Source organism: Anopheles ziemanni, chromosome 3 (genome assembly GCF_943734765.1).
Source record: "Anopheles ziemanni chromosome 3, idAnoZiCoDA_A2_x.2, whole genome shotgun sequence".
In the NCBI taxonomy this organism is placed as follows: domain Eukaryota; kingdom Metazoa; phylum Arthropoda; class Insecta; order Diptera; family Culicidae; genus Anopheles; species Anopheles ziemanni.
Genome location: NC_080706.1, coordinates 74,413,319 through 74,701,676, shown reverse-complemented (window position 1 = coordinate 74,701,676; position 288,358 = coordinate 74,413,319). Strand labels below are relative to the sequence as shown.

Below are 288,358 nucleotides of genomic sequence, written 5' to 3'. Positions count from 1 at the left end.
AACCGGCCATTTTGTATTCTGAAATGACGCCAGACGCACGCACACACCTAGAGCAGGCAAAACGACGGTTAGCAAAAGGGACGTTAGAATTCAAAAAAGCGCGGATCGCGTAGGCTTGTGCGTTCTGAAGCGCGTCATTCCATGAGCCAACGAAACAGAATGTTCGAATGAATGAATATCGCACACTTTCCACGAACTCTTTCGAGTTTGTATAGTTAAAAGCAACTTTTGTCTTTTATGCCAACTAGAAGTAAACCGGTATTTTGTATAAACCGCTTGTTGCTTTGAAAATGAAGCCATGTTGGATCGTCCAGCGAGAATCGTTTCCGTTCAAGATTCCTTTTCTGAGTATAAATCGTTCCATTAGTTGATCGATTCATTGCGTGTGCGCATGGTGATAATTTTAAGTAGAATTTTATTTTTGTTGCTGGAGATGAATCAAATTGTTTTCGTTATGTTGGGTTGGGTAATCTCTGCTTCGTTTAATTAATCCACTTACGAAACCGTTAGTTTTAAAAGATTAAGCTTCGTGTTGCGAGAATGATGCTGTAATGATTTCTTTCATAGCACTTGAATGTTTGTTCCATGCGCGTAGGAATCAAGAATTAAATCGAGTTGGCAGCTGTGTTTCCCTTCTTGATCGCTTTTCTTCATTCTACGCATCCCGTCCGACACGAAGGGGCGCTTCTTGATACGGGAGGAAGAGAGATGGAGATGAAATCCATCGACGTTCTTGGAAGAAACCCCATGTGGTGAAATTCGTTACCGCTCTACAGATGGTCGTTGCATTTTTCATCCAATGAAATCGTACATTTTTTGAAGGCTAATTTTCCGTTGCGAGCTATCAAATATCAATGAAAGATAGTGCTGTAAATTGTTATACGGCATCAATCGCCATTTCTTCTCAAGTAACGATTTATACGATGCCCTTTTCCGTCGTCAACCAATTAGTTTGACTGTCGAATGCCCGTCAACGTCGAATGTTTACTACCGAAGTGGAGAGGTATTTTAAAAATAACCCCTGCCTGTCTGCTTTCCGAATACGAACTTCCAATTAAATGTTTTCTTCGCGAGACATTTTCCATCGGAAAATCGATCGCTTCTGTCCCGAACTAATTTTAGTGTGTGTGCCTCGAGAGGGGGATAATTTTCTTCTTTCTCCCCCCGCCGTTAGCTGATGATGCGTTTTCCCAGTTGCATGTTGGGATGTCGCACTCCAAATGGTGTCAATTTGTCAAGTATCATCGCCTAACGACGTGCGGCGGTCGTACATGGTCTCTGCTCTTCATCCACGTGTGGTGGTTGTCGATGGTAATGATGCACAGAAAAGGAAAATTTAGAATCAAGCTTCTCCTTCTTTTAGGTGCGATCTTACCGTGCATCTGTTTAATGTCTTTTTTCGGGTGCCTCGAGTCGTGCTTGGGTTGGAAAATGCTCTCCGAAAGACATGATTCCTGATGGGGTTCTTTGAGACGGACCTAGGGATCATCCGGGCGCAACACCACCCAACTAGCCTGACGGATGTTGCTAGAAAAGCCGCAAAGTTGAAGGCCTTGTGTGTGTTCGCTCTTTTTCTTCTCCACGATCGTCGAAGGCTCGTTGCGTTTTCCACCGCATCAGCGCCTGGCGTGGCTAATTTTAGAAAGGAAACTAATCCGTAATCCATTTGTTGTGTGTATTTTGAGGTGGAGTGTAGCTTAGGCTTAGCTCTGAATCGCGTTGGCAAGACAGTCATCGTCATCATCATCGGGTGTGTGTCGACTATAAACCCCCCTGGTACATGACGACGACGCCCCCTTTCTCTCCTGCATCGATGCACCAACTTTTCACTTTAGTGCCGCTCCGTTTAGCCTGGCCCTGTTTTCTATCGCCGGATGGATGATTTTCCACGACGGCAACGACGACGCCGACGATGATCACCACCTCCCTAGCGCGCACCGGTAGAAAAGTCCCGGTTTTCCTTACCGTTTACCACATTTTTCGCCGGCAGAGCACAGGGCAAGAAGAAAGAAGAATCGATGGTAAGGCACGCCGAAGCGGTTGGGTACAACGCCCAACGCCGGTGGCCACGTACTAATTCCACGTTTTCACACGATTCAAATCCACGTTTTTCTCCCAAAGGCGTGTCTAAGCTTCGGCCCGGAAAACGTGCGTGTGGAACCGAGTACATGATGCTCGTGATTAAAATGCGCGATTCGATTAGCTAAGAAACGGGCTATAAAATCGGCAGCAGAAGAGGGGGGTCGTAAAACAAAACGTACTTCAATGGTACTGTGTTCGAACGGAATAAGCGATCGATAAATGAAGAGCGATAGCGTAAGAAAAATAGACTTAGTTTAGATCTCACTCTAGATCCCGCGTGTTAAATCGTAACTGTTTTTACGCGAATCGCAAAAATACACTCCAAAGGGGGAGGAAGAAGGAAAACAACGGGGGTTCCAAACGAATTGGCGTTTGGCGGAAGTCACGGAACCGGGAACGCAAAACTAACGGGGATCTATCCTCCATCGCGCACTCCCTGTAGGTAGAGCACAGGGGTGGGCAAACACAGTAGTTTCTCATCCAAAACCTAACTGTGCTGCAAATTTAAATTTACAAATAAAGAGATCGAAATAGAGTCACACTGCGATGGTGGCGGGCAGTGGCTCTGTAACGGCACGGAAAGCAAGAGAAAAAGGAAAGGAACCACAAGGGGTAAGGCAATTTCTCCCCGTTTGGGATGGCGAAAGAAAATGGTTGGTACTTGCAATTCGAGGTGTGGCAAGCTCCTCTAGCATAGGCTGCAAGAACAGGAAGGGATAGAAGATAGTCGCTCTGGCCTCAACAACATCGTCGTCATTGACTTAGGGAATGGAATGTACTACCATCCCCGTCGTGTGTGTCCCACTCAGCAACACCCCGGCTCGCCGGCGGATGCTTTGGGGGTAAGTGGTGGGTACCTTTTTGGCACACCAACAAACTTCTTCACGGTGGGTATATTCTCTTGAGGCAGCAAGGCAGCCAACGGCACACATTCCTGCTCGTGTTTGGAATGCCGTTTTGGAGGCCACCGAACGCTGGCTCTCTGGCGCGCAGTAAATCGTTTTTTTGCTCCTGCGTGTGGGAACATGGATCCCGTTTTTAGCTCGACACACACACACACACTCTCTAGCCCCCTTGGTGGCGGAGATACGGTGGTCAGTTCCCGTAGGTGGCAACAGTGCGAGCATAAACGGGGGGGTCGAAGCTACTTTGCGCCATTCGGGCGTAGCGAATCGTTGACTCGGAAGCAAAAGGCGAATTTTATATACTACATCTCCTCTCTAAAGCCCGGCCACGTTTCATCGGAGAAAGAGGCAAAATGACGACGACGACGATGATGATGATGATGGCGATGGTCTTGTGTGCAGTTTTATGGCGTGGAAAACATCGGCCTCTAGTGAGAAGTTCCGTGGGCAAGAGAAGTATGAAGCTCGCACGAAAGAGGAAACGGGTCGGGGAGAAGTCTAAAGCTGCCTATAACTGTACTTTCTCCCAACCTGCCAGCAATGTTTCTTCACTATCCCTTCTCGCCGGTTCTTTTTTGTCCCTCGGCTCCGTGTATGTTGTGCTCGATGGAGCACAGCATAAAACGGTGGTATCTTTTGTCTGTGCTACGTTTTGCTGCTACTAACACTTCTGTATTTTTAGCATCCAGATCGGTCCCCGCACCGGAGATGGAAAACCTGTCTCTACTGTCATGTCATTACATTTGCTCAGCAGAAGCAGAAAAGGAGGAAGTCCTCCGGCAATCATCATTCGGTTGGAACCTTTTTTTCGAAAATGACAAGAAAATGCATTCTACCATCCCTTGTTTCCATCAACAACATGGTGATGGAACCATCTGGACCCCATCCCCGATGGAAGCATTACTGAGGATTTTGTACACCTTATGGTAGGGAAATGGCATATGGATGGCGGTCTCTCTGTGTGTCCCTATGCTGTCGATAACGGCATGGCTGCAAGACAAAAAGAGAACGAAGGGCTGAAAAAAGGGAACAGATCTATGGAACATCCAGTCTTGACGAGTTTCCGACCAACATCAAACCAAGTTCAATCGAGCCAATCAGCAGTGGGCGGGTAGATTATTAGTTGCCGACGGAACCGGGCTCTATCAGCCGGAGGTTGACCTTTCCCCCAGACGAGAGGGAGAAATCACCTTCACAGTAGAAGACTTTTTGTGCCGGTCACTTCGACGATGGAATGTTGTGAGTGGGCTGTTGGGTGTACATCCATTTACTTGGAAGCTTTTTCTCTCTAGAGATGGATATAGAAAAGCGTGGTCAGATGAATTCAATTTCCTAGCCCTTTCCCAAGCCCAATCCGTGGGATGATGCGGTTTGCCCGACCAGAAGACGGAGGAATTTATTCACAAATGAGATAGACAAAAGATAACCTTAATCTTTACCTTAGAGGGTTTTTACCTCCATAGTTCATGTCATGTCCATTTCTCGTAGAAGACTGCTTAATGTCATCATATCTTCTATTTTCTCCACGGAAAAACAAGCCGCAGCCCAGCACCTCTAGGGGATTAAAGAAGTAAATGGTGTACTCCACCAGCAAATCCAACTTCTTCCATCGTGAAAGGAAAACAATCAAATGGAAATATTTCATTTTCACCCTCCCCTCCCCATGAACGTTTGATCCGATTTTTAATCCATTTTCCTCCGATTTTTCGTGGGAATGGGGGCAAAAGCGAAGCGGTATTTGACACTAGGTGTTGCTGCCAAGCGGAGATGAAAGTTGTGGTACTCTTTTTGTTGTGGTCACTTTTCAATCCAACGCTGCATTCAAAGAAGATCAATGTTACTTTTTATTTTCCTATATTTTCTTTCTTGGTTGGCATTTCAAAACGATAACTATTCATTCATTAATGTAAGCGGACAGAAGAAAGCGGAAGCACGCCGTAACAGAAGAGTCACGGTTTGACTCGATTTTGTTGTCAGAAAATAATTTCCTCATTGACGACAAAATACACTCGCCTACAAACGTCGAAAATATCTCTTCTTCAGATAGGTTCACATTTTTCCTCGCCGCGCAAGGGGAAAGAAGACAAAAAGGTGATGTGTGTCGTGCTTGACCTACTCTGTGTCTGCGTCAAAGGTGGTGAAGCGACGGGGTTCATGCGCTTTTTCTCAAGCAGGAGAAAACCGACGAACGATGCGATATTTATTGCTTTCAGGCGCATGTTCGGCCGACGGAAGGAAAACGTGTTCCTCGAAAACGCATTTTGCTGCCCGGCGTCCGGACGAGAACCGGCTTTTGAACACATCATCATCTCTCGACATTTACATCGGCTTACAAAGTTGGGAGGGTTGTTGTAGCCGATCGTACCCGGTACCGGCTTTTTCGCTGAGAAGCATGCGCATGTGCGTCATGCTGCACATTTTGCCGGCTCATGAGAGGAAGGGGGAGAATGGTAAAGGTGTGTGTGTGTGGTTTGAAAACGGAAAGACGGATCATTCCTCTCCACGTCGGCGTCCGACAGTGATGATTTCTTGGCCGCCCTCCTCCCCAGTACACTCTATACAATGCCCCTCGATTATGTTGAATCTACATATTTCCTTCGGTAAAGAAAGATGAAATATACACTCATTCGTAGTTTCGATCATTTTATCTGTGTGTATGTGTGTTTTGCAGGAGAAGGGCATGAAATGATCGCAAATTTGATGCGAAGAAACAATCGCAGCGCAAACAAAATCACCACCGGTATGCGAAAACACGAGGAGCGATAGCGGCTTGCAGAAAATCGCAACCACCACACCGGGTTGACCGGCATCCCCTTCAGAGGAAGATGGTGGAAGGGAAATGAATATAGCTTTTTAAATAAACCGATTATCTCACCCAGCGAAGCGTGCCGAATTCCGTCCCGTGTTCAATATGGCGCTGGCTGGCTGACTGGCTGGCCCTGGCCCGTGTTTCCTCGACCGCAAAAGAGAAGAAGCGTCTGGCGGACGGAAGCTCGCGGGATCGAAATGATTGGAAAAATGATTAACGAGGATTACTCACTCGGTGGAAGAGAGATGCTATCAGGGTATTTCGTGGCCACTGGGGGCCAATCTTTCTTTACTAAGAACAACGCGCCGCCGACACTGAAGTTTTTATGTCTTTTGTAATTGAAATAGAGCGGAATAAGTGAATTTCTTTAAAAAAAACCATTTCAATCAAATTGATATTTTTCCATGTACAATCATCGTCTCTTTTTTGCGACTCTTTCATTTTGGAGAAAGTGCATTTTTAAAAGAACATCACGGAAGTGGTGCATGCCAATTTTTGTTTCATCTTCCGGAAATGGATGCGGTTATGCTGTAGAAATCGTCCATAGGGACGAGAAGAGCTTTGGGTGTGTTCACTCCATTATGTTTTCTTCTCGTATATGGATTTTATTATTGACTGCGCGCAAAAGGCGAGCCGAAATTGAAGTAAATAAAGTTCGGCATTTATTTGGGGAGCAAAACCATAAATGGAAGATCGAGAATGCCTTTCGGTGTAGTACTGTGGTACAGAGCTATACGTTCGGAATGGTTCCGTCTTCTCCAGATACGTGCTCTGTTCGGCCCATTATCATATTTTTTATTCCAGAGAATCGTTCAAGCGTGCAGCATGGAACACACTATAATACATCGCGATGAAACCAGTAGCAGCAGCATAAACTATGTTGCTCCCAATCGTTTAACCTTCGCCTGATCCGATGCGTTGATGGTAACGGAGCCAGCTGCATTAGAACAGACAATTAATGTTCACGAAGCGCAACGTCGTTACTACTTGTTGGTTGAAGGTGGGCGAAGGTTTTTATGTGATGTGAGGAGAGAAGAAACGTGTCGAATTTAATTGGGACAAAACCTGCACATCATAAGAAAAATCTAATACATTAATTTATTAGTACCTAAAAGCTTGAACAAATGGAGGGAGATATAGGAGCAAGGAAAAGCAAAGAAAGTGGAGTCAATTTGTTTCATTTCACAAAAGCAATTAAAACATAATTTTAGATGCACACACTGAAGTGAAGGGTCCGTTTCGGTTAAAGGAATTTGAAGTATTCAGTGAATTACCGTTGAAAATCAAACGGATTGGTCTCCTCTCCTCCGTAAGTATTGCAGTGAAAAAAGGTTCATCAAGAAAATCAATATGCACACACATTCTCTCCTGTGAGGGGGGGCCCCCGTAGGGAAGGAAGGAAATAAATCCGAAAGTTCGCTGGGCGCAGCGAAAGGAGGAGGAATATTTCGTTAATTGCCCAAGATTGGTGGCTCGTGTGCACCGCACCAACCTCCACGTGTGGGTTGTTCACGTCTTCCTTCCGCCTTCTAACACGATATTTCTATTTGATGAAGTGCAGTTTCTTTTCCGTGGAATTTCATTTCCCGCCCGCCCATCCACACGCGAACAATTTTTCCGTTTTTCGAAAGGGAATAATTCGTCATGTCCGTCCGGGGTGATGAAGAGGGGTGAATGCTGCAATCAAATGGACGAGGAACATATTATTGATATTTTTTAACCCCATAATTGATTCCGATGTTGAGATGGCGTGGCATGATGTTGGCTTCATTCCTCGCCCTTCTCCACTCTGCGTTTCCTTAATGAAGCTTGTTGAAGATCATTTTAAGGGAAAATATGCATCACATGGCGGGACAAAAAGAGGATGGCGGCCGTGGCGTGGCACTTACGATCAATCTTTCACGACGCGCTGTATGACGTCCGGTGAAATGCAGTCTCTTCTTCTCTCCATTCCCGTTGTTGTCGTTTTGTGCGCTTGTCGGAGGCGCAACCCCAAAAATGCAACGAAAACTGCCGGCTGAAACTTTCTCCGCGGAATGATAAAACACGAGCCATAATTTACGGATGAGAAAGAGGAAAACCTTTTCTCGTCGAACCTGTGGGAACAGTTGGTGAAATATTTTTGGGGATGATTGTTTAAATAATTGTAGAGCGGGCGAGGAAACGTTTCTATTTTGTTTTTCTTTTGAACCTAAGCTTGGATGAAGATGTCGAAAAAAGTCACCACAGGCGTGTGACAGGTTGCAAGATGTTTACTGTCATAGCTTAAGGTTTTTTTTCGGGGACACTGATGATGCATAGGTATGGTAAACATTATTTTTCATTAGTCACTACTTCCGTCCGGCAGCTTGTTGCTTTTCCTCCAAATAACCAGGAGGGGGAAAAGACGGATTAAAAAGATTCATCGTCAGGTAGGAACCCCATGACTAAAAATAGTTTGTTGACCGGAGATCCCTAAAAGGAAGCCTCTCCCCCCAAATAGCAAACGGAAGGAGAGGAAGTAAAGACAAATATAGATTTTCAATTCTCAAATACCGATATTGTATGGCGAAAACGTACGAAGGAAATGGTACCCTTCCTTTTACTGAGTGGAATAAAAATGATCATCTAAATATTTACGTCCGCGATTGATTTATCAAATAAGTAAGTCTTAGTGGCGGCCTCCTCTAATCTACCACGATTAAGGTTTGTTTCATCAACTCCCCGATTTTTGTTTTCCTGCTAACTGATCAAAATTTTTACGTGTAAATAAAAATACATTTAATGTAGGGAAAGATTAACAAGCCGAAATGTGGGTATGACGGTTCGCGTGGAATGGTACTTGACCGTACTGAACACTTTTTATCGCTTCAGATGTTTATCATCATTATATTGAAAGTTGATAAGATTTAGACGTTGGCAACAGATTGCCTTAGATAACTAACAGCTTCACCATCAACGTTTGCACGTCGTGTTGCAAGAATGTTTTCCCGGAAAAGAAAAATGGATTCGGGAGCACTTCAGAATAAGAACAGCGCAGAGTAAAACAAGAACCGTATTTGTTCAACTCTAAAGTGGACATCGTAATCTCGAGTGCTGTATAGTCTTCTTTTCCAGCTTTTGGTTTTTGCACTTTCATGCATTTCGTGCACGCTTTTTTTGCACCTGTGTTTATTTTAGCGATTCGTAGCAAATGTTTTGCTCTCCTATCAGAATAACGCAACATTGGTGTAGAAGAAATACGTTTGCTTTAGCTTATCACTAGAAGCTGCTGCAGCTTCTCGTCCGACGGGTGTTGGTTGAGCGTATGTATTTTATTTCTCCTACGCCTTCGACAGCAAACAACCCAACCCTTACCTTAACGACTGGGGACTGGTAATAAAGTTTAATGAAGAAGAATCGCCTGCAACATCTCAATTAACTCTCGTGTAGTGTTAGGTTAGGTAGCCTTTACAATCCATCTTCATTGCATAAGTCGAGGCTCGGTTTACGTGGAAGGCTAAAAAGTCCGCGGGTCGAGATGTCGTGGTGACATCAGCCCCGGACGCGCGTACTGGTTACTCTCAATTGCGTGCGGGGCCGATGACGTGTGTGTCCGTTTGTAACCGATGAATCTAACTGATGACCGGTACACACAAGCCACCAGTACTTCTACTTTCACGTGACAGTCGCGTTCTCTCCTGCGGTTGAATAATGCTGCTGCTTCGTTGCGATCATGTTACTAATATTACTGATGCGATCATTATTATTTATTCGACGAACATGTGCTTTTTGTAGCATTTTCTGGTGACTCGATTTTGTGTCACCCATTTTCACATCCTCGTCATCCTGCATGACTTTGGAAATGCTGTTCCAAATCTCACCCACGATCGTTCTTATTTGTGCTTTGATTTTTTTCACTTCTAGAGATGGTTTCCCAATGTGTTAGGTTGATAACGATCACCATTATATTTCGGGAAAGAGACGGCTGGCTGTGTACGACACATTATCGCACACGCTTCAGCGGTGACATCATCGCGAATCGTAAACTCTCCTCACAAGATTGTTGTGGTTGTAAAGATACGGCAGCAGAAGAGCTGTGTTGTGTGTCTTAACTACGACGGTCATCACCATAAAATATAAATCGGATGTTCCTATCATCACCATCATCATCATGGTGAGAAGCCTCTTCGTGTGGAGGTCGTCGTTCTCATTGCGTGGAGTTTTACTTTTAAAAAAGTGTTTTGGAAAGGACGAACACCAAGCAAAATTTACTTCCCAAAATGAAAGAAAACCTAAATAAATTGTTTTTTTAGGAGGTTTCTACGAAATAACTTTAAAAAAAACCTATATTTGTACCCGGTGAAAAAAGCTTGGATATTTCAAACTCACGCGAGAAATCTGCAGCAAAAACCACATATACATATCGTGTATATTTTTCCACGTTTTTCTTTTTTCTTCCGTTGAACTCAGGCCGCCCCTTTTCTTGTATTTGTTAGCGCATATGCAAATTTGGCCATTGCGCTAGATTGCTGTGTGTCGGTTGAGTCAGTTTGTTGTGGGCCCCCGTTTGTGGCCATCGCGGGTATATTTTTTCTCCATTTATGGCCATCACCGTGCTGCTCGCCCGGGTTTTCTGCTGATGGGAGAGCTCTCGGAAGCACGTTTAGCTGAGTGAGGAGAAGGGGGGAGGGTTTTGAACGACGTCGTGAGGTGTAGCGGAGGGTAGCGAGTGGGAAAAATGAATAAAAATGAATTATGGAAACGACCTTTGATGCTTCTTTGCTTTAGACAGCAATTTTTTTTCTTCAAAAACTGGCTCTCGGAAGATTATGTCTTGTGCTTGCTGGGGTTGGGTGTCAGATGAGGTCTTTTTCCCCCCCAAAAGGATGACGTGGTTCCACGTAAATCAGAGCTTCTCTTTGACATATCGCGCCTTCCCTCGGGTGTGCCAGCACTTGGAGCTGTGGCGTGGAAACTTCTTCATCCCTTGGGGGGAGAAAATAAAAATGCAAAAACTTTCCCACTTCTTTCATCTTCTTCAAGCAAAATAGAGGCAAGGTTTTTCTCTCAGGTGCTCGTTGTCCCCACCATACATGCCATTTAGAATTTGCTTACTTTCCTCGGCGTGGGAGCGCACACACTACCATGGTGAAAAGTAGTGTGTCCGTTACCACAACAAAACGCCAAGCAGCACAAAAGCCCGTTTCTCGTCTAGATATTTATCGGACAGGGCGAGGCCCAACCCCATCATATTCTACTTAGCTTAGCGGCCAAGAAGCAATCATTATTGAATTGAGGCTATCGGCATCAAAGGGCCGTCGTGAGTGTGATAATCGGTGGGACCCATAAATTCCTTATACTTCGGGGTTTCATCGTTGCTGTGTATGTGTTCTTTTCCCTCCCTTAGGGGACGCGTACCACACATTTGCTGCTACGATACCGTTTAATGTTTGTTTGGGAAACTGAGAAGTAGAAACGAGCGCGGCGGCCCTTTTCTTTTGGGGTGTGTTGTGCTGGAGTCGAGCGAATTCAAACACTTTAACCTTAATTACGTCGGAAAATATGTCGAAAGAAAGGGTGATAGTGACCCACGATTTGGACCGCCAAACGGATTTTCCATGCCCCAGCTAACATCAAGGGTGACTCACGCGAATTTTCCCCGTGAGTAAGAAAATTGGTAGTAGGTCTTAACCGTGGGGACGGCGTTTCGGTGCGACGGGGGAAGTTCATCGTCCTGAATTTCCACGTCCCAGGGCCATGGGTCTCCGTTGGGACTCGCTCTCGAAAAGGCATGAGGTGATGTACTTGTGACTGGGCATGCGCACAACCCCACTCTGGTTGGTCCTTGTTGAATTTCAAATGTTACCAGGGGCTGGCTCCCAAGTGAAGGAGAAAGAGAATATCGATCCAAACGAATGGAGAATCGCTCACCGCATCCGATTCCTGCTTGTTTTTTTTTTGGCCATTGTTCCACTTTGGCAAACTCCATTTCATCCTTTGGGCGTTGGTTGTGTGATCGAACGAGAAAAGAGAGGCTCGCGTTGCATTGAGGCCGACCGAGGCCATAGCTTTCCCGGCAGCGCCGCCAGAGGTTGATGAAATATTCACCAGACGGCGGCGAGCAACACCGGCATTTTAATACCACTGGGACGTGTGGCCTACGCGCTATACGGGGGGCACAAACGAAGAAAAGGTGGACATTATATAGATGTCTCCTAATGTAATTTCGCTAGAGTTTGCCTGAAACAATAGGAGGAAGAACAGAGGGGTGGTGGTCTGGTGGGAAGCAATCAATTACGTGCATGGCAAATAAAGTTTTTCCGTCCGATTTCCGTTTGGTGTGTCGACGGCCTCCCTTCGACTATAGAGACCGATGAGTCATTCTATCGGCGGTGTATCCTTTGTCTACCGAAGAGAAGAGTATTCGATGAGTCACACCGACGAATTCTCGGTTCTTGGTGAGGAGAGGATCATTTTACTTATTCCCTGAGGGATACGTCTAAATTATTCGATTATCTGTTGTGTGTAGCATAATATGTTGAAGTTAACGTTATTCCTTTTGTTTCCTCCCTTTTGCGACTAGTTCTGGGAAATTATCTCCGATGAGCACGGTATCGACGCGACCGGCGGATACCATGGCGACTCCGACCTGCAGCTAGAGCGCATCAACGTGTACTACAATGAGGCCTCCGGTGGCAAGTACGTGCCGCGCGCCGTGCTGGTCGATCTGGAGCCGGGCACCATGGACTCGGTCCGCTCGGGCCCATTCGGACAGATCTTCCGCCCGGACAACTTCGTCTTCGGACAGTCCGGTGCCGGTAACAACTGGGCCAAGGGCCATTACACCGAGGGTGCCGAGCTGGTCGACTCCGTGCTGGATGTTGTGCGCAAGGAGGCCGAATCGTGCGACTGCCTGCAGGGATTCCAGCTGACGCACTCGCTCGGAGGTGGTACCGGCTCCGGCATGGGCACGCTGCTGATCTCCAAGATCCGTGAGGAGTACCCGGACAGAATCATGAACACATACTCGGTCGTCCCATCGCCAAAGGTATCAGATACCGTCGTCGAGCCGTACAACGCCACCCTCTCCGTGCACCAGCTGGTCGAGAACACCGACGAGACGTACTGTATCGATAACGAAGCTCTCTACGACATCTGCTTCCGCACGCTGAAGCTGACGACACCGACGTACGGCGATCTGAACCATCTCGTCTCGCTGACGATGTCCGGCGTCACCACCTGCCTGCGGTTCCCGGGTCAGCTGAACGCCGATCTGCGCAAGCTGGCCGTCAACATGGTGCCGTTCCCACGTCTGCACTTCTTCATGCCCGGATTCGCGCCGCTGACGTCCCGTGGCTCGCAACAGTACCGCGCACTGACCGTGCCGGAGCTGACGCAACAGATGTTCGATGCCAAGAACATGATGGCCGCGTGCGATCCGCGCCACGGTCGCTACCTGACGGTCGCCGCCGTCTTCCGCGGCCGCATGTCGATGAAGGAGGTGGATGAGCAGATGCTGAACATCCAGAACAAGAACAGCAGCTACTTCGTCGAGTGGATCCCGAACAACGTCAAGACCGCCGTCTGTGATATTCCGCCGCGAGGACTGAAGATGTCGGCCACCTTCATCGGCAACTCGACCGCCATCCAGGAGCTGTTCAAGCGCATCTCCGAGCAGTTCACCGCTATGTTCCGTCGTAAGGCTTTCTTGCATTGGTACACCGGCGAGGGCATGGACGAGATGGAGTTCACCGAGGCCGAGAGCAACATGAACGATCTGGTGTCCGAGTACCAGCAGTACCAGGAGGCGACCGCCGACGAGGACGCCGAGTTCGACGAGGAGCAGGAGGCCGAGGTTGACGAGAACTAAGATGTGCTTCTCACGTGTCACACCTTCTTCTCTCTCCCCTTCTTCACCAACATTCGCAACAACTTTCTCCTTCCCCCTAGCTGCCTTCTTCTTCTTCTTCGTGGCCGTCATCGTCCCCGTTTCCCGGCGCCACCGCAACAACATCGCCGCCCCACCAGCAGCAGCAACAGCAGCAGTAACAGCAGCATCGGTTCATCACATCCGCAGCAGCTTGTAAACAACAGCAGGAGCATTTCTGAAGTGCGCACTCGACGACTCCCCCCGGGGCGGTACAACCGCCGCGTGAGCGAGCTCCCTCTCTCTGTTTCAAACACACACACGACGACGACGACGAAGACGTCCTGTTTTTTTTGTTGTTCGATATATGCGCGCCTCTGTTGTGTGTTTGTCCTCCAAGCGTGTCCCTCGTTGTTATATATAATACATATATGCTCCTTGCTATTATACTGCTTAGTCTCCTTCCAACATCTTAAAAACGATCAACTCACAACAAAACGACACCACACACACACACACCAACACAGAGAGATCAAGTCCACCATCATCTCTCACCACACACGTACACACTGAACACACATGTTTTACACCCATCCTGGAAGGAGGATCACAAAGATCGGGATCTTTACCGCCACAACATCAACCAACATCACCTAGAAGGATAACAATGTGTCCACGGGAAACGCAAAAGAACAAAGTTTAAAACTAAGTCATAGGAGGAGGAGGAGTTGAAAGACCATTTTCCACCGGCATTGTGGGGCGTGCGGGGGATATCCGCGGAACAGGAGAACACGGAGAACATCCTTGTATTTATTATATTTGAGCTTACTTTTCCAGCCTAGACTTCGATCTCGTCCAAGCTGGCTTTCTGATTTCGTTTCATTCGATTTTGGTGGTGAATATTCTGGCTTCGGCAAGGATATTTCGAACCGAATCGGCATTCATTACTCTTAAAGTCAGTTCAGGGATTAGTGGTTTGTGTTGGTTTAGTGCTTTCTTAGGTAGTTCTCTTCCATTCCCCAACGCTTCACTTGCTTTAAAAAGAGGGAGAGAGAGAGGGCATAAATAGTATTTCCCAGATTGCTGCCAACAGAGTATAATCTCCACGCGTTGTGTGTGTGTGTGTTTGCTTGCTCTAAAGTATTACCTCAAGCGACACTCCCGTTATCATCCCGTGTTTGCGCACACATCGCCGATGTGTTGTGGGGCTGTGTGCGTGTGTGGGTGTGTGCGTGCGTGTGTTATGCACGTTATGCATTATTATTCCCCCCCCTCCTCCGCCAACCGTCTCATACGATCATCATTTACTACATTCATTGTTCGCCAAGAGGAATTAAGGAAAAATCAAAGACCAAACTAGCGCACGTACGTGAAACAACAACAACAACAACACACAACTGCCGCGCGTGACTCGTCCTTGTGGGGGCGGGACACGGTTTATAAATGTTACTGTTCATTCCAGAATCGTATTTTTATCCTTCCGTTTAAAAGCTTTTTTTTACATGTACAAGTAATGTTTTATTGCCTAAATATGTGTGTGTGTGTTCTTTGACCGTCCGTGCGCGGGGAAATAGTGTCACAACGTATTATGGATGCAACAAAAAGAAGAAAATGGAAAAAATAACAATACCTCTCCTCTATTACCATTCACACAAACGACAACAAGAAAACAAGAAAAGAAAAAAAACAAACACCACTTGTGTTCCATTATTTCTCTCCCGTTTGCTCCAATGAATCCGAAGTGAATGTTGGGTTGTGTGGGAGGGATCATCAGGACTTGGTCGATCTGCTCTGTGTGTTGTGTTATGGGGAAAACAATCGGAAGCTGCTGCTATGCTTCAACTGCAGGAGGGAAGATGTGTCCTCTTCTAACCTTGCGTGTGTGCGCGCGCGCCCTTGACTTGACTAAAAGTTCAAAATTGTTCTTCTTAAGCATTGCATCGTAAGGACGGCGAGACGTCTACCGGGTGGTTTCCACGACAATATGGTTCAACCTTCTATTGGGAAGAAAATTTGACCTGTTAGGGTGAGGAAACAGTCGTCTGAATTCACTTACATTCAGTCAGGTATATTGTCATTGTGGTCGTCAGAAACCATCCTGGTGCGTTCGTCGAAAGTATTTCGATAAATGAACGAATGAAAATGAAATTATTTAATAACTATTACTAAAAAACAAAGTGTTGTATTTTTGTTACAAAATCGAAAGAAATTCGCTGGTGGCTTGTTTTCGGAAGTGTTGGCTGGAGTGGGAAGAACGTTTCGTACGTCTTCTGAGGATTCAATGGTGACCAAGAAATCTAATCTCAAATGTCCTGATTTGTATGAAAAAAGATGGGTGGAAGCATATTCGATGTGTTCTCACACATATCTCAGTGGAAAGAAACAAGAAACACAACATGAAAATAAGGAAAGCCACTTCCAACTAAATGAAAAATTAAAGTTCGTTAAAAGTAAAAGTTTCGTACAGCAAAAAATATCCGGGTAAAACAAAGAATGAGTTACATGTTTCATTTAAACATGATAGAACTTGAATTCGGTAGAAACAAGGTAATCAACATGAAAAATATGCAACTGAAGGAAGCTAAACAAATCAACAAGAAATGCTGCCAGGGTTTTTGATTGTTTCTTACTCCTTAGTTTGTTTTGGCCATTTCAATAATTTAGTTCATTACTCTTTTCTTTTATACTTGCAAATGAGTTTTGTATTTTTCCTTCGTTTCGTTTGTAGTTATCTATGTAGGTGAATGGTTTTACTACTTTTTTATCGCTCTTACAATATCCTCTCATGTCTCGCAGCCTTCAGTAGGCTCACGTAACGCAATGGCAATAAAACATCGAGAATGTGGCAAATGAAGCTAAAGATCAATTTAAGTGTATTTCTCTACCTGCTTTCTTCAGTCGTTACGAGGGGCTGGCAAGATGAATGTAAACAATATCACAAACACAACCCAGGTCGGTGCTTTTCAGTTTATCTTATTTAAATTCTTCACTCCCATTGCCGATAAATTCAATTGGCAGAGAAATGCCAAGGTTTACGACTAAATAAATACACTTTACGACCGGTGGCCAGCACAGTCAGTCAGCATCGGCAACACCTTGTTGAGGGCGCCCTCCCTCCCCGGACCACGCATGGACGCGTGACCCGATGCTGAATGCATCGCCGACGGCCAAGGCAAACCTGTTCGTCAACGGGAAATATGGATCGTAGTAGGCTGGTGATCGTGGAGCTCTGGGACAAAACACTGCCGGCTCTTGATGGAGTCATTTGGCAATGCGCAATGAAGAAGACTGAAGTGTTCTCCCTCGAGTTTCAGGGTTTGGTAAGTTTGACAGTCCGTATAGTTGATGGAGTAGTCTGGCCCTTACAATCCCAGTTGTCGCGGCACTTGCAGAGACGGCAATCGAAGGGGTAAAAGCTGGTGTGAAGTTCGTGTGCGCGTAAATCAACCTGACAACCGTAGATGGTGTGAAAACGATATCGCCTCTCCCTGCTGTGTGCTGCATCAAACTTTCGATGAGTTATCGTAATCACGAACGACGCGGGGATTGATGGGTACCACCACCGGCTGGGAGAGCTGAGGCAGCTGAAGATCGTGGTACGTGGTCGTGATCGTCCCATTTCACCTTTGACGCCTGCCGTGATGTACGTTCCGGTGTGAAAAGCAGACGATGTTCAGTGGAAAGGTGAGTGAAGATTCTAATTCAATTAGGATTTTATTAGCGTTTAATTTTACCCATAAGACTAAGACCACACAACCATTGCAGTAATGTAAAATTTTCATCTACAACGGAACTAACTCTGGGAGATCCTCAGGCTTGGAAGAAGTGTTTGCCTATAGCTAACTAACGCTGTCGTTGACCTTCTTTCGGCCGGTTGTGTTGGTGGTCCTCCGCATCATCGTGTGCTCCATTCTTAGGCACACCGCAAGACTTGTGCTTGCCCTACTCCTGACGACAAGCCTCTCAATATGGGCTAGCATGTCCGATGAATGGTGGCTCGCTGCTACATTCTAGCGTCAAATGCTTCTCGTTTGCAGTGCCAACCACGTCGGCAAGGAGCCTTTGCAAGTGCAGGTTGGCTGTGGCTGAATGAGGGTTTTCCAACAAAAACCGGATCGCTGCAACATGGACGCCTCCGCGGTCTCTGGCTGGCGCCATTGCAGCGCCCACATTCGTCATCAAGAAAATGAACACTTTTAACCAGTAGGCTTTGGCCTATGATTTGAAAGGCATTGGCTGCTCTTGCTCTGCCATCCGGCGTTCGCTGATTGAGTCAACATCAACATCTCGCTTCTTGCACCGGCTAGCCCTCTCGCCGAATTGTCCACCTCTGCGGTCCACCTACGGGGAACCGGAGCCGGTTTGGCTTTTTATGGAAAGCTCGTTACATGATTTATACCCGCATACGGGTCCGGGCCAGCTCGGACGGAACGACTAAATGGGTAAATCCTCAAAACCAGCCGGTTTGTTTCCATAGTGGCCCTTTTGGAAGGCGGACCTGGTTCTCATAAATCCACACTTGCCGCCTGTATTTTCACTCTCATCTGCGTTTCAGGAGGATACACTCATAAATCATACCACCCGCTCTCGACGCTCTCCATGGGAAACGCCGTTTAAGGACTCCCCAGTCCGACGTGGGGATGAAAATTCGTTTATAATCTGTTTGCTCGGGGAAAATCCTAGGAGGATTCTCGGAACGCAGACTCCATACCGGGTGGAGCTCAGATGAGCAGACGGCAAAAACAGGGCACGTGTCTGGCGGCCGAGGGTCATAAATCTATTTAAAAATTCATTAGATTATGGCGCGTCCCGGAACGTGAGTGAATTAGATGAAAGGGATCGAAGGAACGGGTTGCAGACATAAACGTATCGTATCTATTGTTCCGATGGATTAAGTGATTGCTTTGTCGGAACATATTCGGAAAACTGTTATCAGCCTATCCCTTTATAAAGTTTGCAGATACAAGGATTTTCTTCAACCATTTGCAAGAGATCCCACGCAGTTCGTTCCATTGTTCCATCAGCACGAAGAAGTTCTTTATCCCTAACGTGACGGCTACACATTACGACCTCTACAAGCTTGAAATTTGGAAACAACTCCGACACGCGAGGCCCCTTTACCTCAATTAAAAGAAAATAAAAATCCAAATCTTATGTCGTTCCCGGTGCGTGCGGCGCGATGAAAACCCTGCAACCTTGGGCGCACCAAAACTTCCTATCCGGTTGTTTAATTCTGTTTCTTCCCCCGAGGAATACTCGGAGGTCCTTAGCCGGCCACGTTGTTCCGTGCCTTCGGTTTCGGTTGGTAAACAAAATAAAACACAACGAAAGGGACCTTTTCTTCGGAGGGCACCTGAAATCGATCGAGGGTTCGGTGCGTGGGAGAGGCCGACGTTCAAGAGCACACGTGGGTCATGGAAGTTTTTCCCATAAACTGTTCGCCGTCGCCCTATCGCAGTTTTTGGGCACGCGACGAACCCCTCGTCGTGGACCTCTTGGCATCGGAGAGGCGGAAACGGACGGAGACATCGTCTTCCTTCCCGTCGTCCATGTTTGTCCGCTTGATTGATGACCGCTTCCCGTGAACCTGAACCGGCGGTGAAGTTGGGGGAGAGCATTTATCGTTGCATATATCAGGCAGTGGGTTTCGCTTTGTCAGTGGGTTCGTTATTTGATCGATCGTCGGTTCGGGAAGACTTACTATGGTAATGAAAACCGCGGAAAGTATCAACAACGGTTCCCATCGGGGTTATGGTGACGTACTGTTGTGGAAAGTTGTGAAGAATATGAGTTGGCACTGCTTATTACCTGCAAAAACGTTTAAAAATAATTTTTTTAGGCGTAGTTCCAAACCCATGGTTAGTGACGCTTGGTTTCCAAACTTTTGGGTTCTCTAATAAATCCGAAAGTGGAGTTTTTGCTCACAAAACATTCAAACTCCCCTCCCAGAATTGAAAAGGAAAGAAAGGTCAACAGAATCAGGGGTGGGTTTTGCGTTTTGTTTGCGTCCACCATCAATTGAACGCCTCCATCGAAAGAACGGGAAGTCACTCTGTCGGCTTCATTTGATCATTTCTGGTCGGGTTGGGAAATTAAAATCGTCGATGAAAAACAATACCGCAAAAGACTTTCAGCTTCACGACCGTGGCCATGGATTTGTCACGGCGTCTGGCCATCGGTGTGTGGCACCTCCGATACGCGGAGGTGTTAAACGCGAATGCCGTCCGTCCTACGCACCGCTGCGTCGACAGCTCCGTAAGCGCCTATAGTTGCCTTTGGTGCGGCCGCTCTAAAACTGGGTGGTTTTCGGAAACTTGACACTAACAAGCGTGCTCTTGGGTTTGGTGACATTCTGGTAGGTTTTTTTTCACGATGTCACGTAATAGAAGTTGATCTTTATTGGGATGCGCCGAAAATGGAGCATCGTCCCCACTGCCGACTCCCGGAAATTATGTTCCCCAAATAAGGAAATACGTTTCGCAGTGAACTTCTAGCCTTTGGAACTGGCTCAGCGGAAGGGTGTAGCTGTTTTCAATTGAAGTTTTTATTGATCATTGTGCGTACTGCTCCCCGGCGTGGAAGCTGCTTCGACCTCCGACTTGGTCGCGTGCTGTACCGTCCCCGTAATGTCTTCAGTCGCGTTGCGTTGGCGTTGGCGCTAGGCGAATGACGGCATCTGGTAAATCGTTCAAGCTGGCCGCAGACGAATGCTCACAATGGTCTCGAATTATCCACAATCGGTTTTGGTGAGGGAGCAGCGCGAAGGGCCATAAATTTGGGAATCTCTCGATGGTCCTAATAAGATCCGCTTACCAACCGACGTTAGGTAGTATCTACGACCATAAATGGGGCCGATGTTTATCATCTCTGAAAATGGCCGAAATTCCACAGCCGTCCACGAAATGACGATTGGTTTGGTTCCGAAAGTTATCGCTGTTGCATGGAGCCAGATGGAAACACGAGGAAAGCCCCAAAGGGCTCCCGTTGGAGAGTGTGCTGGTGAGTTTTACACCTACATCTTTTTGCTACGCCCGAGTGGGATCAGGAGAATGACACTAGTTAGCTAGCTGACTACTAGTTCAAATGAAGTAGAAACGATTAATATCGCAACGAAAAGTTGGCGTCTAGAGTTGGAGGCTCGATCAGCTCGAACCTACGTACCTTGCGTTAACCTCATCCTACTCGCACGGTGCCCACACGGTGGTGCATTCCGGTCCGCGAGCCAACGCGAAAGTGTATCCCTTTTCGTGGGGAGACCTCACTTACGTGGGCTAAACTTGATTCTAGCCGACGCCAAGCTGTCAGGCCCGAAAGTAGTTCCGATTCGAAACGCTACGCGCCCGTACAGCGAGGAGGATTAATGTCTTGATTACGATTAACCTCCGCCGGTTGTGTCCCTTACGGTTGCGGTTAAAAAATGAGCTTTTTGCCCTTTTCTGTTCAACCATCGGGTGAAAAAGGACCGTGCGACAGTGTGGCGGCTGATCCCTGCGGTGTTCCGAAGCCTTTGCTAATGGAGTCCGAAGCCAGAGTGGGGGAGATGTCAGCGGACAGATTACACCGTTTATGGGCGACAATGGCCAACCGGCAACCGAACGAAATGGGCGCCAAATGAGGTCCCTTAATGCAGTGGGGAAAGGGAGGCCTGTTTTCCTTCGATTTGGTTCGAAGTAAAGGACAAAGTTTGCTCAGGAATCTCCGTTAGGGCGTTAGGAGTAGATGGATATTGCTGATAACCAAATGTTTATGGGAAGGATATCATGGACCCTAACTGAATAGCGGCTACGTACCTCCACTACACAGGGATGGAATCAATGTGGTGGTTTAACTGCGAAAATGGACCATTTTAAAATGTCTCCACAGAAATCAGCCCTTATAATCGGTGAACCTTAAGGACCTTGATAATGTTAAAACTTTACCGATTACAATGGAAGGGAGAAAAAACGATTTTGAGCATCTTAAATATTTTAGAATATTTACAAACAAAATAATAAAACCAGCAGAACGTTTGATATTTGAAATGACTTATAATCAATGGATTATATGTTATCCGACTATTAAACGAATGAAAAAACTCACCTTCTGATCTTATTTTTAAAGATGGTTATGGAGTTCGTAACATTAAAAATATTGAGCGAGTACTAAGCTGTTTTAATTAAACAAATATTCTCATATACTATTTCCTTTATTTTTTGCATATATTTTTCATGGCATATTTTGCATATAGAAACTTTATGTTTTTATGGAGTGATCTTTTCTCTTTCTTATTTTAATATAAGATGATTTTGATATAAGATGAATATGGAGTTTGTAACATTAAAGATCATGAACATGTTTTAATTAAACAACAATTCTCATATGTCAATCATAATAATTTGATTTTATTTTCAAAAAGTATATAACCATGGCATCTCTGATCTTAATTCTTTCATTCTTACGCATATTGAGTAATTTTTTCTTAATCTTTTGCATGTATATTTTCTGCAGTATCTTGCATAAAAAACTTCATGTGCTTATTTGGTGTTCTTTTCACTCTACCGAACAGTAAACCAGATTAGAATCAATGCATATTTTACCATTTATTTGCCTTGTTGCGAAGGACTTCTATGACCCTTTTTTTTATTGTGTGAGTCACACGGTTCGACCAAATGCATAAACTATGTATATCCCAAGGCTCTGGATTCAGTTTATTATTCGGTTTGCGTAACAGTTTTATCTCCTTGGTTAGTGCTCTCAAGAGACATTTTGGAACCTTTATCCTATTTAGGGAAGCAAAATAAAAGACTATTCGATTATGTTTACCCCGCAAAAAAGGGTTTGAATTTTTCCTAAACTCTTTTTGACTTATTCCAAATAGCACATGCGTTATAAACTACAAAAAAACAGTAATCTGCTTTCAATGTTATTTAAAATTATGATGAGTATTAAGTCGTTTTTAATTTGTATACACCTTGAGAGCATGTTATGCCATGGAGTGGAATAAAAGCATTCGCCATATTCATACTCGATTGGATTATAATAGATCCAATTTCTAACCTGTTCAAACCCATCACATCCGTTTACAATGGTGACACCATTCATCTTTCTGCTGCCCAAACGGTTTGACGTAACTGAAGGACACGCACTCTGGTGGCATTGAAATTCGCAAATGAAGTTCGGATCTGCATCTTTACCGTGGAGGTTAGGGTTGTGAAATTGTTTTTATAGTTAGTCTTAACCGGTCTTCTCTTCAATTGTAGCCTGTCGCTGTTCCTTATAACCATAACGCCTCTCGACGCGTTCGGCCTCAAATGTGAATACCAGAAGTGTGTGATTACAGAACTGCGATCCCCGAAAGAAACTTTCCTTTACCGATACTTTCCCAACGACGTGTGGAAAGTAGTGTATACTAAGCTAATGGTGCGCCATGTGAATGCAAACATCCTGGAAGGCATCAGGGCGGGTCTAGAAAAAAACGTTAAAATTGAGGCGTCTCCAATGGTGCAAAGTGTCAGCCTGTCCAGCAAGTCCAATATCTTTTACCTTGTTATTGAGCGAACAGGTCTCCGGGAGATTGATTTTGATGAGAACGATATGTTGAGGGATCTTAAAATCATCAGCAGCCGTCTGAAGAGTGTACCTCCCACGTTGCGGCTTTTAAAAAGCCTGCTTAGAGTATCAATCACACGGTCGCTGATTCATCACGTAGATTTGAGCATATTTTGTGGACACGCCAATCTGGGTTTAGTCGATCTCAGTAGCAACCGAATTCGCAGCATTCGCAACAACAATAGAGAATCTTGCATATTAAAATTTTCCATGACTATTGAAGAAAATTTTATAAATTCGTTGGACTTGGGATTATTTGACGTATTTGACACCACTAGCGAATTAAGTTTTGGCAAAAACCAAATCGGAATACTGTCCCGACAATTAACTTCAGAAACATTGATGAAGTTTGTCCTACATTGCAACAGATTACAAGCGTTAAACATCTGCGGGTGGAAAACGCCAAGCCTTGCTTATCTTGACTTGAGCTTTAACCTTCTGACTTCCCTTCCGCAATGTTTGGACAATCTTAAAAACCTAACAGCGTTTTGGTTGACTTCCAATCGGATTACGTCTGTAACACTAGAAAGCTTCGCAACAATGTGGAGTTTAAGGACCCTGTCGCTTATCGAAAACAACATAACGTCTATGGTTTTTAATAGTACCCGATTCCCACCACAACTTCAATCGTTACACCTTAGCAGTAACCTATTGACAAGTTTAAACCTTTCATATATTCCGGTGCAAGGGTTTGGGATTGAAGTGGATAACAATTTGATCGTCAACTTCGATGTGAATGAAACGTCTCCCAATGTAAGAAGTCTTCTAATGGCTTGCAATCCCATCGACTGCTCGTGGAACTCAGCTGAGGAAAAGAAATCAGTGATATGCACTAGAGACCACAAAGTTCCCTTTATCAAACAACAGTGCAACAAAAGGACCAAAACTTTCTGCTAATAAAGTGATACACTTGAATGGACGATCAAAGCTTGTTAAAAACTGTGCAAAACGGATGAGAAGCTTCCCGGTTGACAAAAATTAAATTTTTTTCGTGCAGCTGTCATGTTGTTACAGCAAGTTTTTCTATGGCAGATTGCTTGGACTCTTGCTGGAACGACATGATAGCAGCAAAAATTAAAATTTCTGTCAACCGGGTTGGTTAATAAGGTGTCACTACGAAGTAATTTTTTTAAATGTACTTAATAAATATGCTTTGTTAATCGTATGGATGCTACCAGAAACGGTAAAAAATGGCTAAATACAAGCCATTTTCACCGAGGGATATAAATAAAATTATGTAATACATGATACTATCGCTTCGCGTTTATCCCCAGTTTCGATGGTTGTGGTTTTTACGGGAAAAGCCGACCACATCAAAAACCGATACGAGGAAAAAAAGGGATGTCAACGAAATGGGTTCGGCATAAAACGATTTGCTTTTACAACTGGTGCGCCCGTGAAGGGCTTGGAAAATTGATACCCCCAACATCTAGCGCGACTCGTGGGGTTTGTCGTCGTTCACTATGCATGTGCCTTTATGCCTTCTCGGGGAGGGGTACACCGGGCATGGCCAGCGATAAAGTTTCCAGTTCGATTCGAGTCTGTCGAGACCATTCAGGCTCCCTCGGTGAGTTTGAGTGGACGATGGGGACATTCACTCCCTCGGCGACAACGTGAGACTTACCGGCCGGCTGTTGTGGGTTTTTTTTATAGAACGGACATCAGTTCAGCCTTCCGGAAAGACCGGCTTTTCTTTTCCTTCATCGTGTTGTGCTTATTTCGTACCCAAAAACGGACGTCTCCTGTCCGCATTCTAAAACCCCATCCCGAGTTGGTATTGGTGTCGGATTGGCAGGAAATGGAAGGTGCCAGTTGTAGCGCTTCGCTGTGGCGTTGTGGACGATCGATACATCCGGTTCGGAGCCTGGTTCGTCTCGAAAGGTTTTGCTCTGCTGGGTGTTTGCAGCTGGTCGGCACGCCAGACTGGTCCTTTCACTCTTACTCTCTCTCTCTCTCTCTTTCTTTCTCTTTCTTTCTCTCCGACCTCCCGGAGAAGAGATGACGTGGAATCTCCGGTTCCGATCGAACACTGTTGCGCCTCTTGCTCCGAAAGGGCCATGCGCGTGATCATATTATGACACCGGCGTCGGTACGTGGAGTTGCCAGGGGGTCGAAGGGAGTGAACCAAGGGGTTGGGGACGTCGAGGAGGCCCTTTTATGGACGCTCCGTCTGGCTGGTTCCGCAATGAGGATGGAAGTGAAAAGCCTACTCGAGCAGAAGTTCCTTCATGCACTCTCTTGATATTCCTCTTTCACTCTCCGTCTTCCATTTAGGAGAAGTGTTAGAGAACCTTCCACCACTCCTCCCTTTTTCCTCCCTTCCAGAATAACCCTTGGCACCTTCGACCAAGTGTAATTCCATCGAGCTGTTCCCATTTATGCTCTCGCAGACACCTCGTCCCATGCCTCGACTTCTTAGCCATCCCTTCCGGAAAGGTATTCGCATCGATCCGATCCGGTCACTTGACTCCACTGCAGCGTGATTAGAATTCTGATGCGATATGACGTGGTCCGCCCGCCGGCCCGTGTACGGGCGTTGGCAATTTGAACTCCGATGTGAACTTCCTGAACGAAGACCAGGTTCTTTCTGTTCCGTAGGACGGCCAACGCTATGCAAAACGAAACGACCCCGACCCGGGGGTTGTACGGGGCGAACCGGAGTGGAGTTGGGACACGGGGATGGACATAATGTTTTATTGATGTGCACGGAATGGCGAACGCGAGGCGCTAGTCGCGCTGGCGGACGATTTGTATCTGGGATCGCGATTGGTCAGGGCTCCAATTTGTTCGTCGTCGTTGGAAGGAATCATCAAAAAACGGAGAAAAACAAATACCAAGCACTGCCGAGCGATAAAACGCAGCACTTTGAAGTGTGCAAATGGCAGAGATGGAAGGGCTTCCACGTTGCGATTAAATATTTATGCTTGACAGACGTACCTTCACGTTGGCCGTGGGAGGGCAATTATCTCACTAGAACTTCCCCAACGCCTAGTGTTTTGATTGAATTTTTGATCACTTTTTGTCATATTTTGCGAAGGCTATTAAAAGTGTTGGGAAATGTTATTCGTTATTGCAGAGTGGATTTAATTAACGACCCTAATTGTTCTCTTGACATTTCAAAGGGCTTAGTGCTATTACGAAAATCGATCAGTTTTGTGGGGAACAGTTTTTAGTTGAAGCGTGTGTTATGATCAAATTGAGTGGAAACTGGTTCTTTTCTTTATTTATGCAAATTATCTAGGGTAAGTGCTCCCATAGTGTTGCTAGTACAAATAGTGGTTGTAATGGAATAAAACCATAGATCTACGACAAAATAAATACAATAGAGATTTTTGTTCTTGTATGAAATATTCGTTAATCTTCTGTGGAGTATTCGAAAGATAAACCTTCCCATTCCGTAATAGATAAAGGCTCCAAAATTAATATTTTTCCAAACAGGTTGTACTAATATGGTAAATTTCTTAAGTATTCGTCAGATATACCATGAGTCCCTTAAGGCTGCAAAATGCATTGGTTTATGAGAGGTCTATTAGGCAAATGCATTGGTCTATGACCTAGACGATGCATTATTATATGACTAGTTTTGCGCTCCGTTTGAAATATGCTTCAAAACAAATTTACAGTCAAAATAAATTCAGTATTTTCCAAAGGTTTCTGTACAACCTATAGGTACATGATACCACAACTATTGGAACCACTCCATCATTATAGGAACAACCAACTAGGAAAAAATATACGCTTTTCTCATGTATTTTTTATGATGAAAATAGATGTTTTTCAGGAGAAAAGTCAAATTTCAATCATAATCGGTATAATTATGTAAAATATTGTGTTCTTGACGCTTATAAATTACATCATACTTTTAGTTATATTACTAGCTGCGTCACTATTGGTACTGTTACCCTCTAATATCATAAAAAAAATACAAAGAACCTGGAATATAATATTCTTTTTGTATGAACAGCCAGATTAATACTTCCTCGACATTCTTACTTGCCTTGCTCGGTTTCTCTGTGAGAATATTATTTTTAAAAATTAAACAAATATGTTCTAGAACAATAATAAGTTTATTAAATTGCTTTTCCCATTGCTGACAGTTGTAAACAGTTTTACTTCCTTTTAAGTTTTCCGTTGTGATTTTCCTTTTAATTCTCATTTAAAATAACATTTTGATCCATTAAATAAAATAATGAAGGAAGCTAAACAAATCGGTTTTAAATTTGTACTTCCATGCTGTAGAAATATAATTTTCTGAAGGTGACGTGCTCCCCTTTTGTGTTCGCTTCGTATGCAGATTTTGAACCATTTTCTTGTTCTTGAAATTGTTTGCTGATTGATATCGCAGTTTCCTGTAAAGAGCACTTGTGCAAAACTCTCCCATGCACGCTGGTTTTTGCACATGAACTGGCATAAAATGCACGGTAAAATCAATATTGAAAGTAACCGAGTTCTTCGGCTGCATGCACACAAAAACCGCTGCCGACAGGACGTACCGTGCGCGTATTTTAAGGGTTTTTGTTATATTTTACGATCCCCGCAAGGGGGTTAAAGTTTGCACCATGACAAACCCCCCCGGACAAACAAGGGTAATAGCTAGTGTTTTTATCGTCCCGCAAACGCTCGAAGTCTTCGGGCTCGAGTGACTTCTCCCAGAAGACCCACGGGCACGTCGTGTACTTACGGCAAAGTGCTAAATGTGATAATGGAGCAGGAAAAAGTGTGGGGAAAACATGAAAACAAGCACGTTCCTTAGCCAAGGGTGAATTGTCGGATATTTTTTCATCCTTTCAGGGTGGCAAACCTTTTTTCAAAAATTGTTCAGCTCATGTTTTTTGTCCTGTTTTAACGATAAATTATTCCATTTGAGGGGCAATTAAAATATGACCAAGTTTTTCGGTGCATTTCAGCTGACGCATAGATTAATTTCACCCTTTCAAGATTGGAATCGAGGTTCAAAGTGCTTCCTGCTGCTGCGATGCCAAAATTATGCCATTCGCAATGCAGGAAAGTCCGTTTTAAAAATAAAACAATGCCAACTAAACAGGCGTGGCACGTGCCGTAATGCCATCCGAGCGGGTGCAGTCAGTCCCGACGCCCTCTTCCTGCACTTACTTCCACGAGTGCAGCAAATAATGCACCAAAAATAAGGGAAAGACAGGTGGTTGCATAAGAGAAGGTCCTACGAAGGGCGGAAGTGAACCGTATTTCCTTTTCACTCTCACTTTGCTAAGGCGAGCGACAACTTTCAAACATGGTTCGTTTTGTCCTGATTTTTCCGTTAGTGGTATTGCGTTTTCCCCACCCGGCAGTACATGATTGTGTTTGTGGTTCATTTGCCCCGTAGCCGACGAAGGTTTTCACGACAAGGATTTCCCAGTTTTTCCAGGTCGCTGGACTCCCCATGGCGACATGGAGGGAAGGATTTTTATTTTCATCCATAAGGAAGGGAAATCGATCACGGTAAATGGTAGTAACAAAAGCCACGGAAAAACACACAAAATCCCTCCCCCTGGTGGTGGAAGGAAATAATTTTCCGTCTAGGCGTCGCTCCACTCACCGCGCGCCCTACGAAGCCACGATGAGAGTCGGCTGGTCCTGGCGGCGAGACAGGACGACGTCATCCGGTGCGACTTGGGACGGCCGAGAATGCAATGGGTCCACTTTCCCCACCTTTTCCTCCACGTTCATTACCTCACAACGCGTCCGGCGATCCTGCGACATGCGGATGAGTCATCCAATTACGATTACGGTGTGGCATGCGCGTAGCGACCGTATCCGCAATTCTCAATGGGAGGTTTTTGTCGTTCTCTTCGGAAGGGCTCGTCCTCGGTCGTTTTCCTTTTTTTTGTGGCTCATTTTCCCGGGGGCTTTGGTCACTAAAATCTGGTTCTACTCGCTATCATGGCATATACCTGACAGCATTTAATTACGCCAAATTACTCACGAACATAGAGCATTGAAAAACGGAGCCCTTCAAACAAGGATAACGGAGAGAGCGTGGTGCATATGGACAAAAAAAAACAAACACACACTCACACATACCTGCTGAAGGAAAATTGTCACGGTAGGTTACGTGTTCGTTAGCATAAAGTTTATGGCCCTCGTTTCTTTTCACGTTACATCAGTTACATTGTGCATTATGCTTTAGAGAAGGTGACAGCACATAACTCACGCCAGTCCGTTTTCCTATTCTTGTTTGGAAAATGTTGGCCACAGACTTATTAATGGGAGTATTTATTTTCTTTATGTTGGTTCGGAATTAGGTTTTATCAAGATTGATAGAAGATTTAAAAATAGAGTTTGCAATAGAGTTTTGTAATTGCGATTAAGATTTATGAATCTCAAAGACTTTTTGCTGGTTTTTAAAGATTCGTGAATCTTTTAATAAGAGAATCATGAATCCCGAAGATTCAATAATCTTAAAATAACAGTAAAGGAAAGTCCAAAAAATGGGAAGAGATACCCTTTTTTTGTTTTGATTTTTGGTTACTTAATCCATGCCAATGTAAGAATCATGAAGATTCATTCATGTTTTAAGATTGGAATCCCAAAAGATTCTTGAATCGATTCTGAAAGATTTATATGAACGAATCGCGCCTAACTATTCCTAAGGTAGAACACTAGTTTATAAACGTGAGCGTCGGCTAAGACGCACTACTAAGAGGAATTATGTAATTTTTTTTCCAAACCAAAGTATCTTAAAATGATTTATTTGATTCACTAACACAGACAGATACAGACAACCTTCTCTTTGAGGTCACCTGAAAGACGTCTTCCTAAACGATTTTGGGAGAAAAACATCGAAAGCTGAAGATGTCGTTGGAGTTTTGGTGATTTTTCTCTTCTTCCAAACGTTGGCTACCTTCGTGGGGTTCCATTTCCAAGTGAGGCCACCATTTCGCTCCTTGTACGGATAGGGCCCAAAGGTCGCGGGGTCATGGGAAATGGGTGGGCGAAAAGGTGCTCGCTGGTAATAGATGTCGCACAAAGCTCGACGTTGATGACATCGAATAACAGAAGAAGATGTATTTTGTGGCTGAAGGAAGTCGAACCCCGTATTCAAGTGTCAAAGATGAGAGACGTGCACAATTTCACCCATTCGCAATGGTGCGTTGGACGATGCGAGAAAGTCTTGGCGGCCTTACTTGGTGAAAAGACACACACATACACACACTCCAGAGGTTGTTGCAGCGGGTTTGGGCGCTTGACCCGGTGGGAAGGGGATTTTTGCGATTTCGCGCGACCCATCGAAAGGGAAAGCTCCGTTTTTTTTTTACTGTTTTCGGTTTCGGGGCCAAGCTTCCGTAAAAGGCACTCGCGGCCAAGGTTCGGGCATTCCAGCGCTGGTGCGTTGGTTGGCTCGAGCCGACATCGGGCCGAGATGTTTCGAGATCGATTTTTGGTCCCGTCCGCGGAACCTGACGCGATACAATCTGTGCCAACGGGAGGCTGCAGCCTCAGCCCAGCAGTGACAAGTAAGGTAGGGACATTTCAGGTCGGGCCTGGGAGAAACTACAGGGTGTGTATTGCTGGAATAGTCGCGAGAGGTAGAAGATCAGTAACATATTTTGGAGATTTTTTGTATTGTATTTGAAATGAAGAGTATTATGAGGATTAAGAATATGAAATGGTTTACTATAGATTAGTATATGAGATATTAAACATTGATCGTTTCAAGCAACTCGCCAGAATTCTGTTTTACTTCTTTTATCCTCAGAAAATCAGATCCACTTCTGACTTGGAGTATTAATTGGGGAATCAAAAGCTACTCACTTTGATTGGGAATTATTCAGATTCCGCTCCCTCCGGCGTGATGGAGAACTATCCCTCCCCTCAACAGCGACCGGGCATTTCTTAAATAACAGGCGTCAATTTATTCATGCCATTACTTCGGCTCGTTCCCGGCCGGCCGCGAAACCCGGCGCAAGGTCGTAAAAATCAATTAAGAGTTTTAACCAATTTCGTCCGACACTTGGAGTTGGGGGCAACAACGGGTTCCGCCGAATCAGGCGCCCCAAGACTCTCGACTCGCTCGGCTGGGAGTTATTTAATACGAGCACAACGCAGCGAGCGGAATTTAAGTAACTTAATTCAGTTCCATCCCGGTGTTGTGGCACACACGCTGACACCTAACTGCAGCCAACGTTAGGACCTGAAACCGGTGCATCGGCGAGAGGTTCCCCCAAAAATAAATTGCGATTTACGATCCTACCCCAAACGGCGACTGGCACAATCTCTTTCCACCGTACGACAGTGAGCACGTTTGTGCGGGTTCGACGGCTTTCTCTCCATATGCCGGTTGGAGGTTGAGGAGTTGACTCCGGCTGAGGCATTCCAGGGAAGATGCTGTCACACTGAGTTCGCTGGAAGCAGTGAAGCACCAAACACTGTTGACCCATTCATGGAACTCGCCCGAAGGTTGTTCTGCTTCGATCTCTACTGTGGAGATCCATTCGGTTATGCAGCTAATATGCAAATCATGCGCCCTCATAATCTCTCGTTCCTAGCAGGCCATATTTTTTTACGACTCCTAACCTTCTGTCAACGGTAAAAACCGATCGTAACTGCGTTCCGTAGGTGGTTTGCGAAAAGACCATTTATGGCAGGTCGAGAGTGCGAAAATTCGATCCGCGGACCTCTCGAACACTCGATCCAATGCGACAGCGTCGGCGAAACTGCAGCGATGGAAGGAATTTTCCACGCACCCTCCATCGAAAGAAAATTCCCTGAGCACACTTTTCCGCAAACGATAAACTCAAGTGCCTTGTGAAGAGAAATGCGGCACAATCCGCCCTAGACGCGACGGTGCGCGATCGTTCTGCCTAGGCGCTAGGGAGCACATTTGCAGATGTTCACGACGATCGTGGGGCGGCTTGGAACATGTGTCGACTTGCCGCCATCATCTGCGGCTTTAGGAAGGCGTATAAGGGAAGGACCAAGGGCCTACCGTTGCCTGTTCGCGCACGTCTGCCAGTCTCGCGAATGATTAATGGCGCGAGATATAAAAATCGCGAAATCTGCAAGCCGTCCGGGATGATGAAGGAGTGCACTTGGTTCGGTTTGTCTGCGGTGAACCCACACGCTTGTTAAACGTCACGCAAATGGGGTAGATAGAAAAAGGGTTTCGACTATGTTGCATACGGAACCGCTTACTTAGAGGTACTAATAGGTGATTAATGGATTGTGGCGTCGGCGATGTTACAAATTCTGCAGTTTGCTCTTTCTATCTCACGAAGTGATCGCTGTATTGAATGATTAAATATGTGAAGTTGTTAAGTTACTCAGAATTTTTGTCTATCTTGATACGATTGCTTTTGGAAGTCTTTAATGTCTTGTATGTGCCGTTCTACTTATTTCTGATTGTCGCCCTATTTATCCACAATCGGATGTCATATGTATAGTTAAAGATCAGTAGGAAATCTTCAACCTAATGGTGGCGTCATTTCCATCCACTGTGAAGGTCTCGCCCGGGACGCACCCAACAGCGCGGAATCCAAATGGAACTCTGTCTACTTACTGTCTTCGTTTCTTCGCTGCATTCGTTCGTTGCCTTTCATCCACCTCAAAATCTCCGCTCCGATCTGCCACTAGAGGCAAGCGAGAAACTACATTAGCCAGATACGTAGATGACTGTCGGAACAAATAGGAATCAAAGTGGTGCTAGAGCACGCATCCCTGGAGCTCCCGGAGCGTGTGTTGAGCGTATGGATCCACCGGCTACTGACGGCATCGGATCCCCACTGTCATGAGGCGCACGACGGAAGCACACACCCGGCTTGTTTCGTTTCATTGCTTGAGCCAAAGATCATGCATAAATCAATGTATTGGAACAACATGGGACCAGTGCAGCGAGGTGGGTACACAACCGCTTCCCCACCACCGTCGATGTCCCACGAGCCATCGGAAACGGTATGGAGTCATCGGTTTTATTTGGATTTGCGGCTCACTAATGCCACACGACACGTCACGTCGGCGTGAAAAGACCGAGGCGAGGTATACAATACTCCGCTCCCCTCTGTCCGCGCCCTCCAGAAGTGCTCCGTAGAGGGGAGCGACGACATTCTGTCCAAATAAAGCCGAAAGCGCCAAATTCGGAAAAAATCAGCCTCGCAGTTCGAGCACGAACCGGACGCCATGTTGTTGGGTTGGGGAGAGTGGCGATATTTGTTTATTTGCTGGCAATCTGACACGATCTGTAGGAAGGTAGGTGAAAGGAAGAGCTGAAGGGACGGGGAGCCGTTTTTGTGGAGCTGTGGAGTTATTTTGTGGAGTTGGGCGAATCCAAGACGGCGTCGTCTCTGTGGCCTTCGGTCATCGCCTACTTTGCCGGCTCGCAATCAACTCAACTCCTAGAACGCCAAGGGAGCGCGGGCAGTACTCGGGGAACTTTATTTTTATTTTCCGCTCCTCAACAAACCCTCCCACCACCGTGGCTGCTTTCAGTTCCAGCTGTGTTCAAATTCATTTAAAAATTATGCACCGACGAATGTCACCTCGCATTACGTCAGTCCTGAAGCGTCCGCAGGTCCGCTACTTTTTGGCCATTGCAGGTTCGTCTATCTCCTGGTCAAGGAGTAGACGGATGGTAGATGGGTTAGGAAGGTAAGTGAAGTTTAACTGGTAGCCATGCTGATTCACGGCAAAATGTTTATTTACAAATACAGGTTTGTGTTTGTTTTGAAGCAAACAACAATTTAATGGAATTGTGAGGGATAATCTTAAACATTGCAATCACAAACATGGCGCCCTTATCAACGGAACGAAACAACGAAATTCTGTTGAAGGTTAAACAACATTTGGTGGAAAATATCGATTAAAAAAAGAAATATTTAGATGCACTTTTCAACTTGTTAACACAGCTCAATTATGCTGTAAGTAGAAGTTGCTGTTTATTTATATCTTATCAGAAACACGTTTTGCCTTCTGTGACCAAAATCGGGCGAAACTGTAAACCAAGCCTATGATGTCATCGGTAAAGTGGTATGTCCATACAGGTTATTCTGGTTTGGATTTTCAGGTTGATTCTGAAAAATAAACACATGCTGGGAGAGAGTTAGTGTTGCTGATTTAATTAATGTGACTGGCAGAATATGGAAGAGTGTGGCGTCATGTTAGTTCATCTGCTATGTCTTAAAACAAAATATCTTTAATAAGTGAAGGATCAAATAAAAAGAAAGAAAATTCCATGCCATTTTGCAAATGAAATAAATTCTATGTGATACTGAACGGCATGATAAAGTGCCTACCATTTTGTTTTATTCTTGCTTAATATTTGATATCAAATCTAGGTAAATACCCTTGGGTTATTTTTTGTATCTAGTTTTTCATATTTTTTATAAAATTTAACGTAAAAATGAGCAAAATACAAGGTAGTTTGACTTTAAGGAAAATAAAAAATGTATTGGAAATCCAGCGCCCACATCAAAACATCTAGTTTTTCCAAAACTTTTGGGGTTTTGATAAATAACATGGTTGCTACCAATCTCCTTGGCCAAGGGTTTACTTATGTTGGCTTTCGATCACTTCGAATAAAACTGCAGGAATAGTCTATGAAAATCAAGATGAAAAAATAGAAGTGCAAAAATGAAACTTTTAATCGTTTACTTTAGTCAAAAAGCAACCATTACACTTGAAATGGTTGCCACAAAGCTGTTAAAAAGTTGTGTAAAAGAGATTTGTTTATTTAATTGTCAAACTTCTTCTTCTTGGCGTAACGACCTCTTGGTCATGCCTACCCGTTAAGGGCTTACGAGACTTGTTTCCCTGTTGTACGTGGATAGTCAGTCCTCTCGTACAGGGGAGGGTCCGGTCTCGGTTGGGATTCGAACCCACGCCGTCGAGGTGGTGAGCCCCGGCGCTCATGGGCCGATTTTCTAACCGGCGCTACCGCTCGGCTGTCGCGGACCCCCAACATACTTTTTTTTTAATTGTCAAACATACTTTGTTTAATTCGTTTCGTCTTTGTTTAATTCTTTCGTTTTAATTCTTATACGTACTTTACATATGATGCAGCTAAAAATACATGAATCAAACTTTTGTCACCTGTGGGTTATTGTAGGTCAATTTTGATTAGATACAAGGTAATGAACTCCGTTGTTATTTGCCAAACAATAGGTTCTACCGCTGTTTGGAAATTGATTCCTCAAAATAGTCTCATCACATATTAATGTCGGAAAGTGCGTTCCTTCCGATAAGTGCACATTACTGGCACGTCATCGGAGAGGTTGTTCCCTTTTGACCGAAAAAACTGTATCAATCGTCCGTTGACAGTTCCTTGTCGTCTTCTTCATACCACGCCCTAAGGCCTTTCCCAGTATTGACCTCAATAAACGTCGCCACCGTAACCTCAGAACGACCGACGAACGCATTCTCCACCGCCACCGGATGTCCTGGCGAAATGGTTGTACAATTTCGTGCCCAATTAATGTTATCATCTATGTATTTGATTATGAGCCGAATCCACGCGCCAAGCGGTGCCACTGCTGGAGAAATGTGGTGAAACGACAAAATGGCTTTACCTTCGGCTTGTGGAATAAAAACAAAACACGCATTAATTATTCATCCATCAGCTCTCCGTCGGTGATCTCATTCTGCCGGGGGTGAAACTAGAAAACTATAGCACGAAAAGGAAGTGTCGCAGCGCGGGGACCATTTGGCCATTGTGGAGGCGAATGTTTGTCGCGAATTACTCGTGAGCTCATTTGCACGCCCATGAATGGGTTGGTGTTTAATGCTAATGTGGGCTTCGAGCGGCGAAGGTGCGACGGATGGCTTATTTCATTTTGTTGTGCTTTTTTTTATTCTACCTTGTAGTTTGAATGAACCAGAGGTCAACGTCAGATAAATACATTCCAAGTGACATCAGGGCGTGAGAGAAATTTATATTGGCCCAATTAACCTGTCCATAGTAGAAGTGATAATTTTGTTTTGCATCATGTTTTATCCGATTCGATACGAGTAAGTGCAGGGTCATACAAACAGAAAGACAATTTTGTGGCGTTTGACATACAGGTGGCGGCAAAATTGAGGTGGTCTTATAAAACACCTAATGGATGTAATTTGAGTAAAATTTGCTACTAAACATCGTTTTGAAAACATTAATTTAGGTCTATTTTTGCGTGAATTAAAGAAGAAAAGCCAACGAGGTGATACAACCGATCCCGTTAGCTCAAGGCATCGGCCATCATTTCGAGACGTGCACACAACAACTTCTCCGGATGCTGACCTTAAAACGATGCGAACACTTGAAACAAGCGCTCAGCAAAAGGCCAGTGAAACGCACGTCTCGATAATGTTGATGATATCCTTAATCTGGAGTAGCTCTTTGCTGTCAACTTAAATGTTAAATTTTTATCAAAATTGGGCAAAAGAAATTCAATAATTTAATCCAGCTTATTACACCGGTCCAAACTGTCAGTTCAACCGGTTCGTTTAAAATGAAACGTACTGTGCAATTGCATACATTCAGGCGCTACCAAGATTAGTTGTACAAAGTAACACAACCGATATAGTAACCTGGATTTTCTAAGCACAGCTTTGTACTAGAAACCGTGATGCAAATTTGAATTTTCAGTTCAATTTTTTCAACTGTTTTTGATTTAGTTTCAACGTTCCTTTGCTACGGACTGTTTTAAAATGTAGTTTTGAAAACTTGCACAAAAAGTATTTTGTATATCCCTGACCAAGTGCTTCTATTAATTCAAAAAGTTTGCTAAGGTAAGTTGTGCCACGTCTTTTAGAGGAGATATTAGCATCCTTTAAAGTGCAGACTCATCTGGTGTACTCTATGTGGAGTGCTTGTGGACTTAATATATTGATTTAGGTTTTTGCTTTCGGATAATGTTCCATCGGAACACACAATACTATGAAATTATTTTGCGATGAATTAGAAGTGGATAAGGAGATAGATTAGGATGCTGCTTTCGGAAAACAAATGTATGTGGGGTGGGGAGAAAAAAACATCAATGGAAAGCTTGATTTCAATCCCGGAAGCTTGGTTTCAGTGCTTCGAGAATGGTAATTGCAACCAAAGTCGTAGCGACGAACAGAAGTCAGTGGCTTACACGTAGTGTTGGGTCGTGTGCTACTGTGCTACCAAACACACACAAGTGTGGCACCAGACACGCCCTTTGAAAACGAATTGTGGTTGCCCAATAAAGTGTCATACTGTCATGAGAATAAAGTGTATAATATACTGGGGTAATATGCAGGTAACTGGATACCACTTTTAAAGTAATAATCAGTAAATGAAATTAATCTTACAGATTTACCTGACACAACTACTACCAGTTGCTACAAAAATCAACTTTTAACAACATTTTGATTTTGTTTTATATGAAATCGATAACATACTAAATTAAACAACATAGGGATGGCTCAGAAATTGGACATATTGTATTCCAAAACGCTGTTGTTTTGAGCCAAGTAAGTGCTTGTTTGCAATTGGTTTACTGTAAAACATTTTTCCATTAGTCTTCAACTCTGTTTTTTACTGGACTTTCATTTTATTGTTTCGTTATGGTTCCTAGCATTATTTTTTAAAGAACACAGTAAAATTAAACGTTATTGTAAAAGTGACCCCGTTCTAATTTATTACATGTCGATCAATAAGGAATGGTCTTGAGTTTTTTGAAATACTTTTTAAGTTTAAATCTTGCGAACTTGGCCTTGAAGGTTCGTAGGCCCCTAAGGCTGCTCAATCCGCATAATGTAACGTGAAAACAAGCTCGTTTTTAATACTTAAAAGAAATATCCTCGGGAGGCCATCTTGAGCTTCCGCTTTAAAAGTACTCTGATGTAATACGGTTGATCAACTTGTTGTGCAAGGGGCCTTATGCTCTTCCAAGATGTTCTAGATGCGCGTGTTTAGCTCCACTTTTCTTCCTAGAATCGGGTGTGCCAATTTTCCTTCACTTTTGCCTGTCATCATCCCTGCCCCACCCTTCTCGCAAGAATTTAAAACAAAAATCCATTTTGCTTCCCCGTACCGATGCCGATTTCCGTAAGCACTAGTTCAGCGTGCCGCATCTCGCCGGCCGGCGGCCCTTGAGCCGTTTCGACAGAGATAAACACTTCTTTCTGGTGGAGTGGAAAATGGAAAACAAACCCAAATCAAACAAATGCATGCCGGAAGAAGACGGAAGAAGCACGAAACGAACCCAACACACGAGCCAGTTGCAGTAGAAATGCAACACACTCGGCTTCTGGTCTAGTCTATTTTGCCTAATTGACACTTTTAGCCGCTCGGAAGATCGCTGTCTGTCCGGCCGTCCGCGAAGGAAGTGGCCAAGATCGGGGGGAGGGGATGAGTGTCGAGAGCACGTGGCAGGCGATTTTCCACGCCCAACGGTCGGCGGATCAGGTTGCACGGGTGGCGGGGTGGGCAGGAAACACCGGTGATGCATTAGACTGTTGAAATGGGCCGCGGGTTTATTTCTGCAGCGCCGATGAAAGCCTAATGAGTGCAGCCCGATGAGCTGCAGCGGAGCTGTCGGTGTCTTGTCAGGAGATGGAGACCCGAGACGGCCGAGCTACCTTTACATTTCCTCCAGTTCTAGCCAACGTAGCTCGATGTTAGATGCACATTTAAACTGTTGCATGTTTCTTGAAATAAAAGAATTTAATTGTTTGTTGCTTTTAAAAGTATTTAAAGTAGTAGTAGGAGAACGAAAAATTTGAAAAGTGGTTAGAATGTTGTCATACAAGTTTACATACTTTACACAGATGTGATAAAGATCGTAAATTAGTTATGTGACTCTACTACAGCTTGATGGCCCCGAAAACCTCTCACGGACCCTCGCCAAACTGGTCTGCTTCTGTATCCCGGCTTTTCTGGCGGTTTCGTCTACGCAAGGGATTGGCACACGTTTTCTGAAAAGGGCCGAAAATGAAAAAAAACTGGATGGAACTACCTGCTACCTTAAACGATGTTTTAAATGTTTTAAAAGTGATATTAAACCTTTTTCGAATATAGTATTCATGTTTTACATCCAGAAAGTAATGTAAACATAAGATAGAACATTTCCAAGTTTTCATTGCATTTTAAGTTAATTTCTTGTATTATACCCGAAATCATTTTCTATAAACAAACTTCAAATCCTCTTTGTACATTGGAGTCAAAGAGTATTAGAAAACTGTGCCTCTCAAGTGCAACACGTTTAAAACTTGTTTTATGAAAAAGGAATTTGCTAACTTTTGATTGTGTGAAGCATTTCTGATCCGTGTTTATTTAGTAAGTATTTGTTTTACTTAATTTACTGAGCGTGCTTGAGGTTTATATCTGTGTTTTACTTTTTAAATTCATGTTTGATTTAAATGCTAATATTTGTTCACTATGTCAACTTTGCCATTACTTTTACCATCAAAGACCGAGTGTGTAATGAATTTATGCAGTATATTTAAGAAAATTATTTCTCATATTTGCGTAACAATATTAACATAAATCTGGAAGCAATAGAAAGGTTATTGTGTTAGGTATAAAAAAAAACAAATAACTAGAAAGTATCACACATGACGATGTCGATACAACAAAGCATAATTTTATATATATTTTACCTTTGAGAATCTATTCAATGAACTAAAACTAAAATAAAGAAATCGACACTAGAAACGCGTACGATAATATATAAAAACAGGTTTAGTTAATCTGTATATTATTTATGATAGTTATATAGAGAGAACAGTTCAAATTGCCAAAAAACAGCAAAAAAAAGTGCCCAAAGTTTTCAAATGACTGTACAATGAAAGCTTCTCTTCCAGTGTTCAACAAGGCGTTGAAAACCCAATTTTTGGACTTCATTTATGGTTTCGAAAAGAACCGTGTTTTTTCCCGTACAGCTCGTCTTGCTGGACCTGCCTAACAGTTTGAAGGAATGTAGGACTTTTCCTATAAAAATGTTAATTGTTTGTCGATAGATACATAAAACATTAAACACACGAGGGAAATGTTGCGGTGTTTCGTTATTTTAAGTCGATCTCGTACAGTTTGACCCAAACGATCACCGAGACGATCTTCACTTGTTCTCTCTCTTACCCTCTCTTGCTCCCTTGCTCTCTCTCAATTGCAAGTAGGTACAACATACACACATACGTGGTGTAGTCCCGCGAGTGCAGCGAACCTGGCCTAACATCCGCCACTCCCAGCCAACCCCCGGGGTTCTCCCACGCCAGGCCAGAGGCTAAGGTGAAACCCGCCCAATGGAAAATACACACCCCGACCGCGGAAGTATGATGATGCTTCAGCCGGGTTTCCCGGCGCTCCAGTGCTCAGCGGTTTTTCGGTGTTTTGGGGGCTATAATTAATCTAATTGATAAAAAGGAAAGAAGGAAAGAAATGGGATTCGTTGCAAGAGCGCAAAAAAAAAAAAACACACGGGTGTGGCCAAGTTTGAGGGGGCGTGGGGGAAGGAGGAGACATGACACGTATGTGTGTGGAAGCGGCCAGGGCGGGGATGAAGCAAAGAAAACCTCCCGCTGGAGATGGGGAGAAAGATGAAGATAAATTAAATAGGAAGGCGAAAAATTCGAATTGCGAAAGTGTGATTACTTTTTGCGAATTTCCTCATTTTCCCCAACCCACCCCTCGGTGATCCCCCCTCCTCTTTCTTCATCCGCCATTCCGTTTCCACCCAGCAGCCCATAAAGTTTAACGAATCGGTCTGATTCTGTCTGCGCTCGCCAGCGTGGAAATGGAAGCGATCGTCTCCGGATTGGATCGCACTCGACGTTTTTCTTTTATTTTCCGCACCTTTGCTCGTCAGCGGGATTTATGGGCAAACGGAATGAGGTGACATCGAGCGTTTTCTTTATCTTTAAGTTTGGTGGAAGCAAACGGTCTGAAGAAAAAAAGAAACATCACACACTGTTCAACAATTCACAACGGAAACAACACAACAAAAATGTCCAAATGAAGGCAATGAAAAATCGCTATCAAAATTCAACCGCAAACCGGGTTCAAGTTGCTTCGGTTCCCGGGCAGGTTCACCATTTTTATTCGATGTGTCCCTGATGAAGAGCTTTTTGTGTCTCTACCTTCGCTAGAGTCGTTTGAGTTGTTTGCGGCTTGACACGGATTGGAGGTTTTTTTGTCCAAGCGTTATACTTGTTTCTTTTTCCGCGAATGGTTTTTCCCCTTGTGGCATGTTTGAATGTACTTTTCTAAACTCCGGTTGTATGAACAAGAGTATGTGTGTGTGTCTTCAGCTATCTAATGAAAATAAATCGCACCTGAAAACCGCCATTCCGTCACGAAGCGAATGGAACGAGCGAAAATCCGTATGCCGATGGCGAACGGAGTCGTCGCCCATGAGCCGTATGAATGTGAATGACTCTAGCATTTTCCATTGATTACAGCTGATCATTGTACGGGCGTTTGGCAAACTCACTTGCCCCGAAATTTGCGAAAAGGAAAGGAAAATTAGCCATGGGTGATGGTTTTTCATTTTCCATTCCATAATCAAATCAGTCTATTTATTTTGATGAATACGATGGTACTCACTGAAGCTTTTATTTTTTTGTTTGATTTGATAAGCTCGAATAGTTTAAAGATAGAAAGACATTTTTAAAATATTTTCCAATAAATAAGCGATGCTTTATTCAAATTGGTATACCCTTGGTAAAGTCAGAGAAAAAGGAGGCTAAAATTGTGATGCGAAATCAAACCAAGAATAAGAAACTTGCTTTCAAATAGTTTATAATTTTTTTCTTATAAACAAAATATACGATAACGAACTAAGTATACCACAAACGTTTGATAACAATAGTTCTAGCCAAGAGAAAACAACCCTCACATTCGAAACTTGAGAAACTATTTTGTTGTTAGATGTATAGCGCATTAAAACAAAAAAATCAGGTGTAATTCAAATTGAAGTTATAAAATGACGCAAAGGTTTTGTTTTATTTTTAAAGTGACTAATTTCGTCTTAATGCTGAACCTTGACTAAATACATTCGAAAGCTCATTGCAACTTATGTTTATTATGAGACATTTGAGGACTCAATAAAAGTATCAAATATGAAAGAATGTTTCAAAATAATTACAAAAATGGTTAAACCACATTTCGATCAAATCAATCATCCTCTGTTGCTTTGAACATCGTTAGTATTAATAATAGAATTAATTTAAGATTTGTCAAATTGTTTGCATCGCAACACTGCAAGCCAACCTGCTCAAGAGCGACGATAACAGCCAGTTTCTGATCGCAGCGGGGAAAAGGAAAGAGATATCGACACCAAAACGTGTCGAAAAGCGAGCGAACAATGCAACTGTGCTGCAAAGAGAACGAAGCAATGGAAATGGTGCGAAACCGGCAGCCCACGATGGACTTGCAGCATGCGCATATGCATGGTGTTTTCCACCGCTCGGCTGCAGCATGATCGCTGGCTTCGTTGGCGAAAATGCTTATGCTGCCAGGCGGATGCGCGCGTCCTCCGCGAGGCGAAAGGCAGCCGGAGGGCGATGATCGGTTAAAAATAAAATTATACACTTTTTCTTCCATTTTCCATTTGTTTGCCTCCCGAAACCGATCCGAACCGAACGCCGCCGGTACCCCGATGCCGGGATTCACAACGCTAAAAACATACGCACGCTTTTCCTCCCGTTGGTTTTTTTTGGCACTTTACAAGTATGTATGTATGTGCGCTCCCGTTTGGCGAAACCCCTGAAGAAAACGAACGACCGAAATGGAAGCAACATTCGAACGGGAGTTTTTCTTCCCCTCTTCCCATGATTCAGCTCCCGCGGTCCATGAGTGTGTGTGTATTGGTGCGCTTTTTGGTGAATGATTCAATTTTTTCCCTTTATGTACCGTTTGCCGGCGTTCCTGTATGTATGTTTTTCCGTTTTCCTCTTTCATCTTGACGTGTGCCATACCGACACACCGCTGCACGTTGCGAAGATGCGGTACGGTTGTTCCACGTTTCGGGATCAAGCGATCGTGAGCGAGGCTGCGCGTCGTACGATGGTATTGCCCATGATCGAACGCCATGAGGAAAGTTCGGATGGGGTTTTCAGATGACTTTGTAGAGCTCAACCGTCGCCGGAACCTCATAAACACTGTTTTTCATATGAAAATGGTATGAATGTGATAAAGGTTATACAACAGGAGAAGAAAAAGAAGAAGACGAAGAAGAAGAAGAAGAAGAAGTAAAACAAGAAGAAAAAGAAGTAGAACAATCATTCTGACTAGTAAAAAAACAAAATAAAGTATAAAATAAAGCAAGAAATTTATTAAGTTATTTAAATAGTAGAGGAGGAAGGTTTAACTAAAACAAAATGGATTAAAAAATAAGTCATACTTAATGAGTTTCATACAAAGCAAAATTTGAATAAATTAAAAAATGTTAAAAAAAAACTGGATAGTGATTAAGTATCAAAGCAGGGAAAATGATAACAAAGAAAAAGAAGATAAACAATTTTTAATTAGTAAAATAATGCTAAAAAAAACAAATATGTAATGGTTGATGGGTTTTAAACAAAACAAAGTTTGCATAAATAAAAATGGTTTAAAAATTGGAAAGAAATTTGTCAGACAATAAAAACAAATTGATTCAGGTAACAAAGTAGTAATGAGATAAGAAGAAGAGGAAGGAGAAATGAATAAAATGAAGAGGAAAATAATTAAGATAATAAAAAAGCTATGATAGATAAAAAAAATTAGTAAAGGATTGCTGTATGTAACAAGCGTGTAATGGTTGATGAGTTTCATACAAAGCGTAGTTTGAATAATCCAAAATGATTAAAGGGCTTGAACTCAGGCAAATAAATTATAAAACAATTCTAACGTCACCTCGTAAATATTATATAGAGGTTGATTAAATAAAGCAAAAATAAACCCAAATGTGAGTAAGGACCTTTACGTCCGATTAAAACAATAAATGCTTGGGTTCAACAAATCAACAACTCACATTATGCTGTTTCCATTATCTTATCGGGCTACGTAGTGAATCATAGACTAGGCCCGTTCGAGAGGTTTACTTTGAGAGGCTTATCACCGAGCTTCGAAGCTCCGGGCATCAAACCGACGAGCCTCCACTTTACTAGATCGAGCCTGAACTTAGCTGTCACCTCCGTCAGCTTCGTCTGTCCTATTGCTCCATTCTTGAGGTGGGGAGATTTGATTTGCGGATTGTCTCACCTCAGCAAAAAGCAAGAAGGCGAAGCTCGTCGGGCGAGTTTTCCACGCACGCATACACACTTCCGCACGCGATCGTCGCGGTCGGCCCTCGCCAGCAGATGATAAAATTTCCCATCCAGCCGGCGCTATCGTCCAGTCGGCGCTTGCACGTTGCATCGAACGGTTTGGGTAGTCGAGTAAAGGTTCGCTTTCTGCACGCCGGAAGGAAACACGAGTGTTTTCCACGGAAAATCACGACATCGCAGCCTCCCGCGTGGTCCTTCACTCTCTCTCTCTCCCGCTCTCTCCGTTTCTCTCTCATCGCGTTTGAGTTTGCAACTCACAGCAACGTGTTTCGAGCAGATCTCACGTGTGCGTGCACTTTTCGAGCAGCGTCTCGCGTGTGTGTTCCCGCAGTCCCACAGCCTCGATCGTCGGTTGCAGTTGAACGGTTGGTTCAGTCGGTAGCTGACTTTGCTCGTGGTCGGATCGTTTCGGATCGATAGCTGCGCTTGCCTTTCTACAGCCTACAATCCCGTTCTGTGGCTTTTGTGAGTCGTTCGTGCAAGTTTTGGGATCGCCAGTCGATCTTTCCCGTTGGAGCAGTGATCTTGTGCCTAGTGAGCGCTCGTTGCGTGCGTGAATTCGTTGCTTCCAAAACTCTTTGTGACCGTTTGTCCAGAACCTTTCCGCCGCCACCATGAGAGAAATCGTGCACCTGCAGGCCGGTCAGTGCGGTAACCAGATTGGAGCTAAGGTAAGATGTTCGAGTGTGACTGGGATATGTCTTTAACATTATGCAGGAGTTCAGAAAGTCGAGTTATATCTGGTCTACATTGCAAACTATCTTTGAGTTTACACTTTCTTCTCAAAAGATCCCAATTCTGGGCGTACTTTCCCTATGTTGGCAACTGTTAGATAAGAGTCGGTTCAAACTTTTGCACTGGAACATCGGCATTGCGATAGGACTATCTCGGAAGTTGTCGTACACCCTGCGATAGACCTTGTTTTCTTGTCTTTTCTCCGAACTGAAGGGAAAAACAAACGAAAACAAGATCTTACCATGCGCTCTTTGTTCTGGTGGCATGTGGAGCTGATGCCGGCGTGGTGGTGCTGCTGCATCGCCACGACCATTTGCCACGACGCGGCCACATCCGGCCATGCCGTCGTGGCCTCGCTCCGGGCGCTTTGCTTCACGAAATAATCAGCCCCGTCTGCTTCTTCCGCCCGTACCCATTCGCATTGCTCTTACCGCGGACGAAAGAGGGTTTAAGGCCAGACGACGCGAAATTGCCATCATTCCGCCTGCCTATCGGGATAGAGTAGCTGGAGCAGCATTAGATATCCAGCCCTAGGTCTAGGTTTTGCTCGCTGGAAGCTAGCAACGCCCGATTGGCGTACCCATTCTAATTAACGGCCTCCGTTCGGCATGACTGACCGCCCGGAGGTCTGACGTTTTCGCGAACGGGATCCGCGAGCCGAGCTTCAAGCAGATCGCGCGCCCCGGAGCCGTTCCGGTGCGGATTTGCGAATCAGCGAAGCGGCTCCCAGCTCGGCTCGGAATGGATGGCCACTGGGACGTCAGAAAGAGATAGAGACGGGTGCGGGGGGAGAAATGGAACACTGGAGAACAGAGGCCGCACCACTGGAAGTCGGGAAGAAAACGAAAAGGAAGCGTTTGTGCAGTGTAACGACCTCCCACGGGACCTCAGCTGATATCTGGTGTCGGGTCGGGTTCTGCACTGGTACCCTTGGACGGAGGAACGATATGGTGTATAGTACAGCTTTATCAGCATTTTGGTTTCCTTTTGACGCCTTCCTGTGTTGGAAGTCGGTGCTGGCAGCGGCGTGGTCTTATATTTTTGCAACACGTGCACAGTTGCCTGAAAAGTTGAGCTGATCTTTCCATAGCGGAGGTAAGGCACATGTGTGTACCACATGTTTATCAACCGAGCTACATCTCCGAAGGCTCGCAAGGAGGGAAATACCATGACTCAAAAAAAGAACAACAATAAATATGCATATGCCTGAAAGGCTAGACCGGCAGTAGAATGCCACGCACACTCATCTCAGTTGAGAAGAATCCCATACAACCGGCATATGAATCATTGCAGGCAGACAGACGACGCAGCAGGCTGCGCGTTGCAAGATAAACACTTTCCCAGGCGCATTTTGTTTGTCGTTTGCAAACGAACGATCGTGTGCCGTTTTCGTTGGAATCTTTCGCCACTCACTTCAGGAGATAAGTGTCGATAAGTGTTACGCTGAAGAGCCCCGCTCGGATTTCGTCGGTCTTAAGAGTCCAATCATCTCGCCAGCGTTGTTATCAGCTTATCACTTCCTTGCGAATCACGACAAGTGTTTTTGTTTGACCAATCGTAAACCGGTGAGTCAAGGGTGATTTCTGATTCGGGTGTTCAACCAACAGAGTCTTTTAGCAATTACTCACAAAAATTGCTATATATCTTGAAGTGAAAATCACAATTGCGAAAAAGGGTAGACAGGCGTTGCTAATCAAACGTCATCAAATGATGGAGAGTGTGTGCTGCACGGTTCCATGGCATCATTCTGCGTGTGAACGTCCCGCGTTGGAGTTGCCCTATCGTCTCGTATCGCAAACGACATGGTGAAGGGGGCAAAGCGTAACGTGCCGACCAACACGAAGCAGACGCGATATTACCCTATCAGTCAGTTGGGCGGTTCACGCATGATAATTTATTTAAAAAAACTGAATTCTACAAAAAAAATAAAACAGCTAAACAAACCCACCAAATATAAACATTAGCTAATGATTGAGTGGAGAGAAAAAAGGCCATATCTTGCTCTGGAAACATCACACACACCGAAGTTTTTGTCGGTTGCCTTTGCTTTTAACAACATTTCAAGTATATGAACGCTTAACCACTCGGCCAGTGAGCCTTTAGTCCTTAGTCTGCAGTTTTGCGCTGAGCCATGAGAAATAAAACAAAAACCGTCTTCAACCTTGACCCTTCCCGCGTTGGGTTTTGGGAGTGTCAGCCGTTTTTTTTCTTCGCCATATTCATTTCATTCATAGCATTCCATAGCATGCTGCTCCAAGTGTTTTATTTGGCTCACACACGGCCCTCGGTAGCGCGAAAAGAGAACTATCTCACGCACACACTCCGTGGCAGATATGAAGGAGGAAAAACCAAAAAGATGAAAACCTTTCTCCAAGCGAAATGAAACGAAAAAAAAATATGGAAACCAAAAGACACGATGGCGTGATGGGCGAGCGGAATGAATGGGAACACTAATGGTTTTGGAGCACGGGAAGCTCCAAAGTGAATTAGATTATAAATCACACGCGCCGGGAAAGAAACGCATATACGTGGTCGGATGGTGAATTGTAGTGGCTCAAGCCTTCGTTTTTTGGTTTTTCTCTCGAATGTCTCGAAATGGAAATCCCATTCCATCGTCATCGTGAAGCGACACAGTCAGGTGCACACGCATATCTCATGATTACCCAGTGTCAAAACAACATTAATAATAGAGACAAGAAATGATTTGAACCTGCCCAGGGAGGTTGGAATGGAAAGTAAGAAACCTCCCGCCGACGGTTTGGGTTGGCTGGTTTGGCTTCGAATTAACATGCCACTAACCCTTAATGAAAGCGTGACCCTTAAGTGAACGTACTTTCACCCAGTGCAAAGGTTAAGTGCAGCTGGGAAGATAAGTTTCCACCCGATCCAATGAAGTAATGAAGTAATGAAAATCTTATTCCACCCAATTTGGAACACCACTAGATTAGGCTGCCGCGGTGTGCATATAGCAAAACACTAGCTTTAAGTCCAAAGAAATAACTCCATTGGAAGTACCGCTTAGCAAAAACCAACATCCTCTCAATAAGGGTCTCTGCATGGTATCGTTCTGATTACATAAACAGTGACCCACCGCTCGCGGGCACCTGCTCCATCAGCCATATTGTGCGTAAATGTAGTAGACCACTCTATTTGCGAACTAGCAAAATGGCTTCCAAATATGGCCGTCTAGTCAACGCGAGCAACTGCGAGTCGAGGTCGAGGTTAGGTGCGCACCCGAGCCGCGGCTGGTCTCTGGAGCTTTTCCGTTAGCGTTCCGATGATTGGCTTGAATTCGCAAACGTAAGGTAAAAAGCAAACAAGACGTAACCTTCCCATCTGTCAGCATGTCGGGTTGCGATGTGGTTGAACGTCAGGTGGAAGAGTTTCCACTCCGCTGCGTTCAACACTTGTTCTCTGTGCGGAATCGGCTCGGGAATCTCGCAGTGACTCCTGCAGGTCGAGACCACAAAACCGCAAATCTCTGAAGCGCAATCTCACGCCAACTTCGATTGCCGAGCTTCGTTTGCCACCGAAGATCACCGAACAATCGATTGGTATGCCGTTGGGATGAGGTGTGCGAATGGCGATGGGATAGAATTTCCAATTAGTTTCCACACTTTTCCTGTATGAAAGCATATCCTACCCTAGGCTTGGATAATCGGACGCATTAAGACTCATTAAGGGTAGCATTCCAGGGCGAATACACCTTTGTGGTTGAAAAGTTGAGCTAACTCGCTGTAACATAATCGAAAGATAAGTTCTATTTAAATCACAATCGTAAACTGGAAATCAATCTCGGCAAATTTTACAGCAGCAAATTTTATTGAGCCAAATCAGGGATCTAAATTCGGACTTTTCTGGCATAAGATAACGGTTGTCCACGGACACCGAAACAGACCCGAGCTTTATGGTAACCCGCAAACCGTGTTTACGCCCGGTGACGAGTTTTATTATGCCCTTTTTGCCAAACGCCACCGGTTCAATCTCAAGACAGCGCCGTCACGGTTCGATTGTTTTTGGTTCGTCATCGTCGGCCCCACCCCTCTTTCGGGCTTGGGTTTCTTCCCGGTAGCCGCCCGGTAGTGGTGGTGTCGAAAAGCGGCAGCGAAAACGGGAACGAGAAGGCCCCCGCGGGCCATAAATGCACTGCTTGCCCGTGCTCCTCAGCTTAAACTTCTAACGCCCCGCGCGGGAGTCATTAAACTCCGGCAACGCCACGATTCGCGAAGTACCGAGCGACGTCCGGTTTTCAAAGGCCAAAGCCGATCAACAAGCGGCTCGCGTGTTCTGGACTGCGGACTGCAGAAGGCTCTGGTAGCTGATTTTTCCCCCATTCGCGGGAGAGGGAAAATTAAATCAAACCCATCCGAGGTGCGCACGGTTCAGTGCACGATGATTCTGGGACTACCTGAAGCCCGGTGCCGTAGCGAATCGGTTATGAGTTATGGGCATTATTACTCCGTGCTCCGTTTGTGCTTAAGCCTCCGTCGTAGAGGTGCTGTGTGCTGCCCGGATGGGTTCCGCAATGGTTCGCTGCATCCACGCCAGAACCGGCTGTTTGCTACTAAGAACTTTCCGAAGGATAGATTAATGAAGAAACCCGATCGGTTCGGTGAACGGCGGATCTGAGGCTGCAACTTTGATCTGCCCAGTCAAAATCTCTAAGGGACGGTGGGAATTTGGCGCGTGGGAGCACAGCTCCAACAGGTCCCTGTGTATCTTAGCCTTAGAGATAGCCTAATGAGTATTATTTTACACCGTTGGTTAAACCCTTAAAATGCCAGGAAGCTGCTATTACTAAGTCGAAGAGGGATGATTTATCTGTCTTGAAGTAATAGCAAGTGACGCATTAAGTACGGTATAAAATAGCATAAACCACCACCCGGAATCGAGTTCGGTGAAGTAATAAGCTACTCAGCTTTGTGGTTTCCCCCCACTGAGTATGAAATTTCGGGGAACTCAGGAACCGTAGAAGAGTCCGATCACGATTAGGCGATCAATATGGAAACGCCTTATCGGACAACCGTCAATCTAAACATTGAATGATGGGATTTCGATGCGGTGCATCCGCGCCAGCTGCCGGCTGGCAAACACGAGAGTCGAGCGAGCTGAATGTGGTGCGTTGTTGAACTGTTATCTTGTACGTCGGTTAGCAAATATTTCTTTTCGAGGAGTCGAGTTCATAAAGTTTATTACGAAGATAAATAGTTTCCTCTATTTACATTCCTTAATGTTGGCACAGTTTTTCGATACCTGGAATTCGCCACTTCATTGCGTAACACTTTTTCAAATTTATAATTTAGCTTTTGATAAATCCTTTTCATAATTTTGGACATATTGACGTGTTACCTTAATTGTTTAACGATAATATGATTTGCACACTTTGGAGTTACGACTACATAATCTGATATCTATAAAATATATATATATAATGAAATCGATTTCCAAGATATTAGAACTTGTTGTTAATAAAATCAAAAACAAAAATCATTATATCAAAATTATTGCTTCGTGATGGAGCCATACAACTAAAGATTAATTAACATCATCATCGCAAAAGTCACCGCGCCATCGGGTAGCTTTACCAGTGAAGCATCCTACCTTCCAAGACTTCACCGAAGAGCTTCTCGCAGTTGCCACAAACTGGCCATCAACGTATGCGTTCTGGTGATCCAGAAGAGTACCTCCGGTGGTTCGGCGTGACTTTGCGTGTGTGTTCCTCGGCGGCCGGTTTTTGGTTTGTTTCTCACTTCCTAGAAATTCTGGCCCTAGACAAAACGGCCGCCGGTGCTCTAAACAAGTAATTAACATCGATAATTAACTTGAGTCGCCGACCGGCTTCGGGTCGGCTGGTTGCAGGTTCATGCAGACCCATCGATGCTTCTGTACGGTGTGGTCCAGTAAACTCTGAGTTAGTTGATGCAACCTGGCGGTGATATTTTTGGAAGTCCCCTACGGATCCCTACCCGGAAAACTTCACAGCTCGTGACTCGCGGGGAGGTCTTTGGACTTTCCCGCCTTTCGTAGGGTAGGCGTCTGCTGTCTCCCGGCGTAATTAGTGCAAGCTTGATGTGCAGTGCTGTCCCATGTGTTTAGATTCCCAGAGGTTGAGATGAAGATCTGATGCACCGCGGCGCACCGAGTTCTAGGAGTTTTCGGCGCTTCGGCGACGGTGTTAATGATGCGCTACTTCTGGTTCCGAAAGGCGACGGAGAAAATGGTCTACCGAGGTCAACGATCGGCCGGAGGGAGAAAGAGACCAAGCGTCTGGTCGATCAGAATGTGGAGGTCCATTCTGTTAAATAACTAAACATGACGCGTGAAGTGAAACACGATACACGATCGACAGCGTGCAGCTCGAAATCGGGAGCCACCAAGACACCAATGTCGTGCAGGTCTTTTCCAGGGCTTCCGATACAAGCTCCCGCCTCCTCACCGTTCCAGCCCGGTTTTGTGATGTAAAACACGCAGCTGTCAAAAAGCGGACCCAACCCGACCGGACAGGAAGAAGAAGCTAATGCTGACAAGGGACGGGGGTTGATACGGCCATCCTCCGTCGTTGCCTCGGAGCGCTTCACCGGAATACGGAATGTCTTGCCGGCGGCAGTTCGCGGTTTTTGGGCTGCGATTGCAAAATTGTCGTCGTTTGATGTGCGTGACGCGAATGACAGACAACCGGGACGTCGGGCGGGGCATTAGTGTCCTTGACTGGAATGGGCCGAGCGCAGAAACCTGTCGGACTGGTTCGCGGTGAACGAAAGCCCCAGCGGTTCGTTTCCATCACGGGTCAATGTCATGGGAGCCCAAATAAAGCCATTTTTCCTTTTGGTCAGCCAACCACAAAATCGTTATGTGTCGACAATTTCGGACAATTGTTCTCTTAACCGGGGCAACTTCCTGGCCGCAATAACAATGGAGAACGCTACCGTGCGAGCCTACCGGGCACGAAGATTGGAGTTCCTCCGAACATTCCGCGACATTAGTTGACAATTAGTTATGCTACGGACGTATCTCGAGTTCGTGTAGAACAAGTTCCTTCGATTGCTATCTTAGCATGACGATCTCTTCGATCAGTTTTGAGGTGGGCTCTGTTTGCACAAGTGTTTTATACGAAACAGCGGCCTTTCATTCTATCTCTTTACGAAGAACATAAAGGTAATTATTCTCCGAGGTATTTTTGACAAACTTCTGACGGCCATGTAGGGTTCTTGTGTTGAATCTCCTCTTGTATTAGAGGTTTGGATGGCGTGTTTATTGTCATATATCCAAACATTTATATATTCACATTTCTTTGGTGACTTATCCAATCATGTTTGTCTCTTACAAGACTACTCCACTTCTAAACGTAATAATAAAACAGTAAAATTAGACCAAATTAGTCTGAAGATGGAATCAATATAGACTCGCTAAGTCAAGAGATTCTTCCAGGAACAACCAAATCTGACGCCTTACACTGGCTCGAGTACATGTTCCCGGTGTTAAAAATAAATCTCCTCAAGTCGATGCTGCAGACGACATGCACCCAAAAAGGGGAAACGTGGTAAATTTTCACTTTCATGCCTACAAGTGCGGCTTTCTTGTTGCACTTGTTGTCCACCCTCCCTGCACAAACATGTCGTACAGGCATTTGAAGTGTGCGTCGTCTCTACACTTAGGCTTCGTTCGTCCCTCAGTCACACCCTGAGCTCGCGTTTTGTGCCTTTAATGATGTGCCAAGTTATCAACGAGCTCGGGATGCGTCGTTGTTGCATTTAGGGAAATCTCTTTGCAAACTCCCGCCCAATGGGAACACCCTTTCTGCCATGCTGGGACTTGCGGTTGGTGTTGTATTGAAACTCTAAATTTAAACCATGTTTGTCAGCGGCCCAACCTAAGCCGATCGCATTCGTAGCTAGTCTTCTTGGAACCGTGAAGTACCTCCAAAAATGTTGTACCTTCTGGTGACTGTGGATCTCGGAACCTGCGCGCATCTTTTCGAGTGCCGTCATTTTGGCACCAAACCCCTCCCTCAGAGGCTGCGCGTCTGATTAGGAATGTGTCGCAGCAGAACGAGATCGGACCAGGAGTTCTAGGTATTTCGCCAACTCGGGAACGGTTTTGGCGAGCTAAAAATACATCGCCTCTAAACACGCACCCGGCCTTAAACGCCGGGGCTGGACATTGCGGCGCAGTCACGCGATGTTGAAATAGAAAGCGCATGATTAAAATGGAGCTAATTGCCGGCAATCGTCCTCAGTGGCATCGGACGACGCTCTGACTCACGCCCAAGAACCGACGAAAATCGCGATCGCAGTCCCAGAAGTTCGGACGGTCGACGCGGGCTGTAATTTAATTTGATACAATTAATTAAACTTTCCCCTCGCGGCACAACATGGACATAACAAGAAGTCGCGAGAGAGGTCCGACTTTTTCTGCCAGGGCGGCAACGTTAATTGTTCTTTTGTTGGGCAAACAGAATCCTCTCGATTCCGAGGGCCTTTGCCGTTATCAGAGGGAACTGCACCGCTGTTGGTTCTGGATGAGCGAACGAAAGCGCTAGATCCAATTGAAGGCACGCTTATCGAGGTCACGTAGAGGATCCGCCTGCCGGGGAGGCCGGTCGATGGCTCGCAATCGGGTCTTGAGCGCTGAATCGCTCGCCCAAATGCAATCACAATCGTTGTTGTCCGACCGTTATGCTCCGTTTGTTGGCTGGAGGAGAAATTGTTAAGGTTTGTTTGTGGACGCCTCGGTTTTTGCTGCTGCTTTTAGGAAGCTTCAGTTTTTCTTCGTTTCGCGTAATGATAAGCGAAGTAATGGGAGAGGATCATTGTCCGTGCGTTTTACGAAACGATGCCAAACCTTCCAGAAAGATTGCGCCTCGAGTGGAGGACGACTTGTTTCCGTGTGCGCAACTATTTCTTTCCAATTTCGACAAGCGTTCATTTGCGTACGGACTGTTTGATATGTTTGCTTTCACCCAAAACGGTGTTGCTCCAATTCGATGTGATTTGAGTTGTTCCAGAATTATGTTTCCAGAGAAAAGGCAACCAGCAAATTCATCGTTATTAATGCTAACTTTCCATTTGTTTCTTTAATTCCAGGTAAGCGTGAGACGAACCTGCTGGACACTTGAGATTAGTATTTACCAAAATTCCTTGTTGAACACAGTGTCTAAAAGGTAGGTTTTTTGGAATAGTCTACCTGCTGGTAGCTCTACAAACCTTTTTGTGAAAGAGTTCATGCAAGGGAGCGGAAAATATGTCCAACCTTTGAAGAATTGTTGATCTCACCTTATTCCTCGATGGAGTTATGATTCGCGAGAAGAAAAAGAGATATGACCAAAGGGGGGAAATTAATTAGCTCGAAACAAGACCCTGATTTGTTCGCCATCCCTCATCTACTTTGTCGTCAAACCCCAAAGGAAGGTGCGTCTGGTGCGGTGGGGGAGGGGGGAGGGGATTCGTTTCCTTGCCTACTTCGCCATTCCGTTCTTGATTGCTCACCGCAATATTCGCGCCATTTCCTGCCACTCGCTGAACCGTAACATAATTCACTTGCGCGAGAAGCTAAGACTTCTTTAATCCGGCTTAGAGTGTTAATGCTACGATGAGCTCTTCTGCTCTTCACCGCGGACAATTTTCCTTGCGGTAGGAAAATACTTCGTGTGACGAACGAGCCACCGCGGTGGTGGAATGCAACGTACCGTCTTACCTCGACGCCGAAGAAACCTTGGAGAAGCCTTGGAGAAGCGTGGCGATGAAAATGCGAAAAATTTATCTGCTAGCATCAATCAACCCTACACACGAAGGGGGGAAGGCGAAAATCTGTAACGGTGGCACGCCCGGCCATGCCCCCACTCCGACGGCTCCTTTCTGCTGAATGCCGAACGGAACGGGAACGGGAGGACCTAGAGGCGGCTCGGGCGGCTAAGTTAAGGGTTAAGCATGACTGATTAAGATTGCCACTATATCGAGTGAGTGAGTCGGCTCAGTCCGCTTCGGGTTGATGAGGGGCCAATTTGGCTTTCATCTTTTACCTCCCCGCGGTTGCCGCGCAAATCCACCGTGTCCAGCCCCGGGGACCCCTCTTGAACTCTTGAAGCACGCCCCTGTAAACCCTGGGCTGCCAAATCGAGTTAATATCATTTACAACAGCTTTTGAGCGGCCCGAGTGCATGGCGGGGTTCCGTACCTGCGTGGCGCGATGCTGACAGCACCCATTCCACTTTGTCCGCGATGCAAATTTCCTCTCCTTTCCCACCCGTCCTCCCTTTGGCAGGAGAAAAGATGAAAACATGACGCGAGCTGTCAACGATGGAAGAAATGGCGATCGACGGGAAAGAAAAAAAGGCGCTTCCAGTCGGTTCGGAATTTCGGTGCGAGAAGAAGAAAACAAGCGAAAGTCTAATGCCTTTCGGCTGCCAATGTGCGTGTGTCGTTGGAAAGAGCATTTCCGGTGTCCGGTTTATTTGTTTTCACTTTTCCCACGGACCTTTCTGAAGGTACAACATTTAATTTGCGTCACCGTTTTGTCTTATCAGTTTCGAACGCTTTACGCAGCATAATGTTTTACGTGCTGTTTTGTTTTTCGGTTAGTTTTGTTTCGACTTCCTACTGATGTTTATGGTACGAGAAAATTATTTTTAGTTGTAAACATCTGCAACAACACTTTGAATGTATTTTCCATTTCGTTGGCTCCGACCAAAAATCTCCTAATAAAAGGTAATAATTCTCGAGCCCATAATGTTCCCCTTGCCACCAAAAAAATGGTAATGTTTGCCATTTCAAACAAAAAACATGAGAAGTAATCTCTCCACGGGGGAAGTGGCAAGGAAAATAGAAATCGGCTTCAAGCCGAGCACCGACTGAAAGTAGAGCATTGAAATTGATTCCATCGTTTGTGTTTTCTCGTTTTGTTTGTCCAACGTGTTTCGCGATCGCTCCCATCGTGTTCTCCAGTTTTTTTTCCCTTTTGATGCCCATTTGGCAAATGGCAAATCTGCGAATCGATTTTCCGGATGCCCCCTCCCCTCCCGCCACCCGGCCGTTCGCGCAAAGTTAATTGTCATTTCGTGAGTTCATTTAGAAAAAAAAGAAAAACAAAACGACGGTACGGTACCGGATGGATCGATCTTTGGATTGGCTTTTCTTTTACGGGGGGCCAATGGAAAACTGGCCGGCCACGGAACGACGATTGAACGATTCATGCTGTGACAGACGGATGGTCGGTGCTTCCGGGGGTGGTGGACGCTGGATGAATGGTTGCGAAATTGGAAAGTCGATTTGGCTTCATTGTTTTCTACGGAACGTAAGTGATTGAAGCTTTTTTACCGCTTTCCAGCAGCTTGGCCGTTAACCTGTCCAAAGTAGTTAATGGTGGGCTGGGAAAATGTGAAAATTGTTCGCGACAAACTGGCAGGTGTACTATAAGAAGAAAAGTCAGTACAAAATTCGCAGACGAAAATCAAGGGAAACACTACTTTGCTAACACTACGCCAACACATAATCTAAATTATTCGGGCATGTCTCTATTAACTTGAACACACCTGTTCACTGAACAATCACGCTGGAATGCGTCGAAGAAACGGTTAATGGCTAACGAGGAGCTGTAAAGAAATTGCAAAAATACTAACGGCTCTTAAATAAAGTTAAAAAAACGCTCAACCAACCGTGCCCTATTTTTCATTAATCTTGTGCGCTGATTAATTGATTCGTGTTTCTGTAATTAGCTCCTGTAAAGTAATGCACCGGTGAACATGTTTTAGCCAGTGGCTTGTACTGATAAATTGAATAAATAACTCTTCAAATCGTCACTATCGAAAGGATGAAAATGTTAGGGAAAATTATTTTAAATAAAAATTTGCTAAAACGAGAAAAATGTTGGAAATTATGTAAAAAGAAGTCATCAACAACATTTGGTGATTGTTTGAAAAACAATAATCTTATAATTGAGCACACTTTATTTGGGAGTTATATTTTTATGCTTATTCTAAAGTTATGTTTTGACTCTTTCCAACAAAAATTTATTTGAAATACTTTCAGGAAACACCGGTCTAAATTCAGTTTTGGACATAACTTACTATTTTTTTTACATTTAGTTGTTTTGAGTGATTTCATTTTATTTTTAAAATTATGACATATTTCAAATGATTGATATTTTACCGAGTAGTATAAACCTTACTATATGAAATTTAATGAATACTCCTTGGCATATGTCGCATGCATACGCGGATAGATGGTTTTTTTACATTAGAACCATTTAGGTTAATTTCAATGAAAACCCCAACATTTCTACGTTTAATTAATCTTCTACGTAAAGCTTGCCGAAAGTTGTAGACAATTTTTGGTTTGTGCGACAGAAGTTATAGATTTTATGCATTTTCATAATGTGTTGTTTTCCTGCTAACCAATGTAGAGATCTTTCATGTTTGTTCACTGTAGAGAACTTTATGTTTGTGTTTAGTAAAACTGAGTTTCAAATATAAAAATAAGATAAATTTATTAAAAACCAGGAATCAACGGAGGAAGGAACTTGATGAGTGAACGGTTTCAGCAGTTTTCTAATTTTAAGTGTACATTAAACTTCATACAACAAAAATAAAAACAAAAATATGTACTAGGTATATAACGAAGTAATTTAAACTTAAGCATAAATCATGCTCTTTTTAAACGAGTTGTTATTCTATAGAGCCTTCTTGAGTTCGCAGTATTTTCAATTGCTGAAATACGCCTTTCGTTGAACCGATTGCTCCAAGCTGAACCGGGGAAAAGCCCAAAGGCGGTCGGTGGAAGTTAATCTGCTCCGAGCAGCAAAAATAAGCGCCCCGGATTCCGTTCGTCTGGCTCGCACGCGCACTTCATTTGTCAAATTGGATCGAAAGAGAAGACGTGGAGCGGTAGGAGTGCGTGAAACTGGGTCATGGGCGGTCGATTGGGGTGAGGAGGGCGGAAAATCTGCAATCCACCGCTGACGTCGATCGCCGTCGATCGCTTGATCGATCGAACGGTGGAGGAGGATACGTTTGGCTAGCAGCAACCGGTGTGGAAGCCGCTGAAGACGATAAATTGGGGGGAGAACCTACATTTCGCTCGGGCTCGGGAGCGGTTCGCTGTTTTGGGGGCGCTTTTCTTCGCGGAGAAAATTTTTCAATAAGCTGATTCAACGGAAGGAGAGCAAGCAAAAGAAATAAAAATAAGCCGTGCTAAACAACGCATGCTGGTTGGAATTAGAAATTGCGAGATGGCGTGGCCCGCGGACGGGTGGGGTGTGGCGTCGGCTACGGTTTGCGAATTTTCATGCGACCACAATTTTCGCAGACAGCGAGACCGGAGAAAGGAGGGAGGGAAAGAATTTGGCTCATCGTCTTTTCCTTCGGTTCATTTCCGCCCAACGGGTTTTTTTTTATTTTCGAATAAATCTTTCCCGTCTTTTCGACAGCGAGACACGGCGCGACAACATCTTGGGGGAAAAATAGAGGTGAAAACAAGCATTTTCTTCGCCCGGAAAGCTCGAAGCAACGTTTGACCACCGTATCGAACGCGGAAATAAAACCTACATGATTAACGCAAACATGCGGCTGGAACCGATTTTCACCCACGTGTGGAAAATCCATTAATTACCACGCTAATTGCCACCTGGGTGGACGGCGTTGCATTGCGAGGGGGAGGCACTGGAGTGCATGGACCGTAATCGCTGGGGCGAATTTGGGTTACGCCTGGTGTTACACCGGGTGTGCTGTAATTATGACGGTCACGGTCCTCCCCCACGCTGTTTTTCCCTCCCCAAAACCGATCGTGGTTCGATGGAATTTTGATCGATTTGATGAGTTCGATAGACGGAGGTGTGTGAAGGTGGATCGTTGGGTTCAAAAAAAAAAAACTCCATAAACGTAAAGCGAAGATAGGAGCGAACGTACATCAATCAGGAAGGAATGTGGAGAGCCCAACCCGAGCGACATATGCACGTGCTTCATGATCGAGGTTAATGCACACGCGGTGAAATATGAAGCCCTTCGACGTGAAGATCTTATCGGTTTCGGTTCCGTTGCCGGGAAAAAGTAATATGAACGTTTTGGAGGTATTTTTTTACCGACATAATCAAACCCCACGTTGGTTATCTTTGAGTTAAAAATTAAAAAAGGAAATTGTGAAGGGTTTGAAATGATTTATTCAACGGCCATCAGTTCCACATGATTTTGGGCTTTTTTCGATATCGAAATACATCTCAATTGTATATTAATTAAGTGAATGGCACCTCTTTGTGTCTCTTTACAAGACACTTTCTACCTAAACCAAGCGTGCAGATTAAATTTCGAAAAGCGCGTTGCGGGACAATTTTTGTAACAAGCAGCCATTATGATATCGCTTGTCCGGGAAAGAAAACGAAAAAATAAATGATCGTTCGTTCGTTCACGATTTGCATTTTAAAATCAGATAGCTCGCCCGCTGACGGACGGGGGGGATATTTAAGAGGTGCGATGGTGACGTGAGGTGAAAAGCGTGATTGGTGCACCGTTAGTCTGTCCGCGTGTGGCGTTTGATTTTTCTTTTACTACCGGAGAGGCATTTTTTTTTGTTGTGTGTTTAATTTGGACATTTAATGGATTGTGATTTAACATGGGGTGATTTAAATTTAAAAAACTTACATGACTTCTGGACCCGCACGAATTATTGCTCGCCCGAGAAAGAGGTTTTCGGGTTTGTTGGAGTGCTTTCTCGACCGGAAGAGGAACACATTCATTTTCTCCCGAACACGCGGTAACGGTGGAAAGTTGAACCAATTTCCCGGGGGCCTGCGTTACGGAAGGCATATAAATGTCACTCGATGCTGGAGAAAAAAACTGTCCCAACGTGTCCGACTTGATGCATGTTTCCATCGCGCGCGCGATTTGGAACGAGATTCGTCGGGAGGGAAGAAACAAGCGTCGGTGCTGAAACCGTTAGAGGTGAGGCATGTCGCCATAATCACAGATTGCGTTCGAAAATGGTCTTAAAAATATGAAACAGTCGAATTATGTCGTTTTGTACAAGTGAACTACAAGTTCACACGGACCGACAAAACAATGGACAGATCTATTTCGGATAGGAATTCGGGCACGGAAACGACTTCCGCCGCGTTCTACTACGAAAAAACAAGGCTTTCCCGAAGACTTATGAGGTGTGAATTCTGCCGTCCGTCGAGCGAAGCGATCATCGTGTCGATCGTCAAGAACCGCTACTCCACCGGTCGACGTTAAACTGATTCAAATTGCTCTCATCACGCTAATTGCGGCCTGGTAGGCACACGCCACACCGAGGCGGGGGCATTTTCCACACGCCTTCCCGAAGGCGAACGACATTGATCGCATCGCGTTGTGGCGTGACAACGATTTCTTGCTCCTAATGTGAGCTTCTTCGGTGGAAAAACAACACTCCAGGCCCGCTTCCATCTCTTCTACAACTTCTTCAAGGATCAACAGGAAGGAGGTTCTTCGCACACACCTGCTTCTAGTTCTTCTTCACGCGGGTCTGCAAAATAACGCGTTTACAAAACCCGGTTCCACGCGCCAAGATTGATGTTGTGGTATCGAGTTCATCCGCGGGGTGGAGACCGTTTATTATGGTTTATGATAATGTTCTGTTTGCCTTTCTTTCGTTCCGGGTCTTTTTTATTTAACCCTGTTTCACTCAGTAGCAAGATGATCATCATGTCGAGCTCGAGCGGTACCGTACGGCCAATTTTGGGTCGTCAAGTTGTACGGTTGGAAGCGATTAAGATGAACGGCGATTAAGCAGTGCCAGTTTTCGGTGCAGTTTTCGGGTTGTTGAAGCGTTGTTGTTTTCCTTTCTTTTGGGTACATGGATGGTAGCCTTCGTTTTTAGTCATAACCGGATGAGGTAATTGGATCCTGACGATGGTCGTTCCATGCGATCAGCTGTAGGGGATGTTTTTTTTCGGACGGGGTATTCGTGCTGTTAACTCTATTCCAGTGTGACACATTTGTGGTAGAAATAAACGTTCTGTTAGTTTTGACTTACGTGACGTGAGTTTGAACAAGACGTGAAAGAATTCGTGGTTTCCAATATTGTGGAATAAAAATGACTCCAACGAGAAGCTTGTCTTACTAGATGTCGTCAACTCATCGAAGAGAATGACAAATAGAATTGTTTCTTTAAAAAGAAATCAAATGATATACCATTTCGCTTGGAAATATGCTAAATCACAAAACGGAATACTTTCCATAAAAAATATTTTGGTACTTCACTGCCACCATCGTACCGGCTTGTGCTATCATCTCTCACAATTGTGATATCATCTGCCACGATTGTGGTATACATGCCTCACTTGGCTTGTCATCTGTCACGTTTGTGGATTCATCTACTGCGTTTGTCGTATCATCTGATTAGTTTGTCCTATCAAATGGTAAACCCTGTAAGTCAGTGACTCGATTCAACTAATTCTCAACTAAAGTAAGAGAATTGGGGGTCGTTATAGACTCCAAGCGAACATTCACAACGCATAGATTCACCAGGGATTTTGTGACAACTAAATATTTATGTACCGTCTCGACAATTAAGAAACAGAGACTTATTTGCAATTGACCAATACCGTACGAAATATGCAAGATTTGGACCACTTCATCATATTATGCCAAGTTATGACGAGCATTCCGTTTTTATAGGTCTAACAATATCAAAATCAATGATTAAACATTTTGTTAATTCCAATCATCGGTAATTCTTATCTTTACTTCAACTGTGAACTTAACTTCGAAATAAGTTATGTTTAGTTTGGTACACTTGCTTGACGACAAATAAATAAATGAAACAATATTGTGAAAGCTTATCTTAACAATAACTTCTCTTATATAACACTCGAATTAAAATAGCTGCCATTTGACTTCAACGTAATTTTCGATTTTAATATCTTGAACACGGCTGAAACTTTTTTCTTAAAAAAGACCTTTCTTAAAATTCAAACCTACATTTGAACTAAAAGTTTTAGATATTTTTGTACGACCAGCTCTGAGAACTAAGTTGACCACCCCTATTTTTCAAATCTGTAAATGCCTACTTTTTGCTATATTTTTGGTTATCTTTTCGCGTTTGCACCATTTTGCTAATTTGATGTAAAAAAAGAGTAAATTCGAGTTCTTTCCAACTTTTATATCTACAAAATGCATAATATAAATTAAAAAAAGGAGCTATCAATCAAATACATTATGCAATATTAAGAAAAAGTCATAGTTTTGCGATTACTAAAATTGAAGAAAAAAAACGATTTCATAGTCACGCATCTCACACAATCTATCGAAACGCTCGTGTACGGAATAATACGAAACCAATGGAAAATTTTAAAAAATCCACGAATTCAGGGACGTTGTAGCGTTTTTAAATGAGCGATCAAATGACCGTTAAAAAACAACATCACAAGTTTCCAAAGCAATGTACTCTAGTGTTAATCATCTTTGGTTTACGGGTGATGTTATTACTCAGAACGATATACATTATTTAAACACTTCGACCTATTTTTACAGCTTCATTTTCCGAGTCGGCGTCACGCTCAGCTTCTCAACATGGCCAATTCCGCTCGGCAGCTGTACGCATTTGTTTTACTTTTGCTCTTGCTAGTTTTTTTCCCCGCCAATGACTAATCCGTATCGGTCGAATGCACCCGCTCGTGGGGGACATTTGTATTAATCATACCGACATGCCCATTAATGGCTGCGCTTTAACTAATTGTCGCGAACAATAAGAAATGGTGTGCGCCCTCCAATCGAGCTCGTTGATCGTTCGCGACGCTCCATTTCGCGACGGCGTTAAATTCCATTCCGTGCCCGGGCCCGGACGCGGATCCGATGGCCGGGAATGTCAGCAATCCCACTTACCATTCATGATGTCTTGATGAGGTCTTGCCGGGTCCAATCGGCGGGAGGGGGAAAGGAGATAATTGGAGCCGGAGTTGGTTGACGAAAGTCTGGCCCCGCAAACAGCCAGACAATAACAACACATTCGCATTGTCGGATGGGGGATTCGGATTCGCGACGGATCCTCTGGTTCTGGAGCGTCGAATAACCTTCTCCTTCGAAACCCATCTCTTCCACTCGATCTTCGGTTTGGTTTTTGTCTGAAAGCATCGGCGAGAGAAAACACCACAAGCAGCACAAGCGAACCAACTCGAGCATGAAGTCACCGGGAAAGTGCTAATGTGTGCTCGAAAATGTTCTTTCCGGACGTGCACTGCAAATTTCTGCCCGGAGACGGGCACGTTCGAACGTTCTTTCTCGACGGTTTCTTTCGTCGATGTGTTGCTTCCTTTGTGAGCAAAAAAGTGAGAGTGGTTGCTTCCTGATGTGACCCCGAACATATGTCCGTCGGTGATGAAATAAAATATTCCATTCGCCGGACCATACTGCACCAGACCTTTGGCCAAAACAAAGCCAAAAGTGAGACGCCTTCTTCAGCCTTGGTTGAGCTGGAAGAACTTCAGAACGTTACTTTGTAGCAGTTTTATGGGTTCATGCCGGAACTCCGGACGGATGTCTCGGTCCCGGGGAGCGGATGGGGGACACATGGAGTTCACATTTCAGGGCCGTAGAAGTTCGATATTGCATTCTGATGTTAATGACGTTCAGGTTGCAGCTGCACGGGATGCGACATACGTCTTATAGGAAGTTGTCGATGGCGTCGATGTGGCGAAATGTTTTTTGTGGAAAGGTACAGCGGATTGAATGACAGAACACGCATGTCGACGGCGAAGAACATGTCATAAAACATATCGTAAACATGTTGGATGAATGAGAATGATTCATCATCAGGCATCAAGAGTAGAATTCCGGTGAATATTTTTCCCAGAACTGTGCTTAAAAATTAGTCACGCATTAAGTCGAGTGAGAAGAAATCCAAGCAAATCCAATAGCAGCTGTAAAACGGGAATAAAATGCTTGCAGACGTGCTAAGACGATAGTCATAAAAGATAGAACATGTGCCACCGTCAACTCCACAACTCCATAAAATCATGATCTTCATCGAAATCAAATAATAAAACCGTTGTATCATAACTTCATTTCATATCTTTTTTATTCGTCACGCATCACCACGCCGAATATTTCCGCGTTTTCCTGTCCCCAGCACAACTTTCACGCTTATCGCATCGATCATTGAGCAGATCGCTTCCCCACCGAAAAGGCGTAGCAAACGCATGCTGGTGTCGCGGGGGCCATAAATTATGCTCCGCGGTGTCTAAAAATACTAATAAGCCAGTGCGGCCGGTCGTGCGCCGCCAGGCATATACATGATGCACCGCCAGAGATGCGTTCTTTATGCGATGGTGGAGATGCATTTCGGGAGATGCAGAAACATTTTCCAACTTGGCGACCCGAAGGAGGTCCCGGTGGTGGTGGAAGCTGGGACTTCTTGACAGAAGAGTGTCCCTTGCAGAGTGCGAGTGCTGAAAATAGGCCGAACTGTGAATGTGAAAGATAAATTATGTTGCTCCCACACGGCGGCATGTCTGTTCGACGACCTGGACGATGACCTGGACGAACGCGAAAGGTGAACGTACCCGATGCAGTGGTCGCCCGAAGTCTGGTCTATGTCGGACGACGGGGATGATGAACCTGAGCGCAGTTGGACTCCACGTTGGATCGTCATCATTTAGGGACCGATTTCGCCAAAAGCCTAGCGTGAGACTACAGCGGGGTTCAGGTCCACACGAGAGCTCTCCGATTCGAAACGCCTTCTATAAGCGCAATAGCGCAATGGGAAGCACACGAGACGGGAAGGTCTCCAAGGCCACTCGGACAAACTTCCCATGGTTATTCGAGGTGGTCTGGTGGCAACCGCGGGTGTACAAATCCCAACTAGTCACGTCCCGCAACCACCGTGACCAACAAGCCATCCTCTGTTGCTGCGGGTGCTTCTTCGTCCGGAAGTCGAATTATTGCTCCACGCCAGATCAGTGACGAGGTCTCCTGGGGTTTACTGAATAGAACGCCTTAATTGCGGGGTACAATAAACAAATATTATTCGCTACCAAATCCGTGACGTCTGGTTGGGGTGACGGCGAGGGTAACGCAGATGTGTCCTCCTGATGACTTTGTTCGAAGAATACCATTGGCCACCCGTAGACCTTCCATTGTGTGATCCTCAAACTTGCGTGAACAGAGAAAAACTCCCGAGCATAGCAACACGATCCATGTCGTAATGCTTGTCTAGAACGTCTTCAAACAGGCACGTATAACCATTCGCGAAGGTATTCTAATCGATGCGATGTGATTGGAAACTCGGGGGAATGATTGTGTTCCATACACGACGGTACTTTGTCTATTGTTTGTATGTAAATTGTCAACCCGACCCAGTTGCGTGATACCTCGAGCGAACGGGAAAACCTTAACCTTCCCTGTTGATCGGAAGTGACAGTTATGTAGCGATGAGTAGACCGCAGCCTAGCCGAGCCCTCTCGATGTCGGTTGATTCTTATAATTTAGCTCCTCATCCGTTAGCTTCCAGGACCGCAGAAGTTCCACTGTTAACGACCAATGGAGCGTTCGTGCGTTCGTGCGTGCGGCTTCTCTACTGTTTTTGGGCCACCCTTTTCGGCAAAGGAACCACGACCGGGCGGTGCCTTTGGTTGCGGGGTGCCAAGAGGAGTCGTTAAAAAAGGAAGTCAAGTCTACGGAACGCTGGTTTTGAAACATTTCGTTTATGGTTCGACCGCATACCGATTTCGGGCGAGCGGAACGGTAGTTTTGTTTTTTTGATTTTCGGTGGATAGGATGTCGACCCGTCCGGTAATTCCTGCATGCTTCTAAACAATCGTACATGGAACAGTAAATTATTGTGTCACGCTTTGCTAGCCCGGAAGGGGTGGCCAAGATGATGGGTTTATGAGATGTTCTACAAGTGAATTTCTTTCGAAAATTGTGCCACCGGAATGGGACCCGGGGAGCTTCTGGAGGTCCACAGGGGGTCCCATGGAGCCTCTGCATGCTGACACGCTGTTTGATGTTCGTGGTGGTGATGTGAGCCAACTCCCTTTATGGCCCTTTAGCCCAGATATCCGACCATGTGAGTCATGTGTTTGACGGGAAGCCCTCCAGAAAAATCGTTTTGTAGTTCTGGGGCTATAATTTAGAAGAGACATAACTAACCATCTAACTAACATAATATAAGTTTACATTTCGCTTTCAAATTAGATTTTCATAGACAGTTTAAGAAGTTAGATAGCGGGATCGGGGGTGGTCATGCGTTTTAGGTCCATTATCCTCCTGGCGATCGTGGTCTTGGCGTGATCTCGTATCGAAAAATGATGTCGGTAGCTAGTTCCAATGCTTTCGTTACAAGCATTCAACAGGAAGCGCCTAATGAATGCAGCGCGAGAATGTTACATGAGTTTTTAATTAGACTCTCCGTTCGTTCTCGCCGAACTTCTGTCGGCACTTCGGAAAAAACCCCTTCTCGGTCTATTTTTTTATTTTTCCTCCAAACCATAACAACCAAATCCTAGGAAAGAGTTATCGCCTGACACATCAACAAAGCCTGTCTGACGCCACACAGTGACGCCAGGGTACGAGCGTGGGCCGAGGTGGGAACCTTCTTCTGGTGCGTTTTTTCTTTCTCTCCACGAAATTGGAGGGAAAACGCTAACCCTTTTTGGGGATTTATTTTTGGAAGAAGTTGGCGCTAGTAATTCGGTGGAGCGAGAAAATGCCTCGAAGACAGTTGGATGGACGTGGACCGTTTTCCGGGGGATAGTCGGTCCCGGATGCTGGCCGGGAAAGCTGGCGTTTCACTTGCATGCAGGCCGTGATTTATGTTGCGCTTTCGCGAGTGATATGTTGTCACTTCCGTATCGTCGTCAATGTCAGCGCAGACTCTCCGCTTTCGGGAGCTGAACTCAAAAAAACCCGTCAAATGAATGAATACGTCGCTCTAGTTTACGACCCAGCGCAGTCACCATTTCTTTAATCTCAGCTTAGGTGAAAGACAATCCCTCGCCACCGAAAACCACCGGACGTTGGGATACCACATTGGGAAGATGAATGACCCGGCTCCGCAAGATGACCACGTGGAAAGACCGTTTAACCTCACTCGCGGTAGCGAACGGAAACGCTAAGCCCCGGAAAGGTCTCATCATGCCACTCAAGCCGACAGCATTGAATTTCCCTGCGTGCGCTTTTTCTTTCGTTTCGTTTTCCGTTTTTCCAAACTAATTGACGACCGCTGTCAACCCCGGTAGCCGAAGACAAAACGCACATTGCGTGCGTGCGGACCGCGTTGGTTCCCTTGGGTTGGCACCGCACCGATGCACCGATGCAAGAGGTCTGATTTATTTATAGTCATTAACTCCACTGCACGCCGCCGTCGGGTCTTCCTTGTTTGGGGCAATCTGTCCCCGCGCGGTAGTTTATTTTTAAGGTCCCGCCACTTTTCCTCGGGGTGGAGTGTGTCGCTCTCGGGACGAGTCCCTCCCGACTCGGGGAAAACCACAATCGAACGACCCACAGAAGTACCGCCAGGGGTCGTTAAATTTAATTTTTATTTCTATGAAAATGTTAACAAGCGCCTTCGGACATGCGTTTTCCCTTTTGCATGAGACCTTTTCGAGTGGTTTTTCGGGAACTCTCTGACAAACGCTAGTAGACGAAGTGCTACGCGACACCGATTATGGCTGCCGTGGATTAGATAAACGGTACGCGGGATCAGGAACCTTTTGCGGTCACATAAAGGGTGTTTGGTTGGATGGGTTGTGTTGGCCGTAAACTTCCTCGAACGTTTCCCGGAGAGCGTTGGAGAATTATGACTGTTTTCCCTGCCGGAGATGAATTACGTTCAGCTTCCTAGAGTTCCCAGGAACGAAGCAAAATGTCACCATGGCTCGATGCAAACTAATTCGAGCGTGTTAAAGCTTACCTTCCCTAAAACTTGGGCTTACCCGCGGTAGTTCCCGTTTATCCCGGAGGATCGTAAATTATTTTTTAATGACTCGGTAAGAAATTTGTCGCCTGAATACACTCCGGAGGAGCGCTGCTCGAAACCCACATCGAACGATCGGTTTTCGATCCCTCGCTGGGAGAAAGAAACATAACGGAGAATGCCTAAACCAAACTTCCTAGGGGAGTCCCAACCGGCACATATGGGTTGATTTGATACGCGTTAATGAATCCTGCATTGGAGTGGTTTTACTATCGCACGCTAGCGCTTTTGAGGCGATCGCCCGGGAGCCTCTGTTCGATACAGTTTATTACAGGCCGTAAACGGTGGGAAAGATTTGAGAAAATGACCAACGACGCAAGTTTTCTCGGTGCTTTATGGGTAGGAAGTAATTAAATGGAGATTCGGGGCAAATCTCTAGGGATTGGAGAGGGCTTTGAAAGGGCCCGATTAAGTGTTTTAAATTTGGATCCCCGCTTAACGAGCGACTCCTAAGTGGAAGCTAATTATTTTGGTAAACCGTAGGCAAAGGTATCATATATGGGCATGATTTAGAGAATCTGACAAATAAGTTTTTGAAATTTCAACATACACTAACACTACAAAATTTCCTCATCTCTTTTGTTGCAGTTCTGGGAGATCATCTCCGAGGAGCACGGTATTGATGCCACCGGTGTCTACAATGGGGAGTCCGATCTACAGCTGGAACGCGTAAGCGTTTACTACAACGAAGCCTCAGGTGAGAACGAGCGCTGCTAATCTAGAGCCAGAAGTGACGTAGGAGAAGCAGAAGGCATCTGCATCCAATGATAGTCCCATACAATCAGCACAACTCTGACCGTTCAATTCTTTTGCTAGCAACAACTCCTTGGGCTTCTTTTTGCCCGTGTCTCTACAAAGCTGAACGCCACCAACTCTCTGATCCGTTACTCGTGTTAATTATCGATTCAGGCACTGCGCGTGGTTTGTAGAACCGTTGCGGTACCGTCATTAAGTTGTTCTATCGGGGAGTACAGATGACGTAGTAAGAATTTGCGTTTGATGTTGCAATTCCGCAGCTGGGCGGATACAACGAAAGAGGGAAGACCGCTGTCCCAGCTATTAATAGCTTCCGGTTGTCGTTGTCATTCGAAACGATAATAATTAGAATGCAGGCAGGATGGCCCACGGTGGACCTCTAGGACGTGCCGGGAATTGCATCGATTCCCCCGGATGGTTGCATCGGATGTTGAGTCATTCGCCGGTTCGAAAAATCACGTTGTCGGAAGGAATTGTAGTTGGTTGTTTTGCTGATTCATGGTTCTATCAGAAGTTTGGTGAACATCGGATCGCTCGTCAGCATCATATCTTATAATTCGCCGTGTGGTGCGGGTTTTGGCTTTTTCCAGCAGTTTCCCGCTCGTCCGGTGGGAAGTATGTGCCGCGCGCCATCCTGCTCGATCTGGAGCCGGGAACGATGGAGGCGGTCCGCTCCGGCCCGTACGGCAAGCTGTTCCGCCCGGATAACTTTGTGTTCGGGCAGTCCGGTGCCGGTAACAACTGGGCCAAGGGCCACTACACCGAGGGTGCTGAGTTGGTCGACGCCGTGCTGGATGTGGTGCGCAAGGAGTGCGAGAACTGCGACTGTCTGCAGGTAGGTTGTGGTAGAACTTCTCGCTTTTGGAACGGTTGTCTTATCCGTGTGTGCACGTGATTGCATACTTTTAGGGGTTCCAGTTGACGCACTCGCTCGGCGGAGGTACCGGATCGGGTATGGGCACGCTGCTGATCTCGAAGATCCGTGAGGAGTACCCGGATCGCATCATGAACACGTACTCGGTGGTGCCGTCGCCGAAGGTGTCCGACACGGTGGTGGAGCCGTACAATGCGACGCTCTCGATCCACCAGCTGGTGGAGAACACCGACGAGACGTACTGCATCGACAACGAGGCGCTGTACGACATCTGCTTCCGCACGCTGAAGGTGCCGAATCCGAGCTACGGCGATCTGAACCATCTCGTCTCGCTGACGATGTCCGGCGTCACCACCTGCCTGCGGTTCCCGGGTCAGCTGAACGCCGATCTGCGCAAGCTGGCCGTCAACATGGTGCCGTTCCCGCGTCTGCACTTCTTCATGCCCGGATTCGCGCCGCTGACGTCCCGTGGCTCGCAACAGTACCGCGCACTGACCGTGCCGGAGCTGACGCAACAGATGTTCGATGCGAAGAACATGATGGCCGCGTGCGATCCGCGCCACGGTCGCTACCTGACGGTCGCCGCCGTCTTCCGTGGGCGCATGTCGATGAAGGAGGTCGACGAGCAGATGCTGGCGGTGCAGAACAAGAACAGCAGCTACTTCGTCGAGTGGATCCCGAACAACGTCAAGACCGCCGTCTGTGATATTCCGCCGAAGGGGCTCAAGATGTCGTCGACGTTCATCGGCAACACCACCGCCATCCAGGAGCTGTTCAAGCGCATCTCCGAGCAGTTCTCCGCTATGTTCCGTCGCAAGGCCTTCTTGCATTGGTACACCGGCGAGGGTATGGACGAGATGGAGTTCACCGAGGCCGAGAGCAACATGAACGATTTGGTGTCCGAGTACCAGCAGTACCAAGAGGCGACCGCCGACGACGAGTTCGAGCAGGAGGAATGCCAGGACGAGATGGAGGGCGAATGCGTCTGAGCGGCCGGCCGGAGCGAGGGGACGCTGTTCCATCTCCAGCGTAACCGACAATCTGTGCGGATGGTGCGCTGCCCACTTTCGCATTTTTTTTATTATTTATTACAATTTCTCGTAGCTAGGCAAACGATTTTATATTCCGAATACCGGAGACTGCGTGTGTGTAAAGAGAGAAGGTAGAAGGAAGTAACGACATCGTTTATAGTAACGGTAACATACTGGCGGAAAGAAATCGGATAGAACGCAAACATAACTTAAGGACCTCTACTCGACCCCTCAAACTTAACGATCCTCTCCGCGAGAACCAACGAAACGCCTTCACGAACGCCAGCCACTCAATATTCTCTTGGATCTCAAGACATGACCTATTTCAGAGCGGATTTTGTAAATTCTTAACGGAGCAGCAGGACGACGAATACCGTGGGTGTTAGTTGATGCTTTTCAAAAGGTCGGAAATCCCTGCACACCGCCTTGGATGTACTCCAGCAGAGTTTCTCGGACCGGAGAAATGACCTGCCAAGAGCCACCCAAAACGATAGCGACGAACGACGAAGACGACGGTGGTGCTGCATTGCTTCCTCTGTTTTTTTTTGTGCTTCGAAAGCATACTTGTCATTCACCCCCGGAAGTCAGTCCTGCGGAGCTCAGGGCAACACATATACGATCGGAGCAGAAGCGGAGAGTGGTGTGACAAGCGTTGACTGATGCGAAGGGAAGCTGTTTAGAAATTAGAGAAAAAAGCGACATTGACGTGCGATTCGATGTGACTTACCGAAAAATTTTGTAGACCTCGTAGACATTAGACTAGACCAGCGGGACATATCAGGAGATTGTTTTTCATTTCATATTTCGAATGGGCAAGCTCGGACGACACTCGGAAGCTACTCCAAAGACGATTGTAATGAGCTGCAGTAATTGTAACCATAACCGGCATATCGTTGAACGGTGACAGTCAAGCGAAATATACTCTCATTATTTATACCATCGAACATGTTGTTGGGAAGCTGTTTTATTATTAGCAGATCTAAGAAAAACAAATCTGTGAACTAATGAATGTTACCACTATTGCAAAGCGATCAGAAATGTTTAAAAATCTTTGGAAGTTATTCAAAAATGGTTGAAGGGCCGTTTTCTTACTTCCGCGCTTATTTGAACAGTTTTCCACATTCCAATAATTTCCTTTTTTTATAATAGGTGCGTTTTAGAGCAAGTCCTGACTCGCAATTGCGAATTATAAGTTTTCGATTAATCGAATCGAATTCGAGATCGAATTCTTCCAGTTTCATAGAAATCTTGCAATTAATGTAATTCCAAATCAAAAACTTTTTTTTTCAAACTTCTAACGGTTTACCACCCAACCGAAACGTGCGTTTTGAATTTTCAAATTCAAAATTCAAAATTCAAATAATTCTTGAGCGCCTAAAGGTATGTAATACACACGACACGGTTGTGATAGATAAACTTCACATTTTCGTTGAGTTGTTGGTTGTTGTTGGTTGTTTCAAAATTAACGAAACTATGCACACCTTTACGGACTCCCTTTGACTAAGACAATTTTTCTATTTTCGATTACACGTGAGCTGCACATATTTACGCCATAAAACTGAACCTTATCAATCTCACCTGAACCGACATAATTATAAACCTTTTGGTGGAGATTAATGTGTCGAAAAATCATGGTACTCGTTTTCATTTGTAATATTTCTATTTTCGTATTAAAATTTGAACAATCATCGCTCACCATTTGTATTTTGATTGAAAACCTTGATATTGAAATCTCTGATATGCACTTTAAATTTACAATTCATTTTGTGCAAGAACAACCAGTTTTGTTTTGTTTTAACAGTATATTACAATTTAAGCAAGTTTCTATTCAATTCGCTTGGTGTAATACGTTAGGATGATTATAAACAATGGTGAAAATGTCGAAGAAATTATCTATTCCTCGTCTCCTCATGTCGATTGCTTCCGATTCCGTCGGTAAGCAATCAATCAACGGTTCACGTTGTTCCCTTGTGTGGGGTGTAAATTTTCCACCAAGACACTCCAGGTTTCCCTCCAACAGGAAGATAGTTCCAGGAATTGTCTTGCAGGAGATTTCACCTCTTCTCTCCACCTGCAAACTCTCTCATACGGTCTTCCCCGTTGACACACATGCTGCGAGTCGCTGTTTAAGGAAAACGGTTTCCCACGGTGCTTCCCGCATGTCTGTGCAGGATTTCTACCGCATCGGAAAACGCAGCGGCACGCAGCAACATTCGCGCCGATGATGCACGAGATCGGCACTAGATCGGACCACGCTAGCACCATGGCATCAGTGATTCAATAGATGTACTAGCATAACGACATGCGAGCACCCCTGAGGGCCGGTTTTCGGTTTGCCGCGAAGAGCTAGTTAAAAGATGTACACACACAAGAAAAAAAAACTGATCTAAAAGAAAATCAAAGACCAGCGCGCCAGAAATAAGGGTGGGTATGGAAAGGCAGGGAGAAGGTAAGGAGAGAAAAGCGTTGGTCCAAAACCGCAACCGCAACGATGGCACAAAACGGCGGCTTGCGACGACTCGGTGATAATGAAGGCGATCGCAAGGAAAATGCATTATGCTGCGATCGCAGGAGAAAAGCTGCGTACAAAAAAGCCACACCAGCTTTTGACCGTTACAGACCGAAGAAAGGCAGAAGAACCAGGCACGAGGGGGAGGAAAGTGCTGACAATACGTTTGCCGCATTGCATCACATCGAGCTGCTCGTCGGAAGACGTGGAAAGGTAAAGTGAAATAAAATAAACGAGAAGTTCTGCGCGCGTCGATGGCGATCCTGGAAGGAAGAAAAGTTTTCTCACACATCGAGTAAAATAAGTGCATAAAATTACGCCAGTGACGAACAGGCCGAGGTCCGGGCTGGTCGTTGGAAATGTGATTTACCGCAATCGCGGTATGGTTTCGCTGTTGCACTTGGAAGTTTGCGCGAAATGCATTCTGAAGCGTCTGTTGCTACGCAGGGCGGTTGATACGTTTTTTCCTTCGACTGGTTTCAGAAAACTTAACGCTAACAGGGAGGAACTGATTGACGGCACGGGCGTTGGTAAGCGTGCAAGTAAATTTAAAAATATTTTCGCATCATGTCATGCACCAAATTAAAAATTGTCAAAGGTGTTTAATAAAAATATATTCATTCGAGAGGAGCACAATTCGTGTCTTCTACCTTCTATTTAGTTTTTCTGTAGCTCACTGTTCGATCATTATCAATCGTGTACAGCTTCTTCTGGCTGCTTCAACAAATATGATCCTAGGAAAGTGGTAATTAAAGCTAACCCTGATTGCTCGGGGGTATTCGATTCCTGTTCATTAAATGACTACAAACCCTCGGGGATGGGTGGAATACATTGTAAATCTAGGATTTCTTGTTTTTTGCTCCGTTTAAAAACACATTGTTGACGGATGACAACGCACCAGGGAGATGAAATTAATTATGATTTGTTGATGCAAACTTAATTAGAGAAAAATGTGACGATTTAGTTTCGCAATACACCTTTCTTTATGATTGCAATGATAGTTTTATTTCTGTTTTCTATTTTTTATTGCTCTTATCACTAGTACCTTGTATGTTTATAGTGTTTTTGTTTATTTATGTAACGTTTTCTATATGTGATCATTGCTGTTTTTATTATTTATCAGCAAAGTTACTGATGTACACTGATGACGTTAAACTTTTCTAGTTAATAAGTTGCGTAACCAATTATGATACCTTTCAGCATAGTTTAGAAAAGTTTATCGACTGACTGTGACTGCAATTTTTAAAGTCATTTGCGTTCAAAAACTTTTTTCTTCAACGTTTTGTCTCACTACTTACAATATTAGAGCTGCTTTTAATGACCCTTGAAATCTATTTATTGCATTTTTGTAAACTCGATCATAGAATACAGTTCTGTGGTGTGAAGTCCAAGTGTCGCGTATTGGACAATTCGCTGTGAAACTATCAGAGGCGGATCTACCTATGATGGAACTGAGGGGCTGCGGGGGGTCCAGAGTTTAACAGGGCCCCGGGCTGAAAACCTAAGCAACCATCGATATTATTGATCACTTATATTTTTCACGTTTGGGTTCGGACAGCGAGCGAGATCCAACATAATTTTTTTAGTTAGATTTTTGTTATACTTTGATATTGTAAATTTCCACATTTGTAGCTTTGGTAAAATATGTTTGCTTTTAATTGTTTCGGTCTAATCTTTCCCTTTTTTGGGGGTGCCCATGGCGCAGCGGTAGCGCGAGGAAACACCACACCGCAGGTGTGGGATCGAATCTCGAGTCTGGCACCCTCCGGTATTACGAACGGCTGACCACCGATCTATAATATACCGTCTTTCGGTCACACAAACTCTCTTCGGAGAGAGGCCTTGTCCCACTAGGGGATGTAGTGCCATGTAAAAAAAAAAAAAAATTTCCCTTTGGAGTGCATACAATTTATTTTCCTCGTCCAAATCAATTACAGGACATAGTAATTGGAGTGTGATTTCAAATATGTTGCAAAAGATCAATGGTAATTATTTGCACTTTCCGTAAAATATCCTTCATTAACAAAAGTATAGGTTTAGACGAGGAAAAGAGAATGACATTTTTGGACAAAGATTAAAAGAAATTTAAAACCGCAGTTTTCAATAGAAAATTGTTATGTTGGATCAGTTGACAATAACCAACAAGATTCACCTAATTTATTTTTTCAGGTTGGGGTTTTGTCACTTCTTTAGATTGCATAGGTGAATATGATAATTGTTTACAGCTACATATGAAACAACAATAAAATAGTCGATAAGGTAATCTCATAACATCTTATTGTTGATGAATTTATAAAAATAATTTAACGTTGAATCCGAATCGAAATCCAATCTGAAATTATAATACAAATGAAAGTGGCTTTAAACTATAGTATAATTATTTATCTAAACTTAAATATCATCTGCAACTTTAAAACGAATAACGTGGTATCCTTTCTATCTTCTTCTTCTTGGCGTAACGACCTTGTTGGTCGTATCCGAATAGTAACGACATACCGTTTTCTACTAGGGATTGAAACACTAGAAACAAGAAGAAAAAAGGTCTCAGAGATGTTTATACAGAAACTGTTAAAAGCCTGCTGAATCTGGCATTACTCTTTGCTGATGACAGCGCATACAGAAGTTCTGTATCAGTAGATGGATCCTTACTAGATCAAGTCCCATAATTTGCCATTACGTGTGGTAGTCACTCCCCACACAACACATATGCATGTAAATCGAATATCAATTTGAAATAATCGTACTTCTATGCAATATGATTGAATCGTAAATGATGCTAAAATAATGCCTATACGTACAAAAGTGGAGGCGCTAACCGTACATTGTTCAAAATGTATATGTTTAGTCGTATATTTTCTAAGTCGGCATCATATACGACTTACGATATACATCAGCCGGACATTGCTCGTTTATCTATACGTATGCATAAAGAAAATCGTATTACATTCTTAATCGGCATCATATGGAACAAAGAATATACATTGCTCGTACATTATCTATGCTTACTGCGATTCCGATTCGAAAAATGCTAATATGTGATTCAATTTCTTCAACTTAATACGACTTCGTGTTGTGTGGGTCTGCCTTGTCCAAACCCCATAGAGGCTAACACGTGTTTTCAAATAAATTTAGAAATAAATGAGTAACATAATGCTAGAAAAAGGATTTTTTTTAATAGAAAAAACGATAATGTGAGTGTTTTTAAATTATCTATGAATTAAGCGATATGAAAAAGTATTAAGAAAGCAGCAATTTAGAAAAAATGAAAAATGTTCTAATTTGTTATAGATCTCTTATTGCAATTGAAACTTTCAGCTAAACTGTAGAATCTTGTGAGACATTAGGATGATTTCATTGTTTTTCGAACTCAGTTATTGTTTTCAATGCGTTGCGATGAAATACACAAAATGTTTTAAATTTACTTTATGTTTAAAAATGTTTTAAATTGCTTTGAATGTGCTTAAAATCTACAGTCTATGTGTTTAATCTACTAAGCCAATATGACACACTCTTATTCTACTTATTTCCTCTAAGAGTAAAAAATTAAAATTCAAAATTATTTGGCTTGAAGTTATTGATTTCATTTTCTGTCTCATAAACTATCTAAACTACAGCTTCTACGTTTCATATATTTTCACCGAAGGCTTATCTGGTTCCGTAATGTACCGTTTCCGTCGGTATCGCACCGTCGCATGGTCAACGGCGTAAAAAAGAGAAAATGTCCGTCAGACCTAAGTCATAACGATCGTCACCATCGCCATCGGCATCATTATCGTCATGATCATCGCCATCATCAACACCATCACGTTGCCACGATGTCTCACAAGAAACACACGTTTTTCCTTGTTTTCCCACCGTTGTTCGCAAACCTTCCCAGGAGCGGGCCCTCGGGAAGGGAGGTCCACATATTTCCACATTTCCCCCGGGGGAAAAAAGAAAAAACCGAGTCCCATAAAGCCCCACACCGTAGGACTTTGGGACGGGTGCCGGAGGGACGGCAAATGAGTTCGTGGTAGAATTCAGTTCGGTGAAAGCCCTCGGGCCGACCGTTGGTTTGTTGGTGGTATTTTCGTTCGCCGCTGTCCGGGCAAGGAATCCTCCCGGGCAAACGTGAGCTGCATGTCACCCACGGGCGTAAGTTTGCAGCAAGTGCGGCCAGCCTCCAGAGGCTGGAAAAGAAAAGCCCGAGGCCTGGAGGCTAAAAATTGTAGCCCGCACGCCTTCCTCGCCACGTCACTGCTGGACATCTATCGATCTTCGGCAGGCAGCTTGTCTTAGCCGCCCGTCCCTTTACCCTTGCCGGCTTTCCATCTTCCTCGTGGCGGGGAAAGCTCCGGTGCGCGCTGCAAGACAACCTGGCGACACAAATTCGTGACGCTGCCTTCTATGGCGAAAAATGCACGCTCCCGCGCGGTGCTCGAGCGGGGAAAAGCGGCTGGCCGTTGGGGAAAAACGGGAACTGATCGTTGGCAGGTGACGTGCATTAAATAATTTAATAGCTCGAGTGCTGCCAAAGCGAGGAGGAGGATTTTTCTCGGGAAGCGAATGGTTACCTTTGTTTGCTGAAATTTCTTTTCCACAAATAAAACCACTCGTCCTCGCGGGCATAAATTAATGAAAAACAGCGGTCCACGAGTAAAAACCGAACTGCCGAACGAAGCGAAAACAATTCGACGTAAAATTTGAAAATTCCTCCAACTTTATGACAGGTCAAGTCAAAATACGGGCCGAGAAGAAAACGGTCGTACGCGGGGTCATGCTCCCCGGGGGTGTGGCCGGTTTCGGGGAAAAAGAAAGGACCCATGCTGCATCAAGCAATGCACCGCATCCCATCGTTCCGCTTCTTTCACCGTGGAAAAGATGTGTGGGAGATCGGGTGAAAAACAACGTCCAAAGGACGGCGCGGAATGAAGTGGAATTTATAATTGCGTGTGATAAATGCGAACGGATCTGGTACGATAGCGTACGCCCTGGCAGCGTGCGTTGCCGGTTGGAATAATAATCAGGCCGCCACCGTTCTGGACCGGTTAACCGAAGGCTGGTTAACCATCTCCCGTGCGGGATGGTGCGTTTTGAAATAAATCAAAAACCAAAAATCACCGATCGCGAGGATCGGTTCGGTTTGGGGTCCGGGAGAGGGTTCCCATATTGCATCGAATGCGGTCGAGTGGTCGGGGTAGCGGAACCGGGTCGCTGAACCGTGGGCAAGGATGTCCTGCGCACTCTTAATGATGGGAACAGTCGATTGAACCCTCGGAGGCGGAGATGTCGCTACACGTCAGTACTTTAATGAGCAGCCGCAATTGAATGTAATTAACGGTTGTACCCGGTAGGGAAGGGAGGGTGAAGAGTGGTGCATGGTGCAGAACGCATCGGTGTCGGTGCAATGTTTGATTGCAATCGATCCATCAATCGTATTGACAGGGTTCTCGCTAGAAGTGTGTTGAATTGATCATAACTATAAATTGCCTTATCCCTGATAGCAGCGGTACAACGGTGTACTTCGTGAATTGCTTTCCAATTGCTATCTTTAAAACGGCTTTAGAGCTTGAATTACATAAAATTTGTTAAATTAATTACACATTTTCTATGACAAAGTAAGCTATAAGCTAGATTTTTGTAATTCCGATTCACATTTATGAATCCCCATGTAAAAAAGCAGAAAAGTAAAGCCCATCAAAATGGAACAAATGAGAATAGAGACCTCTCACCTATTTTTGGACTTTAGATCCACGTCAATGAAAGAATGATGAAGATTCTTGAAAGATTATTGAAAGATTAATGAAAATTCATTATGATTTCGAAAGATTTATTAATGTTTTAAAAAATAAAAGATTCATTAATCAATCAGAATTAATCTTAGGTTACAGATTCATATCTCAACTAAAGATTGTTAAAGTATAACACTTTTATAAACTAAACCAATATCCTGATTTGAGTTTGCTTAAAATTTCATCAGTCTATTTTATAAACAACTTAGAATTGAAAACAGGTCAACAATTGAATAATGCGCACAACAGTTGATAATCTGTAGATTTTTTTTACAGAAAAGAATCTCATACAAATCATCAAGTCTTATTTGCAAAGTCGGGGTTAAAAGACATGGCAAATAGTGGCTGGAACACATATTTCAATAAATTAAGCAACATTCCGAGAGCACACATCGCATCTTCTGTACAAGTCGGGTTTTGAAAATGTTGCACTTTCTTTTATTTTGAGCATTCAGAACCGTCTAAGGTACTTTATTTAAAAAAATTGTTGATTGCATCAATCACCAATTCTATTCACTTCTCTGTGAGGTCTTGATAAGATAAGTAAAACGATAGGAACGATGTCAAAAGAGTGTACCCTTTAGAGCTTTTGAAACCAATACAATATATTCTTGGTTGCAGAGTTTTTTGCAATATATTTCCTATTGCTCAATGTCCGAGCAATCTGATCAGCATTTACATGCTTCTCGTGTTTACGGGGAATCATGTTTCTGCCGGCAATATCTGACGATTAGCACTTTTGGCTCGAGGAAAACTCACCAAATGTGTCGTTTAGAAATGCCTTGTTTGGCGACAAACCCACCCAGCACGAAAACAAACACCGTCGGAAAGCTGCCCAATTAGGCAAGACGGTCTTTCGCCATGATATTTCTGGCGCCGTGTTTTTTTTTCCTGCTATGAATTTTGTTTTACTAGAAACGGAGGATAGGTTTAGATGACGAAAAGTTTTTTTCAAGAGGTTACATTACAGCGTTGATTCATCTGGCTCGCGGGCTTTGAGTAATATTTCCTCTGGGTGGCTTTTTTATTAACACTTTTCAATCAATTTAGCAAAACAACTCACCCGTAGAATTGTAATAAGTGATAATTGTTTGTGAAATGAATTTGTTTTTCGGTAAAACGGTTTGGTGACTGGTAAAATTTGGCGCTGTGTGAGGTCCGATAGATTAGCGAGAGAAGGAAACGGCGATGAATCATTAGGTGTTGATTGTTTCACCCTCGGATAGTAATCATTTTGAACCTTCCGTTCAAACATCGAGTTTGAAAATAGTTTGCATGTTATATGTTAAATTTGTTTCTCAAAATAAAACTTTATCGTGTTTGTTGGAAGAATTTAAATCCCATCGCAAAAATGATCTGCTTAATTATTCCACACCATCTACTTCCTGTCGAACGCTCTATGTTTGGAAGGTATCGTTTCCCTTAGGTAGGTTTTTGTTTCCTTATCCACCTGCAGACGGTTTGTATCGAATCAGTGTTGAGTTTTGTTTCTGTCGATTGCATAGAGGGCATTGGAAAGAACGGGAAATTTCTTTCTTCCTACATTTCCTTCCTTGTTTTTCTTCTTTTGGAGTAAAAGTAGGCTCCACGGGTTACGCTTCCGGGTCAGATCCCTCACCGCGGGTGGAGCAAAGCGGAAAGGGCCGAACGGAACCCGACCGCTTGATCCGGTGCGAAAACAATGAAATTGTTTAATCACCCAACGGGAATCGATCATATGGTAATCACCACGTGTTGCGCCGTTGCGTTTCGCAATTGTTCTCGCGAGCGGCGGCCACCTTCCGTGTCCGCGTTTTCTGCTGCCCGACAGGCCGGAAAGCCGACAGTTTGTCGTCGATTGTCAATCACGTCGTCGCCGTTTGATTGCCGGAACTTTGCGACAAGAGCCGGAGGTGGCCGGAGGTGTACCTCAACCACGCATTTTATATGCAAATCCAATTGCGCCACGGGGGAAACCAAACAGAACCGAGAAGAAAACACAATGTTTTCCTCCTTCCACACAATCGCAGGGGATCCGAAGGGGGGACTGGGGGCCAATTGTGCAGTCAGTAATCGACTAACGGCAAGTGGCAAGTTCAGTGGAGGTATATCGAATCGCCGGGAGCCTACGGGGAACGGAAATGGGCTTGGGCTAGTGATTTTTGATTGAAGAGTTTCCGTTCCGGAGCGGATATTTGATTTTTGTGTTTTCTATACACCGGTGCGTTTATTGAGATATACGAGTCCAAGAAAGGCCAAATGTCATTGTCCGATTTTTTTTTCACGTGGTGGAATATCCTCACGACGCGATGAAAGGTGAGCTAATTTTTCCGAACAAGAATAACTGTTTTCTTGTTTTCTGTGTTTATAAATGGAAGTGTGTGAAAGTTTATTTGAATATTTGAAAATAGGTTATGGTACACCCAAATTAGGCTAATTGTTTTTTAAATTAAATTAATGTCTCCATCAATTAATAATTAACTTACATAATGACAGTTATGATTGATTTGTCTTTCCTTAGCATTCTTCGATTTTTGTGAAGTGAGCTTAAAGATTTCTTGTGTATTGAGATTTACTGTTTTCCCATATTACATTTGAACTTTGAAATTCATTTTTCAAAATTCAAAATTTCATAATATGGAATGTATTTATTTGAACATAGAACATTTGTTCAAACATATTTTAATAATTTCGTCTGCTCAAAACATCATATCGATAACAAAAAAGATAGAAATACTCTTGATTTTGAGTACGTATGAAAAAAGTTTAATGAATAAATGATGATACTGGTATTGATAAACTGATAAACTGCAAAATCTCTAAAAATATGCACCTTTAGATGAACACAATATTCAAATAAAAATATTCAAAATCTTTTAATTGAACAGTGGGTGGATTCTTCTTATTCATCTCCAAGCAACTAGAGAGAATCATCCAAGTCAAATTAAAACCTACAAACCGTTGTTAATAAGTATTGACTTTTCATAAGTTTTTCCTAGACTGAGCGGGTAAAAAGAAACTGTTCCAAACGTTTTTTCTCCAACTATGTAATGCACACCATTGGAAACAATTGAGGTAAACGTCTTTGATTGTTGCATATAATGATTTGTATAAATAGAAATGTAAGAATGTTTCACTTTGGTGTGTTTTAAACTGACATTTCTCATGGAATTAAAAAAAGATCAAATTATTTCATTGTTTTATAAACAGCATATGAAGTGATAGATGACTATCCTGCTACATTTCTTACACCAAGGTTAATGTTTAAATTAACGGAAATTGTTCAGAAAATTAAATAATGAAGATAAGGTTTCCTAGCATTTGGTTCAGTAAATATGTTTCTTTTGATAAACGTTTGCTTGTATTGCCTCACGTGCTGTGCCCTCGATCGGGCGTTGATATCGATATGATCGCACCCTTATCGATAGTGCCAAATCAATGAGAGCCAATCAAAGGCCGGCATTGTAAGCTTACCTGCGATTTTGTCCAGTCCGTGTGATCGCTTCGAAGGGGTAAGTTTTCCATCGATCGATTCGTCGATTGCTGGCCCTGGAGCAGTACAAGCACCATTGGAGCTTACGCTGGAGGGAGACAGCATGCGGGTCCGTTTCTAAAAATAGGCGTAACTACCAAACTTGTGGCTGTTGATCGCGTGCAGTGGTTCATATGTTGGGGAAATCGTTTCAAGTGTACATACACGTACGGTTAGGGGAAATGGAAAGCTTTAAACAGCGTGTGTGAGTGTGTAGATTGCTTGGATACCGAAGCTCCCCAGCGCACATGATCGTGTAACAAACCACGATCGCGAAGGTGTAAGAGACTGTGACTGTGCAGAAGGAAGAAAAGAGATGCAAACCGTTGAACGCACCGAGGTTTCGCGTACGCACGATCGCGAGCTCCCGGGGCCGATCCCCAAAACCGAAGATTTCCGAGAAACGCGAGCACGCGGATCGCACCAACACACCCCCACATTGGGGTGGCTAGATCGCGAATCGTACGAGCATGTGCTCCGCACAGCATCTCCGCCGTCGCCGCCGTGGGGTGCCCTTTTGGGGATGATCCGCGGGCGGTGGACACTACACATACGCACCCGAGCGCGCCCGCACACGCACACAGGCGCACCGCGCGGCAAACCCGCGATCGGGGCTCGCGCTCGCTCGGCTTGATATTATTTTATTTTCGTAATTTTATTATATCGACAGTGGTCAGCTGGAATCATATGTCGAATGTTGGCAGGTTCACGCGGTGCGCTTCCCGGTCTGGCTCGGCAGTGAACGTTTGTCGATTGGTCGTTTTGGGCGGTTTTTTGATCGTTTTTGGTTAGGCGCCCCCCAGACCTAGTCTTGTTGTGCTGCTGCTGCTGCAAACGTATCCGGAGTTTAAGTCCTACGCTGCCTGCCTTTTTGTTTTTCTTTTCTGTGTGGACCCGCTTACCCATACCTGCCTGCCCGTGCTGATCGTGCCGATCGGCGAACGTGAAGTGATTCGCCTGTTCGTTTTCCTCGATCCTGTCCTGCGTCCGGCTGGCGCTACTGATGCGACCGCGTGTGCTGTTTTTCGTGAGGTTTTCGTGAGTCGCGTGTCGCCCGTAGTACGCAGACGGTACAGCGGATTCGCGACCACCTGCTGCGCTCTTTGGCTGGCAACAGGAGTAGCCTTCGTCCAGAGCGTCAAACAAGTGTGCCAGTGCAAGGACTTTGACAAAAACTGTCCGATCGGGAGAAAGTGTACGAGTTAAAGGCAATCCTTCAGGCAACCGACGGGATAAAATCAGGAAACACTCCCATTGTGAAATGGTGTTTGGTGTTGCAAGTAAATCTAGTGAACGGTTACGAATGCGAACCTCTGGTAAAACATCCCAGCTGAAAAGATAATTGAAAAGAAAAAACGTACCAAAGATAAGTGAAGAAGGTTTCCTTAAACAAAAATCATTCGCACTCGAAGAAGAGAAAAAATTAAAAAATATCAAACAAACATCATCGGTTCGTGGAATATAAAAATTCAAGTGGAATCATAAAACCTGTAGCAGATCATCGTACATGCCGGAAAAATCATCGCCGTGGAAAATCGCTGTGCTGCATGCTGTGAATCATCGAGGGAAACCGGAGCTCATCGAGTCATCGAAGCTGACGCCGCTGCTGACGAATCGAGATTTTTTTTAGGAGAGAAGCAGCCGTAGACGCTGCGAGTTGCTGCATTTGCTGAGGTTCCCGTAGGTGCTGAAGTTGCTGAAGCTGTTGCTGTTGAAGCTGCGTTGCCGTTTCCAGTTTGCCGTACCGGATCATCATCATCGTCGTCGTAGTCGTCGTCATCGTCGTCATCGTGTACCGTCGCCAACGAATTTCATCCGTGTCAGCATCCGATTTCGTCCTGTGCCGGCGAATCTAACATCCATCTAATCACCCTGTGCCACGAACAAAACACACCACACCGCACACCACCACACACCGTTCCGCTTTCCGTAAGCGCCCGCAAGGTACTCACTTCATTTGCTTGCCGGCCGTTCATCAGCTGTCAAACGTCAAAAACCGGCCGCGCTCGCGACCTTTCAGAACGGCGTTTGTTTTGCCTTCAGTTGTTTCGCGGAACTGGCGGATCCCGACGTGGGATTTCGCTTATCGACGGCCCGTTTGTTCGGGTAGGGCCTCAAATTCGGTTATTTCCCACCGTTATCGGGTACGTGTGCGGGGTTTTGGTGTGTAATAGCGCCAAAGATAAAACCAAGCAAAGCGAAAGAAAGAGAGAAAAACACCCGTCCAAAGGCGTTGTTATCAGCTACCAGTCGTGTATCGATACGGTATCGCAATTGGTTGATTTCGAAAAGTGAAGTGCAGTGCGTATCGCGCAGTTCAAGTGTGCTTGTGTTATTCTATTGCCATTACGCTTCCCTCCTTGATCTACCTTCGTCCCTGCGGAATTGCCCCATTTCTCGGCCCTTCAGCTCCAAAGTATTGTATTGTATCAAACACTCGCCAGGAATTTTTCCGACGTCGTCTCGGTTCCGCACAATCGGTGAACCCTTTCCGTGCAATTTCGTACAGCAAAACTTCCCCCAGTGTTAGCGCGCGTGTGTGTGTGTACAGTGTGCGTGTGTAGCTGCTGTGTTTGCGTACGTGCCCCCTGTGGTCGATTCGCGTTTCGCGAAGGTTCGCAACGAGCGAACGCAACCCTTTCTTTGTGACCCCGGTACCAGAAAAGGCGCAAAAATTTGGGAAATAATGGATCCGTCGGGTGGGCGCGATTCGCGCTACAACTTGAACTACAGCATGAGCATGATGAGCGAATCGCCAGAGATCTACGGCAACCCGAACGTGTCTCTGGCGCGTCCACCGAGCGGCGGGTTGGTCGGGCAGGTGATGTCCCGCGGTGGCACCGGAACGGGTCTGATGAACACCAACGGACCACAGTGCGGTAGTGGTGGTGGCGGAGGCGGCGGCGGTGGTGGTGGTGGTGGCTTATCACGCGGTATCAAGCGCACCAACTCCGATTGCTACGACGATCGGCAGCAGCTGGTCGGATCGCAAAACATGACCGGGCTCGACGGGTGCACCGTCGGGTCGGAGGTGGTGGACGAAAGCTACACCTCGCTGCAGCCGAAAAAGTCGCCTCCCAGCAATGGCAAAAAGACCAAGGGTCGCGTTAAGATCAAGATGGAATACATCGACAATAAACTGCGGCGGTACACGACGTTTTCCAAGCGCAAAACCGGCATCATGAAGAAGGTAAGCAACCAGCAGTGCGAAAGCAAAACAACAGCTCGCCAGAACGGTGTTTTGTGTTGATGTTTTGCTCCGGGGCTCGAAACGTCAACTGGAAGCGATGCGCGTGAGTGCTCACGGTGCACGGTCTGTCAAAATCAGCTTGTTGTGGGTTGGCGGCCTCGACAGATGTCGTTTGATGTGCAAAATTTTTAGATAAAAAACATAAATCAGTTATTGTATGTTGCATTAAATGTATAACCAAGTGTAAAATATACTATCATTGCCTTCAATAATCAGCCTGCAAAGAAGGTTCGGTGATAAATTACAAATTCACAGTCATGCAACTAGTGAATTGAGTGCCGTCCGTCGCGATTGCGCAGAAGTGAGTTACCAATATTCATCCGTTTGAATGTTGTCATTTTGAATTGGAAGTTGAAAGAAGTTGATTTAAAAAAAATGAAAATTGAAACACCACATTTTTGAAACATTGATACATCATGACATTTAATTTGTTTATGGACAAAAATGTTAGAAAAAGCATTGTATTTACTTTTGTACAAAAGCAACGCCTTTTCTCGCACGGTGACGATGAATAATCACGTCTTGGTCATGGCGGGGGGTTTGATTTGGTTGATTCCGGTTTTATCTCAGAAATGTGACGGTTTGGCAGTGCGTTTTATCTTATCAAACTTTTCTGTCTGCAGCCACGTTTCACTTCTTGGGATTGGAGCTAATTCCTGTGTAAAACACTTATCGCGGCAGTGTTGAATGTATAACACAGCAGATAAAATTCGCATTGATTATGAGGTCCACGGGGGTAGATGAAAAATACATGTAAGCTACATTCTTTTTTGAAGACAATCACAATTTATTTTGCTAGCAAGCTTTTTACATTTTTGTATCACTCGGCTTCAGCAAAATCATACTGAGAATTAGTGAAACAAAATCGCAAAAAGTTGTTGACACTTGTCCAAAAAACATTTGCGTCCCCATAAAACCGGTCCCGCTAGCAGATTAAATTTACACCCTGCGTATCTTTTGAATAATTAAATTACAATCTGACGCTGCACAAATTTTTCGCGAGAGGAATGTTTATTTTAATGTCCATAAATTAACATTCTCCACGACATCAATCCACTCATTATCGATCCCGGGCCGACGGATGTAAGGGAGCGGAGCGCAAACAAGATGTGAAGCTCCACCGGATTGAAATTTCGGTTGGTTTTTTTTGCAACATGCTCGAGCATATAAAAATTACCGTTTACCCTTATCCCGCGTGAGCATAAAAAATAAATAAATATCTCCCCACAACAAATCAGCAACTAATTATATTTGAATGTTTCCAGAAATGAGGTACAAGCGAGCGTAATAAACCTGTCAACGACATTCCGTCGTCCGGTAATCGAGTGGTGTTGGTGGTTGTCCGTTCGGCTCGGCGCGAGCTGTGTGCTTACATGATTGAAATACAAAATCTGCCAAAACACGGCTTCTGGCACCTTTTTTGCCCGGAGCTCGGTGCAGCACGAAGGAAAACGCAGAATGCTGAACGAATCGATTCCCGAAAGGCTGTTCGAAAAGCCTACCCTCAATTCGGTCCGAAAGAAGCTACCTTTGAAATTGTTTTGGGGCGGGTTGTCGCGTTTGTCGTAAAAAAATCCCAGACCCCGAAAACGGCCGCTGATCTTGTTAATAATAAAATAATTTCTCTCTTCTCTCCACTTGCGGCACACGCGTGCTGGTGCCCCTAAGAGAAGCGTTGCCAATAATTAACGACACCCCAAAACGCTCCGAGAACGGACCACAACCGCGTTGGCCGTCCGTGGCTACTTTGTGCATGCCCAAAAAACCAGCAAATAAACCATTTTGCAGCTCCATAAGAAAATGATCGTTAAAAGTCGTATCCCCGATGCTGCGGGTGCAGTGACAAACATTAGACAAGCGCGCTGCGTGTGCTCGTAATTGTCGAATGGCCAATTATTCACCCTTTCTCTTTTGGGGTGCTCTCGGTTTTCGGCCTCGTTTCTGGAAGGGGATCACTGAGATGAAGGCAGGCAGGGTCTGGCCGGCGAGATTGCAGGAATAGGCTCAGTGGCGAACATCGTCCGCTCCGTGTTCCAGGTTTCAATCGGAGGAGATTAATAAATAAATAAAACACCAATAAAATGTGTTCATTAAATTTTGAAGCCAGGAGGCGTTGGTCGTTCCTCGAGATGTGTCGTTTTACAGGGACCGGTCGGCTAGCCATGAGCCCCTGCCTACGGTCGTCCCAGTCCAGAAGACCCCGATTTTTTTCCTACAATTTTCTGCAATCGCTGCAAGGATCGTTTTGCGAGCAAAAGTATAAATAAATAATTGCCATCAAACGTGTGCAAGAGAGCAGGAGTCAAAAATCAGAAAAAACGCCAACCGTTCGGCTGCAAAAGGGGTCCCGCTTTTATATTTATTGCGCCACTTGACTGTGGGTTTTCAGTTTTTGAGGTCTTTCGTCGCTTGATGGGCCGAAAGAAATTCACCTTCCACCTCGGGGAAACATTCAATTATTTTTTCGCACTGTTTCAACCCATCAACGCGACAGGTCAGTGCACACTCTTGTCAACAACACCTAGCGAAGGTTCTGAAGTAGCTCGTCGGAGGCTCCTCTGAGATGCAAAACATCGTGTTCTTGTCCACCTCCCGTCCGCGAATCGGAATACTTTGAAGCCTCCCGGCCCATTGCATGCCGGAGTTGCATTTTGATGTGCTTTTTTTTGTGTGCGTGTCTGTGCACTGGCCTGTTTGGGACATTGCCGCCTGTTGCTGCCCATCGGTGTTCCGTCCAATGCTATAATTTAATTAATCTTTAACCATCAACTTTTATCATCGCCATCATTATCAGGCTCGTAAAAAACGTGTTATCAGGTTCGGGCCGCTGTCTCAGGTTACTTCGAAAGGGGGAAGAACGCATGTAAAATGATGGCCATTGGGACTGTTTGAGGGTTTTGTCGTTTTCTTGCAAAGGGCAGGCAAGTATTAGGCATCTTCATGTTGTATTTAAAAGTTTGGAAGAAGATGTAATAACAGTGCGACGCACATCGACTTGGGCTAAAGTTTTCAATAATAAGTTAATCTCGTTATAATTTTCTAAAAGAAGTGATAACCCACTTTTCTTGACCACCGAATGTCACACCACGGCACCATTGTTCCGCCATCGACCCCAGATTAAGCTAAAAGGTCGCTTCTCCGGATGGGTCCAATTGGAGATTGATGAGATTTTAAGCACAGCCTTTCGTAAACGAGCCTCCCGAAGGAACCCGTCCCCGCGCCGTGAGCTAATTGCGCGGCCAGGTAATTTGATGTTTGCGCGTTGCGCGCATTTTGTGCCAGCACTTTTGGCGTGAAATTGAGCGCTAACTTTCGGAACACAAGGATACAAAACCCGAGTGGCGCTGTTCGTGCGTGTTTGCGTGATCGGTGGCCGTTACGCGGAAAGTGTTAAAGTCCTGTGGGATGGCTTAATTTCGCCGCCCTGTGCCCGACCCCGGTAACACCAGTGTCGATGGCCGGCGGGTGTCGTGACTTGCTGGCTTGTACTCCAAAAAGGCCTGAAGGCGTAAAAAAATAAAAAGGAAAATGTGCAACCGGTCAAAATGTCACACCGAAGGCGCAAAAATTCATTCAGTAATAGCCATGCAGTGTTGGCCGAATTCCTGGAGTAACGCCTTGCAAACTCCCAGCCCGCTGGCTCTTGTTACGGTCCAATCAATTAAAGTCCACTTTCCTTTCCAGTGCTTCCGCTCCGGCGAGTTTCCTTTACGGCGAATTTCCTGCCCGAATTGTGAGCACTGTGCGCCATATTTATTTTTTATGCACGGAGTTTAATGTTCGTCCGCTCTCTGAAAGCGAGCCTGAATCAATGAATTAGGAATCTTTATGGCGGTACCATTAAAATATTGCATAATTTAGCTCACGGATAATCCTCAGCAGAAGTAGAAGTGGAAAACGTTGGACTGTTGTGTACGATGCGAATTTCGCTCCAGATGGCCTACATCTTTCAATATCGCTTCGCGAAACGAACCGAGGAAATGTGCCTGACGCGGCTACCACACTGTCTACAATGTCTTCGTCAAAATAGTTGCTGCCTTGCGCGATGTTGTGGACCAGAAGAGACCCGGAGTGAGTGAGTGAGAGAGAATGACCCAGCATTGGTATGGGATGGCATTTTCCAAATGATTTCACTGCGTCCCATGTTTGTGTTATGAATGAAAACGGACCGACGATCTGCTCAGGCGCGATCGACAGCGACGACTTCCCTTGGGTTTTACGATCGATCAAGCGAAACAGAAGCGCGCGCGGAAAGAAAAAGAAGCCGTAGACCGCCGGGTGAAAGGGGTGCCCGGTGGTGCCGAGGGTGTTTGAAATTTGGTGTAACCGTTTGGTACCGGGAGAAGGCACAATGTCGCCGGAGCGGGCGGCTTTCGAAGGCAGCGTACGGAAGGAATCTGCACGGCACATGTTGCATCTTTGGCGCGTTTGCACGCTGTCGGTCGGGAAATGGGACAAAGTAGTTGGAAAATTCATTACAACCCATCGGAAACGGTCGGCAGTGGCGGGTCGAACCGACGGTGGTGGGCCGGAATGCCGGGAAAATGCCACCCAAAAGGGCGCACACGCTTTAAATGGCGGGAATCGGTGTGTGTGTGTTCACGTTCAGCAACTTGAGCAAATGGTGACGTTGGTTGGCGAAAGGCGGTGAAGTTGCTAAGGGTGGGATTGTGGCTCTGGAGTTCCAGAATAGGTGCCCGGCTGGAGAAACGAAACGTTCGGAAACGATTCCGGCTAATCTCCGTCTGTGTAGGGCTGGCTGGGGTATTAGCTAGCCCTGAGACAAAATGCACCTTTTCCAATTTTTTATGAAAAAGGCGTTTTGGTCGCGAAAAAAGTAGTCAAGCAGTATCTGCTAGAGTGGACTACAATATGGTAATTCTGTGAGCTTGATAGTTCTACATCAAAAGAAACGTGAAATAAAAGCGAAACTAGAACATCAGTTCGGACGTGTTCTGATGTAAATTTTCTGACAACTCCGCTAAGGACTCAATAGTGCAAAAACCAGTGTTTTTATATATGGTATACATAGTTCTGTCAATTAGAGTCAAAGCTTCAAATTTTATATGAAAATATCAGTAAGTATGCAGATTTGCTCGTATTTTAATTAAAAATATGTTCAACTATGAACGAGGGAACATAATGAACTCCGTATGTCGAGGCAAACTGCATCAGTTTGTAAACAAACTAAAACGATTTTTTAGCCTTCAACAAAAAAATGTTAATTAATAAAAGGATTGTTTCCTTTAATTGTATTTATTTCCAGTCCAATTATGGGAAATTGTTGAATTTATTAATTGATCTAAATTTAGTTTTTTGAGGAGGAGTACGTTTTGCCTCACAGTTTTAGAGCGTATTGTCCTCTGTCGTGGTGGGTATTGTCTATTTGTTATTAATGTATTTTACACCAACACAGGTGCGTTTTACCTCAACCAGTTACACATCCAGCAAAAATTTAGTTTTGGAGAAATTGAAGAATTCATTATTTAACGAAAAAAAGCGGGAATTCATCAACAGGTTACTTAGGGTTTGAATGAAGGTTCAAACCAAATGACTTGACAAAATCAACACTAAAACCACTAGCAAAGCTAGTAATTAAAAATTCAATAGTTTTTAAGAGGTCTTAAGGAGTACATATTACCCCAGGAACCCCTACATCCGACCGGCGGTCACAATGGCGACCTGTAGAAACATGTTGAACTGTTCGAGGTTAGGTTTGCTGTCAGCGCTGTGGAACTCGGTCGTGCGTGTGCGGCGATCCGGCATGTTGCGCAGCGACAGACTTGACCCCTAGCAACGACACGGTCCGGTGGACCCTTTGGAGCCGCCCCGGAATCGGCTTTCTTCTGAGGATTTCCTCTGCAGTGTGAGTCACTTGCTTGTTGTGTTAGCTAGATCCCCAAGCCTGCTTGCCTATCGTCTGCCAACTTGGAAGTCGCAAAGCGTGGAACCACGGACGGAGATTAGATAAACCGACGCTCTATCGGTCACTGGACTGAACGGAACTGGCCGACGTACCTAGGGACCGAGCTTAGACCGAAGCCATACGTACGCCGTCGGCAACCGAGAGGCACCTCGGCGATAAGTCCCCCGATATCGGAACGCCATCTAACACCGGTTGGCTCTTTGCGGTCGGTTGTGTTTTTCCGCGTTCCGTGCTTAAGGATTCCAGAGGCCGGAACACGCACAGCGGCATCTTAAAAGTGTTACCGCTCGCTGCGGGATTGACCTTCGGCAGATTAGACTTCCGAGATGGGGACTTGATTCGCTGGAGGTACCATACATCCCTTACGTTATCGCGGGTAACGCCAGACGAACACGAGCGCCACCCTTTCGGTGGTTACGGTATATCTTCCAGAGACATTTCCCCCCCAGTTGGTCTATCACATGATTAACACTTTTTCAATTAGAGAACTTCGGATGGAGCCATTCCAGGCCCTCCTCTAGAGCTCCTGTTCCCCACCCACCTTCGGATGTCTATCTCGCTTCGGACACGCTAGCTCATAAATTTTGAACTCTGCGGCATCGACGGAGTTGCATTTCGTTCCGCATCGTTGCCGCAAAGGAAAGAAAAAACCAAGCCCTGAACGAGGTCTTGTTTCTTAAATTACTTTTAAATTGTAAACCCATTGTGCGGTGCTTTTCCCATTTTTCCCTTTTGTCGCGCGCGATCCTGGGTAGATCCGAGCAGTCCGGGACGCCACCTTCTCTTATCGACGATGGGTTAAAAGCTGCTCGCATCGCTCAATAATAATGTGCGTTGATGAATGAGACCCGCCGTCGCCGGTCCCTGGGTTTTGTCGGGGCGGGTTTAATGTTTTGAGCGCCGCCACCGTTCGCCGTCATATCGCATCGGTATCAGGCGATCGACGTGATGCTGCCGGGAAGATCTAGCCCCAAGATCTATGGAGGAGAAAGAGGCGAGTAAAGCGAAGAAAAACAATCGATCGTTGGATCAATCGGTTTTGCTTACCGCCGTTTTGCTGCTGCTGCCGGTTCGAAACGGTTGGTGAAGAAGTCATTAAGTTGGATATATCGCTCACTTGGAGGCGAGGCGACGACCACCGTGGACCGTCGGTGACGGGGTGGGATGGCTCGCACACCTTGCTGCCCGGCAAGGATCGGGGTTTATCAGCTTCTCTTCATCGTAATTAAAGGCGTAGAAAATGAACTTAACGAGGAGTCAACGAGCCTCCCTTTATCGGGCGATCGGAAATCGGTTGTTCGGGGCCCCGGATTTGGCGCGCGCACGCGCTCCTCGCCGTTACGGGGCGATCCTGCGGCGGAATGCGGACAAAAACCGCTGCAGACTAAGCGAAAACAAAACAAAAACCATCAAACCACCAAACGCAAAGTGTGGTGGCGCTCCGAAACGGCACCGAAGGGATAACGCATGCATGATGCGGCGCGTGTTTTGACTTTTTCAGGGTTTTTGTTTTTCATCCCCGTGTTTTACTTCGATTCCCCCCTCCCCGCATCGCTGCTTATCTCCAGAAGGGACTTAATTTTTCATTTCATCAACAGGTTGCCCGTTTTTTTGTTGTCCCTCCTGCCTTCATCTTTGGTGAAAAATATCTTACGGTTCTTTTTGAATTTTTCGAGCTTCAGATGGATTTCGCCCGGGTTTTTGCTTTATTCTTTCATCTTGCTCCTAATGTTCTGGCAGGCGAGGATAACACGATTGGGGTTACGTTTCGAACGGTTAGTGTTTTTTGTTGGTTGGTTTTTTTCCTGCGAGGATTTTCGGAGGCCCCTGGAGACCCGATGGTTATCTTTAGATCGATTCGTGAGGGAGAAAAAAAGAAACTAATTGCACAAGATTGATTAGTGGGAGAAAGGCGACAGGCGGTTTTTTTTTACAGCTTGCAGGAATGTTCTGTGTCGTGGTTTTTTTCTCTCTCTCTTTAGCTTATTTCCTCCCTCCGCCCTTGCCTTTCACACATTAACATGTTGACTCGTCCCTGGTTTACGTGAAAATTGAAGGGAGATTAATGATTATGTGCAGGAGCAAAGGATGGTTTGGCTGAAGATGAGCTAATGTTTTTTAGCATTACCGTATTTTTTTTGTGGTAGTTCCAGCTTATTAACCATTGAATGATTTGTGAGTAACTGTTAGTCATCGCAGAGACCTACACAATACTTTCATCAATGACCTTTACAATTGCGAATATTGTTTTCTCTTGCACGCCATTGAGTTGATATGAAGAATGTTTTGACAACAATCAAAGTATATGGATGTTTTTTGACACTTTTACAGTTGTGTAACGGTTTTATTTAATATTCACTCTTAATGGGACATTCGAATATTTTGAAAAGTTTATTTTAAACCAGTTTTTAGTTTCTTGGTACTGCCAATTGATTTATTTTTGATGTTATTTGCTCATATGCATATGCGTTTGCTTGTGTCTTCTTTTATGTGACTTCTATTTGTATGATCTGAAAATTCCAAATGGTTATTTCTTGTAAATATTTTGAAAAATTTGTTTGAACTTTTCCGATCATTGATGCTTGTGTTTTGAATTGAAACTATAGTAAAGCAAATTGTAAATAATTTAAACAATAGAATGTTCCTGATTCTATTTTATTGCTAAATAGAACAAATGATGCGCAATGCAAATAACGTACAGTGTGACAAGATGCCTTGGTGGGGTAAAGTACACTGGTCCATTTTCAACTGAATTAAACCATTTTATGGAAAATGAAGTAATATGTTAATATGTTCGTTGGCTTGTTTAGAATACCTATGTTAAAATCACGGCTTTACAATAAGATTTTACAGAGAAAATGATAAGTTTAAACTATAACAAGCGTTAAAATAAAAGATATTTATCAATAACCTCAATAATTTACTAAATGAATACTGAAAAGAATTGAATTCATACTCCTTAAATTCTGGTTATGGCATCAAAAATTAAAACTTCTGCAACAGGGGGCAATATGCACCGGTTTATGTGGCACAGAATGCACTGTAGATGTTGGACAAAACACTTCAGTTTTCCAAGCATATTGAGTACTGAACTATTCATACTAAATGATCTCAATTGTGTACGTATTTTGCATCCACAACTAACAAATCATTGATTTTCATATTGAGATATTTTATATTGGAATATATAATGTTAATTTTATCACAACAAAACACATTTGTTTTGGAGTTGGAAGCTATTTGAACTAGAGTTGTGTAATTCTGATTCAACCTTGGGAATGGGAATGACTCTTCGCTTCGTTTTGAGAGATTCATGAATCTTTTTATGTGGAATTAATGAATCCTAAAGATTGATAAAGATTTATCAATGTTTTAAGATTCAAATACCAAAAGATTCATGAATCAACCTGAATAACATAATTTACTTTGCGATGGAATTATAGGTCTCAATAACTATTTGGTCACTATTATAATTAATGCGCACAATTTAAAATAACACCTGGCAAAGAGTACTTTAAAATCGTTTGGTTTGGGTAACAATATTATTATTTGTTAGTAGTAGAGAAGATAATCGATCTTTGTAAAAACTTCGGATATTTTTCTTGAATGGACTGAAAAAAAATAATTTTGTTCGCTTAATGGCTGCATCTTACCTCACATTACCTTACACACTTTATTTGCCTTCGCCAAAACAGCTAAAAACTCTGCTCAATCCCGGTCAACGCGAGTCGGTTTTTGGCAAACAGCATCCAACTCGGCCAACCCGCTTGACGGTCCACCGAACGATATATCGCTTCCGTGTCACCCCGAACGCACACCACGTCATCCTCATCAACGTCATCGTCGCATTCGAGCACCATTCCCAGGTCTTTTGGGGCGGCAACACCGAATCGGACCTATTTTCTAAATAAACACAAGAATTCATCATTCGCCTAAGCCGGGCTAGAATTTGTGTGGCGCGCCTGCACACATACATATCCCCCGCCATCTCCCCCTCCCAGTGCAAAGGCCGGGAGTTCTGAGGTGGGAGCGGGTGTTTCACAAGTTGCTTCGAAAAACGGCAGCAATTCATTTCAGCACCGGTCCACCCTTCCACCCTTTCCTTCTTGCTCCTTAAATCCCGTTTGGTGGAAACGGTTTTGGTACTACTGACACGGCTACCAAACCCCCCACTCCCACCCCCCGCCGTCGATTCGGTGGAAAATAGGTTACGCGACCTGTTCCTGGTGTGGTGCAGTGCAGCTCGCGTTCAACAAGTGGTGTGATTTTCAAACCCCGTCGAGGGGAAAAAGGGGCGAAGAAAAACACCAAGCACCACCGGCTACACCGGGCAGCCGATTTTCCGCAGGACGCGCGGTATGACATGCCGCCGATTGAAAATTCAACCGCCGAATGGGAAAGACAGTGTGGGGTGGGGGTGGGTGGGGGCATATATTGCGTGAGAGAGAGTTGGTGCCGGCGTCGTAATCGGCGACCGGCGTGGTCCCGACCGACGCGATCCGTTCCGATCCGAAAATGGTCTAAATATAGAGAGACGGAGCTGCGAAGAAGGAGCGAAATGTAAATACCGATGAATAGCGGCCACGTTTGGGGCCCGTTTGGTGCGATTTTTCCCCTCGGCACCGACGGGGAAAGGGGGTGGGGATTTTCCAACGCGAGGAGAGGAAAAACCGGCATGTGGAAGGTTTTTTTTCGCTCTATGTTTCGGTTGAGGAAAACATAGATCTGGCTAGACGGACTTTTCGTTTGGGAAAATCACGGAAAGCCGTGTTTACATCGTTGAATTTTTCACTGAAAGAAAGGGGGAAGGTGGATGGGAATCCGGCGGCATCCTTCGTCTCCAAACACCCTCACCCTAAGACCATCCTTTCTTGCTTCCCGTTTCGTAAGTTAACGTTGGGAAACGTTTACATGCCATTTTAGCTTATACGAGTAAAATAAAACCCACCGACCCGGGTGATTGTGTATGTGTATGTCTCACTTTCTCGTGCGTATTGGAATGGGCATACATATTTTAAAACCCAAACAGTCGCCTCGCCGGCTCAAAAACCCACGCAAATTGGCGTACGCAATCGCCAAGTATCGTCTTCCGTGTCATCGTCATCATCACAGCGTAGGCCGGGGATGTGTTTGTTTGTTCTTTTCTTTCGTTGTTGGGGCGCGCGGGAAAGGTGAGCATCGGGGGACGTTTTTCATTCCCATGTTCGAATGACAACCACCTTCTCACACCCCGGCTCGCCCTCGGTGTTGTGGTTTTCTTTCGTGATGTCGAAAAGTCGGAGCCTGAGATTAAAGAGTCGATTTTGAGCGCACGGCGGAAGGACGACACTTTTGGCCCGTTGCCACCATTCCGTTTGGCCGGTTTTTTCCTCCCAGTTTCTCGGAAAAGAAAAGTCCCCTAAATGAGTTTGACCACAATGTTGCGCCGGCCCGATGTCGTCCGTGTCCTCCGTGGCCCCTGGGGAAAGAAAGCGTAAGGCAAACGTAAAAATACGTCCAATCGTGCCGGCATCGATGTCGGCACTTCGCGGTGCAGGAAGTGTTGCTCAGGAGTGTGACAACACCGATGGGATCCGATCCCGATCCCCCTGCTGCTCCGTCTCTCAGTTCGTCCCGCAACGGTCGCGTGGCCCGACCGCTTTCGTTGATGGGTCGTTTTTTCCCATCGCGAGTGAAATATTCCCAACGATAAATTAGTTCGCAAAAATCGGTCCACTGGCTGGCACTGACTAGAAAATATCTAAGCATAGGTTGCGACGACCGAAAAAGTGAGAGAGAGGGAGAGAAAAAGCAATGAGATGGCGTGATCGTGATGAATCGGGAAGAATCTCATCGTTTGCCAATTTTCGTGATTCACTTTTGGGGATATTTGCTTTGGCTTTTTTCTCTGCCGTGTCCTCACGGTGCCGGGAGGCGGGGGCTGGTGGCGGCAGGATGCCTGGTGCGACAAATTAGAATTTTTCACCGTCCCACGGACCAGCTTAAAATTAATGACCGTTAATCTCGCGCTTCACCACGGCGGAACGGGGATTTGTGCAGCTCGCGAGCGGCATATTTATTCCTTTTCGGTGCAGCTCGATTAAATCAATCCGTTTGGGTCAGCTTTTTAGTGTTTTTTTTGTTCGACGTCTCGAGCTGAAAATGTCTCGATCGGGGTTTCTTTTCCTGGTAGAATGAGTATTTGGGACAGCTCCTCGCGGTTATTTTCAGTCCAATGTTTGAACGTTTTTCTATACAGTGCGGAACGATAATTTTTCGGGATGTTGCTTGAATCAATTTGTCTTTTTGTTCGCACGGTTAAATTCATTACTTTCCTAACTATTTTTTAGTTCCAATATCAGTGTTAGTTTTTATATTTAAAACATTTTCCAACTTGTCGATTTTCCTTGTTTATTTCATTTTCTTTTTAGTTTCTGATTCATCCGAAAAATATTATTAATTGCTGTTGCTGTTTTGTTATTAGCATTTTATAAATAACAATTATAAAACATAAGCTTATTTGATTACAGAGTACTGAGTAAAATTGCAATGTGAATGACATAGAAGCTACTGTGTTACAAGATTCGAGGCTCTCAAGGAAAGATGCACACATTCGAATGCTTAACACACAAATCCAAATAGCAGTCAATTTGACCACAAAGTAATTTTTGGATTTTATATCTAAAAAACGGCTGAATATTTTTGCAAAAAAAAATCCTTTCTTAAAATCCAAACCTTCATCTAAAACAAAACTTTTGGATTTTTAATACGTCATAACTTGTCTATAACTTGTCTATTTATGAGGATTTTACAAATCTGTAATCTGCTGCTTTATTTTATATTTGTTATGACTATCTTTCGGTTGTTTTGGTTTATTTATGCAACCCTTCATCGTTACGCCAAGTTGAGTTTTTTTTTCATTTTTCTATTTTCTAAATGCAATGTATAACTTATATGATGTATATATATATAGAATGGTGCACTATAAATTAAATACAATTACATTAAAATTACAAATTACACCATACCTAGAAAATAAATACATCGAACATAAAAAAGTTAAAAACGCCAAAGATAGCAAACAAATATAATAAAAAGTAACCATTTATGGATTATAAAAATCTTCAAAAAAAAAATAGAGAAGTTATAGTGTTTTAGAAACAGCGGTCAAAATTAACGCTAAAAAACATTATTGCAAGATTCTAAACCAATGTATTCTAGTGTTAAAGAATGAGCAAGTAATGTAATTGCCAGTCACCACAGAGATTTAAATGTCCAGAACGCCTTCTAAGGTGCCGTTTCTCTTTTTATCTTTTCTCTTTTACTGTTTCTATTTTTGGGATCCTTGTCTAGAATTCTAATGTCTGTGGCTTCTTTTATCTCTTTTAATTACTGATATTAACTAATACTTTGTTACCCGAATCCCTGCTTGGGAATCAAAGCTATGAGGTAACTTATTAACCATTTTTCTTATGCCAAATCCCAAAAAAGGTACATAAAAAGCTGCATTCTGTGAAAAGAGGAGAACAACATCTAACAAATTTTCATATAACTTGTTTCGTTTGTTGCAGTTAGTTATTTCTTCAACACTTTTTATTGTAGAAAAAGGCAGAATTTTACTTTTTAAATATGTTTTATTGCAATTTTACAACCTTTGGTGATGTGAATTCTTTTTTCCGAAAGTCTCTTTCCGTTCCATCGTTGGAACGAAGGTAAAGGAGCTGATAAATATTAATATCGATGATTAATTTAGTGTGAAAATTTTAAACGGGCTCGATTATTGGAATGTGTTTTAACCGACAGTGACGTTAGCAGATTTCGCCCGCTGGGTCAGGCTCGGCAGGGCGGCTCCAACAACCTACCCTTCCTCCCACACACCTACCTTTACCCCCGTTGAAAAAAAACAGGTGTCATGCAAAAGTGTTTGCCGCCGCTTGATTTGGTTTTATCTTTAGCCTTGCGCCTTGAGGATTTTTCGCCGTTAACCATTAGTCGGTCGGATCGAGATCGCGGGCTTGATGTTTATGCAAACTTTCAGTTTTTCTTCCTACGGTTTTTTTCTTACGGTTTCTAGCTCACTGCAGCTGAAGCTTTAGAAGCAACCTGACCGGAGGGTTTTAAAAATCGGTGCTCATTCAAAAGTGCGGTGGAAGTGAAACACATACAGTGCCCGGAGCCCTCCTATGCTCGCTTGTTACCCTTGCGTTGGGCGGCTCATTTCTTGCGGTATTTAGGCGATTTGCACCATTAATCATTTGACACGCAGGAAAGCATTCTTTCGCCGAAAACGATCGTTTAAAGATGACGATTTTTTCTTCACCCCTTCGCCCTTTCCTTTCGGGTAGGTTTCCTTTCCCTCCCCTTCCCCGCTCTCTTCTGTTCGCAAGATGCAGAACTCGATCCAACGACGGGTTGGCTCCTTCTTCCTCCTCCGCCGACGCAGTGTTGTTCAGGTTGGTTGAGAAATGATGAGTCGCGTGTTTTTCCAGTCGCTATTTTCTGCGGCCCAAAATGAACCCCTAGCCCCCATGATACACCTGACCACCCTTCCCCACATTCCTTGGGGCGAGCAAACATATTTGAATAAGTGGTTTCGGGGGTGGACGTGGAGCTGTTTTTGATGTGTTTGCAGAGGCAACCTGTCTTGGGCTCTCGCTTTTGACGTTTGGCAAAGCGCACCAGATTTAATGAGTTTCAGTTGTTTGACGCGCCCACACCCCATCGCTTCCCATCCCTTCATTCCGACGGGGGTGTCGAGATGGGAATGCCGTTCGGAAGGGGTTCGCCGCCTCGGGAACCATCGACAGCTGCCGGGAGGAATTCGGGTTGATTTTTCTCCGCGGAAAACAATCCCTCCGTCCCGTTTGGCGTTTGGAAGCCTTCGGTTCAAGCCGTGCGCGCTAGGAACGCTTGGCGCAACATTAATCTTTTAATTATAAACTCATTCATGGGCGATCTTATCCGTTGCGCTGTCAGACCCTGAAAAACGCTACGCTTTGCACCCTCCTTGCACGATGCGGCAGCGTTCGGTTTTGTCTCTGGTGCTCCGGTCGGAAATACAAACACGCAAAGGCACGGATTGATTGCATTATGATTATGGATATTGGTTTGGCTATTGTTTCGGTGATTGGTTTGCATCTCGGTGCGTCAGCGATCGCGCGCGCCGAGCATAACTAGATTTAATGAGAAATGACTCGCCATACTGAACGCCATGACACCACAGAGCTTCGCTTCGAGCAAAACGGGCGCGCGGTCATTTGTCATCTTATGTCTCAGGAGGTTATTTTTGGCCCTCGGTTGATCTTTCTGCTAACGGGGCTTTTTTCTTTTTGGGAGGAACTCGCGGTCGGGTTACGTTTGCAATTGTGGAATTCTTTCAAGTCGATGACGACAGGTGGTGTTGTGGTTAGCCACGAGTCGCTTCGGGTGGGTGAGTTTTACACATGTTTGTTTGCCTAGTTTTCGTTTTTAATTCCATATTTGATGTATCTTATATCCTTCCAAGTATGGGATTTACTTTCATTCACTTGTTTTACAATCATCGTTTATGTTTTATCTCATAAATTGCTTGCATTAAAAACAATTCGTATATTTGTCACGAATGTTTACGTGAGACTCAATTGTTTATGGATTTGTTTCATTGTAAAACAGTTTTTAAAGTTTAAGTTTGATGTTTTTACGCTTTCGGAGAAATTGTCAATGTTTAGGGAATTGAAAACCTTGATCAAGATTACCTTTGAAATCGAATAGATATTCTTTGTAACTTTCGCCTAGTTTCTTTTTCACTTAAAGCATTATTGAAGTGGTACATTTTTCCAATAATTTTGACACACTATTATTCTATTCAGCATTTTTTCATTATTTATCATTTTTCTTTACTTGTGGCTTTAACTTCCTACTAGGTTATGGTACCAATAGTGGGGCTTTTAGTCGTGTAACTAATAATATGATGTATTTTATTACAGTCACGGCCAAGAACACAATATTTTATATATTGATACAAATTATGATCGAACAGCATTATACCTTTAAAAACTATTTTCACTGCTCACTCTAACAAATACACGGAAAAAGTGTTTACTTCTTCCTAGTCCGATGTTCCTATAATGGTGGTATGGTTCCTATACGTGGTGTTATCATGTACCTATAGTGCTGGTAGTACATAAAACTTGAAAAATACTGTATATATTTTGACTATAATTTTATTTTTGTTGTATTTCAACCAAAATGGGAAAATTACTCAAAAACTAATGTATTTTGCAGTGATTTAAAGCCTGAAGGAAATTATGACATCTTTTACAAATCGTAATTTTGGAGCCTTATTTAATTTAGGAGTCAAAAGGTTTATCTTTTGAACACTCCGTAAAAGATCAAAGAACATTTCAGACTAGAATAAATAACGCTATAGTATTTATTTCTTCGTGGAGCTACGATGTTATTCCACTAAACCCACTATTGGTAATAGCACCGTTATAGAAACTCTTACGCTATTTAGTTATTTTTGCAGTTTTAATTCAATGTTTTATGTCTTTATTGTGAATTTACACGTCTTTACACCCTTTCATGGTTTTTGTTTCCAGCCATTTTAAAATTTCTTCTACGACACACGATAAAGGTTAATGTTCAATACAGCGCTTCGTTGCGACACTTGAACAATACGCCTTTCTTCAAGCCGCGCATTTCCGACGACAGATTTCGTCAGCCAGCAACAATCGCGATAACCCCGACCGAAACGAGCAACAATTATCACGATCGCTATCTTAACATAAATCGCTTACAAACGATTCCCTGCTCGGTTCGTTCGTTGCTACGTGTTGATTTCGTTTTCCACCGGACACAGGGTGGTGGTAAAGTCCGCCGGTTGATACCTGCAAATGCTTCCGATGCGGCAAAGTCTGGACCTCGTCTTGCTGCAGGATATCGGAAGGAAGCGAGACGGAAAAAAGGCTTATGGCAATCCGGTACCTTCCAGCTGGTTCATTCGCACCTTTGCGGTGATAATTGATCAATTGTACTGCTTGTCGGTGCCGGCATGCTCGGTAGACGGCGGGCCCAAATCCACCCGCCTCGAGGAGATCCCGCCAAGAACGGGGGAGAGAAAAAATGGGAAAATTGTTTCTACAAACAGTATTGAATTCAATTGCACGTCGTCTCGTTTCTCAGACGAACGCAGCATAAAATGCATGCCGGGTAGCATACAGACAGGAAGGCAAAAAGGCAGTGGAACATTATCGGACGTTCGCTGTGTGGCACTTTTCGTTTGTGTACGTCGGAGACTTGATTTTTTGTAACTTGTGTCGCGCGCTATTTAAGCGTCGGAAATCGTTAAAACTGGATGATCGCAAAACAGATGAAGGTGTGAAATAAATGTAAGCCTTGCTCGTACAGGTAGGTGTGTTTTATAAATAAAATATTTATTCAATCGCGAAATGCAATACGACGTACATCCTACGATTGTGTCGGAACGTCTAAGGTGTTTTAACGGTGAAGCGTGACACTTTTCTTCGGGGAAATTTATACGACACTTAGAATTTCAAATATGCTGCTTTAGGATTTTAATTCACATGATTTACATTTGAATCGTGTTGATGTGAAATTATTACTTTAGCAAATATCTAAGGCTCTGTAAATGTTAAAATAGGGTATTTACGAGACTTTTGGCCCGTGGATGTAATTTTGTCCCGCTAGAAAGGAGATCAATTCTTCTTCTTCTTCTTGGCGTAACGACGTCTTGGTCATGCCTGCCCCCGTTAAGGGCTTACGAGACTTGTTTCCCTGTTGTACGTGGATAGTCAGTCCTCTCGTACAGGGGAGGGTCCGGTCTCGGTTGGGATTCGAACCCACGCCGTCGAGGTGGTGAGCCCCGGCGCTTATGGGCCGATTTTCTAACCGGCGCTACCGCTCGGCGCGGACCCCTCAATTAGATCGCGAGATCAATTATCACACTCATTTCGAATCGAATTTCATTCGAGAGAATCGTTAAAATCTATGAAGCTGTCTCTTTTTCAACCGATCATGCTGCAACTAGATAGTTCACCCACATTGTACTATAAAAAAAAACACAGCGTAAAAAAATTGGATGTAATGTTTTTCTTAAGCTTTGAATGTTTTTAAGAATTGAAAAAATATTACTTGAATTTTTTGAGCTCGAAAAATAATTTTAGTTTCAATGTGAAAGAGGGCGAAAATAGATGCAAGGAAATTTGGTTTCGACTGAAACGAAACTTCTATGCATACTGACACTAACAATTCGATCATCCTGCAAAAACGTGGATATTAAAAGATCAAATGAAACATTTAATCTTACTTATTTAACAATGATGAAAGCAGTATCTGAATAGCAGTTTATAAATTATTTTTAAAAACACACATAGAAGAAGCATATTTTTATGTGGGCCAAAAAACAGGTGGGGCAAAATAGAAACAACGTGGGCTTAAATAGCGACACAAAGTGTGTACGAGAATTGATAATTTTTAGTGAAACATCAAATAAACTCCAAAATTCCAAAGTTCATCGTTATATTGTCGATACAATGAGTGCAACGATTTCTTTTTTGGGTACCCTCTTATAAATGGGCTAAAACTGGCACTTTAGCCTTATTTAACCCAAGTAACATTTCCAAGACCTAATAGACTTCAACAAGTTTTATCAATGTTTTAACATGGGTGTACCAAGTCCAATTGGTTTTATAGAGGTTTCTCAGCAGGCAAAATAGTTTTAATAATTTTGACATCCTTAAAACCTTTTGAGGATAGCTATAAAACCGCTCATTAAGTCTAAAATCTTAGTAGACTTGAAGAGTCTGTAAATACGCTGTTAAGTCCTTCTTAAAACCTTCTCTTAAACCCAATCAGTGATTTTTGGTCTAGAAAAGGTTTTAAGGGAAGGTTTTGACAACGTTCTGTAGAGTGGGCCCTCTTACACTTAAAACGGGTTTATGAAGGTTTTATCACAGCCTTTAAGATATTTTACTCTTAAAATGAGACTTAATGATGAGCATGAACAACATCGTTAGAACCATGATAAAACTTAAAATGTTACTTGGGAAGAAAGGTTTGAAAGTTTTTAATGTCGATCCCTTTGGCGAGCACTTAATTTAGCTCAGCAATGTCAAAATCGATTTAAAATGGTCGTTACTCTTTAAATTGTGTTAAATTAATTTGACAAAAATGCATTCGGTGCTTCACACCACTTCCTGATTCCTTCTGAACTCCAGCTCGTTTGCCTCCGTGCCTTCGGCGACCCGACGTTCCGCAGTGCGCACACCACAACCCCACACACCGCCAGTGCACGATGTAAAATGTATATATCAAAGGTGTTGATTTTATGGTTCATATTCATAAATTTATGCCTTTTACGCCTGCAGCAAAACAGCAGCAGAAGGGTGTAAAAAAGGGTGGGGGAAATTAAACGGGTTTGAGCATCGTGGCAGGAAAAACGCGGGCCCCTTCCGAATGGTGTGGGCGAGGTTCATGCGCACCCGGCGTAAAAACATGCCGCAAATAAATAAAAAGAAAAGGCGCGAGCGGTGGGTTTGCGTGCGTCGAGAACTAAATTTGGTTCATTTACATCTCGCAGCTGAGCTGCACGGTGCATTTGTGTGTGTGTGTGTGGTTTGAGCCGGTTGCGGCTACTGCAGTTTTGCATCTTGTGGCGCACGAGCAGTCGACGCTGTTCGCCCGCGGCTTCCGGAGGCAGCGTCATAAATAACGATTGCTTCGTATTCCAACCTGGCGGAATGATGCTCGGGATCTGCACATAAACCGTCTTTGGTCGTTTTGGTGGGCCGCTGAACCGAGCTCCAGCATCATATTGTGGTTGAAGAAAGGAAAGCGAACGGAGGAGGAGGAGGTTACCTTTGACTGGGCGAAGCAAAAGGTAGAACATCGAGAAAATGTTATTATTGCCGGCAAGAGTTCGATATGTTGTTGGCTTCCGTTTTGCTACCGTCGTTGGTTTGTTGCCGGTCGAGTTTTGTTTTGTCTTGCTTTATTATATTTCATTTTGTTAAACAATCCCCACAAACCCGCCGGAGGAGTCCAGGAAGGTTGGGTGAGGGCCTTGCGATTCCGATCCAGATGAAGAATTAAGGCGAACTACTGTTTCCAGCGCTTCGAGTGCTGCCGCCATCTCCGCTTTGTTGTTTGGTTTGGTTTTCTGTGTGCTCCAGCGATCTATTGACGTTATGGTACTGTTTTGCACCTCCCGTGGAGCACTTTCCGAGGCTCTAATAAATAAATATTCACGTCCAAGGGACGAAAGATCTTTGGGGTGGCGAAGGCTTTGTGAAATTGGCAAACGATCCGAAGGTTTATTTTTCCTTTTCGCGAAAGCGAATCGAATACGATTCAACTAAAAGCGGTTTCTTTTCCTTCAGCATTTTTCCCCCCTTAGTTTTATCCCAGGTGCGATTATTATTCAGTGTTAAGTTTTGAAACAATCGCCATGAATACAAATTTTTTCATGTTCTTGCGTTTGTTTCCGGAACAACCCGGCAAAGGATCTCGAACCGATCGCCATTTTAGCGCGCGGTGTCCTTTGTTGGCGTGCTGGCTTAAGGATCTTTAAACCGGGTTTGCCCATCTTTATTCTTTTGTGCCTCCCAGCAGATGTATCTTATCTTTATCTGAAGGTTAAAAATCATGTCGTGCTCCGTGTTCCGTTTGAACAGATTGTTTGCGAATTTTCGCCAATCGTCGTTCGAAAGTTGTGATGGGGAATCGTAAAACGGAATCGTTTGCCGCTTATCGGCCAAAGATGCCTATCGTGTAAAGGTGAAGGTTTCGGATTTTTTGGGTTACCACAAAGGATAGGTTTAACATGAGCCTTTTCCTGTTCATCTCCGTTCGGAGAAGGAATTTCCTTTTTCCCATCCATACTTCCCGATGAAAGGTATCTATTTTCGTGTGGCGTTCGTGATAGAGTAGTGGTCGTTACAAATCTAAGCTCATTCCCAAACGGCCACGCGCAGGATTTTGGAAATGATGAAGTGGTTCAACTTTTTTTTCGGATTTGTTACGTTTTCGAACCGTCTCGTCGTCGCGTTTTTTATCTTCGGTTCGTTCGGAGGGGACAGCTGGTTTTGCGGTTCTCCGAACATCGAAGCCGCGTGATGAAAGGGGACCGCATTGGTGTCGTGACGTTATCGGAATGTGTTAATCATTTTTATTGGTGCTTCCGGTGGCTTGCTGTTGCTTTTTTCTGGTTCTCTGAGCGATAGAGATAGTGGAAAGAGGTTTTTTGGAAGGCTCTCTGCTCTGCTTATCGCTTGCATTCATCGTAATATATTTTCATAGTGCGGAACTATTCGTGGGAATGATTTTTTTTATTGAGGAAAGGATTTGGATAAAATTGGAATTTACTTGTTTTTGAAGAACATATATTTGTCATGAAAATCATTTTAAAATATAGCCGGCTTACTAAACTTTATCTTAGAAGCAGATTGTGTTTTCTTATTCAAAACATGAAAATAAAAAAGATTATTATGGGTTTTCTCTGATAACTACATTGTAACAGCAATGAAAATTAATTTATCTATGCTTTAAATCTAACTTGTGCCTATTATCATGATGTTTTTTACCGAATTTCCGAGTTCATTTTGTTTGCACATTTCTAAATTTGTTCAGAAGCGCTGGATTAGGAGATATAAGCTTTTACATTAATTGCCGTATATTTTTAATGTTATGATCAGCACTTATCTTTTATTTGGTTAATCATGTTTCCTTATTTATTTTCTGTAGTCAGCCAACTATTTTTTACAATTACTACGATTAATTAATATATAATCTTCATACTTACATTCTTTAACAAAAAACAAATTTTTTAATAGACACAACATTTAAATCACGAAACTAAACCAAATGAACACGAGACAAAAACTGATGAGTTAGAGACAAACTAAGATGCGTTAGAGGCAGAAATGTGAATCGCTAATTCAATAATGGATCAGTTAGAGGCAAAGATAGTAGTGTTGAGAATAACAACTCTTTTTGGAGATTTGAATCAGAGTGAACAATCATCACGATGGTTTGTGCTTTAATACATGTAAAATGAGTTATGATTCACCGCAGAAATTAAAAATAAATAAAATAAAGAGAGTAAATGACGAAGCAAGATGACCCAAAAGAGTAAATGACAAAGCAAAATCATGTGGCGACTAGTAACTCTTTTACTCACTCATTCACTCTTTTGGGATTCGAATCCCCGTCAAAGATTTAAAGCAAAACGGAGTAAGAAAAGTTAAATCAATCATTCTATAGAAAGATTCAACTCCCTCACTCATTCTTACTCAATACGCACATCACTAAAAGATCGGTTGCAACGACTGTAAAAGAGTAAATTTCCAAATAAAATGCCAAATCTACGCTGATGTAGTTAAAGCGTAAATATAAATAAGAACGACAAAATATTGACATTCAAGCTCAGGAAGCACTCTTCGAAGCATTAATTTTGTTGGCCAAGTACGCGAATTTTGTTTACCAACAGCGAGGCAAGGCGAACGATTGAAACAACACGTGCGCGCGCGCCACAATAAACGGTCACAGGAAGCGCGCGTTTGAATTTGAAACATCTCATGAATTTTAAAAACTATTTGCGCTGCGGAAAACCCACCAAAGTACGAAAGGCTGTTTTGTGGCCCCCGCGCTCGATCAGTAAATGGATCATCGGCTGCGGGATTACACCTCCGTCTCCCGAGGGGGCTTATGTTTAATCATCTTCCGGTGGTGGTCCCCCCTTACGTACTCCTCCTCCTCACCAAAGAATTCCTCACCTCAAGGACACGAAGGGTGAAAAGAGACACATTGCAAAATAAGCGGCATAAGTGTCGAGGTGCAAATATGTGTATGCTCTCTCCGGACCAGATGCGCAACGCGCGGCCGGATTTTTCCACCTTTCGTTGGCCTCTCCACTGTGCTGCTGTGCATTCTCCTTCATTCGCGCCAGTAAGTGCTGCTTGTTGTCGGCTTTGGCTGTTTCTTTTTTTTCCTTTCTTTGCACGTGCGGTGTACCATTTATCGCGCCTCGAATTTTGTTTGGTGATTTTATTATTTATTTATTTTGCCCCCTTTTGCCGAGCGGTTGCGGGGGCCCTTTTCTTCGTCGAACACACTACTTCTTTCTTCCCAAGTGCCCAACTTCAACTTCATGCCGGTTTGTGCTAAAATCGCGCCCCAAAGTCTCGTGCCAGCCTCCCAGCTGGTTTTTCCTGGTTTCCCTTTGTGGTCCGGAATTGCGGGAGGTTATGCTAATTTCGTGCACCAACCCCACTCCCCCGCTCCCTTTATTGACATTCGGCACATGAAATAATACCACCGTGGTCGGAAGGGACTGTTTGAAGTGTTTGCCGGAGCCGTGAAACGGCCAAGGCGGAGACAACACTGGGCGAAGTGACGATGGGATGCTACCGTCGGGTCTTTGTGTACCATCTCTCTTGACCATTGGGTCGCATTGTCTTCGGTGGCAAATGCGCTCTTTTTTTTCGCCAGCTGCCAAAGCTGCAACGACCGCGGCAGGAAGGGGAATCTTGACACCTTCACCTTCCGGTTTGCGTCGGTTTTGTTTTTTCTTCGTTTTCAGTCGAATGGTGGGAGGCGAGCGGGTGTTTTCTCTTCCCCCCGGATGACTTTACACACTCCACGCGTGCATCTCATCCCGTCCGTTCAAGCGTGCCGCTGCAAAACGCCCCGAAATGCCGAAAAGTTGAAAGCGAAATGTGCGCCCTCCAACCGTTCGCGGGGAAGCTGGGGGATGAAGCGGGCCGAAGAATGACTTACGCCGCCGGATGAAAAACATATGTTCGAACATAAATTCACACTTTGCCGGCGCAGGAAAGCAAGAAAACTGTAGCGCAAAGAGCGACCGGCGGGACACGTATCCGACCGGAATATTCGATTAACTGCAGCGGTCATCCTGCAGGGTGCGGGATCGGGACCGGGAGTGGTTTGGGGGTGTTTTTAAAATGACATTGGAAAACAATCGTCGCATGCTTTTCGAATGGAGTCCGGTACGGGTTTGCGCCGGTGTGGCTGCCTTTTCTTCGGGAGTGGTTTAGTAATGGCAGGATTGTTTTGCATCGCAGCATTCTCTAACCGATTTTCTTAAGATGGCTGATGGTAAAGGTTACAAAAGACAGCCTTATAGAATACTGAATAATACTACTGTAAGAAAGATTTTTCAGTTCATTTTCACACAAATAATAAACGTAGAAAATGGGGAAACTTTGCTGAAACATTCGCATTTTTCTTTTTATTTACCATAGATGTTAATTCTGTCATGCATTTTCTATTTCAAACGAATACAATTGGTAAAATTACGTGTGGAAGAGATTATTTTTTATCACATTCTGAATGTTTCGGTAATGATCAAGTTCGTCCATCTTGAATTATTTCCGTTAATTAAAGCTATCGTTTTTAATATTCCATGTAACATTGTTTGGTTGGTTGTATGCACTACTAGCTTGATGTCTCGGCGATGCTCGGTAAAGGATGGATTAAGAAAAGAATTATGGTTTTTACCCTTTACTCGAGAGCTATGTATTAATTGAATAGTTACAATTACGGCATATGTAAAATGGTTGATATTTCATCGATTTTCCCGTGTTGTATAAACTTTGTTGTATAACTTTGGTGGATACACCTTTACATATGTAAACATGTTTGTTTTGCTTATGTTAGTAAAACTGAGTTTCAATTGTAAAATTTAGATGATGATTTTATAAAAAAATAGCGATCAAGCAAATCTTCAACAACATCTGCAATGCTTAAACTTAAGAAAGTTTCATAATCGACGTTTCAGTGTTGGTCAAGGTTTTAGTATAGACAAAACTTCATGGATAAAAAAACCTAAAACACGTAATTGATTACATACACAGTGTTATGTTTAATTAAGGCATATTTCTTTTAAGGTCAACTATCAAGTCTCGTTGGAAAGATAAACAAGAATTATCCAAGAGCACAGATTACTCGATCTATGGATGATGAAGTGAAAATCCGGAGTGAAATCCAAACGAATTAAGACGCTGAAGTACAAACTCAAGATCTCTTAATTCGCGCTTTTGTTTCATTGCTACCCGAGCCGGGTTACGTAAACGTTTCTAACGAACGAACATCACAGGTAACGGTGATACTTGGACGCTTTTTCGTAACAATTTTCCGTGGGTCATCGTTCGCCAGCTTTGGGCAGGTGTTCGGTCGGTGGTGTATGGTTTACTGGGAAGAATTGGTGCCCTATTATAACGATCAAGGGCACGCAGCGCAAGAACGATGATCATTAGCAGCACGCCGAACTGCGCGTGTCGAGATCGTAATAACCGGGCTCGCCTAATTCCCGTTTGGCGAAATCATGCCGATTTCGAGATGATTTAATCGATTTGACTTTGATTCACATTTTCCATGTACGGTGCGGGGTGGGGGGAGGGACGGGGGGAAGTGAAGGAAGGCATTCATTTGCCGACGGCGTCGGCTCGCACGTGCTCGGCCGCGCAAGCTTAATTAGAAAGCACGCGCGATGGACGAGAAATGTGATTTCGGTCAATCAGTGGCGATCTTCGATACGATTCGTGACATTCACACACACACGCACATCGGTAGAACTGTCCCCCGCGGCTTTCCCGGTGCCCGAATTTGTGTGGTCGCGCATGTGCGTAATATGCAAATGATTTAATCAACGTGGATCGTACAGATGAACGCCCCCTCTCTCTCTCTCTCCGGGAAAGGTGTCATAAATTTGATTGGGTGGATACGCAGTTAAGCGAACAGGTGCTTTTGCCGAAGCGAAACGAGGGCTCTGGGACGAGAAGGACAAAGACGAGGGTTGTGTGCTTTTTTCCTCCCTCCAAGAGATTTGCATCATTGAAAGTGCGCAAAATAACAAGAAAAACTCAAGACCGGGTACGCAAATGAAGCCGGCGATCGACAGAGAGAGCGATTGGAGATTTGCGCGATATACCCACACGACGTTGGCGTCGCGCGTTGGCTGGAGATGAATCACAACCGGTCGAAGGACGCCGCGTTCGCGTCGAACTCGAGCACACTCGAGCCGGGGTTCGTCGCTTGGCAAGTCTTTTGTTTTTTCGGCTGCCACAAAACAAAACAAAACCGCACAAGATGGCTTGTTGCGTGTGCCTGTTGCAAGGAAAGTTGCTCGCGGGTCGAACTGCGTCCCGGAGCGGCGCCACCCTGTGCCCCCCCTCCCCCCCACTCCTTGAGGGGGTGATTGTGCGATGGGTGTTTCTTGTTTAATTTGTTGTTGTTGATGCTTAGCGACGGGTGGAGTTTGGTTGTTGCTGTTTTTTTTTTCGTTGCCATCGGCCAACACGCACCTCTAATCGGTGGAACCTGTTGGGCAGTTTATTGAGTTGTGCGTAAGCTTGGTTCCTTGTTTCCCTTCGATCTTTGATGTTGGCCTTAGGAAAGAATTGGACGGGTGGACGCGGGGCTTAATTAATAGCTTAAAAGCTCATTATAATACGTTGTTTTAAATTGAATCAATTTCCCGCGGGCAGGGTTTAGGGAGGGAAGGCTGTGTGGAGTGGACACTAACTTGCATGGATCGGCAACATCGGCCCACACGCGGGCCCACCAGTTCTCGTACTCCCAGTTAGCGAAATGAATAATCAAAAAACTCATCGCTCCAACGGTGTTAGTGTGTATTTTCGTTTAATAATCTATTCCCAACAAAACAGCAAACTATGGGAAGGAAAATCTTCTACCACCCTCGCTCACGTCGATAATCTCCCGCTGTCGTTGATTGAATAATTTATCTCCTTCATCCGCGGTGGGGTTGAAAGGTGTACCGTGACGAACGGAGCCGGGTTGGATTCGGTTCCGCGGTTTGTGCGTGTGGGAGTTCGCTGCGTTACGACCGTTACGACTACGCGCCCCCGGGGGAACCCGGTACCGGAGCACGATTGCGCCCTTCGGAGCGGCTGGAAGGTCGCCCGTGGGTGGTATCTGTCGCCACCGGCCCTTGCCCATACTTTGTTTGCACGGTTGTCTCATTTCGTAATGATACGGCTCCGATTCCCTATTTCACGCCCGTTCGGTTTGTGGCGAGAACAGGTGCAGTATGATTTATTGGACATGAAAGTGCCTTTGTGTGTGGTGTTTTTCTTTCTTCTGATAGAGATTATATGGATGTTTCTTTTTATCGCCATGATAGATGTGTTTCCAGGCAGTGTTGATGAAGAAAATTTATTTTCCAAAATTCCAAAGGCGAGTAGTATTCAGTTCGTTTCATACAAGAAGTACTGGTCTGGTTTACACCATATACCAGTACGGTGTTTGTTTTACATTTCGTAAAATTCAACGAGCAGTCAATAAAAAGTCCCTGTAATGTCATTAAATTAGAATTTCATATTTCGTTCATAAGCACAAATTTCATAAAAAAAGCATCAAAACATAAACCAGCTCTTCAAAATGAATCATATGAAACACACCAGCCTTTTTGACCGGATGCAGCCGAGCTGTAAGCGTCTGAAACCTGTTAGTTTTAATTTCTTCCTAAAAAGGACCATTGAAACTATTTAACGAAATTGTCAATACCCAGGCAACTTGTTCTTTCATGTTTATTAGTATTTTTCGATCGCCTTGTTGATTGCCCTGTTGATCGTTATAAGTTTTACAACTGTCGTAAATCTCGTCCAGAACAAATCGAAAACATAACATATTAACATTGCTTCCACAATGCGTACGCCAGCAAAAATTTGGAAAATTAATTATGGTACTGATTAATTTAAATTACTTCCAAAGAGATTAATTTAAAGAACAAAAAACGAAAATTTAGTTTGAAGAAGTGTGAAATTCAACGAAAATAAATATTAAATTTAATGGTTAAATATTCAATTTAGAAATATATTTTCTTATCTTTATATTACCTTCCGGATAACATAATTGATACTCTACTCTACTGGATTTAGTATCACTTTCAAAAAATTAATACATCGTTTGGTGTGTCTGGCCCGCTGTTTCTGGCCCTTTTTCATCATCTCGTTCTTTGGATACCTGTGGCGACCCCTGGTCAATCGTAAATTATTAATTTAGGGCCAAGGGTAACAGTTTGACAGTTTGAAAATTAGATGCCTACATTTTTTTAATGTTTCTTAAGCAAAATTTGATAAAACTTGAAGAATCTTTTTGTAACTACGACTTTTAATTTTTGTTCATTGCTGAAAATACAAATGGTGTTTGACAATTTTTAGCCTTTTTTAATGTTTGATACAAAACTAAAAATTTTAAACAAGATGATAAATATGTTTCTTGTTTGAAATTAATTATTGGAGTATCAAGTTGGTTTCTATGCCACTCTGAGTGTTCCCTAATCAGTGGTTTTTGTATCTGAGAGTTCTGAATCAAAGTATCCTTGTAAATGTCGGATGTTACTAAAGCCTCTAACTAAAGGTTAAATCGAACAGCGAACTATGTAATTTTAATAATTACTAAATACACTTTCACTTATGCGATCAATGATTTGTAGAAAATGGAAAACATCACGATAAAAACAACCGTTAATTCCCTTGCATTACAATAAACTAACGTACATTTTCTTTCTGTTTCTGTTCCCCACAGGCGTACGAACTGTCCACCCTCACCGGCACGCAGGTGATGCTCCTGGTCGCCTCCGAAACCGGTCACGTGTACACGTTTGCGACGCGCAAGCTGCAGCCGATGATCACGTCGGACGCGGGCAAGGCGCTCATCCAGACCTGCCTGAACTCGCCCGATCCGCCGACGGGGTCGTCCGGCGACCAGCGCATGTCCGCGACCGGCTTCGAGGAGACGGAGCTCAGCTACAACATCGGCGACGAGGACTCCAAAGTAAGGCAACTAGTGTACGGCCACGGCCACCACGGGCATGCTCATTTAGGTCACCCGCAGACGGGCCACTACGGCCTCGACCAGGGCCTCATGCAGCAGCCGTACCCCGGCGGCCAGGGCTCCCCGCTCTCCCACGCCCAGTCCTACCCGCCGCACTCCGGCCACACGCACCACTCCCACATCCCGCACCACTCCCACACGCACATGACTCATGCGCACGCGCAACGGTAGTGCCATCTTCCAACTACTCTTCCCCCACTCCTTTCCAACCCAGAAGACTCCTCACACCAACCAACATATGTACATTCCCCGCACGACGACGACGGCAAATCCTTTTTCCACCACGCTTAACGATGCGCTCATAGTCCTCCACTCGGCCTATCTTGGGTCACTAGCAGTCAATTTAGGGACACCCCTCGAAGCCCTCATCTTCCCCCTACGTCACCAAACTCATCAAAGATATTGGTTAATTATTGCCCATTTCTCCGGAGACCGGAGACGGGAAAATATGATCCCCGAAGAAATGCAAGCAGGCTCCGCACTCTTGTGCGAAACAAATTGCAAAGAAATCTCCACATTTGCAAAGGGAGGGGAGTTGGGGGAAGCGACAGACATGCGAGACACACGGTGCACCCGGATGGGCAATAAATAAATACAGTGTAATAATTTATAAATAATCTTAAACAATTTCCACAAGATCTCACACAAAGGAAGATGTAAAGTGAAGTGAAATGAGGTAAAAATGAGATACAAATAAACAATGAACGGGAGAGGAGAAAAAAAACCTCAATCACCAGTATCACGCAGCTCACAGTAGGCCACTTCGATTGCAACTTTTCTGGTGAACTGGTGAGTGTGTGTGTGTGCGGGTGGGTAAAAGAAATGCGAGAAGGAAATCGTTTTTCAGAAGCACATGGCCACCACTTGGGGCAATCGAAGGGACACTTGGACCGAAAATCGAAAGCTCCTCCGGTTTCTCGCCTTTCTTCTCGCGTGAGCAATTTTGCTTATGTTGTTGTTTTTTTCGGTTCACAGTTTTACGTCGCATTCCGATCGATGGCACACATCGGTTGAGCATCGCTTTAGTTGCTGTGCCGAGCCGAAAGTTATGCTTCTTTCCGATGCTCAATGCAATGGCAAGTGTCGAGGGCTGCTGCAAAACAAGGTGAAAAGTAGCGAAAAGAAAGATTCATCACCTTTTGATAATAACAATGATATCGCCGAGGAAAGGTGAGGGGAGGGGAGGGAAAAAAAATGAAACATACGTACTAATGACCACCGAGACGTCATTGTCGTCGTCGGATAATTACGCGAACCGGGGTGCGTTCGTTTTTCGCTCGCTTGTTTTGCTGGCGATCGTATCGAATCACGGCGCGCGATGGAGGTCGCTTCGTTATCGGATTGTGTTTCTCTCTCTTCCCGGTCACGTTGACAGGGAAGTGATTTCATTTGGCGCCTTTTGGAGGAATACGCAGTTTTGGTTTAGTAAGGGGTTGGCATATCGAAAGGTTGCATGAAAGTAATATTTTGTTTTATTGCCAAGTGCCGAAAGTATTGGCTTTTGGTTTCTGACATGTTTTGGTGAGATATTGCAGAGATCTCGCGTATGAAAGGGTTTTTTTTGTCCATTATGTGATGCTAAAAACATTTATTTTTAACGTTTTTGTCGCAATAATCGGTTCATCAAATTACAATTTGGGTTTGAATAGTAAATTTATTACTTTCACGTTATGTTTAAAAAGTAACGGGAAAGTTTTAAAAGTTCAACCTCTACATTTTAAAGTGGTCTTAGCGAAAACGGGCAACTTTTTTTCATAAAGTGCGAATGCTGGCGTTGGTCATAGTCCATTGTTTCGTTTTCATGTGTTGGCGATTGTTTTTGCCGACTTCGCGACATCAAACGCGGCTATCGAAAGTCCGGTCGCTAATTGACAGTAATTACTCCTCCTCGCGACCGGCTCGGAAACGGTCTGGGTACGGCCAACACACCGTATCCGCCGACGCCGCCGACCTCGCTAAAAACTTTACCACTACTACTGCCACCCCCGTCAACGGTTGAAATTCCCTCCGTTTCACCAACATCCCGAGCGGGGAGAAAAGAAATGTTTGACACCGAAATGTTGCACTTGCTCGATCGAATTGATGCGTTACGCACCACACCTTCCAGGACTGCCGCGACAACATTCACTCCTTTAAGTCGTCCCTTCCCTGCCGTCTTTTATCCGTCTCCCTCCTACACCAGTCTCATCCCAGCCCTTTTAAAATAAAATAAATTTTCCAATGGCCCACAAATGAGCATGCCCGTACGTAGTGTTTGCTAGAGTTTCGATGTGTGTTTTGATCGTTTTGCGTGTGTGTTTTTCCTTTAGCCATTCATGTGTATTTCATTGTTTGTATTTCAAAATTATTCATCCATTTTATACCCTTCTAACGCGATACGCTTTGCTATAATTGTTGTGTTTTGTTTTTGTATAAATGTTAAACACATGTGTGCGAGTCCTTAAGCTGGGCAAAAAAGATGCATTGCGTTCGATTGTATAATTTCGGCATAGAATGGCACACATTAGGTGTTAAAAATTATGAAAAAAAAAAATATCTCCGACCAGCATACCCGGTTTGCATGATGCGGCTCAACTTGTAGCAATGAAAAGCTGTACTTTTGTAATTCGTTTCGAGTTTGCGAAACCGTTTGTATAAAGTAACGCGAGAGCTCAGAACATCAAAACACCACAGACGTATTGTAAGGTACGCTGCAGGCGCGAGTAGAACGTTAGTCCAAGAGCTAGTGCTGCGAGCAGACGATCGTAGTCCATGTTGCTTCACCCTTAGCGTGTAAGAGAGATGCATAGGAATTGTTGCATAGGCTTAGTGATTTCATTCTTTTTCTAGCCCCATAAGTAGGATAATCAAACGTTTAGTCGTAAGATGTACACTTACATACAATCTATGCTGGGCATTATGCACGGCAAAGTCTCAACACAAAGAGTAGTAAAGTGTGAAGAATGGTTAGAAGTTAAGTTCATGTAGCCGTAGTAGCGCACCTAGGATTATTTATTTGTTTAACAGCGGAACCGCTGTACTTGTGTGTATGTGTGTGTGTGTGTGTGTGTGAATCTGTGTGTAAATAGTATACGTGCTTCCGAGGGCACTTCGCCGTGCAGTGTAATTGCTAAGAGAATCCGTCCTCCCGGCTCGGAAACGCTACTGTACAAAGGTTCTAAAACGCTGCTGACTTAGCTGAATTTAATTTAATTAAACACGCTGAAACACGTATTAACTTATTTAAAGTTATTTCTTTCGAATCTAATGTAATGAAAATCAAACAAAAAAAATCCATTAAACCTTGACCCATTAGCGCTAGGATACTAATCGACCGAAGGGAAGCACAAAATATATGCAATCACATGAAACGAAAGTAAGAAACGAAGCGAAAATAAAAGAACGTAAAACAAGTTGGTGAAACCGTTATTACTGCATTTGACGATGTTCAGAAGAAGCTTTTTCGGACGATCGCTGCTGAGAATGTTGTTAAAAAATGGTTTCCGGTTGAATTCTAAATCGTTGAAGTGCCATTGCGTTTGTTTCTATGACGTTCTAAGAAGTATTGTTGTTGTGTTCAAAAGTTTAAAAAAAGATTGTTGTGTATTTTGCTTTAGTTTAATGTTAATGTTTGCTTATTGCTAGTTTTCTCTACAATCTTGCCTGTTTGTGTTTGGAGGAAAGGGTTTTTTGATCGATTGTTCTCTCCGTGTTTTCCTCTGCATCGCTGTATTGTTTTGTACGCTGTTTTCTCGTTGCTGAATATTCATTTTGTTTTCTATGTTGTGATGTTGGTGAGTTTCAGCCCAATCCTTCAACACCGGTAGGTGACATTTGCATTCCTTGCGATTTCCATATTTCAGGTCAAATGTGTTTTCCATTTTTCATTAAATTCACACTATTTTTCAATGTTGATTTATAAACTGTGTTTATTTCTTCATAACATATATTCACGCCGTTTTTCTTCTGCTATTCTACTTCAAATTTCGTCTTTCAAAAAGTTTTGAAAGTTTTTCAGTAATGTCACATTTAACTCATGGCGACCATTTTGCTGCCAAATCCACATTCCGGAGCGTGCAAACAAATTCTTCCCTCGCGCGCCCAGTCCAATAAGGTCATCCAGCGAATCGTGCTCGCAGAGCCTGTCGTCCAAAACCGGCTTCAACCGTACTTGCACTTGCTATTTGTCCTGTGCGTCCCGTTGCGAGCACCAATTGGGGCAAGTGTCGTTAAATCTAGCGGCAGGTAAATTGGCAATCCGGTGTGTACGCCTGGACTTCGGCCGAGGGGCGAAATGAAGCATTAAAAAATAATCCTACAGCAACGTGTGTAGAATTGATAAATGCACCGCGAACGCGAGAACTGTCAAATTCGAGGCATCGACTTATGATTGGATAATAAATAATTCATTCCGCCCAGCGGCGACTTTAAAGTGTGGTTGGTAAAACCCTCCGATCGCTATTGGTTGTTCCTGGAGGAGGGCTTTTGCTGCGCCAATTGACTCCAGCTGCCAGTCGACGGTTTTTTCCGTCTTCCGGCACCACTTGCCGTGCCTCTAGGGACAGACTGCTTGGCAGGCATCAGCGCCTCCAGCGATCGGATATTCGTTTTGGCATGCATTGCTGCACAAATTGTACCGCGAACGGAACGGCGATAGACAGCACAATGATTTATTCCGGACTGGTACACCGTGGTGGTCAATGGGCGGTTTAGAACACGAGGCAGTCGCCTCAGCGATGTCCAAGTCCACGAAGGAAGAAAGGCCCGGTAATGATTATTGGAAAATTTATTAGCTACCGTTTCCTTCGAGTGTCGTCTTCTTATGTGCGTGGATATCCCTCCGGGAAAAGGGAAGAAAAAAAGAGCGGAAGGAAAGTATTTTGCTCCCAAGGAATGTGCGTGTGTGTGTGCAATCACTTCATCCGGTAGAGGCGAAGGCAATGCGCATCGGAATTCGCACCTCGCGACCGGAACGAAAGCAATGCGTCGTAATGAGTGCGTTAAAACAATTATCGACCAGCGGCAATCAGCAACGGGAAGGTGTCGAAGCGTTTGTTTCCACGCAAACCGATGGAAACGCTGTTCGGAGAAGCTTCGAATGCCATTGCCTGCCACCCTCCTTGGATTAGGAAGGAAGTGATCCGCCCGGTAGCTAATTGCTTATTCCGGTGACACACCGTTTGTGATTGATTCCGATTGATTGGGGTTGATTAGTTGGCACACGCCACTTGTGCACACAAACACACACACACACTGTTGCTGTCGGAAGGGAAGGATCGTCGGGGGCGTGTGCGAAACGCTAGCTTTACGAAGTGTGGTGCATTTGCATAAGTGCCTCAAGCGCACGGAAGCTCTGCGTCCGCTCCGGATCGCTTATGGTCACGATGGGAACCCTCAAACGGGGCGAAATGGCAGCATAAATAACTTGATGGAAACCATTAGATTGGAGGTAGTTTTACCTATGTTTTTGCTGTGCGAAGACTGAAGCAAATTCGCAACGTATAATAAACATATCGTTAACTTATAAAAACCGTTTGTACAATGTGTCAATAAATGAATATTATACATTCAACACGTTGACTACGACGTCACGCATTTCGCGAGTGATAGCAGTAATCCCCATCAGCCCTTTACCCTGATAAATAGTGCACTTATACAGTAAAAGGATATATTAACTACAACAATGTATCTTCTGGGAAGTCTGCCCCTTTTTTGGTGTACGAAAACTGATCATATCCATAACCAAATTTTATCAAAAACGATTGTGTACCAAATGTACTAAAACAACGTGATCAATGTGTTGAACCAGAATTTATAAAACATAGGAAAGATATAAAATTGCAATATAACACTTTATAAAAAGGAAGAACATTTGAAGTCAAACTATTTAAACAAAGCACTGTTTCTTTTCAATAACTTAATTTTAGATTGACATATTTAAGTTACGCTAAATAGCGTAATCAACGTATTGAACCAGAATTTATACAAGTTAAACCAAATGAGGAATTGAAATATGAAGATAAATTCGATGTGGAATAATTGAGAAGATTTCATAAAATAAAAGAACATTTGGAGTCAAACTATTTAAGAAAAGCATTCTAAATTTAACCTGTTTATTTGTTCTCAATACATTAACTTGACCTTATCGTATTTGAATTAGGAATTTACATAGGTTCATTACATATTTTAGTAAAATAAAGTTGAAAGTATTTTAAATATTAACCTTTTGGAACTATGTACAGCCCGTGTGGCGAACATTTGAAAATACATGAAGTGGAATGAAATGAAATGTTTAGAACTATACGTTCCTAAATCTTCCCTTTATGAAAGTCTGATGCTTCCTTTTTTAATACAAAAAAAACAAATCTATAACGCACATTCAAACACAATATGCAATATTTGACTTCTTGCATAAAGGCAAAATTGTACTAGAAGTGACTGTGATTGAAAGGTTGCTTGGCATATTATGAATACGTCCGGTAATTGTAGTTCTCCTACGAGTGGCGAGTCTGGTTTTGCTCCCAAAAAATACATCGACATGTTTCTAACGACAGAAAAAAGCTAAATATTGCGATGCGTGGGTGGTTTCTTTCGTTTTTCGAAACCATTTGACGTTTGGGCGGGTGTATTGTCCACTTTGACTTACCGTCTCAAGATTTCCGTCCTCGCGCGAGTACTTCGAGCGGCGTATTGTGCCGCACAAATGTTATGCGCCTTTTTGATGGGGCATTAGCTGAAGGTTTTAACTGGCGCTGGGGGTGGCTTTGGAGGTTTTTTGGGCGTCGGTCACTTCATACCGTGGAAGTACGACCTGGACCACCGGCGGAATGGAATCGTGGAGGTCCCGGGAAAAGGGGTTGACGCAGTGGTCAATAAAACTTTCGCCATCAGCACACCACGCTGGTCGACGCTATTCGCGTCCGGTTGGGTTTTTTGTGTGTCTGTGTCCAAAATTGCGTCATCATCGTAGGATTTCGCTCTAAATGGGGAAGCATTCAGCAGCGAACTGGCGGCAGTTAACTCCAACGCTGATTTCCCGGGAAATTGAGCAGAGTTCTACGCGAATCAAGATGTCTTCGTTCACGAGTTCGCAGACCGATGGACGAACGACTCAAGTGTACGAACACGACGTTTGGTACAGTGTTTATTTTTGTCAATCGCGACCATTTCCTCGTCTTCTCCGCGTGTGTGTGTTTGTATACGCACTCCTTCTCCATTCATAAACCGGCCGTACGGTTAGACAGTTTTTTTTTCCACCAAACCTCAATGGTAAACATTGCCAGATCCGGATGAAGTGTGGCTGCCCGACCGGAGTTGCCGTGTTTGTGGTCGGAAGATTTCGGACCAAATTTGCGTTACTTATCGGGTGATGTTCTTTGGCAGGTAAGGCAGGAGTTCAGTGGGAACGGGGAAGGGGGGCACGAGCATCACGATACCACAACTGACCCTATTTGGAGACCACCGTGTCGTCGGGTACGGTACGGTAGTACCAATACTTTTTACCCAAACCGAACAGCGAGCAGCTGTTGGATGTGACTAAATATAGAAACTATCCACGACGGGTTGCCACGAGACTCGTCCGGGCCGCCGTTTTCCAAACAGACCTAAGTCCGCATACGGTACGGTCCGCTTGGGAACTGTTTGGAAGCTGGTATTAGAATTTTGGGGGAACCAAACATATGCGTGTTTGAGAGCAGGTTGTACTGAGAACGATCGAGCTACAATTGATCGCAGAGGGTGAAATGGATTCGAACAGCTCCAATTTGATGGGCTTCATCTATTAGGAAGAAGACAAAAGGCTGTGTAGCTTATTATATGTATGTAGCCATTTTTTTTCTAACTTCCCCGTTAGTGTACCGTTCGACCGACAGGTTCTTCAAGTATATTTCAACATTTGACACAAATTTCTTTAGAAAGTGTAAAATTTATTGCTGTACAGAACCAGGAACATAATTATTTTAATGCTTGAAGTCATTTTCTTCCAACTTGGAGATATCTTTTAACAAGACAACGTAAACGCTTCATTTGCTTTTTATTCCTTTGTTTTTAGACCGATAGATTTATTTTGACTACTTTGATTTGTTACTGTTAGAAATTCTCCATTAATGTCCATTTCAAATCAAACCTTGTAATTATTACGAAAGTTCGCGTAAATATGGCGAAACGTGGGTTACGACTTACCCTCAAATTCAAGACACTTTTCGGTCTGTCATTGAAGGAGAGATAGGGAGTTCGCCTCAGTAGAATCTAAGTTGCCTTGCGGTGGAACACGTTCTCGAATGTGTAAATATTTCATTTTCAGTAAACTGTTCGCTCTAATTAGCCAATCTTGCAGGTCCCGCACCATTGCGCCGATGACTAAGCCGGGGGACGCGTTTGCGCTCGATGTGTATTTTTGTTGTTTTCAGGGTGCTTGGGAAGGGCGAGGTGTTACCAGCGATGCACGTACCATCGGCCATGTTGCATTCGGATGCCTATTGGAACTGACATTGGACAGAGCGAGGGCGCAATTCGCGAGACATAACGCTCCGATATGGCTTCCGAGAACCGGTGGCGGTCCATTCTGGGCGGTGACGTAAACTCCCGCACGCATCATTCCCAGCTCCGCACAAACATTGCTCCCGGTGCTGTGCACCGGCTCAAGCGGTAGTAACTAATTTTACGAGTTTTGAGGCGTCAATGATTTACGGTACACGCCCGCCGTCTGGCCCGTGGGCCCGCGAGTTCTAAGTAGGCATCGGTGTAAGACGGTGTCGGAAAATGGAACACCATGCGACCCATGCGGTGGTGAAGGAATCTGTGTTAATGATCTGTCGATCGAGGGAAAGAACCGGGAGGAGACATTGTGTAACGCCACCACTAGCCCCTTGCCGGACGATGTTTTTCCAACGCGCCGAGTCGTTTAGGCAGGAGATAATGGGTGACCACTTTCTAAACGGTGCTCGTAAAATCTGTCGCCAGAGCATCCCGATTTGGACGCAAAGTGTTCCGTCATTAGGCCGGGAGACTCCGGCGGTGAACTACCGGCAAACGAGTGGATCAATGTGTGAAAAATGCTTCCGCCCGTACTTAAATTTTAATGCGTGAATGACATTTACACGGGCTTAATTGAATAACTCCCGCTGATAATTTAATGTAAACTTCTTCTTAAGCTGGGGTTTTATGGATTGCTTAAGTATGTCCGTTCCACCAGGAGTTGCTTTGGTGTTGAGGTATTTAAATATAATTCATGATTCCAAGTATCAAATTTTACAGGAGTGTCATATTATAAAAAAGCGTTGTGACGACTGACGCCTAAGTATTTTCCATACCGGACTAAGTTGTATGATCTGTTAGATTTAGATTAAATAGACTCCGTAGTACACTGTCCCTTCAATGCTTAAAATTTATTACAGAAATGCCTTTTGAGCTTAGAAATTGTACTATTTGTATCCGAAATTTGTCGCTAACAAGCTGATATCAGTCTACAATATCTATATTGCAAGATCTTGGATCATATAGTCATATACTTGCATAAAATGTGTGTCGACATTTTATTTGTTGTAAGAGGTTGTAGCTACTGTGTTGACAATTTTCCGTTCAAAGTAAATGACAATAAATTAAGATGAATATTCAATTATTTCATAGTTAATTACCTTTAATGATGGTTTGTTCTATTGCAATTGTTGAACAATTGCAAAACCCGCGGTTTGGTTAGTATTCAAGTCACCGAATCGGTTCGACAGCAATATTACATCGCTTGCCAATCCGGACGTATGTTCTATTGTTCTCCGGAAGGCCCATCCATTATTTCAATTATACGATCAAGTCCTTAATCTCGCGCACGAATGGAGCGGGGCTGAACGCGGCGATCGGCGAATAAAAAGTTTACAATCCTCATTACCTGCACCCCTGAGTGGGTCATCAGTGTGTCAGGTGCAATAAAATGGCATACTATATTCATCATGCGGCAATGCCTGGGGTAAGCGTGCGTCCTTTCGGTTTTGCGCTTTTGCGCCGAACTCTCTGAAGAGCCTGAAGCGAAGATGCTGGATGCTGGAGGTTAGTTGGGGGAACGCGAGGCGCCCGCTCGAATGCTGGCCATAAATGTCGCGATGAATCAGACCGGACAGCGGAACAACGCCCGTTTTAGGGGCGGGACGGGTTAATCGGATGATAGTCCGGCTTACGGAGGGTAAAGAAAGTCTGCGCGGAGCAGGCCCGCTGTTGTGGCAGGTCGTAAAGCTTTCTAAGTTATAGGATTTTAAACATTTCAATACATTTTTAAACCACGCTCGTTCCGCGATGCTACCTGGATATTCAAAACCTTCTTTCCGCCGTTGTCTCCTCAAGTTCGCGAATTTATCAGCAAGATATGATTTCGTTCCGCGATGAAGACTATCGGCAGGGGATCATAAAGTTATTCGAAAGAAAGCTGGATACTTGAGGCGATGGTTTATCTTTCGAAACGGCGAGGGAGGGTATCCCAAAATTGCCAGATGCCCCAGCAACGCATCCTTTTCTGCGACGCGATATCCCTTCTTCCCTTTCGCCAAACTACGATGTGTTTTTAAACGGTCATTTCAATCTCGCTTTTAATGGGCTCGAGCCCGGTGTTTCTACAGCTTGTTTCCAACGCGAATGAAATAAATGTATAAAAATTGATTCGAATGGAGAATCGAGGGGGTCCCAAACCACCGGTGAGTGTGTTTGCGTGACCCCTTGAGCCAACAGCGCCCTCTGGCGAGGTGCTCGCGCGAGTCGTATAAGTTCGCGACGAACCTTTCGTACGGTCCGAGCCGTGGGTGTAAAGTTTATATCAGTGTCTCATTTGCATACGCAGTGTCTACGTCGACGTTGCAGATGAAACCAGGCGGAAGGCGAGAGCACGGAGTTCGGAATCAATCAATATCCCGAGCCCGGCTTGAATGGCGCATGAAGTGGAAGTCCGTCGGTGTAAATTTTGAGTTCCGAATTTTTGCCATCTCCCCTTTGCTGCGGTCACGCTGATCGCATCGAAGGATCTTTGATTCATTTGCGAGATTTACAGTCGCACGGTGCGGCGCAACGGGTGTTTGGGCGCGCTGTGCGGTTAGATACATTGGCGATACGCAAACTTTGGACTATAAAAATATTTACAGTTTTGATGTATCGAGACACTTCGATCGCGGCCCAAACTTCCTCGGACCTCGGAAGAGACGCGCCGGTGTCACGCTTGTGGAGAAGAGCTTTTATTTTGGATCAGCGTTGTTTGCGTACCGAGACGCAGGAACGTGCCTCAAGTACCACGAGCTGCGTGCGCCTTTGCAGAGCGTAGTAGAGTGTAGAGCTCATTTCAGTGGGACGGCGATTCTGCACCCACGCGACCCAGAAGAGTGCCTGCGAAGACCTCCCATTCAAACCTTCGACCGTACCCTCCTACGGGGAAGCACATTGGTTGGGCAGTCATATTTATTTCCGTACGAATTCATTCACCTCCTCGTGAAGGCTGGCGTGTTGCTTGCTGAAGCGTTGGAGCGTGTCAATGTTTACCTGTTGATTCGCCCGGAGAGTCTATAGGTATTTTTATACTCTACATCGCAAAGCAAACACTCGAGAAATATTGAACGCGTTTTGTGAATGAACCAGCACCGGGACGGACGGACGGAGGTCTTGGAATTGAGCTTTAAAACTGATGACCATCAGAATAGGCTGTATCGAATTGTTAATAAAATGTAAATATTAATATCAACTTAAGTGGTCATGCTAAATTATTTATATTTGAGAAAAGCAGTGTTTTTGACTGAGGATAACTAACCTTTTTAAATTAGTTTTTGACATTTAGAGCATATTATTTTGGATACGAGTAGGATCTTGGGTGGTACCTCATTTAATTCAAAAATGTGAGCATATCCAAGTCGATCTTACGGCTATAACTCCGAGTCTCATCATTGCTGTCGCAAATGTTTCTGCAATCGATCCGTCGTGCAGCTTCGTGTGACTCAACGGAGCGCGATAAAGATCACCTCAAGATTGATCATCTGTCAGAGCTTCTTCCGGTCTCTCGCGTGCGGGATGATGTTTCATCCTTTTGCTGCTTTCGGCGCTTTGGTCATTGATTCATGAAGTTTCTTGACTTTTTTTATTGCGCTTCTCAACGTGCCCGCGGAGAAAAACCCCATCCCGGGCGGATGAACGAAGCCACGGCGGTTTAGTGATAATTTGACAAATTATCATCAAATCACATTAGCGTGTGGCTTTTTCCGTATTTTTATTTCTGTGACGCTACGTAACGCTGGCGGCTCGAGTGGACAGTTCGTTCGATACGGTTTGTTTTTTCTTTAGTTTTTTTTTGGTTTTTTCGCGGACCTCAAAAGGCCTCCGGTGCCGACTGCCGGGCGAAACTGTATTTGGGTGGTCCTAGGTTTTGGTCTAACTTTATGTTTTGATATGCCGGCAAGGAAATACTGGACACAACGTTTTATATTTCTTTCGCTCCATGTATGTACGCGGGGCTCGAATGGAAATGGTATATTTTGCTGGGATGTGTTTCAATTAGCAATTTCTGACATAGATAAAGACACTAATAAAACGTTTACCAAATCGCAATCTTTTCCATTTTATTTATAGCCGTATTTAAGATTTCATTAAGACTAAAATACATTCTAATTTTCTATTTTATTTTTTAAGGGTTGATATCATTTTTTTGACATCTTGCTGTAATTTTACAGTCACCCACTGATGATTGAAATATTTTGCTCATCAACTGTTGTCTTTAAGTCAACTGGTATTAAAATAGCTCATCGAATTCTGTCTCTAACGCACCTGACTTTGTCTCTAACCCATCTGGGTTTGTCTCAAGCCGAAAAATAGGAAATAAAGAAAGTAGTTGTGGTTATGCTACATTGTAAAACTCCAAGAGCCATAAACGTTATTATTTTTGAACGTTTTAAAGCTGTTATTATGTATTTTGGAACTAATTTCAGTATTATTTGTATACGTACATGCATTTGTATATCAACTAAGAAGGCAGAATTGAGGTATTTAACTCGGTGCCATAAACGTACTTGTTTAGCTCAATCAAAGTCACTTGACATCCGATGGGCTTTTTCAACACCAGATGTAGACAACAGTTGATGAGCTATTTCTAAACAAAGTGCTTTAGAGACAAAATCATCTGTTTTCGAGACTTGACTAGAAACGCCTATAATATTTTAAAATAAATTATCCACTAAAACTGCCTGATTTTCATAGGTCAAATATAGAATGGCAACACCTTTATATTTGTTTTAAAGTGTAACCCTACTTTATTACTGTGCCACCTCCCTTTGGTGTCTTGCTTTAGTCTTTCCCAAGTTGTGGGAGTTTGGCATCGCAGCTGAACTTGAAAATGCACTGTAGTGCGGGTTAAAAGCTGCATCGGGTTGACAGCGATCCTAAGCGCACTAGAGCAGCGCACGGGGCGAAGGCAAGAGTTCGCGTTTGTCGCGGCGCTCGACAGCTAATAACATAATTTACACCGATCCGAACGCCATAAATTACACCCTGCTCCATTCCGAGCGGGGATTAAAGCGCCGGCCGAGGTGAGAACAAGGAAACGAAGGGTTTGACGCCGTAACGCAACCTGCCTTGGTTCAGCAGAATGCAAGCATATCTCACACTTTCACATGACATGCGTGCAGCGACAGATCGACATCGTCTAATCCGGGAGCCAATAATTATGGGAAGCGATATCGCCGCCCCCGAACCGTATCGATGGGGAAGAAGGTCCGTTGCAGATTGTTTGGATTACTTTGACTCCCATATGGTTGTCGATGGTGGAAGAAAGATTCCATTTGGGAAATCGAAAACGGTTCACGCTCCGAGGTAAATTCGAAGGAAAGGCTTCCCGGTGTCTGGTACAAACTCGACAACACTAAAAATAAAGAAGAAATACTGTATATCAAACACAAACTCACACACACACAACCCAGCAAGACACATGTCCTCCATGTGCCGGGACCGGGAGAAGAATCGCATTAAGATCGGAAATAAATAAAATAAAGAGCATATAACTCAACATTAATTTACTTTTAAGAAGATTTATGAGCCCTATTACCCCGGGGCGGCGTTACACAGAGTGTGCCTCGGAGAGCTTTGCCGGTTGTTGGCCACGCCGGACATCGTTCACGTTGCACACGATTATCGTTTCCCAGTTTGTGTTTTTTTTTTCTGTTCTGGTCTCCAAACCATTTTTTCTGTTTGTTTTTCTCTTCATTTTCATTGTGGTCCGAAAAAATCCTCGCCCATCCGGTAAGACCCCATTATGCTGCAGTTCTGGTTTGCTTTACAGTTGCTGCCGCATTCACATTTGCGACGGGAGGTGGTATTTAGGATCGAGGGATATTTTTGCTTTAATTTAAATCACGGCCCTTGCGCTGAGGAGGGCAACGCCACGGAGTTGGACGCGTGCGCAACTTTGACCGCACTCGGGAAAATGTAAACAAACAACGACAGCCGCCCCGTTTCGCAAAGCGATGGACCCCTCCTTTTCGTGGCGAACACTGATTCTTGTACCCTGATAAAATTTATAGAGACAATCCCCGGGGCCGCGATTTTCTTCCCGCTCTTTGCTGCTCGTATCTTAAACTTGGGCTAAGACGTCCGACGGGGAAGATTTATGCCCTCGAGGGAGGACGCTTCACAGGACCTAACGGGCGCGTTCTAGGCTATCGGCCTGCAAAATTCGGAATTAGTGGGTCGTTGGACCTTGCAGGGCGATGCTTTTGATGAACATGTTACCCACTTCTGAAGAGGATCTTTGGTGTGGAGTTCATCTGTACTTTTCGTTACATTAGCACTTGCTATAATGTCGGCTTTTACCATCTCTTGGTTTGCAGTACACTTTTTGATAAAACAAAACAACACACACACACACCCGATATTAATCAACGTCCCCCCCCATACCCCACCGTCTATCCTCACACGGGGAGATGCCTGCGTCTTGAGTGGCACAAATGGCACAAATAAAAGTAATCGGCACGCGTTCGCCCCGGGCACTTTCTCGTGCATATTATTTTGACAACTCTCCGTTGTGTCAGAAATGCGGACGGAGGGGGACCAGGGTGTGCCCCGACCGGGAGGCCTTCTGGGTGCTTCGGACGAGTGTGTGTGCGCGCACAAGAAGGCTTCCAGCTGGGGCTTATTTATCTTCCGAGGGCTCTTAATTTTAATATATAGATTTTTGCATCTCCTTTTATTTATTTTTTTGGAGGCTCCAGTCCATGCCGTCAGGTTGTTTGGTTATTTATTTGCAGTTCTCTCCGATTGGCATTCATTCAGGGATTGGGTGGTTGTTTTTGTGGCCCTGCTCCTCCACTTCAGATTCCCGCCCCAAAGAGTCCGCTGGAGGATGGAGTGAAGTAGGCTAGCTTCCTGCACGCAACCGCTCAGCGAGGGGTAGCACCCGGTCCCTTGGGGGGGAGCAAGGGGTCCAACGCGATCAATTACGACGGTTCTTTGCGAGCCTTTACCGGTTTCGGTTGCATTTCTTTCCGGGAAGCTGGGGCCGTGCGTGTGTAGCGATTACAAAAAAAAAATCCACCGATCGGTGGGGCCGATAAAAATAAATGCTTTACAATGTGCTGATGTGTGTCCGGTACGGCACGACGCCGCAAGCGCGGTCGCGGCGCCAGCACACACACCCGGCCGCACCGAACCACGGCGCGAGAGGCCAAAGGTTGCGCCGGAATAACCGGAAGCGATAAATAAAGTGTTATTACACAGGTTTTCGCTACGCGATCCGGACGCCGCTTCGGAGCCATCATAAACCGGAGACGTCGCATATGTGTGTGTGTGTGTGTGTGTGTGTGTGTGTGTGATTGGGTAAGAAGAGTAACAACATTGTCCGACATTTTTGGATATCACTTACCGACAAGTTTCGACGATTCGATTACTTTCCCTGCAATACAGCCTCGGTATATCGGAAAGGCAAAAAGTGGATCACATCCGCTGACGCGCAGTTGCACGGAAATCGATCTCTGAGAACTCGACTCTTACCGGGACTTACGGATGTTAAAGCTAAAAACATCCGTCGCATTATGCAAATTTGTTTTGTTTTACTTTAATTCCTTAAGTCTCGCATGGTATTCAGAAGGTATGATTGAATTTTATCAGTATTCATTTCTCAGTAGAGATTTTAGTCGCCGTGTATAAAATTTTTAAATACCTCTCTTTTATATACAGATTGTCTCTAAATATACTGTTTTTGCTGTTAAGTGTAACGAAAAGGTCTTTGTTTATATCTTATATTTCTATCCTTGAGTATGAGAGCACAATTGAACGCTAAAGCCACACTGGAGAACGTAATCTATTTCTGTTACTTACTCTCGTAAGAAACTTACGAAAATTTGTCTATCTTTCCCTACTTTTCAATAGCGAAAAGGCACCGCAGGTACTTGGTGCGCCGAGCTGTTGAGGGCCTCGTCCTTTTTACGCATGTATTTTAAAATTTAAATATTGGAATAATTTTTATTGTATTCCAAAAAAGTCGCTAGTCTCTGTTATCTACTGCACGATGGAATCGTGAATTTACATTCGAATGAAAATAAATGAAGAATATGAAAATATAAAAATGGTGTAATCGAACTATCCGAATTGCGCGTTAAGGTATCCAAACGTCACATTTTTGTGTTGTTTTTAGTTAAAATATAATATATTGGTGCAATAACAATCATAAAAGAGATCTGCGTGAAAAATGTATTAGAGAAGTGGAAAATTCTTCAAATAGTTTGAGGAACTATTAGTAGGATTAGCCAAAGTAATGTCCTGCACATTTCAAATATGTTTTTTTCGGGATTAAAACGACTGAAAAGTTATTGAATTAATATGTAGTAAATTAAATTACTTTTCAATTTTGATTATCGAAACTGATTTGTGGAAAATTATTCGCATGGAATATTTGCAAAGATGATTTCACATGAAATATGGTTTTGAAAATAATGCTTTTGGCATTGAAAAATTGGGAACGTCAAAAAAACTGTAGTTTAATCTCAATTCAATTCCTCATTATAAATGTGTGGTTTAATCTTTGTTGAAAATGTATAAATTTTGTAAATTTGTAAATTGAGTGTAATGCATATTTTGAGAACTTAAGCATGTAGCTGCTTGAAGTCCGTAGAACGCCGAATCCGCCTTTGCTCCGAAGGTGCGATGTTTTCTATCTGACAGCTCAGATGTAGCCTAACGTTTACGATGGTTCCTACGGTTTTATAGAAAATATTAATTTGACTTGTGTTTAACTGTTTAGACTCTTATTAAGTTTAGTATTTCAATAATTATAAAATGTTGGGATTGAACGAAACATTGTGTCTTCATGTTAGAACATGTTGAGCTTATTGTAACGACGAAGTTCCTATTTCAAACGCAGTTGTTCCCACTTTTCTAACACGCTGTCACTTGCATCTAGAATAAATGCATTCAATTATGGCCAAAACGCAACTGTGCATATGTATAATTTATGGCAAAAGGTGCTTAGCGAAAGGTAACATCGCGCCTGCTTCGTGCCCACCGGAATGGGCGTCATTAATCTTGCGCAAACTGTGGTAGAACATGGAAAAAGATCAAAACGGAGAGAATACGGTATGGACTTCCTTTCGGTAAACCGCGGCGTCGTATGCGCGAATATTATTAGCACGAGTGTCCGAGAGTGGCTTGGCAGATGGATGGATTCATTCATACATCGCTCGAAGCGCTGGTCGTTCGCCGGTGGTCCTGCGTCGTCCGAAGGAGACGCCGCGGATCCACTTAATACCTGCCAGTGCAGGTGACACTCTCGATCAATGTACGATCCGGGCCAGCGGTGCATAGTAGGGACCTTGATAATGAATTTCCTTCCAGCAAACCTTCGAGCGCGTCACACAGTGTTTGAACCCGTTTGGTGCCTTTGGTGCAAACACCGCCCGGTGGGCCGTCGGTTTACCTTTCCGCGTCGAGTGTTTCGGTGTTTATTTACCGCCCGGCGTCGAGTGTGGCTGCGGCGAAGGCTTGTCGAGGGTGTCGCGTGGGCGATCCTTTAACCCGGTCGTATGAATGGCACGCGCACCGCTCCAGCGAGCGTTGTAGCCTCGGGCCAACACCAGCAAACGGCCAACGGAGAGTAGCCACTACACGATAATGTAATTTATAATATCTCCGCACAACAATTCTTTTCCCGCCGTCCGGCTCAACCCCACCTCCACTCCATCTGGGACGTCGGTGTTACGCGATCCGTTAATCGGCGCGAGTCCACTAGATCAACCCACCTCCCAGACCTCTCCTTAAGCACCCCAGACCTTCTCTTGGCCGTGTTGGTGTGGTGGTTGTGCGATCAGCAGCTTTGTCTTCCGTCAAGGTCAACCGGGACGGGCGCGGGAAACCCCTACGCAATGGAAATGAAGAAAAAGCCCCCGCAAATGGATGACATTTGCCGTGGGTCCGTTGAAATCTTTCCTTCCACCCCGTTAAGCCTAAGCTACATCGATGGTCGCGGTACTATCGGTTAGTCATTAAGTGCACACACACGCACACACACTCGCATGTCGGCCCACTAGGTTTACAGCTGGTTCGGGTCACATCATCTGCATGCAACGGCCAATTCCAGTTTTCATGGAAGTCGGGAAGCTTTTGAATCCGATGTCGACGCAGATGATCATGCGGCTTTTCGTGTTGTAATGCGTAATATGTTAGTATTATTCTAGAGCTGAAGCGGTTGGGTTTCCTAACACTTCAAAGCGGTAGGACTTTAGTCAATACCAAGAGGTCAACATGTTACGGAATTCAAGCGCTGGTCAATCATAGGATTTTAGTCTTAAACTAGTTGATTAAAGTATCGACCATGTGATTTCTACTAGGTTTTTTTTTAATCTAGGGCAGGGGTCGGCAAAGTCCAGAACTGATTTTATTCGGCCCGTAAGAAAACTTTAGTGCATCATACAACCCATCACCTTTTTTTTTGAATTTTTTTTTCCAAAACTGAAGATTAAAATACCTCAATGAAAATATAAACGAAAATGTTCAAAAAAGTTTAGCGGTGAACTTTCAAATATTTGATCTTTCACCACTTTTTATCTAATTTTATTATTTAGAAAGTTGATACTCGATTCAAAAGCGTACAACTTTGAAAACATTGAATCATCCTTTCTTTTAATCTTCTGGCCCTTATTACGAAATGTATGCTGACCCCTGATCTAAGGCATTGAAAATATATTTTTGACGTATTTGTGGTGAATTTGAATTTCTAAAACATTGGCATCTCGTTCAGACAGCGTACTTATTATATGAAAAATAAGGTAAAGCGATCATTAAATTAATAAAAGCGAAAATTTCAAAAGAAAATTATTCAGTTTTATTGTCAACTTATATTCTATTTTTAAAAATTTCAGGAAGTATGAATTTACAACAAACCAAGTTTGTAAGGAGACGGATGTATTAAAATCAAGAGAGACGAAAATCCTCGGAATGTAACATTTTATACGATCAATTAACCTGTGAACATGTGCATAAGACATTCGCGAAAGGCCATAAATTATTTCTATCCGAAAACATATGCTCGCAGGCAATTACAGCATCCCCCCGTCACGCATCCCACTTCCCCTCCACCGCTTGCGTGTGCCAATAATTGGAACGTCAACTGCACCGTTACCTCAGTGGATTAAAAAAAAACACAAAAACAAAAATGCCGATTATTCTCCCGTTGACGATCATTCACTAGTTGCTGCAGTCTATTAGTGGGACCTTTCGTCGCATATTCTGCACCGATAAGAGATCGTCACGCCTAACTTTCGCATTTTGCTGCACAAAAAAGCAATGGGTGGGGTGCGTGCGTGTGTGTGTGTGTGTCAGGAGGAGAACGGCGCGCGGCGGATAAAGTTTTCATCTGGACAATAAATTTAAAATCGTGATCTTTACGACTTGCGATTTGCGGTACGATTTGCGATGTGTGGTGTTGTTTCTTGTTGGGATGTGTTGTTTTTTGTTTTGGTTGTGCGGTTTAATTTTCTGTTTGCGTGGCCGTGTTGTTCTTTCCATTTTATTTGTTTTTGTTTTCGTTGTTTACCTTTTTTTTAAACTTCTTCGAGTTTAACCTGTCACTTTGCACACCGTGATTGTTTGCGTGTTCGCGCAAAAGACGCTGTTCGTTACGCATTGCGCCCGTCTCTGTAGTGCGAACCCGAAAATGAGCAAAGAGCAAGAACGCCACTGCTGCAACGGGAAGGAAGAGTCGTAAAAGTAAAATGACGAATACCGGGGGAGACGACGACGGCGACGATCCTCGTCATGCATTCTCATCCTGTCGAATATTTCTCGCGGTGACGCCAATTAGTCAATTTACTGTTAGGTAATTTAAGCTTCATCTTGGGGCTGCAGCCTTTCGATATGGTCGATGGTTTTTACTCCCTTTCCACGTCTCCCCCTGCCCCCTCCAACGGTTGTGCGTTTCAGGTGGCGTGACCGTTTGAATTTCTCCAGCTCCAGCTTGTTCCAGGCTGATCGGTTGATCATTGAAAACCTTTTTCTTGCCGAATTTCGTGCGCCCCCCCGTCCGAGGTCGTTCTGTGCGGAAATAACTGTGCGCAAAACATCGCCGAAAACTGGCGAACGTGAAGGCCGGATGCCAAACGAAAGTACCACCTCGGATGACGTATGATGGATTCGAACTTCGATCTTTCGAACCGCAGCTTGGCGATCCTTCCTCCGCGTGAAATGTGTTTTTCTGTGCCTTACTCGGGGCAAGCAAAAACAAAACAAGTCCCCCGTTCGCATTGCTTTCTATCTGCAAGATTGTAGGGAGGCTGGAGAGAGATCTTTTTCTCCCAACCCTCTTGCGGTTGGAGGTTATGGTTCGTCGCTTGTCTTGTATCAGTGTCGTTTAGGGCACTTTCGGGACGAGCCGCCCTCGGCTCCTCTTTCCTTTGGGGACTTTCTCACCTTCGTGTTCCCTCTCGTTTTATTTCACCTGTTTTTGTCATTAACGAAGAGGAATTATTCACGGAATGGGACAATGGTTATAAAGATAAGATATTGTAACCCTTCTTTTCGTTTCGCTGCTTCTTTTTTGTTTTGTCGTGAACATCCGTCCGATGGTGAGTTCTCCTGCGTGTGTATGTATTTGTTTTGCCTTATCCCTATCGTTGCTAACGACCACCGCTCTTACCAGCCCTCTCCCAATCACCGGCAATGATGAACCTTCGTGTCTCGAGTCTGCACGGTTTCGGATGTTAATCAGCAGAAGATTACTGAGCTGATTTAAACAGGTTTGGGCATTTCTGTTACGTTAACGTTAATTTATCGAACGCCTCGATAAGATGGGCTGTGTGTGTGTGTTTGTGTTCGTTTATTTATGTGTCCCGTTTGGAGATTCGAAAAAACAACCACCAGAAACTACACTGTCAGTCTGGCGAGCGTATCACGCCACAATTGCACGTGCTCACCGCTTTGTGTGCTTAATTCCCGATGGTACGATAACGTTAAACGTCAGGTGATTTTAAAACTGGAGAGGGACAAATGGGAGTGAAAGAATGGTCCGCTGGAACTCGGCGAGATCGGAGATTTGGGAGCAGGTATTCTGCGTTACAAATTTAGAAAGATTTGTTAAAACGTGTCCCATTCGGGATGACTGACAGCCCGCGTCACTACTGCGCTTTGCCTTTGTCGAAATACCGCGTTCCGCTACCGGAAATGACAAACGAGGCGCTCTTAACAGGTGAACCGTTTCACATTCCTTTCTTGATGGAGAAGACTATAAATACTACCAAGAATGTTCCTTTCAAGTGGATATTTGAGCTGGTTTGATAATCGTAAAATATTCACAATTTCGTAAGTTATTGTGCAAGTGAACTATTGCTTGCTTTATCTGACTTTGCAAAGTCTCGCTCGCTTCCACAAGAAACGAAACGAAGTGCAGAAGCATCTTAAGAATCTCCCCGAAAGCACTCTGCTTGAAATATAAACCCATACAATCCCCCACGAAACGGCTCGTGATTGATATTAATGTATTCAAATCAATTAGGCGACCGTTTATGATAATTACACATCACATCGGCGTCCCTCGCGCGCCCTCCGTCAGTACGTCAACATCGTCCCGAAAATAAAAACCTGTTGATGGAGCGCTCTCTACAGTGGCGACCTCCATTATGGAAGAAGCTGCAGCTAAATAGCAGAAGCTGTTCGTCTCCCGGAGAGTGACCTCTCCTAATGGACCCGCCACCGTTAGGCCCGTTGAAAGAAATTCTGGAATCCCCGGTCCAGTTGCTTCATCTCCCTCTCTCTCTCTCTCTCTCTTTCGCCCGCAACTCATGGGCTTTTGTTCTGTCTAAGCGCACCAAACGGTGACAGGCAGAAACAGGAGTTCTTCCAATTGTCAATCGAAAGCTAATCGAACACGTCAAAACACAACGAGGATTTTTGAGGGAAGGTAAACGATTACAGGTAGCATTAGGCGGAGGAGACTCACTTGTTTCTTGTCTACTTTCATCCCGCGAAAAGGGGCATTAAAAGCTCATTCCTTGAGGTGTTTCGTGGCACAATTCTGTTCGGACTTTTTCCTCTTCTTCAGTTCGCGAGGAGTTGCTCCAAGGTTGAGGCCTCTTTAGTGCGCTAATCGATTTATCATGGGTCACCGGTGTATGCCTGCTCCCGGGATGAACACCGTCCGGATGGATGGCTTCCGCAGCGCACTTCTAAGACGCTCCCTTCAAACTTCCTTCAAAGGCTGAGATCCCTCCAACCACCATGCGGAGTAAGAATGTGAAAACGATCGATAATCATTATCACCCTAATTAATAACACCTCATTAACATAAACAAGGGTGAGCTCAGCGGTGAGGTCGCTTCCGTTGCGTTTTTCGACGATCCGTTCCGAGAAACAGCGTCTCGCAGCTTTAATTGTGCCCGAGAGTGTTTTGTTACAAGTGGCTTCGATTTTGTTCGGTTTGGGATGAAGGAGAAAAGAGGGGGAGGGAGGCAAAACATACCCTCCGCTCGGAGGAAGCAAGACGCGTGAAGCAAAACTTCCGCACGGCAATGTCCGCCAATTTGCATACTCGGCCTCAAACACAGCCGGACGCACGATCTCGCTCGATAACGCGTGCGGTGTCTTAGGTGCGTGTGTCACTCTAAATCACACCTTCAGTGACACCGGTTGCACTTTAGTGCACTAATTGGATTGCCTACTGGCACGTGCCGGGTGTGTGTGTGTGCGTGTGTGTCGTCGCGCATAATTGCCGCTGTAAGGTGCTGATGGCGTAGATCGGAGCCGTGAATTAGATAAGCCCTGCGGGAGGTAATCACGCGATTATCGGTTCCTTTCCCCTTTCGGTGATTATCACCGTCTTTAACTATACAGAAGATTTCAGTTTTCAGATGTTGTGTACAACATTAGTTTATTTCTGGAAGGCAATGGTTTTCCCAAAAATTAACACCATTCGATCAAAGCCTTAAAATATGATTAAGCCTACCAAGGTTTCCACAATGTTTCAATTAAGACTTTAAACACCGTTTCTCTATTCTGCCGGTGCGTCGCAAAAGCAAACGAAACAAAACCAATCGGAACGTGCGGCTTTCCACCCCGGCGGCAGTAAAATAGCCACATCCTGCCCGAAGTGTCATAAATCAGATGTAATCGACTTAACGATCTTTCAATCACCTTCCGCCCGCCCGGTGGTCGCCACCGATGGCTAGCAAAACTCGTCAAACTCGTGGCCTCCTCGTTTTGCGCGGCGGTCCAGCGGAAGACAGAACTGAACTGCTCTCTACTGCCTGCATCAGCTGGTTGAAGTGGTTTAAGGTTCGTGCTTTTCAATTACTCTGACACATCGTCGGAGACCCAGGACCGAGTCGTCCGAGTATTCGTATGACGCCTTTGACAAGCCTTCCAGCATCGGTGCAGCGATGGTGAGGTAACCGACGCAGAAGGCACCAGAGCCAGATCCGTGGAAGACAAAATAAAAGGCAAACCCCCCAGTAACACTTGACGTGATTATGCTGTTCTCGTGGAGTTTTGCATTGCCTCACGTAAACCGAGCTGGGAGATGCCGGTAACACGGCCTGGCACGTGCCGCTTGGGCAGGTCAGGTGCGAGCTTCCTGCGAACAAATCTATTAGTGGTGCTGTTTTGCATTCAATCATAATTATTGGCTGCTTATTGCGGAGATAAACGAACGCACGCTACGCCCATCAGAGGCGCAAACATTGCGCCTATCATCGATTCCCAACGATCTTAAAACGTCGTGTCGTGTGTCGGGGAACTCCGAAGGGGACGCGTCGCCGACTCACACGGTGGAGTTCCTGTTCCTGTTTGCTGTTGGGAAGCGTGTTTGTCTCAGGCGCCTCCGCCCGAGGTGGTAGGTACCTCGGCCGGTCACACCATCTAGCGTGGGGAACTAGGGCCGCCTCGGCAAGTGGTAAACATCAGCGCGCTCCAAACACACACACGCTGCTCGTCTAGTACCGTGCTAATCCTGTGGTAATAAAATGAAAATAAAAGTTGATGTCGACGCTCGTTAGGTTCGTCGCGAGCCGCCGAGTTGCGCCGGCGATGGGCTGAGATTGTGGCGTTGTTCGCCTCAGATAGAGGTACCAGCCCCTTCCCTTGTGCCGAAGCCTATGTACCCCCAGGGGGCGACTGCGTTGGTTTTTTTTTGCTTCCTTCACTCATACTGACTTTGTGGAGTTTCAGATATTAGTAGAAACCCTGCAGATCTTCAGCCAAACCTGCGACTTCAGCGTAGACTGCGACTCGTAGGAAAACGGGGCCGATCCCCGGAGGCGGGCAGTGTGCAATAAAATATATTATGACTCTATCTATAATTGGCTAATGATGACATCTGGTAGTTGGTGGAGCGTTTATTGTTGCGCCGGTAACGAGATCTCGGATGCGCGGCAAGCCAAACCCCTCGCCGCTACCGGGACCTCGTCGCGGGCCATGTGCAGAAATGTCTCCGGTGAAAGCTGCCAAGATCAAGACATTAACGGGGTGTTTACACGCCGAATGGCAACGCGGAAGATTAGCTGTACGCGATGATCTCCCACAATAGCCTCCGCTAATGCATCGCTTAGAGGCACACGCTGGAAGTCGTTGCTTTGACAACTGATGATCATCAATTGTCGTGGCATATAATGACTGAGAATGGGTTTTACAATGGCTCTCGGTACTTTTTGCATTTCTTCTCCGTCGTTTGCTGAAAGGCTGCAACATTAACGACGTTTAACCGTCAGTCCACCTCCTGCTCACATTTGATCCAGTTTACCTCTCGATTCCAAGTTCCTGGGAGTTTAAAAAGAAGAAAGAGCGATGGAAAAGAACTAAAATGGTTACTTTCGACGGGTGTGTTCCTTTTCCCGATGCAGTTGGAATAAAGTCATCCACAGGACGCTTGATGCAGAGAGGGGTTAATCAGTGTGGTGATGTACGTCCAAGTCCCCCCCGGTCCCGGATACCGGTAAAACACCTTTCTTCGTTAACTCGAGTCCTCGAGTGTTCCTTCCGAGCTCGTAAAAGCCCTCCCCAGCCGATGATTAATATCATCCGAAGCACTTCAATCCGTGGAATCCCGGGTGTGTATCGTGCGAAGCCGGTGCGTGAGCCTGACGTACCTTCCACCAGTCGCTCAGGACTTTCCGGACCCGCCCTCCCTTTGGGCCAACAAAAAAACCTTCCAAGACTTTCAACGATCTTTTTCGCGTTGCTTGCCTTTGCATTCCGAAATCACACCCCTGACATAGCGGAGCTTTCGGACGGAACAGGTTTGTTTCCTTATCCAGTACAGAACCAGAGGTGGACCGCGGTCGGGACTTGCTCGAAACGTAAATAAATAAAACGGAAAACAAAACTATACTCGATGCTGTAAAAACTCCATCCTTCGCGGAACAATGAAGAATCGAAAGGTTTCCTTGCCCGTCATGTGAGAGGTAAAAGTTGAAGCTATCACTTTTACAAGGCAGGGTTGGCAAAATAAGACAAAAAAAGGAGCCCCGCTACAAATCCTCCAGGTTTCAAATGTGCCGGGGCGTTCACGCTCTCCTCCCGAGGTCCTAATGGAACCCGAAGTGGGGTGATTGTTTTCTTCTTCCTGTTTCAGTTTGGAGCAAAGCCACACACAAGCGAAAAAAAAACAGATTAAGAAAGTGATGAAATATGACAGGCTCCTTTTATCGCAACGCTCCGCGGACAACAACAGGTGATCGCGTGTCCCCGTTAATCAGTGCCGGTGTGGAGGAATTTTTCAATTTACGCCAGTCGGAGTCGGTGGTTCGCTTTCCATGCAGGAAAGTGTCGACGAAGGACGGGCCGAAGATCCCCGGGTCGAAGCTAACGAGTGGTACAGCGCGTAGGCAAATGAGGCAATAATTAGTCAGAAATTGAAGTTCCTCCCAGCTACACCAGAGGGCGATGAGCCGGGACAGGCTCGGACCTCGACATTGGTAATTATCGAATAACAAACATTCATGCCGAGGGTGCTGGCGTGTGGCGGGTAGCGATCATTTGCCTGCACTGGATGGCCAGTGTTTCCCGCCGGCCAGTGGATGAACCGATTGGAAGGCTCCGTTGGTGGTGCGAAAGGGTGTAACTGATGGTTCGAGTCAAAACCACACTTTGTCATAATTATAAACAAATCAACCGCTTTTCTACACCTCCGTCAGGGGTGCCTTTCCGTACCGTTCGGCAGGGATTGGTACAACGTTGCGACATATGATCACAGATCCTGGTTCAGTCGACTATAATTTTGATGTCTTGGGAAATGTGACAACATCTGATATAGGCAGTGTTATGCTGTCTCTAGTTGTATATTCCACAAAATTGAAATACTTTGCCTGATTATGAAATAATTTATCACATAAGCTATGTAATCTGATTTCCCACCAATGTTATCAAATGTTGCCCAAATCGACATCCCAGCTTAACGATGTAAGAAAGACAAAATGATCTACAATAGACAACCAAGTGAACCATTCTCCAGTCTTCAGTTCATGTCTATTACTACCTTCCTCAGATTTTCATTTTGTCCAGAAAGTATTTGTTTACAGATACAGAGTGCGGAACTATCTATCCACTGTTCCTAAGCATAGCGTTTCATAATGGGCCGTCGCTCGCACACCCAATCGCATATCGGGCAGCAAATTTGTGGGCTTTCTGGAATGGAATGGATCCAGTTTACGGCTAATAACATTGTGGCAGCCGGTGAACCGGTCCCCGCAATGTTGTGGAATCGGGAGAAGCGCGTGCCAAGGTCTGAATCCTGCAAAACATTGGACTAAATGTAGAGGAACAACTAGGGAGTGATCCTAGAGGTGGAGCCGGTGTCGCTGAGGCGGAACAATCTTCACCTAACACCCGGCCATTTATAGGGGCCTACGGTCAGAGGTGATAATGACAGTCGCCCGGCGGGTGCGAGCAGTGTTTATGCCCCGGGCGCCTCTCTGCTGGAGGGTCAAGCTTGGACTATGGTGGTTGCTTTGGTAAAAGGGTTTGAGGCCATACGGGAATGGAGTGTTGTAGCTTCCTAACGCTTCAAGAGCCCCCTCTTTAACATTAGCAACAACCTTGCCCAAGGTCCACTACGTTCGAAACCGGGGTGGAATGGGAAAACTCATAAATGTTCTCCAATGCGCTGTAGGCACGCGCGAGAGGAGCGCAGCAAAATTATGCCGGATCGATGATAGATTTATTACGTAATGAAGTCGGACATAATCGTTTAACGTGCGAGTCCTATCACACTACGTGCTCTTCTGGTGGCGCCGGCTACGAAACCCGGGGCAGAATGGAGAAGGAAAATCGAGCACAACCGACCTGCATGATGAAGAGAAATTAGAGCTAATGCGTTCGCGTGGTTCTTAGCTCCATACATCCATCCTCCGATCATTGCTGATGGTCTCGGGCTCGGGGTATTGCTTGGGAAAAGCCTTTTAACCGCAAAACCAATTCTCATCGACGGCGTTTAACCGCACGCGTCACGTGGTTTGCAAGTTAGCCTGATGGATGGTCGTTTGGTGGGGCTTTCTGGGAAGCTTACACCAGAGGAGTGGCAAGGAACCGGAGGAAAGTGATACATCAGACTCCGTGTCCATTGAAATTCCTCCTCTTTGGAAGTGGAGTTGTCATTCCGATTTGAAGGTGTTGCTGCATGCCGAACATGCCCATTTCCCATGCGTGTACGCTATGGCGGCCATAGGACATGGAAGGTCAGCGGAGCAGCAGGATCGTGTTACCGTGGCTACCATCATTAACGCTTCTAATTGCGATGGCATAAGTTACCACTCGACTTAGTGAACACTCCCTCCTAGGAGCAGCGGTGGCATCGACAATTGTTGCACTGAATTCGTCTAGAGGTTCGGTAATGGTCAGTGCCTAACAATGATGACCTTCGGTCAAATAGTTCTGTTAGATTGCGACTACACGATAGGCTTCCAACATTGGTGTTGCGGTTCTAAGCGAGCCTCTGGAAGTTTGCTGCACGTTTACCCGTGATCGTGATTTGAGATTGACGTAAATCAACATGGCAATCCTTCAATTGCCAACCGGATAGCGCGGGTGACTCTGATCGAGCACGCGCCCTTCTCCATTAGGCGCCATTTTGATCCTCCTCGATCTCCTCGCCGGCGGGTCGATCTGCACTCGGCGGGTCAATTAGTGGAGCCCGGTGTTGCAGCCGGGTAATCGCTTCCATCGGGACAGGAGCTGTGCTAGCAGACGACGCGCACGGCTAAACGGACGTGATCGTTTGGAAATCGGGTAGGCGCTGTATAGCGCCATGCCACTCCGACCAGATGGAGCGCTCGGACGCCTGGCGGATTGGAACCTGATTGGAAAAAAGGCTTTTAGCAGAGGACCATTTCATCCCCACGATGACGACGACGACGGGCAGCAGATGGTCTTTTGTCGTCGCATCGTTAAGTACTCGGGCCTGCGAGTGGTTGCAGAAGCGTTTTATTATTTTTCCGACCCTCACGTACCCTGGTGCGGTGGTGGTGACTAGGCGACGATGGAATTGATGACGCCGGTATTAAGCTTCACAGCTCGCGGTCCTGCCGGTCTGATGAAATCTGCCCGCTCCCGCTGCTAGCTTGGCGTGAGCTTCCGGACACGGGGTCGGTAGCGTACCGTGAGCATTTCCCATTTCGTGACCCGGCGCGATGTGACTTCTGGCGAAGTGGCGCAGCATTGTCGCTCGTGTTACGAAACGGCGAGAAGCGTTCGATGAATAATAAGTAGCGAAAACCCCCTCGGTGGTCACACTGCGAAGGGCATTAGGAAATGGTGAAGTACTGGATGAGGAACTCTTGAGATCGCTTTGAAAGGTTGATATTAGCGGCGTTGAGATGAAGAAGAACTTTACCGTATTTTTCCATTGTGGTGAACTGAAGGTGATTCAAAGTAAAATTTTATTCTTTTAAATGGTAATTGTAGTACGTCCGTTGATGTCATCATCACTTTCACTTTTGTCACCATAGTATACTGAATCTCCCTAAGTCTTAGGTATCCTCATGTAGAACCTACTTTAGTTCAATAGTTTGAAATAATGAAGTCCAAGTTTCTAGATCTCATAATGACAAATGAAAGATAATTCTCCGAAATTAACCCTTCAACGAAACTCAATGGTTACAGTGATTAGCGTATTGATCTTCACACATTTTCGACACTTCGATATGCTCGGTGCGGCTGATTGGCGTCCGAGCCTAATGCTACCCCATCGTCAAGGTGCGCTTGTGATGTGTACCGATCATTCGTCGAGCTTCCCTCCCGAAACGTCCGAGCGACGCAATCGATCATTGATTTTGCTATTCAACCCACGGCATGAAAAATGGTGCACCGTTCAATCAAGTTCTGTGTGCAATTGGTTTTACGCTATTCTAATGCCGCACGACAAAACCCGAAGGCGAAGGTGTCGATGATTGGTCCGCCCGCGTTGCTAGAGAGACGTGTACCAACTCCCAAGGGGGTAAGTGTGGCTCGCTTGACCGGAGGGCGCCGTACCAGCCGGGGCCATCAAGGTTACCGATATCGATCGAAGTGCGGAACCATTAATCAGTGGAGCACACATCGGATCGGCGCTGTCCGTAGGTTCATCCTCAGACCGGTCCACGGCGGGGTCACCACTCTCACTGCTCTGGCGAAGAAATCTAAGTGAACCTGCCTGTATAGAGTTCGGCGGGGGGAGCGAGAAAAGGCATATCCATCAACGAAGTTGACGCCGTCTGGTCCTGTTTTGTGGTTTCGTCATAGCTCATCTTCGGAGCCTTGAGTTGAGCTGGTTTCTCACACCTTTCGCGGGTCCGATTTCGAAGTCCGCCCGGACCTCCCGGAAGACCTTCTCGCGTGTCTCGCCGAGAGAATGTGAATGTGTTGCGTACAGACGCCGACGGTGTTTTCGGTAGGTTCCCCAACAATATCGCCGCGATCGGTCATCGGACGCAACGGTATCGGCGTGCTTTGTGTGCGTGTTCGTACATACGTGTACGTGTCGCCAAAAAGATGTGCCCTTCCTCCAACCCCCCCGTTCGCCAAAATCTTCCGGCGACGACCGACCCCGCAACTCCGGCGGCGAGTCATCAGGCGCTCGTTCGGAACAACTCCGTACGCCGGCTACCCTGAGTCAAGCGCGTTGGCTAGGCTTAATTTAACAACCTTCCAAATAAGGATCCACATGTTTGAATACGGGCGCGATATTACGTCACCTGTATCCCGTACGGTCCAGTTCTCCGCGTTCTCGGGTTATTTCGATCGAAAACGGAACGATTTCACCGCCGGTGCAGTGCAGAAATGGTTCGGAATTAGATTAAATTAATGTTCAAATATCAGATGGTTCTGATGGGGTGCAGTGTTTTTTTTTCGCTTCGCTTCTCCGCTTCACTTCTCTCCATACGATCGTCCGCCCTGCTTTGCCGTACGGCTGTCTCGCCGTCTCGTTCAAGCTCGCGCGTTCGTTCGTAGCGGCGGAACGTTGTACGCGGATTCAGCGGTTTGAACTTCGCTGCCGCTGATGCTGCCACCGGCAACAGCAACACGGCCGTTGCGGTGCGAAAGAGAAAGGCACACGCGCGGAAGAGTGAAATGGAGCCACGACCACGAGATGACCGACGTTCACGGGAAAGAAAGCGAGCGAGACTGGAACCACGGACGGAACACGAAATCGACCGTTCGCCCTGTGGTACTTGCTACTTCGCGAACGCTTTGGGCGCTACGTACACCGAGGGGTCGGCCGGGACTCCCGGGTTTCTCGTGATTGCGAAGCTCTGGGTAAGGTGAGGCTACCGTCTAAAGGAGAAAAAGAAAAAAAAAGAAGGAAATGAACGAATAAATTCGTCGCCATCGAGACATTATCACAGCCAGCCAAGTAAGTCGCCTTAGGCTGGTGAAGTTCAGTTTTCGGGAACCCATACCCTCGTAATAAAGGCAGTGTACCAGCTGTTCGATGTCCACAACCCTATCTTGCGGCGCTATGTCAAAGCCGGAGGATGAAACAGCACGAACCGTTGGCTTCCGAACGAAGTGAAAGAGAAAGGCGTCCGAAAGGGGCCAAAGTGTATGCGAAAGCCCTAGTAAGGTAATGTGGGGCTGCATGCCCCCGAAAAGCGAAAAACCTTAATTTCTCATTAAACTCAATTGCAGTCATTAGAAACATTTCAGATATTATTAGTTACAATTCTTAATCATTTTTATTTTGCATGAAAAATATGACAAAAATCACATCAAACTTATTCTTTTTTTTGGTTTTTACTCCGTTGATTTGTGTTGCAAGATGGTCCAAACGATGGGGTAGAATGCACCGCGGCGTAAACTAACAGGAGAAGGCCCAAAGTTGCTTTTCGAAAGGTTAGTTTATGCAACGGCACAAGTAAACAGTCTAATATTGAACCCACATCACAAACAATTAATTTTGTGGTGTAGTATTCGATAGACAGTTTGAGTATAAGTTGCTGATTTCCGAACAGATGCTTAAACCAATTTGTTTATGGCCTGCTATGCAAATCGCCTTGGTATAACCTGTAGATTCATATCAACTTTGCATTTACGACCGAGTCAAAATTTGACGGTTTGTATCCATGTAGAACTATTTTATGAAATCATAATTGAAGATCACAAAAAATGTACCCAAATTTCCTATCAAGATCTAACAAATATTCGTTCGTATGAAACTCACATCACATGTACAATATCAGACATATTTAAATCAACAATGTGTAGATTGTGGAGGCACCGTGTGTCCAACTTGGATTTGGTCTTGTTTTGAAGAATGCATCTTGTCCCATTGTTTACATTTTGAATGCTTGGGCGTCTTGTCCCACCTGGGCCGGTGCATCTTGGCCCAATTTGAGAGCCGTTCGATTTTTGTATTTTACTTAAAATGTTGAGATTAAATAACATATTCTGGCCCTACAATAATGCCTGTTTTTTTAAATGTAATTTTACAAGTTGCAACACCTTAAATAATTGTGACTAAATATTTCAGTCCGTTTGTTTTTTCTCGTTTTTCTTAATGGGTTAAAATTCACATATGATATACTATATACGTTAATAAGCACATTACGTTTCGTAATATATTTTTACATGGTTTAATTTAGCAAAAACCATACCCGTACGTTTTACCCCACTGAGGCATCTTACCCCACTTTACCTTACATACGTCCCAGCTCCTACCGCCTAGCTGTGGCGCACAGGAGGCTCCACGACTCGATGGCACGATGAAAAGCTTCGTGTACAGCGATGAGATCAGGCGCGCGCGCACAGATTAGAGAATTTCCTAAGACAAATTCCTGCAGATTAGCGATCTTCACCTTTGCGTGCCGGACACTTCCAACGGAGCGTGACTCTGGCGGTGTTCGTCCAGCCTTTTGTCCCAGCCCCGTTGGAACAGCGGTGCCCTATTCTTCCACCGTGCGGCCTACTCCTTGTGACCTACAAATTCCCAAAGCGCGTTGCTTTTAACAACATACTGTCGGGACGTCTATTGTGCATGGCGTAAGCGTGAGTTATTTCTGGTATGTCCAGGAAGGATTTGTCGCGCAAATAGCGCAGACCAACTGCGCGGAAGTTCTGAACATGTTCTTTTTTCCAGTAACCGGTATTTTCGGTATGTCTCTACCACATGTTTTCGATTCTGGGTCGCAATGCTTAGTTGGTGGGCTGGGTGCGTATCCTCATTTGTATCGATTGACCTTTAGATGGAATCTATGTCATTTGGGTGTTGCTCCCTAAGTATGCTTTTTTTTAGAAAAGGTTGTACATGTGGTATATCTTAACTGCCGTGTGGCATATCTTGAAAGTCATGCGGTGGATTACTAAAATTATATGAAAATGGTATCTTCAAAGGTTGCGTTCAGTGGATGTTCCGAACTTTGCTCCCTGATCGTCTGTTCAGCGATTGATCCTTTCGCAAATAAATACAAACCCATAATGCATTTATCAGTGGGGTGTCGGTTGCACGGCACTTTGAGATTTCACTCAACCGAGAACCGAGAAGGTTGAGCCGATAATCATCGAATTTCAGAGCTTCGTTGTTCGATGTGGGCACCCCACGGGGGGGGGGACACTTCGCGCCGGGCGAACCCTATCCCGGGGTCGGAGAGCCGAAAGCCACGGCAAGGATATCGATGATGGGCGTATCGATTATTGATCCTGTCAGTCAACCGGCCAGTCAGTCAGTCAGTCAGTCAGGCGACCGGGAGTAGCCGCAACCTTACAACCGTCGGCGATGCACTCTTCAGCGCGCTGTGTCTCTCTTTCTCCGCCGATCCCGATCGTACGCTTTTGCCCGACGGATCGTTTTGATCCGTTCCGCCGATAGTTATCGCCTATCGCGGTTCCAGAAAGGATTATTCAGCTGCTTTGCGTCTGCGAGAATCCAGCGATAAGTCCGGCACATCACGAGTGTCGAAATTCGTACCGGGGGGGTGGAGTGCTCTAGCCCATGTCTGACCTTCCCTCCGCGTGGACTTCGGCACTGCTGAAGTCAATTCGGCACATGATGGACTCCCTGCTGCCGGTGGTATCCTGCCGAGTGTGATCTGGTTTCGGCTGACAGGCCATCTCTCGTGTTTATTCGTTCGTGGTGGTATTGAGATGGAGTAAGGAGTTGCCAAAAATGATTGATATCCGAACGCAGTTCGCATGATTCGTGCGATTAACAAATCGTTGAGTGCATCCACCGCTCGCAGAAAGGGGCTCGTAAAAGGTTTTATTTTTAATCAAAATCGTTGGCATTTGGGATGAAATGAGTTTGACTCACAACAAACATTAAGTATTGTGTGGATTAAGTTGAGTCCACAATAAACATTCAGTATTGTATGGAAGAATCAAAGTACGACACAATTTGAGACTCTCCGGAGCTTAAGATATACAACGTGCGTTGTCATCAAAAGCGTCACCAGATAACATTCCTACTCATCTACGAGAGGAATTTTCAGAGCCTCATTGTAACGACTAAGATGTGCTCTTTATCAAGTGCCATCTCCAACAATCATTGGTTACGCTAATAATCTGCGTCGATGATTGAATTCTAGAGCAGAGCCGGTTACACCAGTACTCCCCGCTTTAGATGACGGTCCACGGCACATTTCCCCGCGACTAAGCAGGGTAAGGGAACGTTAGACTGAAGGAAATAAACCGCGATGATTCGACCGATTTCTGTTGTGATTCCCGTTCGACTAGCGAACTCATCAACACTTGACGTGCGTAGAACGCTCGGAACGGTATCGGAGGGTGAAGACGGCGACGTGCTCGAGCCGTGCGCGACAGGTTCACGCCGCGTTACACCTTCGCGGGTGAAGATGACGTGTCGTCTGGAACTGTCGACGTTTGCGCAATCATCATCTTCATCGTCTTCCGTCGTTCGAAACATCCTCACACACATCCCAGCACACTCACTGCTGACTGAAGCTAACCAACTTCAGACACGATAATTAGAGCCCTAAATCTTTACAACTTGACAACCGACGTGATAGCGTCTGGCTCGGAACGGGCATGACGTTGTCGTGCGCGAGGAAGATTCGCGAGCGACAAGTGAAATATTTTTCAAATGCTATTTAAAATTCTCCTCCTCATTAGAGGTGGTCGAGAAGCGTACGTTCCTCCGTCCCGACTGTGCTTCCAGAGACTCCTTCCAGGTTCCGCTTCGACAGGGACCTCCGCAAACCTGTCGATCACACACCGATCAATTGTCGATCTCGTGCGTGTTGCCGATAGTACCGACGCTCCAGAACGTCCAGAGTACGCCGGTACGTGATCTTGCGACAATCTCTGTCGAGAATGTGCGCACACACACACACAGAGTCGTTGCAATGTTACAATGGTAAAGGGCCGCGTCTCTTTCCCTGTTGGCATTACCATTCAGCGTTATAAATAAACCTTTTTCGCGCATAAACGTTCGCCCTGTGACGGGGGAAGGTCCTCAGGTGAAGCCTACTGGCCTTTCGTGCTGTGGTGGTGCTTATATTCCACGCAGAAACAGGAACGATACGCCACCATGCTTGCATGTCGGGCATGTCCTCCCGGAGTCGCCAATCGTTCGAAAGTCTACCAGCATGATCCCACATGATCGCTCGGTACGTGATGGAGTTTTCATCTTGTTTTTTCCTCGTCTTGCTCGTCCTTCCGAACCCTTCAGACCCGGCCATACGGCATGCCAGACCCCTGCCGCATTGCGTTACGCTTCGTGTAGGATTCCTGTGGCACTTTTTTCCGTTGCTGCATCTCCCGGACAGTAGCACATCACGACATCTTCTTTTTCCCAGGGAACCGTTTTCCACGTTGCTACATTATGTTCTGCTCCTTAGATCGGGGATTGTCTCCTGACAGCAAGCAGTTACCAAATCGAGATCTGTAACACTCGTTTGAATCTCGAACGATTTGAAGCACTCGATCATGTTGGAATTACGAGAAGTAGAAGGTGGATGGACTTCGACCTTTTTCTAATTATCCCTGTTCCATCAGACTTACATCTCCTACTTTATAATCACCATCAAAACCAATCGGTGGCACTGCAAAATCCCAGCCGCCCCTAAGGGTCTTTGTCCTGCTTCCGTATGCATACCGGCAATCACTTGACAATTGTGTAGCCGTGATTTCGGTGAAGAGAGCTCGGATCGATTTGTGTTTTTTCGCCACACGATTGAATCTTCATCGCCCTTGCCGTATCGCGTATTTTCCCCCTTGGAGAATCGTTACCATTCCAGCGTTCGTTTGCACATTCCAGCCGAAGCGCATCGCCACGGGAGAGCAAGCTCGCGTCCCCGCCCGAAACTCCTTTCCCAGCGGTTGGTGTAACTTATCAACGTCAAGGCTGATCGGTCCCCGAGCGCGCCTGTTGGAATGATCCAGTTTTGAGGCGATCGTCTCACTTTTGGACCTGCCGTTTTTTTGTAGGGAAGGGAGTCGACGTGAGTTGGCGAATTTTACGCGCGATCGTCATTTTTTGGGAAATAGCTCGGGCAGGGAATTTCCTCCAAAAAGGGGCCATTCCGGCGATGTTCGGACAGTATATTTACCGGTAGAGTGCAATAATACGTCACCGTGAAGGCGTGAGGAGCGTGCTCCCTCACCATCAAGCACCTCCCTCACTCGGGGTCATCAAATATTTCGGTCCGCCGCAGCCCAATTCTCGCACGCTGCTTGGTACACTCGGGCCGAAAGTGGCGAAGATTTATAGGGACGGTTTTAGAAATGCGGTTTGATTTGAAATTCAGATGCGCGCGTACCGCGTCTTCTCGCGTGCGCGCTCACTCGCCCGAATTCGCGGAAAAACGCCCCAAAAGCGAAGGTAGGAAAATTTCCAAGCTACTACCGCCGCCGACGGGCGACGCGATTTATGTGCCAAAGGCGGGGAGATTTATTCCACTCTTCTGGAAGGCTTCAAGAGGGCGCGCCCGCATCGATTTTTGCTTGGTCGATGGCTACCGTTCGTTATTTATCTGCACCCCGGAGTGGCCACCGGAAGGAGAAGAGGAGGATCCGGAGGGAAGACTTAGGGAACGGTAGGACTAAAGATGCTTCTTGCTTTTTTTTTATATGCTTAGTCCCCCTGGACATTCTGCGGATATCCTTGGGGAGTTGGATGCGCATGCGGGATTCAGTATCAAACTGCGCAACGCAACTCGCCGAACCTACCGGATAGGCGGACTGTTTATCATTTTGGGGTTCAACCGGTTCCTGGTCGGCGGCAGAAAGCGCTATAATTAATACATCACTTTTCTCACGTGCATCAGCGTTGGGGTGACCGCCGGGGCGAGCTTCATCTTAGATAAGCGAGGAGTTCCGAGATCTCGTGAAAGAAGGGTATTATAGATGCCTTGCCCTCCTTGGTTCTCGCTAGCCCAGCTGAGGACCCCCGTGCCGTACGGTTCGTTCGGATCAACCACCGTTCGGGCTTCATCGGCACGATCTCAAACAATATCGGGGAAGGGAAAAAAACGTTCAGATCGCCCCCCTCCAGAAAGCACCTCGACCAACTTTAGGTCGCTGGCGCGGGACTCGAGCCTCGACTCGACATAAATATTTAAATATCTTGCTTAACGTATCAATCGATCAATTCACACATAAATCATGCACTCGATATCGATACATCTTTCCGTTCAGTTCGGGGACCATAGCGAACCACGTGGTTTGTTTTTTCCTCGCTTCCTCCCATTCTTTGCTTCACCGTTAGTTCGTTATTATTTTTTAGGCTTTATACTTCAACTTCCACATCGCGCAATGTCTCTTTGTCCCTCCGCCCAGAGTGCTTTCTCACCTATGATTCCGTTTCATTTAGCTTTCCATCCTTCGATCCCTTGACCTGCGGGAGACTCCGGCCTGTTCTGCTAGGTATTCTGCCATTTTGGAGCAGCCCCCTTCCTGAGGTGGTGAAGTTCCCTAGTTTCTTTCCGTCCTTCGGCGCAACTCTGCAACTCTCCAGAGCTCATGCACAATCTATCAAAACACAAACAGATAAATATTTTCTCCCCAATCCCGAGACCCTACACCCAAACCGAGCGGTGCTCTGACCACACTCCGCAGTTGGGAACAGGGCCAGATGCTTTTCGGTCAGATTAGACGAACGAGATGTAGCGACAAGCTTCGACGAGCACTTCAACATGGCCACCTAGTGCCGGTCTACAGTCTTCCCCGGGTCGGTTTAATAGAGTTAACTTGATGGGAGATCTGAAGGATGCAAAAAAAAAGAGGTACTACCTCATGAGTTCTCCCCTCAAGCGCACGCCTGTTGGTCAAGTGCGCGGGGCGCGGGGCAGGGTGGGAGATAATTTTCGTAACGTATTTATTATTCTTTATTACGAATCGTGACTAATAGATAAAATATGGACTTCCCGCGACCCCGCGGTGGAAAGAAACCCACCCTCCACGTCTACTCCTTAAGCTTCGTCGATGTGTGGCTCCAACGTGACTCGCGCCTTCTCGGTCACATATGTCGTTGGAGTTTTCCACCTCTCGCTTTTCCTTCCCCGTCGTGCGGGTGGACTAGTTCGGAGATATTTCAGTGCCAACAGCACGCGCCTTAACGCGAGTTAACCCCGGGGTCAGAGTGGATGGAGCAATATCGAGAATCGGGTGACGCTTTGCTGAGGCCTAAGGAGTTTAAGGCACTCGATAAGTTGAGAATGCGATTTTGGGATATGGATTATACCGTCGAGTATTTCGTACCTCTGAAATGAAGAATGTTTATTTAAAGTTTGAAAGTATTTTGAACATAATTCCGATGATGATAGTCTTAAGACATAATTTTGTATAAACAATCTTTGGAGTTGTACTTGATCCAAACTATGTTTCCTTCTCCATCGAAATGCACCATCGAAACAGAACAGAAATCTGTAACGATCTGCAAAGTGTCAACATGTTTCACGATCGATACGAGAGGCATCGCCCGATGATAATCTGTGAAAGCCTTCAGCGAAATAATTTGCACCTAACATGACGTCCAAGCCACCGATACCATCCGTCCTCGGAGGACTTACAGTCGTCAGATGCACCGACACTGCAGACTTGGGAGGACGGCGAGAATCGGTCCTTGATATATCTGATCCGAAGCGTAACAGCTGCAACAGCTGCAATATTTACGAGCTATCGCTGGCTCATCAGCGCAAAAGCCTAGATCCGATGTGCGTCGCAAACCGGGTTCGCGAGACCGATTTGTTTTCCCACCGGTCGGAAACTCGAGCAAATCCGACGTCAACACGTCCCCAGGGTCCGCAAGGGCGGGTCGCTCGGTGGAAGTTGGGGGCTCGAATTGGAAGTGGTAACGCTACCGATGGCAGACGAAACCATGCGCAGGGAGCAACTCCACGCACCACCGTACCAGTCACACGTTTTTCGTACGCCGCGCGCATCGAGCAAGAGGAGAACCAAACGGCGGGATCCCGTTCGAGCGCTCGGCGATAAGATCGGGAAGGAATTGACTTTGACAACTCTTTGATTCGGAACAAAAGCGAGACTGATGATCGCGATCGTGCAGCGCAGCCTCGGAGTCGATTCCCGCGTCCCGGTGAGTCATGAATAAAATTGAACGCAAGAATTTCCCACCGGTTTGCTGGTTTTGCGGGCTCCGGATCCGGTCAGCGAAACCTGCTGGATGCTGGATGCGGGAAGGGCCCAGGAACGTAACACATGCGTATCACCTCATAACGATCAATTTCTCTTCCGACTCGCTTCTCGCTCACGCCCGTGCGTTCGCGTGCTCTTGCAACCGGAGCGTGGTCTTGCGAAACAATGGGAAAAGCGCGGAGCGCGTTTTAACAACTAGTACGAGCGTGGAATATGATTGAAACTTTGTGGGATCAATGGAACCTGAGGACTAGCCGGGGTTTCTCCTAGGGAGCGCTTCGAGGAGCTCGACCATGTACCACTCAATCGTGATCGATTCCACACGCAGATCCGGCGGAGCGATATGGCACAGCGCGCTGGAAGTCTTCTGCTGACACCTACTGTAGGCATCGTTTGAAAACCGAAATACTTGATCGACCTCCTTCCTCCGGTTCCTCGGTCTGCCATCAGCCCGACATCAGTCATTCTCCCGTTCTATGTCCGCGATTGGCGGCGTTTCGTCCATAATCGATCAGTGGACGTCGTTTGGAGGCCCCATCGGGGGGGAGAACCAATTTTGATTATTCATCGATTATGTCAAAAATGTATAGTCCATAAATATTTCGCTCCCCAACGAACGCAGACGAGCCGCTTCTGACTTCTTTTCTGCTCTCCTGCCCCTTGCCTTTCGAGAACCTATTGGAAGTCAGCCTCTCTGACAAGCTTTTGCGATGCAAGAACATCACGGGAAGAAGTTATGATTTGATGACCAGCTCCGGACGATTGTTGATGCACTGAAATTTGAATTCAATATCCCCGGACTTGCGGAAGGCTTGCTGAACGGGAATTATGAATATTGCTGTATTGTGCGCGGGTTTTGCGTTTACGAGTCCCCGGGTCAGTTTTTGACGACGCCACTCTGTCAATCTTATCCATGCCCTGCGCTCTGTGCCGATACCGGTGAATATTTATAATCCCCGCGCTAGTTCCAGCGACTAAACCATTGTTGTTGTGGGATTGTTTGGATGAATTCTGCGCCGGTATTAATGGTATGATCTCGTGCTTAGATCCTGCAGGAAGGCCTCACCAGTGCGCGCTATGCGGGTCGGTGAGATTTCGCTGCTTTGTAGCTTCAGAAACCGGCCACTCCTGGACGCAGGACCAGTTTCCGAAACAATGTTTAATAGCCGCACACGACCGTTGAACCGTGCGGTTTTCGTCTTACCTTGCCCTTCTCTTTATGCCGACGCCGGAGGGCCGGTGGGTAAGGTACTGGTCCAGTTTTCACGTACGCATTTTTCCCGCCTGTGGGAAACTCACCCCGGTAGACGACGACTCCCAGAAGTTCGGTGGAAGATCCAGGAGTGCGGCGAGGGTACAATTGTGTGTATGTTACCGTGTGTCCTCCGGGAGCACCAGACAACTCCGCCTTCTCCTCCCGCCTCTCCCTCGCGTGCGACCGAATGTCTCGGAAGAAAAGGCTTCGCGCGCAGATCGACGATCTCACGAAACTGAGATTGTGGAAATTGGCCGTTTGCAAGCTGCCGGTTTTACACATCGCCACGGCCACGGAGGACAAACCGGTTCGCGCGATGCGTACGTTCGGAGCGCGATTTTGCGCCCGTATCGGCTGCTGATGCTGCTAAGGGTCTCCCGCGTCTTCTTCCTTCGATTGTTTCGACCCTTTTCTTCTGCTCCTCCTCCACTGCCAGCGCGTCTCAAATGTGGAGCAGTTCGGGTCGGTCGTCTCACTGCAAGCAACCTGTGTCTGCACTCGGTTTACGCGAGGAATGCCTACGCCGAGCGCTGCGTCGTCAGTGCCGGTACGCGACCAAAAGGACCGTCGTACGACGTCGACGGAGTTGGAACATAACAAACGCAGGGCCCCGTTCTGAATTTTAAATTAGATCAACCCGCAGGAATCGGGTCTTCCCATCGAACAGTGGCGGAAGGCGGTACCGGACCATCTTCCACCTCACCTTTGCGCTCGCGGTGGCAGTTCGTTTGTTTGCTTTTGTGTTTTGTCCTTACCTTTTGCAACTGGAAGGATGGGTGAAAGGTTCACCGGCTCGCCTTGGAGTCTTGGCTTTTCAAGGGGGAGGGGGGGAGGCAGCCGAAGTACGCCGAAGCAATTAGGTGCTGGTATGCTGCGGGAAGCCAAATATTTTCCTTATCGAATTCTAATTATAAGTTGTCACTTTTTTAAATTAGCCATCGTTTATGCTCGATCAATTTAGAATGTCAACATTGTGACGTTTTATGTGCGGTTGTTTGCTTTCGAGAAGTATTTGTTTTCGCACACGTGCTTACAGTTTACAGTCATCGTCACCTTTCTTTGCCTCATAAGATTCAGCCTCTAACGCCAATAACTTTGTCTTTAACCTATCAGGTTTTATTTCGTTTTCATTTGAGTTTTTCCTTTGATTTTAATTTGGTCTCAAACTTAAAATGATTCTCAATATGAAGATTATTGATTCTACTAAACAGTATTTGGCAAAGGTGCCTACAGAAAAGAAATGAGGCAAAATTGTTAATAATCTTAATGTTTGGCATAGATCAATATTAGGATAAAAAGTGACGTCATGATAAAAGGCCAACATAATTTGTAAGCTTAAATGATGTGTTTGTTGTTGTTATTGTGTAGTCATCTAGGAAAACCATAATTACCCTGTTCATTTTCATTTTGCCAAGAGATAAAAACTGATGAGTTAGAGCCAAAGTCAGACACGTTAGAGAGATAATTTGATGAACTATTCCAAAGTTTGATTCTTGTTTTTTGTCAAACGATTCCAACTTTCACTTAACAACAACTGTCGAACGCTCATTTCACTCAAGTGAAACACAACCAAGCACGATTAAACACAAAATAAACAAGCAATTTTAGTTGCGCGAGTAGAATTTCACTAAACTGGCTAGAAGTTTATTTCACAGCAATGAAATTTGGTTGATAACTTGTTCGACTTACAATTTCGGAAGGAGTCAACAGTGTAAAAGTGTTTAACATGACCATTTAGCGAAATAATCTCTCATCATTTTATGTGGTTTAAGATCACATTAACAGTTAACGTTAATTTATTGTGAGTCGTGTATGTATGTGATGAGTTCGCAAACATTCATTTAACTGAAATGAAGATGAATGAAAGTTTCCGATGAATAAAAGTTGCTGTCATCTATCTGCATCTATAGAGACAACACCCTCTGCTTTAAAGCTGAGAAACGGCTTTAAAAGAAAATAGGGTTGCGTTTTTCCAGAAGTCAATATGGGAACTCCGAACAAATTAGTAGAACTAATTCCGCGTAGAATTAATTAGTAGAACTAATTAGCGAAAGACTTTTACTATCATCTTTTTTCCATTTAAGAGTAATTAATTTCCAGTTTAGTTTTAATTATGTGTTTTGACGTTTATACATAGCTCTTAGATTAAATGATTGAAGGTGTTTGTTAGATCTTGTTAGTTAAAATTCCTTGTTTTATGTTATTCCTGCTTTGCCACCAATCCTTATGCCGTTAACCCTCATATTAACCCAAAACCAGGACTGGTATGGTTCGTTGAATCATTTAATAACCACTTAACCGTATCGGACGAATCCGGAGCCACTGCCGTTCGCCTATCGAATCGCTCCGATTCGCGTTCACCAACCGGCGGAATCGGAAAAGTTGGTCTTTTTGGACTCGCCCACCGATTTTCCCCTGTTTTCCCCGAAACAACCGACCAAAGGGCACCGCCAGAGCAGGCGATTCGCCTCCGTTCGTCGAATCACGCACGGCGCGTTACCGCCGGCCCGGGCTGCTCGCCTGGTGCCGGGCGATTCCTTCAGCAAACCTGTAATCACCGTTCGCAGACGGCCGGGCCTCCGGAGTTTTCCGAGCGAGCCCGTGACTGGCCAGAGCCGAGCTCGGTGAAAAACCGCGTCCGGTTCGCCCAATCGACCGGCTCGACACGTGAGCACACGGGTGTGATTGGCCGTCTCTCGCCCGCTCGGATTTTCCATGACGTTCCACACACGACGCGCGTGGTGTGGGTGTGTGAGAGTTTTCCCAGCAGGTACCTGCTGCTAATTCCTGTCAGCCTGGTGCTTATTTGTCGGGAGAAATGTGCCTGTTGCCATTTTCCCAAATGTTGCCTTAGGCGCTAGGTTCGGGGATAAGAAAACGAACTCGACGAAGCGATTGGCTTCTGCTCATCGAACATTGTTGTCGATTTTCCACCGACAAGGCTTACCAGGAGCTTGGAAGGTGAATTTTCCTCCATAACCAAAGGCCAACTGATGGCGATCGGATGTGTTTCGTGAAGGGGAAATCGCTCCACGATGTCTGCGCAGGAGCGTCCCACGGGTTTCCCCGTTTTCGAGCAACTTTATTTTTCTATCCCTCTTTGGCAAACTAACATTCGGACAGTTGAAACCGCATACCATCACAAACACCGAACAATCAATCGGAAAATGTTTTGTAAATCCCCCTTCGAGGGGCAATCGGATTCCATCGGGTTTCTTGTGCATTGGTTCACATTGGACGATTTCCCAACGGTTTTCGCCCCGAACAATGTCCGAGTGTCCGAGCGCTCCGGAAAAATGGCGCTTGACCAGTGTCCGCCGGTGTTCGGGAATGCTTCTGCCCGGGCTGCTCTCCCAATAACTCACTCATTACTACGGGCCCGCTAATGAAGCCGGACACTTTTCGGGCCCCGGGAATGTCGGGAAAATTGGGATTTTTCCATCCGCGCCCCGATTATTTCGGTCCGGGCCGGGCCACTTTGAATCCGGAAGATGCGCAGCGGTATTTCGATTTCCGCCTTGTTTTCTTTCCTACGCTTCCGTTCCGTTCAGCTCCGGCCATACAGATTGCGGATTGGTGTGCGCTTTCGATTAGAGGCCGGCTTGATGACGACGGGCGAACGATGACGTTGACTTGTACGCAAATGCGAAAAACTTTATGAATACTTTGGACTGTCTAATTCTGTAGTGCTTCACCGATCGTGGCGCTTGCGGACACAAACACATCCCGACCCAAGGCGTTGCGACTCTTAATTCCCCTTTATTATGGTAAATCGAACAAACGTGCTCGGACTGGACGGGCTTTTGGGGCCACACAATCGATATCACCGAATTTCGACACTCGAACGTCAGAATGGACCGTCGTTCCTCGATACCTCTTACCTCCTTGTCTTTCTGGCTTATCGGGGAGACGCGTCGGAGGCCATCTTTCTTTCTCTTTCCATGGGGTATCTCTCGGATATATAACCTCTTATCACGTTCGGATAGCGCGCCAAACCGAGCGTGTCTGCTGCCCTGTCTCTTAAGGTCGATATTTCTTTCATGTTCGTATGGGAAATGATAAGCAAACGGTTCAGGTTGCCCTTCAAAAAGAACGACCGGGCGAAGTTCGACTCGTGAATGCCTGTCGACGAGGTCAAAGGTGCCGAACGGACTGACGAACTGGAGCGAGCCTCCGAAAGGGCTTCGTGAGCCTTCTCCCCAATGCGGCAAAGTCTGTGCTTCTGGTACCGAAATTTCGGCGAAGGAAAGCTCCCCCCGATCAGCTGCAACAGGTTGCCCTTTTTGAGGTTGTCTTTATTTTTTTTTTTTTTGGGTGCGCCCTTCGGAGTGGTTCAGAACTTCGAGAGCCCAAAACAAAAATGGGGGCATCCTTCTCGACATTTGCGCCTGGTAAAATTCCTATTAACATCCACAAAATAAATGATAATTTTTACGTTACATATTTTATCGTGGGATTTGCGGCATTTTATAAACTGGCTAAAGATCGTGAGCGGTTGAAAAAGAATTTTTTAAATAGTGTCATACTTTTTGAAAGTTTGTTGTTGTATGGCGTTATGAAGACAATTTGTTGAGGTATTTTTGCACCTTTTTTGTTTTTAGTTAAAATTTCTATTACTTTTATTTCAATACAAAATTGCGGAACAGAAACAGATTGGTTGATTGTTTATTTTAGGACTTCTCTCTTTTTCGCCTCTTTTTTTGTTATGAACTTTAACCGTTGAAAACATTACCTTTCGACGGTTAAAGTTAAGTTAAGAGATCAAAAATAAAACCTACCATTTGCTTTTTTAAATTACTCTTTTAAATAAATACGAAACGTAGAAAAATCTTGAGAGCCTAATTCGGTTGTGATTTGTTATTTTTGGCAATTAATGTGACTGCTCCAGCCAGTAAAATGTTTTTCAAGCTAAAAATAAACCAACACATGAGGGCGTGTTGGCCCAATTCCACTTCCCAAAACACTTCCCAAGGACCATTTATCCTTAATGGACAATTTTGTGGAAAATGAAAGTCACATAAATCTAATCAAACATCAAACAAAACTACGCTCAACTTCACGCCGGTTTGTCCAGCGGGGAAAAGCCACAAGCATGTCATCAAACAAAGTCCGTCACTTTTGATGTCCACAGCAGTGAACAAGTGCGCAGGATAGCGGACAGGATGAAACCTGCTCACTTGTTTCTACTCCCTCTCGAGCAAAGCGGAGCGAAAATGAAATCAAATTTATGCAACAGGGAAACAAAATTTGAAGCATGCGCAGATGACGGAAAAAAGGAAGGAAAAAGTACGCCTCGCGCGGGAAAACGTTGTGTAGGAGCTGACGTAGTTTTCCGGGTTTTTTTTGCCGACGGCGTGGCTGACTGCTGATGGTCCTGCGCTCCGGGTAGAGCAAATATCGACGACAACGAAACGAATTGATAAAAAGTATAAACGGGAGACTTTTTTATATCGGTGAATTTGTGTTCGGTAAAAGAACGCTTCGAAGGGATCGTGTGATGTGTGACAACATAATTTTTCAATAACATGTTCTATCATGATATCGTAGAAGTTGCATTTTTTTATTAGTTTTTTTTTTAAGTTCGATGATGTTCATAATGTTTTTAGTTTTCGTTTTCAATTCTTACTTTTTTAATCTTTCATTATTCTTTGACGTTTACTATTTTCTGTTTTCGAATGACAATTTTTCGTTGCTGCCTGCGGAAGATTGCCGAGTTCCTGTACATTAGTGGTAGAATAAATTTGATTTCATTGTTTTTATTACATTCTTTTTTTTATTACTTCTTTTAAAATTCTGATATTTTGACGTTTAAAAAAACTTTTACTGTCAGAATATGCGCTCTCCAACGCTTGTAAATCAGAAACTCGACTTTCTAGTGTATCTTTAAACATCGGGTTTCGTCTACTATAGATTGCAAGCGAACCAGGGCGTTGTTTTCAAGAAGAAGTGACTCCTAATTCGTACAAAGATGTGAAAGATTCAATAGGAGGAAAGACGAGTAAAAGTGGATCGATCACACCGATGTACGTGAGTGAGGATGTGTTTGGAAAATCCTCTTGTGTGTTAGCCTTAGGTAAGGAGAATGATTTTCCCAACGGTTGACCATCCGGTGAGGCGTGGAAATACCCGCCGGTCACAGTTTCCACCCCGTTCCGAACCCGAAAACCTGAACGAAAGTGGGCAAAACTTGTGAAAACGCTAGTCGGGCAGGGAAAAAAAAGTTTTACCGGTGGTGTTATGTAGCCGGTGGAAAAGATTCGAAACGGTCGGTTCGATGCTACCCCGGACACCGCTTTGCCCACCCCTGACCCACTGGAAAGGGATGTCGAAATCCGAAACCCCTCGGACGTCGCTGAAGATGGACGTGACCGTCGACCTTTTTCCCGCTTTTCTTTTGTACCCGGGACGCCAGGGTCCGGTCGTGCCGGGCAGGAATGAAACCATGGAAAATCTCTCCACCTCCCCGACGGTGACGGGTGGAAATGGCCCAAAAGGAAACGTCCGTTGCGTGGACGGGATTGTGTTTGTGTGGACCGGGTGAGATAGGATATCCGGCCCGTGAAACGTGACGGTCTTATGTACCGCAACGTTGTTGCACGGTTTTTCTCGACTCGAACACAGCCTTTCCTTCGTCCGCCTTCCCTCGCACGGTTCTGTTCGGATCGAAGATTTTCCGTGCTACATCCTAGCGCTGCTGAGCTCCTCGTACTGGCCTTATTAACTCTACACGATAATGAGATAATTTAGATATATTTTCATCTCATTCGCGCTCATTTGCTCACCCGACTCGGGCGTCCAACGCCGATGCTAGCGAATCTACATACAAACGGCGGTATATAACGAGGAACGTGCTGTCGAAACCGTCGGGAAAAGAACGCGCCCGAGCTCATCCACTTTGGTTCAATAATGTCATGGGTTTTTTCTTCTTCCTTCCATCAGCTTCATTAAGATCTCAAAGACAGGCAAACGTCCTCGCCCCGACGGAGTGTTTGGGTTTGTGTTTGTGCGCGAGTCTTCGCTTGGCCGGCTTCGAGAGGACGATGTTAGGAAAAAAACTGGTAGAAAACACCGCCACACGTATCTTACATTTCCATTCCCTACCCTTCCCTCTTATCAATTTCCATGGCGTGACGTCCTTCGTCCTTCGAGCTTTCCCGTCTGCGAAAAGAAAGAAGGTATCTCCTTCCTGATATCATCTTGATTTTTTTTGTGTCGAAGGATGGTACGTCTGTGTTTGACTTCGGTCGATGTCCCTTACGTTCGGACGTTCACTGATATCTACCTCCCACCCCACCGACCCCGTATCCCTTCCATCTTCGTATGTATGTAGAGACGCCGCCTCTGTTTTTCTCATTCTCGGTCGGGTGGAAATGGTCGGCCAACTTTTTCTTCCGCTTTTCCCCAATCCTTGGGACGGAAAACGTTTGCTCGCACACATGACTACATGGTTGTCCACCCACGACGAGTGCTTCTTCACTCGATGTGCGGCTGTTCCTTGTCAGACTTTCTCCCCTTGGATGTGCTTTCTTCTTCGTTGGGTTTGGATTCTGGTTCGAGCCGGACGATAGTCCTCCTGGACGTGCATGCTTGCTTGGCAAGTTGTACTATATTAGAATAGCTAGAATAGTTTAGGCAGCGGGTTCTCCGTTGGTGTGAGTGATTTTTCCCATCGACTGAGCGTCGGGGGAAATCGTGAGACAATCGCGGACGTGAAGACTTAGTCAGCTGTTCGTTAGTTTTAGGGTGAGGATAGTTTTTCCAACTGCTACTACCGAATGGAAGCTTTTGGAGTTTTCCGAAAGGGTTCGTTGGGGAAAACAGCGATGGTCATCTTGTCTGGGTTCTTCCCCAGTACATAAGCACACGTAGCTTTTACCGAAACCTTATCTACGACAGCGTGTAGGTTGAGTCGCCAAAAGTATATCGAATGTGGTGTCTTCTTTTCCGGCACTTTTAATACATCTCCCTTTTCCACCGGAGCACTCATCAGCACATGTGTATGTGGGAAACATGGCGAAAAGTTCCTTATTTACACGTGCTTTCCATGGAAAAAGTGGTCAGTTCCTTCCTGATACGCGGCTCTCGATGTTCTGCGTGCTTGGTAACTTTCTTCAAAGATGAACATATTTTCTCACCGTTTGTGTTGTAGAAGGATCTATGGTAAAGCTGTTAAAGAAATTAAATTTCCCACTCACTTAGGACTATATTAATCCGGAACCTTTGTATGTTAGCAACGACAAGAAAAAAAGGAAAGCTCAGCTGATGATGATGTTTTTTGGAACACTTAGAAACCGGTTTGGATGTTGTCTTCATCGGTGTAAGAAAAGAAAGAAAAAAACCTTCGCCGATTCATGAACCAACGCATCCCACCAGGTTGTATATTTTTAGTGTTTTATGTAATTTTTTTCCTCCTCTCTACTTTTTTTCTGCAGTTTTGTGTTGTTGTTTGGCTTAACCCGAACCCGGCTTGAACCGTGACTCATCCACTCGGGACGAAGCTACGGGGGCTTGCCGTCCACAAAGCAAACCCACGGACTTTGCGACTCTCGTTGGCCCGAATGATGGTCATTGTCTTTGGTCTCGACGTTCGCTTTTCGCTCTCCCTCTAATTTATTTCGGCCAAATCAGCAGAAGAACTGTACAACTTTTGTTCGCCAGCTCGTTAGGCATTTGCGTTGCAAAGTGAACAGTTGCAACCGTCTCCATTCGGGCGGCTTGTGTTGAAGAAAGTATAATACCTTACAAAAACTTTTCAAAAACTGCAGAAAACAAATGATCCGAGAACGATACCAATCATCACGGAATGTTTATTCGATCTTGCAAAGATGCAAACGGCTCGGTTTTGTCACCCCCGCAGAGCCAGAGAGCCCCTTCGGAGTGCCCCCGGAGTGTGTGGGAGTTCCGGCCGCAGCAAACCGGCTGTGCGACGGTTGAAACGGTTGTACTTTATAGCCCCGGTGGCGTTAGCCAGAATGATGATGATGGTTGTGGGATGGGGCACAGAACGCTGGTTGGTGGTGGCGGGGGATGCGACGGCGGAATAGCATCCTACACATCCGTACGCCCGGAGTCGCCACGCCGAAGACATTTTGGACGACGCAACCGCCGCGGCACCCACGATCCGGACCGCAACCCGTCTAATGGGAAATAAATTTCCAAAGTCCAAAGATTGCTGCCCATTCATCTTCACAATGGTGCGGGGCGCAAACTAGCGTTTCAAAATTTTGAAAAGCGACCCCAAACGCACACGCTTACGTGCGAACTGAAAATTAAAGACACAGCCGAGCGTCTTGGAGGCGTCCGCTTTGCTGCCGGCGCTCTTCACTTCATGGTCCACATGCGGTTGGTGTTTTTTTCTTGTGGCTTTCATTCGGGCCCGCGCCTGAAGACGACCCGTTGACAGTGAACAACGATGAGCGGTTGTTGTAATTTATTGGCACTTAGAAAATAACTTCCCCCGGATCTAGTTGTGCTTCAAGTGAGCAGTGCTGGATTTGTAAACATTGAGGCCTCATTCCGATGAAGTTCCCAATGCGATTCTAGTTACAGAATGTCCATTGGCATTGTTACCAATATGAATCGTTACGCAATATTTTTCTATGTTAGTCTATAGTGTGTTCCATTTCGTAAAAATGGTTTTCCAACTGCAGTTTTTCAGGAACTTTAATTGGATATCATTTTGTAACTTATAAAAATAGTATTTATTTTGTTACGTGTAATTTATTTGTTTGAAATGGAGAATTAAACGTGGTAATTCATATTTTTAATCGCAGAACAAAACATACAATAGTCAAATTTGTTGTAGCATAAAATGTTCTTGGATCTTCTACGAAGTGCTCAAAAGATAAACCTTCTCATTCCGTCATAAATTAAGGCTCTAAAATTAATATTTTCCAAAGAAGTTGTGCTAATATGCTGAATTGCATAAGGATTTATGAGGTATGCCATGATTGAATTAAGGCTACAAATTACTGCAAAATGCATTGGCCTATGAGTAATTTTGCCGTGTTGCTTGAAATAAGCTTCAAAAATAAATTACAGTCGAAATATTATCAATCTATCCCCAGTTTTCTGTATTATCACCACTATAGGTACTCTATACCACAACTACAACCGGATAGGAAAAAATACACGCTTTTTTCGGGTAATGTTTATGGTGGTTGGTGAAAATAGACGCTTTTCACAAGAATAATAGTGTTTTGATCATCATTTGTATGAAGACGCAAAATATTATGTTCAACAATGTGAATTGTTGCAAAACTACAAAGTCATCGATTGAAAGACTAGCAATTGCAGACAAGTTCTGCTAAAAAGGGATGAGACAAAAGTTAATTCACACAATATTTGTCATAAAATACAGAAGATTTTAAATATATTGTTTGAAAAAGCCTATACCTGCTAATGCCCTTTGAAGCATTAGTTCAGACCGAAAATTAGTTACATTGATTGGACTGAATTGACTATGGTGAAGTGGAGAACACTGACTGAAAATCAAGTTCGATTGAAATCTAACTTGGAAAGATGAACATTTTTCTACCCGCGCCCTTCGGGAAGCGAACCACGAGTGCCACATAAATCATAATCAAATCGACTCATTTCTCTGGGGAAGCTGCAGCCAGGGTTCGACTTTGCCCAGCCGTTCCAAAACTTCAAAGTGACAGGAAACCCAATCATCGTCCGGTGTTTCGTTTCGGTGATGTCCCCGTGTTTCGGGATGAAAGGAGACGATTGGAGTTGATTACGATGGAGACGGGGTGGTGAAATGGGGGATGTTAAGGGGTTGCTGAACTCCTGACGGGGTGTAGGATGCTCGATGTTTACACAGTGTTGTGTAGCACTTGTGGTGCCGCGGTATCGGAGATTGTAACGTCCGAGGGTTGTTCGAACTCTACGAGATACCGCTGGGTTTTTTTTTTGTTTTCGCGAGTCCTCAGTCTTAGAACAGTTTGGCGGGGAGGGGTGGCGTAGGTAAAGGGTGATATCGTCGATATGTCGATTTCGATTTCATACCATCTCGCGCTTCTTCTTTCTCCGACGGGCTCTATCGGTTCCGAGCGATCGAGAGTATACGCAGTTTGAGCGACATGACACATCGGAATGATTTCGAACAACGCGAATCACGACGACGGCTGCTGAGCCGAACAGGAGGAGGTGACAGGGGACAAGAGCCACCCGGGGACGAAGAAGAAGCACCACTCGAACTTGCGAACTTGCCTCGAACTTCAAACTCCACTTATCAAAATGGTCCCATCGAGTACCGACTCGATCCCGTCCCCGGCAGCAGCTTCTCCAGGCCTAGAGTCGCAAGTCGCCCGTCGGTATTGTCCGGCAAGATCCGCATACCTGTAGACAACAGCAACGGCCGCCGGTTCCCTCGCGGCCGGGGTGCGGGTGACGTGCAACTTCATCATCGTCATCGAGTTGGAACATAAATAACATACATTTCATAAATGTTTATGTTACTTACGGTATGATAGATGTTCTTCGACTCGCTCTCGGCGACTCCACACTCGCGGAGTCGTACCCACGCCGACGCTGAGGCGTATGTGTGCCTTCCAACTTCCAACTTCCCTTTGCATCCATCCGTTCCACATCGCGATGGCGATTCGGAACGAGAAGAAATATTTTCGGACTCCGATCGGGAATTCATAAATATATAAATAGGACAACGCATCGGCTCCGGTTGACTCGCGATCTCCCGTACGGAGGATTCCGTTCAAAGGCATCAGCATCAGCACCGAACCGACCGAGTATCGGCGTCTTTTCGTGCGAGGACTATTGTTATGACAGTCGCAGCTCGGTGCGCGTTCGGAAAATGATTGAATACCATTTGATGGATCTCCATGTCGTCACGCGGGGCGGATGCTGCGAAGGGGCATTGCACCTTGCACGCCGACCCGGCCGATCGAGAGGGACCCTACCACTCGCATGACCACCGGAATGTCGCTCGGCAAACAATGGGGTCTTTAAATGCTAAAAATTGTGCGGCGTCTCCTATGGATTCTGCGGAATTTTAATTCATACACCGATTTTTAACAAATTTAATGCTCAGCATGGGTGATGAATAATGTATGATAGCGGGTAGCAGAGGGTTTCCGGGGGGTGGGTTGGGTCCCCGACCCTTTCTCCAGTCCGGGTTCGTAGCTCTCCGATGGGTATTCGGGTTTTCCTGATAGTACCATCAGTTGCAGATCATGGGAAATTATGACACAGGGCAAGAAGAGCGCTCAGAGGTTGAGGTTGAGGTCAGGTTATGGCGCGCCCATGTACAACTACCAGGAGCCGCAGGAACCTACCTTCAGCTTAGTGGGTGCCGTCGTCGCTTTTTGCCTTATTTTCTCCCCGGTGCTATATTTCCCCGAAAGCTACCTTTCGATGACCATGTACCCCTGGAAGCGACGCTGTACATACGGAGAAAGGTTCACTTTCTCTTGTTTTCATTTGCCAGAACATAGACATACAAAAAAAATACATCCTCAAGAGCATCCCTCTTTTAGGTGCGGTTTCGAGAATGGACACACCTTCACACACATTCGTTCGAGAACATGTTGGAAGAAATGTTTGGAGCGCGGAGACGGTGGGTTGATTTCCCCAACTACTTTGTTATATGCTTGGAAAATTCGGTCACTTGATACCAGGCGGATAGGCTTCCGTGTATGGCTGTGTGGTTTTTTTTTATTTGGACTGTAGGATCTCTACATAGGAAGAGCTGTAGGAATCATATAAGAGCAGGTCGTAATGTTGTCGCAGGTTGAAATCTTGCTTGTATATTGTGTTTCACATGTGAGGAAAGTTTTCCGTATCTAACACGTTGATGATGTGTGTTCTGAGACACTAAGAGCTATCCGAACTAGAGTTTATTTCCTCGCACTAGTTATATGAAAGTGTATATTTTCTGTATAACTGTTTTTTGGAATTCGTTCTAGAGAATACATCTAGTGCAGTCCGTATGGAAAACACTATGAAAAGTCTCCAATTTCATTCGTTGAACCTTCGTGGAGCATTCGGGGAACATTTCTAAACTATTCTAGCTACTCTAATATAGTCAAAAGTCCCAAGAAACCAGAACTGGTTAGGAGGCGACAATCGGCGAGTGACAAAACCCGTGTCTTCCGGTGTATATTTCTATACGTGGGTGTTGTGTGTGTGTGCCTGTGTATGAGTGCACCCTAAATTTGCGCCAATGGAACCGAACGCACCAAAACCCTCCCCGTCGAGTTTTCGGTCAAACGTGCCTGTGGTCGTCGTGTATCCTGAATGTGTTGGCTTCTCGAAGAAAAGTCCCTTTTCTTACCCGTGAAACCCCCTCCACGAGACACACCGCCAGTCACACACGCAGGACGGCACAGGATACGATGTCGGTTTTGTCGGACCTTTTTAGCAACCCTCCAATTTCTCCCAGAAAAGCAACGAACTGTCCAACAGTGTGCAGTGTGTAGATACGTTTTCATGCATCAAACCCCGAGGCACCCGAGGAGAAGGAGGGAAAAGGATCCGAAGCACGCTGCAGAAGCATTGTGGAAATGGGGTGGAAAGATGTTCGGGAAAAAAGACGGAAGTATCCTTTCGGTGGAATGAAATTTCCCCGACGATGATTGCCAGTCCTTTTGTGAGTATTTTATTCTTGGTTGAGAAAAGCCAGTCCGATGCTTTTCTGAAAAATATAAGGGAAAAACATGCTCACCAAAAGATATTCACCACAATACCAAGGAATAGCAAAGAAAGCAAATTAAATTGAATAAAGTGGATAATCCTCAATTTTACTGTCTACAAAAACCAATACAATATTGCTAACAATATTGTCTAACCGCAATTGTAAACCTTACGGTTAAAATGAAAGAATATATTCATGCTATCGTTTAAATATTCATTTTACAGGCAATTGACAACCTATGAAAATTCCTTTCGAGTAAATTTATTTTATTCACTAACAATAAAAAAAATTCACTTGTACAATCGTGTGTCCAAGCAGTACATAGAACAGACTTCTCCATAAGAATAGCATCATGGTAGACGAAAGCATTCTTAGAATTGTGCACTCCTGGTATCGTGAGAACTTTCGTGCTCTACCTGAGACCGATTTCTCTCTTCGGAAACTAGGGATTCTTTCTAAATATAGCTTCAATTCTTGTAGGCTGTTTGATTTTTCTGGTTGAGCTGAAAAGCATGCAGTTTTCGTAGACATACCTTTTATACCTAAATAAAATTTAGTTTTCCTAGTTTTAACTTTTTTATTCATTTTTAGAAATGTTTTACAGTAGTTTATTCCAAACTGGTTAACCAAAAGAACAAAAATAACAATTTCACTATTTATTTTTATGTGCCATGAAGTAATGAAAACGGCAAGAAAAAAGGAGAAAAGTTATTTTAACACATAAACTTCACTTCCATAGCCAATAGTTTCACTTCCAACAACTCAATCTGGTACAGAACATGAGTTCATGGAAATAATAAATTATAATCGTAAAGTATCACTTTTCTCAAATCTGGAAAATTATGGACATGTTTTTTAAAATTTAATCACATTTAAAAACAAACAGTTATGTCGTTTGTACATGTTTGTTTATGGACATATTTTAAACAAATTCTTCCGTCGGAGGGACAGGCAATCAGCCCGCTTAAGGTTGTTTCCAGTGCATACTGGGAAAATCTCCCTAGAAACATTCGGCTCGGGGCGTCACGGTCAATCCAAGCCATAAAAACATGTTTTTATTGACGTCCTTTGCTGGCTTTGGAAGCAACGGAGGTTTAATGTTGTCGTGTCCTGTAAAAGACATTTTCATTCACCCTCGGTATAGCTACGAGGGGGAGTTTTCCTTGTTCATCACAAAGAGGGGTAGGGCTTCGACCTCAAGTAGCCGGCGAGGGTTGGAGTTTTTCTTCACTGCGCCTTCTAGTTGGACAACTAGCATGGGAAGGAGTTTCCTCGGTCATAATGCTGGTTTCCCTCGTATCTTGTTGCTTTAAAAAATCCTCTCTTGGTACCTTTCACTGTTGCTGCGACCCTGGTAGGAAATTATTAACTTATCAAATTGTTAGATTGTTTATTTGAATGTTACGCTGATTTTCTCAAAGATTTTTTCTTTTCGCATCCCTCTGTGAGGAAAGTGGGGCAAATCTAATTTTCTAATCCACACTATAAGCGCTAACGTAGCACTTTTTGTACCGTGCCAGACAGCGTGACGTCGTAGTTAAGCTTGTATTGGTGATGGTGCTATTGCTGCTAGAAAACAAATATCGTAAAATTCAGTTTATTCCTTCTCGACTTCTGCGAGCCTGCTAGTGACTCCTCGAAAGATCCATGAAGGAAATTACTTCAAAGGAAAATCGGCCCCTAGGTAGTTTTCAAATGTTTGATTTCGATACAAGCATCGGAAGTGAAATGAAACATTTTCACCCGACATGTTTTCTACCTTCTAAAGCTGAGCTCATTTAATTGATAATTGTGCGTGGTTTCCTTAAAGTGTGAACTTCCAATAACTTACTTATTAGGTTTTTTATTTGATTCTTTTAAGTATTATTTTAGTATTCAAAAATCAAACTAAATTTGATGATCACTAGTTATGTTTCATTAATTTTAATATTTGTTCAGTTAGGTTTTAGTCATTTTGACTATTTGTCGTTTGTTTTTTCTTAACCCTAAGCACTTTATTTCACTGCCGAAAAATCCAACAATAATATTTTCGTAGACGTTAGTTTACCGCCATAAGTTGTTCAACCCTTGTTGCTCGAGCATTAGTTGTTCAACCCTTGTTCATGCTTCTTCTGCGCATGCCTGCTGATAACGCACCACGTGTTGGGTTTTCCAGCTCCGCCGCGACCCTTTTCACCACCCCCGTTAGAGGGACCGGCATAAACAAACGATCCCTCGGCGGACCTGCTCGCCTGGTGCAAGGAAAATTCTCTTTTTTGACAACGGATTGATAAAAAAGCGATTCCGGCCCGGCTACATTTCCCCTTTGCTTTGTGGTTGGGAAAGTGTCGGAAAAGCAAACACCTTCCCCGCAGTATGCGACCCTGGCCCGTCGGGATTCCCTGTTGGCTCTCTGCATACCAAACGTGAGTCGAAGTGCTTCCGAAAGCAAGGGAAATCAGCACAGACTCGAAAAAGAAAGTAGATTTTCCAGCAACTTGTTCTTTTTCCGGCTTGGTTCTAACACTCAGCTATTTCCTGCTGGTAGTGGTAGGTATATAGCTTTCTCCGTCAACACCTTAACCATTTTTCTCCACCTCGAGTAAAATGATGTTCGGCGCAGTTCCTTATGGAAAGCTCTTGATGTAACATACACATAAAAATGCATAATTTCCCCAACTTGATCTAGGTTATATGCCCTCGCGAGACTCCAGTTGCGATATGCATTCGGCTGTTTTAGCCCTCATCTCCGACGTTATTCTCATCCGTGCGTGAAAAAAATGACCTTCTTCTGAGACCTTTAGGATTTGCAATGTTCTTATTGAGCATCAACATCGAGGTCCAAAAGTTTACTTATGTTTAACGTCCTAGACCCTTGGAAGTTTCATCCAAAATCAGGCTCATTATCAGTGAGCCTAATGAGGTGGGTACCAGGCACGCATAGTTACCGGGAAGCCGATACTCATTTAGTGCGGTGTACCTCAACCTCGAACTTGGACGTTACGTGGACGTGATTCGAGCGAAATTCGAACGGAATCGATTGGAGTGCCATATGATTACATTCAACTATTCTATTGGCTCCATTAATGAGGAACCAAGCGCTTATTTTGAGTTGAATCATGCCAGTTGGAATTGGTACATGCTTTTATATTGATTTTAATTTTTAAAACAAGTCTAGTTTTATTTCATCTTGCAACTTTAAACTTAACCACTCTCTTGATCGTGGAGGTCTGTGTAGGACATGTTAAGCGTAGCATATGCGACTAGTAATCTCTCCATAGTAATAGAGCTCTTTGCACTGGGTTTAACCGAGTCGGATTACTGCTTGAGAGTGTTAGTTTTTCCCCTTAAAAATTGCATTTTTGACATTTTGTTCCTTGCCTCTCGGGCCTCAAATATTAAACTAAAAGCTTCCTGTGTTAGGTGGTTGATACAGTTGCATATTGTAAACCAGTGTAGGTTTTTGTAATAATTTTTAGCAAAGCTATGTTAATCAAAAATAAAGTTAAAACGAACGCAAGCTCTGAAACGATAATAAAGCGCTTTTCTACAGGACGTTTGTTTTTCATTTAAATTCTTGTAGATTAAAGTCTTCTTTATGTGTGGGCATGTGTTAGATAAGCAACTATTCCTTACGTGTATATGTTGCCAACAAAGTACATATGCAGCTTGTACTTATTTTCCCTCCCGAAGGGAATGAAATTTTACTAGTTTTTATGCACAAAAACAGTTCACACAGTCTAGATTTGGTGATAGCTTCTACGACTACACCCCTGTATGCAAGTAGGAGAAAAATATGCTTCCTGTTTATTATGCCTTCCGTTCGGACCAATGTTCCATCTCCTTTGCTCGAAAACAGAGTGCGGAACCTGTGAAGTTTGTACTCCCGTCGTTCACTCAACCACTGAAAACCGATTCTCGGTTGGGCGCCTGAAGGAAATGCATGACCGGATGTGTCTAGGTTCTATGTAGAATTATGTCCGCCAGCTGGTGAACCGGCGTTTGGCAATAACGTTTGCTATAAATCGTTACGTTTTGTGTAGCGCGCGTATCGAGGATGTTAATAAGAATTGGAACCGGGTCGCAGACCATAAGAGGCAGTGTCCAGCGTCCGGGCGGCCACCTCCTTCGGGCCAGACCGTTTGGCGGCTCGCCTGACAAGGCTCGGCACTCCGAAGCCAGGCGCATGCGCCAGATTTTTATCAATGACACGAATATTGCCGGCGCTACGTCACGACCGGGACGGACGAGGACCGTTTCGTTTTCCCGCTTCGTCTCCGTGCCAGTTCCAGGGTGGACGTTACGCCGTACGGTTGCGCCCGCCTTTCGTCGAAAGTCCCAATGAAACATCTGTTAGTCTAGGGAACGGAACTGCCCTTGGAAGTGTGCAGAAATTTACACATCTCGCTTCACGCTTCCGTGCAGTACCGTAAATGTCCGGCGCTACAAACGGAGCATCCGGCAGCAGAAACGCGAAGGTTATCGGACGCCAAATCGTGCGCCACATTATCGGTGCCATGGGTTCGCCGTGGGATGGGAAATTGTTGATTTAATGTTTTGACATAGGCGTGTGTTGGTGGAATAAACGTTGCTTACAGTTGCTCGATTTTATTTATTAAAAAAACTAGCTTGCTCGATTAAACATTTGTGGAACGACGAGCTGTTGAAAATATTTGGTTTTTAATTACATATTTTGATAGTTTATTCTATAGGTGCTCTGAGAAAATCAAAGAGTTCAAAAACTTTGTCTCATAAATTACAGCTTCATGAATTTATGAAAAAATATAATATCAAATTCAGCCTAAGTTTTGTATTTTAAAGTTCAACTCTTCGACGGTTTGTAATTTGCTTTGACTTTTGCATTCACTCATATTTCATAAATACGAAATCTAAACAAAATTTGTTATTATTATCAATACAAATTATTTTTCTATAATATCACAAATAATAAAGATTATTTTTCTTGTCATTGAAAAATAAACGACTTGTTTCTTCATATGGTATTTGTGTTTACGGATTGTTTGATTTAAAATTAAAAGAACATATTTTCATCAATTGATCAAATTTATTGATAAGAGGCATTTCGAAATTAAAACATGTCAAAATATGCAACATACTCAGTGCAGTATTTAATCCATTGCGATTATTATTGTTTTCCTTTTCCTTTCTTTAGTTTTGAAATTGTTAATCTGCTATGAGTTGTAAACAGCAGAGCGTTTTGTTATTCGTTTGAGTAAACACTTGTCTTTCGAACTGATTTCAACTCGCCTCCACTCATTCAAGAAAATGCTCTAGTGTTTATGGACCGGTTGGACAGTTTGTCCATGCTATTCGAAATCCGTTCCATGTTTCCCTTAAATAGTATGCTTTCCATCTTTCATTCATAAATCCTCTACGATGGTTTGTATATATTTTTCCCCCCTTTCGAATCAACAAACTCTGGTGTGGATCCGTATTACCAAACTTGGCTTCGAAAGTACTTTCACACGAGACGCCCAACATGTCCCGGGGCCCGTTGGGCTGGACTTATCAATGAGTCCGCGGGATGAGCTACTAGTTTTCCGACGGACGGAACTAGTTCCCGCGTGGACCGCCGCAATGCGATCGACTTCTAATTGGGCTAACCTAATTTGTAGCTGTGCAACTGCGACGAATGGCGAACACACTTTCCCATGACATCGTGGTGTTCGGAGAGGAGTCTCGGGGTGCATCATCGCAAAAATGCATCTCCGTCGCGATGGAGTGCTATCCGTCCGTTTGGAAAAGAGAAGTACACAACGAGCGACACTCAAATGTGAATGGGTTTTCCTTCGCTTCCCGCGCAATACCAGCTGCGTGTGAAACATTTCCTTGAGGTTTTTCGAACCTCAACTGAACGACTTTAAGCGTGGTGATCCGGTCCGCGCCTCAACCCGGCCACACCAGGCTGCCCTTCATCGATGGCGAGTCCAGTCCAGGCAAAAGTGGCTCAAGTGTTTCGGGCGCCCTCGGCGTACGTTGTCATTCAATTACTGCGTGCCTCGCTCATTGCGGATTCCGTCAATGAAAATGTCAGGTTTCACCGCGTCCGTCTCTCACGGCCAAACGTGGCCGCTCGGTGGCGGAGGTTGCGCCGTGCTCGCGATCGATTAATTGGCGATCGGCGGTAGATCATCATTAGATGCGATCGATGATGGAGGAGGGCGAACAGCGGCAGCAACAAAAAAATATAACAAAACTGACATCAATCGCTCGATCGATCTAGGTCCGCACACTTCCCGCTCCCAGGCCGCTCACTCTTTTTCTTAGTCGCCCGAGAATGCTGTTTGCAACCGTGAGATGCAATGACAATAGGAAAACATGCGTACGGGCACGATGATGGGAAAAACGTGGTTCTGAAGCCATTAATTGCCATTTATTTACAACCAAATGCATCTCTACGCGAGTGCAGTTTGCAATAAACTATGTTGCGGTTCTTGGTGTCTTGGGGTCTAGTTGTGCAAACAATATTTCAGTGGCCCTTTGAAGACAAATTATATTCGTTGTCAACTTTGTCAACAGACATGTTTAATTTTCTTTAACACTTAGTGAAAATAAGAATATTCCAACCAAGTTGTTTTGGAAATTTGTTAAGAATTTAAAAATCAATTGTGCTTTTCCAGTTTCGAATGTTATTTTAATCAGTGTCACAATTTACACTTATACCGAATTATTACTAGCTTGTCGGCCCGGAGTCGGCCCGGATGAGTCTTAATTGGGATTAGTATTAATGAAAACCCTGTAATTACTACTAATGATTATTGTTTCACCCAAAACTTACAGAAAGTAGACAATCTTTGTTTTGAGCAACATAATTAAAGACTGTAAATTTTTATTATATGATGTTATTGTGTCAGGGAGTATAGAATGTAATGTGTTTTTTTAATTTGTGTTAGTAAAACTGAGTTTCAATTGTAAAATTAAGATAATTCAATGAAAAACTAGAGATCAAACAAATCGTCAACAACATTTGCAGTGCTTAAACTTAATGTGTGGAATGTTTCAGAATCGATGATTATGTATTGGATGAGGTTTTAGTGTACAGAAAAAAGCTAAAATATGTAATAGACAAGGAAACAGAAATTAAAATAGCATCACTTCACGGTAAAATATTCATAAAACAAGTGAGCCGAATATATAATAAAAGAAAAAAATTGCATCAATTGAATCTGAAATTTCACAATTTGTACGGACATTCTGAGAATATTTCGCGACAAAACATGGTGGTGTTATGCTTACTTCCCTCAGTGTAAAAATAGTAATCTCATATTACTGGTTTGGTAATTTATTGAATAACCTTATTGATGAATAAATCCAGGGTTTCCCGGCCTCTAGAAATATTACGGTTATCAGTATTACATGACCTTTGCATATTACGAGCAGTTGATAAGCCGAGTGTAAATGCTAGAGTCAGTCTGATGCTTCAGTTAGTTGCATACTTCGTATTGTTGCAGAAACCACGAAGTTCCACTGATCCAGACCAATTTGAATCAAACCAAAGTGATGGCAAAATGCGAGCAAGTGTTAACAGTTTTGGTGATTTGTGCCGTAGTTGCCACTACCGACTCTCTGATAGCTGCTGCATCGTCGGAGGGATTTATGTTCGAGCTACTGCTAGCTCATCTGAACGAGTTTGAGCTGCGCGTACAGCAGCAAGTCGAGCTAGTGCAGCAGAACATTTTACGCAACCGGCAGGACATCGAACGGCTTGGCAAACGTATCGCGGCTGAAGAGGAACTCGCGACCCAAACCGATTCTGATATTTCCGATAAGTTGGTGCAGATACAAACTACCTCCCAAACTGTGGCTGAGGATTTTTCTGATCGGCTAAATGCGGTTCAACAGTCTGTGTTGTCGCTCCAGTCACAGTTGGAGCATTTTGACGTTTATCCTTTGGAAAACATCGAGGCCAATGTAAAGCAACCGACCTCACCTATCCCCTTCCCGGTGACTAGACATTTTATAAACGATACAACGTTCTTCGGGGACTGGCTAGTCGTTCAGAGTAGGTTCTCTGGCGAAGTCAACTTCAATCGCGGTTGGACCGCTTACAAAGAAGGCTTTGGAGATCTGAACGGTGAGCACTGGCTTGGGCTGGAGAAGCTTTACTGGCTAGTATCCAAGACTCGCCACGAACTGCTGGTTGCTTTGGAGGACTTCAGTGGGTTTACCGTCGTCGCACACTATGATGACTTTGTCATTGGAGACGAAGATGACGACTATCAACTTGTGTCGCTCGGCCGGTACTTCGGCACGGCGGGTGACTCGTTGCGAGCGCATGTCGGCAGCAGGTTCTCGACGTACGACAACGATAACGACGCGTCGGCTAGGAACTGTGGTCAAATGTACGAGGGTGGATGGTGGTTCGATAACTGCTATCAGAGGTTCGTAAGCAGTGGAACAGCAGTGGAGGGAAAATGATTGAACTGATTGGCGATGTCTTATTTCAGCTTCCTGAACGGCGTTTACTTGCGAGGACAGCATCAGCAACGCAAAGTTGGAATCGAATGGTTCACCTTCAGAGGTTTTTTTCGTTCGATGCGGAGATGCTCGATGATGATTCGACCCGTCACTTGATAACGCACATATGTCAGAAAATGCCAACACTGTTAAATACTAAATATAACATTAATTTCAATCAGTTGTTTTCGCGTTTTTAGATACCTCAGGAAAACAATTCACATCCAAACAATCTCGTTAAAACGCTGGACTCGCACCACCAGCTAGCAAGCATAAACGTCAAATAATTCATCGCTCCTACGCGAGACAGACGACTACATTCGAACGCCAAACACGCGAGAGATCTTCTGAGGATGTTTGAAGTTGTGAGACGGCAAGCGAAGCGTGAGCGATTAACGTTTTATTAATCGACGCTGTACGATGCATAGGCAAGTAGCTGAAGGTGTCGAGCCACCATTAGAACAAAATGTGGATGTCGAGCGCCTTTATCAGATGTCAACGTGATGTTGTCTCGTGAGTTCGGTGGGCTTGTCTTATGTCACAGAGAAATTGTTCCACCAGCACACATGCCTGGTCGGTCAGGAACCAACCGATGTTGAACACCGTGGAGTTGGACACACATTGTGAGCTTGTCGAACAATGCCAACGTGCGTCGCATAATCGCCCGACTCTACCGTTCGCCGGAAGCGGCCCGTAGTTGCTGCTTCCGACTTTCCTTCTGCAACGGTACTCGACCCGGTCGAACAACGCAATCCATCCGGTCCTAGCATCGAGCTCAAGCTTTCGGTAAAATTTTATATTTTCGCCCATCGTTTGTCGCTTTCACGGATTCGCCACTTTCGAACCCCACCCGCTTCAGCCCCGGTGAATAATTTATTCTTCACTTCCTGGCACTTGGTGTGCGGAACTGTGACTTTTACCGAAAAATCCAAGAACGCAAGAACGATGGGCCAATGCTCCCAGCTACAAACGCGAGGGTCATGAACTTTAAACGGCTCGGAAGTGTTTGGTGATTGGATTCACGTAGCGTTTGCGTGTAAATCGAACGAACGGGTGACAGGGATTCGAATGCTAATTGCTTAGTTCGAAGACGACACGAAGTGGCTTCTGAGTTTTATTTGCAACCGGAACCAGGGGTTGATGACACAAGATAGCAGAAGGAACATTGGTACTTACAGGTATACAGCAGCAGACAGTCGACTACCTGGAAATGTGATCATTTTTATGTTTCGTTATCTATTTCCCTAGATAAGATAACGAGACGAATGCTTCCAAGGGACTTTTCTAAGGTTTTCTCTTTACTACTATGCAAGAATAATAAATTAGAACGTTTTACCAGTGAATATAACATAAAGAGAGTAAAGGTAATCCGGTCTTGTTTTAAGCTTTTGTTTGAAATTATTCTAGAATATGCAAGGCAGGCTATAAGCAAGTAATAAATGAAAATTTCACCGCTACCAAAAATAGAACAATTTTTTTTTTTGTATGGTGTTCGGATTTGAATGCCAAATTCAAAATAAAGACTTGCTCACTTATTCCTTATATATATTTTGTACTAGCTTGACGCCCCGGCGTTGCTCGGTGAAGAAGAGGTTGAGAAAAGAGTTATGGTTTTACTCTATACTTGAAAGTTCGATTTAATTTAATAGTAACAATAACGACATTTGTTTGTGTTAGTAAAATTTAGTTTAAATAGTAAAATTTAGATGATTAGATGATAGATGAAGTTTCAGAAGCGACGGTTCAGTATTGGTCGAGTTTTTAGGGTACACAAAACTCCATACATAAAAAAAAGCTAAAATATGTAGTAGATGAATAGAAGATATGCAGTGCCTCATCTATTCAGCAAATTCTTAGAGAGAAAAGTTAAAAGAAATACTCTGTTAAATTTGGTGTTGCTAGCAATTTCGTAGAAGAAGATAATTTAGCTCAAGGTAAAAAGATATGCTAAATTAAAAGTTAATTTTATTTTGTTGATTAGAAATCCGTACATATATAAATCTTATGTGACGGTGTTAGTGTTTAAGCTCTTCTTAAACCATTTTAATCAATCTCTGCGCACAAGGGTTTTGTGCGTGCGAATAGGTTTTTAAACTATAGCTCACGACTGGAAACTACACACTTTATAAATTAATTACGCTTTGTTTATTTACATTCAGCAATGACATATCTAAATCTGAATTCGCAAGTATAAACAATCACAGTTGTTTGCTTTCCTTAATATGTTATGTATGGATTTTTGTATTTAATTCAGTCTACCAGTAACAGAGTCAGTCAGCCTACGAATAGGTAGGACATTTGTATTTGTATGGGACATTTGTGTTTACAGCCTACAATAAGCCATATACATAGCTCTGAATACCATGTCCAACATTTTTCTGCCAATAGATCGCGTGATTAATCGGTGAAAGCGAATCGTATCCATCCGTCAAAACATCTTCCGAAAATCATTGTCCGGAAAGGTCGATAACCGATTTTTTGCTTACACATACACACACACGCGCGCGCGCATACATGCATACAAAGCAGCGATGAATATTACCAACCGAATAAAGGCCTATTTGTCCGTCCAGATTCCTTGCAGCATTTAGCGACCGAATGAATGCGAGTGAAAATTCCACCCCAATAGGGGGTTTGCAGTCGGGATCATCCCCCTCCCTCTCACCCTCACTCCTCTCTTCTGCATGTGGAGGAAACATGATACCTCACTACCCTCCGCCAAGGAAGCTGTCAGTTCGGTTGGCGGTACCTGGCCTCGTGCCTCGAAAAACTGTGCTATCCTAATTAGGAATTGTGTACCCTCGGGATCGATGTAGCCATGCTTGGTCCGGTTTGCCTCCCTTTCGGTTCCGAAAGATTCCCCTTTCTGGCCCCAGCGATGTCCTCGAGTGGGTGCGAATGTTTTCAATGGTCACTTCCACGAAGCTCGAACCTCGCGTATGCCGCACGGTAGCGACGTCGTTCACTTTACCTCGTACCTATCTGTGTATGGGTGTGTGAATGTATCGCCTGACTACTGGGGTTTGACTGTTGGCTGCTCTTGAGCCAAAGGTGCCATGTGTAATTTTCGTGTCAATCAAGGGTGCGCGCATCCGCGAATCTTCTCTGTGCGCAAATCACCTGCGGAAACGGGGATGGGTGGGGGGGATGACTTTCGCGATCACTTGACACCACGAGATCCTCCGGCGAGCTGCTGTCAGCGGTGCCGTTGTCAGGCTGTCGTGCGTCTGCCGAAGTACCGTTTTGTTGCGCGGAGCTCAACTCGCTAGACAAACGAAACAAATGATTTTGACACCTAAATAGATTTCTTAAATTGTTATTGTACGCCCGGCCTGCGTTCGTTAGAAAAGTCACCACGGCTACACGGCATGTTCGCCGTCCTGCTGATTACGTTCCTGCGACATCCAATTGGAGGTACCTGTTAGGCTACGCTACATCGGAGACGGCGCAAAATACAGCTAGAGATAAATGCGAACTCAGCCAGAAGCTTCCACAACAACCTCTTGAAAAAACCGAACGGGACGAAACCACTGGAGGAGGCAAACGTTTACCATGAGTCTTGGAGAGGTCTTTCCATCGGGACAGGTGAAACACGCGGTGAGAGATGTTCCCAATGGGTTCGCTAATAAATAATACCATGGTATTGAATTATTTATATTAAATTCAATTACACATTATCCGCCCGAATGCAATGAGTCATCATCCCACGGCTTCCAGCGTGTCTAGCCTCTAGCGTACGCGAAAAGAAGAGGAAGCAACGGATCGGAGGCAAGCGAAGATCCCTCCCCATCGTCGAGGTTGGCCCATGTTATTCGCGATTGTAAATTGCTCGCCCGCTCCGTAAAGGAAGTGGATGGTCGCTTCTAAGAGTCATCCCACCTACCTACAGCGGAGCTGGAAGCCCAGATAAGCACTCGCGCTAGCAATTGAACTGGATCGGCTGGCTATTCTTCTGTCGGATCACCAGGATCGCCACCCGGTTGGTCAGTTGGTATTCGGTAGCCGTTTGGTTGTTTACGGTTAGGTCCGTTTGGCCTAACCTCACTCTCGTTCGGGTAACCTCCGATAGGAAAGGGCACGTGCAGGTCCTGCCCACGCCGATACTGACCACCCGACTCTAGGCTTTTGAGGCCATTGTTCCGTGGAACCTTTTGGAGAAGAATAACTACGCCCTCCAACGAACTGGAGTGAACTCGGCAAAGTCTTATGGGCACGCGTTGCCTTTCTTCTGAGTCGCCTTCCGATATGATGGTTGCTGAACTCCGCGGTGGTGGCGCCCGCAAATGTCTCGCCATTAGAGAGGAAGCTTCTCGGCTAATTTCGCTGCAACAAACACAACTCGCCATTGTGTTTCGGTACTTTCGACTTTCGATTAACAACATTATGCGTTCTCAGGTATCTGTCGGGTCCTATACGGCGAGCCCCTTCGACGATGCCTCGGGAATGCAGGGAACTTGCTCTGATTTTTCAAACGTCACCGGCTCATTGTCCTATCAAGATCCATTAGTAGTCGGGGTCGAATGTTGCTTCATGCTGTACTTGAAAGGTGGACGAGTTGGGGATCGTTTTCCATTTAATCCATGGACGACTGAGTTTACAATGCACAGTTCGGGTTCTCTTCCTTTTCCTAATGCCTTTCTAGCTACGAATGGTTAAATTTATGGGTTTCTGATAAATTCAAATAAAATAAAGATTAAATAATATTCAGCCTCACCACAAAGGAAGAACGAGATATTGGGAGTTCCTGGCGGTGATTTTTATTATAATTTAAACTCTCCATCCCTCATCTCTTACCTGTTTTCCTCCCCACCTGTGATTCTCTCCCTTCACCAACATTTCTCGGCACGGAAAGTACAATAAACTCATTAAATCTCGATATCGAACCGTTGCCTCGCCAACGTCGGGACGATGGCTGCCCTTCCCCAACAGACCCCCGGCAGACGAACGAAGAAAGTCGTAAACGAGAAAACTTAACCCGGGTCCTCCGACGGCGGACTTGAATTGCAGCAAAGTGCAGCGCAACGGTAGCGCAGCATTAAAAAGACTTATTGTTGCTATTGTCCGGCGGATCCGAGTTGCGGGATATTGTTGAAAATCGTTGCCGAAATGCATAACCACCACGCAAGGAATTCGCCGCCCGCGACGCCCGGCCCTCCTCAGTTCTTTCGAACTTTGAATTTATTTATGCTGCTTGGAGCGAAAAAATAGGACATCTTTCTGCGGGGACGTTTTTGCGTAACTCCCTCTCCCTTGTATATTCTCATCCGTTGCGTTTGGAGCTTAATTTTTCGTGCCGGGTCCAACCCCTGGTGATGGACGTTTATTCTCCGTAAGTTCACCTTTCGTTGAATTCCGCGCTTCTTTCGCGTGAACAAAAAACCATACGACGCGTATTTTCGGTAAAATTAAATCACCAAATTTATTTGCACAACCAGTTCGCCGTCTGGTCGGTGACTTATACCGCAGGATGCATGACTTACAACGGCGTCGTCCCATTACCACCGACCGGCGACCGGCTCGTTACCGGGCCGTTTCCGCGTGCGGAAGAAAGTGCGCCCGCTCGGTGGACTCGTGCACAGAAAAAAGGGTATTTAGTTTGATTGAAAATCCACGAATCCGCCGCGCGAAACGCTTTCGAATGATGCGTCCCGGATGGACGCATCCGCCCCCGGGGGAAAGGGGCGCGAGGGCGTGGGATCGTGCCGGGCGCGCCCGGGATCGGAGCAAGCAATGATTCGAAGGAAGTGAAATGTGACGTGTAATCAGGTTTGTCGGGAGGAACACGTCGCGTTAATCAGCTCCTCCGGGGTTCGTCGTCGTCGACGTCGCCATTGTCCCGGGATCAGTTCTGTGAGGATACGGCGTCCAATCGACCGAATCGAGGCCATCGGGGCCGGGTGGCGAAGGTGGCCATCCGACGGAAGTTTTTTTCCCGCGCACCGAGTCGTATGTCACCACCGGAGACAACTGCAAATGTCGAAGGTGCATCATAAAGTGGTACGATATGACAACAATTTACAACTCCGGCTTATTGTTGCCGGAAAGAAATCGAAATACTTTCACTGAAATCGATCTGGTGGTTATTTTTGTCGAATCCTTCGGTTGCTGTATTCAAATGGTTACCTTTTTCATGCTTGAGACACCAAAACTGTTACACTATTTTCTCCATCTTAAGTTCATACATTTTCAACCTGTTAATTTACTCCATGCTGAAAATCTCTTAGTACTACTTGGCATATTTGTTTTAAACAATTTGTTTTTTTTTCTATCTTATTTTTCAACTTTATTGCTCAATGTTTGTGTGCCTCTGGAAAATAAATTATTGGGCTAATTGTTTATTACTTCTATTACATATACTTAAGTACCGACATTGGGGTTTGAAAATGTTTTTGCTTTATTTTTAATGTTTATGCATGTTCGAATGTAATTATAAGAAACGTGCAAATACATCTTGAATATGATTTTTCAATAAACTCAATGCAAAATCTGGACCATTAATTTAGTTCAAACCTCATTGAATTAACTAAATGGATGCTTTGGCAGCAGGCTAATTGCTCAATCGTTTATCTTATTGTACGCTCCCTTTGCAAAGTATTTTAATTTACCAATTTATTTTATTTGCATACATCAATCGGCTCCCGTTAGACTTTCACACAGGTTCTTTTTTGTACTCCCTCCTTCCTGGTTTCCTTTCCTTTCATCATCAAACCCTTTTTGCCCGTAGCCGCCACCCGTCACAATTAGTGTACGTTTAATTTGCAAATGTGTATCATAAAATTTAATTACTGAAAATCATGCAACGATTCTTGAGGTACACACACACACAACCACATGAAAACGAGTGCTTATTTTTACAGGCGCGGTGACAAAAGTGGAATTTTCACAACTAAACGATGGGAAGAAACGGGAAGGAACAGAGCGCAACTTGTTGTGCAAGAAAGCACCGAAAACCGTCGGCTCTGTTTCGCTGCATTCGGGGCAGCCCTTGAGGGCATTTCCGTCTTCAGAAGGTGGCGGTATGTTCGCAGGGAGCGAAGACCCTTTTTCTTGTTTTGCTCCTTTCGTGGCTCCGAAGAAGTCGATTGGAATTGCATCTCATTAATCGCGGGTCGGTCGGTGACTTGTTCGGTGCATCGTTCGTTATTTGTAAGCGCACTCGTGTGTGTGTTTGTGTGTGGTTGTGTACGTATGAACTTACGGGACTATTTATCAGCGCCTGTCATCCGTCCGCCGGAATGAGCGATCTGCGCATGATATTTGGACCACATCATAACAGCATCCAACCGTTCTCCGTTCTCGAGCGGCGGATGGAATTTCGCATCTTAATTTGATTTTCATCAAAAACTCCGCCATATCAGTTTACGCTCTTCGTGCGCATGTGGTTTAAGGGGAACCAAAGAAAAGCGGCTTCCAAAGTAGCACACTCTTACGTCGACAGCAACGTGGGATGTCGGTAGGTTGAAGATCCTCAACCCTCCAGGCGTCAGAATTCGTCATCCTTGACCATGCGTGATACGGTGAATTTGTAAGATCAAATTCCTGCCTTCATCACATGAGTAAAAGTTCTCACATCTTCGTGATGAAATTTTATTTGCCCTCTTTATTGTGCTTGAAAAAGAATAAAGTGATCTTTCAGCCTTCAGAAAGTGTTCGTTAAAAAATCATTCTGAAACAGTAGGATCAGGACCCGGTGAAAATATTATGCTTACCATTTATCACCCTTTGGGAATTTCTTCTCCCGAGCACACGCGTTCCAAACATTCATCACGCATCGCAGGATGTTGCAGTTTTTGACACCTCTTCATGCCGAATGTTTGCGCAAATCGATTACGCTTTTCATCAACTTTGCACCGATCAATTAGGCCACCGCCAGTGATGAGTTTCAATTTTTGCATGCGCATGCAACACCCGACGACGTGTTCATCGATCTTTGGTCGAGTTGGGAGAGTGCCGTTGGGGGTATTATGGATGGAAATCTGTTTGCAGGCTTGGCGTAACCGAATCCTTTGCGCTACTGTTCACCACGTTTGAAAGTATTCGCAAGCGTAAAGGGCGGCTTCGTGTGATGCGTTAAATTGATTGCACCTTACGCGAGAGAACGTTCAAAGCGATCCCGGTGATGCGTTAACGTTTCTCGTTAGTTGAGAAAGACAGTAGCTTGCGAAGGATTGTGGTCGTTTTTTGTGCTTATCGGTTATGGGATATGTTGATATCTTTTGAAGCTAGTGATTATTATAAATATGTATCTTTTATATAGATCATGTTTCTAATTTTGCTACAAAACTATTTTTTATTATTTTTATTGTTATCATTATTATTTTTATCTGTTATTTATTTGATCAATAAAGATCAACAACTAATTTCAATAAATAGTACCCTTTACTTTCGTTTAGCAGGGTTAACAAATTGTTTTTCTCTTCGATTGTGATGAGTTTGTTCACCCTTAAGATATTACTTGTTATTATTTTTCGTAAGCTTTTGCAAACATTGATTTGGTGTTAGAAAATCATTTTAAATATCTCGGGTTGAGAAACAAGAAAATGAATTGCATTTAATTACATGTTATTCATCCCTAACCTTATCAACCAAAATGCTATTATCTAACTTAGTTATAAAGTGCTTTAATTGATCTCTTTTTGTCTTTCATCCTTGTTCGTTTTTTATTAAATTTTAACCTCGTAAAGCATTTCTATTTTCGTTCCGCCTTTTTTTGGAAGAAAAAACATGGCAGGAAAACATGTGAAAAAAACTTTTATACAAAACATGTTTATTTTGGTTGTATTTTCTTTGGTAGAAAATATTTAAAATGTGAATATTCATACGTTTCATAATTGATTTCGGAACAGAAAAACCAGCACAATATGCTGCCGGTTACATTGTGCTGTGATGATGATGATGATGATGATAACCGTGATAATGTGAATGCATTTGCTGACGAACGATAGAAGCCGCCTAAAGTCATCAGTCATGCGCTTCCAAGCGACAAACGCTGCCGGGACGAGGCGAATACTTTAATACCGTTTTGCGGGCCGGGTTTTTCCGGGCTTGCGATAATCTTCGAAGGAGCGGTTCGTGCAAAATGAGCGGCGCTTGAGCTGCAGAAGGTGGCCAGAAGGTCCCGAACGGTGCCGATGCTGCAGCATCGAGTGAGGCGGCAACAAATAATCTTCGATCGCGTTTATTGATTTGTTGTATATTTATGATCGCACACATTGGCTTCGTAAAGCGCTGCGACCGGCGGTGAGGCTCTCGTTGTAGGCGAATGCCGCTGGTCAGAAGCGAGCAAAATTTTTGACACATCGTGGCAGATGAAGCACTCGGTCGGATTCTTCGCCTTCGGTCCGGGTTCGGGGTCGCGAGGTGTAAGATTACTATCTTCCGGACATGCGCTTTCCTCGGCGGGCGAACGGACGGCTCGGTTTAACAGACGCGCGGATAAAAACTTCTGAAAAACCGATTCCTCCAATCTTTTCACTCGTCGATGCGATGGTCGTGGTCGGTGGCCAAACTGTCTCAGTCCCGGCCACTCACATGAGGCCTGGTCCGTCCGCCGTACCGTGTTCAGCCTTCGTTCGAGCGCACAGTACGAACGGCGCCCGCGAATGGCCTCGCGACGAACCCGGCGCCGCATTGCAACGGACGAGATTTGATCGAGATTGAAATTGAATTTCAATTTATGCACCACCTCCGCGGTTCGATCTGTGGTGGTGGTAGGGTGTTGGTGGTGGTGGGTTTGTCTTATGTTTCTTGCGCCGCTCTAGCACGCACCCGACATCAAGCGTACTACGCGCGAACGTTTTCGTTGCGGACAGCTTTTTGATGGGTGATTGGGGTGCGAGTTTGATTTACTGGCCGCGATTGGAAGGGCAAGGTTGAGAGGTTTTCCAATGTCGTGTCAGACTGTAGATTTTACCCAGAACAGATTGGGGTGTTCTTTAGGGAATTTTGATTAAATAATATCGGAAGACTACTGTTATTGATCATCTCAAAAATCGGTTTAACTCCGTTTTCGAACCCAGGTAAACATTGTTTAGTTACATCTAAACATTGTTCAACCGTAAGTAAACATTTGGCGTCCAACTAAAATATTTGACACCTCCAAGCTAAAACGTTTGCATGATGTAGGTTTAACTTCGTTTTGCTGCTTTCATTTTCAAAGATCATTAGAATAAAAATAGACATGATTTATAAATCAGGCACATTAAACTGTTATAATAAACTGCATACTACGTAAAAAATATTATGTAATCATAAAATTTGTACGTTCTTTTCCCTTTTTTCTGGTATGGAAGTATTTTACTCCCACGTATCCATCTATTTTAATATTCCCTAATAACTTTCTGGACATATTAGTTATTTCTCTTCAACAGTTAATTATTTACTTAAAGGTTTACCTCTGAATGATTGTTTACAATAGATTGTCAAAAGCTATAACAGGACAAGATACGAATCCTGGGCAAGATAAACGGGCATTGACATCGGGGTTATGAAATGTTTACTTTCGTTTCAACTATATTCAGTGAACATAGGCAACAGCATTTTAGTTGGAGGTTAAATGTTTACTTACGGTTGAACAGTGTTTAAATGGAACTGAAAAATGTTTACATAGGCTTGGAAACGCTTTAAATTGAATTTTAACACTCCTTTTCAACCTTTTTTATGTGTGTGCGCTTTGTATCCCAGACAATCCAATTTGTTCCTGAAAGATAATTCACGAATACGAATGGGAAGGAAAGTGTTCTTATTTCCTCGCTTGGTTTTGTTCCATTGATTGGTTTTCGCAACCGTTGCAGTTCTTTTAACCAATCAGCTTCCTTTTTACTCCAAATGAGCGACGTGGTGCCATAAAATGTGGCTTCCTTCCTTCATTACCCGAAAAACCCCACGGCCAACCTTCGCAAAACAGGCGACCGCCAGAAAACATCAGCAACATAAAACAATGCAAAGCGTCGTCCCCAATAAGCCTGGTGTCATTCGGGCACTTCGAGTAATAAGACATCACGGGTCCGGCTCACGCACTCCAATTGCGCACAATTCACACCGTGAGCGATTGGTCGTCGGGGCCGGCCCCTGTCATTAGCGCAAGTGCAACTTTACTAATGGATGATAAATACAGATCACACCATTCGGGCGCGCGTTAAAAACCGGGGCTCGTTTTCGACACCCCGGGTGCTAGGTTTATTTGTGATTGCCACGATTTCCACTTTCCGGCTTTCCGGCCTCGGGTATCCTCCGGGTGGGACTTCACATAATTTCACCGACGACGACGGCGAGCGGGGATGTTTTCAAGAAGTCCTCGAGGGAGAATGGGAAACGCCCTTCGTCCCGCCGTATATCCTTTCACCGGTGGAAAGAGTGGTAAAGTTGGTTTCGATTTAAAAATAAAAACTACAAAAGCGATACTTTCTCTGAAGATGTATCTCTGACGGAAGAAATCAATCGGAAAAGGGGACAGGGGGGGGGGGGGAGGACAAGAAGCCGTAGGGGTAACACATGATGTGGAAAAAGAATAAAAGAACGAAACGGAATCAAATGGAAAAAGGGTCGAATTGATTGCAAACAAGTCAGCAGCGAACTCGAATTCAATGGTTGATAATCAAAAGACTTCAACAGCGTGCAGCAGACGAACCCCTCTCTGGTTGGAACTCCTGTCCCCGCGCTCGCACCCTCGAACCAGCAATAATACGACAGCTCGTCTGCTTGTTTCGGATGAATGTTTCCTCCATTCGCGATTCGCCCCGAGGAAGAATTATGCTCCGTTTCTGGTCGGAGAAAATAAAGGGGAAAAAATTGTACACAACCCATCGCAGAACACCTGTGCGCGGAGACACCACACGATAGGAATTTGTTTAATTATGTACCGATAAGTAAATAATCGATCGTTGTGTTTCGAATGATCTCGATTATCGCGATCACGCGTGGCTTTTTGCGTTTCGAGCGATTGCTAGTCGGTGTCTTTGTGGCGGCTTGTTCTTCCTCGCGCGGAATCAACAACCGCAAACCAACTCCCGTCGCCGCCAGGGACAGCGAACCGGGGGTGATAAATTAAGTGTTTGCGATATGCCGGTCCATTTACACTTTGAGGCTGCTTCCTTTCCGGGGACTCCCAGCCAGCTCGTGTCATTGCGAGGTGTAAATTTAACATTAATCGCAGCGACTACCTCCCGGCACGTCCGAGAAGTCCTGCCGGTGCCTCCCAGAAGCGCTCGGTAATAGATCTCCCGTCCCCCAGGGGAACCTTTTGTGAACCGGGGGGGAAGAGCGCTGGGAGAAAAACCACCGGCACTCACGAACGGGGCACACCGGGAGTTAATGGTATGCTACAGGCTTGCGCAATGACCAGTAGCATGGAAGGTGATTAAATTACTCCACTAAGCAAACCGCAAAACACACGCGGTCCGCATCGCCCACGCCCCGCCGAGTACTTATTCATAGCCGCCTCATTGCGGCCCCCGGTGAAGATGGCATGACTTCAATGGCGAAAACCGTCGCCGTCCGAGGGTTGAGCATATATTTTATGGGCTTTCGCACGGAACAAACGGTTCGCGCTCGCCCTTCGGAAGCATGGAATTGGCCGCAGGGGACGCCCGGTAGAAGGGAGATTTATATGGAAGTCGAACTGTTTAGCCCGGTGGCAGCTGCGCAGGATCGTCAACAGCGAAGGGAACTCTTGGGCGAAATTTATGGTAGCAAATAAACCGCTTCCGCACTTATTTCCCTGGCGGCCCTTTTATGGACGAAAGTGATTAGAATTAAAATAGGCTTATTGCATTATTTACCTCTAATTGAGCTATTGGTCAAATGAAGAGGAAAAGAATTGGTTGATTGGAACATCTTCAGGCAGAATTAACATTGAGCATTATTTGAGGTTTTCTAAAGAGTAATGTTTTGAAAAAAATACGCTGAAAACATTTACGAAAATAGTCAATTAATTTACTTGTTTCATGTTTAACTTAGTTTCAGTCGTTTAGGTTAAATTGTTATTTCCCTTCTCCCACGCTACTCGTTTTACCACATTGTCCTCGATTGCTTTGATTAAATGCGAAAACGAAAGACTGCTACCGAGCTAAGCGACGAACCGCCTCATTTTAAACCGTCGACCGCTCTGTTTGGCTTCTAGTCTCACGCCTTGAACTTTTCGTTCGATCGTTTCAACCTCGTTCTGGAGGTTCCCTTCCTTCCCACCTTTTCCTCCCCCAGCATGCAGTTAAGCTTGAAAAGGGACTCTGCAGTTTGTTTTCGCCCCCTCCCACCGTTTGCGAGGCTCAGAGTGGTCGGGACCCCACTAGGGTCTGCCGAATCGCGGAAGATAATGTACAGCTGATAGAAATTAAGTGTACGTAAATCGATGTTTTAGTGGCTCGGCAAGCGTCTCGCGGCGACATGTTCAATCGGTCGCGTTGGTGTTTGTTTTCTCTTCTTCCCTTTTTTATTTCATTGGCTCGCCCTACGATGATGGCAGCGTCCAACGTCGCTTTGAGTACATGCAAATGTGCAGCTCGTGGTTTAATTTACTTTACTCCCGCTTCGCGCGCACCGACGAGCGTTGGATCATCGTGAGCGATTTTGTTTATTTTTGCTTAATTTAGTTTTTGTCTTTGCTTTCGCGCAATTGCTTCGCTTCTGCCGGCAAGAATGTCCTCGAAAAACACGTTTCATTACGTACGATTCCGGCGTGCAGTTGTCGTTTCTTTTCGCTATTAGCTTTGTTCGGCGCGGCGATGAAACTGCGGTCGCGGAAAAGTCGGGACTCTTAATTCGTAGCTAATTTGAACATCGGTTATCAATTAGTTTATTGAGGGTGTTTTCCCATGGCAGACAACACTTCGTTTCAAGTATGTATCTCACCTTTGCCGGTTGGGTTTGTGGTGTGTAATTTGATTTTTAATTGCTCAGAAAGGAAGGAGGACGAGTCTTTACAATAAACATGAAGTTAATTAAATCTCACGAAGATAATTTTTAATAATTATTTATTGTAAGTCAAGTCGTGTGAAAATGATTTTACACTTTGATAATCAAAGAGAAGGTCTAAAGAAGAAATATCTATCAGGGTTATAACATGCTTCGGCTATCAACTGTTGGCATAAATTATCTTTTAGACATTTTTATCTTTCCCCTGATCATCGAGCCCGTGCCAAATGTCTGGCTGACCAGTAGATATAAGACAAAAATCAGGAAAAAAAACAAAAGGGAATCCTTCGGGGAAAGAAGGCAATCAAATTAGTTATGAAAATAAAAACAAACACACAGGCACACACCGCCCAATCAACCTTGATTTGCATAACATTATCTATGCTGCTGCTGTGGCCCGGGAGCTATTCCGGGAGATCTTGTTTCAGTTGCCTTTTTTGGGGGAAGGGAAGGAAGAGACGGACCTGCTCCCGGGGAGGACTTCTGGACGTTTGTAGCTAAAAACTACCAATTTTATGTAGCACATCATGCTCCCCCCTCCTTCGGAAAGAGTGTCACACTCACACGGTGAAGGAAAAAGAAATGAAAACTCCCGCCTATGGAAATAAAAATAATCAGGAAAAACAACAACACCGCCGCCACCGGGTCGATCGTTCCGCGCGGGTCATCCGTCATAAGCAATCAGCCGAAAATAAATAAACACACTCGCTGATATGTTGTACCATTCGAGGGCTCCGGGGGCGAAATGCGGTTGCGTAGTCGACGAGGAGGACGAGGTGGCTTCTCCGTTACGTGGAGCGGCCTTTTCAGTCGTTACGAAAATGGCAGCGCACCGCAAACACGCTTACGGTAGCTTCTAGCGGTCCGCCGGAGAGGAAAAGCACACGGAATCCATCCCAAAACGCGCTGCCAAAGCGAAGGAAATCTCAAATATCATCATTACAACTCATCAAATTATCAAAATAAAATTAATAGCTAACACGTCGTCGTGCCGGGCGTCGTTTTGCTGAACGAGCCGAACAACGGTTGCGGTGTGTGTGTGTCACGGTTTGGGGCTTCGACCGTCGGGACCCCTCGACCCCGGGGCGGTGAAATGGTTTGCTGACGAATTTGCTGCAGACAGGTGGAAAAGGCTTGTTTTCTTCGCGATGTTTTTTACTGGTTTGCTGCACGGCAGTAAGTTTGGAAGTGTTTCTGCTACCAAGGAGTTTATTTATCGGTACTAGAAATGGGCGGACAAAGATCTTCCGGGGGGCGTTGATTGGGTGCGATTATTTTATGATATCATGTTTGTTGATACCTACCATTAAAGTCAAATGTTTACTTTCTGCCATATTTGAAGAACGAAACGGATGTAAATTTAATTCAAAATTGAACTAGAATTGTTATGTCCATAAGTAATTCTTTTAATTATCGTTTTTACTATTAAATTTGCCATTCAAATGATGAGCACCGTACCTAACTCATAACTAGTGTTGGGTCGAGTCTATGCTTCCCAACACACACAGCACAGTAAAGTGTGACACCACACATGAGACAGATAAAATTGTGGTTCCACAGTGAAGTGTCATTCCATAATAGTAATAAATTGTAGGAAACGTTCTTTAGTTCCTTGGTATACCAATTCCACAACTACCATAGTATAGGAATTTAGAACATCGTTATCACATAATCTTTAAATTTTTATTTAAAAAAAATTAAAGAATTATGGATGAAAAGGAAGCTACGGTTGAAGCGTGAAAGGAATGGTTCAAATCCAAGAAGAAAAGTCTCCCAACCCCTCAAGTACGCAATTTAAACTTAAACTGTATTAACTCTGTGTTATTTCTTTGTTTCTTCTGGTACCCCAAAATTTCCATTCTTGACATGGTAAGTTTCTGCACTCATACTACATATACAACTAATGTGTAGAGAGAATGACTAGTGTATGTAAATAATTAATAATTTGAAATTAGTTAAATGTATAAATGTACAAGAGCAAATATAAAATGTTGAATAGAAGTGTAAATGACTAAAGCCATTTTCGCGGAAACATAACATCAAGAAAATTTATGCACCTTATCTGAGTTATGCCTTAGAAACTGTGTATTAATTTTGTATTATTCAATTCTTGGATAATTTTGCTTGCTTTCGTGATTTTTTGCGCGTAGAGTAATAACACATTTGTTGAATTGAACTCTTTGAACACACTTTTGAATCGAAAAGGTTTTGTTGAATATATAAATAGATGCGTTGTATGACTTTATGACACATTACTGTGTTACCACAAATGCAAAGCATAGTTTGTGTGGTACCACAATACGACATGTGAAAAAGCGTTACTTGAACCAACACTACTCGTAACGTCTTATCTTTCAGAGACGCAAAAACGCACCATAACGGTGGAATCTTTATTTCGAGTTATCGCCAAAAAAGTGTTAGAGCTCGTTCCGATAAGCGCGAACACCTCCTCAGTGTCTTGTTACGATTCCGGGAAGGAGAAAATATCGATCGATAACATTTCAACCGGTCAACTCTCGCCGAGGCGTAAAAACAACATGTTGTAAGACACGCAGGCCGGGGCAAAGACAAGACTGCCCGAAATCCCGACAACCTCCCAACTCTTCCATCTCCTCCACTCGACCCGAACCTTGGATAACAAAAGAAAATTGTAATTCATCATCAAATTGTCAAAGACGATAAGGAGGGAGAGCGAGAGAGATGAAATCAGCCTCATCTCTCGAGGGTGGGACCAGGTGGGGGTGATGGGGAAGGGTGGAATGGAATAGGAGTAGCACCACTAACAAACAACTACGACGGCAAACAATAACATCAGCAGTGGCGCGCGCGCGTGCAAAGAAAGCCTCCAGCGGCCAAGGGCGCACCCAAACCGAATTGATCGTACGCGTGAGGGGGGAGGAAGTGGAAGGACGCATTTCAAACTTCGAGAGGAAAGGGAGAAAGAATCATCCAGAACCGCGAAGGTGGAGCGGCAGGGGTTTAAAGCGGGTAGGAAAAATGAGATGAGAACAAGAAACTGTCCGAAAAGTCGAAACAAGTCGCGTTTCACCACATGACGTACGAGACTTCCATTCCGTTCTCTTTCTCTCGCGTTCACCGCTTCCTTTCCTTCCGCCGGGAAAGACGCCCCCTCTCCACCCGTGTGCCACACGTGTGCGATCGACAGAGACGAAGCAAAAGACGCTGCGAAAGCCGCGAAACAACGTAGACGAAAGGGTTGGACAAGGCGTAAGGGAAAGCGGCAGAGGAGTGGAGTGGAGAACCGCGAACTAGATTCGATGGTTTTTGTTTTGTTTCGTGTGTTCGTGTCGTTCGGTCACTTGTGCCTGCCCTCCTTCCTGCGTCGTCAGTGACGCGTACGTAACCGAGTAACCGCATCCACACCGAGTTCGCGGTGTTCCCATCTGGTGCGGTTTTGGGCGGTTTTCCCCCGGAAGGGGGGCACTTTTCCGGCCGCCTTTGGGTCCCGGGGAAAGTGGGCCGGGAAAATGATCGAATGGTGGCAGGATGGTGTCGGTGGTGCGCCAGGATCGGGCTCGGATCGGGAGTTTAAAGTTTACCAGGCCACATATAGGCGAGATATGACGTGCTGAAGGCGACGGATCGGAGATCAGCTGTGCTGCCAATCAAGCTGACCTTAGCTGATCTCTAAGAGCCGTTGCGTAAGACCCTCTAACCACCCGGTGGGGGATGTGGGCATCGACATCATGGCAGAGAAGTTCTAGCCTCCGCGATAGCATCCTATCGACTGAATGCTAATACGCCAACGTGGTTTCGCTTACGTGGTGTCCGAAAGGCGCCGGTAGACCTCAGAAGACCACTCTCGGAGGAAGGAACGGTGGCAGGACCCCAGAGTGCAGGCTTTCAGGCACTAGCCATATGCAGGCTCGAACTCAGCGCGATCGCGATCGGGCCATGCTCGGTACAAGTCCCACGTGTATCTTCGTCTCAGCGCGAGACACTAACACCCGGACACGATCGGTTGCTCACACACCAACTCAGAATTTCACGCACACTTGTACCCCACCGAAAGCTCTGGTGGGGGGGCCACGATGTCGATGTGATGGTAAGCTTCTCAGTTGGAGCCACTCGCCGTCCTACTCTAGACATCAGCGAACTCTGGCGCAGGTTCCCCAACATTGGATCTCCACCGAGGAATGGGGCGGAGCTACGACTTTCTTCAGTTTTAGCTTGCAGGACTCGCCCAAGCCTCCCAGAGAGCTGATAATACAGCTATCACTGGGTGCCTACTACTCCCAGAAGAAACCGACTCCGCACTAGGAGGGGTCCCTCGAGATGTAGGTTGTGTCGGCAGTAAATCAAACTTTTGCTCCTCTTGCAGTCCTTCCCTCGGCAGGGACCCTTCCGATATCAGAAAAAGGGTCCAGCTATCAACCAAGGCGTAGTGTGTAGATGGTCCGACGCACTGCCCTCCGTCCACCTGCCGCACCCATCCTATCCCGTCCGACCAAGACTTGGGCCACACTAAGTAAGTGAACGGCGTGAGCGCGCGCGCGCGCGCGACGACCCTACCATAAAAGGTGCGCTCTCCATATAAGGTCCGGTCAGAACCGGCCCGCGGGCTGGCTGTCCAAACAATCGATCTGCGAACTTGCCACCGTTTTGCTACCGTTCGGTTCGATGCTGTTTTGTGCGGAACGTGGAGTTCTCCACCCGTTCGTCATATGCGGCGCATTGCCGGGCGAGAGGCTGTCGACTTGCGTCGTCGGAGTGTCTATTGCGTAAAGTCCAAGCCCCAAGAGGTGGTCGCATGCTGCTCCATGGAGGTAGTTCTAACTGTAACGGGCTTTCAACTACCAGAAATTGTACCGAATCTCTCCTAAGGCTCCACTGGTACAATCTCTTACCAACAATTTGCATTTCTGATAGGATCGGCCAAAAGTTTGGATGAAAGTTAACCTCCCCTCGGTCAATTAAACCGATTAGCACAAATCATTCGAACTCGAGCGGCGCTCCAACTCGTCCGTGAGTTCTCTTCCGCCAACAAGCGGCCGACGGGCGTGGGTGTTGGCTCTTTTTCGGATTTGGATCACCTTTTATGGTCCGGACGGATGGCCCGGATGGTGCTCGGAACGCCCGACAGTTTTGTCGCGCGATGCTAGACGGGTTTGCGACACGGAACCCCACCGTCGAAACTATGCCAACGCAGCCCCTTGGGGGTACAGTGACCCCAGTCGGTGGCCGGGGAGATGTTTCTGAGCCGTTTGTGCCTTTTTCAGAGACATGCCGATGATTAGAGCTAATGTTTTCGTCTGGACCATAATTTAGGTGACGCTCATCTTCGCCGCGGATGAGTTTGCTGTATTAACCAATTAATTTTTAGCTTGTTGTGACGGAACGAGGGGGAAACCGATTATACGTGGCGCACTATTGCGACGGTAACTTTCCAAACAATTTCCATATCGCGTTGTTCATTTTGTATTCAAGTCATAAATTGTTGTTAGCCTTTCAACAAACTAAAATGTTTCTATCATCGGTGGCAATCAGCAAAATCAGTTGCGTTGAATTATCGCTTGAACTTTGGAGGATAAAACATTGAATTACATTTGCATAAAATGGCATTTGCTTTAGAGTCATACACAAATACTGGTATGCATAAGCTTTATATGTATGAAAGTAAATTTTAAGATTTTTATTACTCATTTTTGAGAAGCAATATTCAGATGAATCCGACAGAAAAGGGAAGATTTGTGATAGTGATAGATTGTGAAAGTTATCATCAATAGTAAACATTGTTTAGTGCTTTAACTTAGATACGTTACATTATCTTGCACTATCGCATCGTTATTTGCAACTATACAACGAAGAACAAAAGAGTCCTCTCTCTAATAATTCGCTGATGAAATTTAAAAATAATCTATCGGTGTTTATCAACTCAAAAATAATGCCGGTTTTATCGATTTGGTTTAATTTTAAGTTTTCCTCTATCTATGATTACTCTGTGTGGTGGTCTTTCCAACACTTTAACCTAACTAAATTCCTTTGGACTTGTCCGACGTGAAATAAAATTAAGATCGCTTACCCAATGCTCTGTTGTTTAAACATCGTCGCGTTTTCTATTTCCTAGTTTTTTTTTTTAATACTTGATAAAATAATCTTTCTACTGCTTCTAGATTTATATTAATATTGTTAGACGAACATGAGAAATAATTTGCTTAATTTTATGCAAAAAATCGTCACGCACCTTGCACTTAAAAAATGTTCACTATATAAAAAACCACAAAGATTCAATGATTTGCACTTAATACTTCATTTTTAAACGCTTTTATTACCAAACTTTTGCTCAAGTTCTAAACGATTTTTTTTTTATGTTAGGCATTTACGTTATTTAAATTGACATTCAAAATCAAACCATTAATAAAAAATTAATTTCTTAACGCAAATAAATGCTTTGATCATTGAAATAAAATCAAAACAAATATGCAACTTTTTGGAGTGTAAATCCCACAGGACGAGTTTTTAATTTTGTTTATCAAGAATGTAGAGATAAATCAAAAGACTAATTTAAAATGCGTTTTGCTTTTTATCATCTTTGTTCAGTCATTTTGTTTAAGTTTTTATCTACTTTAAATATTTCTTGGATAATCGTTCGTTGTTTGGGAATGTAAATAAATTGTCAATGCAAATCCGACAGTATGACTCTGTTTTTCGTTTTTAATTTTATTTTTCAGGAATGAAAAGTAAATTCATTAGACGAAGGAAAATATTTGTTTTGCTTTAAATTATCTTCGTTCTGTAAGTTCGTTTTACTTTTCATTTACTTTAAATAGTTTTTCTAAAATCTTTCGTGCAAAGAATCTTACTACAATGTTTCATAAAGTATTTACTAAAATGAATAAGTTTAAAATGCTTGCAAAGTAACTTGAAAGATTAATTTGCATAGTTACTCTACATTATCAAGTGTGTGATGAAAATTTGTTTCCAGAAGAAAACGAGTGTAATGGATAAATGCTTTTAATTTTTCACTGTTGCACACCCACGCGATTCCAATCGATCATCGCTATTCGAAAGCAACTTCCAACCAACCGACGGTGACCACCTTCACCTTCACAGCTAAAAGCGATCCAGTGGACTCCTGGCAAAGCGCTCCCGCTTAGTCCAAGGTGCGCTATCGGTACGCAGATCACCCAGTCCGAGCCTATCGCGCCAGGGGTCGTCGGGGTTTTCCGGTGGCTGCTTTTACTCCACTCGGCACTAGGCTGGAACTCCAGAGACTCCCTGGCGCGCTCGTGATAGTTGCCGCTCGGAGGAAGCAGATAAATTGGCGCGTTGCATAAATGCAATCGACGGTGCACTACCGGCTTGCCGTAGATAATAAACAATCGGTCGGGCGCGGACCTATCTCCTTCGGCAACGGCTAGAGCAGCCTCGCTAGATTCCTTAATCTGCTTTCCGAGGGAATAAGGGCTGCCGGAATGGTTTGCAGCTGCAGCACGCAATCATACGCGGCACTTAAATTGGAACGGTTGGACGGCGATGCAGAAGGCACCCATAATCTACTTTTAATATGCGCACGCCCCGGGAACGGAAGCCGTTGCCTTTCGGTGCCATAACAAAGGCCGAACTGTAACTGCACTTTCTTATGCCGGCTTGAACTTTCTGCTCGCCGGAGGAAGATGCACCCAAAGGCCGATCGTTACGTTGTGTGTTTGCATCGACGATCGGCGATCGCCTGTTCGGCATCTCTTCCCCCCACAGGCGGACGAGCCTATTGTTTGCAACTGCATCCTCAGAGCCATTCAAGACGATCCTGGGCAGGCGAGAATGCAAACTTTCGGTGAACTGTCGCGAAGAAGCGCGCTATCTGCAAAACACCGGGGATTGCGTTGTGGCGTTTTCTTTTTTCTTTTGCGGTGCGATTGTGCGATATATGTTTTCATCGCCATTTTTCCCTACTTCCCTGCGTCCTGGAAAGAGGGTTCTTTTCGCTCCGGAGTAGGTTTCACATAAGGCACACACACACACACACATTCGACTCGCACGCAGCCTCCTTCGCATGTTAAATTGTTCAATTGGACCGGGCGGGCGGATGAAAAGGAAAAATCTAGCCCCTCGTCCGAGCGATGCATCTTCCCGCGTTGGCAATTGCAAATGCATTCCAATCGCTTCCGATCGCGCATTTTCTCTCCTCCCCCACATCCACCCCCATACTGTACTGGTGCAGTGTCGAAGGGAAATCTCCGTCCACCAAATCCTCCTATCCGTAGCGAAGAAGAAACGCGGCGGAATGTGCATCGGTAGCGGCGTTTCTTGTAGCGCTTCCATGCTACGCTGCTCTAGAAGACAAGAGGGGGAAAAAAGTGGGAAAATCCACTCCCGACGGGCGTAGGAGTAAAATGGATGTTTTTTTTGTCTTATCGTTTCTGTGCCTTGTTGTCGAGTGGATCGAAAAATCGTGCTTCTTCCGATCGCATGGAACGCAAAGGGGGAAAAGACCTACAAGAAAGGTGGGGAAACTGACGGTAAAAATTGAATAATAAGAATTAAATTGAATTAAATTTATTTATTAAATGAATTTAATAATAATGATAATAAAAACAACAAGAAGCCAACCGAGTGCGTTCCGTCGCGGAAGCAGCTTCAACTGGTTTCGGTGTGTAGGAATACTTTTCTTACTTCCCGGGAGGAAAAGGAGTGGGCGAACGGGGGCTGGGGATGGCTTTAGTTTTATTTTATTTTTCAAACAAGCTTCGCTCGCCGTAATTGCGGTTGGAAATTGGTTTTCGATTGTGGAACTCCCGACCGAACTCTCCCGTTCGTGTTCCGTTTGAGTTGAACGTTTTGCCGAGCCTTGCTTTACTCTTCTCGCGCTCTCGTTCTATCCCAACTCTTAATGTATTCCTGCCAGGGTTCGAGTCGGTTCCGGGGCCTGGATGCCGAATGCAATTTAATGCAATGTAAGGTGAATGCGGATTGTGGTTAATTTAATTTAATTGACCCTCCGCGGCAACGGCAGGGAGTTCCATTGTCTTTCCCGCCGTGTGTTGTGTCACGTGGCGTTTTTCGGATGGAATTTAATAATTTGCATGCACCCTAATCGGACCCAGGTACTTGTGGGTGTAGTTTTTTCCCCTTAGCTTAGCGATAATACCACCCATTTCATGTTCGTGATCTTGTTTGGGGGGACGTCGTTTCGCAATTTAAACTATTTTCCTCGCCGGCGAATATCATCAATTAAAGCGATCGTCGTTTAGCGGTTTGTGTTTTGCAATTAAAATTTTAAATTCTACCCAATTAGGAGAACGATTATTGGTTTATATACCACGATCACGACGGCAGCTATTTATTTTCATTTTTCTTAGAAAACATTACGCTGACCAAGATCCATCCGCAAAGGGCACGATATTCATCGATAGACAATTCCATTTCGCAAATATGATAATTTTGCGAAACCTTTAACCTTGCAATCGCCACCTTACGGCAGGTGCCACCATGTACACACACACGCACACATACATTACCGTCAGTTGAAGGCTCGCCAGTAGTTTGCTGACTTAATTGCCTCGTTACTCGCCGTTTGGTGGTCGATTTGTCTATTGCATCGGCCTGTCAAAGGTTTTCCGTCGAGTGAGGCCTTTGATCGATCGATTGGACGCACCTTCCGGCGACGTCGACGTTCGTCTGCGTCGAGTGCCTTTTCCACATGGCAACAACCCAATCCTTGGCCTTTCCGTTTCGCGTAATTGGCCAACAAACAGTTCGCGCCATAGGTTAGGTTCATTTCCAATGCATCGATCGCGTTGCCTGATTCGTTTGAAGGGGCTTGTTTTGAAGGAAACGATTCCTTGTGTTGTGTTTCAGTTGTTTAAAGCTATTCGGTTGGTTTTCTTAGTTCAAATAAAACCAACTGTCCTACACGAATTAAGTCTGTTCAGTAGTTTCCTAACGGTTATCGTATTATCGTTCAACAATTCAAACGAAACTATTTGATTCATCCCACGACATTTCCGTTTAAATATAACACAGGTGTCAAGTATTTTTATTGGACCATAAATCAGGTCCTGCAGCATCTGTCAGTTCAATTTGTTTCGTGATTTGTTTGGAATATTTTTGCTAAACTTATTTTGCAATTTCGTGATGACAAAACAATGAAACCATTTCGATGTACTTCCATGACTTGTTGGTAGGATCTTCATTGCGTTTTCTCCTCCCCTTTTCCATTGGGAGTAAATTGTTTGTTTTGTGAGATAAAAACGCCCCAAACAAACACGCACCTCAAGCTTCGAGAGCAACGGTTTGTTTTTCGTTTCCGTACGATCGGTACGAAGGAACAGTTTTGGGCCTCAAACGAGACATTAAAAACATACGTTCCGAAATAAAGCGAAACAATTTTAATGAACATTCGCCCTTCCGACTCCCTATCGTAGTGGAGGTTTGAGGCAGCCGGGCAACGATTTGTGAAGGGGCTGGTTTTCGTGAAAATGTGTAAAGCTATCAACTGACGCTCCTCCAACCCGGTCCCTTCCTCCCCGGCGTGGCGGTGTCTTTTGGCAAGCAAAGTTCAGGCAGCTTCGAACAGTTACGAGCAGGGACAAACTGTCGCACGAACGAAGCAAAAAGAAGCATGCCCGTTTGGCTGACACGGGTGCATCGGTCGAAACGAGCACAAATCTCAATGTTCGACGGGTTTGGAGGCGAGGAAGGAAAGCACTCGAAGCACTTCGAGCCGGGAATGAATGCAATAAATGACATTGGCGAGTGAAGTTAACAACTAATCAAAGCGCATTTTATTACATTTCATTGATTTTTACTGGCCCCGGCGCTGGCATGAAAATATTTAAACTTTTCAATTGACATTGACTATAAAACTGCCGGTTCAGCTCTCGCGCGTTGGCGTGGTCTTTTTATTTTAAGTAAGAAAAGCTTGCCTTTAGCATCGGCGATACTCCGTTACAAGACGTTGCGTGGCAACAGGGCGTACCAGGAAAAATCCAACGCAGACGAAGTTATGGAAGAGTTCCGGAGCCCTAAATTAACCTAACTAAAATGCACCAAAGGCAAGCAAATAAATCGATCGATGTCGTTGAGAAAGAGTTCGTGACAGAGGAATCGCTTCAAACGGTTTCCCGATAGGCAAACATGTCTGGTCATGTTTTCCACTATTTCTATCGTCAGTTTTCCTCTGATGAGCCGAGACAATTTCTTTACTGCGCACTTAAGCAGTTAATTAATTAAATTAATTATTCCTCCGACTGTCGCCAGGAATTCGCCAGACCCGAGTCTTCTCGCGCGAATAAAGGGGGTGTCTAGAAGCAATCGTAATTTCTGAGGTTGTGGTGGAGTGGTGGATCGTTGAGGGGAGCATTGAATTTTACGAGTCCACTTAGAGCACATCACGACTACGCACACGTCTCGTCATTCGTGAGCCAAGATTACAGCAGCAGCAGCGGAAGCGAGCGTGTGGCGTCAAGTTAGACGTCTTTAACACCTGAAGTTATTTGAATAATTCACATTAAGCAAACCGGACAGCTTCATGACGCGTCACTGAGACTAGAAGGAAATGACTGGAGGTACTGATGTGAGCTGCTTTCAGCGTTGAAGTGTTCCTAAGAAAGCGGAATGATGATGATGATGAGAATCGATTTTATGTAATGACAATTTTTGAAGGAAATTCTTTAAAACATCTTATTTCAGGCTGGGCTTGAATTATTCACAAGTTAAATTTGATTTAAATAAAAAATTTCCATTATTCTGTCCTAAGTTGAATTACGGAAAACTTTTATTTGAATCAAATACTCTCAATAATAATAGTGAATATACAATCCACAATTAGTTAAATGAACTGTAAATAATGCTACTTGATTTGGTTATGCCTACATTGAAATAATTAAAATAATTTAGAAAAGAATAACTACAAAAGTATTTATTTATTCTTTTTACTCTCAACTCCATTGGTCAGAATATTTCCAAATTTCATAAAATTCTTTTATTTATTTTTCTAAGCACGATGAACACGTTTTTGGTGAATTATTCTCACAAAAAATAAACAAAACAAATATATTAGAAGCTATATTGCAACAAAACAGAGTTAGTTGTGAAAAAATTAACCTTCTCTCAGTCTCTGCGTTGCTCTCCTACGCACGCTTTTACCTTTTCTGCCAGCCGACACTGTAGTGGACTTGCGATTATCTTAATTTACTGCTGTTAAGTAGCCACTACTTTACACTGCTTCTGACGTCGTTTCGCGTACGCCCTGCGCCCGTAATTCTGTCCGCGAACAATCCATTGCGACCACTTTACCAGCGCTTAATCGGACGGCGTTAAAGTAACATAAGTACACTTTACCCTTACCTCTGCTGACGCTGGCCGTTGGACGTTGGACGGAGGCTTTTACGCGGCGGTTTGCATCGCCAACGCACCGTGCCGCGCATTTACTGATAAGCAGACTCTAGCGGTGCGTTGTTTGTGCCACCTTTATCCCGTTCTCACCCGTGGCTTGGACCACGGAAGTGCGCGGTGTGTTTTATTTTGCTCTCCCCGCCGGCAGAGATACGATTGTTTGCCGCACGCGGGCAATTTGTAGTTTCGGCTTTGCTTCCCTGGTGCGACGAGGGGTGGAGACGACGCCGGGACGAACGGTACAGCATCACAGTGACGCCAGCGCGCGGGCATGTAAATGAGGTACGTTTATCTTTGCGCCTAACGCCCTCCCGAAAGAAACTTTGCAAACGGCGCACGATAGTGTGTTGGATCGTGGCCGCCGATCGTGCGGCGTGAGGTCTGTTCCTGTTCGCAAAGTGACCACCGAGTGGGAATTCTATTGCGTATCGGCCGTGGTCAACATGGGGTTCCACCTACGTGGAGCGAAATAACACAACTTTTCATACGTTACTGAGGGTCGCAGTTTCCGTGTGCACACAAACACACAACGAAAACATTTAATTACATATAAAATATTCAATTAATCCATCCAACGTCGGTGGTATTGTTGAACAACGAAACTAAAGACTTGAACATACGGAAGTTAAGCGACAAACCCTTTTTTAATTAATTTTTTTTTTGTGTCATTTCAAATAGCTTGTTTTGGAAAAAAATTAATACATCTAGTTTGTATTTAATGTTTGAAAAACCCGCACACATCCAACGCAAACGTTTAATTGCATTGACAGTAAACAACGAAACGAAAGACTTAAGCGACGAACCCATTTTCATTATTATTTTGGTCATTTAAAATTTGTTGTTTTGAAAAAAATCTAATACATCGGGATTGTTTATTATAGTTGAAAAAAAATGGATAATCAGCACGCATAAAACGAAATTCTGTATTTATATTGAAAGTATTGAATTAATCCATCAAACGTCGATGATATTGTTGAACAATGAAACGAAAGATTTGAACGCACGTATCTTAAGCGACGAACCCTTTTTAAATTAATTTCATTATTATTTTCTTATTTCAAATTGGTTGTTTTGAAAAAAAAAGCGAATACATTGAGTTTGTTTATGATGTTTGAAAAACAATGGATAAGCCGCATACATACAACGAAAATATTCAATTGCATTAAAAGAATAAAATAAACCATTCAACGTCGGTGGAATTGTTAAACAACGAAATGAAAGATTTGAAAGCATGTACTTTAAGTGACGAACCTCTTTAAAATTAATTTCATTATTAGATTTGTCATTTCAAATTGGTCATTCAGGAAAAATCGAATGTATCAAATTTGTTAATTATATATAGAAAACAATGGATAAAATATAGTAATCAGAGAAAAATAAAAGCAGTTGCGAATAAACAATAAAATGCTTTAAACCCTATCGGTGGTATATTTTGGTAACACAACAAATGGAAACAACAAGACCACCGGTCCTGTAATGCAATCAATTCAATATCGTCCCGCTTTGTTATTATCTTCAGCTTATGGGTGAGTGCAGCGGTACCGCGGTCCCGGCGAGGGGAATGGAATTTTCATTTGCTTTGCATTTAATAAATGGAAAATTAAGTACAACCCTTTCCGAAGCGGTGTATCGGAAACCGAGCGGCAGATGGAACCGAACGGCAAACGAAAGTCCGCGGAAAAAGAGGCAAGGGAAAAAAGGCAGGCCAAAACAGCATCCTCGTGGCGCTGGCGCTTTCACAAAACCCTTCGATTGTCCCTCCACCCTCCTGCACCCGTGCCAGGCTTTCCCGAAGCGCAGGAAGCGAACGGCGGGCGAACAAACGTTGCCGCCAGCGTTGCCCGGTCCTATAATTCCGCCGTCGGCTGTGCATTTGCGCGGTCCGCGTGCCATGCGTGTCGCAATTGAATTGCGAAAACAATTGTTATAGCAATCAAATAAAATGGTAAAATTTACCGGCTACAAAGCGGAGCCGCCATAGAGCGCGGGCGCGCCATTTTCTCCCCCGTTCTGCGACTTTTCTCCCGCTGGAGTGGAAGGATGGGGGGTCGCGCTGGGATAAATTCAATATTCAAATGGCTTTTATTGTTATTGTTTTAGCGCTTTGCACTGCAGGCACGAAAAAGCACACCGGAGCCTTGCCGCACGACGCAAACGCTTGGGCCGGAAAACCGGTGCTCGGATACCGCGCAAAAGCCACAAACGTTGCCATCGTGTGCCATGTTGGGACGAATGGTTGCACTCCAATGGACTTTCTTTTTTTTTCTGGGTGCGCTTTAGCACCAAGCGCCATGTAATTATGGATAATCGGCTACAATATTGCAAGGTTCGCTTAGGCCGAGGCGAGATTTCTTTGTGGAAGAGTGTTCTGTTTTAAAGGATATTTTTTATTTGAAACTGATGACACATTTCGATTTGGGTTTTTTTGCAATTTTTTGTGAAATTTTTTAAATAGAATTTTAACATATTTGATATCGATCAAAGTGAGTCAAAATTCAAATTTATTTTCGAAACATCTAATGTCACTACAGATCTTGAATATCTTTTTCATCTTCAGTAACAATGTTGCTCGTGATTGCAATCTCCCATCGATTTCTCCGACTCTTCGTTTATCAAAATATCGTCCAAAATATTTACAAATTAAGTTGTTCGTTTGGTTGCAGTGTTTTTTCTTAATCTTTTCGGTTTCGGTTCGGGTTCGCGCCTGCATCTTCACTTGCACGTTTGCATCCATATGTCACCGGTGCGTGCCAAAAAATTGTGGCCCGTTTCCGTTCGTTCTCGCGCGCGCACTCCATTAATCAAGTTTTGCGAGGCGATGCAAATGACGCTACAATTTGTAGCAACAAATGTCTTGTGCGCCGAAGGACCTGCATTATTTTGTCTTGTCCGCCGAAGGTGTCCGAACGCATATGTCGTGCTTATGTTTCGACTCGGGTGAAACGGAGGGGGAAAACGGTTGGAGGTGGTGCGAGGTGGGCTGACAGATGTCAGGGCAGGACATTAGGGGCAGCAGACCCCTCGGCCAGAGGTCATCCAACGAGACGCCGGCGCGGACAACGATTAATGGGTTGGCCGGTGAATGGTGATTAATTGATTATTTATAACTTTATTCTATCGTTTGCCGCAAGGATCGGACGAAACACGGGACGGAGGGGGAAGAACGGGACTCCACGCGGTGGGTGTGTGAGTTTGTTGACAACAGTTTGTGCTAACATGCGCGATGGACGTGCGTACGCGTGTTGCGTTACGGTGACACTCGCGATCTCGAATCGGAACGGCGAAAACCGACGCGTGAAAACTTACGCGCGTGGATAAGATTTATGGTTTCTCATCCCTCACCATGAACATCTTTTCCCCATCTTTCAATTGCCACGGAAAAGGTTCTAGTTCTGATCTTCAGCGGCGCAAAACGGGGCGATTCCGGATGAAATCCGATGCGACGCCGTGAACCAACCAAGCACGGATTACGCGCCGTGATTTATGACCTTCGCTCGACCCGTTTGTTTGTCGATCGTTTTACCGTATTACTAACGAGCCGAATGGTTCGTGACGGTTTGAACCCCGTTGCAACAAAACCACACCGAGCGATAAAATCTAACCTTCCGATCGTTGATTGATCGTGAACGTAATATGACGTGCGGTCGAAGTAATGACGTGTTCCATTTCGGTAGCGAAACCAGCATGCCACACTTCGCATGCATTGAAACAATAAATGCGAGTGCTTTATGCCCATGAGAACCGCACGTCGTACCGTTTAATGTTACCGAATGCTTCGACGAACCAAACGGTGAAGGGCGCACGGTTCTGAAAAGAGGAAACCAAAGGAACAAAATGCGATTCGATTCGATTTACTTTGGCTTAACATTCACATCATACGGAACCTGTCATGGAAAAGTGTATGTTTATGCACGAATTCGAGTGACATAATTTGCCCTCAGCTTGTGGCACGTTTGTCCTTTTGACAACAACTTTGTTGATCTCGATCATTTTAAATATTTTTCCGAAAACATCACTTTTTCATCGTTATGTTTTCATTGTCGATATGAAAAGATTTTATGTAACTCAGATTCAAATCAGAAAATGTTCAAATTTGTTACATTTTTTAGTTACTTGTTTTTTCCAATTGCCTTTGTTACTGTTTTCCTCACATTACCTCTTCCTGTCCCTCGAATCGATTGCTTTTTCATCTCTTCGTTCTAAAGTCACCCAATTGCCTCTTGTCTGTGTGCGCGTGTGTGTTCTATGTTCACGCATGCTTTTCTTGTGCGGGTCCCACCACCCCCCTCCCATGCTTCCACTTTATTTCGTATTTCTTCTTTTTCACACGTTTTCTTCTCTTCCTTTGCAGCAATGCACATGCAAATTGCTCGATCTCGACTTCGATCTAGATTTCCTTTGAATTGTATGCAAAGCAGTGTGTGCAAAAAAACTGTGCGCGAAGGGAACCCCCGTTTACCAGATTGTCAATCTACCATTGTCGCACAAAAAGGGGCAATGGGACGCTACCTCCCAACACACACACGTACGCCAACAATGCCCCAATACCGTCGCACTTCCACCGCGCGGGACGCTCTCAATGAAACTCTCACTGGCATTCTCGCTGCCGTTCTGCCAAACTCTGCCGAAGCCGAAGGATCCGAGTAGAATAATAACACCGAAAAAAAAGAAAACCAATTTCACGTCAACAAGAGTACACGGGCACACGCCTACGCAGCACCACCACCAACACCAGCAGCCGGCAACAGAACCATCCGAGAAGCCGAGCGAGCCGGGAAAAGGCAACGCTGGAAATATATTTCGCTTGCCAATTTATTCCAACCAATTTTCGGACATTGCCCCTGCCCGGGACGATCGTAAAGAAGTATGTTGTCTCTATTCGTTGGGATGAGCGCAAGGATGGTGTTGCGTTGCGTGCGCTACAACAAACGAACCAGAAATCAAACTAAACCGTGTACCAACTTCGTCCCCGGCAAAGGCAGAAGCAGCAGAGGCAGCGAGAACGAGAGTTTCGTCTTAGAGAGTGTCCTGAGTGCGGAGTGCGATAACGATTATAACAGCAGCATGAAATGATATAGACTATTTAAGTTTTAATTATACGCATCATGCGTGTTATAATAAGGTAATTAACTGATATTTATGCTTTTCTGTTCGTTTATGACATTTTCTGCATTTAGTTTGCCATTTGTACATTGTACAACAATTATCATCCGTCGCTTTGTTTAGTCTGTAAATATATTGTTTTCTGATTTCTAGTTTTCGTCCTCCATTTATTTCTTTAGATTTTTACGATTGATTTCATAGATTTGATTAGTGGATGTATTGAAAAAAGTGTCTTATATTCTTTAGACGAGATTCATTCAAATTAATCTTTTGGCGCGATTCGTTCATATGAATCTTTCACCAAAGATTCATTCAGAAGGATTCGTGAATCTTTTGGGATTTGAATCTTTAAACTTTTATGAATCTTTTGAAACCTTAATAAAGCTTTATGATTCGTTCATGGATCTTTCACGAATCTCCATGACTCTTTCATTGGCGTAAATCATGTGACCAAAGAAAAGGGCGGAGGGAACACCTACTCATGCTTTGCTCATAACTTTTCAGCAGTTCACTTATCTTTGGGATTCATGAATCTCTAAAACGCAAAGAACCATTCAGACTCATGAATTTATATTTTAATTACATAAGTTTTCCAGCGATTCATTCGCATTGATTCATTAATCTTTTGGAAAATCTTTATGATCTTAATCTTTTATGTAATCTTTCGAAATATTTATGAATCTTTCTCAAATTTTTATGATATTTTAATTGGCCTGAATCAAGCGAGCAAAACAGGGAGGCTCTCGATTCATTTTTTTTAATTCTTGGGTTTTACATTCGTTTTCTTTTAATGTAAATAAATCTTTTTGATTCATGCAATTAAAAAACGTGAATCTGAATCGGAATTACACTACTTTAATTAACAGGTGTATTAAGTTTTAACTTTGTTACATAAAATTTTATTTGAAACATTCTTCCGTCTAGGAAAGCTTTAAAATGTGATTTGAAGTAAGTTGTAAGCTTATTACTATGCAGCACGTGTGCAAAATGGCAATTTTTACGGAAGGCAACATTCATTCCATAATTGGGGGTGTAGTGCATTTCTGGTACAGCATAAATTTATCGCGGCGCAAAATGCGTGTAACAATGACATCAGTTTTGACGAACCAGCGAACGCGAACAACAGTAAAACAACACCGATCGCAACACTCGACGACAGGTTGAAGGTGGGTCGCGATCAAATTAGGGCATACAATGTCAGGATCCGGTCAGCTGCAGTTGCGCACTGTTGCTGTTGCTCGGTTTTGCACTGCAAACATCATGCGAAACATGGTTTCATCATGCGAAAATCATGAAATGATTCCGACATGTTTGGTGGCTTGATTCGGGGAGGCGGGAAACGTCGGGTGGGAGGAAAACGACACAGAGAAAACGAAAACCAGGATATCAAAATGCACCCTTCAACGGGAGGCCCCGTTTTTGCGTATTGACTGACCTTAGGTTTCTCGTCACAAAACGGGCGCGTTTTGCATCGCAATCGATCATTTTCTGTTTTGTTTTCGCTTCACCACACTTTATACTCCCACACTTCGTCACATCTTCCCTGTTGAAGTAACTTCCCCCCAGGGAATGGTTGTTCGGAAAAACACTTGTGCATTCATGACGCTCGTCGCCGGCGCAGGTTCATTAGGCTTATCGAAACGTCGGGGGATTCCTGCCGGATCGGATGCTGCATCGCGTGCCCATCAAGCATATTCCAAGTGGGAGCGCGTGGGCGAGAAGGGAGGCCGACGGATCGGATCGACAGCATCATTATCATAAGACTCGGCCAAAACCCGAAACCCGATATTAATTATGCTGTTATGCGCGCGTTGCCTGCGCTGCTGTCCCGTAGATGGACAAAGTATGCTGAAGTGGACTGAACCTCGGTCTGAGTATGAAAAGTATGATCCACTTCTTCTCTCCACTCGGAAGAATTGATGTGGTAGAGGGAGAGAGGGAGAACGAGAGAGCATTCGAAATGTCCTTTCCGTACCGAGTTCGGTGATGGGTTTTAATTGCAAACGAAGAATGTTTTAATCGACAACGAGTTGACGTTTCACCCTTGGGATTTCCACTGCCGGTTTTTGGAAGGTTACAACGTTTCGTACACATTCTTAGTTTGTTTGCATTTTTTTATATTATACATATTTTATTTGTTTACTACGTATTTACCTTTTTGCGACTCAGTTTTAGATTTGTTTTGAGTATTTAAATTTTAAATCAAGGTATTCAAATAAATGAACGATTCTATCTCAAAATTTCCACAACGGGTAATAAAATAACAAAAACTCATTTAATTTCTCCACTTCCCCATCGCGTCCGTTGTACTTAGTGTGACAAATTAAAAATACATTCCTGCGTGAGGTTTCATATGCTGAGGCAAAAATATGTCAGAATGCCCCCTCTCCCCTTCCCCGTCGTTCACCGTGCCATCGTGCCATATTAACTGAATATTCTTGACATTCCCTGGATGCCATCAAAAACCCCAAACGATCGTCAATATCATTGCGCGATCTCATTGCGCCACCTCGGAACAGTCGTCTGCCCAAAAACGGCTCCCGGACGTTTACGTTACAAGGTGAAAGAAGAAGAAGAAGTACGTTATCGCTGAAGTTTGGATGCGCGCTCGGTGTCCACCCTCTACATGAGGGCGTTCAAGCAGAAAAGGAAAAATAAACCACAGCGAAAGGTTCACAAGCGTAAGAAGCCCGGGTTGACGGTTGGTCCAACGGCCTAATGGCAGATATATCGCCGATGCATCATCAATAATTCAGAGCATGTTCGCTGTCACTTTGCGGGCCGATATGGTCATAAAGAACGAGTGCATGTTTGTTTTCCAGTGCGATAACGCGTGCAGAACAAAAACAAAAAAAAAACCGTTCATTGCTAGAAACGAAGAGAAGGGAAGGAAAGGACTTCGCTCGCCTAAAAACCGTTTTTCACCGTTTTTTTCCCCCGCGAACTCGGAAACGGGAACGAGGCGGAGATTTTTCCTACCACCAAGTTATCACAGCGTTTTCTTATCACTTTTCCTCGCGATCGGAGCAAGGAGGTGAATTTAAAGTGTTGAGCGCAAAAAATGAATGTTTGCTTCGAAAAAGGGTTTCCGTAAGGGGGCTTCTGGGGGAGAAAAAGTAGAAATATTTCACTTATTTATATGTTTATTTGTGTCCCCGGTTTTTCTGAGCTCTTCGGAAACGATCGCAATTTACTTCTCCCGCTTTTCGCTGCAAAAGACACGAAAGCATCGAGCAACGAGTTCGCACTTGACAAACACTTACTTTGGCAGAAAATCAAACATCCACCGGGAGGGTGGGGCGAGGTGGTGGTGGGGATAAAAAATACGAGACATTTTTCCGTGTTCCGATTTCCTACCGACCGTCCGCCGGAGACTGTATGGCTACGATGCCCGGTGTGCCATCCTTCGGGGGCCGTTCGTCACCGTCCGGTGCGGGAAAAACCTTTCGACAAGCTGGACAAGTGCACATACGGGTTCGGTTTCGAAGTGGTGATTGCTTTTGTGCAGATCATTTCTGTAACGTACACCGACACTTGGAGGGAGGGGAGGGGAGGAATACATTCCAGGAGCAATCGAAGAACATTCCTATGCCGATCAAACAAACCACAACCAAACTGGGAAACGTTTGCGAACATTGGGAATGTATGCAACAGGCAGTTCACCAAAGACGGTTAAATGGAAAAATATTTTCTTTTTTAATAAACGGTTATTCAACTTCATCTTTTTTAAACCACGCCTAGCCATATTTAACAAAATTCTTAACAACTTATTCTTGTTTTGAAAAATCAATTGTTTCTGCTTATTTAAAATATTGTGACTGCTGTAACGTTCACAAAGAAAATAAATAAGTTAATTTTAAACGAACTCGAACGAAATCGAGCGAATGGAAAATGCAATCGAACGAATAGAAATTTTCTTTTGAAAGCAAAATAAAGAGTGGTATTTGTTTTACATTTGTTTGACAACTTTCTCATTTAAATTGAATTTGCCGTTGCCAAAACATTAAACCAACTACGTTCTATTACATGTTGGAACTTCCAGTTTTATCGCGGAACAAACTTGTTTGATGTTGTAAGACATCTTCTATTTAACTTGACTGGAGTTTTAACTGTTTGGTCACTTATGGAGAAAGGTTAAAAAATTATTTGGAAGCCTTGGTCTGGCCCCAAATTACAAAATGGCTTAATCATTCGGTTCCTTAGGCCAGAAGGTCTTTTCAACAAAGGGAAATAGTTCAAAGACTTAGAAAAGATAGACATTGTTATACAGATGTGTCATACAAGACTAATTACTCGATCAAGACAAGTATTCACAACTCTTAAAGATAGGACCTATTCCAAATTTTGAATTTACATTCCAAACGGAATAACATTTAGTCACGAAGACCAAATAACAACTGAAAAACATCTCTAAATGACTGGTTATGTCAGCTATTGCTGAAGTTTCGACAAAGAACCGTAAGGTCACCTTACCGGCTGTCGGAATATTTTTTTATAGTACTAAAAAGATGTATCTTTACAATTAAAATACTTGGTTTAATTGGCTTGGTTAACTTTTTTTTTACGTCGTCGAAAATTTGTCTATTTTTATTTGACGCAAACGTTAAAATGGTAATTTCCAAGTTATTTTGAACGGCTTATTATTTCACTTGTATTAAATAGTGTTGCGAACACTCTAGTTCAAACCACTGTGCAAACCTTTTCCTACCACCCTTGCTGCGGTAAAATCGAACGTGTTAAAATGGGAATGATTTTTCCTTGCCCCGAGAATAGGGGGATGTGCTGGCAATGAGTGTCCATTCCGAAGACCTGGAGTCTCTGATAAGCGGCCGAGCCGAACAAGACTGCTTGCCTGAGCTGGAACCCCCGCGTGATGGATGGATGTTGATTTAAAATGCAGAAATGCAGCCCGAAATTGAAGCTCGGTACACGCCTCGATCGGGGGCTCAACTTGCAGTTGGGTGATTTGTGCGACGGTTGCGCGCGTGTGCTCGTGTGTTTTTGTGCATTCTTTGTCCACTGGTTTGGTTTGTTTCAATCGCTAAACTTTTCCGTGCGCTAGCGAAACCATCATCATCAACACTGGGCGACTTTTCTCCCTGCCAACCGGCTCGGAGGCGGTGTAAATCATTTCTACAGCGATCCAAAGAACTCGGCAGCCATTAAAGCGGGCGACAGGCGAGTCAACCCCTTTCGGGCTCAAAATGGCAACGTTGCTTTTGATAATTACATCATTTTGCATAAATCATTGGACAGCGCATTTTCCTGCGCTGCGCAAGGTATAATTATCAGTCCCCGCATTGCTCCTCGAGGTCCATGAAGTAAAAGCCGTCGGAGCTCGGTTCGGTAGGTTTTTGTTCATTTTTATTATTTATATTTTTATCCGAACCGCCCCGTTTTTGTGAAGTCGAAGGAGTTTCTGGTCTCGGGCAGGAGGGCGGACAATCACGTACCGGCGCGGCGGCCATATTGAATACATTTTCCAATCACGTCCAATCGGAGTTCGGTGGGGGTTCATATGTTTTTTTCCTTCTCTCCCCGTCCCGATCAAGTTAAAACTAAAGGAATTGTAGAGTCGTGTAATGATTGCCGCTTATACTATAGCGTTTATAATTCGCTAGCATTCGGGGTTCGTCGCTTAACCATCCCACTCGAAGGGTTTGTTCTTCGTTTAAACAATCTTATTCAAAATAACCAAGCGTCAGAGGCAACAAAGTGGCATACTGGAATGTTAAACTACTCACTTGATATTCGCACAATCGTCCCGAGTTTTACGACTCCATCGGCTCGTATTTTATTTTTCGATTGCTTAGAACGTGCCCGGAAACTAAACAGCTTCTCAAAATTGTTTTCGCATAAAAACTCTAGCGTTCGTTGCAGAAAAAGGATACGGTCCTTTCATGGCTTTGACAGGGCTCAGTTGTTTACGTCCGCAGGTATTAAGAGCGATAGGAAAGGTCGTGCGTCAAAGCGATTGTGTTTCGTTCTTCAAGCTTTTGCGACAGTTTTGTTTAATGTGCCGTCAGTCGCTTTGAAGCATTACCTTGGTTATGGCAAACCATGTTCTATAACGTTTTTTTTTTTTTGTAAGTAAAGCCTTGACATTGCTTATATCATATGAAGTATATCAAAAGATAACGATAACATATAGCAGACTATATGTTATAGTTGAATTTTAACATTTCATTTTATAGATTTTAGGACTGGGTTAAAGTAATGTCCTATATATATTCTATAATGTCATAATAAATACTTATGAAAAAATAATGATCTGATCTTGTTAAACGATAGCAAAAATTAACAAACTTTAGGATGTTTTCAACTGTGGTTGGGAAAACAACCAAAACATAAGTCTCTATTACTCGATGTTGTTTGTAACAGAAAATATCGTTATCTATTTTCCGCGCTTATTTATACATGTTCCTACCTATCATAGTTCCTTTTTTCTATCATCTTTGACAGGTGCTTGTTAGAGCGAGTCCGGGCTCGCAGTTCCGGACTATCTCTAACAGATTTTTTTTAAATTAAACAATGTGTAAAGTTTTACATTATATATTTTAATTTCAACTTTGCACCCTCTTATGGAATCGAAATTACATCCAGTTTGAATTCCGCCGTTAATGCGTAGAAAGTGTTTTACTAGTGAAATTAAAACGTACGTTGATTTTCTATAGAAATGTTTCTCATTTTGCAACGTCTTGAAAAGTTTCCTTCAAACCATTTTCCTGCAGTGGTATCCTGCAAACTTGTTCGCCACCAACAGCGCAAAGTTTTGTCGTTCGCTGTACTTTCTCTACCGTGTCAGATGAAGAAAACCCCCAATGCCAGGGAAGGATTGCATCCCATCAGGTGGTAAGGGTGTATTCTTTTTTCCACTTTCCCACTCGAGAAATGCTCGTTGAAGCTGGAGAGGATTGCTAATTACTTTCAAGCGAGTTTTGTTAACGTCTGGTTTGGTTTTGCTTCAGTATCGAACCCTACTGGAGAAGATGGTTCGATTCCCGGTGGGACGTTCGTGATTGTCAAATGTTTTGTCACGAGTCGGGTCGGTTGGTTTTATGTTTCCTTTTTTCCGGTTTCAACTTTGTGGTTTTTGGTTGAGCTCGATTTTAGAAGAAACTCAAACTAAAAACAACATCTCGTCTTAACGACAGCGAGTCGCATATCACACGCTGGGCTGAATTTCAAGCGAGTTCGCTGAAGAATGAATTACGTGTTTTTTTTTGTCTTCCGCTCCGTTCGGTCCCCAGAGGGTCGCCGGTGCGGAAGGGTGACGACGTTTGATGTGGGGTTTGATGAGCTGCTGGAATTTTCTTACATCGTCTCACTTCGCGGGCCACCCAAGCAGACTTCGTGGGCGATTTTTGGCTGGCTTCGGGAAAAAGTCTTCCCAACGCTGTCCATGTTTGGCAGACATTAGCGAGATTCGGAGTTGGGTTTTTGTTAGCTTCTTGCTTGCGTGCAGCCTTTTCTGCGTTTCAGATCAGTTTTTAAAAATCGTATTATTTCTACTGTCGATTTTTAATTGAGACATCCATAGAGTGTGTTTTTCATTGGCAGAAAGGGTTTTTATTTCTTCTCGATACACAGAGCTCGAATTTTCTTCAAACGCACTCTTATTGTTTTTAATTCTCATCTTACTTTTTGTTTGTTTGTTTGTTTGCATGTTTTGTTACCAACGACATTCTGTATCATTTTTCATAGCTTATTTACTTTTTGAACAATCTGGTGTATCCACTAGTATTTATGCAGATGAAAACACTACTGTTATTACCGAAAAAAAATCTTATTAAATATAATTATTCTTCTTCTCTTCTAAAGAAAATCTTCTTGTAACGAGAATTTTTAAGGAATTCTGGCCAGACGATTTTATATCGACGGAGCCGTTTAGATTGGCTTGAGAACTTTGAGCGATCATCAGACACAAATTACTTAAGACACCCTCGGCCATCCAGCAGTACTTGGACAATCTGTTGACAAATAAGAGAGTTCTGAAAAATATGAAACAAGCTAAGCACTTGTTGGAGAGTTTTAAGAGTTTAAACAAAATAGTGTGGCGCTTATAAATATTTCTTTCTGTATCAACATAAACTTTTTCATTGAAAAATTGTCACTCCACCAATACTAGGAAAAATCTGAAGTTGGTGTGGTCAATGTGTATGTAGTTTTCGAAAAACATTACAGATCTTATTCCATTGACAGTAAGTTTAGAACTTATAGAAATGGTTCGGTGTGGTTATAGGAATTTTGGAGACTGTATTACAGTTGCAATAATATCAAAGAATGTATAAACGTTTAAAATGAGTTACAATTAATTTGAAGCAATCTAAATCACAATATATACGATAGCAAAAGAAAATAAAAATAACATAATGTTCAAATTCAACGGGAGGAAAATACATCCTCCTCAAACCGATTAGGTGCTATCGATACTTGCTTCCCGATATCTTCAATCTCACCCATGAGGATCTTCGAGCCGAGCCCGTATGTCTAGCGCTGGTGTGTCCAAGACCTCGATAGTGCAATTCCCGGTATTCAATAATTAAAAGATTAATTCAGCCGTTTCCCGGCTACCTACCTTCCTTCCTTCGTGACGCCTCTGGAACGCAACGATTTTCCACGATCGCCATCGATCGATAAGGTGGAAGGCAGCGATGGAAACTCGATTGGGTTCGTCTGGTCGGGAACCGGCCGGGGGGTCTGCTGTGGCCTGGGGCCGGGTTGTGCGGCATTTCCTAAATGGTGTGCTCTATGACAAACAACATTTTACTAGAATTAAATGTTTTCCACCAGCCCCAGGCGGCGTATGATCCATGCTCGGACAAGTGGCATCGCATTGAGTGCGTTTTTTCCTCATCCTCGTCACTGTTATGGCCTGCACCAGATGTACGCCTCGCCGTAGATGGTCGCGGCGTGCCACCGGTGGCAACCTTCGCCAACCGCCAACCCGCGCCGGCTGTTGATTATCACAATCGAGAGCGAGCTCGAGATTCGATCGACGCTGCGAACCGATGCGTCTCAGACAAAACGTCTCTCGAAAACGCAATCATTGGCCAGTGTGTCGATCTGTCGATGGCAGCACACGTTCCGGATCCCGAATCGCCAGCCAGCTTGCTGCCGGTCGTGATCATCGACGGACGACGGGACACCCTCGATAGCCCTGTGATGTGTGTGTGTGTTCGATTGGCAACAGTTTGTCTCGGCGGTGTCATTAATGTATGCTGGCCGGTGTGTCTGTTTTGGGCCCGCCAGGGCTGCATACGCGAAGCTATGCGCACGGACAGGTGCCCGACCCGAGATGATACCGTTGGGAATTCGGACGAAACCGCTCACGGCGTCGTGTCACGGCACCGTCAAGCAGCTGGACGGAGCCGCGACCTAGAACCGAGCGGGCACCACTAGCTCCGAGGTTTGTCTCGCGGTCGTGATTGTCACCAGCATTTGCCACCGCGGAGTGTCCTTATTCTAGGGCGACACCTCGTTAGCTTTTCTGCCCGTTTTTGTTCGGGTTCAATTTTTTAACGCTTTTCCCCTGGACTGTCGTGATCGCTGTCGGCACACGGAGGAAAATCGAAGTGGGACAATGTCATTGCATTATTTGCCCTTAAGCCTCACCTTGGAAAATGTTATTTGAAAGGAATGCTCTCTAGGTCAAACAGATTTTGATATCTTGTAGATTAGGTTTGAAATTATAAACTTCAATTATTTGTGTTCTATTTAATTTAAGACATTGGCACTTTTGTGTTTGCTCAAAACGAACGTTGGGTTACAACTCTTTATTTACAAGATGTTCCGTGAACAGTTTGTGTACATTAATTTAACAAATGTCTTTGGTATTGAATCTTTTCTGCTCATTCCATTTTTTTAGTATCATCTTCACTTTCACAACAATTAATTTCCTTTCCATTCATAGTCCTTTTCATTTCAACTAGAATTTTCAAATTTTGTATTAGCTTACCAAGTTTAGCTTTTTTTAATTTTTTCTTCCTTTTCGTACCTTGTTAGTGCTGAATAAAATTATAATCAATTATTTTTCAACAAATACAGAAATTATTATTGAAAAATTGCAAGTAAGCTTATCATTTAGCCAATAATATAAAAGCAAGACAGGATTGTTAAACATGCAAAAATATGATTTTTGGTTGTGATTAAGGGCTTTCTAAAGCAAACCATATCACACTCAACCAAACCTTTTAACAATCAACTTGTGATACAAGCTAACCTTCTTGGTGTCACAACGGAAACAAGCAGTGGGATTTTTAAAAATGTTTTCCATAACATGTTGTGAGTATTTTGGGGCCGCCCATTCTGATAGTTGAGTTGAGTATCACTTTGTTCGAGACAGCCGTTTCCTTATTCCAAAGATCACCGCTACCGAGGACTAAGGTGGCTGTGATGAAATTTGTAAAATCTGTTGAGTGTGATTTTATTGCGATTTCGATAAAGATATTACAAATAAACCTCATATAGATGTACGAAAAATGAACAAAAATTAAAACAAGTTGTTCTTTCGAACAATCATGTATCGCAATTGGCACTCTGCATTAAAAGTTATGTGTTGTTGAAAAGAATCACTCCTTAATCATAAATATGACATATTAAAATTCCATGTCATTTCAACATCTCTTTTCTACAAAATGATTTCATGTAAATAAATTAAATCAATTTCACGTATTATTGTACGTCAACGGTATTTCTTCGGCATAGCCACAATTGAAACAAGTGAAACAAGGGAGCAGCGACGCAACACATTGCTGAATTTGTAATTTGTCTTTGCCACTAAATGTTATGGCATCGCCGGGTTTTTCCTTGCCTTTTTCCATTTTTCACCTTCTGCTGGTGATCGATTTGAGATTCCGCAGTATCGCAAGTAGGATGCCGCTGATTACAGCAACATTGAAAACAAAAAAAAACGATGCAGAGACGAGAGATGAGATCGAGTGTCATTTTTTCCTATTGCAAATTCAACGCCCCTCCCTTCGCTTTCCACTTCGCATTTCCATCACCTGCACCGATCGGCATTCACTTCGGACCAAAAGTGGAGCGCAGTGGCCCTCGTGCATATAAAAATAGAAAATATCTCGTTTGTCAGATCGCATGATGCGATGCTGCGAATGATGTCCGACGAGCGTCAGTTGGTCTGCGGCTGAGCAAAAAACAAAAAACCCCGGGTTGGCCCCGGGAACGTCCTGTTTTTCCGAGGCTCGCGCGTCATAATTTTGCGCTTCATTAATAAAGCACACCCGCGAGGAACGAAAGCAAATCGCCCGGAGACTGGCCGGCTCCGAACACGAATGCTTCGGGGCCGGTGGTGACGGCCCGGTTCGAGGTGCGCTCAAAAAGGCAACTGGCAGAAGCTATCGTACTTTCCCAATCGGGTGAAGAGACAGTTTGCCAAATTCGGTGGAATATTTTATTAATGAAATACCTTACCATACGCGGGTGGAGTGCTGTGGTGGTTGCTGGCCGTGCGCGGGGTGGTGTTGCTGGAGGAAACGAGACGGTGGTAAGACGGTTCGAGAGGTATATCATGTGCACATGCCATCGGGTTCGTCACTTGCTGTTATCACGCTGCGTTGAAGTTGTTCGTTTGCTCGTTTTGCAATTTCGAAAAAAAAAATTGTTTATGCTAAATCGTTTTAAAACAAGTTTTGAGGTTGATAATAATTTTATATGAGTGAATCATGAAATACTTCTGAAACTAAATGTCAAACCAAATATACGAGTTTTGTTTTAAGAAATTTAAACATTGAAAAATATAGTAAAAAGGTCTTAATACTTTACCCTCACTCAAATTGGTTATTTCACATAGATCTACCTATACATCTAGCAATGAAGCGTCTTAATATCAGCTTACAATCCTCTTTTCAAATGAAAATATAAAGAAAAGCTTCCATGCCCTCCCGGGGGAGTTTGGTTTGAAGGTTCGCCTTCCATAACCTTTCAACACCAATAGCTGAACCATGCTGCGGAGGACGCTGTATGTGCATGTTCCATATGTAACCAGTCAGTCAGATTAAAGCAGATTGGCTCGCTGCCGATCCCCAAACCGGCGCAAACCGTGCAAATGCGTGCTCATCCATTCCCAAACCGAACCGATTCGATCAATCGTCCATCTAACACGCACCGAACCCTCCGTCACACGACCGCAGACCATGATATACGAGGAGGAAGATGGGGAAAAAAAGCACCCGACCAGAGCCCCCGATTTGGTCCGAAACGATTTATCTCCATTTTGCGCACGTTAATCCCCTTTTTGTTACAGATTGTGTAATACGCGTGTGTACGTCGTCCTTGGTTGGGCAGAGATGATGATCGGTTGGATGGGTTGGACATTGGGTGGCTTGTGCTGTATGTGTTTATATATATATATGATCGTGCCCGTGCCTTTTCCGCCTATTGCTGCATGCTGGTTTTGCCCATTTCGATGCGTGTCATTTGTCAGCGTCCGCGCGCTTCGTTCGGTGTCAAAACAAATTGCCCACTCGTCAACTTGTCATACTAACGCTCGTTTTGTTGCTCTTTTTTTGCAGGATGACCGGTCGCCGATGTCGTCCGGCAGCGAGTCGGACGAGTATTCGCCACCGGAGTCGCCACCACCAGGACCTAGCACTAGTTCTACCGGTAACAGTAGCAGTAATAATCAGCAGCAGCAGAAACAGCAGCCGCATAGTCTTAAGAGCGAAGGCGCGGTTGAAAAGTCATCCGGCGCGGTCAACACCGCCGTCAGCACAAGCAGCAGCACCAACACCAACGCCGGTGAAGGTGCTGCGCAGGTCCAGTCGAGTGCCAACAACGGGGCCGGGCCGTGTACCATGGGTTCCTTTCCATCGTCGGCCACCGGAACGCCCGTGGTGATGACGGCCTCGACTGCCGCCGCGACCATCTCCGCTATCCAGCAGCAAATCCAGCACCAGCAGCAGGCCCTGCAGGAGCAAATCCAGCAGCAGCTGCAGCATCATCACAAACAGCAGTACCAGCAGCAACAGCAGCAACAACAGCAGCAACAACAGCCAACCAAACAGTCGGGGAAAGGGAAATCAACCTCGAAGATGAAAGCAGCACCCGTATCAGCAACACCGCCGCCGCCGTCGACGCCGGTCATCGTGCCGATCAGTTCGGCGGCGGTACCTCAAATCACCAGCAGCATCGTGTATCCGGCGGCGGCACTCAGCAGCTTGCCGCAGGACGTGCTGGTGAAGCTGATACAAACGGGTCAAATACAGCTGCACAGTGAAAGTACGTATTGCAACAACGATATTTTCATCACTGATTATTCATAAATCAAAAATACTTTGACATTTGTAGTAGTGTGCTCACCATATTGCCATTGAATTGATAGATTTAAATACTAACAAAAATATTGTAAAGCGTTTTTAATTTGAATCCTTAAGAACGATTCAAATCCCAAAAACAGTAAATGAGTAAGTAGAAGAGTTACTAGTCAGCACAGATTTGACTCCCAAAAGTAAGTAAGAATTCAATAAACTTGAGGTGAAATGTGTTGATAATGTTTTTGCCAAAAACAAGTATAACAATGCATATCTACGTAGTCGAAATGTGCTTTCTTATGCATAATTGTTGAATACCTGGTTAACGTTCAAATTCGTAATTGGGTTTTGTTTGGGGCTCAATTTCTTAATACGGACCCAAATCTATGTAGTGATTTGTAACTCTTTTACTTACTCATGGATTCTTTTGGGGTTCAAATCTCTGTTTAGGATTCAAGTCTCTGTGGTGATTTAAATCTCATTTTGCACTTTTCAAATTACAAAAAAAGTAACTGAAATGTTGGGATCATTGCGATTCAAATCTCTAAATATGATTGTGCGCAAAAGAATGTTGCTTCATGAACTGCAGTGCGATACATTTAGCTGCGCCATCGATTTTCTTGGTTTTGAAGTATAATGAATATTAAATCGTTCCATTTTAAAATAATTTCATTATTTCCTCGGCGAGCTATAAAAAGTCCGCACTTCAAGTCTTCTTAAGTTAAATCCAAGCGTTTAAACATTATTTTTGTTTGAGTAATTGGTAGCTTCTCCTTTCTTCTTCACTTCAAATATTTTGTAAGGCATCGAAGAAACCAGCTTCTTGATGGTTTATTGGTCAATTTATTCTCAGCACTCTTTGATGCATGCCTTCAACACATTCACAATGTTGAATTGGCATCCATCTTCGATGCCAGTATATCCAGAAGGTTCTCAATAGGGTTGCAATCTGTACTACATGCTGGCCACTCAAGAACAGTGATTTCTTTGATCCAGCAAATGAGTGAATTTAAATCATAGAAAAAATTTCATCATACCATTACAGGTGCTCCTCCAAAATTTCTCTTGGATCGGATTACTTCCTTTATCCCACAAATAGTGCCAATAATGACTGTTGCGGTCTGAGCCATCGAGGTTAAAGTTTTTCTCATCAGAAAATATATCCTGGTATCAGTACAGGACATTTGATTCTGTACGAAATGTAGTTGGTTTGATTTGTGCTTTACCAAAGACTAACGCCTGGTTTTAGGCTTTAGGTTAGCTTAGTATCAAGAATTATGATTCAAATTTCTTTGGAATCTGGATTCAGCTTGTAGACTCCGCTCCCTTTGAATAAAGTTCGAGCTGCAGTCAAAAGTTGGCGGGCGAATTCAGCCTCACTTGAGATAGATTCTAAAACTAGATTAGAAATTTATCAACCTATTAAGGTACGTCTTCCTTTCGGCTACTAATCTCTTGAAATTTGCTCCCTGTTACAGATGGCGGAACCCAGCAGTACGTTACCATCCCACTGCCGCTGATGTCCGCGCAAGCTAACTCCAATCAGCTGGTCGTCAACGGTCCACTCACGTCCACCTTAGCGATCCCTACGTCTACCTCCGCCCCCGCAAGCAACTCGTCCCGAACCGGAAGCGGATCGTCCGGTGCAACCTCCTCCCGGCGGCACCCAACCTCCGGTGGCTCCGTCAAGACTGAAGCCGTCGAGTAGTGGACGGAGAGTGGACGTACCATGCTTAACACCTTGGCAGCCGCACGCACCACAGTGGTGTAGGCCGTGGCCGATCAAACGCTGCGGCAGTAGAACAATGTAAACATCGTGAGGCGTTCGGTCGTCAGGATGTTAACATACAGCATTTCTCGGTGTTTAGTGCTAAAGGAGGCGTATACATTTTCTTTTTGTCAGGGTTTTTACAGTTTGAATGTGACTTTTTGAAACGGTCATGTACTCTCTCTAAAACTGGTGCGCTTTAGGCATACCACAAGGCGGCTAGCTGATCAAAACCTATAGCTTATTCAATTGCGTACATTAACTTTGGCACCAAACAACGAGAAATACTGTAACACCTGCTCCATCCAAGCATTAAACGCCCATCTTGTGCCCTGTAAGATGGCGTGAATTAATCCCGCAATGGGAGAGCAGTCCAGACCGGGAAGTACCAGAGCATTAGGCTTCGATAGTTTATGCTTTTTTTTCTTTCTCTTGTATCGTTTCGTAGCGTGTTTTTCTTTGCATTATATTTTTTACTTCTTTTCAAACGTTGATCTCCATGTAAGCCATGTCGGAAGGAATTACCCCACAGCACCAATAAATGCATTTGTTGTAAAATAGAGACATACGATAGGAGCATTTATCGCGAAGGAATGAATTTAAATGCGTTTACTATATTATTTTGAAGACAGAACAGTACACAAAATACATATGGTTGCCACACGATATATAACCCATAACTTATTAATATTAGAACATCTCTTTTGGAGCTCCGGAGCAGTGCTCTCGTATTTGCTTTTTTGCTCACACTTTTTTGAGAGTTACAATGTTTGCATTAGAAGTTTAAAAAATGATGAGCGAATTTCCTACCAAACTGTTTTTCGTTTACAAGAAAAAAAAAGCAGTTCAGAAAAGATTTTCAAAAATACTGCTAAAAGTTGAAATAGACATTGGGCCACATCCGGCTTTACAGTAAATTTAAATTTGTTAACGAATAACTTTACCACTTTTCCGACATGGTAGAAAATTGCTTAAGAAAATTACTCTTCCCTTAAAACATTGACATATGGTTAGAGTTATTTGAAGACACGTTATCGTTAACACCCTTTTTCTAACCATTCTTCTTTGGCCATTTGTTTTCCTGTTTCATTTTTACTCGTGTTTGAAATTTGTGGAGCTGAAAAGCAAAAGATAAAACTGTCTTTCTTTTATTTTAATGAAAAGTTAAAACAATATTGAAAAACAAAATTAGACTCCCCTTAACCACAAATGCAAACCGAGGTTTCCCGCCGTGTGTTGCGCTATTTCGGAATGTTGTGCGATTGCTTGCTTCTGATATCATCATATACCTGCTGTAATGATGGATTCTGCTAGGATTAACCTCACTTACAAGCGCCTTCATTAAAGTCTGTATAATTAATTACTATAGTTAAACGTGTAAGGCTTAAGGAGTTCCTTGTTTTTGCTTTTTGTGCAAGTTCTCACTTCTTATTTAACATTTTCTAACGCGGTCTTTGCGTTATCAACTATTTTTGTTTTTATTTCGTCAAGCTCAAGGACTGTCTTTTCTTCTTTTAATTTATGTATTCTCCTCATGAAGTATTCCCCCTCCCAAAGTCACGAATTTATGTCAATAAAAATATTATAATAAAATGGTTACTATAAAAAAAATCATCTACAAAGCTGTTACGTGTTTGCTTTTGTTCCTTCACTGTCGCACAAATCAATAGAGCCGTCCGTGACGGATTATTCCGGAGGCGACTAGCGTGCAAAATAAGCGGCAAAGCAATTCCGAAATCGATACGCCTCGAGTTAGCAATCGGGTGGCACTACTACTACATTTATTCTCTTCGCGTTCGCTCGTCGTCCGGCGACGGAATTTGCGTTCTACGGCCCTCCACACACCCCCCTTCCCTCGGTGATCGATCGGGGAATTAAAAGCATAAAAATGCAATTTCGGAACCTCATCATCCTCGCATCATTGGGGGAAGGGGTTGGTTTTCTTCGCTTTTTTTCCTCCCTTCGTTCCGGTGGTTAATATTTCCGCAGGGCGGAGTATTCATTCGTTGCCTCCTTACTTGGCAGGAGTGTCCATTTTCGGGTGCCTGCGAGTTGACGATTTTTATTTCCCAACCCCGCGAAAGCCCTACCCCTTTCTGGCGAACAGGAAAACTCACGCTCACATTAGCGGACGACCGTTCGGTGACTCTTTCCACCCGGGTGGGGGAGGGGGAAAATAATAAAACATTCCCACAACATTACTCGCCGACCACAAGTCAGTCTCATCGAAATGCTAATCGCCATCTTTCGCCCACCGAACGTTTCCTCCGGTTCCGGAGTTTCCCTCTGCCGTACGGTTCCGCGCGGTATCGATTGAGATGGAGCGAGTAATTATCGTGCCTGGAATTGATTAACTTCTCGTGTGTTGAATCGTTCGTTGCTGGAGTTGCCAGTACACCTTCAGTTGCATTTCAAAGTGTGCAAAAGATTTCCGTCAAACAGTTGGACAAAGAATTTACGCATTAAAATAATTGTAAATGTAAAAAGTGTTGCCTGGAAAAATGGCTTACTTTTAATTTTAAACTATACTTTATTTCAAATACATGTATGACGTTGGACGTTTCGCTATGTTACTAACATCAATCGGCCGTCAGACGCGAAACAATTTACTTTTAGGGCCCCAAGCCAATGTTGGACTTATTTATATATGTACATGTTTGCAATATTGTCATATGGTTTTATATGTATCAATAGAAATACATTCTACACGTAGTATATTAATTCTTGAGCATAAAAATCTAGGAAATAGTACAAGAAAATTGGAAAAGTGCTATACTTCGAACCCGCTTCTTCATAATTTCCTTTTTTAACGATTTGCATGTTTTTGTATATGTATTACTTTAAAAATTCATTATATTCAACAAAGGAATCTTAATACGTCAAACAATTTCCCTACAATCCAAATCTTGCTGTTTATTATAGCCTACCAATCGTCAATCGATTTTAAATTACTCTTTTAAATACCTTTCTCATTCTCATTTCATTCTGTTTTGGAGTTAGTTCAACTGTTTTTAAGAAATTCAAATTAATTCTACTGTTAAGAAGAGGGGTTTTTTTATGTAATATTTTGATTTATGTAATATTTTGACCAATAAATAGTTTGATTTTTATTGGTCGCACAATAAATTTGAAATCCCCCTCAAATTGTTAAATCCTTTAATCAATTTCAAATACTTTAATCAAATCAATTATTAAACCCTTTAATCAATTTAAGCCTCGATGAGAGAAACAAATAACATGAGTAGCAAAACATTCTTTTGCCCGTGATTCGCAGGCACTTCAAAGGGAAAGATTAGACCAAAACGAGGCAAAAGTAAAGATTTTCTGTCAATGATTCAGTACTGATCTATACTCGATAGCGATCGGACGTATTTCGGGAGTACCAAACCACGACGCACACAATCGAAACAAGCAAACTACACAGTGAATTTTTCAAAGTACCTAGCCCAGAAATGGGTCGTAGGAAGAGTACAAATGGCAAGAGGCGAGCTTCAATGCCTTTAAGTACTTTTCAAAATTCGGTGGATATCGGAAATCCGCCGAAAACAAGCAGGCAAGGCCAGTTAAATACAAATCCGTTTGAAATTCTTCAAACGATAGAGGACCAAGAGATCACCGTCACACCTGCCACCAGATCTTCAGCCAAATTACCACCACCAATAGTGGTAGCGAGTGTCAACGTAGGAGATGTACATAAAAAAATAATTGCTGCCGGTGTAGTTAAATACACTACACTCGTAACGAATAACGGTACCCTGGTACGCACTACCACAAGCAGTGATTTTCGAGCGATTGTAAAACATCTTAAATCTACAAACACAAACTTCCACACCTACCAGCTGGACGAAGAAAAAACCACAAAGGTGGTATTGTTAGGACTGACGGACAAGCCCGTTGAAGAGATAACGCGTATTTTAAACGATGAGAACATCACACCAGTGAACGTTAAAAAGCTGGTGATAAAACAAAAGCGGTACGACGATCAAGCCGTGTACCTCCTGCACTTTAAAAAAGGTACCGTTGACATGAAATTGCTGCGGTCCATCACGGCACTCGAACATCATGTAGTGAAATGGCGTTACTTTTCGAACAGTAGTTCGATAATGCAATGTAAGAATTGCCAACGTTTCGGCCACGGAGCTGCAAACTGCTATCGACCTCCGGTGTGTATAAAGTGCGCCGAGGCCCACGGGTCATCAAACTGTCCGGCGGCAAAAGCCTCTACGGACGGAATTCTTCCAACGCACAAACTAAAATGTGCAAACTGCGGCGGGAACCATACGGCGAATTACTTCGGATGCCCAGTTCGCGTGAACAAAATAACTACCGAAAAGGAAAAACCGAAGCAAACAACATCCAAGCAGTATTTACATTCAAACGGTAATTTCCCTCATCTCCCTCCAAAACAAACATCCCTACAAAACCTTCCTTACGAAAACCCCACCATTTTCACGCAGCGTACTAATTTTAACCCATTTGCCAAGGTTGTAGCAAATAATACAAACGAGTTATTTAATCCTGACGAACTAATTGAAATAGTAAAAGAAACTTTCTTAAGCATGAGAAACTGTAAAAACAAAGAAGACCAAATTATGGTGGTTTTCAAAATCGTTCAAAAATTCTGTTTCCCGTGATGGCGACTTCAAATGATTTAAAAATTTCGTACTGGAATGCCAATAGCATTTCAAACAAAAAACTAGAACTTATAAAATATCTTCACAAAAACAACATAGATATTATGACTATTTGTGAAACCTTTCTCAAACCCGGTCAGACGTTTAATATTGCCAATTACTATTCTTACAGAATAGATAGATTACACGGTGCAAAAGGCGGTATAATGGTACTGGTCAAAAATAGTGTAGAGCACAAACTACTCCCTGCCTTCAACTTAGTTTATTTAGTTTATTTAGTTTATTTAGTTTATGTAGTTTAGTTTGTTCAATGGACAATTTAGTCTGTTTGAACTTACAGTTACTGTTACATTTGAGTTTACAATCTTCTATGAAAACAGAATCACAACATGGACGTCCATCTTAATAGTATGTTGGTTATAAAACTAGTCGTGCTAACATTGAAATTGTGGTGGGCACTGAATATGTTGAACATTTTGGACATAGCGATGATCGGGGCGTTGCTGGCATATGTCGTAGTTGTGTGTGAGATTCTGATGGCGTCTCTGGATCTCAGAGCCCTTTCCGGCGCAGAAATATTTATTTTGTCTAGTAGCATTGGTGCGTCAATTTCATTGTTTAGTAGTTTAGCTATGAAGGTAGCTTGGGCTACATTTCGCCTGTGGGACAGGGGTTGCAATCCTAGTAGTGAGCAGCGGTCACGATAAGATATCGGGTTAGTAGGGTTGAGCCATGGTGTGTAATAGAGAGCTATTTTGGTGAACCTGCGCTGAATTGACTCTAGTCTATTTATCCAAACTGCGGAATATGGCGTCCAAGTGATAGAGTTAAATTCTAATGTTGAGCGAACTAGCGAGGTATATAAAGCTTTTAGGCACATAGGGTCCTTCAAGTCGTTAGCATTTCTCATAATGAAGCCGAGTGTACGATTTCCTTTGTCTATCACAGTTTTGTAGTGGTCATTAGATGTAAGTTTGTGGTCAAGAATGGTGCCAAGGTCTCGTATTACACTTTTACGGGCCAGTTGATGATTATTCAGGGTATAGTTGTAGGTCGTTGGATGCTTTTTCCGATAGAAGCTAATAATGTTGCACTTATTGACGCATAAGGTAAGAAGGTTGGACGCACACCAATTGGAAAACACATTTAACGAAGCTTGCATTCTTTGGCAGTCATTAACACTATTTATCGTACTGTATAGTTTGATGTCGTCTGCATACATCAATAGGGGTTGGTCCGGAATGGCTAAGTAGAGATCGTTTATGAAGAGAATAAATAGTAGTGGACCCAAGTTGCTGCCCTGTGGGACACCAGACTTACTACTAAACTCCTTTGAGACGGTGTTGTCAATTTTGACGCGGTATTTTCGTTGGCTTAGATATGAGGATAGCCAGACTACAACCTCCTGTGCTACCCCTAAGCGAGTAAGCTTAGCTAACAGCAAGTCGTGATTGATTGTGTCAAAGGCTGCTTTGAAGTCTGTGTAGACTGCGTCTATCTGACCTCCTGATTCCATACATTCTATAGAGTTCGAAACAAATTGTACTAGGTTTGTGGACACTGACCGCTTTGGTACGAAGCCGTGTTGGTTAACAGATATGTAGTTTTTGCATGAGAATAATAGTGCGTCGTGGAGAATGATCTCAAATATTTTGGCACTCGAGCATAAAGATGTTATTCCTCTATAGTTATTTATATCACTTTTTGAACCTTTTTTGTGTTTTGGCGTCATGTATGAGTATTTCCATGCGTCAGGGAATTTGCGCAAGCGTATTGAGGTTTGAAGCAAGTTACAGAGAGGAACACAAATGGCTTTTGCACACTTTATAAGTGCAGACGATGGGATTCCATCCGGTCCAGGGTTGTTAGAGGGCTTTAGTTTATTTATGGAAGCCAGCACTGATTCAGGTGTAACACTTACGTTCGCAAATGAGAAATCTAGGACATCTTGTGGCAATGGTGAGAGGCGTTCATCTATGTTTGTGCAAGCCACATAGCTAGCTAAGAACATATTTTCAAATTTCTGAGCAAAAAGTTGGCAGATGTCATTTGGCGTGGAGGCTTGGGTGTCATTAAAAGTCATTGTTGTCGGTATTGTAGGCTGTTTGCGTTTGTTGTTGACGTATTTCCAAAATGCTTTGGGGCTTGAGTAGAATTTTTTTTGCATTTTGTGCGTGTATCGCGTGTGAAGCACGTAATTGAGTCGTCGGTATCGATCAGTGGCACCGTGGAAGGTTATTCTGTCACGCTCGAGGCCCGATCTGTTGTATCGTTTGTAGGCTCTCATTTTTTCTGCTTTAAGAGCTTTCAGCTCGTGGTTCGACCAGGCTGGGTATGTTGTTCGTGTCTGGATCTTAGGGCAACATTCTGCAAAGGTGCTGTTTATCTTGGTGATAAAAAGTTCTGTAGCCAGGTCGATGTCTTGTGAAGATTCGCAAAAATTCCAATCCATGTTTTGTAGTAGTTCACTCATTTTCGTATAGTCTGCCTTGGTAAAGTTATAGGTGTAGATTGGGACTGCCGAAGAGCTGGGGGTGTGGTCAGTGACTTTTGAGTTGAGTTCCACTATTATACAAGGGTGGTGAGTGTCAGGGACAGTAAGATGATCGACTGTTGGTTTCACTGAGTATACATTTTTCATCGCGAGATCGTTGGCAAAAACTAAGTCTAAAAATTTTTCGGCCGAGTTAGAATATTTGTTGAGCTGCTTTAGTCCCATGAAATTGAATTCATCTAGCAACTTGGCACATGGTGATGAGATTTTTGAACGTGAATGGTCTAGCACACTGTATCCTGCTTCAGAAGGCACCCAACGTAGCAGTGGTTGATTGAAGTCTCCCAAGAGTAGTGTTGCAGATTTTGGAAAGTTATTGGCGATGATGCGTAGTGTAGAGCAAAATTCGTCGACTACATTAGTGTTATCACTCATGGTTGGCGGAAAGTAAACTGAGCCGATTATGAGGGATTCGTATCTGGAGCAAATCCGCACCCATAGTGTTTCAGTTCCCGAGTTACTTACTTCTTCGCACTCCGACGAAGGGAATTTATTTGATACCGCTATTAGTACACCTCCACCTCTCTTCTTTGAACTGTTCCTCGCATTTCGGTCCGTTCGATATACAGAGTATTGGTTATTGAAAAGCTGCGTCGAGAAGATGGAGAACTTAAAAATAATTGAGGCCATAGCAGTTGAAATAACCCAAAACAACAGCCCTATAACAATAATCGGAGCCTATCATCCAGGAGCCAATACGGATATGGTAAAGTTTAAGAGTGATATTCTTGCAATTACAAATATAATAAAAGAGTTATTTTATCTGCGGCGATTTGAATGCGCGCCATAGATTGTGGAATTGTTTGTCAACAAACCGTGCAGGAAAAATTCTTTTTGATGAATTGCAAAAAGGACAATTTTCCGTTTTCCATCCAGCCACACCTACTTATTTTCCAGTGAATTCAACTAATAACCCTTCCACTATCGATATAATAATTACAAATAACAAACACAGTATATCAGACCCGCAAACATCAATTGACTTTACCTCAGACCATCTACCAGTGAGATTTAACGTCGAGAATCTGTCCTTAAATTCCAAACCCGAAATGGAAATATTCGACTATTCAAATGCAAATTGGAATGTTTTCCAAGGTTATCTTAGAAATACAATTCAAATTCAAAATGTAAATGTCAGTAACATACATAGCAAAGCACAAATAGACAGCATGCTTGGAAAAATAACAGAAGAAATAAACAGAGCACACGATATTGCCATACCCAAAATAATACCGGGAAAATACAACATAATTATACCGGATTCAATCCTTAGCCTTATTAAAATAAGAAACATGTATAGAAAAAAAAATACAACGGCAAAGACACAATGCAACCTTAAAATCCATTCATACGCAGCTTACAAATGTTATCAATACGCAACTAAACCTGGTTCGAAATGCAGAGTGGTCGAAAAATCTGACATCAATGAACAATCCAAATAACCCAAACAAAGTATGGAAATTTGTAAAAATTATCAAAAACCAACCAAAAATTATTCAGACTTTAAAGGAAAACGGTAAAATACTGCTAACCCCTAGAGAAAAATGCGAATCCTTAAAATCTCACTTCTTATCCGCACACAATGCTACCGTTAATAATTCCAGTACACAAGATAATAAAGTAAATCACACTGTCAATACTTTTCTTAGAAATAATACCATCCAAGGCTTTGGCCCCGAAGAACTGATAAAGCCAAAAGATATCATCAATATAATAAAAAATCTTAAATCAAAAAAATCAACTGGTTTAGACAAAGTAAACAATAGATCGATCAAAAAGCTCCCGAGAAATGTAGTGGTATATTTAAATATAATATTCAACAGTTGCCTTAAAATAGGATATTTTCCAAGTGACTGGAAAATATCTAAAGTTGTTGCCATCCCAAAACCCGGAAAAGATAGTAGCTTAACACAAAATTACAGACCTATTAGCTTGCTAAGCTGCCTCGGAAAATTTTTTGAAAAACTGATATCACAGAAGCTAAGAAACCATACGCAAAGGAATAACATCATTCCCAATTCGCAATTTGGATTTCAACCTGGTCTATCAACAACGCATCAATTAGATAGACTTAAAAAAGACATTATTACCAACAGAAGCATTAAAAAATCCACAGGTCTTGTATTATTAGACTCAGAAAAAGCGTTTGATACCATATGGCATAAAGCTTTAATATACAAATTAATTAAATTACAATTCCCAAATTATTTAGTTCACATCATACATAGTTTTATAACAGACAGGGAAAATATAGTTCATATATCTAATAGCACCTCGGACACTTATACTCCTCTGGCAGGTGTACCGCAGGGTAGCGTACTCTCTCCCATTTTGTTCAACATTTTTATTTCTGACATACCAAAAATGAAAAATTGTAATCAATATTTATATGCGGATGATGTGGCAATCAGTTCGAATGGCAAACAATCCAAAACCATTATAAAGTCATTGAATGCGGCACTTCAGATATACTCCAAATATTGCAAAAAGTGGAAAATTAAAATAAATGGAGAAAAATCGGAAGCAATATTTTTTACACGCTTCAGAAAATCAAACAAAGTTCCAAACACCCAGGTACAAATCAACAATACATGGAAGGAAAATATCAAATATTTAGGATTGACTCTGGACAAAAGGCTGACTTTTCGATACCATATAGATAATACGGTTATCAAATGCGAAAAACTATTTCGTGTACTGTACTGTTTCCTAAACAGGAAATCAAAACTGAATTTTAAAAACAAATTGCTGCTCTACACTTCCTTGATCAGACCAATTATAACATACGCCTCCCAAGTCTGGATAACATGTGCCAAAACGCACCAGAAAAAACTTCAAACCGTACAAAACAAGTATCTAAAGGCAATATTAGATGTCCCACCGTGGTACCCAACTCTTCAAGTTCACAGTTACTGCAACATAAATACTATCAAACAACAAATTAATAAATTATCATCCAACTATAGTAACAGAAATCTCATAAACTCAAACCACCCAACTGGTTAAAATCAATACCCCATACCATACCTCCCCTCCTCATATATCTCCCTCGTCCTATACACCCCCTCCCAATCCATCCATTACCGTTATGAATTTCCCTCAAACAAAAGTATACACTTAAGGCAGATCACGATCAAGATCCAATCAAATACTAGTATAAGGTTTTAGGATATAGATTGAAGTAAATAACTATTTTTTTTTTTTTTCTTTTGCTCGTCATGTGGGTTTTTAAACTAACCAATTTTCCCACTGAATTTCATCAATACGCCGTCAGGCTGCATACCATTTCCAACTGACTAGCTCAAATGTTATTACAAATAACGAGGAAAGATGTGATCGAACCCGTTAAAAAATCTGTCTAAAATTGTATTATGTACCATACTGAATTACAACCAAATATACGGTTTCTACTACTACTACTACTCTGTCAATGATTAAAAGGTGAAAATTAAAAATGATTATGCAATATCAAAGTGTACCAAAAATCTAACTAGAAAAAATATATTTTATATCGCTTACTATCCATATCTAAAAATAAAAGTAATTACAAGTAATATCGGTGTTTTTTGAGGTTTTCATCCCGGGGAACTCTTATGCTCATAGGTAGATCCACCTCTCTTGACCGATGAAATTAACCCAGCTCCCTCCATTGACCCCCCGAGGATTTAAGGGTGGGTGGGTGCACGACTTCAAGTCTATTAACCCGGTGACCAACACCGGACCAAGCATCGGCCTACCTTCGTGGCGTTAACGATTGTCGTCACCCTCTGAACGATGGACGTGAAAATAAATTCATATTAATCTAGATGGACACCAGGTGACACGGCGGCCGACCAAAAATCGATCCCATTCCACTCCACCGGCCTGCGTTGTGCAATGTGCGATGTCAGTGTACTCGCGGTCGAGGCAACGTAATGTTGGTCGAATTACCCCACCGGACATCACAGGACATGTGTGTGACATGTTGATAATCGGTGTTTTATTGATTTTTTCTTGCCCACCTGGCAACCAGGGGGTTTGTCCGTCCTATGGTTTACGATGCAATCATCACTTTAATGTAGATGTTAGAAAAATAGATTTGATTGTCAAATGGAACCAAAGCAACCAAAAATTATCGCGATTTAAAATATTAAACTTCGGAAGTTCTACCTACTTTTACCCATATTTTAAGCAACGTTTTAGCGCTTTTCGCTAACCTTTCTGGTGTAAGAATTCATTTACAAGTGTTTCCTACCTGCAACCGAAGCACAAATGAAATCCTTCAAGGTTAAACAGCTTCGTTCGAAATCGATAATCGTACTCTTCGCAACGAAAATTTGGGTTTCAAGCAATGATTTAATCGTATTCTTGCCCAACCACGACGCAACAGTTGCCAGCGCTAAACCGTGACCTTTACACTCTTCACACAATGCTGAAAAGAAAGTGCCTGCTTGCCGAAGAAGAGGTAAGAAAAAATAAAACCCGCTAATTTAAACCATTTTCTTCTAATCCATACGATTATGTTTGTGCCGATGAAGCTTGGTTGAAAAATATTCTTAATTTTGCTTACAATAATTAACAAAGTGATTTTAGTGTACCAAATTTATAAGAATTGTCGATTTTTATTATGCTATAATATTACTTTTCGCGAATAATCAAACTGTTGCCATCTGAGTTCTCTATTAAGAGTTCTCATTAAAGTTTTATCGTGGCATACAATAAATCACCTCTAATTTCCACCACCGAAACTAACGAAGCTCAACGGTTTTCCACCCTCTTGTCGATCCGCTTTCCACATCCAATTACCGTAAAGCAGCTTATACGAAACAAAAAAATACTTTACTTAATAATTCCTTCCAATCGTTTGTTCAACCGTCCATAAATTATTATTCAAATTATGCTTCCACTCCGCGAGCGGAATGAAAAGAAATTCCAGTCGATGAAGTTATGCTTTCACCCCTTCAATTGTTGCTTTTCCGAGTGGAAAACTTGTGCTCCCCTTTGGCGAGTACCAAGGACGTTTTATGTACAATACATTTTTCTCGCTTTGGGTTCAAGTTCACGCGCGACTCCCAATCGTGGTTCGCCACAAATCAAATCAAACAATCCGATCAGCTTGGTTCCATCGACTAACGTCCACCGTCCGTCCGGGGTTATTTAATTGGTGCCCGAAGCGAATCCGAGTCACAAAGCAAGCCATGGTGGAAAACTGTTCGTCCTGTTTGGTGTTTTTTTTTTCATCCGAAGTACTCCAAAGCAGCTTTTGTTGCACGAACGAAGGAAAGCAACAACAAAAAAATGGCAGGCGGAAGGTGTAGATTTCGATTGCCCAATAATTACATGCTTACGCTGCCCTGAACTCGGCCCTTTGACGTGTGTGTGTGTGGGGTAGGAGTCCTTCACCCTCCGTGTGGCCATTATTCTTCGCCCTTCCTGCGACAATGGCGTCACAAATTTAGTGCTTCCATTTGAGCGGGGTCCTTTCGAGTCCTGGCAGGGTCCAGTTCAGTGCTGACCGGCTCGCGGATCGGATCCTTGTTCACGTTGCTGTCGCGAGTCGAGAAATATTACTTCCACCGGATCGAGAAAAAAAAACGGATTACGGAAGACCGGATTAATTCACTTACTACCAACCGACCAAGATCAACAGCTACTCAGCCGTTCGGTGTAGTGTATCGGGGAAAATGGGTGCATAAATGCCGTTTCCCACCGGAAGCGTACCATAATGGGCTGTGGACCATCGAATGCAGCCGTTCCGGTGGCGGGAGAAGGGATATCGACCATCTCTAAGCTCGTCTACCGTAAGTTATGACGTCGAACCGGGTGATTGGTGAACTGATGGTACAATTTGTGTGTGTTTGTGTTTGGTGTTGGCTTGTTGATTTCTTTGTTGTACTCATAAACTGGTTGGGAATGGAACGTACTGGTAGTAATTGCCGGTGATAATTATCATTCATTTTGTGAGGTTTTACATTGCATGAACGAAGTGCTGTACAGAAGCTGATGAATACAATGTTCGTGAATGTTTGTTATTGTGCTCGGTGGATATGAATCATTCGTTACTACAAGATACAGTCGTCATGGAATAAAATTTAGTTCGAAAACAGGTGTTGTTCGTTCTCAAGTCCAAGCTTTGGACTAGATAATCATATTCTGTCTTTAACGCATCCGACATTCTCTTTAACTCATCAGTTCCAAAAAACATGAAAATGAACAGTGTAATTGTGATATTAATAGATAATTACCCAGAAACATGTATCTATTAATGCTTTAAAACTAAGTTGTGTCTTTTACCACGATGTTTTTCGGTTTTGCAAGCATAGTTTTGTTTGCGTATTTTGAAATCCGCGCCAAAGCGGTAAATTCGAAGATATAAATTTATTTTTAAAGATGTAGTGTGTGACGTTTAACACTTGTTTTGTTTGTACCCAACCGCTGCTGCATATTTTTCAAATTTCGGTCAGTACCAAACTTTTAGTTTATTAATAATTTTGCTCATTTCTTTTTTATACAGCTTAATAAAATAATTTTTGATGCAAATTATAATCTTAATACTTACAATCATTCTAAATTAATATTTTTTTAGTTAGAAACACAACTGAAATCAAAAGACAAACCCAGATACACACGAGATAAAAACTGATGAATTAGAGACAAAATCAGATGCGTTAAAGACAGAATTAGAGACAGCGTTAGAGGCAAATATGAATGGTAACGATTATACTAACAGTTTGAACTGCAGAGATCGCAACCAGCAACATTAGATTATTGTTGACAGTCTATAGCCAATATACATTTTTTCAAAAATGTTCCATCTAATCTTAATTACGTAAAAAGTTTAATACCCATATTAGACGAGGATTTTATCTGTCATATTTTCCCAGAAGTTTGACGCGTTTGACAGATACATTCCTTCCTCAAAATCGGAATCGGGCACAACCGGTTCCGATTTTCTTTCGACTGGAATTTGTATGTCAAAGTGGCGATTTATTGTTTTTTTTTTGCTCTGTTTTTTGCAACAGATTTTGTTCATTACTCTAGGATGAACAAAACTCTAAATTCAAACAATTCAACTCAAGAGCCTACTTTGATAATAAAAGTCTGAGCAAAGATGGCAGATAAAATCCTCATCTAATAAGGGCATAACATGTTAAAAGAGTACTCATATTCATACGAGAATTTTCCGTTCTGTTACTTTACTGGTGAATCTAATCGTTAATGCAACTTTCTGTTGAATTGTATAATCAATGTTAGACTGATTAAATTAACAATTTCCGAGCATAATGTGGGAGTAAAACCGAACAACGTACTGTTTTAAGGCCATTTAGAATGTTGTGAAAAGAATGCGCTGGATTAAAACATCGATTTATGTTTTAATCAACATCAAATTAAAAATGGTAGCAACCGTGCTATTATAATTCATAAATCTATACTTATTTATGAATGTGTTTAAAACTGGCGGAACATGCCAAATGGTTAGTGTTAAATATCCCACCAGTTACTTATAATTATTTTCTCAAGAAGAATTATCGATAAAAATAATAGTCAACGTACTTTCAAGTGTGTGATGAGAATTCGTAAAACTTAATAAAACTTGAAAAGATGCTGAATCTGGAAGAGGTGAATTAGATTTCTAATCCCCAGATTGAAATACACCGAATGCTACTGTTATTTATTTACGATGAAAGTGACAAACAGTAATGAATTATCAATGAGAGAAGTACAGAGAACAAATGGAAGATTTGTAAATGAAACGTTTAAAAAACACAATTGAACGACATTGAAATTCTTAATTAACACTACCAGTCATTTTGAGTGGTCCGGTACGTTTTTTTTCAATTACATTTATTTCTTAAGGTAAGGTAAAACAATTCAACGAAATCGTTATGTATGATTTTCACATGCGTCAAAAGCACGGTAGTTCTAGTGTTAAACTACTTCAAAACAAAATGTATGATGCCAAGTCAAAATTAAAATGAACCACTGGGTTCTACCATGATCGATATAACTTTGCTAAAGACGCCTTACTTTTGATATATTACGTGTGAAATCTTTAAAGGTTTGTTATGTTTACGTGTCACTTGTTTGCTCTCAGCCCGCCCGGAAGCGTTCGAAATTCCACTCGACGATGATGGGGAGAACGCGGGCAGCCTTATCAAAAAACATCCACCAAAACGCCTGAAGCGGCTCGAGGAACAGTCCAGCTCATCGCCGAGCATCGAGGATTTGGAGGAAAAGTTGGCCACGGCTGAGATTCGGCGGCAGCAGGTTGAAAGCACCCGTTTCTCGCTAGGTCTTCGGTTTAAAACTCCATTTAAACGGAGCTCTTATGATTGCAGTTCCTGGCGAATCGCTCCCAGAAGACGACCTTCGACAAGGGCAGCCTGGACGCGACGGAGAACGATGCCAGCACGATTCCGGAGGAAGGTGAGGACGACCGGTCGGCGGTCGACGAACACACACTGGAGGATGCGGAGGATTCGGGCGTCGAACGGACGGGACCTCCGGACGGCGCGGACAGTCCGAACAACACGCGACATCGGGGGCGCAAGGCGGACGAACAGGGAGAGGACGAGGAGGACGGGGACGGGGGGCACAATCAGAGGCGGCGGGGTTCGGATCTCAGCATCGGCCACCTCACCAGCATGCGCATGCGGATGAACCAGTACAGGAAAAAGTCCCATCAACATTAGGTTTGGTTTTTTATTAAACATACATTTATTAATTTTTCAGTTTTTGGTTTCTTTAATATAGTGTCCCTTTTTTGTTGTGGTTTTTGTTTTTGTTACCGTTTGTTTTGTGTTCATTGCCATTGCCATCTAGCCCTCCCTGCGGTCTCACTTTGCTCTTGTTTCTATGTTCGGTTCTGTTTATATGTGTGTATATGTATATATTTATATAGATTTTCTGTTTGTTTCATTAACCAGACTGGTATCTCAATCAATCATCTTTTTCTCAAATGTGTTTTTTTTGTTTGTTTTTCGTTCATTGTTGCCTTCATCGTTAAGTTTTCATTCGCATCGCCTCATGCCAGTGCTTACGTTTCCCTCGCCTGCGTTTTTTACTGGTTCTCTTAGTAAGTGTTTGGTTTTTAAGCTTTTCTCCTCCATCCTTCCAATCGTCAAATCCTTCTGCAAGCTTCGCCACCCGCAAAGTTTCCTTCCCATCCGCACCATTGATTCGTTTTAATCCTTATCCTTGCATCCGCTCATGATACTTCCGCGTTGCTTTAGCTCTTTCGTTCACCACCGGTTTCATTACTTAGTACTTTGTTTTATATTTACTTTTATTAAATATACTTTTTGGCATACCCGTATAATATTTTTATAAAATAAACACCATTTTTAATCTAGTTTTTGTGAGTGTTTCTTTCGAATAACTCGCGTACTGTTTAATAACCGTGTTGTTTACTGTTGGTTTTTTTTTCTTATTTCTCTCGTGTCCCATTGCTGGTTGTTTTTCCACGTCATGTCTTTTCTTCCATTTTTTTTTTCGCTCAAAGTTCAATTCACTCAAAATGCGTCCGATACAGCTGCAGCTTCGCCACTGATTGGCCTCTGTCTGTGATGGTTTTCACCTTTGAGTTTGAGTTGCATTCCCATTGTGCGGGCCAGCGTTTTGCCAACAACCGACCGAAATACCATATTTCTCACTCACTGCTTGTGTTACCATTTTCCCGCCCCCGTTTTTTAGTCTCTTCACTTGCCGACCCGGTTATTGCAGTTCAAATTGTGCGCTAAAGTGTGCAAGTTGAGTGTGTGTGTGTGCTGATCGTTCAGATTTGGCGCGTTTCGGTTTCGGTACAAAAACTGATTGGAAAACTATGGCGCATATCAAGAACGAGTGGTTTTCTTTTATCCTTCTTCTCTTTCTCTTTCTCTTTCTCTACTGCGATTGATATATGTGTTTTTGCAAATTGATTCGGCGGTTTCATCATTCACTCATCGACGATCGTCGCGCATACTAGGTGATGATGCACATCCCTGTTTTCGCTAATCTATCCGTTTTTTTTACCTTTCGGGACATGGGATGAGTTCGCTATTCGATTCGAAAACTGTTGACGTTCCAATGGGTAATGATACGCCTGAAGCGGTGGTTCGTAGTTCGTAGGAAGGCGACCGAAAGGATCGGGGCTGATCGGAAAGGAGCCGTTTCATCTATGGTGTGTGAGTTCTTAATATCGATTCTTTAGGCTACAACACTCACTTAGATACACTGGATTAACTATCTGCAATACGAATCAACCGTTCCTCTACTCGTCGGTGCTTACGTGCCTTGTGCTCGTCAGCTTTGATTCTTCGCGTGGGACGTTTGCTTTTGGTACATTGTTTGTCTTGGGGAGAGGGGGCTACCTGTGCGTGGCGACACGCCGAGTGGTTCGTACAAACTTACTTTAGGTGTTTTTGTACTGTTTAAACATAGTTACTTTTAAAGTTTTCAACTGGACCAATATGGTAATAGCAAGCAATTTTAATTCGATTAAAGTGAGGTAGAACATTCAACAGAAGTTGGCAAAGTAATAAAGGAAAAAGAAAGATCAATAAAATCTGTACAAACTGTAACATCTCTTGAAACCTATGCGTTACATTATTAGCCTAAAGAAGAGAAGCAAACAAGCAATTGGAAATATAAATATATGAGGATCCAGAAATCTTTATCTTAAAAGTTTTCATTTTTATGTGGAGTGTCAGCAATCGAATTCTTTTAAATAAAATTCATGAAACATGTAGCAAAGACGAAACGGCAATAAATCGCATTAGGTCAGTAGAAAATGTCTTACTTTTATATGCTGTTTATCTTGCTGATTACATAAGTAACTGGTTTTGCTTCAAAAATTGTATTTGCAATGGATTTCAGTGAGTCAACTTGCTTATTCTGATCATTTTGGTGAGTATGTTTATTGCCCTTAATTAAAAAAGACAAATCAAAATTAGCTTTACAAAATCTAGAACCGGAAAATCATTTAGAAACGCCCTGTTCATTTCTGGGCAACCTGACCATAAAGTTTAGGCCAATCATTTTATTTATCTTCTTCAGTATTTTTTTCCAACTGTTCTCGTTATTAAATAAAAAAAAAACACATTCTCAAATCGCTCGGAATGTAATCATTCGTGCAAATATCAAACAGTTTCTGGTAACAGTGTGCGTACATGCTCGTAATATTAATCCCTTCCGGAGAATTTATCTTTCAACAAGAAATACAACATAACCAACTGATTTTATACTATGCTTCCTGTTTAATCCATGTTTACCGATGCTTAAATTTCTACATTTGATTTGTTTGCCATTTGCTTCCGGGCTTTTCCCTCACCACTACTTGTTGCGTTAAATACTGACTTCGGTCATTTTTGCGGCTCCCATGTTTTACTTCTACGTTAATCTGAACTATTTTTCCCTTGCCTCTATAGATCCGGTCTTGGAACCTGCTTATTTTGCGGGGGAAATGAATCTTTAACAAAGAAACCTTGAAAAAGCCAATCCTCAATGTGATGCTTATTGCCAGTTTGTCGATAACTTTGTGCAATCCACTCTACATCAGTTCAGTTGTATGTAGCTGCTTCTTGTTTGTTTTTTTCGTGCTGAGATGTATCTATCCATTGATGGTTGCATGCGGTGTTATGTTTATCTATGAGATGATCAAATGGTGAAATATGAATCATTTGCATTTGTTGCTTCGGTGTGAAGTGTGATGGGCTTTCCATCTCCCTTTACTTTGATCATATTTGTTTGTTGCTTTTAGGTTAGGTTTCTTTTGTAATTCTTTCGGTGCTGCTAAGTGATACATGCGCCAATGCGCGAGTTGATTGCTCGGGCGCAAATTACAATTACAATTATACATTGCGGCCCGGTTTAAAAAATGTCGGCTCTCCTTTTGGTGGTGAGTGTGGCTTTTGCAAACGGACCTCTCACGCCTCACCGTCGTTCCATGTTCCACCAAACTTCGATCGGCCCGTAATAGTTAATAAATCACATCGTACAAAAGACTGCTTCGGCTGTCCGATAGTTCCGTTGGTCCAGCATGCTGCTACGGGAACCACCACCCCACCCTCCCGGGGGAAGTTTTCCCTGTGATTTGCTTTGTTAATTAGAATAGTCTACTCCTACGTACCCACAACAAACGATGCAGTGTTCTTTGTTTTATCTAGTTCCTCTCATGCTCCTCACCGTACTCTAATAGGTTCTCTCCGCTATCTTCGCGCCGACCATCGAAGGGAACCGCTAATGCTAGTACAACGACAACATACACTCACACACATAAATACCCACACGCATACATACACACACATTGACGTACACGTACAGATTAAGCTCCCATCTTAGTGCACTAGAAAGTCTAGCCTAGTTAGATTGCTAGGTGTTGATTTAGTTCCCTCGCGCTGAGGGGCTGTGTAAATGTGCCCTTTAAAAAGAACAACCCCAAACAAAAACCGTCAACTCTTACAAACGATATTGATTTGATTTCTCACTGTTCAGTTTATCTAGTTTAGCGTTAGGTTTTATCGACATCGAATTTTTTATGGGGATTACCTCCCCATGGATTTGTGTGCTTCTTATGGAATAGTGGGGAATCTTTAAATGTTTGCTTTTGTTTTTACTTCGTTTCATACTCTTTTTGAATGCTTATGCTGCTTACCCCTTGCATTCAACATTACTTTAGCATTTTATTACACACCGACGCTGATTCGCTTCCTATTTACGTTTGGTTGTGATGGTTATGGCCTTTTTTTTCGTTTAGTCCAGCTAGTTGTTGCTTTTGTTTTATCTCCATTACTTTACAAAGGTTACTTTACTTACATTTACTTTATTTATTGTCTGCTGAATAATATAACGTTTGGTTTTTGTTTTACTATACTTTTTACTGTTGCTACATACTTCACTACATTTCCAGTGATTTACTTGCTAATTCCCAAAGCCCGAAGCCTCTGCTGGGTCAATTTCCTTTAGCGATGGGATGGGAATACGAAAACCGAAACACGATCTCAAACGAAGTGAACACCGTGCAATTGAAACCGAATAAATCGTTGGTTTGTAATGATTTTTGTTTTTTTTTTATTTTTGGTCTGAAAAAGACCTTTCATTTAAGGGGTCAATAGTGAAAATCGGTTGAAAGAATCAAAAGTTATTCACAATTTCATTTTTTAAATACCAACCAAGGTTCGTGAAGGAGTTACCGGTAAATTACCGTTTCACTGACCCACGTGGGAACGAAATCACGGTGCGCCAAGGTCAATTTTCCCGATTCACCAAAAGAACTGGTTTGATGTCGTGAAAATCAATTTGGGAGATTCTCTCGCAAGATTTGTAATTTTGGGAGAGAATTTGCAAGTGAAAGGAGGAAAATCGTGGAAAATCGTGAAACGGCTTTTGGCACAAGTGTTGAATGCAAGTTTGCATGCCACACGGCCTGTAGTTGCAAACAAGTGCTCAAGCTAGTGGAAGAAGCAAGCACCTGCTTGAGGGTTATTTTCCGAAGGAAAGGGAAACGAAATAGCGCATGAAAAAGTCAACTCGAATATTTCAAAACATTTTCTCTGAACATTTCTGTACAATTTCCTCCGACCCGCGGTGCATTTCTACACTCGGTTCGCTTCGATTCGTATCAACTAATGTCTTCTAATCCTCAAGCGTACCCAACAGTGTGTTGTCGGCGGCCGAAACGGTTGGAACTTCCGGTCGGAAGCCATTTCACCGTTCCGTTCGCGGACACGATGCACTTTAGGTACGCTCGCGCCTGACGTCGACATCACCAGGATGTCGCATCCTCGTTCCCTAACCGTGAGCAATGTTTCAATTGTGTGTCCGTTGGTTTGGTTGTATTTGCAGCATGTTCGGTGTCCGATGCATCGTGTTGAGGCCACCGGTTTTTTTTTCGTGCCTCCGACTACGAAAGGATCACCGACCGTACGGTTTAATTTGCCTACTGACTAGAGAGCGCGTGTCCAGCGCGATCGACTAAATGGTAGAATATTGCTCCTAGACTCCTAGTGTTTTTACGACAGCGATATATATATTTATATATAAATATGTTTAGAGAGAGTGAGATTGGTACTAGTTAATGGTAATACTGTCCAAAACGGTTCCGTTTACATACTACTACCACAAGCTACTAGCACTACTACTGACACCTACTGATAATTGTCACTACCTGCTACCGTGCCCGGCCTGCCAGCGTGAGCCAGTGTGTAAAGACACTACTCTTAATGCTACAATTCCTGCTACGCCGGTGCTTCTCGATGCTACTCGAACACACCGTCCCCATCCTTTCCTCTCCCCCTTCCGGTCACGGGATGGAACGTGAGTCAGCTAGCAACTTTCGGGTGCAGGACATGCTATTTTACCGGGTTTCTGGTAACGAAATGCTAGGCGTGTAAAACTTGGCACAGCTTGAATGAGCAGATGCTTTCTCCTGATTCTGGATAACGTAACCAACGTAACGCGGTATGTTTCTCCCTACATATTCCTCTAACCCTTTCCACCTCAAAGTGGAAAAGTGACATGCCACAAATAACGCCCACTTTTCATATGCTCCGACATTCTTCGCGTAAACTATTGCATAAAGGTCAACTTATTTTACACTTTGTGTGTGTGTTTTTGTTTTACATTTTTCACAAAACAATCCCACAAAGACGGTTTTGCTTCACCGAGTATTTTTTCTTTTCAACCGAAAGTCACACTGTTTGCAACAGCTTCATTTAAAAAACCTATCTACAAACTGATTGAGGCATCGATGAACTCAATTTGGCGATTGCGTTTGAGAGTGTGGAGAGTGAAGTATGAGAGTTTGTCGACTGCCTGTTCGTTCGTTTTTTTGTTTTTTACATTAGGCGCGTACGGGTTCGTGAGATTATGTGTATGCAGTTTCTTTAGGCCGTAAAAACAGACAATCGCCAAGATGAGCGCCACTGAGGAGGAGTGTGGAGGAGAAACAAACAAAACAACACAAAAAAGACGCAGAAATAAAGCTAGAAAGAACCTTGGGTAAGAGTTGAAGTAAAAAGAACATCGTATAAGTCGCCTCGAATTAAAGTAACAAGCTGGATTTGCTTCACCACGAGCCAACAATCACCAGTGGTCACTGTACCAGAAATAAATCCGACTAATTTCACCGGGTTTTGTGGTCCCCCCCTCTCACCCCACTTTAGCCCATGACTCCTTGACCCGTGCTCAAGGTTCCCCGGGGATCTCTGCTGTCGCCAAAAGAGAAACCGGCATCCTGGCAGAAGAAGGTAATTTCCTTCGTGCTGCTTTTTCACTTTTGCTTTCGTGAACGACGCGCCGGCACGAAAGCGTATAACTTTTCCTGCTCCCCGGGTTTGTGAACCATCTTTGTGAGGACACAAATGAATTCGCGCGCCAGTCGTGACGGGGACCCGGGACGGCCATCAAACCACAAATTGTAGCCCTGGCGTTTGCAATCCAACGAAACACATTCATGTCTTGCGCCGATTACGGGGAAAGCGAGAAACGGAATGGCAAAAGAGAAAAATGTCCTCCATCAAAAGGAAGGGAGGAGGGGAGGGATGGGGTGGGGCAACCTTTTTCCCAACCCTTACACACCGTTGCGGTTTAATGCCTTCTCCTCTTTCGGTTATGTTTCGCGTTCTCATTAGATGAACTTTTTGCGTCACCAAGGGATGTGTGTAAGGATTTAATGTAATTAACAGAGTGTGGAGAAAAAAAGGGAGGCCCCAGTGCAACTGACTGAGGATTAGTGTATTTGTGTGTGTATTGAACAAGTTCCCAAAGAGTGGCACAGAGTGTGGCGACCACAAGATTGCTGTATGCCGTTTCGAATCTGATCGCGTGGAAAAGATCCAACCAACACCTCCCTTGTCGCGAGCTTGTTTCGAGGAAGAAAATTTCCAACCGTTCCTTGGGGCACAGTCAAACCTCTCCCTTTGGTCCTTGGTGGGGGAGAGGGGAAAGAAACAAATCTTTACCACAGCACTGCGCACAACAGACGGCATTTCGTATCTCGGAATCGTACTCGCAGCAACGGGTAAAGCAAATACGCTCATTAATCTTAATTAAACACGAGCGCCTTGGAACGCAACAGCGCCACCGGAAGGCCTGAGAAGCAGGGCTGCTTGAGCAACAGAAGGATTCGAAAGGAGGGGGAGGGAAGAGGGTGACAAAGCATGGGGTGACCGGCAATGGTAGAAACGGCCAAATTGGCGAACGAAGCGAGTGTCCTTGGAGAGTTGAAGAACGACGCTTCACCGTGTTCGAAAAACATTTCCACCCGCAACAAACAAGGAAAAAGTCACCGGACGCCCCCCCCCCAGATCCGAGTTCCCTCTCCCCGCGCCCCTCCCAAACGGGGGAACAAATGAGCGGATGCATCGGATGCCGATTGATATCCGGGCGGCGATGGACCTGGCGGTTTGTTTTTTGCGGGAGGCAAAACATAAAGATGCCACGGACAGCGAGCATCCTTTGCTGGTGGAAACTTTTAAATTGCCCGCCCGAAGCGTCGGGATCCTGGTTCTCCCCTTTTCTTTTGCACCACCACTTTTGGCACAAAAAAGTTTGCAAGCTGGAAAGCAGCGCGAAGATAGCAGCGCCGGTCGACTCTTGCGAGGAAGTGCCGGCGAACAATCTTATCATTTTCTAATTGTCCCTACTCAACAAAGAGGGGTGGAGGGGAGGGGTCCGAAAAGTTTCTAGTTCCGGGAAATCTATGGTCGAGCTTTGAAACGCGCACACTTTCCGATCCGTTCGTGAGTGGTTTTGCTTTTCGGAACGTATGGAGTGTTGTTCAAATGAAAATATATTTCGTTCGATGCATTGTCCGTCAAGCGATTGTTGCTGCAATGTTTCAAAATGGTATTATATTATCCTAACAAGTTCTAGGTTTTGCACTTGAGCACTGTGTAGACTTTAACAAATACCGTATGCGTGATAATGTTTGCACCACCTTTTTAATTTAAACCGGTACGGCTAGCAGTTAAATGATATATATAATAAGATGGCAAACCGTGGCAAACCTGGGTCTGTTCTAAGAACAGGTTCCAGAAAAGACTGACATTTTTGCGGAAAGAACATGTGCCTGTATATACCGTACGAAATGAAGGTAAAGGTCCATTATAAACTTCATCCAACTACAGCAAGCCTCGAACAATCATTGACTCGAACTTGGAGGGAAATTGATTAACCCATTCACAGTCCTGCTAAGTCGACAAAGTAGCTGAAAAAACTTTCACACTGGATTTTAACATTTTTGTGTAGCTTTTGGTCTAAAACCGAAGAAAAAAAAAATTTCCTCAAAATTTTGGAAGTTTATTGATTAAATGATGGTCAGTTTGCTAGTAGTTTTGTTCTACCATATGTGTTATTTGTGACTGTGATCAGTAGCTATGTAGCAATAATAAGTCAAAATTTGATTTAATTGCATCGATTAATGTCAAATAAATTATTAACAATTTACAAACACATTAGAACATGTTTTCAAAGCTGCTGCACTCCAAATAAATGCCGTGCAACGAAATACAAAACAGTATAAATTCCATCCGCTTACCCTAGTCAGGTTCGGGCAAAACTGTGAAGGGGTTAAATCTACATTTTAAGGATCGGTTGCGCTTTTCGAAAGCGTGTGGAAATCCCAATGGCAACAAATCATCTCTCGATAAAACTCTAGCATCGTTAAAGACCATGAGAAACATCTCCCATCGGAATGATAAAAAGAAGCATCAAAACCAAAATCGTTAAAATTTGTTCTATATCTATACATCATTGAGTGGTGCAAACATTATCACGCATACGGTAAGCTAACAATCGTTATTCCATGTTTAAAGACGTCTTTCACAGGAGGTCGAAGTATAAAATGAATAGTTAAAAGTCAGATGTTCTTTTTAAATTGAATAACTATACCCCTTTGCAATGCAAAACTAGAGTTATACCATATTTCTGTCCCTCTAACTACTAACAAACAAGTGTTTGATTTTGTAAAAATATACTCAATGGAGACGCCTGGTGTTCAATGGAGGCGCCTGGTGTTTCACGAAGCAAATCGAGAAAATCTTTCGCTGTTAAACCAAAGCTCAAGTAAATAGTTTGTAAATTTTTCTGTTCAGAAGTGGAAAAAACCCGTGTACCCTAGCTCCAAGCGAGAGTGAAATATTGATGATGATTTTTAAATGCAAATTTGGTCGCAATCGCATCCACTTCCTCCACTTTTGTCCAGCCCAGATTGGGGGTTTTCCCACTCCCCTGCACAATGTTTAATTATATACCCCACGGGTCATCGCTTCCCGGTTGCGCGTGTGCCACTTGCAGGTGAGGATGCGCACGTAGGTCCGGCGGAAGGAGGCGTTGCAGAGCGCGTAGCAGACCGGGTTGATGGTGGAGTTGATGTAGCAGAGTGCGTAGAAAAAGTCCCACAGCTCCTGAGGGATGCAGCCGGTGCAGGCGGTGAGCGGCTTCAGCAGCACCAGGATGTTGTACGGCGTCCAGGTGATGATGAAGCTGAGCAGGATCGCCGACAGCGTCTTGGCGGCCTTCGTCTCCTGCCGCTTCTCCTGCGACTTCTTCTTCTTTTTCACCTGGCGCGCCGTCTGCGCGAGGTTGGCCTGGTGGAGCTGCTGCTGCTGCTTGGACAGCGGCTTCGAGATGATCTTCGCCGACAGCGGCAACCGGAAGTCGGTGGTGGCGGTCGACTGGCGGCGCGTCGCTACCGGGATGATGTAGTCGGAGTCGCGGGAGGGTAGGGGCCGCCGAGGTGGCACCGTCATCGACATCGGGACGTCGTCCTGGATCATCTTGATCGAGGGCGCCCGCTCGTCGCCGGACCCACCCTCGGGCGGCAACCGGATCAGGATGGTGTACACCGAGTCCTGGCTGACGGAGCGCGACCCGAGCCGGTTGCTGTTTGGGAGGGAGCGAGAATCGCGCGCCCCGTGCAGATCCTGTAGGTGCGCCAGCGGGGGAAGGGCGGGCCGGATCGGCGTTGGCGAGATGTCCGGGATCATGCTGACAACGTTCGCTCGACCACCCGAACCGGCCACGTACGGATCGCGGATCACGTTCAGCGAGGTGCATCTGAAAGGAAACAACGGCACGAGGCGAGAGAAAGGGAGAAAACCCGACAATCGAGCGGTTAACTTTAGATGACGCCAAGTTTAAACTACTCCTCGCAAAAAAATGGCCGATCGATACAACGATTTGAAAACGCTAACGCCAACGAGCGAACGAAGGAACGAACGAACGAACGAATCGATGGATGAATCGGTGGATGAATCGACGAGATGAGAGCCCGGCATTCGATGGAACCGATGCACTTCCCGAGTCAGCGAGGGACGGACAATGCACATGAGAACAACATCCAGCGCAAGAACAGGGTGAGGGCAGGTGCAGACAACGGAAACGCAACACACAGCAACACATGGAACGTGAAACAACGACAACGGAGTGACGCCAAAACGGCATGGTGTGTGAATCTGATTTTGCAGTTGTGTTTTGGAGTGAGATGGGAAGTGAGACGTGAATGTACTGGTTGAAAACAAAACGAAAACTCAAACAATACGAGCACGGTGTAGAAATTTTCTGATGGATGGATTTCTTTGTAATATACAAATAAGAATGTAATAGAAACTCAATTAAATGTAATGTTTTAGTCCGCAAAAAATAATACTTCACATACTTAATACTAGAATTAAAAATAAGCGATCATCTTGACCGTAACGCAATTTACGATATTAAAAAAATACTAATATAAAAAAAAAGGATTTTCTTAAAATCCAAACTAAACTTCCAGATTTTTCTGTTTGACCAGTTTCGAGAACCAACTTGACCACCCTTATATTCCTTTTCATTTTGACCACTCTTTTTACCACACTAAAACGTCGCCATTTTCGGAAAAGTTTCAAATCTGTAAACTTTTTATTATATTAAATGACCAGCTTTTTTCGTTTTTGGATTTTGTATGCACTCCTTCATCATTGTACTAGCTCGGTTTAAATCAAAAACCGTTGAAATTGAGATTTTTCTGCATTTATTTTACAACATGTGTTATATAAATCCAGAGAAAAAGTATGTGCTAGAATGCTAATTTATTAAACCACATTTAATTCATTAAAAATTAAATCATAATTTTTAATTCCAAATGACGCCATAAATTGACTTCAAAGGTCGAAAATAACGCCAATTATCATAGCATCCGTCCTGCATAACACGTTCGCGTACGGAACAATGAAACAAAGCACAGGACAGGAAACAGCCTATGAAAACTTGAAAAATCCACAACTTCAAGGTCAATTTGTGGCGTCATTTATCATTTTAAAAGCATGAAATTATTTTACTAAAAGTGGTTTAATCTATAAGCTTTCTAGTGGACACTCATTTCATAATTTAAATGTTTTGAAAAACTAACAGCCAAAAAGGATTCAAATTCGGTTCTACTTGCTCGTGTTTACATTACGAGCTAGAAGAACGATGGATAAATGCATAAAAAATTCTAAATCACCAAAAGATAGCCAATAAATAAGCTTAAAAAAACATTCACAGATTTCACAAAACCAAAACAATTACAAAATTATAGCTTTGTATTCTAGTGATAAAAACGCACCTAGAATCGGAAAACACGAAGCAAAACTATGAAATGAAAACTTTGCATTGCATTGCTCTCTGCATCTCTGTAAGTTTTGCGTTTACCAGGCGTGGCTAATGAAATTGTCCATTTTACTTCACAGGGTAGTTTTGTTGGTTTTAAATCAATCGAGTTATTTTTTGATTATAAATATATGCACTTCATTTGAATGTAATGTGTACGCTTAAATAAAATATTCTGGACTATTACTCTTACCACATAAAATAACTTGTAACAGTAGCTTAATTTGAATGCGGTGAGTGTGGTTCAACGATAAGACTGGTTAAGTACAATAACCACAGCTGGACTTTTGTTAAAAAAATAATTTCTACATGAAATGCATTGCGTTAGGTATCAGTGTGCTATGAGATAAATACTGGTGCTGATTCCGAATGAGAACAAAAACAATAAACCACCAGAAACATGTAACCCATAACTAAAATGATCGCAATGAACATATTTATGACGTTATGAGTAAATAAAAATGACTAGAAACAAATCACTTCCAACGAAAAAAAAACAGGTACTGAATACGTTGCATGTGTTGTGCGTTTTCAAGCTAGATTAAATCTATCGTAACGGCGGTGTCAAGCGAAGCCTAAGCTGTGGTATCCAGACTTCCATGGATCCATTGTTTAACGGCATTTCATAGAGTGAAACAGTGGGATAATGTAGAGGAAATAGAAAAACCAACATAAGGAAAGTGAAATTAAAATTACATAGATTAAAGCAACAGATAAACGAAAAGCAATATTTGATAAGATTAGTTAAACAATTAGAAATCACCATTAGAAGGATTGGGGTTGTGAAGTAAGGAAAAGTGAGTTTGAAAGAAACAACACAACAGAAATGCATCTCGCACAGCCAGCCAGCTAAGAAACATCGAAACATGGAACAGAGTGTGGTTTTTTGAGTGTTGCATAAAGGTTTTAATAGAAAGAAGAAAGGTTCGGAGACCGAGTTTCGTCTACCTGGTGACTGAGCTTGGTAGGGGAGTTTCTATGGATACTGGTGTTGCATACCCTAAGTCCGACGGTTCCTCGACGTCATACCCGTAGTCGTCGGAGTCCTCCCGGCCCGAGTGCCACCACGCGATGCACCACTCCTTGATGCCACCGAAGAAGGTGGTCGGCTTTTTCGGCACCCCGTTGATGGTGATCTGTCAAAGGGAGAGTGAAAGGAGTGGAGTTAGAGCGGATGTAGGAAATGTGTAAATGGCCTGCGAAAGGCCGCTACATTACTTACGCTCGAGCGTCGAGATAGCATGCCGTGGCCGTAGCCACCGTCCGGTAGGACTGCGTTGGTCATGTAGACGCTCTCCGCGTCGGCGGACGACTCGCTCCTCGGGCGCCTCCAGCCGTCCGCGTCCGCCACGCTGGCCGGAAGTGCATGACCGCCTGAGTGATTGACGGCCGTGTTTTCATCGCTGCAAACAGACCAAAACCGAGAGAGTGGGAACCATTACTACGGGATGGTGAAGCACCACCGAACGCCTCCATCATGCGGACAGCGTCGATGCCCTTTTCCGCGACACCATGCACGTTCCATTAAACGCAATCGGTGGAGTCTGCACGGACGCAGTGACCCAGTTCTTCGAGGCGGAAATGATGCAAACGAACGCTGCGGAGTGATGAATTGCGCCGTCCGAAAAGCAAACGGACGCGAAACATCGTGCCATCATGGTCGACATGGCTAGAATGCGCGACGTTTCCAAAAGGGACAATGCGAGCGTTTCCACAACGTTTCGTTCTATCTTTTGCTACCATCACATCAAGTGGAAAAATACATGATGCGGTAGCGATCGTCAATAGAGATTTGTGCAAGTTTCTAACACAAAATATACAACTTCTATAGTTAACGGCAGAGGTCGGCACACGTTTCCTGAAAAATCCAGATGTTGAAAAATACCCCGAAACCGGACCTGGTAATATAACTTTAATTTTAACAGCTTTTGTTTTGTTGAATTTCGTTCTATGATTCAATTTATTTTATTATAATTGAGATTAATTATCTACTCAAATTATTTTACTATAGCAAGGTGTTGATAGTGTACTCTCAGTAATTAAAATAACTCAGCTACAAGAAGTTTTGAATACTGGATAAGGAAAATATGTATCTGTAATGTTTATTTTAGACACAAAGTAAACATGTTAGTTTACCACTGGATACAAAACGAGAAGAACTATACTGGATGATTTTAGAACGATTAATTGTAAACTGCTAAAATATCATAAAATATATGAGGAAATTGTCTATAGGGTGCCCCAGCATGTCTGAACATGACTTTGATACGGACTTGGTAACCAAATAGGTTGACGAGACGAGTCAATCTTAAGTGATAAAGTTTTCCCGAAAATACAAAGCATTTCCTTGAAATAGCGCAAAGAATTCGTGCACAAATGGTGACCAATTCCCAATGTTTCATTGAGTCAGTTAACAAAAATGGAACCTGTTAGTATCGACGCAATTAGAAACGCAATTCGGAAGTATGATTAGAGGTTTACCTATGAATCTGGAGGTAACCTGACCCTGTAAATCATAGTCCTACAACTTGTGATACCTGTCGTATGTAAAAAGGATGCTTCCTCCAAGAGATGCTTCCTCCTAGGTACCAAACGGTTTTTTCTCAAAAAGTATACAGGTCTTGAACAACAAATATGATTAGAAAACGAGAGCATTCAATACAAAGCCGACAGTCTGGAGTTCATACCCCAAGAGCTGAATCCGCTAAGCACTTCCCTGGCCCAACCCATAGAAACAGTAAAAGAAACAGATAAACAAACATTGCAAAGCAGCATATACCATAAACAAATTTCAAAAAGACTGGAGAAAAGTATCACAAAATCCTTGTTAAACCGTCTATACTGATCCAAAGTTAGTTCCTTGGCTTACATTTAAATTGTGATTAAAGTGTAATTGACCCTATGTATTGAATACTTTGACATCTTGCAGTATTGACCAATTCGTTTGACAGCTTCAACAAACATTTCAAGGAAAACGCTAGGGTGGTATCGTAAATTCAACCAGAATGGAATTGTTCATTTATTATGTTGCATTCCCATTTTCTACCGGGCGGAATTTGACCAGCGTGCTGAACTTTCCCGACCTATAGTGTAGGAAATATAAATAGGAGTTTGATCACTAGTCCTTATGAATTCTATTACCCAGGAAACCCTTTTCCAATCATCAAGCTCAAAAAAAGTATTTAACCTCAGTCAGTTTCTCGCGAAGGCAGTCCCGCGAAAAAGGACCCCAAACTAACCAACAATTGTTTCAACAAATAAACACCACATTAAAGCGATTCACAAAACCATAACCTCCTCCGAAACGGGATCCGCTGCAGCCGAACGATCGTGCCTCGCATTACTTTATCTTCATCATCCGAATCCCAGGTCAAGTGGGATTCAAATGTACGGAAAACTCACCCCCCAACAACAATCCCAGGGCGGATGATGGAAGTTCCGCGGTGGAAAGGGTGGGGGAAAGGTTGGTTCGCAAAGACAACAACAAAAAATGAAGGCAATGAACGACACCCTCAATTTGATAGGGGTTCACATCTGAAAGGTTTTTCGCTACGGTTCGAGAGTTTAAATCACTCGACCGCAACCGGATGGTTTCGGGTTCGGGCTACATCAAGGGGCGCCCCAAAATACACGCACACACCCACACGCACACGCAGCACCCCAGCACTGTGTGCAGTGGTTGGCAATAAAACCAGCTGGTGGGTGGATGCGTTATGTTTTTCGCTTCCCCTCCCGACGAATCTCCCCCCCGAGGTAATCTGATAACCCTTCGCGTCCGTGTTGTCCATCTGGATGAAAGCCGACGCCGCAGCTGCCAGCATCGTCTTTGGGGGGGTAGACCTTTGTACCGACAACCGGCTGGTGGTTGATCTTTGGTCGGGAAAATTCCATTTTCAAATGCCATTCAAAACGCTTCGCCTCTTCGGGCGGTCACTCTTCGGATATAGGACAGCCCACGGGCTCCGAGATGAGCTTTTGAATCCTTGCGCCTGATCTACGGGGTAGTAAAATTTCACAAGTAGGTTGAATTGTCGTTCAATTGTTTTCATCCCTGTATCGTATCTTAGGTTCTACAAATTACTTGCGATGGATTTTGTAATAGTACGTCATCTTACGCGCTGTACTTGGGATGTTGAATGCTGGACATGGCAATGGGCAAAGGCAGATCATAAGATAATCAAACTAAGCAGCTGCTTGGGGCCCCTAGTGTTTGATGGCTTCGTCCATTTGGCCCATACTTTTTTAAGTTTTAATGATGAAATTATTTTTATTATTTTGCAACAAATTTGTTTGTTTTAAGTTAATGCGTGATAAGTTTGTGCATTTTCTTGTTATTGAAAATAAATGAAGAATTAAAAAATGTTGCTTGATCTAACTTTTCTAATTATTTTGTTGAAATATTAAATTCATGTTCCCAAGTATTTTAAAAAAGATTAGTGTGGATATAGTATTGAAGAAGTAGAAAATGTTGAGAAAAGTTTAAGGATTAAGGACATGTAATGTGTTTGCACATTTTCAAAATTAGTTATTTTGCTTGACTTTATTCTTCCTTGCTCTTTTGTCAATTTTCAATCACCTAAAATTTCAACTTAAAAGTAAAAATATAAATTACTTGTCAAATAGGTTCAAATAAAATGGTATTAGTGAAAAATGATATCTTGGAAAGTTATTGATGGTTTCGCATGAAATAAAATTTTGGTAATCAGGCTTTAGGCAATGAAAACTTTTCAATTGAATAACATTAAGGAAAATTGTACTCTGATTTGATTGATTCCTTGTTACAAATGTGTGGTTTAATCTAAATTAAAATTATATAAACTTTTAAATAAGAAACTGGATGTATAGCATGTTTTTGGGTCCTTTAACTTATAGCTGCTTAGGCCCCCTACAACGCTTAACCCACCTCCCTGCCATTCTGGATTTACCTGGTACCACAGTTTATTACACGATAACTGGTTTTACAAGAACTCTCTTATCGCTTGTAAAGACATTTAGAAAACCCACGGTAATATAGACATAATTTCCACATGCTCAACACCATCGAGGGGTTTTCGGCACAATAGAGACCGAACCCACTCGGAACCCTCGTCTTTGTCCGAGCAAAGAAGGAGTTTGGATGCTTCCGCGCTCACTTCACGTTTGACAGAGAACGATTTATTTATTCGCCTTCCTGCCGGTTGGAGCCGCAACAAACGCGCCGGGAAAACGGTTCCCGGCCTCTGGCAGCGAGGCCGGATCTGTTCATTTGCACCACTACTTGACAGACATCCGGGAGCGATCCCTCATTTCCCGAACAGTTTCTGGACATTCGCATTCAATCGCCGCTGCTGAAACGTTCATGAACTTGAACGGTGACCGGAAAAGGCCACGGTCCGATTCCGACCGTCAACCGTCCTCTTGGGAATGGAAGTACGCCTCCCACACCACCATACCCCTCTTCAGCCGAGGCTTCCCCTGGTCGCGCGGACAGGAAATGGTTGATTCAATCAAGGATTATTTTTCCTATTGGATGAAGTTGATTAAATTACAACCGGCGAACGTAACCGCTACCGGAGCCAGGCACAAAGACCTGCCAGACAGTGTCCTGCGGCAGTTATACCTCCGCAGATACATTTGCGCCATTTCTTGGCACGCAATAGACTTTTTTTCAGTGATGGTGCACCCAGCTCACGACATTTTCTAAGAAGAAAGTAGTAATCAAATCTTGCAAATATTTCAATCCTCCATAAGATTTTGCAAATGAAGTAAATCAATCTTCAGTGGTCGAAACAACAAGGCTGATAAATAGCAATTTTCTTGATGCATCAGTTCACGCGAATCTTATATAAACTATTTTCTTTGGGTTTTGTTAAAGACCTAAGTTCCTTTGCTACATATCAAAAGTTAGAAACCATCTCTATTGAACTTTTGACAAACTTTAGTAACGAACAAATAGTCTACTAAATAGTCCTCTCAATTTAAATTACCATAAACTTTCCAGAAACTACTAAGAACATCAGATCGGCTAATTTACCGTATAGTTTTAGCTTTGAAGTACATTTTAATAATGTATCGTTCTCATTTCCTGACTGATGAGAAAGTTTGCCACCACTGACCTGGCGGTGAACTTCCAAGTAAGAAAAGGAAAAGCAGCTTGCGTACAGTACTGGAACGAACCGACTGTTGCGAAGTGATCCCTCCGAAACCATACCTCATCAGTAGCAATTCACTACCGAGGGTTCGTTTGCTGGCATCTTTTGACGTTTCCTCCGGGCGTTTTCTAGTCGGTAACTGAGGGCAGCCGGAACCGTTTGAAAACGAACGTCATGTCCATTCCGTGCCAACTCTGTGTTGATTTGATTTTGCTAGTTGAATGTCCGATGTCTTCCGATGAATGTGAGACGTTTACACTCCCCCCTCCACTTCGCTTCCGCTTGCTGTGATCAGCTCACCCTTGCTTGTTTCTACGAAATTTTAAGTGGGCAAATAAGCAAACGATACCGATTGAACACAATGTTGCGCTAACCAAGCTCTGATGAGACTAGGTACGTTCTACTAGTAGGGATATGAAAGTAAACGTCAGTATGTGTAGCCTAGAGCCGTTCATTTCCGCTTCATCGACGCCTTTCTAGCAAAGCATCCTTCAGCAGCAGAGTGGCTGTTATGTTTTGATATGTTTTCAGTTAAACGTTTGATGGTTCGACACTTGATTTCGAAATTATTTTCAAATGGATTTTTATCAAACCTTCTGTATTGACATGTTCAAGGATGTTCAAACGCTTGTCGAGCGGCATCTTGGCCTGTCATTTTTTGATATTTTACAACTCCAACAAACACACATACTGATTGTTACTGTGATAAGAAAATCTTTGGCGTTGGAGAGAAGAGATGCAGCCAGCGTAGGCCAGCACTTATGAAGATTTTACTTTATTGTCATCGCTTATCTACCGGCACGTCTTCTGTCGCGTTTCGCTGCTTCCGGCGATAAAGCTGCCACCACCGCTAAAGCTACCAACACTTCAAAACCGACTGCAGGGGCCCTCCCCGTTATTCGTTGCCCTCGTTCCTCGGGGATCCGAAAGTGTCGCGAGCTTACTTCTTCTTTTCGGCCGTTTCGCAACGAAGTCACACGCACGTACTCGGCGCACGCAATATGGAAAAGTTCGGAAAAGTTCGACAACGTCTTGGCAGACGTGACAGACATCGCCAATACAGTCGGAGGATGCTGGTTGGTTCGTAAGACGGGTGTGAGGAAGGAGCGCTTAGATCAAAGAGGGTTTTATTTTATTCTTAGCGTGATCCACAGTTTGGTACATGCGTTTAACCTCACTTATTGTAGACGGTCAAGATCGTTTAAAAAAGAGGTCGTAGCACACAATGCAACATGCAAAAAGCTAAAGATCTGACAATTACCTTTAGTTTTGTTCAGAAGTGTCAGAAAAATTGTTCAGAAGTGTCAGAAATAAATACAATAGCGATATTTGTTCTAGTATGAATTATCTTGATTTTATATGGAGTCTTAAAAAACTAAACATTTCCACTCCGTGATAAATTGAGGGTCTAATATTTATATTTTTAAAATAGGTTGTACAAATATGCTGGATTCCTTATGAGTTTATAAGCTATTTAATTACTTTAAGGCTGTAAATCAATGCAAAATAGTCAAAACAATGCATTGTTCTATGAGCAATTTTGCCTTCTATTTGAAATGAGCTTCAAAACGAAAATACATTGAAAATATATTCAGTCTTTTAAAAGTTTTCTGTATTACCTCCACTAAAGGTACTCGATACCACAACAGTAGGAACCATACTACCATTCTTGGAACAATCGACAAGGAAGAAATAAGCGCTTTACTTTGTGTGTTTTTTATGGTGTACGGTGAAAATAGATGCTTTTCAGAAGAATAGTGTTATGTCGATTATAATTGGTATAAGTATGTAAAATATTGTGCTCTTAACATTTTTAAATTACATCATATTGTTAGTTAAATGACTTTATACGCCATTATTGGTACCATTACTATAATTTTTCACCAATTTTCGTTAAGCCATGGATCACAACTGGCAAGCCTGTTTGTAAACAACTTTGGTACTAACTGTCAAAACAATGGCGGCGCAGAAAATAGGTTGACACCGACCTCTTATTCACTAATCTTAATAAACGTTATGCAGCTATCCCTTCGATATGTTTTTACGGCATGTACTGAAAAAAATTTAATATTGGACTAAGAATGTTTACTTTTAAATTACTTATTTAAACCCTTTTTCCCATTCAATGAATTGAACTATTTAAAAGCCATGATTTGATGGACTAATTGTTTGGACCTAGGATTAAAAATAAACGTCACACTGCACCAGGTAAGACACCCAAGACGGTGCTCGAGGTGTTGAGACGCCCGCACTGTCTATCTGTCGCCCGGCTTCCGGCGTAACGAATTGCGTTAACTTACTTTCGAACGGTGTAAAATTGGTTCATAACAAACCCGGGCACCCGGCATTCCCCTACGGGGCGTGGCGTAGCGTTTCGTATCAGATTGCGCGGCGAAAAAGTTCGGCCAGCGAAGAATAAGATAAAGAAGAGAAAGGATGAAGTAAAAAAAAACAGCTCAAACCACATTTCCAGGATAACCCGGCCACGAACGAGTGGACCGGGAGCAGCTTTGCTTGTGTAATGATTTATTACATTAGCAAGTAATGGGCTCCCTTTAATCTGGTGGTGTAAGTTTTAAGCGAACGTCTTCGCGCGCACCGCACGAAAATTTCGTTTTCCTTTGCTTCCCATTTCTATTCCCTTTGCCATCCCTCCTTTCCCGTTGCCAGCGGTGGGAAAACTTTTCGATGTATTATGCAAAACCGCGCGACAGATTGCGTTGAGTCGGCGGGTGACACGAACACATGCCGTGCGTGAGCGCTGCCTGTGAATAATGGCGTCCCATTACCGAACACAGTGTCACACAAGGCGAGGGAAAGTTTAATTTGAACTATTTAATACTGATTACATAATGTCTACGGTTTGTAGCCGAGAATACTTCCAGCGAAAAAGGGTACAGCGATTAATTTGGAGGTGAAAATTCACCATTGTCACATTTTACGTTTTAAAGACGTTTCAGCTCTCGAGGAAAATCTTGGCTGCCTGAAAACTCCCCGGTGACCAACCAATTTTCCCGGAAATCCCTTTCGCTCGTAACCCTTTTTTTACAAATCACGCACAAATCTCGTACAGTTTATGTCCTCCTTTATCACCAATGCCCCTCCCACGGTCGCTGCCAGCTTCTCGATCAGCTTCACCGCGGCGAGGTGGATAAGCCTGGCACGAACTCCCACAGCACGCGCACCGGCATTATTATCGATATACATGTTTCCTCCTCCCCCATCACTCCCTTTTTCCCATGGTGGATCACCCCATCGTAAACGCCCGAAGTAATAGTCATCGACCGTTATGCGGATTGCGGATTGCGTGCCGATTGCGAACGCACGAAACGCTTGCTCCCGATTTTCAAACGGCGCGAGAGCCATACTTCATGCAATCAGATGAGGATATGCACGAGGGGATACCCAAAGGACCCCCGCCTTTGGCAACACGATAAGCAGTGGCAGCCGATGGGGAAAAGATTTGCATCTGGAAGCTCACGTCGGTGACAAAGCGGAACACTCAATGTTCAATTGCTTTGGAAATCAGATTTTATTGTTCAAATTTAACCCGGATTCTTGGGAACTTAGTTTTTTAATATTTTGAGAATTAGTCACATTTGGTATGAAGAACAAACACATTTGGTATAAATAACAAATATTCTTTACTATTTTACTATTTTAGTGTAATATTCTTGTCTATTTTTGTTATGATAGCTTAACGCTAGAATCCAAATAGGGATCATTTTTACCCTAACCCAAGTTTCGAATTGAACATCTCGAAAACAGCTGAATATTTTGTCAAAAAATAATAATCATACATAAATAAATAATGAGGCTTCTCTTAAAATTCAAACCTTAATCTAAAACAACTACTTCAGACTTTTTTGTTCAAGCAGTTCAGAGAACTAACTTGATTATCCCTCGATTACTTCTTTTTAACGCTGTAATTTCACTAGTTTTAAAGATTTTTGAAATATGTAAAATGTTACTTTTATTATATTTTATTTACAGTCTTTTGACGTTTTAGGTTTTTCGATGCATTTCTTCATCACTTCGCCAGCTCAATGTAAAGCAAAAACGGTCGAAATTGAGTTTTTCAGCTTTTAATAATTCAATATCTAAAAATGTTAATCCAGAAAAACGTAAGCGCTAGGAAGTTAGTTTGTTAAGGAACATTTTAAAACTAAAATCATATTTTTACAGTTACAAATGATGCCATAAATTGATCTCAAAGATCGAAAATAACAATAAATTCCCATAGTAATGTATCCCGCATAACGCTTCAAAATGCTCGTACGGAATAACGGAACAAAGTGCATTACGGAAACAACATATGAACAATTTTAAAATCCACATCTTCAAGGTCAATTTGTGAGTTTACATGATACATTTTGAATAACTAAAAGTTGAAAAGGATTAAAATTAAATTCACATAGACCATTTTTGCTTTATGAAGTGGTACATCAAAAAATTAAAAACGACAAAAGACTGTCAACAAATATACTAAAAAGCCAAGGTTTACGGATTTGAAAAATGTTCAAAAATAGTGAAGTTATAGAGTTTTAAAAATAAGGGTCAAAATGACCCCTAAAAAGCATCCGAGCAAGATTCCAAAGCGAAGTATTCTAAAGTTCAAGATTTTACTTTGCAACAGGCAAGTTGGTATTGAGGCAAATTACCTCCAAATGATAGACCTAAAGTATATACATATGAATATAATCCAGCCTACGACTATTCACCTGATACGTCCACAAAACCGGAGTCGTTATATCTACACGATTTGCGCTTTTCTTCGCAAAATCTGAAATCGGCAGTACGCTTAGGAGTTCAAAGAGAAACTAATCCCAACAGATTGTGGGATTTATGATCCAGTAGGTCCCGTTTTGATTTCGTAACCTGGCAACTTGGTAGGTATTGGTTTCCCGGAATCCCGGCTTGCTTTTCGCTTGCAGCGATGACGTCAAGCATCTGGAAAAGCCTCACGTGATGATTATCGCAACTGACTGCGGTGCGTTTTCGGATGAAATATTTTGCCGAATTTTTCACGCACTACCATTCCACGATCCGTCTTCTATCTGCTCTTTTCGGGATCTTTTTTATCCCGCTGCGTTCCTTTGGGCCATTGCGCTCCTTCCTCCCTTTCCCCACCGCTCATTATCGCGTAGGATCAACGACGGGAAAAATGGACCCCGGGCAGGAAAGCTTCGAGGGCCACATAAACACGAGAGCGAAAGCATCTGTGCCTCAGTAATCACCTCCCCCCAGCCCCGTTGTTGGAAGAGATGCCGTAATGTACAAATTTGTTTAGCTTTATGAACTTCCGACCCCGGTCCGGAACCGATCCTTTTCTTTGGTTCCTGTTTAACTTTCCCTCTTTTTTTATATTCCTCTCCACCCTCGGCTTTTACCGGAAATGGCGTTCCCGGACGTGAGGCTTTTTTCCAGCTAAGCGAAAAGCTGCTTTCTACGTTCGATGAACGACGCTTAATCGCACAAGCAAACATACTCGGCGGAGGTGAAAATACGTCGGATTCAGACGCTCACGATGGGGGATGGGGTGATGAAGAAACGTACCAAACGACATGCCGCTTAAATCACGTTAATGTTTTATGAAGCAAGTCGCAGAGGAAAAGGATAGGACAACGTTATACGACCACGGTGGATAAAGTTCCAGCCATCTCGTGGACAAAACTGGGGTTCAACAGATGGTTGAACATGTTTTTGAGAGCAGTCATATTGAATCAAACGCAGTAAAACAGGCATTAACGGACTATTACATAAGAGATTTTTTTAAGTACCATCAAATTAAAGAAAAAACATTCGATGATCAGAAAATTATTAAATCAGTCTTAAAATAATTATTGTTGTACCAACAACTTGTTTCTTTTTGAATTAAAAAGAATAGTAAATTCATCTTTTCAAAAAGGTAGATCAAAAACCAGGGTAGGTAGAACAAAAAATAAAACATAAATACGTTGCTGTAATGATATCCGCAGAAACTTTATGAGCAAAAAGAATTAAAAAATCCATTTACTATGGGATTTAACAACAAGGCAAAATTCATGTAACAATTCAAATCGTACCCCGCCCCTAGCCCCTAGCCACACGGGGACATCCATTCATGACGAAAGAAAAAAGGCAAGAAAACATGACATTCCCCGGAAAACGACAAGGACATTTGTGCCACTTCGGTTGTTGCGCTGAGCCGTTCGATGGTGTGCAAAATTTCCCGGCTTTCCATCCCGGGAGAACGCAGCTCTTGGTCCCGGCCATCTGGAGGGGGGAAATTCCCCAGGCCCGGACGCACCCAACCGTCCCTTCCGCTGGCTCAACCGTGGGCTGGAAAATTACGATCACTCTAAATTGGTGCGTAAAATCTGTGCCTGTTGGGTCGACTAGCTCTCTTTTTGAGTATTATTATATGTCTGTACCATCTGAAACGGGTGGCATCGCCGGCGAGCATCGGCGTGGCGCTGGGAAAGGCTGAAAACATCCCCGGGCACACTTTGGACCGATGCCAAGAAGCGGTGAGTTAGCCGGCAAACCCCCGGCCCCAAAAGAGCAACTACGGCTATTTAGTGATGCTAAAATAATTTCCGTGCAGGGCAAATTTTAATTAGCATAGAAACGTGCTGCAGACAAGTGCGCGAACAAATGCGACCTCCAAGCAGCCCCCATCCCGAGGAGAATCAGCCGGAAAGATGGCGAGATGGTGTTCTTCGCTCACAAGCTGCACAAGCGGTGCGGAAAAAGCGTGAAAACTTTCAGCATAATTAATGGATGCGTTTCTGGTTGGCTTGTTTGAAGGCGAGCTGAAAAACAAAACCGAAAAAAAACACTGAACAGCGGTACGGTTGGAATTGTTTACTATTTTATGTTGGAAATCTGGTCCAAACAAGGTGTGACACGGATATCCTAAGCTGTTTGACTACGGAAATTGTGTTAGTACGGTATTCTAAGAAATGTGTTTGATTTATTCACATTCATTCATGCACAATACATAACGTTTTTTAAATTAATTTTGTATATTTCACTTAGGGCTCCTTCCAAAACATATATTCAGAAGAGGAAAGAAAAACACACCCAAGCCGACTCACACTCCCAAGGAACATTTCCATTGCCTAATAGACTTAAACAAATTTTATATTTGTTTTAACATGAGTGTACTAAGTGAAATTGGTTTAATTGAGAATTTTCATCATGCAAAATAGCTCAAATGATTTCAACATCTTTAAAACCTTTTATAGATAGCTATTAAACCGACCATTAAGTCTAAAATCTTTGTCAACTCAACTGTCAACTTAAAACTAGTCCATGACAATACGTGAACTTGTAAACTTAAAATAGTCTTGTGGGACAATTCTGAAGTTATTGCAAATGTTCATTTTGTTGTAAGTTTGTTTTTGTTTTGGGTCATAAATTGTCCGTGAAGGTGGAGAAAAACGAAATGTAGTGGATATAACGGACAAAAAACATTGAAAACAAAAATAATGAAATGCAGAAGAACTGATCGATCGCCCATTACCAGATGCAAACCCAATACCGGTAAGATCGATTCTAGATCGATTCCCTGCATCTAAAGAAAATGACGTATGACCAAATATCACAAGCTCAAAAACATGCTCATGTCGATACAAATCTGTACAACAATCTGCAAAAATGAGGCGTAAATTTCAACACCAAACATGTTTTGAAAGATTCAATCACACAATGGTTTTATTTTGTGCTTAAGCAGCTTCTACATGCTATATTAAGTTCTCACACTTAACCTATATGAAGTCTAGACATGGTTTTAAGGGATGGTTTTGTCAATGTTCTGTACATTAGACACTTTTACACTTAAAACGGGTTTATAAAGGTTTTATCATTGCATTTGACAATTTTTACTGTAGATGAAATAAAGCACTAACAATATCCTTGGAGCTCTGAAAAAACTTAAAATTTTACTTTGGATTGATAAGACTTTTGATCGATGAGCTTGAAAGTTTTTCTAATTAAGGATAGTTAAGGTAAGTTTTCCCAACTTAAAAGCTATAGATTGTAAATTTTGCTTATAAACTACCAAGAGAAGGTAAAGTTTGACAATCTTGTTCATTCTCTAACGCGAACGCGATTGTTTGTTGTTTGTTTTCCAATCGCTTACCTCTCTTCCGCCATTTTCTTTGGATAACTGTTTCAAGCACGAACAGTTTCCGTGAAACTTCCATTCGAAACAGATCGGAGATCGGCTAGAAAATCCTCTCCTACAGCTTCAATCTCCAAGTTACGTTGATATTACAGCCGGGATCAACCGTTTCTCGTCAAACAGAATCGTTCACAAAACTACTCCGACCGTCAGAACGCAATCATTACGGTATGGTTTCGACCGATGGTTCTCTTCTGGCTGACGACGTGTCGAGGTGATTAGGTTTCCAATTAGGCGACCCATCAGAAAGCAGGCTCCGCGCTCCCATTGACCGGTTTGTGAAAAACTGAAACACTTCTAATGGGCGGCGGTGGAGTCAGTTGATGGGAAGAGTGGTTTCATTTTCCATCGGTCTTACCGCTCCCCTCCGCCGCTGCAACGCCGCCCGCCACTGCAGCACCATTCACCGGAGGACCTCTGGAATGGTCGTGATCTCATTGCCATTTCGATGCCGGAATTGTGGGACTACCGGGCGGGATTGATTTAAACCGATCCTTAAAAGCACGGTCGTGGCAGTGCACTCCGTTTCACAATTTCTTCGGCAGGAAAAAGGACGCCGGTCCGAGTAACGGGAGCTTGATTGATCTGCGCAACATCGGCCCCTCGCCCAGGGAGGTTGAGATTATTATCCTCCGCCCGAGAAAACGAAATTGGAACCACTCTGCCAATGCCAGATTGATTGATGTACGAGTGAGCGGTCAGGGACGGTCCGGAGCGCGTGTACGTGTGTGTGTAGGTGAATGTTTGCCATATTTGTCCAGTTTCTGTTCGAGCCCGGGTTCTATCCTGATGCTTGCATCCGGTGTAGGGTCATTTTAGATTGGAAGTGCAGAGATCCGCTCGGTGGTCAGATCCACTCCAACCCCGATTTCCTCTTCGAACCCCAATACCCATGCCTGGTTTTCAATATCTCAATTCGGGACTGATGTAAGTTTTCATTTCACTCATCCATCAGAGTGAAGAAACTAGGTCAAACTAGTTCCGATCACATCCAAATAAAACCAGTACATCGAATAAAATGCATATCAGTACACAATTATCACACAAAGGATTCATAATACAAACTCCCTGCCGATCCCTCGTCTATTGTTGACCTAATCAACCGACATCGGAAGACACAAATGAGGGGAATGTTTTTAAATGGGCTCAGAGATAACTTTGAAGAGATTATTTTGAACATGAAAAAAGCAGTGTAATGGAGCTAAGCAGCCCATCATGGAAGCCTACTCGAATGAGTTTTAATCTAAAACGGACTATTTCCAGTTCAAACAAGCGATTTCTCCTCTGATTAGGGGATTTTCCATGTGTGAACCAAGTTCAATGGAAAAAGAGGTCGCAGCATGCCATGTAACGTGCCAAAAACCGTGGGAACATTTTTGACAGTTGGTTTGATTTTTGTTTACTTCTCACAAGCAGCCAGGAAAGTGGGTTAAAATTGCAAATTTGGGGCATATGGCCTTAGTTGCCGGTCCTTAATCCACAGAGGTCTACATCACCAGAGTAGCTGGCGAAGGCCCAGGAAGCTGGATTCAACAGCCGTACTGGTGTAAATCCTCGCAGACGAAGAAGAAGAAGAAGAATTGCAAATTTGGTATGTTTCATCAGCAGAACAATACTGCACGAGGAAGATCATCACACTTGATTTCGCTAATCATGGCGACCAACAGGCTTCATATCACATGACTTTACACAGAAGAGTAGTTTCAATCCACGAAACAATGGGCATCTAATTCAGATTTTCCAATTACCTATTTTGTATAAGGGATTTTTACGAAGATCTCCCACACACTCCAAGTTTGTAGGTTTGTTGTTTGTAAACAACTTTTATACCAACTGTCACAACAATGGCGGAACAGAAAATAGCTATGACTCTGATCTTGGTGTGAACCAACTTTACTAAAAATAGAAATTGTGTTGTTCTATAAAAATATTGTTCTATAAAAATAAGTATTTCGCTGTCAGTTTTGTTCAACGCGTCACCCAAACCCAACAGAATGTTGTACGACACAAAAATGGCAAACATTGCAGGTAGTAATCATTCGTGAAAACAGAACCATTATCTCGCATCAGATCTTAACGCAACGTACGGAGAAAATGATTTCACTATCTCTTAGCGGGACAGTACACTCTATTAACGAATAGACCGACTAAACTTTTCTTTTCCGGACCGGAGAATTTTCCGTTTACCGTCGCAACTCTCCCCCGCGGCACGTCTGGATGGGAAAAGCAAATGAATGCGACGAGCTGCCGGTCATCAATCATTCGTCTCTCCATCCCCAAGCGGACGTGAGTAAATTTAATCTATCGCATAAAACTAAAGCAAATGGTCTATTGCGTACCGGTGGGATGGGGAGGGGAGCGCGTTCTTGAGCGAGTAAGAACGTGCCAAGCGAGTAGCATTAGAACCGCTTTTGGTATTTCCGTTGACGGAACCACCCAAAAGGCCGCCAGTTATTGACATTCAACAGGCGCGCTGCCCCCCCCGTTTTACTCCCCAGCGCCAAAAAAGTAAAGCACGGTTGCGTCGAATGGATTCGGAATTAAGATGTACATCATCATTGATTTGATGGACAAACTTTCTTCACCGAGAGCTGACCGAATGCGGAACGAACACTTTTTGGGCAGTTCGCGTTTCATAATAAAATAATGAAGTGAACGCTGGAAAGATGAACTCGGCAGAGAAGTTTACTCTGGTAAACCCAAACGGAATGAAACTCGAAAACGAATTGTTTTCCGGTTGAAGTTGGCTTCGTCCACAAAGTGGCAGATTCATTTGCCATCCGACAAGCTGGAACGTATTTATGAACATCACGATGGCACTTTTCACAAAGAAGCAAATATGTGCTGACCACCACCGGCAGGCAAACAACGCAAACAGTGGCACACATCCCAACAGTGGCTATAGTGTTTATTCGTGTATTCTGGGAAAACCGGCTCAAACGAAACCCACTCGGGAAGAAGAGGCGGAAGTCCGGGGCTCAGATGAGTTTCTGGCGGAGATAAACCAACCTGACCGCAAGCAAGCGACGGAAGTCGTCGCTTTTCAAATTGCCTTCCTAGACTAGACAAACGGAAGCAAATGGTTTTGTGTCGCCATCGTATTCGGGCGGTGACGTCTACAGGAGTTTTGGAAAATCTCAGGGACAGAAGTTCTTCTGAACATGGCGAGGAATTATTCTTCGACTTCCTGCCATTGTTTGCATTAAGAAACCAAGTATAAGGCCATCTGAAAGCACACCTTTCGTCAAAAACCTGTTCCGCCAAAAAGCGAAATATACTGGATATAAAAATAAAACAAAATAAAATAGTACGATGGAAAACAAACCGTTTATTTTCCATTCTAGATGCTCGACCTTCGCTCTCTTTTGTGTGGTTCAGACTAAAACTTGACTCACTGAGACACTTCAAGGGCGGATCGCTTCAAACCCTTCAAGACTCTACTCGCTATTGCATGCAGCAAATCAATTGCTTTTCCACTCCATTCGAACATTCACTACAGAGAAAATGTGCACACTTCGATGGAAAAGTCCCTAAGAAAACGTTGGAATTGTCCTCAAACGGAAAGTAGTTTTTACAGCGATTTTCCAGTTGCGATAGGAAGAAGTGGTGATAACAGGTGCTAGACGATGCTCAAGTTCCATCCAAGAATTTGTACTCAATATCAACGGGAAGTCAGCACGGTCCGATTCCTGAATAGATCTTTTTCAGTTTTGTGTGGGGCTTATATTTTAAACCTTTTTTCTGGAAAGGTTTTCGAACAATACAATCGCTGTGAATAGAACATCGTTTTTCGCTAACAGACCTTTAACTGAAATATAAAAGACAAACATTATCTCTAACCATCTAACCAAGTAGTAATGCGCACTAAAATGACCATGCATAAGCGTTACTAACATCGAAATTGTAAACGTCGTGCTAGCCTCTCCACTGAGGGATTTGCTATTTTAAATTTTAAATTATGCAAACCAATGCAATCGTTGCGTATTTTCCAACTTTGAATCTGCTTATTTAAAAACCTGAAACGACACCATTCGGCTTCGCAGAAGCTCCAACGGTTCGACAAATCGATCTTCCCGCCCCCCGACAGAAACGCCGGGAGTCATCCGTGAAGCAAGCGTTCGGATTTCAGGGCAGCAGCAAGGACTGTCTTTCGAATCTTTTATTCATCCGCCAGGAGCTTGCGCTGGAAGCTTTCTTCAATATTGCTCCGCTACCAATCAACACCGGACGTTACTTTTTCCCGAGCACTGGAAGAAGGTGATTTTATTTCAAATAGAAAATCCAATTCCAACGCTTTTTTCTTTAGTTTCGTTTCAGTTCCGTTTGAGTACAAAAGTGTATCCTTACTGTACAGACAATCGGGATAATTCGTCCGGTCCGGTTGTTGTTTCCTTCGTGGAACACGGTCGAGAAAGTTTTCAACCTACCTCACTCTTTTTCTATCTCGTTCTCTCATTTTATATCACTCTTCACTTCGAAAAAGCACAAACGACTAAGACAAAATAAATTCTATTGGAACTTTGGTACTTTTTTTACATCGTGTTCCAGATGCATCCATTGTTTAAGGTTATTTATAGAAGATAATATTATACAGATAATAATTTACATTTGGAGAACTCTGTTTTTAGATTTATATATTTTTGAATCTAATTTCATAAAGGGAAAAATTGCGTTCTTATAAAAAAAAAGCACATCATAATGGAAGACAAGTGCTTGATTATTCAAGCAACCCGTATTGTCGATTTTTCAATGAAAGTGGTTTGTCCTGCGGGGAATAATTCAATTGACACAAAAATACAATCATCTTGCCTTCGACTAGTGTCGATGCTAGGAAGCATCCACCATGAATGTTGGATAGCGTGAAACAAAAAGGTTTAACAATGCAACGAAAAATAATTCCGTAATCATTAGAAAAGAAACGAACTAGCTTAACTTTGACTCAAGTGGAATTATACAACAGGTTGAAACTGCTCAAAAATTATGTTAACATCCTTTGGAATTATATTAAAGAATTAGGCGCAATGCAAAGCCATGGACATTCCTAACATCTAGAACTGGATCTTAGTTCACCATGAGAGATAACGAGCTGTACATAAGAATAACAGAGAAAGGGTTGAAAAAAATGACAACAATTTGAAAGTGGCAATTTAATATCACTCGAAAACATGATAAATTTGTTCAGCTTCGGAATACTAGCTGACACTGAATATGAAACGGCTGACCGTTAGAGGTTATTTCCTTGGCTTGTGTTCCTACATGAAGATCGAAGAACGGACCTGTTGTGTCAGATTAGTCGTATAACCAAGTGGTTCTTTTTACTCCCAAACGGTGCTTTATTGATAGAGATATTCAGAGGTAAATTGAATGGAAAAGCTTTTATTAAAAACACCCAAGAAAAATGATTGGAGTAATTAATTTGCTATCTTGTGTTCTCGCTACGGATACACTGTTAAACTCGATGGCCTCGGAATATATCGGGTTCAAGAACATCGAACAAAACCAATCCCGGACGAGCTGAACACCGACATATGGATGTTAGAATTTGATGAACAGGCAGCCGAACGTGAAACCCATCTGCTTGCCTGCACTGATTGTCTCAACTTTGATCCCTCAGACATGATGGCAGTAATGTTCCCGAGAAAAGACATCTCACTGGTTAGCTTAAAATCAACCATGAACGACAAACGCATGGAACAATGTCGGTCAGTACACTCCTGAATGAGATATCGGGTGCACAAATACATCAACCGGCTTTGGTAGAAGAGTATATCGAGTTTCTATATGCTACTATCCATCAGTAACTGCATGAACCTATTTTTACTTTTTCGTTGTTCTTTCAAGCTGTGCTAATCTAATGAAAAGGCAAATATGTTTTGAGAACCATAAATGCTTACTTGAAATATTTTTGTATAATTGGAACTGTACTGACATTTTTGTACTTTGGAGTTTTTGATGCTGTAAAAACACCCTCATAAAAAATCATAGAATGTTTATTGGTAGGTCTTGCTATTTTTGTGCCATACTTTCAAATATTTACTGTATTAAATTGAGCAAGTACAAAATTCTGCCTTGTGAGAAAAGATATTGAAACTAATATTTCACTTTTCATCGACCATCAGTTATTTGCAAGCTAAATACAACAACCACAGCACTGCTGAGTGGATTCATGCTTGAAGAATCATGTTTGAAATGACGTCAAGCTAGGCGAGAGGATAACAAGTACTCCAATGCTTTAATTAACACTGGCACTACATTGTTGTCGAGTCTTCGAAAACCTTCATCGTTCGTACCAACACACCAGAAGCATTCACAGCAAAGTTTCTTTCCGTGTAACCTCTTGTCCGTGGTGCATGTGCAGCTTATACACGATAAATCAATAGGCAGGTTAAGCGGAAAACTGAACGTCAAACAATACGTCAAGGTGTCTCTGATGCCGAGAGCATATATCCCGTCTTTCTACCCCATCGATTCTGTCGATTTTCCACTATACTTGTACTCGAGCTTGGTAATATCAGAGAGAGCTGCCCGTCGGGTGAACTCATGCGGAGTGCTTCACCCAAGGATTCTCGTTGCGGTTACACCAGAAAACGCTGTTGTTGGAAGGTACAGTAGTCTTCACCGGAACGTAGTAAACTTTACTCGCATAGCATTATTCTTGCTTCCCGAACCGAGATACCAACCCGCCCGCGACAACTTCTCCTGCTTTTCTACTTCCCCTTGTCATTGCAGAAATCCCTTCCGAACGCACTAGAAAAGCTCAAATCGAAGCACACTACAAAAGTCACTGGAGGCAACTGCTGCTGGCAGCTCATAAAACATGGCCACTTTCGGTGGAAAACAAGTGCAAATGGGGTGTCCGGCGGGTAGAGTGAGCCCGGAAGCTGCTGGTTGTCGGTTTGATTCTTCACACGAACTCCGAACGACGGTTTTATTGTTTTTCGATGGAAATCGATGCCAGTAACCACCAACATCCTAACCGTTAGGGAGGCTACATACGATAGTTGGAATAAATAAACAAGTGTCCAACATGCGAAAGGCTATGGATACATGCTTATACTTCATTAGTTCCTGAACAAAGTATGCCTGTGAAGAAGGCTTCCTTCTGTCCAAATGTTAATGGAGTGGACGATAAATGTGTTAATTTTATTATTTCTTCACATAGAACGTTTCCAACTCCATAAAAGACATTCTATGAGACATCTATAAATTAAAATACGTTCTTTTTGCATAAAAATTCATAAATTTTTAATATACAAATGTTATCTCCTTTTTCTGTTCATTTTTACAATAATTATCAGATTTTATTTTCCCATCGCTATGGATGGAAAAATTGAACGCACGACATTCGTACTTTATTACATTTTCCTCAAGACTGTCATTTGGATCGCATCTGTGATCCTGAAACCCCTGGATTTGTATAAGCATGCTGAGGATTCTATCAAGCTGGGAGTTTGAGTTTGTGTGCCAATGTTTCTTCGGTTTTAATTTACTATGAATATCTCCCGCAACTCCTCCCAATAAATACAGAACTACCAAATGGCTTGAACTGGCTTTCAAAATCAAAAGACAAAGTCCGGCTTGCCAACTGATTTTATTTCACCCGCAAGAAAGGTTTAGTGCCACATATGCAAAACCCACGTTAATATTCTTAGATACAATCTACTTATTCTTAGATTTTTTTCTATCGTCATTCCATTACTGATCTTTCAAAAATTTCCTACCTGTGCAACCTGACCAAAATCCAGCAGCATTAACTCATGTATTTTGTATCCAAAATAGCTACATTCAAGTAATACAATGTTTGAGCTCATTACGAAATGAGATATGGCGTACTTTCCCAAGCATAGTTATTTCTATTATTGAGAGTATGCTTGTTAAAATAAAATATTCAATAATACTACCTGATTAATTTCAAGTTTGATAAGGAAATTAATCAACAGTACACCAAACCAAAATAAAAATTCTGAAAAAGATCATAATTCAACGAAAATAAGTATGAACATGTTTTAAAAAAGACGGATCCACGAGCGCCGAGTGCATCGACGACGTGAGTTCGAATCCCCGAACGCTCTCCTATATGAGAAAGAACTGTCCATCCACGTACGCAAAGGGCATAGGTTTAGTAAGCCCCTCATGGGATAGGCATGACCGAAGACGTTCATTACGCCAAGTCAGAAATAGATTATGTAAAAAAGAATAACGATTATAAATATGTTATCTTATACCACTTTCTTAAGAAACTTTATTATTTAGAAAGTGGATACTCCAGTTAAAACGGTTTAATATTACTTTAAAAACATTAAATCATCGTCTAAGGAATCCGGCTCATACTTTCGAGTTCTTTTTCATCGTCTGGCCCAAAGTGGATCAATAGACGAGGTGAGTTCATCCGAAACAAATCTCTTTTTTTTTAGAAAAATAAAGGAAATATTTGACCATCGTTTTAGCATTATTTATGTACCCAATTCGTCGGTTTTTGTTTTTTCCAAAATTGATGTTATTTTTAATAGTGAGAAACGTAAAATGTGGAAAGTCAAGTGGTCAATGTTATTTAACATCAATTTTTCTTTTTATATTTCCCGCTCGTGCAGGCATCGTTGTTGTGTGCTTTTATTGGTAAACAAAACTAAGAACGATTATCAAAAATCAGTCTCAAAATGGCTGCCAAGAGGAGGCTTTTGAGCTTACCTCTCTTAGGACCCACCTAAGTCTTGCTCTTTTAAGGAAATGTATGCCGACCCCTGGTATAATGCTATCATTACTTAGCGATGGACTTTTCTCAAAATAGTTCCTAGTGATTCGACGACAAATCCTACCAGTCGTTTGCAACGTACCTCGAGTTGGACCGCTTGGACGAGTCCTTTTTGCGATCGCCGGTGAGGTTCTTGAGCTCCTTCTGCCGTTTCTTCGTCTCACGCCATATCCGGTAGTAGAGGAAGCACATGACGGTGACGGGCACGTAGAACGCCGCGATCGCCGTGCCGAACGTGATGTAGTGGTTGGTCTCGATGAACTGGATGTAGCACTCCTTCTCCGGCACCGTCCGCTTGCCCTCGATGTACGGCCAGCTGTAGATCCACGGCGGCCACAGCAGCAGGCTGATGCCCCAGGCCGCCCCGATCATGATGGCGGCCCGCGTCGTCGTGCGCTTGGCGCGGTAGGTGAGCGGGCGCGTCACGCTGAAGTAGCGGTCGAAGCTGATGATCAGCAGGTTCAGCACGGACGCGTTCGAGGCCAGGTAGTCGAGCGCGAGCCAGGTGTCGCAGATGTGCGGCCCGAGCGGCCAGTAGCCGATCAGCGTCGTCACCGAGAACAGCGGCATCGAGATCAGGCCGATCGCGAAGTCGGCGATGGCGAGCGAGAACAGGAAGTAGTTGCTGATCGTCTGCAGCTGCTTGTCGATCTTGAACGAGATCATCACCATCACGTTGCCGGCCACGGTGAGGATGCTCAGCACGGTCGCGATGATGCCGAGGATGATGATCTGCGTCAGCGAGTAGGTCGGCTCCGACTCCTCGGCCGAAGCCGGGTCCAGCGTGCCGTTGGCGGTGGCCAGCGCGGTCGCCGCCGCGGTGACGTTGTAGAACAGCTCCTCCACGTCGCCCACCACCGTCGTCGCTGCGGTCGACAGCGATGTCTCCGTCGTGTAGCGCGCCAGCAAGCTGTCAACCGTCGTCCGTTCGAACGGGAAGCCCATGCGGCTCTCCTTGCCCATCCTGCTGTCGGTTGCACTTGGCCGGCGGGTTCCTCTCCCTTATGCCGTTCGTTCCTAGTTTTGACGTTTGTTGTGCCTTCGTACTCGTCCAAAGGCGCTCGCTGTGGACACGGCGGCCTGTTGTTGGACAGGGAAGAGAAAGAAAGACAGACATTAAAACATGAAGATCACGGCCATCGTTACTTTTGCATTTGGCAAATGTTCCCAACCTCAAAACACACACACACACACCCAGGAGGACTAAACTTTCCTTTCTGCTTCCTTCCATATCCGAGCGTTCGGCATTCGGACAACTTTATGCAGCAAACATTCATGACGTAAAACTCATCCCAGCGAATCACTTCCCACCGTCGCTCGGAAGATGCTGACAAACGAAACTGACATCCAGCACGACAGCCATCCCTCGTCAGCAGCGACGCGAGTGTGGGTTGTGTAGGTCCGCGTCACGTTCGCTTTTCCAACTTAAAACAAAACGCTGTCAACCGTGACAGCTCCTTTCCCATCGCCGTGCGGTCTGTCCTGCATTCTGCCCCGGGCTACACTCTTCCCCCTTCCTGGCTCCGACCTGCCTGTTCCGGTGTATGGTAATAGGCTTCCGGTGCTTGACGAGCTCTAGAAAACACGTCACAGCCCATCTCGATCGAGAAAAGCCGGCGAGGAACAGCAGGCAGGTGGCGGGAAGCCAAACAAATACGCACACGAAGAAGGTGACTTTTCCCACCATTCCCAACAGAGAAAAACAAAAGTCCCCTTGCGCGTGACTATTGGTTTTTGGAGTGAGCTGTAAAACCACTTAGCAAACCACGAGCCAAAGTAAAGTCTCACTTTTATGAAGGACCGTCGGACGCTTTAAACATTCGTTGCGCTCAACCGTGGCCGGGATTCTTCAGCCATCACGCCTTGTACGCCACATATTTTCCCGGTAAGAAGGCACAAAATGTTACCCGGGAGCTGGTGTACCCTTTGTCTTCGGGCAGTCCGTGGGAGAAGAAAGCTGCAACATAAATTAGCAAACTTTTCTCATCAGCACTTTCAGCACCGCCTCATGACGGCGCGCCGACGGCTTTACGACGTCACGCACACACGCTCAACGCCAGCGGTGCGACGAATGCATCCCGTTACACACGGAACATTATCGCCAACGTGACAGACCCATTTAAAACTTCAAACCGTTTGAAAGACGGAGGAAATTACTCTGTCGAAAGCTCAAAGGTCAGGTCGTGAGGGAATGGAAGCACTGTGGGGTTGGTGCAAGTATGAGTCGGTTCTTCGTTTTCCATGCGACACATTCATATTCAAATGGAGCACATTCGATGTGTGACGAACGGAAAGCTACGTTTTCTTCCATTTTATCGGCACTCGCAGAAGGAAAAGGATAGAAAGAAAGTAGTATAAGTTAAGGTCAAGTGGGGCAACGTGCCCCCTCAAATCGAAATCGAGACATTTTTCTATTCTCCACCATTCATTAAAAACATTTCTAATTTTTCATAGTTCAATATCCAAACATCTTTTTTAAGCACGAAAAATAAGAAAACCCGATTCAAACATATCAATTTCTTGTTAAATAAAGTCTTCGAAGGACCTTTTAGTTTTGACTCCGTTGACAATAGTGGGCCAAGATGGCCCGAACGGTGGGGCAGCATGCACCGCGACTTAAATATGGGGCAAGACTACCTAAAACAAACAGGATAAGTACCAAGCTTAGTCTATGCAGAGGCAGAAGTAAACAGTCCAATATTGAACCCGTATAACCCCCCCCCCCCCCCCCTCCCCCCTTAATGGTTTGAATTTTGTTGTGTAGTTTACGAAAGACAGTTTTTTGTTGATTTCCCAACAATTATTGATTATTTTTACAGAATTGTTTTTTGTCTTGAATTTAAAATGTTGATAATATTGAAACAACTGTTCTTCGATATTCGTAAAATAACATATTTCAGTGATATAAAAATGCCTGATTGATTGAAAAATAGTGTTTCAACACATTTAAATAAAAGTAAAAAAAAATTATTTTATTTAGAGTCGATTTGTTGTTTCTCGTTTTCTTTATGAGCTGTTAATTTTTGACGTAAAATATACATAGGATGCCGGATGCACATGCCGGTACATTGTACCCCACCGGGGCATCTTGCTCCGATTTCCCCTACAACAAATGATTAAGCAGCGAATTATACTATGGCACATTCGACAGTGACATATAAAAAATAAAAGAACCAAAAAAAAATAACCAATAAGTCAAGCAAAATGAATATGAGTAGAAAATGTGAACCTAATGGAATCCAAAACCAGGTTCTTAAAAATAATACAAAATAAACTAAAACATTGGAGATGACAAACATTGCTCATTGTACATGATGACAGAAAAATATTTTTCTGATTTTAGCATTGTCTATAAATCTTAAGAAACCTTTAGAGAGTACATTAAATAGCATCAATTGAATATTGAAACGTATTCAATCAAATACTCGGCAAATATCCATCTTCATCATTCACACATTCCACGTCCAGCTAGAGGTGACCGTCCAAGCACAGTTCGATTGTTTCAAATCAGAAACTCAATTTCCTCCAAAACTATCGCTCGATTGTCACCGGCAGCGGCCGTACCATCATCAGTTCCACCCATCACGTGCCGTTCCGATCGAGCTGACCGGTACCGATTCGGTCAATCATTCGGTTTTCCAACAGCTATCGGTCACGGTTGTGTTTGAGCGTGCGAAGGAAAACAAAAACCTGACTAAAGCAATTCGAAAAACATTCATCGGACGTAGAACTTGAATTGTCCGTGGTAGGAAAAAGGACAGTTCACTTGTGTGTATGTACCCGATTGGTTGCAATAGTGAAGGTAGAATGTGTACGGATTTGTTCCCCGGTCGGTGATGGGCCGGAAATGGAGACCGAGCAGGCAATGGAAACTAATGAAATGAATGTGAGTTGAGCCCGGTTCGGCTCGAAAGCCAACCCTCCACCGAGGTGGCAAGGTATTGGAATCAATTGGGATGGGAAGGTGGACGCAAGAAAGCTAAGACCCATCGTCGATCGCTAAGGAACAGTAGCACAAACATTTTGCGCACCCTTAAACCCGTTCATTCTCGCCAGCGCGGCAGCAAACCGGATAACCGATACGAACTGATAGCGAAAGGAACGCACCGCGGCTAAACCTACGTCTGGAGCGACACGTGGCAGGAAAGATGTAGGAGAAGGAAACGGAGGAAAGAGTGTGGGGAAAGTGGGTGCAAAGGTAAGCCTCGGAAAGCACCTAGCGCCGGAAAGCAGCCACGTGGAACGTGAGTGGAATGCGATCGAACGGAAATGAAATTTAGGTCCTATGTCACGGTTCCTTTTTCCCCCTCCTCCCCCTCCCAACCACCTTCCGGGGAAAATGATACGCAGCGGTGAGTAGCGAACGTGGAGAATCAAGAAATATTCGAAGCAAGGAAGAATGCACTGACGGCGAACAGAAACATTCATGTCGTCCGACTCGAACAGGGGAATTCTTCAGTTCTATACATTTTTTCCAGTCTCATTCGTTCCTAAAAATCGAGCAAAACATGTCTCAATATTTAATATAATTTGTGCTACCGTAAAAAATAACGTTGAAAAAATCACTCTAAACCCCAAAGAGTCCCAAGGCTTTCTACAAAATAAAAGACGGAAACATTTTGATTCATATAATATTCCTAGTTTAAGTTTTGATGTTTCTTTTGGATTATGCTGAACTAAAATGGAACAGTATTTTAAATTGAATTTATGTTGCTTAAGAATGCTACCACTCTACAAGAAACTAAAATGTAAGCAATTCGGTTACGTTCGTTTAAAAATGGAGCTAAGTTTTATTTCGCATCCAACAGTTTTCAGCACAAATTTATGTTTCCCATGTTTACTTCTCTCACAAAAAGCTTAACACCTTTATTTCTGCTTCCTTTGTGCGGTGTTTATTTGGAATGTACCTGCTTGGAAAACATATTCTTATGTGTTTATAAAGTTCTGTTCATTTATTTGGCTCTAATCGTTGCAATTGAACCAATTTAACACAGCATCGATTCTGTTGTCACACACAAATAACACATAATGTATAACAAAAATACTTGCAAACTTACTAACAAACTGACCTTCATTTAATCAACAAAATCATTTTTTTATTTTAATTCTTTTTTTGGGGCTTGGACCGAAAACTATACAAAATTGTTAAAAAAAAACAGTGTAACAATTTTTGAAGCCATTTTCTCGACATGGCTGGAGCGTAAAGGGGTTAACATTTAGAAAACATAAATAAAATATCTTTCAATTGTAAATGTGTTGTTGACATAACAAAAAAAAAGTTCATTTTACTCGTGTTCCCCGTGCTCAAAGCTAGCGAGGAAAATTAATTAATCAACAAATATGCTGCTCAGAATATGAAAACGCTAGTCTCAACAGCGACTCGGTAAGTTAGAGGTAAGAGGTAAGCTAGTAGCTACCCTTAATAACTCAACCCCGAATGCCTTCTCGGACTATGTGCTCGAAGTGCGCCACGGGAGTTCTTTCGTGCAACAAATACTCGACCGACCCCTGGTACGAGTGGTTTGGGAAACACAAAAAGAGAACCAAAAACTTGTCGGTGGGTAAAATATAGCATACATAAAACAGCTGGAACATTTCCTCCAAAAATGATGTGAACACGATTATTGATGTAAACAGTTATTACTACTACAAATGGAGCATACTAGCCGCTGTAACCATCAGGAACAATGTGTTAAAAGTTATCTATGCGTCTGTGAAAGTTCTTCAGGCAGAAACTAAAAACCAAAACCTCAATGCAACTTTACATTCAAACAATATCTTAATACTCACGTCGCTTAAAGTTCGCACCAGTCAACGCTTGCGCCAACCTGACTTCTAAGTTTTATTGATTTCTCTCACCCTTGTTCGAATATTTTCCAACGGTTCTCCTTCATCAGCTCATAAATTGTGTTTTTACATTTCGCAAGAGCGATGGCGTTGGCGCGATCTGTGATTCCAATACGCTAGCACCTTTGCGCTGTGGGCCGCCCGAACATCGAGCTGTTGGTGCGGTTCGAGCTTTTGCCACGGGCTGGCATTGCATTAAATTCTCATAAATGTTTAAACAGTCGCACAGGGACAGCACATTACAGGACAAATACGCAAAAGCGAATAGTATTCCGCTTTTATTAAGTACTCAATAATTTATCAGACGGCATTCCCACCATCACGCCAGTGTCCTTTAGATTTATTTATTGTAATTGAATGATATTTTGAAAAGTAAGCAACGTCCTTTTACTGTTTAAATTTGGTAACCAAGAAAAGGTTTGGAAAAAAACTCATGGTAAATCTGTTATATAGCGTTGAATAGAATCATTAAAATGGTACTACAGAGAATTATATATAGTTGTTATTGATGAGCTTAACACGATTCGGAAACAATAAACTTCCAAAATATGACATGCAAGTTCGTGTGTTAGAACTTTATTTTGTACAACGACGCCTAACAATGACTTTGCTAATTTAAATGTATAAAATTTTGTGAGTTCAAATAAATGAAACTGATTTAAACATGGATTAGTAATAAGTACAAATTAATTTAAGTTTTAGTTTGAACGGCCAGGCCGTAAGTACAAATAAATTTGAAGCAAATGTTGGATAAATCTGACGTGATTGAGGCACACATGTCACTTCAACAAATAGTGTTGTATATCTTCAACTTTATGCATCCTCAAGAAAACGAGTCAGATATTCAGCAAACAAAAATATATGTTCTAAACTGCCATATCTTACATTTAACCGGGACGACGAAGCAATTACGTTCCATCTCTACGAGTCTGTCGGTGAAGCTACATTGGCGGGCTCAACTACAGCCTCCTGGAGACTGGGAGGCGGAAAGACGAACGCGGACTAACTGCTTCTTCCGCCCTCACCAAAGATTATCTACCAGAGCTCTCAGCTCACGAAGATTTATCTGCCACCAAAGCAGGAGAAATGAGCACTGGCTTCACGGACATCCGGTGAGTACCAACTCCATCTGATTTCCACCCTTTTCCCACCCCTCCCGCCCTACGACTCCGAAAGGGTGATGGACATTTTCACGGCCAGACATCAACCACGTACGGTGGAGGCGATGATTGACTCGGAATTGCCCGGGGCTTTCCGGTAGGAACGTCACACTCGTGTGCGAACGCGCAGCCGAAAGCTGCACGACGGGTAGTGTAATTTGCCAACAGACTGTTGCGACCCCAGCCCCGGAGATGGAATGGCCACTTTGGGGGGGGACCAACCGTTTGCTAGAGGATACAACCTATCGCAATCTGGTCGGAAATGGCACGTTTCGGTCGAATTATTTGGCTGTCGCACGTGGATGTCTATTTATACAGAGAAAAAAATACACAAATAAACAACGTACGGTACGGTGTTTTTTTTTTTTGAAAAAGGAAAAACGACTACATTGTTTCTGATATGGTACTTATTTTGCATCTAACATTTCAATTTAGTGATGCTTGGCATGATGATATGATTAGTGCACTCACAATGTATTTAACATTTTACTTTCATAAAAGCCGTACAATGTTTCACCGAGCGGAAAATGGGAAAATATTCTTTACAAATAAGTTCAGCATGCTACGCATGTTTGCGTTTCGAACAAACACACCTTCAAAAAAATCTGCATTCAAAATATCAACAAACAGATTATGCAAATACAACGCACTACAAGCGGGATGTAAAATATTTCCGAGCACACCGAATGCAAACGATGTTCGCATAAATTTCAAATTTATGCACAACTAAGCAAACAAACCCCGCGCCCCCCGTCGCACCAACACCGTCCCAGGTAGGCATGCTGGTAATTGAATTTTTATTTGCTCTCCCAATAACTACCACACCACGGTCGGATAAATAAACGTATGTGCTACCGTTCCGTTTGCCTTTGGGACGGTGTGCGGAAATTACTCTTTAAATTTTACACCATTTTCCATTACCGGTGGGGCGAGTGTGGGCCGAAGCAAATTACACACGTTCTCGACACACTTCCCCGCCTCGCGAAACGGCTCCCAGCTCTGGGTGCACGAAATCGGTGTTCTCGATTAGTTTACTGGCAAACGAAATAAAGCAAGCCCGACTGTCGGAAATTTATGATCGCCAGTTGCAATGGAAAAGCATTAAATATGACTTTTTGCTCCATTGCTTTATGCTCAGGAAAAGTGTCACGACCGGGGTTGGCAGTCGGGAATATTACGTTCCGCTTTCTTCGTGCCCATTTGGCGTGCACCGCAATCGCATCGCAATCAGCAAGGAACGAACGACGATAAACATCGCCCAGACATATATCTTGACGTCAACCAAGCCACCCGGTTACCGCTCGTGAACTCTACCTTGCAAGCGAAAGGGAAAAAGGGCTGTCTAATCGCTGGATTCGCTTTCCTGGTAGGAGGGATTTATCTGTTATTGGATAAAATGAATTAAAAATGCATTTAGTCAGCATCCGGTTGGAAGAAGAACGAATCCATAAACTAGCTGGATCCATGGACGATGGTAGTAGACGGTAGTAAATCTGGTTGAAAAATCTGTCCCAACATGAGTTACAATGTATTTTACATTAATATAACATTATCAAATGACGCAGAACGTAATACATTAACGAAAAAGAAAAACTAAGTTTTGTCCCATTGTAATGTAATTTAGTCGAATTATTAAAACCCCTTCACAGTCTTTCCATTTCGAGAAAATGGTTAAAAAAAGTACCACACGGTATTTTAAAAATATTTTTTGCAGTTTTTGGACTGAAATAGAAGAAAAGCTTATTTTTTTCCAAAGTATTTTAAATTTTTTTAAACAAATGATGGTAACACCACAGAACATAAGTGGAAACAAAACGGGTGACAATTTACTACCCGAAGCAGGCTCAGGCAAAACAATACGAGAGCCATCCACTGAAGTAGTAGTAGAACACGTGAAATAGTAGTTGTGATAATAGGTAAGATACTAATGGGTTCGACTAAAATCTTTCCACATTATAGTTGCAGTTTCTAAGCTTTGCAGACTTTATGTTGAATTTCTTATTTCGAGTCGATGTTTTTGAATAGAAAATTTTTCAGTTTAATCACAAACTTCAGGACAAGAGAATGCAAAATCATGTACATAAAATGTGCTTAATTTAAGGGGGCTTAATTACAAAACAAACCTGATCTATCTATTGATTGATCAGCATTGTAAGGAAATATAGAGGATAGTGGATTTGTGTATTGGATATTCTCCAGGTTTATGGAGGGTGGTGGGAGTTTTTAATACGATGGTAGGGTGCGAAGATGTTTTTGCCATGTACTATGAGTTTGATTTAGTTAAAAATGTTTCAATTCAATCGATTTTTGCAGATTGTGTTAAAGATAGATGTTCAAAACCAAGCAAGCTTTGGAGAATTTGTTCTGAGTTAATAATTTTTATTGGTGAGGTTTTTCACAAGGATTCCACACTGAAGCGCCATAAGCTATAGTTGGACTCAGTAGGGATTTTCAGTTTTCATAACTATATAGGCAAATACATATTTTCTCACATTTGATTGTTGTGTTTTCGATTGTAAGGCGTAAGGCGTTTGTAAATATGTTTCTCCCACTGTAATATTTTGTATTCCACTGTAAGTTTGTATCAGATGACTGCAGTTCTCTGTATTGGGTTTTCCTAATTCCATAAAACGTATGTTAAAACTTGTTTTGCATTCGTTCGGATTTATTTGTAGTTTCCATTTGCTGCAAATTTTTTGATATGTGTAGCAATTCATATTGAAAAGGATAAATTCTCATTAAAATGAAAAGCACCAGGCGTCTCCATTTACCATGTACTGTAAAAGGGTAGCGGTAGTGGTAACAATAAAAAGCTGTAAGAAGCATCATTAACTACGATTCAAACATATGATTTTGAAGTGTCTTGCATTACGTTATGACGAAATAAAATTATGATACGCCGTAGGAAGCAAATCATCTAATGGAGGCGCCTGGTATGTCAAATGAAATTTGTCGAGAAACTATTCATATCAACTACCATTGAACGAAAACTTGAGTTAAAACATATCTCGTAACGAACTTATTACATCTCTCACTCTCTCTTTATTGCTTCCTCTATCCCTCTCCCTCTTGAGCACCATGAGCGCAACACTTTCGAAATTAAAAACTCACCTATCAGCGAAAACAGGCATGATCTGGAATTGATTTTGAGCACGTTTCCCTTTTTGAAATAGTTCACCACTCCCAGGCGGAAAGCAGGTGAACCGATGTTTGACCCGGTTCGCTGGCGGGCCGTTTACGCTGCCATCACGCCGTTATCATGCACGGCCCAGCTGGCAGCGTGGCCGGGGAGAGAGAGAGCAAAACGTGTCAAGTTGACTGGCACTGGGGCAGACCGACACGCCGTGCAGAATCACCACAATCTTAACGTGATGAGCCCCCAACCCCCCAAACCACCACGCCCGTCGACTCGGTGCAGTGCCGGTCGTGGAAAACTGCATGGGCCGGGAGCCGGTGCTCGTTTTCAGTTCATTCATTTCCGCCGTGAGGCGAGGAAAATTATGAACATCGGTTCACACCGGGATAGAGAGAGAGGGAGGAGTTGGGCGAACCACAGACATCATCGAAACCAGCGCTAGACAAAAAGTAGGGTAAAGTGGAAACGAACCAGCCCATGCCTGCCCAAGATCCGTGTATTCGGTTTCTTTTCCAAACACTGATTCACACGTTCCCACACGACCACCATGCCCCTTGCCTTGCCCAGTACCACCCCCACCGAACCTCAGCGCTACTGCTTCGGTTGACAACTTCCAGCTCGTTTGTTGCAGACCCATTCGAATCATATTTCCCTCCCCCGGTCCCGATGGGTTCTGGTCCCCCGGGGGGGTTGTCCGCTCGATATGACGCTGTGTTGTTGCTACACCACTGCCGACGGTGTGCATTTCGGTTTGTTTGCCCCGAGCACGTCGTTTCTTGGCCCGCAAAGGAAGCGAACAACGATGTCCCCCCGGTTTGGACAACTATTCCAACCAGTGATTTGGGCATGTTCACCAGCGAGCAATCTTTCCGGGGGTCTGTCTGTGTATCTGTGTGTATTTGTGTGTTCAAGGCAAAAATTAACAAAGGTGAGTGAAAGAGAAAACAAAGGCGACTGCAATCATTGCACGAGCGAAGGCGGCGAAAGGAGACGGAAAATAACGAACCAACCGGGCGTGGATTGAGATTGAGCGAAGAAGCTCTGACAGCTGCTGAAGTTTGTGCCTGGGGAGCGGTTGAATTTATTTTATTATTTTTGTTCCCTTTTCCCCCGCCCTGCCGCCCCCCCCCCCCCCCGCCTTTCGGACTCAACACCATCCCGTTTGGTTCACTTTCATCGACGCGTCTTTCGCTTCGCCCGCCGGTCCATTTAACCGGAGACAAGTGAAATATGATTTGATGCTGCACGCCGACCTGCTAGTATCCATCACCGTGGCTGTGCTTTTTTCCTCGGCTTCCAACTTCTTTTTTTTAAGCCAAGAACCACCATGCTCGACTCTCGGACAGCATGAGTTTCACTTGGGTTTTTTTGCTCACGTTTCACGATGAGCACGACGTGATGGACGAGCAAAAAAGTGTGTCTGACGGCGAGCGTCTGACGACGTCGGAAGAGCAATAGGAATAAGGATCCAAGATCAACCCCCTTGTGTTCCGCACGATAAGGAAGAAATAAAAATAAAAAAGTATGCCCAGTCTCGAACAACGGAATGAATATATTATAATTTTTTCCTCCTTGCCTGTGCTCGAGGGAAAGTATAACTGCAAACGGTGCTATTTTGCGCCACAGCACCCGTTTGGTGGGCAAATGGAGGTGGTCTGTTGCACAATTAATAGCACAGCCGTGGAGGCAAACAAATAAGCCCGGCTGCAATGGCTAAACCCCCCGCTGCACGGGGGACTGACACTTGGGCGTCATGTCAAACACGAGCCCGAATCATGCCTGGCAGCGTAAATTTGGCTCCGGGAAAGGCCTGGCACCGGCTGGGTCGGATATAAAAGGCATACACCAAGGCGCTCAACGGGATGCAAGAGTGGGAGGGTAGGAAAAAATGCGAGAAAAGTTCAACCAACTGACACACAGAAGAAGAAGTTTGAACAAAAAACATGTTCCCGGTAGAAATGTAGCGTATCAAAGGGAAAAACAAGCGCCCTTTATTGTGTTTGTTGCATGGGTTGCAATAACGATAAGTCAAGGGAAATAAAGTGAGTAAATATACAAAAGAAGGAAAATAATATCGACCTACAAAGCATCATTCTATTTAACATAAATACATACACTAAAAAAATACCACACCAATAAATTCAATACGCAGCAGGCTAACAGAGAAGGTACGAGATACAATTAGTTAAAAACTATAAAATAAGGGGTTTTCTTTGCACTATCTTCTTGATATTGATACACATTTGAGTACGATACGAGTTCAGGTTCACGAGATATTTTCAAAATTATGCTGACGCGCACTAAACACGCGCCAAAAAAGAGAGTTAATTTGGGATTTTGTGACATAAATGTGATCATTTTAATCAGTTTATCTGGGTTGATAACAAATTTGATTTTCTAAAAACATAAAACCCCAAAAAACTACATTCTACCAAAATGGTCAGAAAAGGATCACCGTTGCAGAATAGGATCGTAATCATTTTATTGCACGAAAATAGAATAAAAAGTTAGCTTGAAGTTGCTTTTTTATATAAAAATAAACCGAACATTAGTGGCTAGAGTGGTTTGGCAAAGGAAAATCCAAAGACGAAAATAATGCGCCTCATCCGGTTTGCTATGACGGTAAAACGATCGGTTCTTGATTAATTTTGAAGGTGGCTAACCTTTTGACATCTCTAACCTACTCTAAATACATTATTTATTTTCATATTAAAACAAACAACAACTTAATTGCACCGTTTTCCTTCATTGTTATGCAATCTTCTGCAAAAGAGTTCCTTTTCTGATCATGTTGGGTTAACAAAGAATTAAATTTGTTATCAAGCATAGTTGAACTGATTAAAACGTTCATATTTTAATTCATAACACTTCAAACAACTACCAAATAATGAAGCAAAAGTAAAACACAATACAAGACAGGCTGAAGCATTGTACTGTGTCCTTTTTTGGTGCGTGTTTAGGGTACGACGGCACAATTTTGAGCATAACTCAGGAACCCAAACTCGCATCATAATCAAATTTTTATCGATATGAAGAGGATAGGGCAGAGAACAATCTGTCAGTTTTAGTTATTTCAATTTCTGGTTTAGCCTACTGTGTACTAACTTTATTGGTACAGTGTACTTGTGTTGAAAATGATAAAAATGATGGTGTGAGGAATTAAACACAACTTATTACAATAAGAACCAGGACTCCGTTATTCTCCAAAGTACATTCTATTATTCTCTTTAACGTAATGTTTCGATTGTTTCAGACAATTTCATCAAACCCACCATCATAATTGTGTGTCGTCGATATGCGGTTTGTGGCTGAAACGCTTAAAATCACGTAAACAAATATCAATTTATCACGAACTCTTCTTCTAAACCGGACCTTGCGTAGGCTGTGGTAGTTCATTAATTATACCGGTTGAAGTTTGCTGATTAGATCTCGGGCAAAGCGGAACCCTTTTGCTTCGAACCAAACCGGCTGCATGCCTTCTTGCGTCAAAGTGGTTCCAGCAATCAACGGGCTAACAACGGAGAGGCCAACCGGTGCCAGATATCTTCCGTATCAGTTACCAATCACG

General features: G+C 43.8%; 5 protein-coding genes across 6 annotated transcripts in view; 4 read left to right on the top strand and 1 right to left on the bottom strand.

Moving 5' to 3' along the window:
- The window catches only part of LOC131289816 (tubulin beta-1 chain), a 14,828-nt gene extending 1,048 nt beyond the window's left edge, over positions 1-13,780 (top strand). The window contains exon 2 of the mRNA XM_058319148.1: positions 12,341-13,780. Coding sequence (XP_058175131.1) covers positions 12,341-13,627 — 1,287 coding nt within the window. The 3' untranslated portion in view covers positions 13,628-13,780. The remainder of the gene's footprint in view (positions 1-12,340) is intronic.
- Positions 13,781-43,328: 29,548 nt separating this feature from the next.
- Positions 43,329-70,701, top strand: LOC131289627 (tubulin beta-3 chain). Of its 2 annotated transcripts, XM_058318923.1 has the most exons (5): positions 43,329-43,350; positions 45,017-45,081; positions 68,671-68,779; positions 69,432-69,673; positions 69,748-70,701. In XM_058318923.1, the coding sequence occupies exons 2-5, from the start codon at positions 45,025-45,027 to the stop codon at positions 70,699-70,701; spliced, it is 1,362 nt and encodes a 453-aa protein (XP_058174906.1). In that variant the 5' UTR covers positions 43,329-43,350; positions 45,017-45,024. The 2 variants fall into 2 exon arrangements, with proteins under 2 accessions (XP_058174906.1, XP_058174905.1); XM_058318922.1 differs by lacking the exon at positions 43,329-43,350 and having other exon boundaries at positions 45,025-45,081; positions 69,429-69,673.
- A 13,935-nt stretch (positions 70,702-84,636) lies between these two features.
- LOC131286887 (serum response factor homolog) lies at positions 84,637-223,824 on the top strand. The gene is made up of 4 exons (XM_058315895.1): positions 84,637-85,724; positions 114,256-114,504; positions 221,318-222,023; positions 223,534-223,824. Exons 1-4 carry the CDS (start codon positions 85,221-85,223, stop codon positions 223,761-223,763), a joined length of 1,689 nt encoding a protein of 562 aa, XP_058171878.1. The 5' UTR covers positions 84,637-85,220; the 3' UTR covers positions 223,764-223,824.
- A 12,891-nt stretch (positions 223,825-236,715) lies between these two features.
- On the top strand, positions 236,716-239,683 carry LOC131285461 (uncharacterized). The gene is made up of 3 exons (XM_058314316.1): positions 236,716-236,791; positions 239,086-239,258; positions 239,330-239,683. The coding sequence occupies exons 1-3, from the start codon at positions 236,716-236,718 to the stop codon at positions 239,681-239,683; spliced, it is 603 nt and encodes a 200-aa protein (XP_058170299.1).
- A 9,528-nt stretch (positions 239,684-249,211) lies between these two features.
- Positions 249,212-275,610, bottom strand: LOC131285460 (muscarinic acetylcholine receptor DM1). The gene is made up of 4 exons (XM_058314315.1): positions 274,730-275,610; positions 252,820-253,000; positions 252,597-252,733; positions 249,212-250,028 (listed from the first exon to the last, which is right to left on the bottom strand). The coding sequence occupies exons 1-4, from the start codon at positions 275,608-275,610 to the stop codon at positions 249,212-249,214; spliced, it is 2,016 nt and encodes a 671-aa protein (XP_058170298.1).
- Between the last annotated feature and the right edge of the window lie 12,748 nt (positions 275,611-288,358).

Bases quoted from the DNA above. Each gene is read 5' to 3' on its own strand.
- LOC131286887 (XM_058315895.1), top strand. From the start codon at position 85,221: ATGGATCCGTCGGGTGGGCGCGATTCGCGCTACAACTTGAACTACAGC. The intron at 85,725-114,255 runs GTAAGCAACCAG...TGTTCCCCACAG, and splicing joins AAACCGGCATCATGAAGAAG to GCGTACGAACTGTCCACCCT. The intron at 114,505-221,317 runs GTAAGGCAACTA...CTTTTTTTGCAG, and splicing joins TCGGCGACGAGGACTCCAAA to GATGACCGGTCGCCGATGTC.
- LOC131285460 (XM_058314315.1), bottom strand. From the start codon at position 275,610: ATGGGCAAGGAGAGCCGCATGGGCTTCCCGTTCGAACGGACGACGGTT. The intron at 253,001-274,729 runs GTACGTTGCAAA...GTCTGTTTGCAG, and splicing joins TCCAAGCGGTCCAACTCGAG to CGATGAAAACACGGCCGTCA. The intron at 252,734-252,819 runs GTAAGTAATGTA...TCCCTTTGACAG, and splicing joins TGCTATCTCGACGCTCGAGC to ATCACCATCAACGGGGTGCC.
- LOC131289627 (XM_058318922.1), top strand. From the start codon at position 45,025: ATGAGAGAAATCGTGCACCTGCAGGCCGGTCAGTGCGGTAACCAGATT. The intron at 68,780-69,428 runs GTGAGAACGAGC...GGCTTTTTCCAG, and splicing joins TTACTACAACGAAGCCTCAG to CAGTTTCCCGCTCGTCCGGT. The intron at 69,674-69,747 runs GTAGGTTGTGGT...GCATACTTTTAG, and splicing joins AGAACTGCGACTGTCTGCAG to GGGTTCCAGTTGACGCACTC.
- LOC131285461 (XM_058314316.1), top strand. From the start codon at position 236,716: ATGGGCTGTGGACCATCGAATGCAGCCGTTCCGGTGGCGGGAGAAGGG. The intron at 236,792-239,085 runs GTAAGTTATGAC...GTTTGCTCTCAG, and splicing joins CATCTCTAAGCTCGTCTACC to CCCGCCCGGAAGCGTTCGAA. The intron at 239,259-239,329 runs GTTGAAAGCACC...TTATGATTGCAG, and splicing joins CTGAGATTCGGCGGCAGCAG to TTCCTGGCGAATCGCTCCCA.